Genomic DNA, 288,358 nt, shown 5'->3' on the forward strand with positions numbered 1-288,358 from the left:
CATTAATTTGGTAGAAAAAAAAAAAAAGCTTAAAGCGCATTTGTTTTTGCCCAATTGTACAGAATGAATGTACAGAATGAATGTACATACTGAGTCGCTGGACAAATGGCTTTGCAAATGTTTTTGTTAATAGGCCCCTTTAATGTCCATCACATCCTATGGGAAATGTTTACAATTTTTAAACTGCCAGAAATTTAGATAAGATTTACTGTACGAGTGGTTGTTTACAGTATGTTTAGATGGAAACCACATTTAAAAAGGAGTAATTTAACTAGGTGCACTGTTAATCACATGACTATGCACTGTGAAACAAGCTTGGTATTTAGTCTTTGTTTCGGTTATCAGCCGTTAATTGTAGGTCCGGGAAAGTTGCACAACAAGTATCTAGCCTCAGTTACTTACTATAAGCCATATATGTTGTTGCACATGTTTCTGTAGTATCAGAAAGTTTCACCGTACTAAAGGTCATTACAGCCTAAATGCCCTGGTCAAAAACAGCATCGGGATGTGTTGGGTAACAAAGCTATAACTCAATTACTAATTTGTATACCTAAAAATGGGATTTTTGACTTAGCGCCCATTCAGACTGGCGCGACACGACTTGCTGGGGCGACCTGTGAAGTCACAGTGAAGTCAATGCAAGTCGCCTCCAGGTCGCCCCAAAGTAGTACATGACCCTTTTTCTAAGTCGGAGCGACTTGTGTCGCTCCTATTAGAACGGGTCCTGTACTATTCAATGGCGAGCGACCGACCGAGACTTGTCAGGCGACCAAGTCGCCTGACAAGTCGCGCTAGTGTGAATGGACCCTTACTGTAAAATCCATTTCTCTGATGTTGACAGACACTGCTTTAGATCTTTGTAACCGTTTGGTTATACTGCCCCCTACAGGCGTAGGACACCAGGCAGTCCCAGAGGGTATACTCCCTCTCTCATCTATAGACACTCAGTTTAGTTACAAGCATATCAGAAGAATAACAACTCCACAGAGGAATGGGTGCTGTGTGTCAATGAACATCAGAGAAATGGATTTTATGGTGAGTCAAAAATCCCATTTTCTCTTTTGTTCATTGACGGACACAGCTTCAGATCTTCATAACCTTTGGGACGTCCCAAAGTAGTGTTAAACATGAGGGGTGGGAACAGCAAAATAATTCCCAAGACTTAACAGTAGCCAACCAGGCAACAGGAGCTCAACCAAAACAACTGGAGCCCACCTGAAAAAAAACAATACACCCTTCAAAGAGGATCAGGTCCTCTCAACAGCAGCATGCAAAACCTTGCGACCAAAAGAAGCATCCGCAGATGCCAACACATCCACTTTATAAAACTTTGTGAAAATGTGCACCGATGACCAAGTGGCGGACGCCTGATGACGGAAAGCCCAGGAGGCACTAAGCGCCCGAGTAGAGTGTACCCTAACATGGAAAGGAGGAACCTGACCCATGATGGAATAGGCCTGAATCACTGTCTGTCTGATCCATCTGGAAATGGATGCAGAGAAAGCAGACAACTCTTTACAAGGCCCATTCGTGAGCACAAAGAGTGAGTCTGACTTCCTAAAAGACTCTGTAGCTGCCAGGTACATCCATAATTGCCCAGACCACACACAAGGCATGCAAAGCAATTTCTTTGGACCGTTTAGGCATGGGACACAGGGAAGGAACCATTGGAAGGAACGATAGACAGGGGCGAAGAACCACCTTATCTCTGTGAATCACCAGGTAAGGTCGACAGGATAACGATGCCAGTTCTGACACCCTGCGCGCAGAGGTAAAAGTCACCAAAAAGGTCACCTTCTGGGACAGCATAAGCAGGGGAATCTCCCGAAGATTCTCAAAGGGAGGCTTCTGGAGAACTGAAAGCACCCAATTTAGGTCCCAAAGCGACAACGGAGCCTGCACTGGAGTAACCAAATGTCGGACACCCTGAAGAAAGGTACGCACCACGAAGTGCGTGGCCAAAGGTTGTTGGAAGACCGCCAAAGCCGACACCTGGCCCTTGATGGTACTCAAGACCAATTTCTGTTCAACCCCCCGGTGAAGGAACATCAAAGATCCAAGCCACCGAGAAGGAACCCCAAGAAACTCACACCACGCAATGTACGTCTTCCACTTACGATGGTAGATCCTCCTAGAAGTAGATTTCCTAGCTTTTAACAGTGTAGGAATCACCGACTCAGATAAACCTCTATCCTTCAGCACCTGGCATTCAGCAGCCATGCCATCAAAGCCAGCGACTGTAAAGCAGGATGGAAGATCAATTCTTGGGACAGCAGATCCTCCCTTAGAGGAAGTCTTCAAGGAACATCGACGACCAGCTGCACCAGATCGGCGTACCAAGCTCGGCGAGGCCAGTCCGGAGCCACTAAGACGACCGGAATCCATTCGGCCTTGATCCTGCGTAGCAGTCTTGGCAGAAGCTTGAAAGGAGGGAAGGCGTAAATCAGACAATACTGACCCCAAGGGGCAAGCAGCGCATCTGTGGTGTCCGCCAGGGGATTCCGTGACCGAGCCACAAACCTCTGCACCTTTCGGTTTAGCCAGGAAGCAAACAGATCCACCTCGTGGGTGCCCCACAAGACGCATTTGATAAAACTCCTCCGGATGAAGAGATCACGCCCAACGCCAACGGTAATCCGCCTGCCAGTTTTCCACCCGGGAATGTGTATGGCGGAGAAGGCTGGAACGAACCGTTCTGCCCACCTTAGAATGCCAGCTACCTCCGGAGCTGTCAGGACAGTCCTTGTGTCCCCTTGGTGATTGACATAAGCCACAGCTGTAGCATTGTCTGATTGAATGCTCAATGGACCACCCTGAAAACGATATGTCCAATGGTCGAGACACAGTCTGATTGCTCGGAGTTCCAAGATTTCAAAGGAGCACTCTGGCAAAGGCCGAGGCCAGAGTCAGGCCCAGATAGTCCAGCTTTGTGGACGGCCAGGGCAGACTTCTGAAAATTCAGAATCCAGCCAAACTTCTGCAGAGTTCGTATTGTGATCTCCAGGTTTTCCACCAGAGCAGAAGGAGACTCCGCTCGCAGAAGGAGATCGTCCAAGTAGCCCAGTACTGCGATCCTCCATTGGCATAACAAAGATAGCACCGGGGCTAACACTTTTGTGAAGACCCGAGGAGCAGAGGCGAGACCAAAGGGTAACGCCACAAACTGATAATGCTCCTCTCCCACAGCAAATTGGAGGAAGCGCTAGTGAATGGTACATATTGGAATGTGAAGCTAAGCATCTTTGATGTCGATAGAGGTGAGGAAATCCCCCTGACGCAGGAATGGCACCATCGTGCGAATGGACTCCTTTCTGAACTTCCGCACCCGCACAAAGCAGTTCAGCGCCTTGAGGTCCATGACTGGATGCACTTTACCTTCCGTCCTAGGAACTGTAAACAGGTTTGAATAAAAACGCTGAAACCCTAAGCGGTCCGGGGACAGGTGCAAGTTGGAAGAAAAGAACCTTGCCGGGGGACAAGAGCAAAACTTGATCTTGTAGCCAGACCAAATGACTTTGTGGACCCACTTGTCTTCCACCAAAGAAGTCCTCGGGTTCAGAAACCAGCAAGGACGTCCCATCTCACCCCCAATACATGCTGAAGGAGTCTTGTCCGTGGGTCTGGAGAAGCCTGCTCTTGGCTTGTCAGACCAGGCTCATTTGGATCCTCCAGAGGCTGCCCTGAAAGGCTTCGAGCCCTTGTCAATCGAGCCTGAGGACCGAAAAAACTTCTTACGAGCCAAAAAGGAAGGCCCACGTCTACGACGAGGTTCCTTGCCCTTAGTAGCCTGCGGAAGAAAGGTACTCTTCCCACCGGTGAGACCTTTTATGATGTCATCCAGGGTAGCTCCAAACAGGCGATCTCCTTGAAAGGAGAAGATCCGTCAAGGCCTTTTTAGAAGTCTGGTCCGCAGACCAGCATTTGAGCCAAAAGACACGCCGAAGGACCACTGCCAAAACAGAGAGCCGAGCCACTAGGGGAGCCACATCCAAAGAGGCATCACAGATAAACTGCAGCCCCTGGACCAGCTGGTCTGCCAGCTCAGCAAAGGTGGGAGCTGTTCTCCCTCCAGGTCACGGCTTAAAAGATTAGCCCACTCTGTCAGAGCTTGCGACACCAGGGCAATGGTAAATACCGCCCTCAGTGGCAAACCAGCCAGAGTGTACACATTGCCGGCCACAGCCTCCGCCTTCCTGGCAGCCGGATCCTTAAAGGGTGGGGAATCATGGTTGCCTTATTCAATCTGGAAACCAGGGGGTCCACCACCGGTGGAGCAGTCCACTTCTTAAGGGACTCCTCATAGGGGTAAAGCCTAGTAAAGTGCTTAGGGACCCCACAGACAATTCTGTCAAAATAGGCGGGGAAAGGGAACATTTTTGCCGCTTTGGATGGTTGTGAGTGCCAAAGGGAACCTGCGCCTCCGTTGCAGCTGCATCCTCCATCTTTAAGATCTCAAGCACAGATACAATCAGTGCTTCCACCAGCGCCTTTTCGTGTGCAGTTGTAGACGTGGTGCAGCGATCAGGAAGCAAAAAGATCAAGGAGTCAGCACCGGGGAATGAGGAGGGGCTCCCACTGCTGAACTCGTCACCCACAGGGCTCCACTGTCATGTTCGCCGCTATTTTCCATGGCAAACCACAGCAAAACGGCTACCGGACTACACAAACATGGCCACGGTATATAGAAACACACAGGCTACAATGGTGGTCCCGCGGGGCACCAAGAGGCTTACAGGGACCCAGGAGGGAACCCAGGCCTCAAAGACAGACCCAAGCAGCAAAGGGGACACTTGGCAGGAGCCCCGACCAGGTACAATGCCCCCCCGCAAAGTCGATCGCCCAGTCGCTGGCTGCGCACCCCCCTGGCCTCAATCGCCAGCACAGCGCGCTGCCCCCACCCCAGGAGGTGGATAAGACCACCCAAACAGCCCCAACATATGTGGAGGGGGGGTAGGAGGGGGGACAGATGACAAGGGAGGGTGACTGATGGGAAGGAGGGGAACCCGGAGGTCCGACCGTCCCAAGGAGGGGACCACGTCCACCTCAAAACCCTCCAGGGGGAGAGGGGAGGACAGCTACTTACCATACCAGGAACCAGGCGGGCACCGCTCCAGACTTAACCTCTCTCCATCGAAATGGGGGGCTGTCAGCCAGGAGGAATGCGGAGACTTTTTAGTTTAACTCGCAGGCCAGCCCCTCGTCCAGTGGGGCTCTGTTGAGGCCGACCTAGCGTAAAGCTGAGGTCTGCGTGTGCTCACTGGCCAAACTGGGGTGACCACTGGATCTAGATTATCCTGCCCGTCACCCAGTCCGGGAGTTGATTGTAGATCTCATAGGAAGAATCCAAGAAAAAAAAAATTCTATCTAAAAAGAGAAAAAAAAAAAAATCGCCAGGACCAGAGATCCCAGCAAGGAACTAGGTCCTTACTCCTGACAAGGCAGAAAAAGACTCCCTCTGTGGAGTTGTAATTCTTCTGACACTGCTTGTAACTAAACTGAGTGCCTATAGCACAGAGAGGGAGTATACCCCCTGGGACTGCCTATGGGCGTAGCCAGACTTTTTTCTGCCTAGAGTCCTACTCCTGTAGGGGGCAGTAAAACCCAACGGTTATGGAGATCCAAAGCTGTGTTCGTCAAGGAACAAAAGAGAAATAATTTTTATAGATTTAAGCACAAAAAAAAGGTCTTTTAATTATTTTAATAGAAATCCTGCTCTGTTTTGTATTAAGACGAATGCACAAAAATAAAACTTTATTGTTTTTACTTTTTTTAATACTGTAATTGTATCTGACAATTTTTAAACAGTATTGCCATCTGCAGGTTTATTTTTTGAATGAAGCCTTCAGCCGACACATGATCACAGCTGACATAGTGATCACATGATTGGGGAAACACTCACGATTTGTTCCCGATCATTCATGGGACGGGAGCTGTGTCAGCCCACTTTGATGGCTATCAGTTGTGCAGAGTGCCAGCTGATAATTATCAAATGGGAGACTTGGTTTAAAGCATAAGTTTCACTTTTCAAAAATAATAAATGCACATCTTTTTTCAGGTAAGCCAGTAGACAAAGCCAGGATCCTGTACACCTTCAGTACCCTGTCTGCTCGCACCCCCTTCTACAGGCAAGGCAGTTTGTGAATTGCAGGAAGAATCAATGAACTAAAAGGGCGCTCATCAACACCTTCGCAGTTTATTGAGAAGTACAAGCCACCAGCCGCAGTGGTCGACGGTACTTGTATTTCATTCATTCTCAGAACTCTGTGAATGAATGACGGGAACCTGTGGGCAGAGCCCCTCACACCCACAATGTTTTAAACTTAGTGGGAGGGGATCCTCTCCCTGCACCCGATGCTAGTCACAGGGAGAGGGGGGTTTGAGGGCAGAGGATGCAGGAGCTGTAACATACTACATGTTGAATCCTAAATATGGGTGGAACATGTAACATGTTACTAAGGCAATTTTAGCCTTTAACATGCCCTCAGCATGGGGTACTGTGCAGAGGAATGTTAATCTAACAGATTTCAGTCTGCAAAAAAAGTTTTTTTTTTTCTTCATTTTTTATGTTAAGTCCTGGTGTTCTTACCAACAAGGTTTTACCTACTTTGACACTACTTACTCAGTTAAACTGTGGCAATCTCACCCTTTCCTGCATGCTCCTGGTTTGTACTATAAGCAGCTATGCCACACACAAAGAAGGGAATTTACTAAAACTAAAGAAGACAAAATGTTGGCCAGCTGGCAACCAATCAGCTTCTAGCTTTAATTTTCAAAGCATAAAGGGGTTGTAAACCCTTATGTATAGCCAGTGAAGTGACTGGCATCAGGTGATACACAAAGATGAAACAGATCCTCCTACATAATTTGAACCTGTTTATCTGCAGTCTTCTGTTCTCTACACCCAAACAAGTCCAGAAGTCATTAAGCTTGTCTGAGCTGTCAGTAAAAAGGGGGCGAGAGTTGAAATTACACTCAGAATAGGACTCAATGAGGAGAGCTCTGAGAGCTGATTGGAGGGGAGGGGACGGGAGGGAAGGAAAGGGACATCCCCCCCTCACACAGCACACAGGAACATAGATGAAGCTGTCAATCTTATGGAGGGTCCCTCCCCTGTCACCTTTTTTCTCTAGGTGTCAGGAAAAACTTGTCAGAAGCGACTCATGCTGATAGAGGAACAAAGCAGCAGACAGAAACTACACTTAGTGGTCTTAATTAAGACAAGAAAACACTATAGGGGGATATGCTTAGTTCATATTTCATGTCTGAGGTTTACAACTTTAACTAAAGAAACTGAAGTTTGATTCTAATTGGTTAGTATGCACAGCTGCTCCAGAATGTGTCTGCCTCAGTTTCAGCAAATTCCCCCAACAGCGCAATAGCAGCGCCGTAACCACCACAGTAAAACCATGACATTTAGAAACCACTAAAGCATGCACACATCGAAAAGAGATTAATATGAAGTGTCTACAGGATGTGCATAGTCAGAATGCATGAATAAAGTAATAAAAAAAAATATATATAAAAAAAAAAATGGACATTTTATTTACAGTGCTTTTCAAAACTAAATATTCTTTTCAAGAGTATGGTTTTACTTTCACTTAAAACATGTGGACATTGATGACCTGTTTTCAATTGGTACAGTGCTGTGTCTGACCACTAGAGGGATTTTAGGAAAGTAGCTGCAGGCTAGCAATAAATTCCCAAGTTTAGACACAAAACAGCCCATGGCTGCTCCGGATTGTCCATCAGTAAAATATATAAGTTACGTTTTTCTCCCATGGCAGAAAAATCTGGACATTTCCCACTGGATGTAATTGATACCCTGAGGGCATAAAGGCAAAAATGGGGCAAAATATGTAATGGGTCCTATTAAAGTTAGGCTAAGAACGGAGTTGTCCTACACATTTAGTACATACAGTGACATGGGACTGCACCTTAAAAACATTAGCATGTCTTGTTAGTGTTTGGTTGGTTAAAGGAATGGCATATGTACAAATAAGCCAATAATACTGGGGTTCACAGGACTCTTACAGGCAGTACTGTACAGCAGGTTTAGGCAAATGTGATCTCTAGCTAGATCAGCACAGCAGAGCATGCTGGGAATGTTAAAACCACAGCTAAGGTCACGATTACCCTTCCTGTCTCAGCGGTTTGCAAACTCCAATGTAAAGTAACATTTCATCCAAAAATCCCTGAATGTTTATTGCTACAACATACTCATAGTCAGAATCCCATAAAGGCAAAGTCACAGAATTGATCTCCTCGCTCTTATGCCTCCCAATAGTAGAGCTAAAAGGGCAAATACTTCCAGATAATCTCTTTTTAATCTGAAAAGATCCCAAAAGCTCTTTTTTTTTTTTAAAAGTATGAAGAAAAGAAAAAGAGCTTTCGTACCGGCATCAATACCAGTGCCACAGAAGGCAAATTAATAAGTAAATAATTCAGTACACTGCTAGCACCAAACTGTACACTAAATACACAGATTCTGGGGTTTCCTCCCAGCCAAATAATTGTGTTGTTCATTCTTTATTCTCCGGATTCCAGGACAGAACACTATGAACCAACATGGAAAATTCTGCAGTCTTTTCTTGGGAAGACCAGGAATTATTTGTGAAATACATGGTATTTCTTAGCTTTGTGGCACTTCCGTCTATAGATGGACAGGCTAGGAGATCTATCATCAGTCCACATTGTCAGTTTGTTTTGTTCGTTGAAGTTGTGTTGGACTTTTCTTCACGCCTATTCAAGATTCACATGTAGCCCACATTTTCCAATCATTGGGGCTTACTACATAATAATAAGTGGTTGAGTCCATGTACAACAGTCAAAAATGGAACCCTTACAAGCAGGGATCCTACACAGAATAAACAAGGCCTCTAAAACAGGCCTTGCGGGATGAGATTCAGTGGCTGTGCAGTGCCTTTAGGAGTTGAGGGGTCTTAGATGTTCATCTCAGCAGAAGTCTTTCAGTTCTTTAAGTGACCAAGCGTCACCCATAAAGCGGATAGACTATAGATCCTGGTAGATGTCTTTGCTTGGCCATCCCTGGAGAAACTTGTAAGACCATAACTCTCGTCCCAAAAGCAGAAGCCAATAGCTACCTCGTGTTTTGCAGCTCCTCCCGTAGCCAAGTGGGCAAAGTCTGGCCCATTTTGTAGAGTAGCTTGGATAGTTCGACGTTATGGTCCCTATAATAGTCTGTCAGGAAAGCGCGAGACTGCAAAGAAAGAATGGAAAAAAATAAGGTATTTAGAAGTCACTGAAGTTTATCTGCAGCTTGTGCAAAGCAGAGACAATCTTTAAAACAATGCAGCAATCTAGAAAGTTAAAGGCAAACAATATTGTGGGTTTAGAACATATTGTTTCCTATATTTTCTTAGTAGTGTGGTTTTGTATAGATATTTAATGGTCAGTCTTACGGGGCAGGAAATGGCTGTGTGATGCTGACTGTCAAACAGCCAGAAGGTTGAATAAATACTAAGATCCTAAGGGAGAGCTTTAGAAGATTGCTGAATCCATTACATGAAGATCTTATGCAAAATGATCCCCATGGGAGTAACTACACCCTGTGCTAACCTAGGTATTGAAGTTGAAACTGGAGTACAATATAAATATACACGGGAGATCAAAATTACAGAATCTACAATTTCCTAAAGTTCAAGGTCATTGCGTAGTCCCATTTGAAATTATCTAAACAGGAGTAAAAGAGCAGTTTTGTTAAGCATATTTCATGTGTTGCATATATTTTGAAGTACAGAATAAAAAACTTCAATGGGATTTGAAAAAAACATTGATCAAACAGAGAACACTTTCAATTACCTCCCAGTTATTGGTGGTAATCTGGCACCTTTTGCTAATTTCTTTAAAAAGAAAATGTATTTCCAGTTTTCACTGACTTCTCAAGATAAGCTGTTTTAAAATGACTGAAACCCTCCGACATCAGGTTGTCCTAATGAACGCCAAAGGGGTGACCCCCCTTTCAGCCAAGGCAAGAGAAGTTTTTTTTTCCAAATCTGTGATTTCTAGAATATTGCAGGATAATGCGGAGAATCTCAATGGGCAATCAGTTCAACACTGCAGCTGCGATTGCTCGCCAGTACAGAGTTGAACAACGTAAGGATCTGTCTCGTCATACAGTGTCTCGCTGTTTAAGAGAATTTGGACTGAAAACCCACTCTGCATTGACCAAACCTCTTCTTAGCAGAAAGAATCAAAAGGCTAGACTAACCTTTGCTGAGGAGCATGTTGTGTGGACAGAGGAGAACTGGTCCAAAGTTCACTTTAGTAATGAAAGCAAGTTACATTTTTTTGGGTCCGATGGGAAACATTATGTTTGTTGTTCGGGGAAATACTGAACTCAAAGTGTGTAAAGAAGTTTGGGCCTCTTATACACCTACATGGCAGCATGAATGCAAATGTTTATTTTCATGCACAACAATGCCCCAAAACAGGTAAAGCAGTTCTTTGAAGCTGAAAACATTGAAACAATGAAATGGCCAGCCCAGAGTCCTGATCTAAACCCAATAGAAAACCTCTGGAAAATCCTTGGCGACAAAGTTATGGCCAAGAAACCCACTACAGTCACCAAGCTGTGGAAGAGACTGAAAGGAGAGTGGAACAAAATCACACCAGAGCAGTGTAAGAGGCTAGTGATGTCCTGTGATTGCAGATGTGCTGAAGTTATTTAGAGCAAGATCCCCCCTACTTCCTACTAATTGTGTATTGTTGTAACCTTCAGAAATTTTTAGTTGTAATCTTTCTCTGTGCTACAGTCATTGCTGTTCTCTAATTTTGATCATTGTTTTGTTGAAAAAAAAAAAAAAAAAAACAAAGGTTTTCCCCAGTCGTCTTCCAGGACAGCCCTTGAGAGATAGAGCTCCTCCTACCAGACCGGAAACATTGCCATCAGCTCTTTAAAAGGCGGTCCCTCAGGCACCTGGTCAGTTTGTGTTTCCTCACTCCGAGGAGACATGTTGCCAGGAGGAACCACCTTAGAGGGCTGGATGAGCTCCATTTCTCAGGGCTGTCTGGGAAGACAACCACAGCAGCCTTGGACCCTCACCTTCCAGGATCCTTCCAGATGTACCCCTTTCTTAGAAGGTCAACAACCATGGATGTTACAGGAGCAGCATGGCCTCGGGTTCCCTCTACAGACGTTGGAGTTCCCCGTCCCCCCTCTCTCCAGGGCCCAGCGAGGGAGAGGGATGACCGCACACCGAGCGGTGGATGCGGTGGGGCCGCTCGGCGGCCTCGCTGTATACAGTCGTAAACCAGAAGACGCGGGGCGTCACTTCCAGCGGCGGTGACGTCATCGCTGTGCGCCGGAGGTCATGGTTCCGGCCTCCGGGCGCAGAGAGGAAGGGGAGGGCCGGAGCCAGTGTTAAAGGACACGGAGAAGCCTGCAAGAGATGCCGACTGCAGCAGTGATCCCACGGAGGTCCCTGACAGGATGGAGGCTCCACACACCGCAGGGGAAACGAACACTGGCTCAGCACAGGTAGGCTAGCACCTGCCAGTATCTTTTTCCTGTGAATGCTATGCAGCATAGTGGTGGTTGAAGGGGGTGAAGCACTGAAGAGTCCTTAAAGGACTTTTCAGTGAGGAGGGAGGCACAGAGAGGGCTTTTTATTTAAAAAATGTTTTTTTTTTTTTCTTTGTTGGTATAATGTGAATCAATTCCTTTTTGCCTATGTACCCCTTTCTTAGAAGGAACCCTCTAAAGGAACTTCTAAAACTGAAAGGAAAAAGTGCCCCTCCTGTGCCACAAAGCTTTCCTCCAATTATTCCAAGACCCTATGCCCACCATGCATCTCGGCGGTATTAAAAGCCGAGGAGGATTCACCTTTTTCAAAGTTTCTCTCCTCATTTAAGGACGAGGTACAATCAACCTTTGCGTCCTTCAGAAAACTAATTGCAGATGTGCAAATACCTACCCCTACCCCACCAGGGCCTTCCTCCCCACCTACTCCCGTAGCTTCGGGTTCAGGGGAACCAGTGATGAGCAGGGAAGACCCCTCTAGGGTCACGGACCCCGACTCCTCCCAGTTAGGTTCTGGGCAGGAAGAAGGACAGGGAGAGGCCATCAGACCCACTGGATACAGGCTCTCCATAGAGGAAGTCGATGACCTTTTGGGAGCCATTTATGATACTCTGGAAATAAAGGAAGAGGAGACCCCCTTATCTAGACACGATAAAATGTACCAGGGCCTGAACAAAAAGAAGGCTAGGGTATTCCCAGTACATAAGATTATGTTGGATTTTGTACTGAAAGAGTGGTCAGAACCTGAAAAGAGACCATTCTTTTCAGGTTCCTTGAAGAGAAGATTCCCCTTTGACGACGACGAGGAATCAGTATGGAACCAGTCACCAAAGTTGGATGCACCCTTGGCTAAAATTTCCAAGCATTCAGACTTGGCCTTTGAAGACATGGGACACCTAGGGGATCCCATGGATAAAAGAAGCGATGTCATCTTGAAACGCTTATGGGACACGGCTATGGCCAATTTAAGACCAGCCTTAGCTACAACTTGTGTGGCAAGAAATTTTGAATTTTGGCTAACGCAGCTACAGGAGCACCTAACGGCAGGTACCCGAGAGAAGAGCTGCTAAAATCCTTCCCTATGCTCTTTAAAGCAGTAGGCTTTATTTCGGATGCTTCAACGGAAGCAGTAAAGTTGTCAGCCAGATCAGCGGCACTTTCTGTCTCAGCCAGAAGAGCACTATGGCTCAAAACCTGGTCTGGAGACACAGCCTCAAAACTGCGATTATGCAGCGTCCCCTTTTCGGGAAAATTCGTTTTTGGCCCACAATTGGACGAAGCATTAGAACGGACGGCAGATAGAAAGAAAACCTTTCCGTTCAAGAAGAGGGCTTTTCATTTCAAATCTTTTTTATTGAAAATTTTTCAAACAACAGGGTATAACAATAAGCAGGTATGTATAATAATAATATGTGTAACAGCTTTTGTGAAACAGCAATCAGGTAATAATCGTAAAACAGGATCCCTTAACCACTTAACGACCGGCGCACGACGATCTACGTCGGCACTCAGCCCCGGCCAGGCAAACTGACGTAGGCCTACGTCAGCACTTTTTGCCGGCCCTGTGCGCGCTCCCGCGCCCCGCCGCCGCCGCCGATGACTCGATTGGGTTCAGAACCAATCAGTCATCAGGTCCAGGCCAATCATTTTTGGTCTGGACCTGTTGATCGGTCCTGCCCAATCAGATCATCCTCTAAGCCTGTGAAATGTAAACACAGGCTTAGAGGAGATGTGCCCTCCCCCCACAACGGTCTTTTTGGATCCAGCGTGAGAGGAGAGCACATCTTACTGTGAGTACTGCACCAAGCACACCCACACACAGTTAGATAGGCACATTTCACCGCCGATCGCCCCCCCAATTAACCCCTACAGCACCTGACACAACACACACTATATACAGCATATAGCATATACCTATATACCTGTATAAGTGTGATTTGTGAACAGGTGTAGCCCTTGCGACCCCCCCTTTTCCACTCAAATTACCCCCCACCCCCCCCTAATAAAGATTTAACCCACTGATCCCCCCTGAACCCCCCCTGATCACCGCCGTTAACCCCTACACCCTCTGTCACATCAGCACTAATACAAACGCAATATACGGTGTTATTGTATTTTTGTATTAGTGTCATTGTGATCAGAATTAGCGCAGGCGACTAAGTTTCTGTCCCAAGAAGGTTTAGGGTCCCCGCCACCCGACCAATAAAGATTTAAGCCCCTGACCCCCCCCTGATCACCCCTACACCCCCTGCCATAACACACACACCGTATACAGTATATAGCATTTTGCTATATACCCGTATAAGTGTGATTTGTGGTCAGGTCTAGCGCTTGCGACCCCCCCTTTTCCACTTGAATTACCCGCCACCCCCCCCTAATAAAGATTTGAGCCCCTGATCCCCCCTGATCCCCTCCTGATCACCGCTAGTTAACCCCTACACCCTCTGTCACATCAGCACTAATACAAACGTAATATACTGTGTTTTTGTATTTTTGTATTAGTGTGATTGTGATCAGAATTAGCGCAGGCGACTAAGTTTGTGTCCCAAGCAGGTTTAGGGTCCCCCCCACCCGCCCAATAAATATTTAATCCCCTGATCCCCCCCTGATCACCCCTACACCCCCTGCCACAACGCACACTGTATACAGTATATAGCATTTTCTATATACCCGTATAAGTGTGACTTGTGACCAGGTTTAGCGCTTGCCACCGTTCCTTTTATCCTTAGGATACCCGCCAGCCCCTTCCAATAAAGATTTAAACCCCTGATCCCCCCCTGATCACATCCCGTTAACCCCTACACCCTCTGTCACATTAGCACTAATACACACATAATATACTGTTTTTACTGTATTTTGTATTGGTGTCATTGTGACTTGAGGTTGTGCTAGCTAGCTAGTTTCTTTCCCAAAGGAGGTTTAGGGTCCCCGCCACCCCCCCCAGATCCCCAGCGCATAGTTTAGAAATAACCCCTTGATTGCCACACACACACGCACGCACGCACATACACTTCCATTTCTAGTATAGTGTTTGAACAGATCAATATCTGATCTGATCAGAACTATACTAGCGCCCCCATAGTTTAGGGTTCCCAAAACGCAGTGTTTGCACGATCAGCACTGATTCCTGCCAGCACCTGCGTTTAACCCTTTCACCCAGGTAAGTGTAGTAATCAATAGATTACTGTCACTTACAAAAAAACACAAGACACAAAACCGCTGTGTTAGCAGAGTCAGGCCTGATCCCTGCTAGCATTAGCAGTTTTTTTGGTAGCGCTTGAAATAATCTTCGACAACCAGGTGCTTTTATTACCTGTGAGTCGCATCACTGTACGGGTAAATTTAGTTACCAAAATGTCTAAACGTTCGTACAGTGATGAAGCTATTTACAGTATAATGACCATGTCAGGTGAGAGCGATGGGGAAGCCTCACCGGCAGAATCAGGGTCAGTATACGAACCAAATGACAGCAGCGGCTCCCTGACAGATAGCTCCGACGACAGATGGGTCCCTGTTAGACCCAGGCGTACCCGACCCCACTCTGGTGTTGTTGAGATGCAGGAATCGCAGGGTGCTCGTATGGAGCAGAGTGTGGGTACTAGTGCCGCTCATCCTTCTGGCGACCTGGCAAGCGCCAGCGGCCTAGTACACCCTGGACCTAGTACAACCAGCACTGCAGTAAGACCTGGTGACGTGGCGAGTCCCCTAAGTGCAGTTGAAGCTGGTGCGGTGGCTAGCACAAGTAGTGGCCCGCAGCCACCGCGTATTCGAAGACAGGCCCGTAGAGCCCATAGTGCCCTCCCTGATGCGCTGGCATTTCCTAATTGGCAACCCACTGATACTACAGCGCCAGTACTTTCCCCATTCACCGCCCAACCTGGAATCCACGTGGAGACAGCTGGTTTTACGCCCCTGAACTTTTTTGAGCTGTTCTTCACGGAAGATCTTTTCAGATCTATTGTGGATCAATCAAATTTATATGCTCAACAATTTATCGCCGCCAACCCAAATTCGCCCCTTGCCAGACAATTCGGCTGGAAACCTTTAACGGTTTCCGAATTTAAGATCTTTCTGGGCCTTTCCCTCCACATGGGCATAACTAAACAGAGTGAATTGCGGCTATATTGGTCCACTAGCCCACTTCACCATATGCGCATGTACTCTGCCTCCACGTCCAGGGCGAGATATGAGCAAATTCTGCGATTTATGCATTTCAGCGACAATGAAATCTGTCGTCCTCGGGGAGACCCTGCATACGATCGGCTCCACAAAATTCGGCCCCTCATAGACCACTTCAATCAGCGGTTTGCAGCCTTGTTTACCCCCGAACAAGTTGTCTGCGTTGACGAGTCCCTGATTAAATTTACTGGCCGCCTTGCTATGAAACAGTACCTCCCCAGCAAGCGTGCCAGATACGGGGTCAAACTGTATAAATTGTGTGACAGGGCCACAGGCTATACAGTTAGTTTCCGGGTCTATGAGGGAAAAGATAGCTGTGTGGAGCCCCCCAACTGCCCAGACTACATAGGGAGCAGCGGTAAGATCGTTTGGGACTTGGTGTCACCCTTATCCGGAAAGGGGTACCATTTGTACGTGGACAACTTTTATACAAGCGTGCCACTATTTAGTCACCTGCTCGAATTACAAATTGGCGCATGTGGCACCGTGCGACCTAATCGCCGGGGCTTCCCCCAACGGCTTGTAGATTCCCGTCTTAGTCGGGGGGCGAGAGCCTGCTTGAAAACGGACAAATTGCTTGCGGTGAAGTGGAAGGATACACGGGATGTTTATGTTCTGTCCTCCCTTCACGCAGACACGACAATCCAAATCACTACGGCAACTGGCGTTGTGGAGAAACCCCTCTGTGTCCACGAATATAACCTTAACATGGGAGGGGTGGACCTTAACGACCAGATTTTGGCGCCGTATTTAGTTGCCCGTAAAGCCAGACGCTGGTACAAAAAAGTGTCTGTTTATTTATTCCAATTGGCGATGCTGAACGCCTTTGTCCTATACAAGGCGTCAGGACGAACTGGATCTTTCCGGGAATTCCAGGAAGAGATCATCCTTGCCTACCTGTACCCAGGAGGCATGCCTGCCCAACTTCCCCTTCCAGATGCAGTGAGCCGGCTGCATGAGAGGCATTTTCCTTATGCCCTCCCGAGTACCCCTACCCAAAGATGGCCCCAAAGAAGATGTCGTGTCTGTCGCAGGCGCGGATTTAGGCGTGACACCCGTTATTATTGTCCCAAATGTCCTGACCAACCTGGTCTCTGCATCGGGGAATGTTTTGAGCGCTACCATACACTAGTGGAGTATTAGTGTAGGGTACAGCACGACACAGTGTAGGGCACACAAACACAGGGTCTCGAAGGATGTTGGATGTCCATCGACATTTTGAGAGACCCAAGCTGGAAGAGAAGATCGCAGAAGATCGCAGTCCCAAATCAAGACATGAAGAAACAGTTAGAAAGAAAAATAAAAGGATCCAAAAACTGTTGTTGTGTCAGTCATTTTATATGTCCTTCTACTCTTCTTACTGTACATTTAAATGTCCTTTGTTTGTTTTTTCATTCTTTTGTGACCTGTTTCTCCTGCAGGTACTCGTCGGCTACCACGCATTGATTTTATATATTCTGACACAAACAGTGTTTGCGCTCAGCATATATGGATACCTTTGCTGATAGCAGCTGTGGTGATTTTCTGATTTCAGCACTGCAGTTAAAATCCTATTTTGGTATACGTGGTGTTAAACTTTCAGTGCGAAATAGAAATACATTTTTATTATTATAGGTCAAGAATTGTGAACTTTGAGGCCTCCATTGACCTTGCTACATATTGAGTCAAAACTCTTTCAGTTTGAAACACACATTGCGTCCATTGTTTGACATGGTTTTGTTTGCCTGAACTTTGAGATGAGAAGCTGTGTCATCTGCCCCGAAAGGAAAATGTGTTTGACAAACTTTTAAATACAATACTCAGAAAGACAGATAAATAAATCGCTTATCACAGGTGGATCGGCCTTTGGGGGAAAAGGTTTACATAAGACATCCTTCCCCTGGTCTTGAAACACGAAAAACCAGAAAGATCATAAAACTATGTTCAGGCCATGAGACATTTTATCACACAATGGCCGAAACTCAATTTCAGGATAACACCTGTGTTCACCCATCCACAAGCAGGATAAGCTATTGTCTATATCATGAGGAGACAAACAAACGGAAACGGACAAAGGCTAGAATCTATCATTCATTTACCTATAAACCAACAGGGGGGTAGGGTTGTTGGAATCTACATGGAGTCAAATAAACAGAGTCACTTAGGCTGATGAGAACTGCAAATCTCAAAATGAATTTCATAAAATCATAAACTGATATCTTTGCCCCATCATATACAAAAGGTGTTATGGAACTATGATGTTATGACAACTTCCTACTGAGAAGTACATTATATTCTATCATATAGTAGTGTCAAATGGTCAGACATTTCGCCCATATTTTATCATCCAGTCCAAATCATAAATGTACTGTTGTCAACATAATAATCCCTTAAATGGATAATACTCTAATTGGAAATAAACCATGGGTGGAAAAAGTTACATATACAAGCTGTTGTGCATCAATATATATAACTGTATATGTATCTATATAATTCTTACTGCTACTAATCGAAGTCTTGGGTTAAAAAGTAAAATCCAATATATATATATATTACATAAGAGATATTAAATATGAGAATGGTGGTATCCAGATTAATCTTTATTCAGATACCTGGTGGATTAAATGGACGTCATAGATGAGAGCATGATTACATTTTATGTTTTTTATAATAGTCTTAAATGGAGGAATCTTTATTTAATTTTAATATACTGGTTAACCAAGAGGGGTCACCCTATGACATCACCAGTTAATGAATAAGTAACTCCAACCAATAGGATAATGTTCCTCCCACTGGGTTTGGCTTATGATAATTTTTACTGCCCTTTTGTTCAACACAAAATAAAAAGAAATGAGAGATGTAATAGAGGACACAACACAACGGACACACACAAGACACATCACACTTACAACATACACACTACTAACAGCCATGCATAGACTCATCTACACAGACGCCATCTTGGTCCACCATGTATCTGAACCTTTGAGGGACGCCAAGCGAAACTCCTCCCTAATTGGCCACCATCTTGGAAATGCAGCCTTCTTAAGGAACCTGGTAACTACCATTCTAAATTAGCGGCCATTTTAAATATAGTAATTATGCCTTGCTGTTACTTGATTATTATTCAATATTGTTTATGTACTTCCTTAAATGTTTTACATTTCCTATTTAAAGGGTAATGAAAGTACAATCCCAGCCGTATAAACCATATGTAGATTTTTCTCTAAAGAGATGATTTTTGTTTTTATAACATTTTTAATATCAGATTAAGCGCATTATTTGCGATTTTACGTCTTCCGTTTTGCATGGCTTATTCTCATTTCATCTGCAGTGGAATGACTTTCGGCCATGTGATTCGCAGACTATTGTGGTCTGATTATATAGAATATTAATTTATGGTTCATACTACACCTGGGAAAAACATAATCTTGCTTTATTTCACTTTCATCGTTTAGCTAAATATCACATTGCATTTATCGTTTTAAGTTTGTATCTTATGTAAGGTTATCTCTTTGTGTCACTCAAGTATGATCATTTATGGTGAAAATATGTCTTGCGAATAAATATTCTTATATATATATTCCCTATTGTAGACTGTTTCACTAAGATTGGTATATGCTTTTAAAAAGAAATTAACTGATAAAAAAAGAACTCGGGAAAATTATTGTGGTATATTATTGGAGGTCTGAACAAAATTGATTGGGTTTTTCTTAGTTATTAAATTATTTGCCGTAATCGGATGGAGGCATTGCGTCATAATTTTATTGATAGTTCAGACACCGCCTTTTAGTAATAAATTAAAAATAGTCAAATTTTATACCAAAACGCACAACATATTAAATGGAGTTGCACTGCTGAGATATCATTAATTTCTTACATATACCAATCATAATTTTGATCATGGTGACATAATTCATAACTTTGCAAAAAAAAAAAAAAAAAAAGAGAAATTTTTTTTTAATAATTTTTTTTTAATTATTTAATTATGAATATTGATAGTAATGCCCAAAAATGTCTACATAAGGTAAGGTTCACGCTGCCAACTCTGGCTAGATGTTAATCCCACAGCCCCAGTAGATTCGGCACAGATCTAGAATATGTAGAGACACCTCTCTGAGTCTAAAATGGTGGTATATGTATAGGCTAGTTGGAGTCATACCAAAATCCTCAGAAAAAGTCGGGCCAAAAATGGGCACCAGACGTGGGTAGGGGAAAACCTGATGTATGAACTCACCGAAAGCTTCTCTAACCCCAAAGACGTCAGGAAGCGTGATCACATAATTTTAGAATCATGGCCAATCTTACTGTATCTCTGTGAGGAACTGCACCATAAGGCTCAGCAAAAAGGAATTTAGTAAAGTTCTAATCTCCACTCCAAATAATAAGAAGTGAGATAAGGAACCTCCTTGAGCAGGTGAAAGTGACCTCTATTGGGACACATAGGTTAAGAGAATGTAGCGTGAAACTGTAGGAAAAAGTAGAACTGTGGCAGAAGTTTTATTCAGAAAGCTGTAATATAAGCAACCATTTGAAAGAACAATGTAAACGATTAATGCAATAAGTAGGAAGTTTTGAGCAAGGAAAATTTTTTTTTTATTAGTGGAAGTTGCAGAGTAATCAGTAGTTGAAAATTAAGTTGCCGAGTAACCAGCAGTGGAAAATTTATAAATAAATAAATAAAAATAAAAATGTAACAGTTCCAGTAAGGACAGGAATTCATCAATAAATAGATAGGAGAGTTCCAAAAGGTTATGGTGTCCATACAAAAAGGGTACTGCTTATCAGTCCTGCATTATAAATAAAATGAAGTAATTAATTAGACCCAGATATGACTCCCAGTCTGATGGTCATGACCCAGACAAGGGGTGAGAGTCAGGCAAAGAGTCCACGTCCTACCCCAGCCATATTCCTAAGATAGGAGGGCAGAAATTGGGCAGCCATACATAACTAGGTATGAGTCATATCAGGTCACCGCAAAAAGACTAGCACCCCTAAAAAGATACCATACACCTCTAGAATTTAAAAAGTTTGTTTTAAAAAGAGTACTGTCCCAATTTTTATTAAGAAAGGGTCCTTAGATATTACTAATCATCTTGAGGCCTACGAAAACAGCCTATCTGTGTTGTGCCTCAAGGATGTAATTTAAAAGTCGACACGCAAAAAAAAAAAAAAAAACCCTTACGCTGCTAGAGCTGCTATATATAATTTAAAATGTACACAGCACCAAAGACCACTAAATTTTTGCTGTACTGTACTCAAAAGTGCCTAACACCCTTCAATGGAGGAGCCTGAGTACAACTATCCAGAATTTAAAACCCTGTGCTTTGAGGCATCGGCCAGGTACAAAAAAAAATAAGTTTGGCCAGGGACTACAAGTTGGGGTGTTCACTGGAATGGTTGGTAAAAGAGAGCGACAATTTGCACTCCATCCAACAGACCAGTGAATACAAAGAAAGGCATGAGCCTGTCACCAAAATTGTGGCAGAAACACACCTTTCTCCTCAACCTTAACAAAAAAAAAAAAAAAATAAATAAATAAAAAAACAAAAGGAGCAAGATTTTATACCGGATACCTCAAGGAGGACACCGGACACCCCACAAATAAGGAGGGGGGAGGCCATTTTAGGATTTCTTTCCAAGGGGACAGAGCCCAAGGTTCAAAGAATCTCCAGGGAGCATCCCCAAAGAGCCCAATTCACCCTTGAGGATGGAAATCCTCGCTATGCCAAATATCCTCAACAAGAGGGGGGACCCCACAAATAAATAGGGATTTGCCCTATCTTAGGGCACCTCAAAACCCTCGGGAAGATGAAGAGACATTGAGGCCCAGACCCCTGCCAGAACCGAGCAAATGGTTCTGAGGGGGATCTGTCCCATCTGTCTGTACCCGAGAGACAAAGGCACCGCAGGAAGCGGAGCCAAATAAAAAAAAAAAAAAAGCCAATAATTCTATTTCTGAAAAGATTTTTCAGCAGAGTAGATGCCAAGGTGGATCGGATGATCACTTGGTTCACTCAGGGCACTGTAGCCCGAACTAAAATAATTCCTCTTTAGGAACAAATCTTGTGGCCAGCCAAAGGCCACAAAATCCTTAAATGCCCAAATAGCAAGGGATCAGAGGGACACACTGAATGGATGCATAGGAGACAGAGGTTCTAACACCATTTTATCCCCAGGTCACAGTATTGAGGATCCTGAAAATCCCTGCCAGGGGGATCTTGGTTGTTAGATAATAACTACTCTCCTATTTTTCAGTGGTCACTTCATCCCTCTGACTCAAACAGGTCGCTCAAAGCGGGCACATTTCGAAAAATCGCCAATGGCGGTGATACAAGGAGGATCAAACCCTAATGACGTAATGAAGTCAAGAGGTTAAAGGTGGTATTACGGTAACCAAGAAGAATCCTCAATGTCAGGTAGTTTTGTTGCCTACCATGAATTGCATTGATGCCCCAAAGGGGGGATATTATATTTTTTTTCCTCCCAAGTAGAAGGTAAATTCTAACAAAATAGTATATCACTGTTCAATTGTTCAATGTGTGGTATCCATGGTGATGAATATGTCCCCATGTTAATGAGCCCCAGAAGTCAGTCTCCCCTGGGAAAGGTTGCATATATAGTCTCACCGTCCATGTTGGTCAGATAAAAGGCTGATCACACGATGGAATAAAAGGAGGAGTCTGAGGAAGCTCAGGATACCAACCTCACATTGAAATCCCAACTAAAAGTTATGGCTGAAAACTGTGTGTATCATTTTCTCATGGAATCCATTTTCCTTTATAGGACTAAGAGATCCAGGAAGTAAGCAGGAAACCGAGAGTCTGATGTGTCTGAGACACCCAAAGGGGGGTACAGTGTGAAGGACCCCGGGATACCCCTGATGGCCAGTCTACCAAGACGAACCCGTCAAGACAGCCAAAGGCAAAAGTGCCCGGAGAAATCCACATTCCACTGGCCAACAGATGATAACCCTTGGATCCACACCTCACTCGGAGTCACCATGCTTGTTTACTGAAGTCACTACACCTACTTGCAGGTGTCTACACCCCATTCAACTATTCCATACCTATCTACAAAGCTGTCAAAGTCCGATTTAAGCCCTATTTCTTCAAAAGTTCTGCCTTGGAAAAATGTTTCAAACGGCTACGGCAATTTTCACAATTTTTCCAAGAGGGGGGATTTGTTAAACTTTCAGTGCGAAATAGAAATACATTTTTATTATTATAGGTCAAGAATTGTGAACTTTGAGGCCTCCATTGACCTTGCTACATATTGAGTCAAAACTCTTTCAGTTTGAAACACACATTGCGTCCATTGTTTGACATGGTTTTGTTTGCCTGAACTTTGAGATGAGAAGCTGTGTCATCTGCCCCGAAAGGAAAATGTGTTTGACAAACTTAAATACAATACTCAGAAAGACAGATAAATAAATCGCTTATCACAGGTGGATCGGCCTTTGGGGGAAAAGGTTTACATAAGACATCCTTCCCCTGGTCTTGAAACACGAAAAACCAGAAAGATCATAAAACTATGTTCAGGCCATGAGACATTTTATCACACAATGGCCGAAACTCAATTTCAGGATAACACCTGTGTTCACCCATCCACAAGCAGGATAAGCTATTGTCTATATCATGAGGAGACAAACAAACGGAAACGGACAAAGGCTAGAATCTATCATTCATTTACCTATAAACCAACAGGGGGGTAGGGTTGTTGGAATCTACATGGAGTCAAATAAACAGAGTCACTTAGGCTGATGAGAACTGCAAATCTCAAAATGAATTTCATAAAATCATAAACTGATATCTTTGCCCCATCATATACAAAAGGTGTTATGGAACTATGATGTTATGACAACTTCCTACTGAGAAGTACATTATATTCTATCATATAGTAGTGTCAAATGGTCAGACATTTCGCCCATATTTTATCATCCAGTCCAAATCATAAATGTACTGTTGTCAACATAATAATCCCTTAAATGGATAATACTCTAATTGGAAATAAACCATGTGTAGAAAAAGTTACATATACAAGCTGTTGTGCATCAATATATATAACTGTATATGTATCTATATAATTCTTACTGCTACTAATCGAAGTCTTGGGTTAAAAAGTAAAATCCAATATATATATATATTACATAAGAGATATTAAATATGAGAATGGTGGTATCCAGATTAATCTTTATTCAGATACCTGGTGGATTAAATGGACGTCATAGATGAGAGCATGATTACATTTTATGTTTTTTATAATAGTCTTAAATGGAGGAATCTTTATTTAATTTTAATATACTGGTTAACCAAGAGGGGTCACCCTATGACATCACCAGTTAATGAATAAGTAACTCCAACCAATAGGATAATGTTCCTCCCACTGGGTTTGGCTTATGATAATTTTTACTGCCCTTTTGTTCAACACAAAATAAAAAGAAATGAGAGATGTAATAGAGGACACAACACAACGGACACACACAAGACACATCACACTTACAACATACACACTACTAACAGCCATGCATAGACTCATCTACACAGACGCCATCTTGGTCCACCATGTATCTGAACCTTTGAGGGACGCCAAGCGAAACTCCTCCCTAATTGGCCACCATCTTGGAAATGCAGCCTTCTTAAGGAACCTGGTAACTACCATTCTAAATTAGCGGCCATTTTAAATATAGTAATTATGCCTTGCTGTTACTTGATTATTATTCAATATTGTTTATGTACTTCCTTAAATGTTTTACATTTCCTATTTAAAGGGTAATGAAAGTACAATCCCAGCCGTATAAACCATATGTAGATTTTTCGCTAAAGAGATGATTTTTGTTTTTATAACATTTTTAATATCAGATTAAGCGCATTATTTGCGATTTTACGTCTTCCGTTTTGCATGGCTTATTCTCATTTCATCTGCAGTGGAATGACTTTCGGCCATGTGATTCGCAGACTATTGTGGTCTGATTATATAGAATATTAATTTATGGTTCATACTACACCTGGGAAAAACATAATCTTGCTTTATTTCACTTTCATCGTTTAGCTAAATATCACATTGCATTTATCGTTTTAAGTTTGTATCTTATGTAAGGTTATCTCTTTGTGTCACTCAAGTATGATCATTTATGGTGAAAATATGTCTTGCGAATAAATATTCTTATATATATATTCCCTATTGTAGACTGTTTCACTAAGATTGGTATATGCTTTTAAAAAGAAATTAACTGATAAAAAAAGAACTCGGGAAAATTATTGTGGTATATTATTGGAGGTCTGAACAAAATTGATTGGGTTTTTCTTAGTTATTAAATTATTTGCCGTAATCGGATGGAGGCACTGCGTCATAATTTTATTGATAGTTCAGACACCGCCTTTTAGTAATAAATTAAAAATAGTCAAATTTTATACCAAAACGCACAACAGTGGATAGCGCCGTGTATACCCATCATTAAATTCAGTGGGTGGTTGTTTGGGCGGTTAATGATGAGAATCCAAAAACTTTTGTTGTTGTCAGTCATTTTATATGTCCTACTCTTCCTAATGTACTTTTTTTTAATGTACTTTGTTTTTTCATTCTTTTGTGACCTGTTTCTCTTGCAGGTACTTGTCGGCTACCACGCATTGATTTTATATATTCTGACACAAACAGTGTTTGCGCTCAGCATATATGGATACCTTTGCTGATAGCAGCTGTGGTGATTTTCTGATTTCAGCACTGCAGTTAAAATCCTATTTTGGTATACGTGGATAGTGCCGTGTATACCCATCATTAAATTCAGTGGGTGGTTGTTTGGGCGGTTAATGATGAGTAATACTACGCATTATTCCTGTGCTGATTTCTGATAGGTTCTCTTTTTTTCCGTTCAGCCCACAGGCTGCATGAAAAAAAAAAAACCTATATGCCAAACAAGGACTAGCAATGTACTGGTACGTTGCTGGACTTTGAGTGGTTATACCAGGATGATGCCTGCAGATTTAGGCATCATCTTGGTATCGTTTTTTACAGCCAGCGGTCGGCTTACATGTAAAAGCAATCCTAGCAGGTAATTGGCCGCTAGACTGCTTTTACATGCAGTGGGAGGGGCCTCCCCCCCACCGCAGCCTTCCGTGGTTTTTCTCGGGCTCTCCTGTCCCACCGGTTAACCCGAGAGTGCAGCCGGTGGTTCAGTTATCTAACCATAGAGCTAATTGAAGATTAGAATGGCTCCAATCATCTCTATGGCCTAAGATGCCGGAGGCTACGAGCATTTCATGACTTCTTTTTCGCCAGAAATAAACAGGGCCATTGGGAAATTGGGAAAGTATTTTATCACACCAATTTTGGCGTGGTCAGAAGCATTAAGGTCAGAGGAGAGATCTAGAGTATAAAAGACCCCAATTTTTAAAAAAAAGAGTACCTGTCACTACCGATTGCTATCATAGGGGATATCTAAATTCACTGTGATAGGAATAAAAATGATTTAAAAAAAAAAAAAAATTAAAGGAAAGGTGTCAAAATAACATAAAAGAGCAAAAAAAAAAAATCGAGCTCCGCCCCCTTTCCCCCGTGCTTGCGCGCAATGGCACACGCAAGCGTTGGTCTAGTGTCATATGTAAACCGCAATTTCAGCATGCATGTGAGGTATCGCCGCGATCGCCAGATCGAGTGCAGTAATTCTTGCAGTAGACCTCCTCTGTAAGTCTAAAGTGGTAACCTGTAGAGACTTTTAAAGGTTTTTAAAAATGTACGTACGTTTTTGCCGCTGCGCAGGTGTGCGCAATTTTTAAAGCATGTCATGTCAGGTGTCTATGAACTCGGCATAAGATCATCTTTTAAATTTTACCAAACAAATTGGAATTATATAGTGTATTTGTGCAATAAATTTAAAAAAAATGTATTTTTTTCGCAAAAATTGCGTTTGGAAAATCTGTGCGCAAATACCGTGTGACAAAAAAAATTGCAACATCCACCATTTTATTCTATAGGGCCTCTGCTTTAAAGAAATATATAATGTTTGGGGGTTCAAAGTAATTTTCTAGTAAAAAAAAAATATTTTTTCATGTAAACAAAAAGGCACAGAAAAGGCTTGGTTTTCAAGTGGTTAGAAGAGTGGGTGATGTGTGGCTAAGATTGAGCGTAAAATGCCGGGATTGTTCAAACACCCCCCAAATGACCCCTTTTTGAAAAGTAGACACCCAAAGCTATTTGCTGAGAGGCATGGTGAGTCCATGGAATATTTTATATTTTGCTACAAGTGTCGGGAAAATTATTATTTCTTTTTTTTTTGTTGTTTTTTTACAGAAAGTTGTCACTAAATGATATATTGCTCACACATGCCATGTGTATATGTGAAATGACACCCCAAAATACATTCTGCTGCTTATCCTGAGTACAGGGATACCCCATGTGTGAAACTTTTTTGCAGTCTAGCCGAGTACAGGTCCCCGAAAACCAGTCCCCACTTTCAGGCTTTCCAAAGGCGTAAATTGTTGATTTCACTCCTGACTACCTATCACAGTTTCGGAGGCCCTAAAATTCCAAGATAGCACAAAACCCCCCCAAATGACCCCATTTTGGAAAGTAGACACCCCAAGCTGTTTGCTGAGAGGCATGGTGAGTCCATGGAATATTTTATATTTTGCCACAAGTTCCGGGAAATATATATATATATATATATATTTTTTTTTTTTTTTTACACAAAGCTGTCAGTAAATGATATATTGCTCACACATGCCATGGGTATATGTGAAATGACACCCCAAAATACATTCTGCTGCTTCTCCTGAGTACAGGGATACCCCATGTGTGAGACTTTTTTGCAGTCTAGCCGAGTACAGGACCCCGAAATCCAACCTCCACTTTCAGGCTTTCCAAGGGCGTAAATTGTTGATTTCACTCCTGACTACCGATCACAGTTTCGGAGGCCCTAAAATTCTAAGATAGCACAAAACCCCCCCAAATGACCCCATTTTGGAAAGTAGACACCCCAAGCTGTTTGCTGAGAGGCATGGTGAGTCCATGGAATATTTTATATTTTACCACAAGTTCCGGGAAATATATATATATATATATATTTTTTTTTTTTTACACAAAGCTGTCAGTAAATGATATATTGCTCACACATGCCACGGGTATATGTGAAATGACACCCCAAAATACATTCTGCTGCTTCTCCTGAGTACAGGGATACCCCATGTGTGAGACTTTTTTGCAGTCTAGCCGAGTACAGGACCCCGAAATCCAACCTCCACTTTCAGGCTTTCCAAGGGCGTAAATTGTTGATTTCACTCCTGACTACCTATCACAGTTTCGGAGGCCCTAAAATTCTAAGATAGCACAAAACCCCCCCAAATGACCCCATTTTGGAAAGTAGACACCCCAAGCTGTTTGCTGAGAGGCATGGTGAGTCCATGGAATATTTTATATTTTACCACAAGTTCCGGGAAATATATATATATATTTTTTTTTTTTTTTTACACAAAGCTGTCAGTAAATGATATATTGCTCACACATGCCACGGGTATATGTGAAATGACACCCCAAAATACATTCTGCTGCTTCTCCTGAGTACAGGGATACCCCATGTGTGAGACTTTTTTGCAGTCTAGCCGAGTACAGGACCCCGAAAACCAACCTCCACTTTCAGGCTTTCCAAGGGCGTAAATTGTTGATTTCACTCCTGACTACCTATCACAGTTTCGGAGGCCCTAAAATTCCAAGATAGCACAAAACCCCCCCAAATGACCCCATTTTGGAAAGTAGACACCCTGAGCTATTTGCAGAGAGGCATGTTGAGTGTTTTGCAGATCTCACTTTTTGTCACAAAGTTTTGGAAATTGAAAAAAGAGGAAAAAAAATGCATTTTCCTGTTTTTTCTTCATTTTCCAAAAAAAAATGAGAGCTGCAAAATACTCACCATGCCTCTCAGCAAATAGATTGGAGTGTCTACTTTGCAAAATGGGGTCATTTGGGGGGGTTTTGTGCCATCTTGGCCTTTTATGGACTTCAAAAGTGTGATAGGTAGTAAGGAGTGAGATCAACAATTTACGCCCTTAGAAAGCCAGAAGGTGCAGATTGGTTTTCCGGGTCCTGTACGCGGCTAGACTGCAAAAAAGTCTCACACATGGGGTATCCTTGTACTCAGGAGAAGCAGCAGAATGTATTTTGGGGTGTCATTTCACATATACCCATGGCATGTGTGAGCAATATATCATTTACTGACAACTTTGTGTAAAAAAAAAAAAAAAATATATATATATATATATATATATATATATATTTCCCGGAACTTGTGGCAAAATATAAAATATTCCATGGACTCACCATGCCTCTCAGCAAATAGCTTGGGGTGTCTACTTTGCAAAATGGGGTCATTTGGGGGGGTTTTGTGCTATTTTGGAATTTTAGGGCCTCCGAAACTGCGACAGGTAGTGCAGAGGTGACATGAACAATTTACGCCATTAGAAAACCTGAGAGTGTTGATTGGTTTTCGCGGTCCTGTACACAGCTAGGCTCCCAAAAAGTCTCACACATGGGGCATCCCCATACTCAGGAGAAGTGGCAGAATGTATTTTGGGGTGTCATTCCACATATACCCATGTCATGTGTGAGAAATTTATCTTTTAGTGACAACGTTGTGTAAAAAAAAAAAAAATTAAAAAAAAAAATTGTAATTTTCCCGAAACTTGTGGCAAAATATAAAATATTCCATGGACTCACCATGCCTCTCAGCAAACAGCTTGGGGTGTCTACTTTCCAAAATGGGGTCATTTGGGGGGGTTTTGTGGTATCTTGACATTTCAGGGCCTCCAAAACCGTTATAGGTAGTGAGAAAATGCAATGAAAAATGTACGCCCTTTGAAATTCTGATGGTGGTGATTTGTTTTCCGGCTCCCGTACACAGCTACGCTCCCAAAAAGTCTCACATATGTGGTATCCCTGTACTCAGGAGAAGCAGCAGAATATATTTTGGGGTGTAATTACACATATACCCATGGCATGTGTGAGCAATATATCATTTCAATGACAACTTTGTGTAAAAAAAAAAAAAAAAATTATTTTTGTCATTTTTCAAACACCTGTGACAAAAAAATAAAATATTCAATGAGCTCAACATGCCCCTCAGAACATTCCTTAGGATGTCTACTTTCCAAAAAGTGGTAGTTTGGGGGGGTTTTGTACTGCCCCGCCATTTTAGCACTTCATGAAATTAGATAGGCAGTCAGAAATTAAAGCTTCGTAAATTTCAGTATTTACACCATAGTTTGTAGACGCTATAACTTTTGCGCAAACCAATAAAAATACGCTCATTGATTTTTTTTTTGTCAAAGACATGTAGCTAAATATATTTTGGCCAAAAAAAATGACATAAATTGAGTATATTGGATATTTTTTAAAAGACAAAGTTGAAAATGTAATTTTTTTGCAAAATTTTCGCTCTTTTTTTATTAATATCGCAAAAAATAAAAAGCGCAGAGGTGATCAAATACCACCAAAAGAAAGCTCTGTTTGTGGGAAAAAAAGGACGTAAATTTCGTTTAGGTACTGCATTGCATGACCGCGCAATTATCAGTTAAAGTCACGAAGTGCCAAGTTGAAAAAAGGGGTCTGGACCTTTAGCAGCCAAATCCTCCGGGGCTTAAGTGGTTAAACTGAAAAGCTTACATCATCCATAACAGGTATCAAATGGGGGGTTGGAGCATGACTACTTCACTCTATTCCATTGGAAATCACATAACAGTGGGAGTGCGCCATCTAGCGGCCGTCAATCAAATTACACACAAATATTCAGATTATACCAGTGGTCCCAGTTGGACCATAAGTCCTTTTCCTTACGGTAAGACTCAAAATTGGGGGTTACAAGCAACTCGTACGTGTGGTGCAGTTGGGTGGTGTGGACGATGTCCTGGAGGGAAGGGGGTTGGCTATTCTTCCATTTTCTAGTAATACTCAGTCTAGTTGCGAATAGGACGTTCAGTACTAGTTTACGGAGCGGTCTTGGGATAGTCTCTATGGTCAAGTTCAAAAGTCCCAGTTCCGGTGTCGGGTTCAGGGGTAGCTGAGTAATAGAGGTTAGCAGCTGGAAAACCTCAGACCAGAGGGCGCGGATTGGTGGGCAGTACCACAACAGATGTTTAATAGTGCCTATTTTGCCGCAGGAACGCCAGCATGTCGGAGGAGTGTCGTTATGGAACTTCGCTATTATGTCAGGTGTGAGGTACCATCTAAGTGGAATTTTAAGGTGCATTTCTCTAATGGAGGCACTCAAGGAGGCTTTACTACTCAGGGATAGGGCCTTGGACCACTGTTGAGGGGAGAAGGACTCCCCCAAATCTCGTTCCCATTTGAGCAGGGGAGGAGACTTGGAGAAAACGCCTTTTCCGCTTAAAATAGGATAGATAGTGGAGATACCCTTCGCCCTCTGAGAAGAAGACGTGAGGAATTCCCAAATTCTCTTCGGGATGTTGGCCCTGAATTGGGGATTGCGCTTCAGGCAGGATTTGATTTGGACATGTCTATACCATTCGGTCTTGGGGATATGGAACTCCGAAGACAGTTGTGGGAAAGATTTAAGGATACCACCAGTATATAGGGCGTCTAGAGTGGTGATTCCATGGTCTGTCCAGTGACCCAGATTCATGTCTGGGACTACCTGGAGGAGGCTAAGTAGAGGTAGAGAAATAGTCGTGAAGAAGAGGGCTTTTCAAAGGAAGACTTTTCGTCCCTATAGGGGACAAGCCAGGGAGGACAGAGGTCGCCCGGCTACGGGAAGGCCGCAGAAGCATTGGACAGGTCAGAAGGGAAAACCGAGGGCAAATGTGCTCTTTAACCCTCCTGGCCAAAATCCCAAGACCCAGTGACGCTGGAGGCCAGGTGGGAGGGAGGTTGGAGAGATTCCTCCCCCAATGGCTAAAACTAACCTCCAACAGTTTTGTCAGGGGAGTCATCGAGAAGGGTTGTGCTTTGGAATTCAGCAAAAAACCCCCCTCGAGATTGACGATTACCAAATTACCCAGAAACCCGGCGAAAGCACAGGCCCTGCCACTACTTCTAGGAGAAATGGTAGACCAGAGGGTCTTAATTCCTGTACCAAAGCAAGAGGAAGGAAAGGGTTTCTATTCCCATGTGTTCCTAGTGCAGAAACCCTCAGGAAAATTCCGCTTGATATTGAACCTGAAGCCTCTGAACGCCGCTATAAGGTACAAAAAATTCCGCATGGAGTCAATTTACTCTGTAAGGAATTTGCTCCAAAAAGGATTGTTTTATGGCAACTATGGACCTAAAAGTTGCCTATCTCGACATCCCCATAAGGGAGGGATCCCAGAAGCATCTACGCATAGCAATAAAGATCGGGGAAAAAATCCACCATTTCCAAAGCAGAGCTCTTCCATTCGGACTCTCGTCGTCTCCAAGGATTTTTTCAAAAATCCTAGCAGAGGCTCTGGCTCCCCTAAGACTCAGGGCCATAACTATAATCCCTTATCTAGACGACCTGCTGTTCATGGCTCCCACCAAGGAAAAGCTGATCAAGGATCTAGTAGTGGCTCAGGAATGGCTTACCCATCTAGGATGGATAACCAATATCGAAAAATCAAACCTCATACCTTCACAGGAGATAGTGTTCCTGGGATATATCATCCGCTCAAAAGAACAGGTAATGATACTTCCAGAGGAGAAGATCCGGCGCATAGAACAAAGAACAGCAGAACTGCAGACCAACCTTCCAAAGTCAATAAGAGAGATTATGTCGGTACTTGGGCTCATGACCGCTTCCATCCCAGCAGTTGGGTGGGCCAGATTCCATCAGAGGCCACCTACAGAACCTCGGGAACAGAGACCTAGAAGACAAGGTCCTTCTCCCAGTAGGAGTAAAACAAGAGCTATGGTGGTGGAGGAACCAGACCAACCTAAACAAGGGACTGTCATGGACAGTTCAGATTTCATGCATCCTAACAACGGATGCCAGCAGCTGGGGATGGGGAGCCCATCTAGGGAGTCAGTGGACACAGGGAATCTGGTCTTCTTCAGAGAGACACAGTTCGTCCAATTTCAAGGAATTGAAGGCCATAGAGAAGGGAATCGCAACCTTCCAGGAGCAACTCAAAGGCCAGCACGTACAAGTACGGTCGGACAACATAACTTCCGTGGCATACCTAAACAAGCAGGGAGGGACCAGAAGTCCCACCTTAATGAAGGTAGCACAGGGAATATTTCTCTGGGCAGAGAAGAATTTGGAGCCCCTCTCAGCGGTACACCTCAAGGGTACTCAGAACAACCTTGCGGACTTTTTGAGCAGACAACTGATCTCACAGGAGGAGTGGTCTTTAGACCCTGGAGTCTTCTCACAGATAACATCCAGATGGGGTTATCCGGAGATCGACTTATTCGCCAACAGAGCGAACGCCAAACTGCCAGATTTTTGCTCGCTCAATCCTCGATCAGCCGAGGGCAGTAGATGCGTTTCAGACCGCATGGACTTTCAGGACTATGCTACGCCTTCCCCCCTCTTTTTCTAATCCCAAGGGTCCTAGCAAAATTCAGGACAGAACACACCACGTTAATCCTGATTGCACCATTTTGGCCAAAGAGGGATTGGTTCTCACTACTATTATCCCTGACGGATCAACAACCATGGAGGTTACCCTTCAACCGGAACCTGCTATCGCAGGTACCAGTAATTCATCCCAGGCCAGCCATGCTAAACTTGGCAGCTTGGTATCTGAATCAGACATCTTAAAATCTAGAGGGCTCTCTGACAAAGTGATCAAGAACTTGCTACAGAGCCGAAAGCCAGTCACAAGAGCGATTTACCAGAAGGTCTGGAGGAGGTTCAACTTGTGGCTAGCACAATCCAAAAAGGAAGAGTCAGACTCGCCTACAATTCTAAAATTTCTACAGGAGGGTATCGACAAGGGCCTGTCCTTAAGCACTATTAAGGTACAGATTGCTGCCCTATCAGTTTATTTACAGTTTTCCTTACAACAGGATCCCCTCATTAGCAGATTCTGCAAGGCAATCTCTAGACTTAGACCAGTACCTTGTCTTAAATTTCCGACTTGGGACTTATCGTATTGAGGGCACTTATTAAGGAACCCTTTGAGCCATTATCAGAGGCTTCCTTAAGATCGATTACCCTGAAGACAGTTTTTCTTGTCGCTATAACCTCCGCTCGCAGAGTTCGCGAACTACAAGCCCTTTCCGTTAGAGAACCCTTCCTACAGATTCTTGAGGATAGGGTCATTCTCAGGACCGACCAGACGTTTATACCCAAGGTCGCCTCTACCTTTCACAGAAGCCAGGACATAATACTACCCTCCTTCTGCAATAGACCATCCAATGACAAGGAAGAACAACTACACCATTTGGATGTCAGAAGGTGCCTCATTGCCTACCTAGAAGCGACAAACGGCTTCAGAACATCAGAGTCCCTGTTTATCCTGTTCTCAGGAAAACGCAAGGGGAAGCAGGCTTCCAAAGGGGCCATAGCCAGATGGATCAAGATGGCTATTTCAGAGGGATACAAAATCTTGCACTTAGACCCACCAGAGGGACTCAAGGCACACTCCACAAGGGCATTAGCCACATCTTGGGCAGAAAGAGCCGGTGCTACCCCTGAGCAGATTTGCAAGGCCTCAACGTGGTCAAGCATCTCAACATTCATCCGACACTACCGTCTGGATATTTTGGGTAGCCAGGATCAGGTGTTTGGAAGGAAAGTCCTCCAAGCAGTGGTCCCCCCCTAAAAGGAACTAGGGTGAGTACTTGTTAATCCTCTCAAGGGCTGTCCTGGAAGACGACTGGGGAAAAATCAGAGTTAGAACTTACCGGTAACTCTGTTTCCAGGAGTCTTCAAGGACAGCAGATTCTCCCACCCTTTTTTCTACATTAATAAAATTAATGATATACTGTTCCGCACTATGTTTAACTGTTTTTCAGCTCTGTCCTTCGGTTCTTGGATAAAACTGACCAGGTGCCTGAGGGACCGCCTTTTAAAGAGCTGATGGCAATGTGTTTCCGGTCTGGTAGGAGGAGCTCCATCTCTCAAGGGCTGTCCTGGAAGACTCTTGGAAACAGAGTTACTGGTAAGTTCTAACTCTGATATTTTCTTGGTGAAGTGCCTTGGTTATTTTGAAAAAGACTGTTCTATTAGCATGGTATAGCCACAACAAAAATTCTATCAAATGTTGAGCAATGAAGATTACATTATTTCTGAAAAAATCAAGTGTTTATAAATTGTTCTCTAATTTTGATCTCCAGTGTATAAATATAATATACATTTAGTAAAAATATAAAATAACTGGATTTTTGACTTAAGGTAAAATTATTTTCTCTGAAGTCCATTGACAGACACAGCTCCATATTCTTCTTGGCCATTGGGTTATGCTGCCCCCTACAGGAGTAGGACACTAGGCAGGAAAAAAAAAACAAAAAAACGTTACCACGCCTATGGGGCAGTCCCTGCAGGAATACACCCACAGACTCTGCTATAGGCTTCAGTTTTGTTGCAGCAGTGTTTAGAAGAAAAAAACCCCATCCCATTCATAATTAGAGGGGCGGGTGCTGTGTCTGTCAATGAACTTCAGACAAAAGGATTTTACGGTAAGTCAAAAATCCAGTTTTCTCGATCGTTCATTGACAGACGCAGCTCCATATTCTTCTTGACCATTGTGACGTCCCAAAGCATTTGCATGAGGGGAGGGAAAAAAAACGCAGAAAAGAACGTAACTCCCTAAAGGCTAAACTTAGCCAACCAAGTAACATGGATCTCAACTAGAAACAACATACACCCTCAAAGAGAATATTTTCTCTTTAATACAGCCTGCAAAACCTTGCGGCCAAAAGAAACATCCGAGGACACCAACACATCTACTTTGTAGAATTTTTTGAACTTGTACAGACGACCAGGTTGCCGCCTTGCAAACTTGCATTACTGACGCCTGATGGCAAAAAGCCCAAGAGGCACTCAGCATCCTAGTAGAATGCGCCTTCACAGGGAAAGGTAGAACCTGACCTCTCAGTGAATAAGCCTGTACCACCGTCTGCCTGATCTATCTGGATATGGTCACAGCAGACGCAGCAAATACCTTTCGAGGTCCTTCGGTGAGGACAAAGAGAGAGTCTGATTTCCTGAAGGATTCAGTAGCCGCCAGGTAAACTCTAATTGCCCAAACCACATCCAAAGAATGCAAAGAAATTTCATTGGGATGCTTGGGCTTAGGACAGAGTGAAAGCCGCACAATGTCTTCATTCAGATGGAAATTAGAAACCACCTTAGGAAGAAACAACTGATTAGGTCGAAGTACCACTTTATCTCTGTGGACCACCTGATAAGGTGAACGGTAGGACAGCACCGCCAATTCAGATACTCTGAAGCGAAGACATCCCCCCATCCTATGGGTTAGGGAGTCTCTTTATGCAGGATTTGTCAGCAGGTCTGGATTCTCGGCTTACTCAACCATGTCTTCTTGGAACCCCCAAAAGAGCTAAATGGCTTAGATCCTTTCTCCTGCATGCTGGAAGCACGAAAGGGCCGCCTGCGGGCTGTGAAATAAGGCCCCTGTTTATTAAGCGGTGACTTGCCCATGGCGAATTGAGGAAGAAGAGTACTCTTCCAACCTGTGAGTCCTTTGATTAACTCATCCAATGAGGAACCATACAAAACGGTCTCCCAAAAAGGGGAGATCTGATAGAGCATTTTTTTGAGGACTGATCTGCAGACCAGCTTTTTAGCCACACCATGCGTCTAATAGCTACCCCCACCGCAGACACTCTGGCTACAAGGGGGGCCGCATCTAGCGGCACATCACATAAAAATAGTAGGGCTTGGACCATTTGGTCCGTTAGCTCTGTCAGACCCAGGGAGAGCTGTTCCGTCACTTTTTAGTAACTTTGCCCATTTCGTTATGGTCTGGGACACCAGAGTGATCACGAAGATCGGTTTAAGTATTGAGCCCGCTATCAAGTGTAAGTGGCGGGACAGGGACTCAATCCGTCTATCCACGGGGTCTGTTAAGACTGGGGACTCCTCCACTGGTACCACAGTAGATTTGTTCAGTCTTGAGACTGGATGGTCAACCTTCAGTGGTACAGTCCATCTTACGGACACCACATCCGAGAATGAGTAGCGCCTTTTAAAACGCTTTGGCACCACTAATATCTGTTTGATGCGCCCCCACTGTTCATTGACAATTTTGTCAAAAAGTTCCGGACAAGGGAAAACCTTGCCCGACTTCTGGGATTTGTGAGTGCTAAAAGACACCTGCGTCCCTGGCGCTGCAGAATCATCCCCCATTTTTAGAGTTTCCTGTACTGACACTATAAGTGCCTCCACCAGCACGCTTTACCGCACAGCTGCAGACGAGGATATATCGTCCTCACCATCTGAGTGCAATGACGCAGATCCCTTGGGATGGCATGTGTCCGCGGCAGCCATATCTACCTCAGAATCTGAGGATACAGGGGAGGTGGGGGGCATAGGGCGCTTTTTACTAGTGGTATTTTTGATAATCACATCCACTTTTGACACCGGGTTTTCAAAAACTGTGCCATTAAGGCAGACAGGGGTTGCAACCTGGAGGTCCCTACAACTGCAAGGAGGAGATCAGTAGGTGAAATTTGTTCATGGGACTCGATTATGAACCCTGGAATAATGCAGTGTCACTTTAAGAAAACTGCACAAAAATGGACTGCACCGCTGCACCAGCGGTACTACAAGTCCCAGCCACTAGCACTGCCGATAACAGGGTGAGCGAGGAAGACCTACAGGAACCCCAATAAACATAACAATCGATATGGAGAACAGAATCTTTCTGCTGTGTAGAAAAACGATCTTCACAGGAAGAGGAAATACCCGAGTCATTCACTAGAGTAAAGGCCTAGCTGCTCCCTGCTGTCCAGCAATCGCGGACTTCAAGAAAATGGCCGCTCAATGCATTCCTATGAGGAAACCACAAAAACATGGCCGCCCATGCATTTCAATAGGGAAGTCTGCAAAATAAGGCTGAACAATTCTACAGCAAAATGGCGGCCCCCATGGCCCGCCATGCGATCTCCAGGACCCCCTAAGGGGTCAAAAATATAAGTGGCATCTGGGGGTCCCAGCAGGGCCCCCACAAGGATTAACCCCCCCCCCCCCAGGGGATCCGCTATAGCGACTTCGGCATGTCCATTTCAGGAGGACCCCCGTCGCTGACTGAGGTAGGTACCTCTATGACTGATGGGGAGGGAGGCCGTGGGGGAGCCTGATACCTACCGAGAGGCAGGGAAAATGAGGGGTACCTGAGGGTCCGACGTTCCCAGGGAGGGGACCACATCCATCCCGAGACCGCCAGAGTTATGGGGGGACACTTTCTCACCATACCAACGATATAGTGTGGGCACCACTCCGGACAGACTGCCTCTCCACTCAGGGTGGGGGTACTGACGGCCAAGGGGTACGCTGCGACTCAGGCCAAACCAGGTCGAGTGCGTCCCAGCGAGGTGTTTCACTCGCTGGCCAGCCCCCGTCCATTGGGGCTCTGTCATGGCGAGGCCTTGTGTTGGGCTATACCCTGCACATGCTTACTGCCCGGGCTGGGAGCAGGACCGGTGCTAGACTATTCTGCACCCTAGGCAAGACCAGCTACTTGCGCCCCCCCCCCCCCAAATAAATAAATAAAAAAAACTTCAAAATGTTCCTATTTCCTTATACTCGCAGCACACTCCATGCATTCCCCATACTCCCCCCTATACTTGCATCACTTACAGTGTGTCAGAGAGGGGGGGAGCAGTGTGCCAGGGAGGAGGGAGCAGTGTGCCAGGGAGGGGGGAGCAATGTGTCAGAGGGGGGGGAGCAATGTGTCAGAGGGGGGGAACAATGTGTCAGAGAGGGGGGTGACCAGTGATCCATTAATGCAGAGTGACCAGTGCCCCCATTAATGCAGAGTGACCAGTGCCCCAATTAATGCAGAGTGACCAGTGCCCCCATCCAAAGCAGAGTGATCAGTGCCCCCATTAATGCAGAGTGACTAGTGCCCCAATTAATGCAGAGTGACCAGTGCCCCAATTAATGCAGAGTGACCAGTGCCCCCATCAATGCAAAGTGACCAGTGCCCCCATCAATGCAGAGTGACCAGTGTGCCCCCATTAATGCAGAGTGACCAGTGTGCCCCCATTAATGCAGAGTGACCAGTGTGCCCCCATTAATGCAGAGTGACCAGTGTGCGTGCCCCAATTAATGCAGAGTGACCAGTGTGCGTGCCCCCATTAATGCAGAGTGACCAGTGTGCGTGCCCCCATTAATGCAGAGTGACCAGTGTGCCCCCATTAATGCAGAGTGATCAGTGTGCCCCCATTAATGCAGAGTGACCAGTGTGTGCACCCCCATTAATGCAGAGTGACCAGTGTTTGCACCCCCATTAATGCAGAGTGATCAGTTTGCGTGCCCCCATTAATGAAAAGTGATCAGTGTGCGTGCCCCCATTAATGCAGAGTGATCAGTGTGCCCCCATTAATGCAGAGTGATCAGTGTGCCCCCATTAATGCAGAGTGACCAGTGTGCGTGCCCCCATTAATGCAGAGTGACCAGTGTGCGTGCCCCCATTAATGCAGAGTGATCAGTGTGCCCCCATTAATGCAGAGTGACCAGTGTGCATGCCCTCATTAATGCAGAGTGATCAGTGTGCCCCCATTAATGCAGAGTGATCAGCGTGCTCCCATTAATGCAGAGTGATCAGCGTGCTCCCATTAATGCAGAGTGATCAGTGTGCGTGCCCCCATTAATGCAGAGTGATCCGTGTGCCCCTATTAATGCATAGTGATCCGTGTGCCCCAATTAATGCAGAGTGATCCGTGTGCCCCCATTAATGCAGAGTGATCCGTGTGCCCCCATTAATGCAGAGTGATCCGTGTCCCCCCATTAATGCAGATTGACCAGTGCGGATTAGAACGCCGCATGATTACAAAAAGCCAAGTTCATCTGCTTACCCGGCAGGGAGACTGTCATACGAAGTCCCGCCTCCTGGACTGGCTCCTATGATAGACGTCACCAGCCCAAGCGAGAAGTATACTGTATGGCGCCCCCCTGCTACAGTTCACCCGCCAGCATCGGCCCTGCAAACCCGGGACGTCCCAGGCTAGTAGGGAAACCAGCAGCTGTGGCTGCGCCCCCTAAGTGCAGGGCGCCCTATGCGGCTGCCTAGTTCGCCTAGCGGGAGCGCCAGCCCTGGCTGGGAGACCTTAAGGTTCTTAGATATCTAGTCCAAAACTCAGGCTGGCTGTTGATTGCAGTTCTCTCAGAAACATAACTAGCTAAAATAATAAAATTTTTAACAAAGGTTCCCTTTAAAATAAAAAAGCAAGCTAAGACCGAAGTCCCCGCCAGGAACTAGGTCCTAAACACTGCTTGCAACAAAACTGAAGCCTATAGCAGAGTGTGTGGGTGTATGCCTGCAGGGACTGCCCCATAGGCGTGGTAAAGTTTTTTCCTGCCTAGTGTCCTACTCCTGTAGGGGGCAGCATAACCCAATGGTCAAGAAGAATATGGAGCTGCGTCTGTCAATGAACGATAAAGAAATTGCATTTTAAGAAGATGTGCTTATATTTAGCCAGCAAATGGTGTTCTCAGCTAATACAGCACAGACTTTTTGCTATAAAAACTGGAAACGTTCACACTTTTTTATATATTTGCACATATTTATGTTTTTTCACAGAGTTTTAGGATGATTATGGATCTTTGATGTACTAGCGCTGCACATCATTTTCTGCATAAACAGAAAAAGGTGCTGACAGGTATACTGTAAAGCGTAAGTACTTTGCGGTACCTGTCCATACCAGCAGCAGCTTTCAATGCCTCTGCTTTGCATGACTGCTGGAGTATTCTGAGCAGGCGAAATGCACTTCATGGTAGTGTAGCTTGCCTCCCCAACTTCCTACACATAAATATTGACCAGTAAGGCAGCCCATCACAATGATGGGCTAATAGGAATGTAAGGACAATGAGTAAGCTCCAACACTACCATATAGTGACTAAACTTTTTCTGATCTGGCCGGTTTGGTATTCTGGCAGAGTGGGGGCACTGAAAGCGACTGCATGTATGTGCAGTCAGCAATTTTTTATTTATTTTTTGGTGTGAAAGTGACCGTTATTTTAGCCACTGACATAAGGATTTTTGAGTATCTGCTATCCAAAAATTTGCAGTGGAACAATACAACTAATTAGGTACTAAAGTGGTTGATCAGTGGTCTATTTACATTGACCTGTGGCTTGCTGGTGATTCTGCAAGTGGAAATCTACTACAAAGTATACAACACTGAAAGACTGCTGCAGTTTCTATAGAAAACTTACATCTGAATCCATATCTGGGTATTTTCTGCCCTTACTCTTCCCCAGGCATTTGGTTTTCCCACCATCCAGAAGTTGGCACCAAAATCCCTTCTTGGAGTCCAACCTGGAAAAAAAGACACCAATGCTGGTATTATGGATTTTGCATAATAGTCCTAATGATAGACTTGCCTTGCCAAGTGAAAAGCATGTAGACTGGAAAAAAGTATGCTGTTCTTTAACATATATGTAAGATCAATTTTAGATTTTATAAGAGCAATAAAACACAGTATTTGTTTTACAAGGGGAACTCACAGCTACAGTCTCAAATTCTCCACTGCTCTTGTTATATGAATGTGATCATTATTTGTGTTTTTACAGGAGAGTACTGTCTACTTCATATGCAGATCTTCCACAGGACTGTACAATAAAGAGGCAGTAGAGAAAAAAAATTACTTTATGTAATCAAACTGCAGAAAGACTTGAGATCCTTCTCAGCAGCCCAGTAGAAACCAGGTAAGAAAGCATATGTACTCACGCCAGTGTTTTGTGATAGTCCACAACATTCGCAACTCCTAAGAATTTCTGCACAGATTCCATTACAGTGGCAGGCTCAGTACGCAGCAACTTGCCATCTAAAACCAGTATCTGGAAGATAAGATACAGTAAGGATTCCGGTTATACAATCAACTTTTAGAAAGGCAGTTCAGACAACTCTACTTCAGCTCCTGTCAATAAAAAATCATCCATATTGCCAGACTGCTCTGCCCATGGACACCTTTCCCCTTTTATGCTAATTTCAAACTGATCGGATCGTCTTCTGTTAGAAAAATCAAGCATTTCATTAATGTACTCATCCCTTATGAATGCCTCCAATGCCGAAACACCTTTCTATTGTTCACGCTGGGAGGCAGACTTTGGTTCCCCACAATTCCTCGAAGATTGGTCCAAGAACTGGGAGGCTCTATTCCGCTCATGGAGGAATGTTGTAGCATTGGAAAAATCATTTAAGGTTATGTCAATGTGTCAATATAGCTCAGTGAGAATTGTAAAAGCACCTCCCTACATATCTAGCTCATTGCTCTTGGGGATGCTCAGACACAGGTGATATGAAGCATACATGGAGGACATGCCCTAAGGTTAAAGGACTGTAGATTCAAGTTTATGCCCTGGTCAATACGATATTGCAATCAAACATACGCAAAGATCTGTGGGAAGTCTTGCTTCATATCAGATATTGGGACTGACAAAAAGGCAACGTGCACTAGCGACCCATTTTTTTGTGGCCACGAAGCAGATAGTTGCGAAGGCATGGAAAATGCCATTCCACTCCTTTGAGGAGATAAAACGACAGGTACACAAGACATATGTGGATGGGGGCACTGGTCACTCTGCATTAATTGGGGCACTGGTCACTCTGCATTAATGGGGGCACTGGTCACTCTGCATTAATGGATCACCTCATAACTAAAGCATCCAACTGTCAGGAGTTTGTTTTTTTGGAAAAACCATATTCTTCGAAATCTTTTCAATATGTAGGCTAGGTTCTGGACCTTACCCACTGTAGACCAAGTTATAGAGGTTGTACAGAATAGATCTGTGTTCAGAGCAGCAGGAAAACTCGGTGAACAGTTTGCTAGAGATGAGGGTAAACATGTTTGCATATGGATTATACAAACTGAGTGGTTGTCTGAGTACTAGGGATGCACCGAAATTTCGGCCACCGAAATTATCGGCCGAAAATGAGCTAATTTCGGCCGATAATGGGTTAACAGTGCCGAAAATAAATATGGCCGCCGTGAGGAAGGAGGAGGGCGCAGCGCAGGGCAGGTTTTAAAAGTCCCGCCTCTGGCCGGCCGTCCACCTCTTAATGACGTCCCTACTACGATCTGTGCATTATGAATGGACATACCAGGCGGGGGGGCGGGGCGAGCGGCCGCTATAGATAGAACTATGTGAATTATCCCTGTCAGCTCAGCGCGACTGTGTGTGAATGAGAACAGAACTGACCTGACACCGGGCGGGGGGGGGGGGAGGGGGGGGCGGGGGGAGCGGCCGCTATTAGCTGTAACTATGTGAGCCCTTCCACTTCCTTGTCAGGCATGTATCTCAGCTGACAGGGAAGTGAAGCTCTCACATAGTTACAGCTAATAGCGGCCGCTCCGCCCGCCCCCCCCGCCCGGTGTCAGGTCAGTTCTGTTCTCATTCACACACAGTCGTGCTGAGCTGACAGGGATAATTCACATAGTTCTATCTATAGCGGCCGCTCGCCCCGCCCCCCGCCTGGTATGTCCATTCATAATGCACAGATCGTAGTAGGGACGTCATTGAGAGGCGGTGCCGCCGGCCAGAGGCAGGACTTTTGAATGAAGGACACCCGAAGAGGGGGACGCTGAGGCGGTGGGGGGGAGATGGGGGAGAGCTGAGGCAGCTTACCAATGGTATTTGTATTATGAAGCATGAGGGGTTAATGTATTGTCACTGCAGGTCACTCATCTATTAGTGATCGACCAGTGGCAGGTAATTAACCCTTTTGTGCTGCATTAGTGCAACCAGTATCAGTGTTAATTAACACTGGTTGCACTGATACTGGTTGCACTAATGCAGCACAAAGGGGTTAATTAACTGCCACTGGTCGGTCACTAATAGATGAGTGACCAGCAGTGACAATACATTAACCCCTCATGCTTCATAATACAAATACCATTGGTAATTAAATTAACCTCTTGCCAACCCATCACAGTACATATACTGTGACAGGGTGGCAGGGACAGGTGTACGCCACTGCCTGTTTTTGGTGTATGCCCCTGTTCTATCCATTTTAAATTTTTATTGGGAAAAAAAGTAATTTTCGGTTTCGGTTTTCGGCCAAGGGCATCCTGCATTTTCGGTTTCGGCCCAAAATTTTCATTTCGGTGCATCCCTACTGAGTACGGTTGGGATTTTTTCCTAAACAGCATAAGATTTGTTCCACTTGCCACACTGTAAATCTTCACAATAAAAACAATATGCTCCAAGACTCCTAAAGTAGGTCTAAACCCAAACTAGACAACATTTAGTTTACTAAAGCAATATGTGTATCATATAAAAAATTGCCATATTTATTTTCCATAAAGACAAGATTTTTGTACTCACAATTAGGGATGCACCGATCCGATATTCGGATCTGATATCGGCCCCGATATGGGCAAAATAGCTGGATCGGCGGATCGGTAAAATTAACAGATCCACGGGCCGATCCGGTTTTGCTCTTTATAGCTTGTGAGGGAGCAGAGAACAGCTGTCAAAGAAAAGAAAAAAAGAGCCTCCTGCAAATGCCTTTCAACTCTCCCAGTTAAGTAAACACAATGATTACAATGTATCTTTTCGTTCAGTCTGGAGGAGGGAAGTTTAATCTCTTAAAGACTAAACCCATGACGTTTTAGATTTTGAATGCACAATTGTTATAAGGTATCTGCCGATACCGATCCGGAAGTATTATTTTGTTATAAGCTCACAAAACAGTACTTCCGGATCGGACTCGGGATCGGTGATTTCACAAAGCAAAAGATCGGGACCAAAAATGTCAGATCGGTGCATCCCTACTCACAATAAAATCATTTTCTTGGAGTTCACTGAATAACACATTAAGTCTAGGTCAGAAGAACGTCTCCTGATACCTGCAAGCCTCAGCTTTATAGCAAAGCAGTGCTGAGAGCATTATCATGAGCAGAGGGGCAGGAGCGGTGTCCCTTAATGGACTACAAGAGAAGATTTTTTGAAGAGTACAAACATCCTATTTTTATGGAAATATTAGTGCAATTGTTTGCTTCTGTCATTTAGTTAGGGTTTAAATCAAGTACAATAATAATGTTTTTTTTCTTTCAAAAAAGATTTTATTAACGTTTATCAAAAATTCAAAGATACATCATGCATTAAGGAAAAGCATGAGAATACACAAGAAAGAGTAACAAGACACATAATGGTTGGACCAGGGTCCATATACAATCGAAAGCACACAAACAACAATAACGTGCCTAAGGTGTGTAAAGGTAAAAGCCCTGCAAACGAGGGGACTGTGAGAAACTCAGCAGGTGAGGACATAATTCACTACTCTATCTGAACACAGGGAAGACAGCAGGTGGTCATTGAAAAAATAATATGCGCAGTAGGCAATCAAGAGAAAAGGGCGAAGAGAAGAAAAAAAAAGCGAAATAAAAAGGCATAAAAAGGGAGAAAGTAAACAAAAGAAAGGCTTTTTGCTCGTAAAATGACATTATCGTTGCCCCTGCAAGAGTTTATACAGCTGTGTCTTGTTGCTGTTTTGTTTATATGTTACTTTGGTATGCACTTATAAACCTCAAATAGATTTTCAAAAAAAAAAAAAAAAGAGAGAGAGAAACAGAAGTCCCAGGGGTCAAAAGTGAAGAAATATCAGATTTCTAGCAGTGAAAGGTCAAAACACCCTGGATTACAGTGGGATTTCCAAGGATGCCAAATTGGAAGGATTTTCTTGTGGGAGTCGGTCAATATGGCTGTCAGTTTTTCAGCATGATAATGTGCATATGGTGTTTCACCACCTCAAAGCGAAGGACAGGAGATTTCCATGCTTTGGCACAATAGTAAGCTTGGTTGCTGTGAAAAGGTGAGCAGGGAATTGTTGTCCATCATGAAAGGATGATTTTTTTTTTTTCATCAATTCGGGATGTCCAAAGGCAGTCCAACTGAGGAGTGGTGCAACACAGCAAACAAACACTAACAGGCCTGAGGGGATCAAAAAAAAAAAAAAACCCAGGACTGCCTCAAATAATTAAGCACCTTATGCCTGAAGTTGGACATCAAATGGAGGTCACAATGTCCACCTGGTAGAACTTACAGAACATGTAAACCAAAGGCCAAGTGACAACCTTGAAAATCTGAGAAACAGTTTCTTGATCCTGAAACTCAAAGCACTCAGATACACTCGCAAATCTAGCTGAAAGTGCCTTAATGGTAAGAGTGGATCCTTGATTATTATAAATTATTATTATACAGGATTTATATAGCGCCGACAGTTTACGCAGTGCTTTACAATATGAGAGAAGACAATACAGTTACAATACAATTCAATACAGGAGGATTTAGAGTGCCCTGCTCATTAGAGCTTACAATAAATGTGCATGATTGGTTGCCTGAGCCACCCAGAGATGGTGGAAGGAGAAACTTGTGCACCTTTACAGGGTCCATTCAGGATTGCAAAAAGGGAATTGGTCCTCCTGAAAGAAGAAGTGGCTAAGTGATAAAGCCTCAAAGTACTAACCATATCCAGACAATAGTGAACAATGAAAAATGCAAAACAAGAGGAAGTTCCTTGCAGTACAAGGCCACCAAGTTTAGACACTTGCTTTGTGGAGGTGATGGCTACAAGAAAACCATTTTGTGGCTGGGAATAGAGGAATACATTTCTATAAGTGGTTTAGGAACTAAAGCAGAGAGAACCAGATTCATATCCCAGAGTCACAGGGAATGTATGGGATGAGCCACAAAGGAAAACTCTGTATAAAAGAGCCAACAAGACCTGTAACAGAACAAAAACCTGAAACCAAACACTGGCCTATACCCAGCTGTATGGAGGAGAGTGTTTGGCCCATGGAGTAACTACTGGAGTAGGCCTAAGACACACATCAAGTGAAACATGTCTTCCATGTCCGATGATGGAACTTGTGAGAAGTAGACCTTTCTACCTTTTAGCACCTTGGGAGTGCAGACTAAAGCCCCGTACACATGCAACGATTATCGGCCGACCGATCGTCCGTCTTTTGTCCAGAGTTGTGTTTTGTTGGTTGGAATGTGCCTAGACTGCACATGAATTTTCTCGCCCAACAAAAATCTGCTTCTGTAGTGATGTCATGTGCTGGTTTGCTTTCTTTGTGTTCTTTCTTATCCGAGCATGCCCAGTCTTGCTCATAAGATTTTTCCCTGTCGAAATCAGTACTGACTGCACGAAAATCAGCCTTGTTTGGACGGCCAACAAAAATTTTATAGTCTGCACACCAGATTTTTTTCAGCCGAAAAGTTGGAGACGGTTGTCGGAAGCATCATACTAACAAGCCGAAAATCGGCAGATCGGACGTTGGACGAAAATTCCCTGCCAATTTTCGATGCGTGTGTACGGGGCTTTAGATATGCCCACCTCCCACAAAATCTGGGCTTCAAAAGTCATGCTGTTAAAGCCAACAACCAGGAAACAGGATGGCAAATCATTCCTTGGGACAAAAGATCCTGACAATCTGGCAGAGCCCAAGGAGCGTTTGCAGGAATCTTACCAGGACATTCTTTTGGGCCAGTCTGTAGCAATGAGAATTACTGAAATGTCCTCTCTTGTTCCTGCAAAGCAGATGAGGGGAGCAGAGGCATATTTCAGAGGATCCCTGTACCTGTAAACGAAACTGTACAGTTTTCGGGTAAAACTGGAGATCCACATCTGGCCTCCCCAACCTGCAACACAGGTCTTGAAACACCTCAGAGTGTAGAGAAACATCCCTGGGTCCAGGCACTGTTGACTGAAGAAGTCTTCTTGTCAATTGCTGACAAGGCTGGAATGTGAAGTTCTGCCAATGAAAGGATCTGATTGACCTCTGGTTCTTTCCCAATGGTTGGAACAACACTGCTGTAGCCGACTAAATCTGGATCAGATGACCCTTTAGTAAGATGGTCCAATGCTGCAGAGAAAGCCAAATTGCCAAAAGTTCTAGGATGTTGATCAGAAAACAAGACCAAATAAAAGGGTGCCCAGGACTCCTCCCCATCCCAAAAGGCTGGTGTTCATTGCATGGATCCTCCGAAAGACAGGAAGGAAGGACTTCCATGATTCCTGAGCCACAAGGACAGGGCAACCTGGTTTTCATTGACAGACTAATCTGTCTGTCCAGAGACTGGACAGATTTATCCCAGGATGACAAAATGTTGTATTTCTGAGGTCTGGAGTAAAACTGGGCAAATGTGATGGCCTTCCTACCATCAGACCCAGGACTCTTATGAAAAGAGTCAAATTGCTTCTGAACTTGAGAGTTCAAACCTGAGACTATAAGTGTCTGAAGTTTCTTCTGTAGAAGGAACACTGGCCTGAGCTGCACCCCAGGCTTGGCCCAGACATTCCTACTGATGAGTCAGTTCCATCGGAAATTTCTGATGTTTCTGGATGCATCCAAATTGCTGTAACATCTGTATGGTTAACATCATCCCAACAGGGTTCAAGCTGACATTTTCCTCAACAAGGAATCTACATATCCCAAAATGGGGATTCCACAAAAGCACAGCAGGGCTAAAAAATGGGGCCAGTAGCTTAATGAATACCCAAGGTGCAGCTAAAAGGCAAGGCTATAAATTGGTAGTGTAGTGGCACTACAGAAAACTGCAAGAGCCGCTGATGCGCTTGAAAAACGGGGACATTTAAGCAATGACAGATTTAGAAGATTCCAAGCAGAAGCCTTAGGATTATTATATTTAGATATTTAAGATCTAGAATGGAGTGAATGTCTCCTTTGGGCTAGGGAATGGTGAGCGGTTTGCAAAAACACCTGGAACCTTTCTGCCACAGGCACCGGAGCTATTATACCATGATCGGAAAGAACTTGGATAGCTCGAAAGGGATTTGCTAATCTATGTGGAGAAACAGAAAGGCTTTAGGTGAGAAACAGAGGAGGAGCCAGGAAGCAAAAGCCCAGGCTATAGCCTGGGATACTAACTTCTGCACCCAAGTGTCTGAGATATAAACTATTCAATTGTCTTCAAAGGATAACATACATCCCCCAATTCTCCCCCAAGTCCAGACAAGTTCTCGTCCGATAACTGGAAGTGCCTGCACAAGGACCTCCATATAGGAACCTACAGGAAATAATTTAGTTAAAGCTATATACGAGATGTAAACTTATACAAGATTTTTGTGATTGGGTTAAGATATACTTTAATAGTTCATCAACATGTCAAAGCAAGAGTCTACTATGGGGGGGCTGTAGGCAAATATGATAAGCAGATACACTGCAATGACCGTAAGCAACAAAATATAGACAAATGAAATTCTCCGGCTTTGCATCCTGCATTATTTTTAAAGTGTTACTAAACCAGGACTCTGCATTAAATATATTGGGTCTCCCACAGTAAAAAGAACTTGGAAACCCAATTATTTTAGTAAATATAAACTGCTAAATACCTTTTCTCATCAGCAGTATATAGCAGCCTTGTGACTTCTACCAGTGTTCAGCAGAGCACTGAATAAAGCTTGTAGGAGGAGTTGTCATACTCCCCTGATTGTCCTATGAGGCTGCATGACCCCTGACCCTCTGTCTGGACAGTGCTGATTGAGCCTGTGCTGATCACATGTACTCACGCAAGAAAAAATAAAAAAACTCTAGCAATACACCTCAAACTGAGCATGTGAAGCTTGCCCTCCAAGGCTCTGTTCTATGAGATGGGTCAGGGACAATGTAAGAAGGGGAGGATCAAGCAGCCTTTTTACACAATGCAGACGATTAACCCCTTAGGTTCCACAGGGAGTATAACAAGCATGATTTATTGCAGGCTGATTTTACCATTGTGGGATTGGCTGGGGTGCACCTTTAATTTTCTAACCAGAGAACAGTATTACTTTTTTTGAAACATTGCTTCTAAAAAAGGACTTGTTAACTGTATTGGACAATGGCATTAGTTACCTGGTTAGCGTGAAAGTGGTTTAGCCAGCGTTCAATATGAGTGGAGTACCATCCTGGGACCAGGCACCTGTTCTGTAGAGCTCTTAACTTTGGAGGAGTGTCAGGCCCAGCAGTAATGACTTCTTGGAAGGTATATTTGAGGGCTACAGGGTCATCATGGGCTCTCTGGTGCTAAAAAGAAAATACAAACTTAAACTTAATTTGGTGATCTCTAAAAGAGGTTACAATTTTTTGTGGGAAAAAGTTTTTCTTTATTTAATGACTAATGATACTAAACAAGCATTAAAAAAACACTTATTAAAGCTTGACAATGCCCATATGGTTTTAACAAACCCTGGGCCAGGCAAAGTGAAGGGCTCAAAATATCACAGATGGTGAGATGTAGTTTAAACATTACAAATATAGAGAGAAAGCAAGAAGGAAGAGTCACACACCAGAGATTACCTGAGTACATTGAGAAATAAAAAAACAATGTCAGCCTGGCTCCTCCCAGGTCGTGCCCCCAACTAATTTAACCCTGCCCATAACCAAGCCTAATGGGTGGGGTAAAACACATCACGGCATGCTCTAGGAGGAGCCAGGCTGCAAGCCGTTTTGATTCCCCTATACCAGAGGTGTCAAACTCAATTTCATCGCGGGCCGCATCATCATTATTGGCGCCCTCAGAGGGCCTGTAGCCCACCACTATCAGTAGTCAAGAGCCCCAACCCTCCCTTACATCACAGTGCATCCACTTTACCATGTGCTGCTGCTGGGAAGAAGCTGGAGGCAGAGCTGAGAAGCAACAACTGCAGGGTCTGGAGGAGTCTTCTGAATGCTGAGACCAGTGGAGAGGAGGGGGTGCTGCGGCTGAACAGAGAGGTGAAGGATCTACAGGAGTAGTTGCATCTTCTCCCCTGCTGCCAACTGCTGAGTTGGGGGGGGGGGTCTCTCTGCAGTTGGAGGGGGAAGCACAGGATCTGGCAGAGGAGTTCTGTCCTCTCTGCTGCCATCTGCTGAGACAAGGTGAGGGCAGAGATGAGGGAGATGCAGCAGCTGCAGGAGAGGAGCAAGGGCCACATGAAATGGCCTGGAGGGCCGGATCAGGCCCGCGGGCCTTGTGTTTGACACCTGTGCCCTATACATTTGGGCTATTTCCCTGATGTGGGGCACTTCCTTCTTGCTTTCTCTACATGTATACACCACAGCCCGGACAAGCTCTTCTTAGCACTGGCACCCGGCTTCAATGTAAGTCACTGGAGATATGTGGGGTGATTGCTTTGTGCAACGCCCATAAGCTTTTCTACAAGTTATGATTACAAATATTGACATAAATTTTTAGCTTTGCTGAAGATCAACTGCAATTTTCGTTAGTGTTCACTGAACGCAGGTGCGCTGCAAGCAGCCTCTAAACAATTAGTACAAAGTGAGTTGGGAGCAGCTAGTACAGTGGGGATGTTCCCCACCCCCAAGTTCCATGTGGTTCTTTACAAGCAGGAGCAGCTTTCTTGGAGCTGTATGGCTGGGAAAGAAAGTGTGTTGCGTAGAAATATTCTACCCAGCAGATGGCGCCAGAGCTTAGTTCCACAGTTTAAACCAATTGCAAAGCAAAACCAATGGTAATGGAGAATAAAGATGCTCAGCGACCTACATAAATAAGGTAAAGGTCCTAATGCTCAGCCAAGTCACTTAAAGAGTCTTAAGAGACAGGGAAAATGCTGAGGCAATGCCAGCAGCCTTGGACATGGTAACTGCTCTACAGCTAACTCCTATTAGAACAGTTTGAAACGAGCCCCACGCAGAACCCAGTGCCCGAAGGTAACTTCCAAACAACATCCATCCAAACAGGGGCGGGACACATCACTACAAAAGCCAGACTGAACATCCATGCGAGTCTTGATTGCAGAAGAAAAAAACTATTTGAGAAGAAAATAAGGCAATAGCAAGAAATAGGCTAGTTATTAGTAGAGTAAAAGAAAACCACGAGCGTCGTGACCGCAAGCCCACACGGAGGAGACACGGCGGCCATCTTTTGGGTGGTTTACTGCGGAAGCCAAGCGGAATATGCTGGATGGAAAAATCTATTGACTGAGATGCTCGTTTTATCCAGCTTTTTGTAAGTGCTTTTAATCCCTATTTGTTGTGAATAAATCAAACGGTCTGCGCTATGATGGTGCCTTGTTCTTTATTTCATACTTACCCATGAATACTTGTTTGGATATTGCTGGACATGAGGAGGATCGCCTTGGGCTATATCAAAGATTTGGGCGTTTAGGATCCCTGTCATGGGGATCATCTCCATTCGGTAAGAGACAGTGTGAACAGGGTGTCTGGTGGTGGTTTCCTGGATTCACAGTTTGATTCATCTGACAATTTGGGACTTTTCACAGACTCTATACACTCAGTCGGTTTGAGTTGCTTTTAGGATTAGCGCTACATTGCTTACTATATTTTACTTTTGATCTGTTATTATTCCAGATTCTGTGTGGCTGTTTTCCAACTGATTTTATTGTGATTATATTTTAATCATTAGCTAGCGCAGCAATATACCCTTTTATAGTACTATCCTCTGCCCCTATTTACATCATCACACCACATTACGGTCCTCGGTCCCCCAATCCCCCCCCCCCTCCCCCACATTACAGTCCTTGGCCTTCCCCAATTTAAAGCGGGGTTCCACTCATTTTTGTGTTTATTAAAAGTCAGCAGCTTCAAAAAGTGTAGCTGCTGACTTTTAATAAACACACTCACCTGTCCCACAATCCAGCCGCCTGAAGCCTAGCTCCTCTCCCTCTCCTCTTGGCGGTGCCGGCATCTCTAGTGTGGGCACCCGCCTGTGACAGCTTACGGCTTCACAGCTCGGTGCACGCTGCGCGTTGTTAATGGTCAGGCAATCTTCTGGGACCTGTGACGTGTAACAGAAGATTGCAGTGAGGGAGGGGGAGAGGAGAACTTCCGCTTGAGCCGCCTAGGTGGTCCGAGCGGAATTGGGAGCACGGGTACCTGTCAAATCTAGGTACTCGCTCCCCCCCCCCCCCCAAAAAAAAGACATGCCAAATGTGGCATTTCAAGGAGTCAGGAGTATTTAAAGGGGAATCGTTAATGTTCCCCCCCCCCGCACACACACATTACAGTCCTCAAGTCGCCTACTTTAATGTCCTCAGCCCCCCCACTTTATTGTCCTCAGGGCCCCACCACATCACAGTCATCAACACCCCTCACATCACAGTCCTCAGGGCCCCCCCACATCACAGTCCTCAGCGCCCTCCCACATCACAGTCCTCAGCCTCCCCACTTTAATGTCCTCAGTTCCAAATATTTCCTTTGTCCATCAATGGATGAGAAAGAAATGTAATTTTCTGTTAAAGTGGATACATCAATAATGTAGAAAAAAAAAAGAAAAACGAAACACCATGGGTCTTTATATTGGTAAGAGGAAAAAATACACTAGAAGCTTGCATTAGTCATCTAACAAAAAGATTACCTGATACCAGGAGTAAGCGCGGTCTGCAGGATTAATAAGGATGGTGAGGAGTTTGGCTTTGGGGAGCAGTGCAGCCACACGCCTGGGAACTACTTCTGAATCAAAGTAGTTGGCGCTCTTCTCAAAGTACAAGTCTGAAGTGGTGTTGGATGGAATGGGAAAAAACTCCATATACCTGGAAAAACAAATACACATATTAAGTGCTGCTCGAGTTAGCTTGACGGGCTCTTACCTCATACTATAAGCTAGGTAGGAATACACCAGTGACTGCCACATAGAAATGTTTTTTTTTTTAAATCTTGCTAAACATATTGCAGGATCTTTAAGGGGATAAAACACAGGGAAATATGCACACATTGCAGAGATGTACTGCATATTTTCTTTTATTTTGCACTGATATATGCTTCAAGGTGGCATACGATGTTTGGACTGATGAGACACAAAGTCATGCCTAGCCAGGTATGCCAATTTCTTCACATAGCCTCCATCGGACTTGGAGGGAAACACCCCCTTTTCAACACAATTCCAAGTATTTAGGGCTCGTTCACAATTGTTTATCACGTGCTTTGCTCACCTGATAATACTGTGTTGGGGAGGGTTGCATTTTTACGCAGCATAATTTACCGCTCCGCACGTCACTAAACAGGTGCATAGCCTGAACAGAATGAAGTGTCATTTTGTTACACTTTAATAAAGTTTAAAAAAAAAAACGTGCTTTGCATTGTAACACAAAGCACCACCCTTACACAATGGACACCACATTTTAGTGTGGGAGTTGGTGTGAACAAGCCTTTTCAGCAATGAATCTGCCCCCCCCCGTCACCTTGTAAGGCTAAAAAAAAAAAAAAAATGCATGTTTCTATGTGATTCAATGTGTATTTTGGCATGCTTTAATCTGGGTTTTTCTGCATTTTTACACCCTCGAGAATGTACCAAAGCACAGGTATGTTTGGTTAATGGCTGTTTTAATAACAGCCACCGGCAAAAGAAAAATGGAGGAAGCCTACCAGTCAATTCCCTTGTGGTAATTCTGCCCATTGAAGAACTGGATTTCCTCAAAAGTCTCCGAACTAGGGTAGTTACTGCTCAGGTCTGGGTGCATTCCTAGGAAGAGGTATAATGCAGTGGTTCCTGCGAAGGCAGATGATAAAAACATTTTTCAATACTGCAATCCCATCAACTTTCTGTGAACATTACTAGAATGACATATACCAATATGGCAGGATATAAAAAGTTGCTTATAATATTTGAAGAGTGGTCTATAGACTAGATAAAGGTGTAATTTGATTACACTTCGGACACCTGTGTCTGTTGCCGGTGTCAAACAACGTTGAACATACGTTTTCTCCTATGTAATGAAGAGTGACATTGAAATTATGGTTATGTCCCATCTTTGGGAAACCATAGTGAACAGGTTAACACTTCGTAATTTGTCTGAGTGTTATTTTTCCTAGAGAGTTCTTGGCCAGCTATGACTTCAGGCAACCAGACAGACACATATAAGAGGGTCTAAAGCATGGGTGTCCAACCTTTTGGCTTCTCTGGGCCACATTGAGTGTATAGAAATGTTCTCGGGCCGCATATAAAATATATACCATAGTTAAGGTATATAAGTAATAAAATGCCGCTGCGCCCTTCCCGCACCGCCACGCTCCCCCCCCGCACTATCTTAACACAACTAGAGGATGATCAAATGAAATGGAAACAGTATACAGAGGTTTACTTCTTCTGAGCGATAATAAAGGAACACTCTAACCACCATGACCACTTCAGTGATTTGAAGTGGTCATGGTGGTAGGAGTCAAACACTGCACAGGCTCCCCTCTCCCCAACCCCCCCCCTCCGAGGCAGCCTCTGCCTACCGTTAGTTGGCAGCTGCTGTGCCCGTGCCCCCGACCCGACTTCCTTCCTCTCCAGCAAAAAAAAAAAAATTGCCAGGGGGCAGTGGGCCACATTGCCTGAGGTTCCGGGCCGCAGGTTGGACATGCCTGGTCTAAAGTTTGCAGCCAGTTGTACACTTCTGGCTTTACGGCAGTTTTTTTTTTTTTTTTTCGAACAATTTGGTGAAGGCCAGTTTCTTTTCCCTGTGCACAAATTCAGCCCCATAAAGGCACATTTTAATGGATTTGATGTGGAGGAACTCAAGTGGCTTGCATTGAACCCTGACCGCAATTTGATCAAACACCTTTTAGATGAACTGGAGTGCTAACTGTGAGCAAAGGTTTTCTTGTCCAACATGAATACCCAACCTCCATAATGCTTTTTTGGTTGAATGAGAGCAAATTCTTACACACACACTCCAAACTCTCGCAATCCAGCAATGTGCACAAGAGCCTCGGATCTCCCTCCTCATTGGCTGAGCCGCTGGCTCCCGCTGCTGTCAATCACAGCCAGTGAGCCAATGAGGAGAGAGAGAGAGAGAGAGGAAGGGAGAGGGCCGAGCCACGGCTCTGTGCGTAAATTGACACGCAGAACAGAGGCATGGGAGTGAGCCTGCCTGGGTGCCCCCAGAGCAAGCCGTTTGCTCTGTGGGCACTTGGCAGGAGGGAGGGGCCAAGAGCTCTGGTGGGGGACCCAAGAAGAGGAGGATGGGGGCTGCTCTGTCAAAAACCACTGTACAGAGCAGGTAAGTATAACATGTTTATTTATTTTTCTTTAAACTTGCATTTATAATTACTTTAAGAATTTAGGAAATGTAAGTAAAACTAGCTTTTTTACACATACAGATTTCATTCAACCCTTCTACAAATGTAGGACCTATCAGCAACCTCCTTTAAAACATGAAGAGACAATTCTAAAAGAACGTAAAAATGAAAAAAAAATATCAAAATAAGTTGCCTTGTATTGAACAAGGAAAAACAGAACTTAGCAGCTGAAAACATGAATTTTTAACAATAGGGACTGTTTAAAGACACTTAGACGGTCTGTGTTGACCATAGCTACCAAACTAGAACTATCAATTTTCAAACCTGTTGGAAGTCACTGTTGGCAACTTTATATCTGTCATTTTTACTGAATAAAATATTGAACAACACCGGAAAATACTGTTGGCATCAGTTTGCTATTCACAGATATTTACATTGTATGGAGTAAGCCAGGTTTCCTCAATCTAGAGCAGGGGTCTTCAAACTATGGCCCTCCAGTTGTTCAGGAACTACAATTCCCATCATGCCTAGTCATGTCTGTGAATGTCAGAGTTTTACAATGCCTCATGGGATGTGTAGTTCTGTAACAGCTGGAGGGCCGTAGTTTGAGGATCCCTGACCTAGAGGCTGAAATGTATTGCATTCAGTCCCTTTGGTACTTACGGTGACTCCCTCGACAGCTTGTGGTCAGAGATTTTCCTCCCTAGGTCCTTACTCCAGCCAACAAGATTCATTATAATGGTTTCTCCTAGTAAAATGGTTTTATTTGTTCACCAATTACTTTTTTCTTTGCTGCATTTTATTGGTGCACTTTTGTAATGGATCTTGCTTAGAGGAATGTGGCACCTGTAACGTTTAGGAGGGCTATGAGGAGCCCAATTGTGGAAGTTTTGATTTGCCTGTAACGTTCCCAGTCCCTGACAGTCTCCTGGAGCATGTGATCCAATCACTCCGGCAGTAGATCTGTAGTCTTTAGCCCCATACACACGTACCGATTGTCGGCCGTAAATATTTGGCCGACGACCGATCAGCCAATTGTAGGCTTGTTAGTATGATGCTTCCGACATCGCATTTTCGGCCGAACAGAATCTGTCGTGCAGGCATTAAAATTTTTGTTGGCCAACACCAGAACGGCCGATTGTTCGCCAGTCAGTACAGATTTCGGCCGACAGACAGCAGATTAGCAAGACTGGGCATGCTCAGAAAAGAAAAAAGACAAGGAAAGTTAACCATCACATGACATCACTTTTGCAGTCGGCTGTTGTTGGCCGACAAAATTAGTGTGCAGTCTTTTGCAGTTTTCAACAGACATGACAGCCCTGGACAAAAGACGGCCGATCGTTCGGCCGATGATCAGTACGTGTGTACGGGGCTTTTGACTATCTCCTGTACTGTGTTTGCATCTCTGACAGTTTTCTGTAGCATGATATATGATTATGTGTGGCCCATGGTGATGTCAGGGTCTGCACTCAAGCCAAGTTAGTTGCTCACTTCCGATCAACACTTCCACATAAACATCCACCGCGGCTGCCACACTTCCCAGCAGCTGTGCCAACCAATCAAGTGCTTGGCATTCATTCTGGTACATGGTCAGTCTATAACGGACTCCTCTTCTTTTCCCACATTATTTTCACCCACCTCCTGACATCCTGTACTAATCCTGGCTCCCGCTGCGCACACAGCACATCCTGTATTAATCTCAGTTTCCCCTCTTTTCATACTCTTTATCAAGTAGTAATCCTTCCTCTCGGTCTCCTCTGAAAAGCCCTGACTAATGATCCCCCTTCCCAGGGGATAAATATAACACAGTACATGAGAAGGTGTTACAAGCTGTACAAACACACACCATCAGAATTCTATCCCTTTGCTAGGCATTGGACGGGAGTATGGGAGAAATACCTGTTTTCTGAGGTCCGATTATAAGCAATTTGGGAAAGCGGTCACACGTCTTCTCCTTAGACCAAATGTCTTTATGGCGTTTATCCTCGCAAGGATCCTGTAGAAAAATCATAATTCTGTTACTGGACTATAAATCACAGAAACGGATTTCACTTGGGAAGGGGAAAAGTTGACCAGGCTGATTAATGGAGTCACTGGCCGGCAGATCATTTCCTTACCTTATTCTGTGTTCTAATCTAGTTTACTATGGGAAGCGATGATTGAGGTCTGCATTGAGTAACCCCTCTACTTCCCTAAGGACTTGCGGATTGCAGCAGCCTTGGCTGCTCTTCAAGTCCCAATCACTGTAAATGGCCAAGTGGTCAGAGAGAGCAAAATGGATGAATGGATCACGCTGGGATGTATAGAACGTTATTACCGCCAAGTCACTTTCAATATATAAAGCAGCAGGTAACATAAGGTGAAGTCTGCAAGTGTATGGCTCATTTCACAGATACAAAAAGAGCAACAAGACATTTTAGGCAGTAAATTATGCAAACACTAGGAGACAGACATGTATCATTTATACTGGCTTTTTCTCCCTTCAGGATAGGCCCAATTTTTTTTTTTAACTTTGGTGGAATTTAAAGCTAAACTGCAAGAAAACAACTAAATACATAGTTAAAATACAGTGCCTTGAAAAGGTATTTATACCCGTTTAAGTTTTCCACATTTTGTCATGTTACGTCAAAAAACGTAAATGTATTTTTTTATTTTTTTGTGATAGACCAGTGGTCTCCAAACTGGGGCCAGATGTAGCCCTTTGCTTGCCTTTACCTGGCCCTTAAAGGTATTATTCCTACCACTGACACCAACAATAAGGGCACTATTCCTTCCACTGACACCAACAATGGGATGCTATTCCTTCCACTGGCAACAAAAAATGGGGTATTTTTCCTTCCACTGACACCAACAATGGGACGCTATTCCCCCCACTGACACCAAAAGAGGGGCATAATTCCTGCCACTGACACCAACAATGGGGCATAATTCCTGCCACTGACACCAACAATGGGGCATAATTCCTGCCACTGACACCAATGGGGCATAATTCCTGCCACTGACACAAACAAAGGGGAATAATTCCTGCCACTGGCAACAAAAAATGGGGTACTGTTCCTTCCACTGACACCAACAATGAGACGATATTACCTCCACTGACACCAACGATGGGGCGCTATTCCTTCCATGGACACCAACAATTGGGCATTATTCCTCCCACTGACACCAACGATGGGGCACTATTCCTTCCACTGACACTAGCAATGGGACGCTATTCCTTCCACTGACACCAACAATGGGGCATAATTCCTGCCACTGACACCAACAAAGGGGAATAATTCCTGCCACTGGCAACAAAAAATGGGCATTATTCCTGCCACTGACACCAACAAAGGGGCACTATTCCTGCCACTAGCAACAAAAAAATGGGAAACTATTCCTTCCACTGACACTAGCAATGGGGCCCTATTACTGCCACTGACACCAACAATGGGGCATAATTTCTTCCACTGACACCAACAATGGGAATCTATTCCTTCCACTTACAACAAAAATGGGGCACTATTCCTCCCACTGACACCAATTATTTCTCCCCCTAATACCAAAGATGATGCATTGTTTATTCCCACTGGGCACAGTGTAGCCCCCCTAAAGTCTTAAGGACAGTAGACTGGCCCTTTCTTAAAAAAGTTTGGAGACCCATGTGATAGACCAACACAAAGTGGCACATGATTGTCAAGTGGAAGGAAAATGATAAACAGTTTTCAAATTTTTTTTACAAATAAATATCTGGAACGTGTGGCGTACATTTGAATTCAGCCCCCCTGAGTCAATACTTTGTTGAACCACCTTTCAATGCAATTACAGCTACAAGTCTTTTTGGGGATGTCTCTACCAGCTTTGCACATCTAGAGAGTGACATTTTTGTCCATTCTTCTTTGCAAAATAGCTCAAGCTCTGTCAGAATAGAAATTAGAAATTTTAAAGTCCTGCCACAGATTCTCAATTGAATATAGGTTTGGACTTTGACTGGGCCATTCTAACACATGAATATGCTTTGATATAAAGCATTTCATTGTAGATCTGGCTGTATGTTTAGGGTCGTTGTCCTGCTGGAAGGTGAACCTCCGCCCCCCAGTCTAAAGTCTTTTGCAGACTCTAACAGGTTTTCTTCTAAGATTGTCCTGTATTTAGCTCCATCCATCTTCCCATCAACTCTGACCGACTTCCCTGTCGAAGAAAAACATCCCCACAACATGATGCTGCCACCACCATGTTTCACAGTGGGGAAGGTGCGTTCAGGGTGATGTGCAGTGTTAGTTTTCCGCCACAGATAGCGCTTTGCTATTAGGCCAAACTGCAAACGGGACTTATGGCTTTTAACAATGGCTTTCTTCTTGCCACTCTTCCATAAAGACCAGATTTGTGGAGAGCACAACTAATAGTTGTCATGTGGACAGATTCTCCCACCTGAGCTGTGGATCTCTGCAGCTCCTCCAGTGTTACCATGGGCCTCTCTTGGCTGCTTCTCTGATTAATGCTCTCCTTGCCCAGCCTGTCAGTTTAGGTGGACGGCTATATCTTGGTAGGCTTGCAGTTATGCCATACTCTTTACATTTTTTGATTATGGATTGAACAGTGCTTCTTGAGATGTTCAAAGCTTGGGATATTTTTTTTAAAACCGGACCCTGCTTTAAAACTTCCCCACAACTTTATCCTTGACCTGTCTGGTATGTTCCTTGGCCTTCATGATGCTGTTTGTTCACTAAGGTTCTCTAACAAACTTCTGAGGGCTTCACAGAACAGCTGTATTTATACTGAGATAAAATCACACACAGGAGGACTCTATTTACTAATTAGGTGACTTCTGAAGGAAATTGGCTCCACTAGATTTTAGTTGGGGGTATCAGAGTAAAGGGGGCTGAATACAAATGCATGCTATACCTTTTCAGATATTTGTAAAAAAAATGGAAAACCATTTATCATTTTCCTTCCAGTTCACAATTATGTGCCACTTTGTTTTGGTATATCACATAAAGTGCCAATAAAATACATTTACCCAACATGACAAAATGTGTAAAATTTCAAGGGGTATGAATACTTTTTCAAGGCACTGTACAGAAGTTGTCTAACTTGTAAATGATTTGTACTTTCTGTAGATTTAAAAGTGGTTTTAAACCCTCACGTATACTGAAGTGACTGGCATCAGCTAATTGGAGGGAAGGGACACACTCCCCTCCACACAGCACAGAGGAACAGAGCTGAGGCGGTCAATCAACTGGAGCTCCCACCTTTGTCACCATTTTTTCTCTTGGTGTCAGGAACGAGGCAGCGACACGCAAAAGACCTTACACAGTCAGATCAATGGTCTGACCTTTCTTTACTGCAGTTAAGCAATACAGCTAGGTTACCTCTCTGTCCCCAGCCTGCAACTGGATGAAAATTTATGGGGTGTATTTTATACCTGCCTGAAGTTCAGTTTTAAAGCTCCAGCTTTTGATACGTTATATATTTTGTTTGGGCCAAAGTGGCCCAAACTACCTATGTCCCTAACACGTCAGGCCGTGGATGTGCTGTATAAACTGTATGTAGCTGAGGTAACATACAGCATACCGCACTGTGTTCCATGTTCAAGCCGAGACTTCCGGTCTCATACCTGGAACACAGTAGAGTCTATCTGATTAGCGCTCAGCCATTCAGAGAAAGCGATGTATTCTACCAATAAATACAAAGCTTCAGAGTCAGAGAGGCAGGCTTATGATGTAACAACCTCTGAAACAGCCAACCAGAGGAAGCTTTGATTTCATTGCTAGACTACATCGCTTTCTCAGAATGGCTGAGAGCCGATCAGATAGACCTTACTGTGTTCTGGGTATGAGACAGGTCTCGGTTAGAACACAATGCAGTATGCTGTATGTAGCCTCAGCTACATAAAGTGTATACAGTACATCCAGTGGCCTCACATGTTAGTGAGGGACATAGTTCGTTTGGGACAGCTTGGCCCAAACAAACTATATAAAGTGTATCAAAAGCTGGAGTTCAGTTTTAATGTTCTGGTAAAACAAATCTTCAAACTGTATTAAATACAAAGTAATGAAAATAACGAATATTGATGAGGAATTCCAGAAAATAAGCCTTAGTTGGGGAAGCAGAGAACACGTTAAAATTAGGGATAGATCGATATGTTTTTTTCAGGGCCGATACCGATATTTTGGTCACAACGTATCGGTATCAGCCGATATGGGTCAATATATCGTACATTTAAAGTTTTGAAAAATAAAAGACAATTTTTGACAAAAATCTGGTACTGAACATTTTAATTTCTGTTTAATGCTGAATGGCTGGCTTGCTGGCTCCCTGTAGTGGGTGGCTGGCTGGCACCCTGTGGTGGGTGGCTGGCTGGCACCCTGTGGTGGGTGGCTGGCACCCTGTGGTAGGTGGCTGGCACCCTGTGGTAGGTGGCTGGCTGGCACCCTGTGGTAGGTGGCTGGCTGGCACCCTGTGGTAGGTGGCTGGCTGGCACAGGGGCTGTGGGTGGGTGGCTGGCTGGTACAGGGCCTGTGGGTGGGTGGCTGGCTGGTACAGGGCCTGTGGGTGGGTGGCTGGCTGGTACAGGGCCTGTGGGTGGGTGGCTGGCTGGCTGATACAGTGCCTGTGGCTGGCAGGTACAGGGCCTGTGGGTGGCTGGCTGGTACAGGGCCTGTGGGTGGCTGGCTGGCTGATACAGTGCCTGTGGCTGGCAGGTACAGGGCCTGATGGCAGCTGGCTGGTTCACTGGTACAGTGCCTGTGGCTGGCTGGTACAGGGCCTGTGGATGTGGGTGGGTGGCTGGCATCGGGCTGCTGTGGGTGGGTGTATGGCTGTGATACTATTCCCGACTCCAGACAAGGCTGTCCAAGGCGAGGGAGTTGGTCTAAAAAGGCAGAATGATGTAAAAAAAAAACATCGGCAATATCGGCCAGTTCCGGGGGTCAATACTCGGTCTGTCCCTAGTTAAAATCCTTAGCTCCAAACCCGAGAGCGGATCTAAAAAGGCTCACTAAAAGTGTTAGGTATTAAAGTACACATAATGCAAAATAATACTTACCTTACACCCCAGATTCTAGATTTTTCTTTTTTGGGCATTTGTGACATCACTGGGCCCCACCATGTGATCCAGGAAAGCTCGGGATCCCAAACTGCATGGGAAGATATTCTAGCAATATGCAGGAATGCATTTTTGTGGGATTTGGGATACTTTGCTTTCCCATGTTTCTGCGAGAAGGTCCAGTGATGTCCCCCTTGCTATGGCAACCTTGCCAGAATTTAGGGGGGGGGGGGCTAGTATTTTTACAACTTCCATAAATTTAATTTTTTTCATTGCTTTCACTGAGCATTTTTTATTCATGGAATAAGGCTGCAATATAAGCAGAATTTTCATCCAAGCTTTATGCAGTGAAATTAGATTTTCTTGGCGTGAGATTTTGCAATTAACAGATTGTGGCAAAGGCCATAAGTGATATAATAAAACAGAGTTCATCCAATCACACCAACTATAAACCCTTGGGTGGCATTTTCCTTTAAACGTGCATTACTTAGATGCAGGAATCAATATTTCTAAGTGCCTGAGCAATGGTACCGGTCTCGGTGTCAGTGCATACACAGATAGGCTTGAATCATCATCTATGAGAATATATCCTGTCCATTACAGGATGCACTTTATGGATACTGCTTTAGCTACATGACTGGCAAAGGATGCTATAACACAACAATACAGCTGTTTGGTTCAAGCTATTATTCTTTAGGTATGTTTAAAGGTTCTACACCAACACACCTACTGATGCTAACCAGTAAACTTATCTTCCAGATCATAGCAACAGTGTACAGAAAGGGGCCTACAGCCTCAGCAGCAATAACGTCACAGCAGCTACTTTTCTGTAACGTCATACAAATGCCATTTTCTCTGCAAAATGAGTTTGTAGATATAGATACATCTACTTCTGAAGTCATGTGTGAATCTGAACCACTGGTCTACAGCAAAGTAGGGGCCAGTTATCACGATTTCATCAATGCAAGACATGAACGCCACTTTTTATGGCTGAGATTTGTATGTACACTGAAAAACAACTTCCCAAGTGGCCCATAATGGATACAACTTCCCAAGTGACCCATAATGGATTCTTATTTTGAATTTGCAAGGCAGACCACATATAAATTTATGTATTAAACCACACCTGTAGTTTTTGAAAAAATTATTATTTGGATTTCCAACTTCCATAAATTACTAAAGCCAGCCATTGACGGAGCGTTGCAGGAAAGAAAATATCTCTCGATTTCCCCATCAACACAGAGAATATTAATGGGGGAATCCCTCCTGCTCAGCCATTGTGTTCTACCTGTGGGGAAAGCCGCCCCCGCCAGGAGAACACAGTGATTATTGCTACACTAGACACTAGCAATAATCGCATGTAAAATCCAACTGGCGGTTTGTACCCAAGTTGGTTGATCAACTTGGGTACATTCAGTCTGCCCATACATGGTTCGAATCTCGGCCGGTTCCTGCTGAACTGGCCGAGATTTGAACTGTCCAAGACCAGCTTAAGGTGTGAGGGCATTTTAGAAGGTCATTAATAAAGCCCAACTCTGCCTCCCCCTTCCCCACCAAAAACAATACAATGTGAAATTACAAGTGGCTATTTCCACACCTCACACAGGCATTGTCCTATGTTGTCACAATTCAAAAACAATCCCAGAGAGACATCATGCAGCCACCTCTGGAGTGCATGCAGATAGGAAGTGTCTGCAAAGGGGTGATTAATAAGTGAAAATATGCATTTTATTCTTTTTTTTTTTGCGATACAGTTTTTTGACAAGCTAAATGTTATTCAGCTAAGGTTTACATCTGCTTTAAGTATGAAACTGCTAAGATGCATTAGGGCCTTAATCATACAGGCAATGACATACATTCATTTATAGGACATTTATAAACGCATATAAAGATTTTTGTTGGTATAATTTGCACTTTGTTTTTAAAAGCGTTTAAAAAAAATGTAATTCAATGCACCCAGGGGCAATTAAGGCTGCATTCACATGTCAGCGTAGCGATCGCGGGAAGAATCACCGCGATTCTGCCCGCGATCCGGAAATCATTGCAAATCGCGGGACGCCTGTGCGTTGCCCGTGATTTGCAATAGCACCCCAAACGCTGTGCGATGTTGCTACGATTTGCGCCTACCGAATCGCGGTAATATCGCGCAAAAAAAATTGCGGGACGCATGACGCCCAAAAAAAGGTACAAGAGCTTCTTTGGGGCGTTATGCGTCCCGCGATTTTTTTTGCGCGATGTTACCGCGATTCGGCAGGTGCAAATCACGGAAACATCGCACAGCGTTTGGGGTGCTATTGCAAATCATGGGCAACGCACAGGCGTCCCGGGATTTGCAATGATTTCCGGATCGCGGGCAGAATCAGAAACAGCCAGTCAACACACTATGGAAGACTCTGTGATGGGGGAAGCTTTGTGATGATTGGGGGGGCTCTCATGTGCTTGGGAGACTCTGAAGTAAATAGGGGACATGAGACATAAAAGGGGGGACTCTGACGTGAAGTTATAGTGATATTAAAAGTCTTGTTTTTTTCCTATGAAAATTAACAAACATGTCATACTTACCTGCTCTGTGCAGTGGCTTTGCACAGAGCAACCCAGATCCTCCTCTTCTCAGGTACCCTGCAGGAGCACCTTGTTCTGGGGGCCCCCAAGCCATGGCTTTGCATGTCCATTAACACACTGAGCGGTAGCTCGGCCCTGCCCCCTCCCTCTCCTTATTGGCTAACTAGCTGTCTCAGCCAATGGTGAGTGGGAGTCCCCAGAAAGCCAACGCTCTCATGCATCGCTGGATCGTGATGGGGTTAGGTAAGTATTGGGGGGGGGGCTGCTGCTTTTTTTACCTTCATGCATAGAATGAATGCGTGAAGGTAAAAATCCTTGAGCCTTTAGAACCACTTTGATTTTGTCAAGGTGGTTGTGTACATCATCCCAAGCTCGGGATGTCAAAAAGGAGGGAGCCAATAAGCCACCCATAAAAGAAAATTCATGGTTTGTCACGAACAAGTCCCTTAGTAATTTCTAGGACACTGTATTCAGATTACAAGCACTATTTCAATATTAATTCTTGATCATATTGAAAAGTTATTTTATCCAGGCAATGTGTTTTCTTACCTGCCACAAGGGGTCCTTCTCCTCTGGGAATATCTGGAAATACTTGTGAGCAAGCTCTACAGGAGGAAGAGTCTGCAGCTTGAGGTTCGTCCAGGTGTTGAGAAACTGCACCAAATGCTTGAAAGTGTACAGGCCTAGGCGGTCATTGCCATAGTTAGATAAGTGGGTCATGAAAATGCTGATCTGAAACAACATTGCATCACACAAAGTCAGAAGACAGAGAAAATGCAAACCATGCATAAACAAAAACAAAGTTCAGAAACAAAAAGGTAGAAAACGAAAGCAGACAAAGTTATAAATGAAAACCTATTATAATGTTGAGCAAAAAATAATAAAATGATAAGAAAACACATTATATACACATCACCCTTTTTACAGGAAGCCAGTATTGAGAAAACATGCCATTGCTCTCCTCTACTGAAAATGCTTGGCCTTCATACTGATCCAATGGCTTTAAAGTCCCACTGCAGGAAAATAAAAAAATCCACCCTTGCAGTGAAGCCTGCTGGCACTGCGAGGGTTAATTGCTCATTATGCCTAGTGGAGAAGAGGCTCTATCACCTACCATTGGTCCAAGGGTGGATTATTAAATTTTCCTGGAGTTGGGTTTTAATACTTTTAGGCCTCATGCACACAGGACGTTTTTACAGCTGCTGTTTTTGGCGTCAGACGTTTTTTTCTGCAGCCAGTAAACTCACCAGCATGTTATCCTATGTGTCCATGCACACACAGGCTATTATCAGCAGTTTTTGGCAGGGGCATTTTTCTGGCTGGGAAACAAACCCCAGAACTAGTGGGTTTTAAGAGGAGTTTTTCAGCTGTAAAAACGCTCTAACTCTGATAAAAGTTTAAAAATGCTAAACAAATGCAAAAAAACGTGGCTATTCAGCGTTTTTGAGTCATAAGCTTTTATGGTAGTATAATTTTGCTTAAAAAAGAAAAAGCTAAAAAACGCTGAAAACCGCTACTGCAAAACACTTTACAGCTACAGCTTTCTACAGCTAACGCTACTGGCTTTTTTTTATAAGGTCCAGTGTGCATGAGGCTTTAGGTTCACAAACCCAAAACAATTATGCAGATCAGAAGTCTTTGATCTGGCTATCAGCATGCTTGTCTCAGGCTTGTGGCTCACAAGATCGAAGACAGACAGCCAGGCAACTAGTATTTTCTAGTTTCTAGGTCAGCAATGGTAACCTACATAATTATCTTTTTATTGGATTCTTTGAGAAGAGCATTCAAGTGCAGAGTAGTCTTCTGCGGTAGAGACCCCTCTGTGTATCAACATAAAGGGATTCTCCTTATGCAACAATCCTACTTTGTCTAGACCAGTGGTTCTTAACCTTGTTGGAGGTACTGAACCCCATCAGTTTAATATGCGCATTCACCGAACCCTTGTTAATTGGAAAAATAAAATATGATTTTTTCAAATTCAAAACATAGGTATATATGTAGGACGGTATATATTTATACATAGGTGCACAAAATGAACAAAACCATTAAAGAACAAAACCATTGCATTAATACTGACCGCTGACCATTTGCATTAACACTGACCGCTGACCATTTGCATTAATACTGACCGCTGACCATTTGCATTAACACTGACCGCTGACCATTTGCATTAACACTGACCGCTGACCATTTGCATTAACACTGACCGCTGACCATTTGCATTAACACTGACCGCTGACCATTTGCATTAACACTGACCGCTGACCATTTGCATTAACACTGACCGCTGACCATTTGCATTATTACTGACCGCTGACCATTTGCATTAACACTGAGCGCTGACCATTTGCATTAATACTGAGCGCTGACCATTTGCATTAATACTGAGCGCTGACCATTTGCATTATTACTGAGCGCTGACCATTTGCATTATTACTGAGCGCTGACCATTTGCATTAATACTGAGCACTGACCATTTGCATTACCAACCAACTAACCAAAAAAAAAAAAAAAGGCTCTCCTAACTTAAAAAAAAAAAAAAAATGCCATACCAATACTGCACACTCACTCACTGTGTATAACTGTTATACACAGTGGGTGGGTGCCTTTTTAGTAAAACACTTCTCTGCCGAGAACACGACAGCGCCACATCTACCTACCTTAGTCCTCCTGATTCTGGGCTGGCTGCTGCGCTGGCCTAGTAGTGCGTGGCCTGCTCTGGCCTGGGTCTGGTGCCAGACTGGTGTCAGACTCACTCAATGAGTCACTTGAGTGAGCCACCACTCACTAAGCCTCCTCCTAGGCCTAGGAGTTGGACCTCTCTCCCCTCTAGTCTCCGAGTCCCCGCTCTCACTCTGCTCAGTCTGTCCTTTGTCCTCGCCGTCAGTGCACTGACTCACAGTGTGTTAGTGTCACATGACATGTGAATCACTCCGCCAGGTCCAGTCTCTGTACTGTGGGGATGTTGTGTGTTTCCATGATGACGGCGCGGAGCGGGAGCGGAAGGACATGCCCGAAATTGGAGAAATAGTCCCTGACAGTGAAGTGGTACTAGCGGAGGGTGTGCGTGTCATCACGAATCATATGAGTCCTCCGCCGAACCCCAGAGACTGACTCACCGAACACCTGGGGTTCGATCGAACCCAAGTTAAGAACCACTGGTCTAGACTGTAGTGTCAGAATTCACCTGTTGCACCACCTGCAAGTAAACATTGGTATTGCAACATGACCAGTGAATAATATTATTAAAGCACAACCACAACTCTCACTACACTGGAACTGCCACATTTTTGTTTTAGAGTAATGGTCTCCAAACTGCGGCCCTTTGCTCACCTTTATCCGGCCCCTTGAGCACTATTGCTTCCACTGATATGGGTCACTATTCTGCCAACTGACATCAACAAGGGGGCACCATTTAACCCAATGGCACCAACAATGGGGCACTATGCCTCCCAATGATACCAACAATGGGGCACTATGCCTCCCAATGATACCAACAATGGGGCACTATGCCTCCCAATGATACCAACGATGGGAGCACTATTTCTCCCCCAATCCAAAATGTGGTGATGTTTTCTCCCACTGATGCCAGGAAAATTTCCACTCCCAATGGCCACAGTTCAGCTCCCCTAAAGTCTGAAGGACCCTTGTTTAGAAAAAACTTGGAGACCCCTGTTTTAGAGCACTGAAGAATATGAACCTCAATTAGGTCTTCATTGCTGACTGTTTTCTCAAGAGATTTCCTCTCAATTCCTACCCCAGAAACAAAGACAGGAAGATTTAGAATTTCTTTCTAAAATGAGGGTATCTTTGACAGCTGTCAACGAAAACTAGTGTCCCCTGTTATTAGATTTTGCCTCACCTCCAGTTTCAATGACAGCTGAAAATGTTTTAAATTCCATTGACTTTGTTACTGTAACAAAGACTGAACCAGACCTTTTTTTTACAGTAGTTTGTGAACGGCAGCAAGAAGGGCGTTCCAGCATAACCTTTAGGTGTGTTCCATGGTCACAAGATTAAAAAGGGAATGCTGTGGACTAGTAATGTATACAGTCTGGATAGACAGACAAGCCATGTTCCCCTTTATGCATCTCAATGTATACATTTTCAATCTTGAATACAGTGTAACTTTAAGTGCCCGTTCACATACGAGCGACGCTACTTGGAGGTCGCGGTGCGAGCAGCGCGCCGCGACCTCGGAGCGGCCGCCACGGACTTCATAACATTGAAGTCTATGGCGGTCGCCTCCTGGTCGCCCCAAAGAAGCTTCAGACCTTTTCTAAGTCGGAGCGACTTGTGTCGCTCCTATTACAACGGGTCCGCAGCTTCCCTATGGGAGGCGACCTACGGCGACCTGTGAGGCGACCAGGTCGCCTCAGTGTGAACCGGGACTAACACTGTGGGGTTGATTTACTAACTGGAGAGTCCAAAATCTGGTGCAGCTCTACATAGAAACCAATCAGCTTCCAGGTTAATTTGTCAAAGTCTAATTAACCACTTGCCGCCCGTCATATAGCAAAATGACATCGGCTAAGTGGTTGCACTATCCTGACTGGGCGTCATATGGTGGCAGAGCGGCGATCGGTGGTGCGGTGTGTCACTCTGACACACCGCATCTCCGATCCCGGTAAAGAGCCTAATGACGTAGGCTCTTTACCATCTGACCAGCTGTGTCCAATCACAGCTGGTCATATAGTAAATAGGAAGTGCCGTTGATCGGCTTTCCTCAGCTTGCGCCTGACAGGTGCAAGTAGAGGAGAGCCGATCGGCGGCTCTCCTGACAGGGGGGGGGGGGGTCTGTGCTGGTAATCAGAGCATTGATTACCAGTGAAGACCCTTGGGGGATGCCACTAGGGATTGCCCACCCATGGCCACAAAGGATGCCCACCCATAGCCACCAGGGATGCCAATCAGTGCTCAGGGAGCCTGCCAGTGCCCTCCTCATCAGCGTTGCCCATCATTGCCATCAGTGCTGCCTACCAGTGCCCATCTTTGACATCAGTGCCCATTAGTGCCGCCTATCAATGCCCACCAATGCTGCATATCAGTGCTACCTATCAGTGCCACATATCAGTGCCCCTCAGTGCTGCATATCAGTGCTGCCTATCAGTGCCCATCAGTGCTGCATATTAGGCTCCGTTCACATGTCAGCGTATGGATCGCGGGCAGAACCGCCGCGGTTCCGCCCACGATCCGGAGATTATTGCAAATCGCGGGACGCCTGTGCGTTGCCCGTAATTTGCAATAGCCCCCCAAACGCTGAGCGATGTTGCCGCGATTTCCGCCTGCCGAATCGCCTATCAATGCTGCATATCAGTGCTACCTATCAGTGCCACATATCAGTGCCCCTCAGTGCTGCATATCAGTGCTGCCTATCAGTGCCCATCAGTGCTGCATATTAGGCTCCGTTCACATGTCAGCGTATGGATCGCGGGCAGAACCGCCGCGGTTCCGCCCACGATCCGGAGATTATTGCAAATCGCGGGACGCCTGTGCGTTGCCCGTAATTTGCAATAGCCCCCAAACGCTGAGCGATGTTGCCGCGATTTCCGCCTGCCGAATCGCGGTAACATCGCGCAAAAAAAAAATCGCGGGACGCATTACGCTCCAAAGAAGCTCTTGTACTTTTTTGGGCGTAATGCGTCCCGCGATTTTTTTTGCGTGATGTTACCGCGATTCGGCAGGCGGAAATCGCGGCAACATCGCTCAGCGTTTGGGGGGCTATTGCAAATCAACGGGCAACGCACAGGCGTCCCGCGATTTGCAATAATCTCCGGATCGCGGGCGGAACCGCGGCGGTTCTGCCCGCGATCCATACGCTGACATGTGAACGGAGCATTCCTGTCTCATCATCAGTGCCACCCCATCAGTGCAGGAAAAAAAAAACATTTATTTACAAAATTTTATAACAAACAAAAAAACTTTTTTTTTTTTTCAAACTTTTCGGTCTTTGTTTAGCAAAAAAAGAAAATACCCTGCAGTGATCAAATACCACCAAAAGAAAGCTCAATTTGTGGGGGGAAAAAAATAGATAAATTTGGTTTAGGTACAGTGTTGCATAACCGCAAAATTGTCATTCAAATTGCAACAGCGCTAAAAGTTGAAAATTGGCCTGGGCAGGAAGGGGGTGAAAGTGCCCTGTATTGAAGTGGTTAAACAAGCTGAAGTTAGAAGCAGATTGGCTACAATTCTCAGCTGAACCAGATTTGGCACTCTCCCATTTTAACAAGTCAACCCCTGTCCCCCTTACGCAGAGCTTTATACAACAGTGTTGCTCTTCTCCATTCCTTAAACACCTCTGCAAATGTCCACATACTTGCTAAATTTGTTGGCAGTTTGTTGCTGTCCACCAGCCTTCAAAAACAGCAATCTGCCACCAGATTTCAATTGATTCTATTTTAGTTCAATCTCAGTTTGAGTTTTGCATGACTATGAATAGAATTGTGACAACACAGAGGTTTAAAGATATGCTGCAACCTAGATAAGTCATGTCATTCATTTACGGTATACATTTATTGGCATAGGCTTTCCCATCGCTAACTTCATCATTTAATATTGTATCTATATTATCTAGATATGAGATTATCCAAAATCCTGTCATACTATGGAAGAACCAATGAATTTGCATTCTGCTGCCAAAAGTTGTTCTAGGTCCATGATATAATTAATTTCCAACACCTAAATCTGCTAAAGTAGAAATCTAAGTGGACCTCCAGTGGCGAGGAATGGCAGCCCTGACTACAGGTACAAAATGGTGGAGAATTTTTTTTTTTTTTTTAACAGATTTAATGGAACGAGGAAATATAGCTAGCAGGACGATTTGGGTTTTATTCTGAATTATTGTCCCTGTTACTCTATGGTAAATATTTAGAATAGATTCCCGTAATCGTTTAATGGGAGGTTATTTTGACCAGATACAGGTGATATTTTCACCTGAACCTTGGCAACGACAACAGATTCAGTTCTGAACAACCAGATATTCACAATTGCATTGGAAATAAATCAAAATCACTGCATGCTTGTTGAAAGACTATTTGCGGTAAAATGGAAACAATTTACTCGGTGGTTTGGATACCCAGATGTTCTTTACCGATTTTAAAAACACTGAAGAACATCTGGGGACCTTTACCACCAGGAAAATTGTTTCCATTTTACTGCAAATAGTCTCTCAACAAGCACGCAGTGATTTCCATTGATTTCCAATGCATTTGTGAATATTTGGTCGCTCAAAACTGTTATTCAGTTTTGAGTGAACAGACATTCACAATTGCATTGGAAATCAATCAAAATCACTGCATGCCAATTAAAAAGCAGAACTACCAAGTGTATGCGCAACATAGTACTGCATATTTGCAAGTTCTATTCCTCTGCCTAAAGTGAGTGAATACTTGTTTTTATGCAGGTACCAAGTACCGAATCTGGCAAGAAGGGAAAACTTGCCCTGTTAAGGTAACCCATGCCATTCCTTTTGCTATTCCATCCAACATGATCTGTGCATAGAGCCTGTTGTATACTCGTTATTGCTCCCTCACTCATGTCACAGCTCCAAGGCCTCTTTTAAACGGGCGTTCTGGGAGTGCGTTCTGCTCAGCGGGGGATCGATCCGCCGATCCCCACTGAGCAGGCAGATGACAGCTCAGTTTCCGCTCTGTGTGCAGAGATGGAGCTGTCAGATCCCCGCTGTCCTCTATGGAAAGATCGGATGAGAACGGACCTCCTTTCTTTCTCATCCGATCTGATCCTCCAGACGGATGGAAAATAGGGTTTCCATCCGTCCGGATTTCACAGACAGGATTGGATCGGAGAGCAGCGGGTGTCAGCGGACATGTCTCCACTGACATTCGCTGCCCCATAGGGATGCATGGAGCATCCAATCAGGTCTGCCTGGAAAACTGACAGGCGGATCGGATCACCAGTGCGAAAGGGGCCTTTCAATCCCTAAGACAGCAGCTGTGAAAACTCTGTGCAAAAAAACAACTTTATTTTTAGAAGTCAGATTTGCAAAACCTGTGTTGAATAAGTCTGCCTGGATACAAAGACATCATTCCTTCCTTTCCCAATTAGTTGGATTTATTTTACTGGCTAAGCTACACATAGGAATTGTTAGATGGGAAAGTAAACTTAAGTGGGGTACACACTAGTAGAAAATCTGCCGAAAATTCCCGTCCGAGGTAAAATCGTACAATTTTCGGCTAGTGTGTACACAACTTTCAGCAGCCGATGCCGACATTTTCAACGAAAAAAAACGGAGGGACAAACACCAAAATTTTTATCGTCCGTCCCCAGACGACCAATTTTCGTTTAATGTGTATGCAGTATGTCCGTGAAAAATCGGATATGAAAGACCACGCATGATCTGAAGTTGCTGACGACCCGGAAGTCTAGGAACAAATGTCCCAAAAAAAAAAACGGAAGAGAAATTTCGTGAACATTTATGCACTGTCAACTAAAAACGGTTATGAAGGCTGAGCAAGAGAGAGAAAAATCAGAGGATATTTCGTCCGATTTCCGTAAAGTGTGTAAGGGCCTTTAATGGCACGGATCACCTTAAGCTGGTTTGAGGAACAGAGTCATAACAGGAGCCGTCTGAGATTTGAACCGTGTGCAGGCTGAATGTTCCAAGTTGATCGATCAACTTGGGTACAACCAGCCTGCCGGATTCACTTGTGATTATCTCTAGCAGCTGCTATAGCCGCCATCAATAATCACTGTCTTCTCCAAGCAGGGATGCCTTCCCCCGCCCGCCCCCTGAGCAGACAATTGCTTGGCAGGAGGGATTCTCCAGTCAGCACTGTTGCAGGAAAGAAATTTGCACCATCTATGGCCTTCCTTATTATTGTGCAGACTGAGTGTGTATACCGGACCACATTATGCTGCTGCTGGGAGTGCAGTTCCAGGACCTTTACACCAAGAGTGACTGAACAGAATCACAAATCTTTTGCTAGGTAATGCAGTTTATTGTTAAACTGTATATTCAATTGTGTATTTAGCTTTATGTCTGGAATTTCACTTCAATATCAGTTTTCACTGTTGCAGGATTGGTCCATTTAACAGGAAAGAATATTGGCTGTACATAATAGGTACATGAAATCAGTGATTTGTCAAGGCCAGCACAGAAAAGTGCAGACTGATTCCCGGAGTCCTTGTCCCAACTGTCTGATAAACACCTTCCAGGAAATCAAGCTCGTGCTCTGCTATCTAAGAGAAATAAATCTTAGAATTTTCAAGCAGCTTGAGCATTATGTGTGTACTTCCATATATTTATCCCAGGAAGAACCCCGAGGTACAATTGCTGCTTCATTAAATATTGATGCTGTATTTAATGGCTCTTTTATAGCCTCCAACAACCTGCAGTTTATTGATTTAAGAAACTGGAACAATCTCAAAATTTGCACCCGACGTTCACAGCTGGCAGCCTTAAAGTGGAACTGAAACTACAATGAATATTGCAGCTAAATGTCCAGCTTTAGAAATCCAATGCTTTTGTAATGTGCACCTGTTTAAATTTCACTTGAACAGGCAAAAGAGCTAGGGTTTCACACGAAACTTCCAAAATACTGTATCGAATGTGCAAAAAGTCATACTTACAGAAAACTTATGTGTATCAAAAAGATCAGCCCATAAAGTACTGCATGCTTGAAAAAGCCTATTTCGGAGCTTGAAATTGTTACAATTTTAATATAGGGAATTTGCATGCTTTGTACTTTAACCACTTGCCTACTGGGCACTTTTACCCCCTTCCTGCCTAGGCCAACATTTAGCTTTCAGCGCTATCACACTTTCAATGACAATTGTGCGGTCATGCCATGCAACACTGTACCCAAATTACATTTTTATCATTTATTTCCACACCCATACCTTTGGTGGTATATAAATGGATTTTTGTAAAATCTTACCGTAAAATCCTTTTCTCTTAGCTCATTGACAGACGTAGTCCTCGGTGATACAGCACCTTCAGGTTATGTTGCCTCCACAGGAGCAGGACTAGACAGGAAATTAAAATGCTCTGGCTACACCCTAGGGGCAGTCCCAGAGGGTATATCCTCTCTCTCTCTGCCTCAGCAAATCAGTTATGTCACAAAAGCAGTCTTTAGAGATTTTAACCCAACCCAACTCAAAAACAGAGGGGCGGGGACTACGTCTGTCAATGAGCTAAGAGAAAAGGATTTTACGGTAAGATTTTACAAAAATCCATTTTTCTCTATCGCTCATTGACAGACGTAGTCCTCGGTGATACAGCACCTTCGGGACGTCCCAGAGCAGTATCACAAATGAGGGGTGGGAAAATGGAAATCAAATCCCTATCTAGAAGGCCCAACCGGTGCCAACTAGAAGTTTACAATGCTCATCCTTAATGATGAGACTCAACAAAAAGAAATTTTTCAAACAGAAAAAAACCCTCGAGGTAGACCACCGGTCTCCTCAAATTGCGGCCTGCAAAACCTTGCGGCCAAATGAGGCATCCGCCGATGCCATCACATCAATTTTATAGAATTTTGTAAAGGTATGTACCGACGACCAGGTGGCCGCCTTACATACCTGGACCACTGACGCCTGATGGCGAAAGGCCCAGGAAGTACTGAGCGCTCGAGTGGAGTGCGCCCTAACAGGGAACGGAGGGCTCTGACCCTTAATAGAATAAGCCTGTACCACCGTCTGTCTGATCCATCTGGCAATGGTCGCGGCAGATGCAGGCAAACCCTTTCTGGGGCCATCCGTGATCACAAAAAGTGAATCCGTCTTACGGAATGATTCCGTAGCTTTCAGGTATACTCTGATTGCCCGAACCACATCCAAGGAATGCAACGCATGTTCCCGATGATGATTGGGCTGAGGACACAAGGAAGGTAGTACAATATCTTCATTCAGATGAAAATCTGAAACCACCTTAGGAAGAAAGGATGGCTTAGGATGAAGTACTACCTTATCCCTATGAATCACTAGGTATGGGGGCTGGCATGATAATGCAGCCAGTTCTGACACCCTGCGAGCAGAAGTGATAGCCACCAAGAAGGCCACCTTCTGGGATAAAGTAAGCAAGGGAATCTCCCTGATGTTTTCAAAGGGAGGTTTCTGTAGAACCGACAAAACTAAATTAAGATCCCAGGGCGGTAAGGGCGCGCGGACTGGTGGAGCCAGGTGCCGCACCCCCTGGATGAAATTCCGCACCAAGGACCTGGTAGCTAAAGGTTTCTGAAAGAAGATTGCTAATGCTGAAACTTGACCCTTGATGGTGCTCAAGGCTAGTTTCTGCTCAACCCCTTTTTGCAAAAAAGCCAATATTCGAGTCACCGAATAGGTACGTGGAGGAAATCCTAAAGATTAGCACCACGCAATATAAGTCTTCCATGTGTGATAATAGACCTTGCTGGAAGTCGCTTTCCTTGCTTTAATAAGGGTAGGAATGACTGAAGCTGACAAACCTCTGTCCTTCAGTACTTGGGTCTCAATGGCCAGGCCATTAAAACCAGCGACTGTAAAGCACGATGGTAAATTGGTCCTTGAGACCACAGACATTCCTTGAGACGAAGTTTCCACGGAACGTCTGCGACTAGCCTGTCCAAGTCGGCCAGGCCGGCTTGGCGAGGCCAGCCTAGAATTTCTAGGACCACCGTTGCTGACTGGATCTGAACCAGGCGTCCCTAGAGCCATCTGGCCTCGACCATCCGAGAAAGTCTGGTCGTTTTCTGTTCCCACACATTTATCAGATACCTGATTCCTATCAGGAAGGGTGATCTTTTCTGGTTGAACCTCAGGGACCGAAGTCACCCGGCTAGAGGCTTCTTGGTCTGTCTGGTCAACCAGATCCGATTCCTGTGGGGAATAGAGACTAATCTTAGGAAAAGGTAAAGGAAAAGATCTATTCAGGGAACGGTGACTACCGCTCCCTGTAGTACTTAAATGTTGGAAGGGAAGAATCGCACCGGTAGTAGTAGTCGATGCTCGATCTAATGTCCTGAATACCGGTGAAAACGTCCCCCCACCCTCAACCCGGGTGGGGGCGCACCTTCAGGCTGTGTAATCCTTTGCTTCAGGTTTGGCTGAGTCGGTCCTCTGTTTGTCCGACCAGCCCTTCTTGAACCCTCCTGGAGGAGTCTTGCCTTTCCCGCTTGTTCCAGCCGGGCGTACGAACCCTTTATGTGCGGTAAAGAAAGGTCCTCGCTTGTTGCGAGGTCCCTTAGCTTTAGCAGCCTGTGGCAAAAAAGTGCTCTTGCCCCCCGTGGCATCCTTAATGATTTCATCTAGGGTGGCCCCAAATAGACGATTCCCCTGAAAGGGGAGATTCGTCAAGGTCTTTTTGGAACCTAGGTCAGCTGACCAACATTTTAACCACAGCACACGTCTGAGGATTACCGCTGACATAGATGCATGCCCTAATAGGGTAGTAGTGTCCAAGGCTGCGTCACAGATAAACTGTAGCCCTTGTATAATCTGTTCCATCAAATCAGATGTTTCCTGGGGAATATCTTTTCCCCTAAGGTTTTGGCGTACCAATCTCGCCCATTCCGTAAGTGTCTGGGAAACTAGACCAATAACAATTACTGGTCTAAATGCTGACCCTATCAGAGAGAAGATAGTGCGGGACTCTGCTTCCATCTTTCGATCCACCGGATCCTTAAAGGACGAAGTGTCCTCCACTGGGATAACCGTGGCTTTATTCAGCCTGGAAATAGGTGGATCCACCACTGGTGGTACCGTCCATTTCTTAATGAAGGATTCCTCAAATGGATAGCGTCTTGCAATACGCTTGGAAATCGTAAAGGTACGCTTAGAATGCTCCCATTCTCCTTTAATTTTATTACCAAAACACTTGGGTACAGGAAAAACTTTCACCGTTTTGATGGGCTTGTTAGTACCAAAGGGAATCTCTGTTTCAGTTGCTTCTGCCGGTAAAACCTCAAGTCTTAAGGTTTCCCGCACTGCCACAACTAGTGCGTCCACCAATGCTTCTTCCTGAATTATAGCGGGAGAAGGAACGTCCTCCTCACTGTCTGAGGGAGCTTTACCTGAGGTAACAGCCCTTGCAGAGGGACCTGCAGCTACAGTGACCATCTCTGAATCTGAGTCAGAGGTGTCAGATAATATAGGGGTAGGCGGGGGTCGCTTCCTTGACCCTCGTCCCTGACAGGCCGCCTCCACCCGAGCCACCATAGACTCCAAAATTGCTGTAAATGCCTCCACACTCTGTGCACCGGCGGTTCCGTGGCCCCCTCGAGGGAAACAGGTGGGGGAATTTGTGTGGCAGGGTCCATGATTATTCCAGTCACTTGCCGGATAATACAATTCAAAAATAAAAAACTTTTTTTTTTTTTTTTCAGACCCCCAGCGCCACAAAAGCCCCTTAGTGTTACCTGCTAGGGATCCCTATCGATCGCGAGAGAGAGAGAGAGATAGACCCCCAGGCTCACCACTTGATGCTCGGAGTTTAACTGCAACAGGTTACAGCGCTGTCTTCTCAAACAGGAAGTCTTTTGGCTGGCTGCCCAGGAAGAAAGGAGGCGGCTCCGCCCCTCTGCACGCCTTCCGGCGCCTCCCCTAGCTCCACGAGGTGTTTGGATCACCTCAAACATGGCCGCCCCCATGCTGGAGACACGAGGCTACGCCAAAATGGCGGCTCGTGCGATCCAGCAAAAAAAAAAATGGCGGCGGCCTGTACCGAATAGCGGTGTGCTGCAGAGCACACAACACCTTCTCTGCATGGGGATCTGGCGTGGTTGGCGGTACCGGCCCTGGCGGACCGCCTGGCCGTTCGGAAGGCCTGCTATAGCTGGAGATTTGACTAGGAAGGCAGTCTACATGTCCGTGGCTTCTGACTGGTAGGTACCTTATTTGCCACTGATTACAATCTTTTAAACATGTATACAATTAGATTGTTAGCTCCCAAACCAAGCCTCCTGGCTTTTTGCACATAAAATCACACTCAAAGTAGGGGGATCTGTGCCAAGTTATAGGATAGAGGGGGACTCTATCTTACCATACAGAGAGGGGCCCGCGTTCACCACAAGACCCGTCAGGGGGAAAAGGGGGAACATACTACTCACCATACCGGAACCAGGCGGGCACCAACTCCTGACAGTACCCCTCTCCACCGGGGCGGGAGGGCTGTCGACCAATACGGACGCCGTGACTCATGGTCCTTGGCGTTTCAGCGAGACGTTTAACTCGCGGGGTCAGTCCCCCAGTGGGACTTTGTCGCGGCCGACCCAGCGCGGAGCTATGGCCTGCACGCGCTCGTAGGCTGAACTGGGGTGACCACCGGATCTCAACATCCAGCCCGTCGCCCAGTTCAGCTTTCTTGCTTGAAGATCTCACAGGAACACTGGAGAAAAAAAGCTGTCTAAAAAATCTTTTTAAGAAAAAAATCTTGCCAGGACCGAAGATCCCAGCAAGGTATCTAGGTCCTTACTCCTGACTAGACAGAAAAAAACTGATTTGCTGAGGCAGAGAGAGAGAGGATATACCCTCTGGGACTGCCCCTAGGGTGTAGCCAGAGCATTTTAATTTCCTGTCTAGTCCTGCTCCTGTGGAGGCAACATAACCCGAAGGTGCTGTATCACCGAGGACTACGTCTGTCAATGAGCGATAGAGAAAATCACTTTTGGGTTTCTTCTTTGCTAAAAAAACGGGAAACCCCCCCCCCCCCCCCCCGCCGAAAATCTTGAAAAAAAAAAAAAAAGAAACCGTTTTTTCTTAATTTTTGTTAGTAATTTTTCTCCTTCACAGATGTGCAGCACTGATGAGGCCGCACTAATATGCCACACTGATGGGCACTACTGAGTGGCATCACTAATGGGCACTGATTGGTGTCACTGATGGACACTACTGGGGCTGTACTGTAGTCAGGGGTTCTGATGACAAAGGAGAGCCGATAAACTGCACTTCCCTGTGTATATGTGACCGGCTGTGATTGGACACCTCCGATCACATGGGTAAAGAGCCTTGTCATCGGCTCTTTACCAAGATCAGAGTCACGCCCTGTCCTAGAAACACCGCACAACCCCTGCGGGTGCGCAAGGGCGGCAGTTGTGGGGCGCTGTCATATATGGTCGTTGCAGAACGAGAGTGCATCCCACCCACAGTCATTTTACTATATGGCGGGCGGGAACTAATTAAGCCCCTGTTCACATTGGTGCAACTTGCCATGCAATTTGACAGATCAAAGTCACATGCAAAGTCCAACCCTATTTCTGGCTATGAAACAGTTAATATCAGTGCAACTCCGACTTGCACTGATTTTGAAAAGGCTTCTGCAGTATTTTTGGCAATTTTATTTGCAACTTGCATTGACATCTGTGCATGAGGTTGCACAGATGTTGGCAAGCTGCACATGAAATCACAATGACCAGCGGCTTTAAAATTGCACTGTAGTGCGCTGAACAAGGGCTAAAAAAAGAGCCATATAGACAGAACATTTGTATATAGAAGGCTTCTTTGCAGATGACATTTTCACCATTTGACATTGGACTTGACAAATCCATGTCTTTAGGTTGTCCTTATGTCTGTGCCAATTGATATAAAGTAGACTGGAGTGCATTTCACTATATATGTTCCAAAATACTGAAGTCTTGATCTTTGTTTTTGATTATGTACTGTCTTAAGTTCTATTAATTTCACTTTCCTTTATATTTTGTTCCATGTTTACAAATTATTAACCCTGTGCTCTTTAAAGTGAAACTGTGCATTGCCCATGCAGCTGCACAGGTTTACCTTCTACTCACTTAACCACCACTCTGGCACTCGACAGTGAAGGTAGAAAGCCCTGGGTAAGCTCCAAGTCACTACTTGAAGCTTACACACCGACAAGACCCCCTCCCCAATATGTAACTAAACCAAAATGATAGCCACAGACTAATACAAGGGTAATTTTCCCAAGGGGCCACATGATAAACTAGGACTGTTGTGGAGGGCCAAACTTAATTCTGCTCAATATTAATTTTGGACTTGGCAAGGTCAGTACCTAGGTAAACATGTAGAAAACAAACACCTGATGCTAGGAATAATAGGTACAATAGTTCATGAAATGGGTCTTTTAGATAGGGAATCAAGGGATGGTAAAAATGGGGGCAGAGCCACAATTTTAACACTCCATGGCCACTTACCTGAACTGTAAAACAACAGCTGGCCAACTCTGTTGAAATACCTGCATTTTTAAAGGATAAGTTCACCTTTAAATAAATAACTAAATAAATGCACATTTTTTTTTTGCATGTAAAAAGATGTGTATTTACTATTTTTTTTCTTAGGAACCAGGAAAGCATTGCACCAGCGATCAGCAGATCTCTGATGCCATGCTGGCCATCTGCAGACTGTCAGTGTAAGCTGTCGGCCTGTACATCATACGGGCAGGCAGTTTCACACTGGCAGGAGGAATCAATGAAGTAAAACAGTGCTCAACAGCACCGTGGTAGTTCTTTGAGAACTACAACCCAACAGCAGTAAAGCCTGTTGGTAGTTGTATTCTATTCATTAACAGTACACTGTGAATGAATGACATGACCGGGGTGGGCGGAGCCCTGCATAGCAGCGAAGGCGGGGAGAGAGATCTGCGGAGGCCGGTACATTTGTAACAGGTGTACAAATATGGGTGTAACATGTTACAAAAGGCGAACTTATCTTTTAACGTGGGCTGCAGAGTTAGACAAGTGGTGTCACTAGTCAAAGTAGCTCATTGAGATGAATAGGGTCATGCTGCAACCTTGAGCAATGCATGGGATTGCAGCTCTGGAACGTGGTATTCTTGGTTTAAACCAGGCCTCCTCACTGCCTGTCAAATGCCCTCTGAAAAGCACTGTGACTGGAAGGAGACAGCCAGAGATGGAGACGTGATTTTTTAAGATCCTGACCTGGAGTGAAGAACAGATGGGCAGCTCCTGGGGTTTGCAGCGTGCAAGCGGTAACACACAAGGACTTGGCAAGGTAGCTGGGTGGTGGGAGAGCAGGACATCCACTAAATAGAGCCTCCACACTGTACCGATCAGCTCCTCAGTCTCTTTCCTTCCAGTTTTTGCAGCGCTCTACATGAACATCTGTCAGCGTGCCTCTCTGGGCCTGTTACCTTCCTCAGGAAGCTGATAGGCTTAAAGAGCCATTCTGACAGTAGAGGCATCGAGGGCCAGATAGGGACGGCCAAAGGGCCGAATGTGGCCCTGGGGCAGCAAGGGACGAGGAAATTCAAAGTAGTAGGTAAGAAAACTTTTCCGAAATAAACAAATTTCTAACGGCCATATATACTTTTAAGGTCCTTTAAGGTCTTGTGTAATACATTTCGAACAGTGAATGTGTTTTTTTGTTTTTTTTTTAATTGAAATAGGTCAGTTTGTTATAAAATTGAATGTTAAAAGCAAAATGAAATTTTGATGTACTTTTCAACAACATTCATCAAGTCATCGAATGTACTGGGAATTTTTGTATGATTTTTGATACGAATGCTTGTTTGGAAATCTAGTGTATGACTAGGTTTAGGAGTCTTATCAATTCCATAGAAATGCAACAATCAAGACACTTTGTGAAGGTTTACGCTAGTATCAGTGACACAATAATGGCCTTCTCAGTTTCTCAACATGGGAATTGCTCAATTTGGTGACCCACTACCTCTGAGGGCGCGCCCATCCTGTTTTGTGGAGAGCTGCCACACCTAAACCCTTGGGCTTAAGTAATGACTTTTCTCTAATAAGTGAAGAATTGCATCCAGCGAGAGGACAAATGAGCATAATTTCATAGGAAGGGTAAAAAGTCACATGATGTCCAGTACTGATGCAACGACATTTCGGCCGCCGAAAATTATCACCTGAAAATAGGGTTTTCAGCTTTGTGGCAAAAAAAAAAAAAAAAAAAAAGAAGGTGATGATAATGGCTGCTGAAAGCGCCTGCAATTCTGCTGCAATTTTACCGTGCTTATGGGGTGTTTAACCACTTAAGCCCCGGAGGATTTGGCTGCTAAACGACCAGGGGGTATTTTGCGATTCGGCACTGCGTGACTTTAACGGACAATTGCGCGGTCGTGCGACGCTGTACCTAAACGAATTTGGCGTCCTTTTTTTCCCACAAACAGAGCTTTCTTTTGGCGGTATTTGATCACCTGTGCGATTTTTTGATCACGCGCTATAAACAAAAAAAGAGCGTCAATTTTGCAAAAATAGCAATATTTTTCCCTTTTTTTTTTATATGAAATTCCCCCCAAAAAAATGTAAAAATCAAAATTTTTTAACATTTTCGGCCAATTTGTTTTATGCTACCTATGTTTGGTAAAAAAAAAAAATCGCAAAAAGCGTATTTTGATTGGTTTGCGCAAAAGTTATTGCGTTTACTAAGGGAAAGATTTTTGTCATTTTTGTTGTTTTTTTTTTAACGCGTAATGGCGGCGATCTGCGATTTTTTTTTGCGGTACTGCGACATTGCGGCGGACAGATCGGACCCTTGACTGACATTTTTGACACTTTTGGGGTTACCAGTGACATTTCTACAGTAATCAGTGCTATATATATGCACTGTTACTGTAAAAATACACTGGTAGTGAAGGGGTTAACTTTATTTGAGAGGGAGGGGCTGTGTGTGTCCCTAGGGGCGTGATTCTAACTGTGATTGGCTGTGGCTTCAGCTGTATGCAGAGTGATCAACGGATCTACATAGTAGATCCATATGATCAGCTCTCATACAGAGGGGAGAATGACAGGCAGCTTGTTTACACAAGCTGCCTGACTTTCTCCCTCTCCCCCGCCGATCGCAGAGTGGCCGGCGGACATCAGGTCCGCCGGTCACACGCGCGGGGGGGGTCCGTGACCGAGCGGGAGCGCGCCTCCGGCGGCGCGCCCTCGCTCCCTAGAGCCTCACAAGCTAGTGACGTAGCCCTACGTCACTTTGCCTGTGAGGGGCTGACCGCCGACGTAGATCGGCGTGCGGCGGTCGGCAAGTGGTTAACTGACCAAATATGCACCAAAAATGCAGCAAGCGGGATTTTTAACACTTTTTCCAAAGGTGCCAATAATAAATTCAGTCATTTTAATTTATAAATAATCAAAAAGTCAAATATATATATATATATATATATATATATATATATATATTTATAAATGTATTATAAAAACCGTCAATTTCGGTTTCAGCCAAGAACAACCTGAATTTTTGGTTTCGCCGCCAGAATTTTCATTTCAATGCACCATTAATGTTCACTATACAATGGAAGCACATTATTGTTACTTTTAGACCTCAACTTGACAGTGCTGCTAAAGCTGTCCATAGAGGGTTCAAATCTCATCTAGTTTAGCAGGGACCGGCCGAGATTTGAACCATCTATGGGCAGGCTGATTGTACCCAAGCCGATCCATCGATAGACTTGGGTATAACCAGCATGTTGGATTTTTCATGCGATTATTGCCAGTGGTTATAGCTGCTAGCAATAATTAGTGTGTGTTCTCTCTAGCAGGAACCTCCCCACCGGGAGAACAGAATAGCTCCATGGGAGGGATTTACCTGTGGTTGCAGGAAAAGAAATTGTACCATTTATGGCCAGCTTAACACAGAATGATTGGCTGCACAGAAATGCTATCAACTATCCAAGAGTTGATATTTTAAAAAGCCACTAGAACTTTTAGGGTTTCTTTGAACTTTTTTACCTTGTACAAGTCAATAGGAATGCAGAAGCATCTCAGATAATACTAAACGCATGCAGCATTTGCTCATTTACATAAGCTCTAACACACGAACATTTGTAAAATGGTATAAGTAGCTCTTTCACATAACGCCTCTTTTTTCATTTAAGGTTTAATTGTCCTTTAAATAGCACAAATGGGAATGTAAACATAATAGGCAAATTTGTATAGCACAATTGAAACAGACGTTTCGTTTTTTTCAGAGAACTCATTGACTAAATGGTGGCTTTTACATTTGCCTGAGTTCTGTAAAATCAGAGGTTTAAAAAAAAAAAAAAACCATGCAGCATTTGTTAACAAAATTTACTGCCGCAATGTAAGTACCTTATTGAAACTTCAAATCATTTTTGCGAGCTTGAAATACCCTCTGATCCTGAGCATTTGTTGTAATAAAAGGCTACATTTACACTGGCAATTAGGGCCAGTGCGAATCGCACCAGCAGGAATCAGAGATTTCTGCTACGGTTCTCATCCGCTAGGTGCTGCTATAAATGACAGGTCACCGGCAGCTGCAGCTATTTGCGGCTCTCTCTACAGCCAGTGATAACTTGTGGTGATCACTGCTGGACGCACATACAGTGCGTCCTACAGTGATCACCGCAGATATCTGCTGGCTGTGCAGACAGCCACGAATACCTGTTTCCGTTTGTAACCTGTCATAGTGAACAGGGCTGGTAGCTGCACCTAGCTAATACAAGCTGCTGCAGGAATCTCAGTGTGAATGTAGACTTAAAAGGATAAGTTCACCTTTAGGAACATGTTACACCCATATTTAGAGTGTAAAATGTAACATGCTCCTATACACCCACCTCCAGCACTCCCTGCTGTGTGAAAGCAGGCAGAGGATCCTCTCCCCTCACCTGCTGTCAATTTCTGAAAACAGAATGGCTGTGCAGGGCTTCGCCCACACAGCCGTGTCATTCATTCACAGTTTCCTGTCAATTAATGAACTACAAATACTGTCATCTGCCACGGCAGACAGCTTCTGAATGAGCTGAAAGGGTGCTGGTAAGTTCGTAGTTCATTGGTTGTTCCTGCAGTTGCTGCCCATATGCTTTACATGCTTCAGTATAAAACAAATAATAAATGCACATTTTTTTACCTGCAAAAAGATGTGCATTTATTTATTTTTTTAAACGGTGAACTTATCCTTTAAAGTACTATCTAATCTCAATCAGCGCACTCAACAATCCCCTAAATTAATATTAAATAAAACATAAACAGTGTACAATAAGCTGCAAGCTGAACACTCTATAGTGATCAATTCCCTATGATTAAAATACAAAATAAACTAGTGCAGCACAATCAAACCCTATAATCATTTAAATTTTTATATATATATATATATATATATATATATATATATATATATATATATATATATATATATACATACATACATATATATACACACACACACACACATATATATACATATAAATCAATTTCTGTGAACGTCCAATAGTTCCTACTAGGGACTGTGATGTGACACTTCAAGTTTATACATAAAGTGTAAAATTAAATAATAAATAAGAGATCAGTGCTCTCGACAAAAAAATAGTGATCTTCTATTTCCTTCCTTCATTCAGGCTCCATTCACACCTAGGCGTTTTTGAGCACTTTTCAGCTCCAAAAATGCTCAAAAAAAAAAAAACGTTCCACAACACCCAACAAGTAAAACCCCGTTCATTTAAATGGCCCCTGTTCACATCGGAGTGTTTTAACGCCTGAAGCAAAACGCCTGTAGCTGAAAAAGGTACATGAGCTTTTTTTTGGGCCGATTACCAGCGTTTTTGATAGATGTCAATGCCTGCCTCCAAAAACGCCTGAAAATCACGGTAAAAACGTTGTAATAAACGCGCGAAAACACTACGCTCAAGTGTGAATGCAGCCTCAGTGATTTGTGCACCTCCACACAAACACCAGGTAAAAAACCGGCTTGCCTTTTTTATTTGGACCAGCGGGAGATGGTAACCCCTCCTTACTCCTCCTCAGATCCAGAACGATTTTGCCTTCCAATTCCTCGTATACTCATATACCACATATGAATTTGATTAAATAGAAAGGCAGATACATAGTGCTATCCGTTTTTTTTTAAACGACCCCAATAAAATCCACTTACAAAAATAAAATGAGAAAGCCATTATAAAATCACATCAGCCGGTTCAACACTACCATGCAATGGTGGCGTGACGCCATGGGCTCGGCTCCTCCCTGGTAGATGCATATAGCCCTATGATTGGTCTTCCTCAATAGTACTTTCACAGAAATGAATGATTTATATGTATGTATATAGATTATAGGGTTTGGTTGTGCTGCACTCATTTATTTTGTATTTTATCCTTTTAAGTGTATACAAACCTTAAAGTAGAAGTTCAGCCTAAAACTAAAATCTCTAAATCTACTGGCAGCCACAATCTAAGTCTAACCTATCTAACCATGTAAAGCAAAAATTTTTATACATACCTTTTCTAAAGCCACTTCAGTTCAGTCCCATGCTGAACTGTCAGCAGCGGCTTCTGTGTGGACATGTGCAGAAGAGGCAGCTGACAACGGAAGATACGCAAGTCTATGGGTGACGTCACTGCTCAGCCGTTCTTGGCTGTCTCCTGCACACAGCTTCCGGCGCTAAAGCCTGGACCGGATCAGCTGCAGAATAGGCATGTATAGCGATTTTTGCCTTATAGGGCTAGTTAGGTTAGTTTTAGATTGTGGCTGGAAGTAGATTTCGAGATTTTAGTTTTAGGCTGAACTTCCACTTTAACAATAAACTTCTCTTGTTTGCTTCCTTTGGGTCTATTGAATAGATCATAGAAACAGTTTAAGGAGCACAAAAACAATTACCTATGGATCCTGCTGGAGTTCTGTCCAGTTTTACCAGCCCTGTCCAGTTCATCTCTGTGAAAACAGACCACGTTCCATTCTAGGATATCAAGAAAAGAAGGTGGTACCCTGTAGTGCTGTCCTAGGATGAAAATGCTGCTTCTTCATAGATAATGGTGAGTGCGTTTTGCCATCTCAGGACAGTGTTGCTGGTAGGATGACCAGGTAAAAATAAAGAAAAAAGACTGAAAAATAAATTAATGCAGCCACCATACCTAAGGACTGGACTGGTAGTCTGCAACGTATTACATTTTTATTCTCAGATTTGGATACACTTTATGCTCACTCATTGGAGATATCATCCCCCCACCATCCGACCATCCACTGAGAGCTTTTCAGCGGCCAACAACAGATCTTTCACTGGCTTGCATCCAGTGGGAGGAGTGGAATTCTAAGCTGGAAAAGTTGAGGCCTCCATTATAATACATAATGCATATCCAGGACCTGAGGTCGGCCCAGGTGCACAGGAGATGATTTGGAATTTTTGTTGCCAGCATTTAGTATTTAAATATAACAAGTGCTGACACTTTGCTTTTAAAAGATCAGGCGGGCTGCTCAGCGGTACCTGATTACATTTTGGATAACCGTTCAAGGCTTACGAAGAACACAGTAAAGTCACAAGGGGTTATACACAAATGCATTGTCCATCCAGACAGTTATTTTTTTACTCACAGGATTTAGCAATACTGTAAGGAAAAGTTCTCCACCGTTAATAATCTTGTCCAGTTCCACGGGCCCTCCAGGATATTCATTATAGAATATGGTGTGTGTGAAGAGGCCGCAGGTCTGCCGAGGTAGGACCTGCAAGAGAGATTGCAAATTTTGAAAAGTAAGGAAACAGGATTTCAATTTCAATTATGTTAGGACTTCTATTCATGTTCTGTGCTCATTAGAGAGTCTAAAGTGGGGTACTCACTAGTAGAAAATCTGCCGAAAATTCCCGTCCGAGGTAAAATCGTACGATTTTCGGCTAGTGTGTACACAACTTTCAGCAGCCGATGCCGACATTTTCAACGGAAAAAAATGGAGGGACAAACACCAACATTTTTATCGTCCATCCCCAGCATGACCAAATTTTCGTTCAATGTGTATGCAGTACGTCCACAAAAAATTGGATACGAAAGACCGAGCATGATCTGAAGTTGCTGATGACCTGGAAGTCTAGGAGCAAACGTCCCAAAGAAAAAAAATTTGGACGAGAAATTTCGTGAACATTATGCACTGTCAACAAAAAACGGTTATGACCACTGAGCAAGAGAGAGAAAAATCGGAGGATATTTCATCCGATTTCCGTCAAGTGTGTACGAGCCTTAAGGAACTCGTGTTCTATCTTTATCAGGACACACATACGTTTTTAGGACACAGTGTTTTTAGCCAGAAGCAATTTGGGCGAAACAAGGCCGATCTCATTTATGGGCTGATTCTACCAAAAAAAAAAAAAAATCATGAGCCACTGGCTCCCACTGCTGTCAATCACAGCCAGTGAGGCAGGAGCGGGAGTGAGGCTGAGCCACGCTCTCTGTGTCTTATGGATGCAAAGAGCTCGGGAGCAAGAGCACGCATGAGTAACCCCACAGCAAGCAGCTTGCTATGGGGGCACTCGGCAGGGAGGAGGGCCCAGAGCTCCGGCGGGGGACCCAAGAAGGGGAGGATCCAGGCTGTTCTATGCAAAACCACTACACAGAGCAGGTAAGTATAACATGTTTGTTTTTTTTTTTTTTTAAGATACAAATTGTTCTTTTACAATTACTTTAACTGAAAGTTCTGATATGAGATTTGCATACATGTTTTAAAATAAATCAAATTCATTACAAGAGGAAGGGAAAGACTTTCCAGTGGTAAAGCCTGGTTCACACCTTTCCTTTTGTTTAGCGCATTTACATTTTGCAGAAACGCACTACAGTCCATTTAACATGGTTTCCTATTGGACATGTTCACATCTATGCGTTTTTCAGCGGCTGAATTTTTGGAAAGGGTCAGGGACTTTCAACACAACACGGTATGTTTTTGGTTCAATAGATTTCAATGGACGAGTTGCAGAAACACGTAGTGCATTTTTTTTTTTTTTGCCTAACGCCTTTAACGCCTTGTATTGTCATAATACAAAATGCCAGGCAGGAGCACTGTCGTTCTGGGAAGACATCATAGGACATCCTCCCCGGATCGGGCTGTGCTCCGGCACGATCTATCACACCGTGTCCACCGGACACGGCTGATGACAGATCTCTGTACCGGTCCACTGCTGGTATCATGTGACCGCTGCGTCCAATCACAGCAGATCACATGACCGTTGTACACAATGAAAGGATTTGTTACAAGCCTTTCATTGCGTACTATTGTGATCAGTCATCACATGGTACAGACAGGCCCAATCACAGCCCATCTGTACCATGTGATACTGCGGCCAATCACAGCTAATCACAATAACAAACAATGAATGAGTATTTTTTATTCAGAAAAAAAAAATGGTTGCTTATAACTAAAATTCACAGTTATAAGCAACCATCGTGTGTAAAAAAAATAAATAAAAATATTGATCCCCTCCCCAGAGTAGTACAGTGTTACTATGGTAACACTATATTGCTCTGGTCACTGTATGTAAAAAAGAAAAAAAAAAAAATATATATATATATATATATATATATATATATATATATATATATATATATATATATTTATATATATTTTTTTTTGCACCCCAAAATAAGTAAATTGCGAGACCCATTGAAGTTGAAGCTGCCCAGTATCAGTAATGTTTTAGATTTACATGTGTAAGGCCCATGTCACATATGTGATCCGCTTCGGCGATATAATTACTTTTCAGGCCAGAGAAATACTCACCTGTTTTCAATTTGACGTTCCTTCGCTGCCCTGATGAGTGATGCATTATTACGTGACATCCTGCAGCGTTTCCGTCAGCAAGGGATCAACGCTTAGTTAGTCCGGCAGTGGGGAAGTGACACCATAGAAGCAGGTGAGTATTTTTGCTTTTTTTGGCAGTCCTGTCACTGGTATGTTGTTGCCAATGACAGAATCGCAAGTGTACAGTGGGCCTGATGAATCAAATTGATGTAACAAAAAACACATTAGTATGCGTTAATATATTTGCTTATCACATACACAGGCTCTGTTTCCAAAAAAAGGTTAAGACTTCTATGGGGCATTCTCCAGACGCAAGAGATGCTCAGGAGGTGGCCCCACAGAAACCTATGGCATTTGTTTGCAAGGAGAAAGAGAGCCATCCCCTTCTTGGTGATGGAATTATGGACTATGGACACTTGGGAGATGTATTCATCTGAAAGGATGGCTTCAACATCTTTATGAACTTCACTGGATGGGTGAGTATACTTCTATTTTTCCATCACACAATTGAGCCATCCAACTGTGTGATCGGAGGGTCCTTTCATTGATGGTTTGGATGATACCTAATGGATTAATATACCTGCATGTGCGAGGGAGGCTTCCTGTTCACACAGCTTTCTTTGAAATGACATATCAGATGCTCTGGTCTAATTTGTGACATTGCTCTTTGGTGAACAATATACCTCCTCTGGACCACATGCAGATCTTTCCTTCACAACAGATGTGATATATACACCACTTATGAACTAACCAAGGTCATATCCTTATCTTTCTATAACAAAAGGCTATCAGTACTAAGGAGACTTTCCATCACATTTACTGAACAGCAAATCAGTTTGTTTTTTCATCAACATCAAGTTCTTCCCTTTATCCGAAATCATTTTTCCTATATGGGCATACCATCACCAATCCATTGAAAATTTTGGATATTTCTGTTCCCCATTTTTTTTTCTTGTTTACTTCATATACCTTATGAATATGGGCCCATATGGATATATGGAGTGTCAGGGATGGTTGATGTATGTTTTAGGTGTGTGAGTGTTGTGTGTGTGTGTGTGATGTATGACTTGGTACCATTTTAGTATTTGCACAGACTCTTTGTCTTGTGATTTTTTAAATTTATTAAAGATCAATTTTCTGTAGCCTAGTGAGTATATATATATATATATATATATATATATATATTCATACAGTATTCTGTTGTGTTAGGTGGTTGAGTATAAATCAGGTTTTTATTTCAGTGTTTCTAGTAGTTACTTTACCGATACACTCCCACCATTTTTAAAGCGTTTTTTCGCACTAATGTATGCAAGATTAGGGGTATATTGTAGAAAGCCTATCTTCAGTTTTTTTCCATTTGTTTGAAAGGGCACATACTCTTTAGAGGTGTAAGTTTAAAGTACTTTCAGTAAGCATATGTTTTATGCTACTGTTGAAGAATTTATCTTAAAGCCCATTTGTAGTTTCCACAAAAACTATACAGAACATGAAGCTCATCTTATGTCTGCATAATGACAAATTTCAGAGTTACGCAACCAATTCAGGACTAACCATGATTCCATTGTGGATAAAGCCCCTCCTAAATCGTGCAGGCTTCAGATGAGGATACTCCTCTGTGCTGGTCACCTTGATTCCCCAGATCTGTTTCCAAGCCTCATACAGCTGTACATGAATGGGATAGACACCAGAGTGATGAGGCGCTACAGCATAGCCCATATCAGTGGGGATCCCATGGTCCTAAAATAAGACCAAGACATTTGATTGTTATTTATTACAGGTACTTCTATAGCGCCATCAATTTATGCAGTGTTGTACACATATTGTACATTTGCATCAGTCCCTGCCCTCAAGGAGCTTACAGTCTAAGGTCCCTAAGGCTGGGTTCACACAGGTCTGCAGTCCTATGCGTTTGTGTTCACCGGTTCGGGTGCGATTCAGGTGCCAGTTTTTCCCTGAATTCGCACCTGAAGCAGAACCAAAAACACACAGGGCCCTTTTCAAACTTGCACTGCAGTCGCCACGGACATGTGTGAACCGACTCCCTTTAAAGCCGGTCACACTCACATAAAATTCATCCAATTTGCATATATTTGAACCCAGCCTAACTCACATTTATGCATACACATACTAGGTCCAATTTAGACAGAAGCCAATCAACTTACCAGCATGTCTTCAGCATGTGGGAGGAAGCCAGAGTACCCAGAGGAAACTCACACAAACACAGGGAAAACATGCAAATTCCAGGCAGGTAGTGTCGTGGTTGAGATTCAAACCAATGACCCCAGTGAGGCTAGGCAGAATTGCTAACCACTTAGCCACTGTGCTGCCTGGAATGAAAGAATAAAATAATTCTTCCATTACTAGCACAGTGGTTCATAGCCAATCTTAAAGCCGCATAAAAACATATGTAAAAATAAATGTATGAGAAACCGTTCACCAGACAAAAAAAAAAAAAAGGTCAGTTTTGTGATCCAGGAAACCCTGCTTGATCCTCAATTTCTGCAGAAGCATTAGCACAGCATGGTCAGGAACAAAACCTCTGCCTGCTGACTGCACAGTTAAAAAAAAGTAGCCATCATTCAACTAACTCTGCTCTCTCTCTCCTTCTGTTAAATAGTATGTAAACCCAACATTTCCTATTCCTGATATGTACCTGCTGTACCATGTACTTGTATGAAAAAGTCTCCTGTTCTCTTTGTATTGCTTCAGGTGTGAAATCCCTGGTGATCCTGCCAGCACCTCTGGTTTCCTATTAAAACTGACCACACTAAGCAGGAGAGCACACTGTGGTCCGTTCTCTAGCTATACTAGGAGCTCAGTGTGCCCTCCTTCAATGATCAGACTTGTCCCCTGTGTGTGCACTGCTGCTTCTCCTCCCCCAGCCATTATGCATCTGAGAACAGAGGGAATATGGGAAAAAAAAAAAAAAGGGAAAAAAAATATGGGAAAAAACTTATATGGGAAAAAAAAAGGCGGGAAAGCTATTTATAATGTGTTTTTTTTTTAATTCACAGAGTTCAGTGAATGAACTACAAAGTACGGCTGACGGCTTGTAGTTCTTAATGAACTACCAGGGTGCTGGTGAGCGCTCTAGTAGTTCATTGATTCTTCTGGTCACTCAGCAATTGCCTTCCCATACGAGGTACGAGCAGACAGTTACACAGACAGGAGCCTGAGATTGCACCTGCAATAAAATAAATAAATGTACATTTTTTTTACCTGCTAAAAATATGCATTTTTTTTTAATTTTTTATATTTTTTTAGAAAGGTGAACAAGAAAACCACATTTAGGTTTTTGTCTTTTTTTTTTTTTAAACAAAATTGGGGTTTATTTCAAACACTGGTGTACTGAACAGAGTTTATTGGGAACAACATAATATCATGCTAATGTTGCTGGCAATATCAAAAATGGTGCAGCTATTAGTTGGGAGATCTAAATGGAAAATGGAAGAAATAGATATTTATGGGTTGGAGTAGCCGGCAGGCACAACATACTGTAGGATGCCAGGGAGTTCCTCATGAAGGCTGACTGTGACCAGGTGGCATTATGGTTAGAGAGAACATATATACATGGACCAGCAGGAATAATGACAGGCGTCAACAGGAGGCTAACATATTTTCCTTGTATGGGAGCCCTGCATCCGACATGGTTCAGTACAAAAAGCCATATAAACAGCAGCTGTTGTTAATGGGGGGCCGGTGGTAAGGGAAACCCCCCTGTGTTACTACATGGAATAAAGAGAAACTAAATGGAGATTTTAGAATAATTGGGCATTAATGTTTTTGGTAACTGTTTCATACATTTGTGACCAGACTGCTAATAAAAAAGAACAGGCCTTGTAAACAACTTTTAAAGTCACATGTGACTAACAGAATCCAATAAATACACTGTATTGTCAAAAGTTTTGGGATGCCTTACTTTACACACACATGAACTTTAATGGCATCCCAGTCTTAGTCTGTAGGGTTCAATATTGAGTTGGCCCACCCTTTGCTGTTAGAACCGCTTCAACTCTTCTGGGAAGGCTGTCCACAAGGTTTAGGAGTGTATCTATGGGAATGTTTGACCTGACGGTTGTTGGGGATCCAAACACACACACTTCATTTTATATCTGGGCTCTGCCAAGGATTGGCTGGAAGGCCCAATATATTTCTTCAGTTTTGTCATTTGCTTATTTGATGGCTTGGTTCTGAAGGCAATTCCACCTCTATATCTCTGATTCACACACTACAGACTGAATATTTTACTTTGTTTTTGAACATAGCATACCTTAGATTTCCAAGTGTGTATGCATATAGCGCATTGTGATGTTTTTTGGCCTCTGTTTGAGCTGTCAATTCTAAAAATACTGAAAAGTGGATCCTGAAGAAACCCTTTTTCTGGGTGAAATGCGTTGATACATATATCTCCTGTGATCTATTCCTATACGGACGAATGGACTGTATGTCTATGTATAAAACATATTACTTTTTAAGAAGCTTATACTTCTTATCTTGTTTTTAATGCTATTGTATAAATAAAAATGATGATTTTGTTGCGAGAATGATTACCTGTTTTTAGGCATGTTAAAATCCCCATCTCCCAGAATCTCCCCAACCTGTGAAATATGGGACATACCCCCTTTACGGACTAAGACTGGGATGTCATTAACGTTCATGTGCGTGTAAAGGAAGGTGTCCCAATACTTTTGACAATATAGTGTATATTTAGGACAGAAGAATTGCAAAGAATCACATTAAAAAGAATGAACAATCAGGGCAAAGTGACAGGTTCTCTTGTTAGAATACAATCCTTCCCACCGATACACCCCTTTGCTGTTCTCCACCTCTGTCTGTTGGAGACGTGGGTCTAATCCCTGTGCAAACTCTGTGCTGGTTTGTGTTATAGTTTACATAGGGTTAATGACCTACTTTTCTCCCATCCCCCCTAATGACAGCGTTCAATCCTGGCGATGACCACTCAGGCATGAGCACTGCCTCCAAGGAGTAAACGGATGCTGCCCCTATTCCCAGAGGTAGAAGATTGTTTTGAATGGTTCCAATGAATGAATGGTGCAGTGAGGGATGGTAGGGAAGGTGGGGATCAGTGGGTGAAGAGTGGCTAGCAAGAGAATCTGTCACTTTTCTCTGAATAGTTCACATCAGTGCTCAATTATACATGCACTTTGCTTTTGCCATGAAGATGCTGAACTACAAACACTGGAACCACAATAAAGTAGAACGGACCAGATCTAAAATGTTTCTGATGTAACAGTGCTGGAAGTGCAGCCTGGTTAAATCTTCAGATTGATTCCTGTGTCCCTATGGAGCTCCTTGGATCATAGGCTCACGGGGCATGGACTTTTGCCAAATTGAGATTATGCTCTGCTGCACCGAGCAGCAAAGGGTCAGGAATTTGACAGATGAATGACAGGGGGCAGGGCTTAGATCCCGCAGGGGCGGGCTTAATATCAACTTGGGCAGAACGTGAGGATTTGCGTACAGCCAGGACCCTAGGATCCAAGGGGGCTTTAACGGGTCAGAGATCGATCTAAAGACTAACACAGGGACCTGTACTTTTGCCACTGTTAGCAGTTTCTGCCCAGGTCTAGCTCACTTTACCTTTTAATGCTTCCATCAGCATCTCTTCTGTACTACAATAAGTGTATGAAAGTTGGATGAATTCCTGCAAGTGCTAGATATGCATTTGCATTCAACACCATGTGAACTCAGTCCTAAAGCTGTCAATAGATGGATTGAATCTTGGCTGGCTAAGTAGGGATCAGCCGAGATTCAATCCATCTATGGGCAAGCTGATTGTACCCAGGACTTGGATACAAACTGCATGTCGGATTTTTAGCATGCAGCAAACACAATAACTCCACAGTCAGTGTTGGGGGAATTGGGTGGTTTTCTTTCCTGCAACCCGTGGTTGCAGGTAAGAAAATTGCATAATCTATGGCTTGCCTAAGAGTGAAGATCACCTGAAATGAAAACAGAGACTCACCACAGCAAATTTCCTGTTCAATGACATCTGCTCAGCCAGTACTGATTGGTTGTGGAAGAGGTGCGGTTGCATGTGACTCCACATATGAGGGAACCACCAGAACTGTTTGACATAAGACAGCAAGAGGTCATCTCCTTCATCTTCTGCATCAGTACCTGTGGCAACAATCCAAGGAATACATAGAATGAAATGTGTGACCATAAACTACCTATGACGCAAAGCAGAACTGATCAAAGAAAAATCTTCCTCATTTTTCCAGAGCTTATTGACAGACCAATAATTAAAAAGTGTATGTCAGGGCAAAAATAGGAAAAACAAAAAACATATGCAGTACATCTCTGCAATGCATGCACATTCCCCCATATTTTATCCCTTTGAAAGCCCTGCAAGTACAGAAAAATACCTGTTACTCTGCCAGCTCAGGCCCTCATTTTCTGTTATGAGTTGACAACACACAGGATGTTTGTGGACTGAATGGTATCACCCCTCCCAGATGTCTTAAGCCAAAAGTCAGCCGATTCAGCAGGAGCCAGGCGACTTTCGCTATATGTGTATACCTTTCTCTGTTCATCAGATGTCGGTCCAACGTCCCGCTTCTGTTGAATGGTCATGCTGGAAAACCAGAATCCGGTTAGCGTTTGCAGCCAATGGCTTCAAGCTCTGATCAGTGTATTCTGGCTGGGGGTCCCCCGTCAGAATACAATAGCTCAGCACGAGAGATTTGTGCATCACACATCTTTGTGTTGATCCAGGGATCTGTCAGGGTTTTGTTTTTTTCTTTCAACCAGTTAGTGTAATGAAAAAAAAAAAAAAAAAAAAAAGTGTGTACCCAGAATTATGCCAAAATATAGAACCCCCCCCCCCCCCAATCCTCACAACATAGAAATGAATTGCCCTGAAGTCCAAGATAAGAACTAGAAGGGCTATTTAGACTCCAAGAAGTGTGCACAGGACAGTTCTGAATTGCTGCCATGATAAACATGTGTTTTTTTGCAATTGTCAGAAAAAAAAAAAAAAAAACACTTTCAATGGTAGATTTAAGTCCTGGTTCACATTTGTGCGATGCGGGAACGCTGCGAATATGCAGCATGATCCCGCATCGCATCCGCACCTCTGGCAGTTCACACTGCCATATGCGATACGCAGAGGGTGTCAAAAGTTGACACCCCCAGTTGCGATCGCATCTCACAGTGCGATCTGCAAGTTCGCACAGAATCGGATCGCAGGAGTATGAACCACTATGCGATCCGATTCTGCTGCGGATGAAAAAAAGCCTCATGTGCGTGTATATTGCGGATGCGGTGCGAATTCAGCCATACAAAGTGTATGGCTGAAATTCGCACTGCACATGAGATCGCATGTAATTTAGGAGCAGTGTGCTCCAATATTACATGTGATCTCCGCAGTCGCACAAATGTGAACCGGCACTAAGGGTCCGTTCAGTTTTTCATCCGCTCAGTGACTTTTTTTTTTTAAACGGAGACGGATGCACTTTTGGAGGGTCTGTTCCGTTTGTCCGTTTATTATCCCATCCATTTGCGGATGATAAACAGAGATAATGTATGTCTATGGGATTGCGGATGACACCGCTGACAACCGTTTTTGCGTCCGTTACGTTTTTTAAAACGGAAGAAAAATAGGGTTCTCTTCCGTCTCAAAAAACTGAACTGAACAGAAAGAACGCAAATCTGATGTCAGTGGATGGTCATCCACTGACATTCGCAATCCCATTGACATGCATTATGTCCGTATATTACCTGCAAATGGATGGGAGGAAAAACTGACATACGGAACGCCCGTGTTAAAGGACCCTAACAGTCCAAAAGGGAGCAAATAAAGAATTAATGGTTAGTATTTACATATACTTTAACCACCTTCAGTTTTAACAAAGTTTTTATGCTTCATCTCTAACATTCAGACCCTTTTCCCCATTACTATGAACAACAATTATGGTCTGTCAAAACGCAGCTGATCCTGTGTCAGATGACACTTGCAGATAGTCTGCCCGGGTCTTACACTGACTCTATATGGTACAGTTTATTTTTGTTCAGCCAACCACCTCGATTGTGTGGATGGGGGAATCCTTCCAGCTGCGCTATTGAATTCTGACAGTGCGGGAGCTCCACCTATGTCAGAAAACACAGATTTACTCTGCTGCCACTGATCAAGCAACTTTTCTTCCAACAAGTCTGTTAAACACAAGTTGATAGATCAACATCTGTTGAGGGGCAGTGGCCACACATGGACTGAAAATTAAGACGGTCCCTGATGGAAAGAGCGAATCCATCTATGGCCACTTTTACAGTAAATGACCTTTGATTTGCAAATAACATCACTTACAAATTTTTTTTTTTTTTTAATAAAACCTATTCCTATTTTATCACTTATTAGCCCCTAGTTGACTCTAATCACCCCATCACCCCTAATGAACTCCCTCCTCCCATTAGCTATTATTTGTCTACGAATCAAAAAAGTTAATATTTAAAAGAAAAATTTATATATATATATATATATATATATATATATATATATATATATATATATATATACACACACATACATACATATACACACAGTGTGTATGTGTGTGTATATATATATATATATATATATATATATATATATTCTTATTGAGTTATTTCTTTACTTTTATTTCAGTGTCACAAAAAGAAAATGCTCAAGTTAACCAAAAAAAAAAAAAAGGCTTTTTGGGACAAATTATAAAAAACTTTATTTACATTAAAAACTACCAGTGTTGAAAACGAAAAAAAAAAACCAATTGTTGTTCATAAATTCCATGCAAGATAAAATTAGCTTTGCATAACGATATTACTGAAATAGAGCCTTGTTTTTTTCCCCAAAAAGCAATATATCTTAAGTACTGACAAAATTATCACCAAATAAGTATACAGTAATCCCCCGCTACATCGCGGTTCAGTTTTTGCGGTCCCGGTAATTCGCGGTTTTTTTTGTAATGTTATTTTACTATATAAATCATTAAAAATGAAATATTTTTGTGTTTTCCATAGCTCTTGCTATGTCTCTTAGTATCTTTTATGTGTTTAAATGAGTTTCTATTGTTTTAAAAGTGTGTTTAAAGACCTTAAAATGCTTTTACACGTACAGTGACAGTAAAAAAACATGCCTACAATGCATTTTAATAGGGTTTTTCTATTTCGCGGAATTTCACTTTTCGCGGCTGGGTCCGGAACGTAACCCCCGCAATGGAGGGGGGTTTACTGTATCTTTAGAGGAGATGGCAAAATTGTTCTGGTCCTATACCGGTAAAAGAGTTGGCATGGTTAATCAAAGTGCTAACAGGAGCGACTTTTAGAGCTTAAAATGAATCTTTCACTTTGCCATTGAGGGAAAAGCAAAAGGTTTCCTTGTTAGGGCATCCCCCAGTACTCCACTTCACAGTATCACGCTGTATGCCGGAGTGCTGCAAAATACCCGGTAATTCCGTGTATGGGGGTGCATGTCACTTTCTCCCCGAATTCTCAGTGCTTGCCTCTCCAGGCTTGGAAAGATACATGTGAGGGAGAGTAATAGGTCACTAAACCTGTGTAAAGCTTTGACGCGGACTAACAAAGCTTACACCGGGTTTGGAGTCAGTGCTCCCACACAGAAAAGAGCTGTGGGGGACCACAAGCAAAGTAACGGCAGGCTGTGAGGTGCCTTATCAAGTGACATATGCTCTCTGGTAAGCTGTAAGTAGAGAAGGTTACAAAAAAAAAGCACCAACCAAGCTTAGATAGAATTCCAATACATTTCAAGAAAGAAGCTGCTATATGGTGGATTTTTTTAAGTGCAGGGATAATCCTGGTGTTACTATTATGCCTCCTTTGCACAATAAACCCAAAAGATACTTACCCCTTTGCATCCATTACTTCAACACCAATAGGATCTACTGAGGAAGCTGTGAGTGAAACGCGTAGTGATCCATTGGCAATATATGCACTAGAACCCTGCTCTGGCTCGGACACGGGAGACTATCGCCGTTTCTTAGTTTATACGAATACCAGATCCTGGCATGTAATAGGTTCTTGTGCTTTGGGAAGATGTTATATAGCACCTTTTTACATATGTTGGTTTTAACCATTTTATTTTGTTGTAACCAATACATTTTCTATTTTAATACAATTTTCTGAGTACTGTATTTTTCCTCATGGGATTAATGGTGGCTACTTTTAAAAACCTATACATCTCTTTATATTTTTCTACTTATATATTATTTAGATGTGGTGCCACTCAACATGTAGTCACGTCTCAACATTCTATAAGATTCCAAGACTACGCATTGGGTCCCTTGACCTTACATGTCCTTACAGTTTCAACAACTTAAAGTGGAGTTCCACCCATTTTTAATAAATTGGATTACATAGATGTATGTAATCCACTTTAAAACGACTTTTACCAATGGAAAGTTTTTTTTTTTTTTGCTAGTAAATACCTTATTTTCTGCTTTATTTATCCTCTTCTCACTTCCGGGTCTGGTCGGCGATTACGTCATTCGGCAATTCGCAGTGTGTGCTGGGATGTATCTCAGGTCACAATTATTACACAGGAGATGAGCTGTACTGCGTGCTCTGCCCCGCCTCCGCCCCGCCTCCTCTCAGTGAGCTCAGTGAGGATATAATGCTTTCAGTCCTCGCTCACTGAGAGGAGGCGGGGCGGAGCATGGCCTCAATACAATACATTCAGTACAGCTCACTGAGAGGAGGCGGGGCAGAGCGCGCAGTACAGCTCATCTCCTGTGTAATAATGTGAGATTTCATGCCCTGAGATACATCCCAGCACACACTGCGAATCGCCGAATGACGTAATCACCGACCGGACCTGGAAGTGAGAAGAGGATAAATAAAGCAGAAATTAAGGTATTTACTAGCAAAAAAAAAAAAAAACTTTCCATTGGTAAAAGTCGTTTTTAAAGGGGATTACATACATCTAAAGTCACTAAGATGGGTGGAACTGCACTTTAAAAGACATACATTATATAAAGGTCGTTTTGGTGCACTTTAAATTTTTGAAAACCATGCCATATAAAATTCTCCTTTAAAGGACACACCTCCCTCTCTGGGTAACACAATGTTGTAGCTGTATTGTAGAAAACAAAAATCAAAGTAATATTTATTGGCCATCTTTTTTTTTTTTTTATATGAATGTACTGGCTCTTGTGTTACTAGAACCACCTGAAAAATACACTTTTGGAAACAATATACCGTATGTGCTCCTACCTAACATGGCAGAACGAGAGGGCAATTCTCTCTAAAACAGAGAAAGACAGCACTAATGGTATTTTTCTTAGTAGGTGAAAGGCGAGAACTTTGGTCGCGTTTTTGCTGTTTGCATCACCACTGAGATTTCCCCACTTCAATAGTCAGCAGATTAGAATGAAAGGGCATAGGCATCAATTAACACTGAACAAACCCTCACCCACCCTATACAAAACTAAAAATCAGAGAAAGCAAGAAATAAAATAAGAGATGGAGCAGGTGTTTCAATCAGGTCTATTTATATCCACTCTAGCTGCTATTTTTGACTTTCACCAAGAAGGTGGAACTCTATTACATATGATTTATTCTTATATGCAATATTTTGTATGTACCCAATAAAAATGAAAAAGCAAATACTCTTTTTTCTGTAGAAAGATCTACCGCAAACATACAGTAAGTATCATTTATTGAACAACCAAATTTTGAATGCCTAGTATATCTCTCTCACCCACCTGTGTGGAAGAACTTTCCAGAAAAGCCGAGATTGAAGGTGAAATTGGGGATGTGCGCTCTTAACTCATTCTGTGTATCATACAGTGCCTGAAACAAAATGGTTACAGTCACACACAAATGTAATCCAATTATATAGTCATAAGATGAAAGCTAACACGATCACCATATTAACTATACCTACCTTTACATCTTCTACTTTCATGCGAGTTCCTTCCTTCCCAACAAATATATCGTCAATATCAACCAGTACGTAGCGGTTGAGGGGAAGAGACAACCGTTTTCCAGTCAAGAATGACACTGCATCCACAAACACCAGCTTATGAAGCCAGAAGTTCAAGTTGTTACCAAAAAGCACCCTTTGGATGCCATCGTGCAGTCCCAGGTCCTGGACCACCGTTGTGTGGAGGGCTGCATCTACACTGAGATGAGGTATAGTCTCTGCTGACTTAGTCTTGGCCAGTAGAACTGGTTCATAAGTGGTGTGGTTGGACTGAAACACTGTCCAGTCTTCTCCTGGTAGGTCCCCTTTTTCCACCTGGTTGGGCTTGGTTATATACAAGAGAGGGGATTTGGGATTGATGCTGCAGTCCTTGAGGCCTAGATTGGAGTGAAGGTACAGGGGAAAGCCTTTCAGCTGGGCGCTAAGCAGACTGTTTTCATTGGCCTGTAGTAAAAAAAAGAAAGCAGAAATTTATGTTTAATGTCGATAAAAACCAATGCTCCTATATCAAAGAAAGGCTAAAGAAACGCCAGTTGACATTTTTTTTTTGATTGACAGTTAGAACCTTGATGACCACCATTACTGCTACGAATAGCAGGTTCCTTTTAAAGCTGAAGTTTAGTGTTTTTGGGGGATACAGCTCCAAACATATTAGTTACATGTAATGGTGTGTATAACATTATCTACAGGCTGATGCTTCTGGTAAAAATATTTCCTTCAGTACCCCCTTCACAGCCCTTGGACAATGGCCTTAGAGTGTGAGTTTTCAAAGCAGCTACTGCGTCTGCTAGTGTCAAGAGTTGTGCCACTCGCCCACCCCCTTCTGCCCTCTCCACCATTCAGAGAGCCTGCATTACTATTCTCATTCAATGTATTGCATCCTATGATTGGGCGGCGGAGATCCTGTAAATTATCAGCTCCTCCTCTATTTATACAACGCATTTATACGCATTTATACATGCATACCATTGTGTCTGTACACAGGTCACATAATGATGCTGTCACTAGTCAGCCAGCAAAAACACACAGACGGCCCCATCCATATGGGCTTAATCACAGAGATAGGTGTGGTCAGGGTGTTTTAGGTTGGCCAAACATTATACAATTTTCTTATACAATGTTCCTTTAGATTTACCAAAACCATATAATATGAGGTCAAACTTAAAGCGGAGTTCCACCCTGGGACATTTTTTTTTTATAAAAATACCCCCGGGACAGTCAGGGCTAGTGCATTCCACAATGGCTAGCTTCTGATCTGTCCCGGGTCGCACTTACCTGCAAGAAGAAATACTTACCTTGAAAAAGTATTGTCCAGCACTGCCATCTCAGGTGTGGGCAGCTTGAAGCCAGCGCGATCCTCTTCTGTATCCTCTTCCGTCTTCTTCGGTCCCATGATGCACTGCACCGGCCCCGCCGTCACTTACGGTGCAGCAGCGTCATCCCTGCACAGCTTCTGGGCATGCCCAGAAGCTGTTTAGCAAGGTATGATGGAGCCCGCACCGGAACTGACGTTGGGGCCGGTGCAGGCGCATTGATTCCTGGGAGCGATGACGTTGAGCTCCCAGGAATCATTGCAAGCCAAGAAGTGATGAATCGCCGTGGCCGCCGAGGGGAGGAAGAGGAAGTAAGGTAAATATATTTTCTTCTAAACCAGGTAAGTAAAAAAAAAAAAAATTGCGATTATCCATTTGTTTTTCAGGTGACCCGGAGCGAGAAGATGGAGGTAAGTTTAATTTTAGGGTGGAACTCCACTTTAAACACTTTTACTTGTATGCATTCAGGCAGGCCCTTGCACTACATAGTTGAAGGTAAATCTAAAGGAAATTGAAATAGGAAAATTGTATATTATATGGCCAGACTTAGAAACACATATAAACAACATAGTTAAAATACAAATAATTAAAATCCCATCTAGACAGTCAAACGGTAAATCGAACCTCTCCTGGGAGGATGGAGGATGTGTCCAGAGCATTTACTTTCCTACTAGTACCTGTCTACATATCACTCCAGAACTAAAAGGGATTGTTACTTAACACAAATACATGAATTAACTTATTTGCGTGGTAACACCCTTTTCAGTGTGTAGCGTTGATTGTCTATGGAGGAGTTTAATTATTTTGACCATTATTGTATGTATATACAAGTATACTTTTACCATGACTGCCCCCATCTCCACGATTAAGTGTGTAAGGGTGAAATGTGTTAGAGAGGGGTTCTCTCCATACGTTTGTGCTGGCTGAATAAAGTTTTACAACGGACAGCATCAGCGTGCAAGTCTGTGTTCTGATAGTGATCACGAGACGACGCAAAGGCAGGCCTCTTGATTTCCAATGGACATGCATCAGACCAAAACTGAGAAGGATTGAGAGGGGCCTGGGGCAGTGCCTTTACCCAGAATCTGCAAACTATGGAATACACAATGTTGCACATATCTGCAATATTTGCACACCAAAAAAACCTTTCATCAATAATTATATAATTTTATACTATGTAGTGCTATGGCAGGAAGCAAAACAGTGCCACTGTGCCTAAGGCCCCATGCACACAGGGCGTTAGAAAAAACGTACGTCAAAGTTAGTTCTGACGCCGGAAAAAGCAGCTGTAAAAACGTGCTTTCAGTAGCTTTTTCCATTGGCGTTATTGCACGTTTTGCCACGTTGCTTTTAGCAGCGTTTTTTTTTCTTCCATTCAAAATCAATGGTTCCCTATGGGAGCCTATTGATTTGAATGGAGGTCGCACCGCAACACCGCAAGTCGGATCCGACTTGCGGGGCGACTTGCGCTGTGAGAATCTTGAGGGAGAACACCACGCCAAAATGGGAAAAAAACGGCGTGGGGGTCCCCCCCAGGGTTCCAAACCAGGCCCTTCGGGTCTGTTATGGAATTTGAGGGTAGCCCCATGCCGAAAAAACGGCATGGGGTCCCCCCCAAAATCCATACCAAACCCTTATCCGAGCATGCAGCCCGGCAGGCCAGGAAAGGGGAGGGGACGAGCGAGCGGCCCCACCCCCCCTGGACCACACCAGGCCACATGCCCTCAACATGGGGGGGTGTTGGTGCTTTGGGGCAGGGGGAGCTCTGCACCCCCCACCTCAAAGCACCTTGCCCCCATGTTGATGAGGACAAGGGCCTCATCCCCACAACCCTGGCCGGTGGTTGTGGGGGTCTGCGGGCAGGGGGCTCATCGGAATCTGGAAGCCCCCTTTAACAAGGGGGCACCCCAGATCCCGGACCCCCTCCCTATGTGAATGGGTATGGGGTACACTGTACCCCTACCCATTCACCCCATAAAAGGCAGTGTATGAAAATAACGACAAGAGACGTTTTGGAAAGTTTATTAAAAATCTTCATCCGACTCTTCTTGTCTTCTCCTCTCCGGGGTCTTCTCCGGGGTCTTCTGCTCTTTTGCTGTCCGCCCTTCTTGTCTTCTCCTCTCCGGGGTCTTCTGCTCTTTTGCTGTCCCCCTCTTCTTGTGTTCTTGTCTCCGGGGTCTTCTGCTGTCCCCTCTTCTGCTGTCCTGGGGGGGGACCCCACGCCGTTTTTTTCCCATTTTGGCGTGGCGTTCCCCCTCAAGATTCCCACAGCGCAAGTCACCCCGCAAGTCGGATCCGACTTGCGGTGTTGCGGTGCGGCCTCCATTCAAATCAATAGGATCCCATAGGGAACCATTGATTTTGAATGGAAGAAAAAAAAACGTATAACGTGGCTTAACGCACGTTAAGCAACGTTATAGCAAAGTTATTCAGCTTTTAGCAGCGTCAGGCGTTTTTAACGCTGTAACGCTGGTCCTCAGAACGCGCAGGTGGTGGGTTCTTGTTGCAGCCTAAAAACGTCTAAGCCACTTACAGCTCAAAAACGTCTGAGTGTGCATGAGGCCATAGAATAACATGGAGGGGCGTTTTTAGGCTGCAAAAAGAAAACGCCTGACGCTGCTTACAGCGGCGTTAAAAACGTCCCGTGTGCATGGGGCCTAAAGGAGTAAGAACCAGGAACTGAAAGCCAGCACAAAAGTCTCACAATTAGAAATTGCTTATTCAACATTTAAGCAGAGTAAAATATTAAGGAAAAAGCAGCAATAAATACTACACATCTCAAAAAGAGCCTCATTGAAAATACAAGGGTATGAATTAAGAGATGAGAAGGTAAGCTAGAACTGCGCTGTTAGGCTGGGTTCACACTTATGCGAATTGGATGAGGATTTCCCTGCATCCAATTTGCATGACAGGAGACTGTAACCGGCTCTCAATGGAGCAAGTTAACACACCTCCGGGGCGGCCGTGGTCCGCACTGGAAAAGGGTCCTGTGCGTCTTTTTTTTTTTTTTTTTTTTTTTTTTTTTTTAAGCCCGTAGCGTGTGAAACACACTCAAAAGACTTCACCCGGTGCATAAAAAAGTGCACACACACAAACGTGAGGAACACAAAAAGTGCACAGGGTGTGCGAACAAATGGTCTTCCCTCCGAAGAGGTAGGACCCAAACCTCGATCCCCCGGGGCGCAAGACTCCTGACAGGGATTTGAGGTACTCATGGTCTGTCTGGCCGAAACCAGACTGACCCCGTTCTTCAGGGGGACTGCCGAAACAGCCCCCACCGAGTACTAAGTGGGGCTCCCCCGAAGGGAGACCCCATGAGAGAGGGCGGACCAAGCCAAAAGGCCATATCCACCCCCTCCCAAGACTCAAGGTAGGGCCCGAGGACCCACACCCTACAAGTCGTGCCAAGTGAAAAAAAAGTGATAGAAAAGTGACAAACCACAAAGAAAAGGCACACACAAACAAAAAGGTGGGGGAGGGGAAGTGGAGAGGTGAATTAGTGCCTAAGTGAAAAACAAAGGCAGGCCTTCCGGCCGGAATAAAAATTCCTCTGGTCGAAGCCAAAAGGCCTTGCCCAAGAGGCAGGTGCTTAAAAAAGTGTGCGTAGGTGCAGTGACCATGGTGCCGAAAAACTCAAGGCGAGCTGCCCCTCACCAGTGAGAATTAAGGCACCCCTGGGCTGCCACCCCAGGGGCACATACACTACGGGCTTTTTCTACCCCGGCCCAAAGGCCAGACCCGGTGTAGCCCTATCCTACCAGGAGGCATCAGAACTTTGGACAGCTTAGGGAGAACCTGCCTTCAACTGGGGACAAGCCTTTTGCAAGGCCAGATTCAACCCAGGAGGAAAGGCTCCCCCACCGCCACCGCCGTTCCTTACCAATCACATCCAGGAGCGGTACTAACTGGCCACGGAACCAATCCAGTTTTCTCGCTCCCTTCAAACTGGTAGGGGCGGACCCATTCAAATCGGAAGGCAACAGACCCATCCGGCTTTCTCTGACAGTGCCTACTTCCCGGTCCTCCAGTTACGTCTAGAGCGCCCCGGTTCATTTCAGCCCCTGCCGATACTAACCATCAGGGTCCATACCGACTGATAAGAACAGATACTACACTTGATCTTAGCCAAAAGGCCGAGAAGCGATCTGTCCTGTGCGTCTTTGGCTCAGTTTCAGGTCCGGATTCAAGCAAAAATTTAGACCGGATTCGCACCTTTAACAAAAAACAGGGACATACTGGATCCCCTGCTGCGAGTCACAGCTAGTGTGCACCCGGCCTAAATCACTCAACCCACTTAGATGATTGCACTGTAAAGATACCACCTTTCTTTGGCAACCTAAAAGTCACGCGATTTTGACTGGACTTGAAGCAATGCCTGTGTAATCTTGAGGTCTATGGACCTCAAAACGCATCCAAGTCAGACCAAAGTAGTGCTACTTTTAAGTCGTTGCAAGTTGAAGTCGCACAGATATGACCGGTACTCAATCATGGAGTACGACTTGTTATGCGACTTTGCAGTCCCAAGTTGCTGGACAAGTTGCACAAGTGTGAAAGGGGCCTTCCTCAGGGTTTTAGTCTATGCAATTAAGTTTTTGGCCCCTTGCAAATGGGCGTCACAAGTTCGTAAACATCAGCAAATTACGATGCTCGTTGCAAGTGGCCTAAGTACAAGCTCCAAATTTAGAGACTTTCTAAAAGTCAAAACCTGAAATGGCCTCGGCAAGCCCCCCCTATATGACGGTACTCAGGCCTGGCAATTGGATATTCAAGCACTCAGCTGTGGGGAGGCAGACAGGAATGTCATGCGACACATTTCTGAGCCACTTAGATGTTTCTCAAGGTTCCAGCATAGATCAAGCCAGGAGGGGAGCATAAGGAATTTAAAGCAAAATCTATTTTTTTCGCATCCATCACTCCCAACCCCCTCTAACCCACCCTGCCTGGTGTTGCGTTTTCCTTACCTGGTGAAGCAAATTATGTTTTCCAGAGTCCTCCCCCAAACCAGGTCCTTTAACAACGCAGTTGGAACCTGAAAGGACCAATAATCTATCGCAGGATGTTAAACCCTCACCGGCCAGTCCCCTTTACTCCCCTTGGTCTAATGCCAGCCTCTTTTTGGATCCTGAGAGAACCCCTCCAATGGCTAGCCAACAAGAATTGAGAATAAAAAAAAAAATACACACCCCCAAGGAGGGCAAGTCCTCTAAACAGCAGCCTGCAAAACTTTGCGGCCAAAGGAAGCATCCGCAGATGCAAACACATCCACTTTATAAAACTTTGTGAATGTGTGCACAGTCGACCAGGTGGCCAACTTGCAAACCTGCAGCACTGACGCGTGATGACGAAAGGCCTAGGAGGCACTAAGCGCCCAAGTAGAGTGCACCTTGACAGGGAAAGGAGGAACCTGACCCTTAATAGAATTAGCCTGAACCACAGTCTGATCCATCAGAAAATGGTCACAGCAGAAGCAGCCAGCCCCTTGCAAGATCCAGTTTGCACCTGGAAGGAGGATCCATTCAGGAGCTAAACAGAGAGGAAAGAGACTCAGTGCTGAATGAGCATGTGGCCTGGGCTTAAAGAATACGTCAACCCAAAATGTCATGTTCCGGATATGTGCCTGTTGCCTGGATTCTTTCCTAGGTGTACATAATTTAAATGGATACCAATATTTATAGGTAAAGTTGATTCAGGGAATATCCGATTGCCTCTTGGGGGATCAGGAAGGAATCTTTTCCCCTGCTGCAGCAAATTGGATCATGCTTTGCTGGGGTTTTTCGCCTTTTTCTGGATCAGCTGCGGGTATAGGTTTGTGTATTGGGGATTGTATGGTTGGGTTTTCTTTACCATTTTTTGTTTTTTATTGGTTGAGCCAGATGGATTTATGTCTGTTTTTCAACCTATGTAACCATGTAATTATATGAAAATGCATCCAGTTCTCTTTGTATTGCTTCCTTTGTTCCCGACAGTCACTCTGCGTTTCTATCAAACGCTGACCACACTAGGCACAACAGCACAGCACGGGCAGTGTTCTGGCTGTGCTGGAAACTTGTCCTGCGCTACTCCAATAATTTAAACTTGTCCTGTCATACCCCCCTCCTTCCTCTCCCCCCTAAACAGCCATTTACTGGGAAGACCAGTGTTCTGCAGCTTCGTCTCCGCCAGCTCTCTAAGATCCTTGTGCAGCTGAGAACAGAGGGTATGCGATCACTTATAAAAGGGGGGGGGGGTATGCATAATGTTTTTTTTTATATGTATATTCAAATGTTTCGCCTTTCATTTCCATTTTAAACTGAATAGGTTGTTTTACAAGATGAGATTTTACATATACTTTAAAGCAGAAGTAAACTCAGCCCATCAAAAGCTCCTTCTCATTAAAGGCAGTACAGTAAAGCTTTAGAAAACTTTCTGCATTAATGTTAAGCCCCTTCATGTGTCTCTTATTTTCTAGGGTTGGGAGAAGCCAGCGCCATGTCAGCTAATGTCTTCTGAGTCCGCAGTGCACTCTACTTCCGCCCTTTCTTCTTGTACCGGCTGTAATCTCGCACATTCGCACTGATTGCTTAATCAAGTCTCGTTTTCGTGGTGGATACTATGGCAACCGTGTCCGCTCTCTGCTCCTGTGTGCTGTACTGTGTGGCCAATACTTACACCCCTTGTGACGTTGCGAGTCACATGGGACGTTTTAGGAACTTGTGAATGGGAAATCTTGCGGTATCTTGTGCCATAGAGAGAGGAAATGACAGAGCCACGGCAAAGGACAGACGGCGCGATGAGGGGCGTGCCGTAAACAGAGGCAAATATGCGCATGCATATGGTAACGTAAGTGCAAACTGGGAGTTAGAAAGGTAATAAGAGGTAATTGCTGTTTTCTCTTGTTGTGCAAGGTTACTGTTTTGGCATCCCCCGCCGAAGGTTCACTATGATCCATACAGACGGTTTGCAAGCTCAGTCTTTATAAGGATACCCTGCCAAGGAAATATATTGATGTTAAAGAAGTCCCATTGCAGAGATTTCCCTTCACTTCCTGTCCCATAGCCAAACAGGAAGTGAGAGGAAATCTCTACAAATTAAGGAAGTTTCTTGGGGACCCCCAGGTCACCAGAACTAGTGTCCCCATTGGAAAATTTCCCCTCTTACTTTTCTGGGAGCAACCCAAAATTTGGGATTTTCTTTTATATTTACTTTCAATGATAACGGTAAACAGGACAAATAGTGAGGGTGAATCTCCTTAACGGGGGGGCACAGACAGCAATAAAAACTATTTAGGAACACAGGTCTCTGTGTTCATCCAGCAAGTCCATCCCCCACACAGCTAGAAAGCACCCCCTAGAGATACACATAAACCTTTGATCGCCTCTGGTGTTAACCCCTTCCCTGCCAGTGTCAGTACAGTAACCATGCATATTTTTAGCACTGATTACTGTAATAATGTCACTGGTCCCCCCAAAAGTGCCAGTTAGGTGTCTGATCTGTACGCCGAAATAAAAATCCCCCATCGCCAAAATAACTAGTAAAAAAAAAAAAAAAAAGACAAATCTTTTCCCTAGTTTGTAGGTGCGATAACTTTTGCTCAAACCAATCGATATACACATATTGCGATTTTTTTTTTTTACCAAAAATATGTAGCAGAATACATATTGGCCTAAAATGACAAAAAAATTTGATTTTTAACCACTTGCCGACTGCCGCACGACTATATACGGCGGCAATCAGCCCCTCACAGGCAATGTGATGTATGGGTACGTCACTAGCCTGTGAGGCTCTAGGGAGCGAGCGCACGCCGCCGGAGGCGCACTCCCGCTCGCTCACGGACCCCCCGTGCGTGTGAGCGGCGGACCCGATGTCTCACTCGCGATCATCGATTACACCGGGAGAAAGGCAGGCGGCTAATGTAAACAAAGCCGCCTGTCATTCTCCCCTGTGTAACAGCAGAGATCATACGGTCCTGCTATGTAGGACCGTAGATCTCTGCTGTTACATCACTAGCCACATCCAATCACAGTAAGAAACACGCCCCTAGGGACACACTTAACCCCTCCTTCTCAAATAAAGTTAACCCCTTCCCTGCCTCCCTGTGTCATTTTTACAGTAACAGTACATATGTATAGCACTGATTACTGTAGTAATGTCACTGGTACCCCCCAAAAGTGTCAAAAATGTCCGATCTGTCCGCTGCAATGTCGCAGTCCCGCAAAAAAAAAAAAAAATAATAATCGCAGATCGCCGCCATTACTCGTTAAAAAAAAAAATGACAAAAATCTTTCCCTTAGTTAGTAAACGCAATAACTTTTGTGCAAACCAATCAAAATACGATTTTTGCGATTTTTTTTTACCAAACATATGTAGCAGAAAACAAATTGGCCTAAAATGTTAAAACGTTTTTTACATTTTTTTTGGGGAATTTCATATAAAAAAATTGAAAAATATTGTTAATTTTCCAAAATTGTCACTCTTTTTTTGTTTATAGAGCATGATCAAAAAATCGCACACGAGATCAAATACCACCAAAAGAAAGCTCTGTTTGTGGGAAAAAAAGGACGTCAATTTCATTTGGGTACAGCGTCGCACGTACGCGCAATTGTCCGTTAAAGTCACGCAGTGCCGAATCGCAAAATAGGCCCTGGTCAGGAAGGGGGTAAAATCTTCCAGGGCTTAAGTGGTTAAATTAGGAATGTTTTATAGCAGAAAGTAAAAAATATTGTGTTTTTTTTCAGAATTGTTGCTCTTTTTTGCGCAAAAGAGAAAAATAAATAAATAAATAAAAAAAAATCGCAGAGGTGATCAAAATACCACCAAAAGAAAGCTCTATTTGTGGGGGAAAAAATGACTTTTTATTACCATTTTATTTGGGTACAGCGTCGCATGACCATGCAATTGTCAGTTAAAGTAACGCAATGCTGTATTGCAAAAAAAGGCAATTAAGGGGGTAAAACCTTCCAGTCCTTAAGTGGTTAAGTACAGGTGAGTGTGGCTTTTTTCTGCTTGTTTTCTGAATATTCATTTCAACCTGCATTCAACTCCTGCTGGTATTTTCCCAGTGAATTATTTAGTACAGGTACACTTTAGGACTGCTATCTTATGACCATGGGGTAAAGCGGAGTCAGAATACTGCCAATTATAGTCTGGAATTATCCTGCATTTAATTTGGAATTTATTTCATTGAGCTACATAAAATAGTCTATAATATTGAAGCGTAAAAAATCCACACAGTTTTCCAAATTATCTACAAATTAAAACTGAAAAGACTTGATTGCGAAGTATTCATCTCTTGTGCTGTAAAACCGCTAAATAAGAACTGTTGCAGCTAATTGCCTTCAGAAGTCACATAATAAGGTAAATGGAGCCCACCTGTGTACAATTAACGGTCATGGGATCACAGATTACATGCACGTGTCTCTGGAGGGTCTTACAGTTTTGTTAGGTAACATATTTAACCAAATAGAATCAAGAAGAATATGCTTGGAACTATAAAAACAAGTTTAAAATAAAGGTCCTGAAAAACTGGGATCGGAAATGGGTTATAAAAAAGAAATTCCAACTTTTGAACATCCTCCAGAGCACCAGTATCATATTTTCCGGTGTATAAGACGACTTTTTAACATCAAAAACATCACCCAAAATTGGAGGGGCATACGCGAAGTATAAAAACCTCCAAGGTAAGTAAATCGGTGTAATCTCTCAAAGCGCTGGCTGGAAGTGCTCTATTAATCTCCAAGGTAAGTACCATAAATGTAATCTCTCAAATATCTCCAAGGTAAATAAGTAGATGTAGTCTCGATTCACACTAGAGCGACTTGTCAGCCTGACAAGTCGCGGTCCCTTGCAGTCCATTGACTGCTACAGGACCCGTTCTAAAAGGAGCAACACAAGTCGCTCCGACTTAGAAAAAGGGTCCTGTACTACTTCGGGGCGACCTCGGAGCGACTTGCATAGACATTATATGAAGTCCGTGCAAGTCGCGCCAAAGTCGCGGTGCACGGACTGACAAGTCGCCTCCCGAAGTAGTGCAGAGTCGTGTCGCCATAGTGTGAACCGACTCTTAATCTCTTACCTTGAAGATGTTTGAGAGATTACACTTACGGTACTTACCTTGGAGATTAATAGGGCACATCTTTGAGAGATTACACCTACCGTACTTACCTTGGAGATATTTGAGAGATTACACTTACGGTACTTACCTTGGAGATAAATAAGTAAGTCTTAACCATTTTAATACAAACTATGGTATTTAATTCAAATCTGATGTTTTTAAATGGTGTTGCCTCGGAGAGGGGGGGGGGGGTAGTCTTTTACAGCGAGTATAGCCCAAAACCTATAACTTGAAAATGAGGGGGGGTCGTCTTATACGCCCAGTCATCTTATATGCCGGAAAATATGGTAAATCCATGAATAATAGATGGAGAGCCTAAGGTACAACCACAACTCTTGGAGAGGACATCTACAAAAACTCTTGGTGACTGGGTAAGCTGGCCATTACAGAAACAATTAAGTGGTCATTCCAAAAACAAATGCAGAGAGACATGAAAAAAAATTATAGCCCAGATTTTCAAAACTCAAATTTAAAAGAAAAGCAAAGAGACCGACTCCCATTAATTCTGGTTTGGACCAAAAGGCATGTAGGACACTAAAATTCTAAAAATCGAAGGTATGAAAGTTTCCTGGAAAACCAAAAATAAACTTAAATTGGATAGTCTACAATGCTCATGAGGTTGTCATGTCAATAGTGGAGGTTGCACCATATTATGAAACTGGTTTTTCAACAGCACTAACTGGGAGACAAGTCAGGATTGAGGGCCTAATGGATGGAACCAAATGCAGGGAAATTCTAGAGAAAATCCTGCTTCAGTATGCAAGAGACCTGAAATAAAGGAGGGCATTTACCTTCCAACAGGACATTGGCCCTAAACACACAGTTAGGGCACTTTCACACAGGCAATTTGATCACAGCCACCTGTCAGTTTTTTCGGCGGACCTGATCAGTAGGTCCATGCATTCCTATGGACTGGCGGGTGTTAACATATTTGTGTCTGTTTACAACCACCTACCTCTGGGTCTGATCAGGCAAGCTAAAAAAAGTCGAGGAACACATCCTCTTCCATTTGGGTGGACTGGATGAGAGTCAGTTGGGTGTAAACAGACAGCAGAATCCATTTACACCCAGCCGCCCATAAAGTAGAGCTGCCTCTGTCCGTGTCTGCTCTGCTTCAATTGGCAGGGGATCATCGGACAGATCCCCTTCGGATTGTAAAAACTTAAAGGTACCCCTGTGATAGGGCTCCTAGGGCTCATTTACACTTGTGGTTGAGAGGCAGTAAAAATGTGGCTAAGTCATGTTTTTACTACCCCTAACCATCTTCGCTCCAATACACAGGAGTGTAAGCATGCCTTGGCCACAATGCTATGCAGCTACAGCAAGAAATAAGCCCTCATGGCAGTTATTGAACAGTACTGGCCACTTTATGCAACCTTTTCAAGTGAATAGGGCTGTGCCACAACCAGAGTTGTATAAAGTACTCGAAACCCATACTTGAGTAAAAGTGCTCGATCAAAAAGTGACTTGAGTAGAAGTGGAAGTGCTCGATCAAAAAGTGACTTGAGTAGAAGTGGAAGTGCTCGATCAAAAAGTGACTTGAGTAGAAGTACTAAAGTATTCAACATTTTTTGTACTTAAGTATTGCAAGTAGTTTTTTAAAAATTTTGCTACAAGTACTGAAAGTAAAAAAGTACCAGTAGTTTTGAAAAAAAAAATGCTACTCAAGTACTGAAAGCAAAAGTACAAGTACTGTGTTATGTAGTTATTAAAGAAAGAAGTCAAAAGTTTGAACATCATATTGTTTTTTATTATTTCAAATGCAGCTTTTATTTATACATACAGTAGCATTTATTTTCGTATGCGCTGATAATACACATATTTTGAGCTTCATGAAACCTGCCATCTACTGTTCTTTTTTTTAAAATTCTTTATTAGAGAGAAAAAAAAAAACGTACAAGCATACCACAGATCAACAACAGGTACAACCAAATTCCAGGTACAGCGAACATATGACAAATTGAAGACAGTGCAGACAGCATTTCAAGGTGTATTAACGTAACACTAAGGCATCCATAGAGCGCATAAGGAACATAATGTACACCCCCTGTGAGGCCAACAGCCTTAGCTGTTAGAGCTGAATAGTGAACAAATAAATTCTCAGGGCACCTTCAGGCAGACCCCTCCCGCCCCACCGGCATCCTTCTCATGGCCGGCTACCGGGGAAGGGAGGCCCCCCTCAGGTGCACCCGAGTGCCGCGGCACATCCCAGAGGACCCAATGGCGGTACTTCACCCAAAGGGGTGTCGCACCGCATCACTCCCGGAAACTGACTGACCAACCTTATAGGGAGCCAAACATATCATAGCCAGTACTCAACAGCGGTATAGAGGATGAATAAACTTATAGACGGTATGCTTAAAGCCAAAAAAGAAAAGGAGGGGCTACAGGAAAAAAGACAAAGAGGGAAAGAGAAGAGGGAAGGGGACCAAGGTGGAGAAGTAAGGGAACAGGGAAGCACCAAGGAGGAGAGTGGGGGGAGGCCGGCCGACCCCCGTTCAGCGACCATCAGCGGGTAAGCAACTCTGTATATTCCAAAGTGTATTTAAATTCATGCCAATAGAACCAGCGTTTCAGGAACTTCTCTCGTGTACCGTGCTCAGTGGCTACTAGATCTTCCATTTCATTGAGGCAAGAGACCTTGCGGAGCCACATGGCTACCGTAGGAGGCTGTGTCTGCTTCCATAGCGGAGGGATGCAGCTTTTAGCTGCCGTGAACAGAAGGGGCAGAATTGATTTCCGATAGGACGCTCTCGGATATTCATGGTGATGGAGGAAGAGGGCTGGGTCAAGGGAGAGGGGATGGTCCGTAAATTTCTGGGCAATGTGGAGGACCTCCTTCCAGAAAGACTGTAAACTCGAACATGACCAAAAGACGTGTAGGTAGGTTCCAACCTCCTCCCCACACCGCCAACAGACATCCGGGCATGTCGGGAACATGCGATGAAGCCTAACCGGAGCATAGTGCCAGCGGGTCAAGGTCTTATAGCCCACTTCCTGATACCGCGAGCAGCGGGAGGTCTTGTAAGTGAAAAATAATATCCTCTCAACCTGATGGTCTCATCTACTGTTCTGGCGGTGGTAATTTTTATAATTGTAACGAGTAACTATGCAGCACAAAAAAAAAAAAAATATCGGAGTAGAAGTATTAAATTCATCGAAAAAATGTAGTGAAGTAAAAGTGGAAGTAGGAGAAAAAAAAAATTCTACTCTAGGGAAGTACAGATACCGCCTTTCGGTACTTAAGTACAGTAGTGAAGTAGTTCTACTTAGTTACTATACATCTCTGGCCACAACCATATGCAATGAACATCTACAAGAGCACCATTAAATCCATAATTAATCGATGGGAAGACTATGCCACAACCACAATGCAGCCTTTCAGGAGAACACCTCCATGCTCCCTTTATGCGCACCACCCGTCACCCCAATCTTAAGGTTCTCTAGAAGGTCCTGTGATGTTATGGTTTCAGGCTCTTTCGGTGGTGGTGGTCTTTGCTCCTGCACTGATGCTCATTGCAAGTGGGCTGAATGATGCTGCTCATCATTCGCCCCATAGAAACTGAGAACATCGAGAGGTGGAAAGCAACTTTTGCAGGAGACAGTTCTGAATTGAAAGTTGTTTTTTTAAACTTTCACTTTTGCTGGGCTTTATTTTCACCTGGAATTCTGCTTTAAATGAATTCCCTTCGCTCTGTTTCTATCACCAAACAGATTATGCTCACCTACACAGCTTTGCTTAGCCAGCACAAGAGGATTTCACACCTGCTCATTAGTGGAAACAAGATGCATACTTGGCTCAGGTGATGAGAAAGAGCGATTTGTTGAATGCCACCGCTTTCTGACACAAAAACAAAATTGCAGATTTTTTTCTTTTTTATCACTTTTTCTTGTCAAGTGTTGCACACACCAAGGCAGCAGGATAATGTTTTGTCAATACCAGTCTCAGCTTGCATTTCAGCACTAGGTCTCGATCTGAAGATATCATTTCAAATGAAACTTTTGCTACTGGCTGATCAGTGACGGAAGAGCAATAGCATAGAATATTAACAACATACAAGTAAAAAAAAAAAAAAAAAAAAAAACACAGACACGATCTCCGCTCATAAATAATATCAAACTTGCTGGCTTAATGAAGAAGACTTTGTCGAAGCTTTATAGGGAGCTCTTCCCCGTTTCCCCTCCCTCAGTGGTTAGGTGTAGGGAGCAGTGGGTGGCGGATGTTCCAGACCTTGGAGGTGAGAAGTGGGATGATCTCTTAACTGTGCCGTTTACTCACCTGGTATCAACGCTGGACAGAATGATCCACTTCAAATTTTTACACAGGATCTACTACACGCCTACCAAACTGGCCAGAATCTACCCGGGAGCGTCAGCGGAATGTTGGCGCTCTCCGGCTGATTTCGGACATGTTGTCAGGTAAACTCCAATAGTTTGGCTAATCAGCGAATTTGCGCGAATACGCATGCGCGGCCAACTCCGAGCAAGTGCAACTAAGAACGTGCGTGGGCCAATGCGCACACACGCACGCGGGACGTGACGGCGCTTGGCGCCAAACGGCCTATTTAAACTCAGCAATGACAGGCACTAGTTGCTGGATGATCTTCAGCTCCCTGTGTCCCTTGTGCCTTGTTTTGCCTTTACCTTGGATTTCCTATTGCCGACCCGGATTGCTTGACCACCGACTCTTCTTGATACCTCTGGCTTTTGACCCTTTGGCTTGTCCCTGGACTTTCCCTGTTTTCTCCAGTGTCTGACCCGGCTTGGCTATTGACTCCACTGACTACCAGTCTCCTGTGGGCTATCCAACTCACCTTGTTCCTGCAGCACACCTGCCTGGCTTGTCAAGTGTTCCAGATCCGCCTTGGACCTATCACCCATTGGCCTCAGCCACCTTCTGGCCATCCCAGCCGGCAACCCGTGCTACTTCGGGCACAGCACTCCCTGTCTCACCTCCAGGGGTGTTCTGCACCTAGCCGCAAGGGGAGCCCTCTCTACACTCCGGCTTTGGACCAGGTACGTGACAGTATCATCCAGCCATGACAGAAGCCGAGAGAGGTGCCTCCCCGCTGGAAGCCTTATGCCAGCAAGTTGCAGCTTTAACCCAGGCTGTGAAGAATCTTCAGGAGGGTTACTTCCAACTGGAAGGTCGCCTGCAGTACCTGTCTACACCGCCTCCGGCGGCTCCTGCAGATCCATCGGCTGCAGCCTCTAACCCTGTTCCTTCAGCTTCGGGACAACCAGCTTCTATTCCTACCATGATAGCTCCTCCTCCTGAACCCAGAGTACCTCTGCGTGAACGCTTCTCTGGTGATCACAGGAAGTTTAAATCATTTAAAAACGCCTGCTCATTATATTTGGCTCTGCAACCCAGAACTTTTTCCTCGGAGGCAGTTAAAGTAGGGTTTATCATCTCCCTGCTGTCTGATGAACCCCAGTCCTGGGCCCACCATTTGCTGGAACAGAAGGATCCTGCTCTGGACTCTGTTGAGGTTTTCTTTAAAGCAATGGCCCAGCTGTACGATGACCCACAACGCACAGCCACTGCCGAAGCAACACTTCATAAATTACAGCAAGGCCGACGCCTCGTGGAAGATTACACCGTAGACTTTCGTAGGTGGTCTGCAGACACAGGCTGGAACGAGGCCGCCCTCAAACATCAATATCGGCTAGGTCTGTCGGAAACTCTCAAGGATGAGTTAGCACGGGTTGAGACCCCCACCACTTTAGAGGAGCTCATTCAACTGGCCATCCAGTTAGACAGACGTTTTCGGGAACGCCGGTCCGAACGTGCTCAGTCCTTTCAGCCTGCTTGGATGCTACCCAGGGTGCCACCACCTCCTACACCTTTACCGACTGCGGCCAGCCCAATGTCACCCGAGGAGCCCATGCAGATCGGGGTGGTTCGGGGAGATCAAGCTGCCAGCCATTATTGACTCTGGAGCCTGCAGCTGTTTCCTGGATATCTCATTGGCAAGAGATCATCACTTACCTCTCCAGACCAAGAACCGTAAGCTAGAAATCCACCTTGCAGATGGCACGACTCCCAGATCCGGGCCCATCATCCAGGAAACCTTACCTATTCTTGCCACAACCGGCCCTGGCCATCAAGAACTTCTTCACTTTGACGTTCTTCCTTCGCCCATGTTCCCTGTAATTCTGGGAATCCCCTGGCTCCGGGCACACAACCCACTGATAGACTGGTCAACAGGGGAAGTATCTTTTAAGTCAGCATACTGCCGTCAACATTGTGTGGCTCCTGAGATCCCGCCTCCTGCTGGTTGTTGTTCTATTCAGCCTGTTTCCAATATCGGCCAAGATGTTCCCTCTGTGTACCACAACTTCTTTGATGTCTTTGATAAGAAGAAAGCAGACTCATTACCACCTCATCGTCCCTACGATTGCCCGATAGAGTTGTTACCTGGTGCCGAAATTCCTTTCGGCCGTATCTTCCCGCTCTCAGAGACTGAGCTTGAAGCCCTACGGCAATACATCGACGAGAACCTCAAGAAAGGGTTCATTCGTCCTTCCTCCTCTCCGGCCGGAGCCGGCATCTTTTTCATAGAAAAGAAGGACCATACCCTAAGGCCTTGTGTGGATTACAGAGAGTTAAATAAAATCACTATAAAGAACCGGTACCCGCTTCCTCTCGTTCCTGAGCTTTTTCAGAGATTCCGCTCCACTCAAGTCTTCACCAAATTAGATCTACGAGGGGCTTATAACTTGGTACGGATCCGTGAAGGCGATGAATGGAAGACTGCTTTTCGAACCCGTTTCGGGCACTTCGAATACCTGGTTATGCCCTTTGGGCTCTGCAATGCCCCTGCCACCTTCCAGCATCTAGTAAACGACATTTTCAGAGAATTCCTGGACAATTTCCTTATCGTTTACTTAGATGACATTTTGTTTTTTTCTGCCAACTTGGAGTCACACAGAATACACGTGCAAAAAGTATTGGCCACTCTCAGAAAACACGGGCTTTATGCAAAGGCGGAAAAATGTGAATTTGAGAAGTCATCAATACAGTTTCTAGGTCTGATCATTTCCACGGATGGAATAGCAATGGACCCTCAGAAAGTGTCTGCCATCTTGGAGTGGCCTGCTCCCACGGACAAAAAGGGTATCCAGAGGTTTGTGGGTTTTGCGAATTTCTATCGCAGATTCATTAAAGACTTTTCCCGCATCATTGCCCCTATTACTCAGATAACTCGGCAACACACCCGCTTCCTCTTGTCTTCAGAGGCTCAAGAAGCGTTTGACAAGCTTAAGGCTGTGTTCACCAGTGCCCCCGTGCTACAGCATCCGGACCCGGCCTTGCCTTATGTCCTTGAAGTTGATGCCTCAGAGGTAGCCACGGGAACAATCCTCTCGCAACGCCAGGGACCTAAAGCTCTGCTCCACCCAGTAGTTTTTTTTTCTCGAAAGCTCACTCAGCCTGAGAGGAACTATGACGTAGGGGACCGAGAACTACTGGCCATCAAGGCAGCACTTGAAGAGTGGCGGTACTTGTTGGAAGGCGCAGCCCATCCAATTATGATCTTTACAGATCATAAAAATCTCGAGTATCTCAGATCTGGCAGACGCTTGAGACCACGACAAGCCAGATGGGCCCTATTCTTTTCAAGATTTAATTTTCATCTTACGTACCGGCCAGGATCCAAGAACGGGAAAGCAGACGCCCTCTCACGGATGTTCCCTGAAACTCCTATGGATGTCACCCCTAGCACAATTTTGTCTGCCCAGAATTTTCTGTTAATTCAGCCGGATCTCAGGACCACCCTTGAACGGGCCTCTGCCCAATGCACTGCCCCTGAGACTTCTACACTCCAGAAACAGGGTAATTTTTTCTTACATAAAAAAATAAAATTTTTGTACCTCAGGAAGCCAGACTCACGGTCCTTAAAGCATGCCATGACCACCAATTAGCCGGTCACTTTGGGGTCCGTAAGACCCTGGAACTCATCCAACGGTCCTATTGGTGGCCGAATGTCAGACAAGACTGTAAGGAGTATGTGAGTTCCTGCACGACCTGCCTTCGGAGTAAGGGCAGCCATGTCCAAGCCTGGGGTCTATTGAGACCACTTCCTGTTCCTAAGCAACCTTGGGAAATGCTATCCATGGACTTTATAGTGGACCTACCTTCTCCAGAGGGATTTTCTACAATCATGGTGGAGTAGATCGCCTATCTAAAATGGCTCACTTTGTGCCCATGGTTGGCACTCCTTCGGCCGTGGACACGGCGCATACCTTTATCAAAGAAATTGTGAGGTTACATGGTTTGCCCAGTAGCATTGTGCCCGACCGAGGAGTACAATTCACCTCCAGATTCTGGAGGGCTCTTTGCAAAATCTTCAATATCGAGGTCTGTCTATCATCAGCGTATCACCAGCAAAGTAACGGCCAAACAGAAAGGACAAATCAGACCCTTGAACAATACCTCCACTGTTTCTCTACATTCTCACAGGACAATTGGGTAGCCTTGCTCCCGTGTGCCGAGTTTGCATACAACAACTCCATTCACGCTTCCACACATCAGTCTCCGTTCTTTGCGAACTATGGGTTCCACCCATCTTTTCTGTCCAGCCCGATGCCCGAAACTACGGTACCTGCTGTGCAAGATAGGATAACATTCCTCCAAGAAAATTTCCTACTCCTACAAAGGACTATGCAAAAAGCACAAGAAGACTACAAACAGTTTTATGACAGAAGGAAGAAAGACAGTCCTGCCTTGAAAGTGGGAGATAAGGTGTGGCTGTCCACCCTTAACCTAAAGTTGCCCTGTCCATCTAGGAAGTTGGGGCCAAGGTGCATTGGTCCCTTCCCTATCAAGAGAATAATTAACCCTGTGGCCTTTGAACTGTGCCTCCTTAATACGTACAGGATCCATCCAGTGTTCCACGTGTCCCTGCTCAAACCGGCCAATCCTGGTCTCTTTCCTAATAGAGACGATTTGCCTCCACCTCCAGTTCTAGTTCATGGCGAAACGGAGTATGAAGTTGAATCCATTCTGGATTGCCGTAGAAGAGGAAGGCAAACCCAGTATCTGGTGAAATGGAAAGGCTACCCTCCGGAGGAAAGTTCTTGGGAACCTGCACAAGACATACATGCTCCCAGGCTGTTACGGGACTTTTTTAAAAGATTTCCTGGAAAACAAGCCCATTTGGGCATCCGGAGGCTGCCCCTCAGGGGGGGGGGCACTGTCAGGTAAACTCCAATAGTTTGGCTAATCAGCGAATTCGCGCATTGGCGCGAATACGCATGCGCGGCCAACTCCGGGCAAGTGCAACTAAGAACGTGCGTGCACCAATGCGCACACACGCACGCGGGACGTGACGGCGCTTGGCGCCAAACGGCCTATTTAAACTCAGAAATGACAGGCACTAGTTGCTGGATGATCTTCAGCTCCCTGTGTCCCTTGTTTTGCCTTTACCTTGGATTTCCTGTTGCCGACCCGGATTGCTTGACCACCGACTCTTCTTGATACCTCTGGCTTTTGACCCTTTGGCTTGTCCCTGGACTTTCCCTGTTTTCTCCAGTGTCTGACCCGGCTTGGCTATTGACTCCGCTGTACCAGTCTCCTGTGGGCTATCCAACTCACCTTGTTCCTGCAGCACACCTGCCTGGCTTGTCCAGTGTTCCAGATCCGCCTTGGACCTATCACCCATTGGCCTCAGCCACCTTCTGGCCATTCCAGCCGGCAACCCGTGCTACTTCGGGCACAGCACTCCCTGTCTCACCTCCAGGGGTGTTCTGCACCTAGCCGCAAGGGGAGCCCTCTCTACACTCCGGCTTCGGACCAGGTACGTGACACATGTATTCTGGTCCTGTTCCCTGGTTGGGGGTTACTGGAGGGACATACTCAACTGTATCCTAGAGGTTACTTCCATACAGGTCCCGATGACGGTGGCGGTTTGCTTACTTAGTTTGGTGGATGGTTTGGCACCCAAGAGAGCTCAGCGCACACTGTTGTCCCTATTATGCTAAGAAGGCTCTGATCCTGTACTGGAAAAACCTACCACGCCCTCGATCTCTTACTGGAAGGGGTTGGTTAATGCTGCATTACCAATGTCAAAGGCCACATATTTGATTAGGGGTTGCCCAAAAAAATTTGAGAAGGTCTGGCAGGCTTGGATTGAGAGTCTTGCGACGGCTGCCTAGCCTGAACTGGGTGGGTCTGCCTCGCATGTCAGACTTATGCTTTCAGTCCTTCAGCCCTGTCGGGCCGGCTGTTTTCCTGTCTGCTGTGCCCTTCTATGTTCCACAAGAGGTTCCCATGATTCCATAGTTTCTACTCTCCTGTATCACTAAACTGAAGGGATTGGATTTGTGACCCTGCCCTTGAGGGACTTTTTACCTGTTTAAACTGCATAGACCTTTTTGAGGGGTTGCCTGAGGGGGAGGGGGGTCTGGGGATGTTGGGATTGTTTGTTCTCTTTATTGTTTTTGTGTATTTTTGGCCCTGCATGGCCGTTCTTGTGTTATCTGTATGTACTCCCTTTAAAACTCAATAAATATAACAAAACATGTTATAAAAACACAACTGCTGCCTTAAAGTGTTACTAAGCCCAGGACCCTGAATTCACCATATCTGGTTTCCCACCGTACACAGAACATGGAAATGCAATTATTTTATTAAACTGCTAAATACCTTTTCTCATCAGTATATAGCAGTCTTGTGACTTCTTTCAGTGGTTAAACTTGTAGGAAGAGGAGTTTTCATACTGCACTGGCTGCCCTATAAGACTGCAGGACCCCTGACCTTCTGTCTGGACAGCGCTGAGTGGCTCTGTGCTGATCACATGCACTCTCCCAAGAAACAAAATAAAAAAAAATCTATAGCAATACACACCAACCTGAGCATGTGCAGCTTGCCCCCAAGGCCCTGTACTATCAGTAGATGGTATGGGGACAGTTTAAGGGGAGGATTAGAGAAGACAGCATCAAACAGCCTTTTTACACAAAGCAGAGGATTACCCCTTAGGTTCTACAGTGAGTAGAACAAGCATGCTTTACTGCAGGGGTGTCAAACTCAATTTAATTGCGGGCCGCATCAGCATTATAGTTGCCCTCAAAGGGCCGGCTATATCTGTAAGATTAGATGTCCAGAGCACCCCACGCCCCCCTTACATGAGATGTCAAGAGCCCCGCCATCATCAGAAGTCAAGAGTCACCCACCCTTCCTTACATCATAATGCACCCCCTTACCTTGTGCTGCTGCCAGGAAGAAGATGCGGGTGGATCTGGGAAGTGCAGGGTCTGGTGGAGAACCAGATGAGGGCTGGAGTCAGCTTCCAGAGTCTGCTGAATGCTGAGACCAGGGGAGGCAGAGGCAAGGTGGTGTTGCGGCTGCACAGAGAGGTGCAAGATCTGTAGGAGTTCTGCCCCACACTCTGCTGCGGACTGCTGAGGGGGGGGGGGGGGGGGTGATCAAAGACGAGCCTTTCTGAAGCTGCACAGAGAAGTGCAGGATCTGGTAAGGGAGTTCTGTCCTCTCTGCTGCCGACTACGGAGACAGGGTGGGGGCAGAGACAAGGGGTGTGCCGCAGCTGCAGGAGGTGCGAGGGCCACATGGAATGGCCTGGGGGGGCGCATTTGGCCCGCGGGCCTTGTGTTTGACACCTGTGCTTTACTGCATATACAGACTGATTTTACTGTTGTGGATTTAGTAACACTTTAAAGCAGACCCCTAGGGCTCATGTACAAAGCTGCAAAAAACTCTGCGATTTGATCAGTACAGTTTTTTTTTTTTTTTTTTACAAATTCTAATGCAGGTGTATTGTTTTCAATTGGCCCATGCCACAAGTCAAACTTGTGCTGTGCTCAGATCCGTAAAATTAAATATAAAAATCTGCATCCATATTCCTGCTCATGGACCGTATTTTACACTGTACACATGTAAGTATTTGCGCACAGAGAAAATTGACTATTGGTCTGCGCAAAAAAAAGTGTAATTTACGAATTTACGATTTAAATTTAAATCACTAGTAAAAAGGCTTGATTTAAATCATAATTTTTAAAGAGCAACTGTCATCTCTGTCCCACAGTGGCTCTTCTTCTGACCCGCTGTTGACTCACCGACAAGTCCCATTCAGCATGGGAATGCTGCAGTGACACAACAAGGTGAGGGATGTGGCGGCAGCAGCAGGTAAGTGGATGCCTGCTAACAGGCGCTGCCATGATGGATCTGAAATGACAGGTGCTCTTTAAATGTAAGTATTCATTCTTGCTGGTAGTTTGTGTGAAATTGTGTGAATATTGTGTGAATACATCAATGAATTGCATGTTATCTCAGCTTTCAGAGCATGGATTCATTGAATGAGTTTACCAAAAATGTAAATGTTGCAGGACAGCCTCATGCTACATAACTAAGCTCCATTTCATGCTGAATAAACAATTTTTTTTTTAAGTCTTTAGATAGATTTCTCCTCCAAAAGCATTTTAATAAAAAATTAATCAATTTTGTATTAAAAAAAATAAATAAATCGATTTGCCGCCAGTGTTTTAGTAACCAATAGGGTACATTTGCCTTGGACACATGTAAATATCAGTATCGTTACATACGTAAAGTGCACAGACAAGATTTTTCATAAGATCTTGCTGTCAGTAAGATCCGGGAAGAAATCATAGGACTGTGTTCATGAACCTATGATGTACGGCTCCTTCCCCTGTAAAAATCACTTGCAGATAATAAATGTAAAATGTACCTGTAAAGGAAAAAAGTTCCATTATACTAACCTACCACAGTTTTTTTGCATGCAGCAACTAAGCAAAGGTGACACCATTCTCCTTCTGTGAAGATTCTATAGAATATAGAGCAGGCCAGATTTCATAAGATGACGCTCTTGCTACGAACTGGGGTGTCTTTTTATGAAATTTGGGGACTCATCCTTCCCCAGGAATCTTTATGGGTGGATGGTACATCACTCTCAGTAATACAGGAGACAAGGGTTATTATTTAGGCGCGGGTCCTTAGTTCACATGCTGACTCCCAAGGAAACGTTCCCCCACAATGCCACATTGAGCATTTTGGGCACCCCTCCCCTCCACTATCACCACCATTAGCAATTCCTTGTTTCCTTAACTTTCCGGTCTGTCATTTTGCTTTATGATTGGGCACTCTGGTGTGGTTACTTTCATATTCCTCCCCCCTTAGGCCCCTTTCACACGGCGATCCGATTCGATCCGCCTGTCAGTTTTTCAGGGCCGACCGGATTGGATGCTTGCTGACATCCGTTTCCGATCCTGTCGGTGAAATCCGGATGGATGGAAGCCCTATTTTCCATCTGTCTGGCGGATCGGATGAGAACGGACAGGCGGTCCGTTCTCATCCGATCCCCCCATAGAGGACAGCGGGAATCTGACAGCTCCGTCTCTGCACACAGAGCGGAGACCGAGCTGTCATCCGCCTGCTCAGCGGGGATCGGCGGATCGATCCCCAGCGGAACAGAACAGACTTCGTGTGAAAGGACCCTTAGGCCGCTTTCACACGGGCGATCCGATCTGTCAGTTTTTCAGGCGGACCTGATCTGATGCTCAATGCATCCCTATGAGGCAGCGGATGTCAGCAGAGACATCTCTGCTGACAGCCGCTGCTATCCGATCCTGTCTGTGAAACCCTATTTTCCATCTGCCTGGAGGATCGGATCGGATGAGAACTGATCCGATCCCCCATAGAGGACAGCGGGGATCCAACAGCTCTGTCTCTGCACACAGAGTGGAGACGGAGCCGTCATCTGCCTGCTCAGCGGGGATTGGCGGATTGATCCCCGCTGAGCAGAACGGACACCATCGGGCGCACCGCCCAAGCGAAAGGGGCCTTAGTCTTGAGCTGGCCATTAAAGGCTTACATTTTTGCAGGGATTGTCTGAAATTTGAGCCATGTGGTGGCTCCATGATAATCACCCAGCTTAACAAAAAAAATATATACCGAGCCGGGTGCAAAATTATTAGCCGAAGAAGGAATGCATCCTATCCTATGTGGTCATTGTTTGACAGTGCCACTGTATGCAAGTAGCCACGAGTGCCGAAGTCATAGACATTACTTTGTATTGCAAGGCCATCTATATTGATACACATTTTTTTTGTTTTGTTAAGAGACTCAAACTTGTTGGAACAACCTTCTTTATAAAAGGTAGAGGATATTTACACAGCTTGTGCAAGCGAGAAATTCCTTTTTTTTTTTTTTTACACTGCAAATAAATTCAAATACACTTTTTTTTTTATCAGTCTGTTACTAAGACCCAAAACAAGGGACACATAAAAAAAAAATCTGTGCCAGGTCATTGTTTGCCATTATCATTTCCTCATAGCGACACTGTTGGATTAAAAAAAAAAAAAAAAAAAAGTTAAAATGTATGCAAAGGCAAGTAGTTAGGGGCCCTGTCAGGATTTCATTCCTGCCCGTGTCTCTGTTGGCGGATTCACCCCAACGTTTGTCTTGGTGACCACTGTCACTGAAAACAGAAAAAGATGGGAAATCCAAAGTTCTAGAGAACAGGAGGTTAGGGCAGAAAGTGAAGGGGAATCTTCCCAGTGGGTATAAAAAATAACCTGATTTCACCCTTCCATATGCTATCTATATCTGTCATAGCTCAATTAAATTGTATGTCCAGCTAAAACGTTTTACTCGCTCATCTTTGTCTTTATGGACTTTGCTTTGTACACTGGTGTGCAGTCATGTTGGAACAGGAAGGGGCCATCCCCAAACTGTTCCCACAAAGTTGGGAGCATGAAATTGCTCAAAATGTCTCGGCATGCTGACGCCTTAAGAGTTCCCTTCACTGGGACCAATTGGCCAGGCCCAACCCCTGAAAAAAAAAACCCACACCATAATCCCCCAAATAATTTGGACCAGTGCACAAAGCAAGGTCCATAAAGACATGGATGAGCGAGTTTATGGTGGAGGAGCTTGGCTGGCCTGACCTCAACCGGATAGAACACCTTTGGGATGAATAAGTGCGGAGACTGCGAGCCAGGCCTTCTCTTCCCCATCACTGCTTGACCTCACAAATGCGCTTCTGGAAGAATGGTCAAACATTTCCATAGACACTCCTAAATCTTGTGGACAGTCTTCCCAGAAGAGTTAAAGCTGTTATAGCTACAAAAGGTGGGTTAACTCAATATTGAATCATACAGACTAGGGCTGGGCGATTTTGCCTAAAAAAAAAATCTTCGATTTTTAAAGAAAAATTTGAGTTTCGATTCGATTTTCGATTTTTTTTTCCAATGCACTTAAAAAATGACTGCAGAGTCTGGAGGGAGGACTGAGGAGAAGGAGAAGCGCTGTATATGTGTGTCTGACTCTGTTTGGATCAGTTGCCCATAGAGAAGATGACGGAACATCCGTACCCTGATCTCCTCTATGGTGAGAGGCTGGCAGTGACAAGGATTTCATCACTTCTGATTTTGGTGCCATCATTTCCTGGCTGCTACAAACACGATCAGTGTTTCACCAGATGAATTGCAGGGGAGATGTTAGGGGTCTGATGTCTCAATAAAGAGTACCTGTCATTGCCCAAGCTATCCTAAGGGATGTGTTTCTTCCCTTGTCATAGTAATAAAGTTAAATAAAAAAAAATAAAAGTAATTAAAATATGTAAAATAAAATAAAGAAAGAAATAACAGCCTATTAGTACATATATGAGGTAATTGTATCGTCACGATGCTCCCTGTGCCTCCCATACATTCCTCTCTTGGTACACTGACACATGTATCCTGACACTCCTGTATAGAACTCACCCAGGCTGACCAGCACAACCACAAGGGCCACGATCACAGAGATCACGGTGGGGTCTTGTCTCTGGATTTCCAGTCTGATGGATTCCATATCCAACGACCACTGAGGACCGCCGTCATCCTGAACCGTCGCGATACCGGTTCACCAGGAGTAGCGCATGCGCAGTACAACAGACATCGCAACCCACATGTTCCTCGCCTCTCAGCTACATGTCACTTCACGCCAACCAATGAGCCGAGCGCTTCCGGCATCCGCACAGCACGCTAAAAGCCCGCGGCCTGTACAGACGCACCGCCCGCCCCGCAGCTGACGTCACATCCAGGCGCGGCGGTGGTCCGAGGCAGGAAAAAAGTATTGTAGAAAAAAACTCGAGTTTAAAAAAAAAAAATCGTTCCAAACTAAAAAATCGATAAATCGATTTATCGCCCAGCCCTAATACAGACTAAGCCAAGGATGCCATTTAAGTTCATGTGTGTATAAAGGCAGGTGTCCCAATACTTTTGACAATATAGTGTAGTTTCACCACATAGAAAGTTTTTTTTTGTTTTGTTTCTTTAGTAAAGAAAGACTTTCCGTATCTTTGGCAAGCCCATCAGTCCTTCAATTATCCATTTTTATTAAAAATGACTTTTTACCACTAGAAAGCTATATTAAAAGTACATTACACAAAAACTGAAAGTTAGGCATTGAGAACGTAAGTCTGGTCAGTCATTCAGTTGCTCATCCAGGCATCGTTGCAGTGCACCAGTCTGCCATAATCTTTTTTGTTAGTAATTTTGACATCCTGGAGCACACCTAAAGTGGTTGTAAAGGCCAGACTTTTTTTTTTATCCTAATGCATTCTATGCATTAAAATAAAAAACTTTCTGTGTGCAGCAGCCCCCTCCTACTTACCCGAGCCGCATCTCGATCCAACGATGTGCATGAATGTCTCGGCCGTCCGGAACTCTCCTTGGCTGAGACATAGCAGCAGCGCCATTGGCTCCTGCTGCTGTTAATTAAAGCCAGTTAGCCAATGAGGAAAGAGGGGCGGGGCCTAACTGTGATGCACAGAGCTTTGGCTCGGCTCAGGAGGCCCCATAGCAAGCTGCTTGCTGTGGAGGCACTCGACAGGAGGGAGGGGCCAGGAGCACCGGCGAAGGACCCGAGACGAGGAGGCTCTGGAGCAGGTAAGTATAATATTGTTGATTTTTAAAGAAATATAAAATGAGACTTTAGTATCACTTCAAGCTGGGTATACACTTGAAGTATTTTAAACTAAAAAAATTGTACAAATTTCCTTAAGAAAATTCATAGGAACATTCTCAGAAAATTTGAATATGTTCAATAATAGTTCAAGATTTCCTTCGCTTTTGGAATGAATGGCCTTTACTGAACAAGAACCACATACGCGGTTACAAATTTGTACACCTTCAAATTTCCTGTCACTGTGGTCGAAAATGGACGCCAGTTTTACAAAACTAATGATTAGAACTAGGAACAAGTGTTCCTGCAACTAAAAATGTTGAACAAAATTCTACTAGTGTATAGCCAGCTTTACTTGTGATGGTGGAACACCTTCAGCGAAAGTTCTCCCAATTCTGGAAACCATGCTTTCTTTGGGCAATTTATGCAATACCAAGCACTGTGCTATTTGCAGAATGTTGAGAGTCCTCATGTAAAGAAACAGAGGTGGAGAAGATCCAATGACCTTTTAGCTAGACATCTAGCTAGCCTTTCACATCACCTGGACGCATAGCATACAAGTAAGAATCAATATTCAATAACAATTCTGCAATAAATGCATGTATGGTTAAATTATTGCTTTAAAGAAGATCTCTCATGAGCACTAAAAAATGTAATATAGGTCCATACATTCATGTCTAAATGTCTGTATTAGGCTCTCTAATAAAAATGGTACTGAAATGTAAAGAAACTCCCTTCTTCATTTTTGGCTTTCTAATTTCTATATTTCTCCTCTGAATAAATCCTGATTTGTGGGCATTACGAATGTTGAGTTAATTTACCATTGCTCAGGTGCCTGTTCCTTAAGCAAACCCTGGGGAGGGTTCCCACCAGGGTTCCCACCCGAGTTCCATCCCCCCTGTCGAGGGTTCTTCCAATTTCCATCCCCTCTGTCGAGGCTTCCCACCCGGTTCCATCCCCTCTGTCGAGGGTTCCATACCGATTCTGTTCCCTGTCAAGGGTTCCCTCCCGGGTTTCACCCCCTCTGTCGAGGGTTCCCTCACGGTTCCACCCCCTCTGTCGAGGGTTCCCTCACGGTTCCACCCCCTCTGTCGAGGGTTCCCTCACGGTTCCACCCCCTCTGTCGAGGGTTCCCTCACGGTTCCTTCCCCTCTCTCGAGGGTTCCCACCCAGTTCAATCCCCTCTGTCGAGGGTTCCCACCCAGTTCAATCCCCTCTGTCGAGGGTTCCCACCCAGTTCAATCCCCTCTGTCGAGGGTTCCCACCCAGTTCAATCCCCTCTGTCGAGGGTTCCCACCCAGTTCAATCCCCTCTGTCGAGGGTTCCCACCCAGTTCCATCCCCTCTGTCGAAGGGTTCCCACCCAGTTCCATCCCCTCTGTCGAGGGTTCCCACCCAGTTCCATCCCCTCTGTCGAAGGGTTCCCACCCAGGTCCATCCCCTCTGTCGAAGGGTTCCCACCCAGTTCCATCCCCTCTGTCGAGGGTTCCCACCCAGTTCCATCCCCTCTGTCGAGGGTTCCCACCCAGTTCCATCCCCTCTGTCGAAGGGTTCCCACCCAGTTCCATCCCCTCTGTGGAGGGTTCTCACCCAGTTCCATCCCCTCTGTCGAGTGTTCCCACACAGTTCCATCCCCTCTGTCTTTTTACTGGTTGCTAGGAAGCTGGCAGCTAGGCTACACAGCATCAGGTGTTTACATAGTGTAGGCTGCCCAGCCGCCAGCACCATACCAACCAATAATGTGGTGCAGCCTGGACCGCAGAATCCTAGCAACCAATTATTAGACAAAGGGGGTGGAATAGGGGAACTGATATGCATCCTCTCCCTGCATACCTAGCAAAATAACTTGTCAAAGGGTAGTGCCTTAATCCCTAGACATCCTTAAGACTCCTCCTTGCTAGATCTGTGGTTAGACAGTGGTAAAGGGAGGGGGCGCACTGTTAACCATTCTATCTCTGCAATAACGCAACCTAAAAGACAACACCAAGTGCTACATGCACTTTGTCAGCTGGATGACAGGAGAAAAAAAAAAGGTTGTTTGGTGAGATGACTTCTTTATTGCTTTCAACAAAAGTAGAAATGTAATCATGCTGATGTGGCAAAAGTTTCACTGGGACATTTTTCTATTTCCATTTATGATCTGTCACACTGAACGGTGTACAGTCAAAAAGCAAACAAGCCACTAGAGAATTCTTTACCATCATCTTCAAAAGCATGTAAACATGGTAAGACTGCAGTAGATACGCCAGACAGTCCATCTACCTATTAAATTAAACCTGTCAGAGAACTGGGCAATTAAAACCAAGCATATAATGAACTGACATAAAAGCAGAAGTCACTTTACAGACCACATGTCAAACCAAATCCTGTAATAAAAGGCAGATGATTGCATGTACAGTATATGCTTTATCTGTTAAAACGTAGCTAGGTTCCTCATTCTTTTGTCTTTTCATTGGACCTTGTGGTAGGTACACTCTTTGAATAATTTAGAGAATTTCAGAAGGTAGGAGTGGGTAGGGAACAGCTTGGCTTTCAAAAGTTAACTTCAGATGTTCATACCTCTAGAGCTCTCTTTTTTGATCTTTTTGTTCGGTAGATAGTCTTCTGTAGCATCAAGTCTATCAAATACCAGAGAAATTTGATTTTTTTTTTTGGATGGGATTAGACTGGATTTCTCCCAGTGTGTAATCCAAATCGAATTACTGAAGGTAGGTTAAGAATGTCTAAAGATTTTTTTTTTTTTGGCTCCATGTACACTAGGTTAAAAAAACGATTCTAGAAGCAGCGTTTGGTCAGTTTTTTTTTCTACTTCTAGAAGCAATTAGTGTAATCCTATGGGTTCATGCAAACTATTTTAGTATAGAAGAGCTTTTGAAGCCTCAGCTTTTTACAGCAGATTTTTTTTTGTGTGTATGTTTATGGGAGCAATTTCCTGGCAGAAAAAAAACCGCTGACAGCTTCTCTAAACACTAAAAACACAAAAGAAAGGAGGCGCAAACACCTACTGCATTACCCTTTGACACCTTCTGAAAATGTATTTGTAATGCCAAAAACATGGAGTAAAATCGCATAAAACAAGTCCAGAGCTCTGAGGAAGGGAGCATGTCTCCTGAAACGCGTCAACGGTCCTAGCACAGGGACATGTCCTTTCCACATTGAGGTGGACTTGTTTTATGTGATTTTACTCTTCATGTTTGGGAGTATGTTTTTGGCATTAAAAATACATTTTCAGAAGGTGTCGAAGGGTAATAATACACTGGGTATTTGCACGTTCTTTCTTTTGTGTTTTTAGTCTTTGGAGTTTCCCCATCTGAGGAGAGCAGCCGCCTACAATTCCCGATAGAGTGAGCAATTGGGTTGTTTAGCTGCTAGCCACCGCTAAGCACCAGGTTCCAGTGTTTTTTTCTTCCTCCACAGGCAGCTGCCAGTGTCCTTGAAGCAGAGCTCCAGGCTCCTTCAGAAAAGATTTAAAGTCAGCAGCTACAAATACTGTAGCTGCTGACTTTTAATATTAGGACACTTACCTGTTTACCAATCCTTAGGGGTCTTCTTCACCCAAGGCCATTTTTCATTCAGCTCTTGGGTGCTGTTGTCGCCCCCATCTCGACTAAGGGTGAAGATGCCACTGCGCTTTGTGAATGGTCTGGGGGGGGGGGGGGGAGGAGTAGGGGCCGAATTTCAACTGAGTTCACTGCGGCAAAGTCAGCCAGAAGTGGGAGCAGATACCTGTCAAAAGCAGGTACCCGCTCCCTCCTCCCCACCGCAAGGTGCCAAATGTGGCAGAGGAGGAGGGGGGGGAGACAAACAAGCGGAGCTTCCCCTTTTTGGTGGCGCTCCGCTTTAACCAGTGAATATCTGGTTATTAGGGAACAGCCAGAAAGCAGATGACTCATCAGCTGTCAGCGGGGTTTCAGAATTGCTAGCAATGAAAACTTGAGAAAAAAAAAAGTGAAGGGTTACCGAAAATGTATACTGGACCCTTATCCGTATGAATCCCGGCAGGCTAAGAAAAAAAAGAGTGAGTGATCCCCTTAACATGGGGGGGGGGGGGGTGTTTTGGGGCAAAATAGTATAAAGACAGGAGCCAATTTTTCTAAAATAAATAAGATGCGCTGTTTTTGACTGAGATATTTTTTTCAAAGTGATTAGGTAACAGATGCAGTAAACAATGTGCAATAAGCAAAATCAAATAGTGAATGTTCAAAGTGTCACTAGATAAGTGAAACTCTTGCTGCCTAGAACGGTGCAACAAGTGAATTACATCAAAAATTATTTTTTTGTAAATAAATGGCCATGATCTGTTTACAAAAAAATGACAAATAATAAATGGTGCAAAAAGTTCATAAATAGTCCAGTGTTCCACTTGTCTTCAGAGGCACTTCCACTCACATACATAGGGGATCTCTTGGTGGGGATCATTTGATTTAGTAAGCGGCCAATTATCACAGTGGTGACACACTTTCCATTGTGGATTATTTCATCTGCACTACAGTTTGTTGTATTTGCACGTGGGAAAGTTGGAGCATCATCTTTTCACTAAACACATTGAATTGTGGAGCACTGGACTATTTATGGACTTTTTGTACCATTTATTATTTGCCATTTTTTTGTAAACAGATCGTGGCTATCTATTCACAAAAAAAATATATTTTTGATGTAATTCACTTGTTACACTGTTCTAGGCAACAAGAGTTCACTCTAGGGTTCACACTAGGTCGCTCCGACTTAGGGGGCGACCTGTGAAGTCGCGTGCAGCACGACTTCGGCGCGACTTGCACGGACTTCATAAAATGAATGTCAATGCAAGTCGTCTCCAGGTCGCCCCGAAGTAGTACAGGACCCTTTTTCTAAGTCGGAGCGACTTGTGTCGCTCCTATTAGAACCGGTCCTGTACTACTCAATGGACCGAGACGGTGCATGACTTGCCAGGCTGACCAAGGCCCCTGACAAGTCGTATTAGTGTGAACCGGCACTTAGGATAATATCTCAGTCAAAAAAAGCGCATCTTATTTATTTTGGGGGGGGGGGGGGTTTTCTCCTCACTATTCAAGGAGTGTTTGATCTCAGCAGTTTTTTTGATTTCAGATATTTGCAGCTGAGCGCACCTTTTTATATCGTTTAGGAGCTGTTTTTGACAAGTCCTTTTTTTAAAAAATTTACCCCAAGTGTAGATCCAATGTTAATAACGATCAAAGGTAGTCATCGAACAAAAACAAAAAAAAAAAAAAAAAAGGAAAGGAGGGCAGCACCTGACGCTGGCTCCCGCCGAATGACAACCGCTAAGTAAACTAAGGGGTGGGGCAACCTGATGACATCCTGGTAACCCCGCCCCCTTGCAATGTCATTGCCCAGAACATGCTGGGTCTTCTGATAGATCTTCTATTCTGCTCCAAGTATGGAATTACACAAACTCCCCAAAGTTTTAGGGGTGCCAGTGCTTCTACCAGATCTTTGGGAAGATCCTGCGAAAGCCTATCCATGGGGAATTTAGCATTTCGCCTAGAGTTTCTTTTCACGGCTTCCTGAATTATCTACCTACTCACTGGAAAATGATCCAGGAATGTGTGATGATGCCCAATGTGGAAGCTGGAGGCATAGCAATGACACAGGAGGCTGCAAAGCTGAAACACAAAGCAGTGGTGTCACCTCCCTTACTAAACAGCACAGCCGAGGTACTTGAATCAAAAGACTGGCTGCGCAGATTTACAAATCCTTTGCCTGGTAAAGCTCATCACAAATACTAATTTTACCTCCGAGTTTCACCTTTTGCATGGAGTTCCAATTTAGGCAGTAGGCCAGAGGAAAGGTAATCCACACAGAACAGCACGGTAACTGACATCATGTTTGTGGATTTCAGAAATGCGCACAGAAAGTCTATTTATTTTTCCATGGCCGCAGCTGATGGCGCAGGATTACTCGTGAAAAGTTAAGTAAACAGGTGGCCCCTGCAATTCCAGCCATGGCAGTAAAGATCCAGTTACAGAGAAACCTGCTGACACAGACGGACCTCATGTGTTGTGCAACATAAAATGATTATTGTTACTGTAATTCCTGACATATGGTTACACTGACAGGCCCCATCTCACATGCTCAATGGATCTGCATGTGCTAAACTCCGTGTATGCCAAGAATGATCACCTAAAAACCTCATGCTGCATCTTTCAGAGCTGGGTGTCCATAGGCAAAAAGTTTTGGTGGGCATCAAAAGAAAACGATTATTAAAATTGGAGGATTCGGTACAAAGAAAAAGCAACTCTAGGACACGTCAATTGTATTAGTAAAGTTTTGATGTAATCCAGAACACACTGCAGCTGTGTTCAAATTAGAGATGCACAGAAATTTCAGCGGCCGAAAACATATCGGCTGAAAATTGTGTTTTCGGGATTTTGCAGATAAAAAGGCACCAAACACACGTGATTTTATTGAGCTTATGGTGTGATTTTCACAGGTCATGTGACTCACACATCAAAAATGTAATGGGTGCGTTATTGATGCCTTCTTGCTGCATTTTCAATGCATTTCAAATGGGGAAAACATACATAGAATTTAAAAGGGATGCATTTTTCTTGACCTTTTTTTTTTTTACACCAAAAGGTGCCGATAATGGCTGACAAATTCACATTCATTTAAATTCATGATATGGATTAAAAGGTCAAAAATAATACAAATTATGTATAAAAATATATAGCTTTTTTCAAAAACTGTCATATTTGGCAAAGTGCATCCTGTATTTTTATTTCCATTTGGTGCACCTCTAGTTCAAATCCAAGAATACACATTCAGTTTGTTAACCTCAGACATAAGGCATATCCCTCTACTGTGTATAGGGCTCAATTAAGAGCACTAAGGGTGAGATTTACTAAAGATGGAGTGTGCAAAATCTGGTGCAGTTCTACATAGAAACCAATCAGCTTCCAGGTTTTATTGTTAAAGCGTAACTAAATAAGCTGAAGTTAGAAGCTGATTGGCTACCATGCAGAGCTGCACCAGATACTTTGTGCACCAGTTTTAGTAAATCTCCCCATAAGTGTCATTTCTGTCTGCTTCGTTGTTCCTCTGCTATCAGCATGAATCACTTCTGACAAGTTTTCCTGACACCAAGAAAAAATAGGTGACAGGGGAGGAACCTCTAGCTGATTGACAGCCTCAGCTCTGTTCCAGACTGCTGTGTGAAAAAGGGGGGGGGGGGGGGTGTCCCTTCCCTCAAATCAGCTCTCCTCACTGAGCTCTGTGTAACTTCAGCTCTCCGGCCTCTGTTTTCTGACAGCTCAGACAAGCTTTATAAAATCAGCACATTGACAGGATGTAGAGAAGAGAAGTGGAGGGAATCATCCTCACTATCTGTGAACTCAGGGCGCATGGTCGCAGACCCAGCAGAGTGACCCGTGTCCGCAGCGGCCGAATCAGAATCAGGATCAGTATCTGAGGAGACAGATTAGGCAGGGGAAGGCGGGGGGTGCTTTTTGCTAGCCTGTCGCCCAAAGACCACCTCCAACCGGGACACAAAGGACACCAGGACCGTCGTCAGTGCATTAATGGATGGTTGGCACCCGGAGGGCCCCGCAGCCTCTGAGAGGGCATCAGGTGGGGAATTGTGTTCCAAGGACTCTATGAGTCAATAGGGGGACCCACAAAAAAAAAAGGTGTAAACAAACTGCTAAAGGACACCCCTATCGTTTCGGCAGCACCACCCGGTCACCAGTAACAGAGCACCACAGATCCTCAGCAGAGAGGGAGAGGACTCACCACCCAGCAGAAACAGGCACCTGCAACCACCAGGATAATCTGCACTTCATGTGCGGCAATCAGGAAGCGAAAAGATCCAGGAGTCAGCACCAGGGGATGAGGGGAGGGCTCTCACCGCTAAAAACGCAGCTCAGAGGGCTCCACTGTCATGGCTGCCGCTTTTTTCAATGGCAAACTAATGCAAAATGGCCACCGGACTACACAAACATGGCCGCCGTGCATAGAGCACACAGGCTACAAGAAAATGGCGGCCCCGCGCGCCACCTAGAGGGATCCCTAGGCCTCAGAAAACAGGGAGGGGGGCCTGGCAGGAAATCTATTTAAAAAGAAAAAATTGCCAAGATCAGAGATCCCAGGAAGGAACTAGGTCTTTACTCCTGACTAGGCAGAAAAATCTCTTGCGATGCATACTAGCTCATTATGCCTTTGTCTTACAGGGTTTTTTTTTTTTTTTGGGGGGAGGGTTTACTTCCTCTTTAAAAAAAAAAACTAACCCAACAGCAGATAGCTAGACCTAGTGGACCAAGTGTTTTTCAGCCGACTGGGAGGAAAAGAAAAAGGATTCTTATGAATAGAAAAACGTCCGCTGAATGGAGATGTCCGCTAAGGCCCTTCGCCAAGAACAATGGCTCATTTACAACTTTGTCAGAGGATTACGGCCACTCGACTGGGCTTAATAGGATGCATTTTGGTGATGCCGCAGAAAGAGTGCATGAGTCAGCCTTCGCTCAGGGAAATATGTCAGTGCTCTTAGAAAGCAGGATACCAAGGCCTGCGAGATCCTGGACTACCAGCCTAAGAAAGACACAGAACCCAAGAAAGACAAAAAAAAAAAAAATGGAAACACGTTCCCAACATGCCAGAGAATGTGACAAACAGGATGCATTTTTTTTTCTTTTACAAAGACATTTTTACAATCATTATTAAGACAAAATAAATAAAACCTATTTATTATCGAATACATGCCCATGTGTGAGCTTTTTTAAAAATGCTGCTAGTGCGTAAATACTTGTTGATCTGACGGTGCTCCTAACTTCCTGTATGGGCTAATACATGAGGCATTTCTGCCATGAAATTGTAACCAGTGGTGTCCACTCTGCCTGCTGAACTACAGAATTAAAATGAACTCATCTCTATGGGCAGCTAAGTGGTTAGCACTTCCGCCTACTAGCACTAGGGTTTGAATCCCAACCATGGCACTACCTTCCTGGAGTTTGCATGTTCTCGCTGTGTCTGCGTGGGTTTCCTTCCACACTCCAAAGACATGCTGGTAGGTTAATTGGCCCCAAAATGTGTAAGTATGTGAGTTAGGCCCCTTTCACACGGGCTTTCCGATCCGGTCCGTCTAAGTTTTTCAGGCGGACCTGATCGGATGCTCCATGCATCCCTATGGAACGGCGGATGTCAGCGGAGACATCTCCGCTGACACCCGCTGCTATCCGGTCCATGAAATCCAGACAGATGGAAACCCTATTTCCATCCGTCTGGAGGATTGGATTGGAGAAGTTAGGATGAAAACAGACAGGCGGTCCCATAGAGGAGAACGGGGCTCTGACAGCTCTGTCTCTGCAAAGTAAGCGGAGACGGAGCTGTCACCCGCCTGCACAGCGGAGATCGGCGGATCGATCCCCGCTGAGCAAAACAGAGTCTGTCGGGCGCACCGCCCGTGTGTAAGGGACCTTAGGGGCCCTGAATTGTAAGCTCTTTGAGGACAGGGACTGATGTGAAAGTACAATATATATGTAAAGCGCTGCGTAAAATGAACAGCACTATATAAGTACCTGTAATAATAATAATCCCTATGTCCCATTTAAAGTGGTTGCAAAGGCAGAAGGTTTTTTATCTTAATGCATTCTATGCATTAAGATAAAAAGTTTTCTGTGTGCAGCAGCCCACCTCAGCTCCCCTAATACTTACCTGAGCCCCCTCTAGATCCAGTGGTGTCCACGAATGCCTCAGCCGTCCGGGACTCTCCCTCCTGATTGGATGAGACACAGCAGCGGCGCTATTGGCTCCCGCTGCTGTCAAACGCAGTTAGCCAATAAGGAGAGAGAAGGGTGGGGCTGAACCGCGGCTCCGTGTCTGAATGGATACACAGAGCTGCAGCTTGGCTCGGGTTGCTTTCATAGCAAGCTGCTTGCTGTGGGGGCACTCAACAAGAGGGAGGGGCCAATAAATTCAGCCAGGGACCCAAGAAGAGGAGGATCTGTGCTGCCCTGTGAAAAACCACTGCACAGAGCAGATAAGTATGACAAGTTTGTTATTTAAATAGAAAAAAAAAATGAGATTTTACAATCACTTTAACAAGTATACATTGATTTTTTTTCTTTCCATCCCCCAAGAGCCTGGCACATACTGTGTGTCAAGAAAGAGCTCTTGAGGGATGTAGTTTTGGGATGTTTCCAAGAACTGACCTGGAGCACCCTGCCGATTCCTTCAACCGCCCTTGCAGGAATTTTGCAAGCCTGACAAAGTCACAGATCCTAATAAAAGTGAATTCATGCTACAGGAACAAATGTTACCACGTGCTCATGGAAGGGAGGTTTGCCAGTAAATTTGGGTCATGCTTATACAAATCCTTTAACAAGGGTTCACCGTCCCGCTAATGCTTTCAAAAAAGCAAATCCACCCAAAAGTCTGGCGAGGAGTCGATGACCAAGCTGTTTTTCTTAAAGTGGAACTTCACCCAGAACAACTTGATGAAAATATTGTTCTTTAGCAAGAGCATTCCACATTAATAATGATGCTACCAAAATTGGTGCGTGCTGTAATTGTCCCGTTTCTTCTTGCTGGAGGCTGCCATTTTGGTGAAGCTCAGAGCCCCTGAGAACAGTAAATCTTTAGGCTGTCGGCAGATCTGCCTCTACCAATTTGGCACAGTGCCGAAAAATAGAGAGCAGCTGAGGATGTGCAAAAGCAGGGTGAGACAGTGTGTGTTGCTAGATTTTAAACAGTATAGGCACTCATTTCTGTTTATTCCTGTTGCACTCATTTTCAGTTTTCGGTTTTAATGTTTTGCATAGCTATACTTGCAAAAGGGGCCAGCCTGAAGTGATCATCATTTTCTGACTAAAGTTCCACTTTAATTGCATTTCAGTTCAGTTGATCATGAAGGGTCATCATCATTAGTACACTGATGAGATCCGCACTCTGCCCTCTCATCCTGTCAGTAATCGCATTGCTATAGTACAGTGATGGCTAACCTTGGCACACCAGATGTTTTGGAACTACCGTACATTTCCCATGATGCTCATCTACACTGCAGAGTGCATGAGCATCATAGGAAATGTAGTTCCAAAACATCTGGGGTGCCAAGGTTCGCCATCACTGCAGTAGATACAGATTAAGGCCTTTCACACGGCGGTACGCCCGACGGACTCCGTTTTGCTCACAGGGATCGATCCGGCGATCCCCGCTAAGCAGGCGGATGACAGCTCTCCGCTTACTTTGCAGAGACTGAGCTGTCAGATTCCCGCTCTCCTCTATGGAAAATCGGATGAAAACGGACCGCCTGTCCGCTTTAATCCGATCCTCCAGACGGATGGAAAAATAGGGTTTTCATCCGTCCGGATTTTTACGGACAGGATCGGATAGCTCCACTGACATCGGCTGCTCCATAGGGCTGCATGGAACATCCAATCAGGTCCACCTAAAAGCTGATAGGCGGACCAGATTGGAAAGCCCGTGTGAAAGGGGCCAAAAGCTCATTTAGCTGTACTTCTCCTGTGGATCACAAGAGTGCAGTCCGTCCTGCAATCTTGAGACCCATTTTTAGCTGACAGTGGGCTGAATCCTGCTGTTGGCTGACGTCACAGAGCCGGTCCAGGCTCTGGCTCTTTTGTGACCATATGGTTGGGATCTGCCCAAATGCTTGAACCAACACCTGGCTCAGCCTCTCAGCGGGTCGCTGAGAGCCTGAGTCAGCCACTCCTGTCCCTCCACAGCCCAGCGCTCCATTGATTGCCATACTTCTCTTTTAACAATGCAAGATTAACAACACTGTGCAATGCACTGGAGAATGGGGTGCTCACTGCCCAAATCCATTCTAGTCCTACAGTCCTCTCACAGCTACAGCAATTTGGAGATTACAGTTTTCCTTTCTTTCAGTGGCTGAACAGAACGGAGAAGGAGAGAAGGTAAGGTATGTGCTGCTGGTGACCTAGCCTTATTAGGTAAATGTGTTGTTTTTCCCTGAATATGCAAAGCCTTAAAGTTAATGTCAACCATTACTAAATGACATTTAGATTGCAGGTAGGAAGGCTTAAAGGGTACCTGTCAGAAAAGAATCCACAATAAGTATTCAAAGTCATGAGTTCCCACGTCACTTACTGCATATTTATTCTGGGTCTGTAACTCACAAAGTAGTGAAGGAAGGGTGAGGTTGACAGCTCCAGAGCTTGAATTTTCAAAAACAAGAAAGTCACAGTTACCATATTTCCGCCATGACAGGTTGAGATGAGCTTGGAACACAAATATACAAGACTGCACTTTCTGAGCTAACATAGGCTGTGTTGTACAAGGATACAGAATATACGCTGACCTATATGAAATAAAAGTGCCTATAAAAAAAATGTATGCATCACATCTATCTGTATGCTGCTGGCTATGTCGTCTTTAGCAGCAGTTCTTAAGGCATCCCTTAACAATCGTTTCCATAGTGCACTTCATTAAATGCCTTAACTGCTCAATATTCTGTGACTGGGAGGCTGGTGCTTGTCATCTAAACAGTGGTTGGTTGTCAAGGGAGTATTTGCACCTGTTTAAGTGACGAATTAGCTAGAAGCAAGAAAACAGTACAGGGTATAAAAAAAAAAACTTTTAAAAAAACATGCAAATTATTTTTACATCCCTGGCATTTGCCCTTACCTTGAAAAAGCCAATGATCCCCACGCCATACTCCACACAGTACTTGTCCAGCAACTCTCGATTCCATGCATCCAAGTTGACATATTTCAGAATGTTTTCATACACAATTAGTGCAAATCGCCCCCTGTCTTTATCGGTGAGAGTTGGCATATCACCCTTGCCCGGGGCTATCTCGGTCCGATATTTAAAACGACTGGACTCTAATATAGCCACAATCTCCTGGCCAAGCTGGGAATAGAGGCTCTCTACAAACACAAGCACCAGTGGGTCCGTACGTGAAGAATCCACTGATCTCATAGACTTCACAGGCAGAAGACGGGAAGGGCTGATTTTAGGTTCATCGCAGTCCAGGGACTGTGCGTCACCCCCCGAAGGCTCCAGCCCCCGTTTCCAGCCATACAGGTAATAGGCTGAGATGAAAACACTAAGAAGACAAAAGGCAAAAAGAAGGAAGAGAACCAGTTGTGGGCTTAATGGCCTCCCAAACCTGCGTGGCTTCAGGGACAAGCTCATGATCCTTGCACCTTCCCAGAAGGAGCGGGCACAAGCACTCACAAACACAAGCCCAGACACCTCTGTTACGTTGCAAGTACCCTTAACCCATCCTCTTCATGTCACCATGGCATGTCCATTGAAAGTCCAGTTCCAGGATGAATCGGGTGAATTGGGTCCGCAAACTTAACCTATCGAGGGCTTCTCCGGCGAAACGAAGGGGATGATGCGCTTGAGGGAGGCTGTGGCATAAGTGGCTGAAGTGGTCGTCATGCATCATTTGGGGAATCAGGCCTGTGATGTCGTCGTATATTTCGGAATTACTTTATTAGCTGGAAAAAAATACAGAAATAAAATTTCAAATAAGCCGCATTCAACCTCTCAACAGTCCTGCAATTAACTACATGCCAAATGAGATCTAAAACACATCAACCACCAGACTCACATGAAAAGGTATTATTGCAATATTTGCCGGTTCATAATAATTTCGATTTGTAGAGAGTGGGGGAAAAGTTAGAACACTTGCCATGTGTTTACTGCTGTGTGGCCATGTGTTTACTACTGGGAAGATTCTCACTTCCTGTCCTGGTAGCCATCATTATTAGTGAATGAAGCAAGAACTCTGATCACGTGTTTATGAAGTATCTGCAGACACCCTACAACAGGAGGTACCTGAACAATGACCTTCATGGAAGAATCACCAGATATTATCTTAACGAAAGCTGTAACTCTAAGATTATTAACAAATACATTTGAAACTTCCTGGTTTCTTGCCTAGGCAAATGATGTCATACATCTCAGGAGTCTTCAGGAGGGGGGAGGAGAGGAGGAGGGGTTTTCTCAGCTAAGCACACTCCCCTGCATGCATGCTTGAGCCAAGAGCAGATGGATTCCAGGAAGAAAATGCTACATTAATTATTTACCCTTACTCAAGATAGCCACAGCCAGATATGCTAAGGAGGTGTTTTTTAAAGTGATTTCTCAATAAAGCATGGAGACAGGGATGAATAGGGGGGAGTATGCTTTGAATATTAAAATTAACCACTTGCTGACCGCCACCCGACTATATATGGCGGCGGTCAGCCCCTCCCAGGCAAAGTGACGTACCGGTAAGTCACTAGCCTGGGAGCCAATAGGGGGCGAGCGCGTGCCGCCGGACCCGATGTCCGCTGGTCACTCGCGATCGTCGGGTAGAGAGGGAGAAAGGCAGGCTGCTAGTGTAAACAAAGCCACCTGTCATTCTCCCCTGTGTAAAAGCACAGATCACTCGGTCCTGCTATGTAGGACCGTAGATCTCTGCTGTTACACAAACAGCCACATCCAATGACCGTAAGAAACACGCCTCTAGGGACACACTTAACCCCTCCCTCTCCAATAAAGTTAACCCCTTCCCTCCCAGTGTAATTTTTACAGTAACAGTGCATATGTATAGCACTGATTACTGTAGTAATGTCACTGGTACCCCCAAAAGTGTCAAAAAGGTCAGTCAAGGGTCCAATCTGTCCGCCGCAATGTCGCAGTCCCGCAAAAAAAAAAAAAAAAAAAGAAAAAACGCAGATCGCCGCCATTACTCGTTAAAAAAAAAAACAAAAATGACAGAAATCTTTCCCTTAGTAAACGCAATAACTTTCGCGCAAACCAATCAAAATACGCTTATTGTGTTTTTTTTTACCAAACATAGGTAGCAGAAAACAAATTGGCCAAAAATGTAAAAATTTTGATTTTTACATTTTTTTGGGGAGAATTTCATATAAAAAAAAATGTGAAAAATATTGTTATTTTTGCAAAATTGACGCTCTTTTTTTGTTTATAGCGCATGATCAAAAAATTGCACAGGGGATCAAATACCACCAAAAGAAAGCTCTGTTTGTGGGAAAAAAAGAACGTCAAATTCATTTGGGTACAGCATCGCACGACCGCGCAATTGTCCGTTAAAGTCACGCAGTGCCGAATCCCCCTGGTCAGGAAGGGGGTAAAATCTTCCGGGGCTTAAGTGGTTAAATAGTCTTTTTGGTGCTCAGGTGCACTGAAGATACACTTTAACACAGATATAACCTTTTTAGTACAAGAACATTCATCTATAAAATAATCTTTAATGTATAGTCCACCTTTCTGACCAGATTTCATGTTACACCCATAGTTAGGGTGTACAATACATATTATATTCCACCCCCCCCCCCCCCCCAGCCTTAAAAACTGGCCTGAACTGAATTGCGGGGTGCTTCTCCCTTTAGCATCCTGTGAATATTTTAATTTAGCAGTACAGTGCGTGGCTCCATCCACACAGCCGCATCACCCAATTGCAGTGACTTATGAATGGAAGACTACAAGTACAATCTACCACTGGAGCAGAAGGACTCATCGATCTCAATTGGGAAAAGGAATGGTCACCGTACTTGTAGTCCAGTTTGGTCCAGCCCTACAACTAAATGACTTGGGACTGGGGGGAAATATGCAAGAGCCTGTGCACTGTACCCTTGATTTACTAAACGCACTTGCAATGCCCTTCCAGCTTCAATGCAATAATGCATTAAATGAATAAATGCAAATTTTTAATTTTATTAATGTGGGTGTACTTATTAAGTTTTGCAAAAACTGGACTATGCTTTTAAGCGGATTAAATTTACATGTATAGCTAGAAAGAAAAAACTGCCATGGCTCCTCTTTAACATGCACAGCTGTATTCCCCAAGAGTGTATGCTAATAAGATCGATCAAAGTGAGCACTAGCCTTCTCTCAGGGGAACTAATCAAACTGGCTGGTGCCTTGTCCCTCGGAAAGCAGAGAATGGGGGTGGCTGCCGGTATCCATAGATAAAATGATCATTGCCCAATCAGACCAAAACCGGAATTGATATGGCGCTTTTCCACTGCATGGAACCGAACGGTTCGGCTTGCTTTTGTGCTTTTCCACTGCTGGTACCACATGGTACGGTGTAGGAACGGTTCGGTAAGGTACGGTACGGCGGCGCTTTTCCACTGCATGGAACCGAACGGTACGGTTCTCAAAAACAGTACCACCTCGATTGTGGTTCCAAGAGGTACCATACCCGGTACCATATCCCACAATCCTTTGCATGCAGTTACTACTAGCCACTGATTGGTCAGAGAATCGTTGTTATCCCACCCACATCCCACCCACTTAACTTCAGTGGAAAAGCAAACCATACCGTACCGTACCGAACCGTTCCAACACCGTACCATGCGGTACCAGCAGTGGAAAAGCAAACCGGGCCAAGCCAGGACTTGCAGTGGAAAATAGTCTTATATCCTTCTATACCTTTTATGGCGTGTTCACCTATTCAGGAGTGCCTACAGCCAATTGTTAATCTCTTTATGTAAAGATCAAGGCACAAAACATGCACCCTGGCGTCGATCAAAAGTATAGACTTGTGATGTGGAGAGGGGAAACTGAAGCTTAGCAGGCATTCCATACATCAACCGCTATTGGGTGAAACCAAAAATGATCAGCTGTAAAAAATCCTACCCCCACCTAATCAAATTTCCACCTTTTTCTGGCAGGTAAATGTATGCTGCGGTCAGAAAAGGCCTACTGACATATGAACTTTAATCTCTCCATAAATTATCAAATCAGGCAAACATACTCTATTGTCTGGGGCCCCCTTCTGCACCATATAAAACTCATCAGGCACCTGTAGAGTAACTCGGATCACCTTTACAGGAAAAATTGCCGGCACTAAAAAATGAGCAACTGCAGCCATGATGCTGGTATAAGCACTTGTTCCCTAGAACATATGGGTATGTCCCAGGGACTAATGGTCATACACATCAGATTCCATCATCCATGCTACAGTGGGCAGATGGACACATTTCCCGCGGCAGCTATTGTATCGTGACAGCGGATCTCGCCGGCTGTCAAAATACCCTAATGGCAGCTGGTTGGTGGCTGGAATGGAGGTGTTGTTCGTCCGGCAACTTTCACCTTACAGTAGGGACCAGCCCAGATTTGAACCATGTGTGGGCAGGCTGAATCTACCAGGATGATTGATCCACTTGGGTGCAACCAGCCTGCTGCATCCACTTGCGATTATCACTAGCGGCTGCTATAGCCTCTATTAATGATTACGGTCATCTCCCTGCGGGGGCAGCTCATCCACCCCCCCCCCCCCCTACTGGGAGAAGACAATTGTTTAGCAGGAGGTATTGCCTTGTCAGCACTGTCTATGTTGATAAGGGAAACACCCTATGGTTGCAGGAAAGAAATTCGGGTTCATCAATGGCCTGCCTTAGGGGTTATGTAGGGAGGTGGAGGAGCTGGGCCAGCACAAAGAGTAATTAGAAACTCCCAGAAGAGGAGAGGGCTAGGAGGTGCAAGGATGAATGAGGGGCTGTGCTAGGGAATAGACTAGTTAATTTTTCTACCAAGTTCAAAGGCACATAGCATGTGAACAAAAAAATATTATAATTTATGGAAAAAAGAAAACATTGCAAGTAAGCATTTAAAATACTTGATTTTTCTGGGCTTTCATCTGCAGTGTTTGAAACTTGGTGACGGTGTATTTAGCGCCTATTGGGTGAAGTTATAGGAGCTTTGGCTGTATATCTCCTATGGATTACAGGAGTTCCGATCGTTTTGCACTCCTGTGACCCGTTTTCAGCAGAGAGCGGGCTTAAGTCCGCTCTACCCTGACGTCACAGAAGTCAGTCCAGGCATTGTGTCATCACGACCATGTTGTTGGGATTCGCCAGGTGCCTGGACTGACACCCGGCTCAGCCTCTCAGTGAACTGCTGAGAGCCTGAGCTGGCCGCTCCCCTTCACTCCACAGCTCAGCGAGGAGGGAGCAGAGAGCTACTGACTGACAGTCAACAACTCTCTGCTCGGGGAGTTGTCAGAACTGAGCGATCAGCAGTGTTCTATCGCTCAGTTCTCAGTTTAGAAGTATCGGACCGATGCTGCATCTACCTAGGCAAGTATAATTTTCAAAAAAAAAAAAACTAAAATCCATACTTCTCTTTTAACCACTTGCCGACCAGCCGCCGTAGTTTTACTGCGGCAGGTCAGCTCTATTATGCTAAACGACGTACCTGTACGTCGCTTTCTGTAACAGATAGTGAGGGCACACGCACTGATTGGCCAGAGGTGGAGTCAATCATCGGGTTCAGAGGATGCAATATCTGCCGGCCCGGCCACCCGTGATCGCTCCCCATGGAGACAGAGCGTCGGTCTGCTGATGTTAACATGGATCATGTGTTCCTCCTTTTTGGGAACATAGGTCTCGGTGTTCATCCAGTGAGTCAATTTCCCCACAGTTAGAAAGCACCCCCCCATGGAAACATTTAACCCTTTGATCGCCCCTGGTCTTAACCTCCTTCCCTGCCAGTGTCATTAGTACAGTAACAGTGCAATTTTTAGCACTGATTACTGTATTAGTGTCAATGGTCCCCTCAAAAGTGTCAGATAGGTGTTCGATCTGTCCGCCGCAATGTCGCAGCCCGGCTAAAAATCGTTAATCGCCACCATTACTAGTAAAATAAATAAATAAAGAACATAAATCTATCCCCATTTGTAGACGCGATAACTTTTGTGCAAACCAATCAATATACACTTATTGGGATTTTTGTAGCCAAATATATGTGGCAGAATACATATTTGCCTAAATTGATGAAAAAATTTGATTTCTAAATATTTTTTTTATTGGGACTGTTTTAGACCCCGTTCACACTGGGGCGACGCTACTTCCCGGGGCGACCTGTGAAGTCGCGGCGCGCTGCTCGCACCGCGACCTCGGAGCGGCCAGCACGGACTTCATATCATTGAAGTCTATGCAGGTCGCCCCAAAGAAGCTCCGGACCCTTTTTCTAAGTCGGAGCTCCTATTAGAACGGGTCCACAGCTTCTCTATGGCAGGCGACCTACGGCGACCTGTCAGGCGACCAGGTCGCCTGACAGGTCGCCCCAGTGTGAATGGGCTCTTATGGTCGCTCTTTTTTTTTTTTTTTGTTTATAGCGCAAAAAATAAAAAAAAACACAGGAGGTGATCAAATACCCCTAAAAGAAAGCTCTATTTGTGTGAAAAAAGGACATCAATTTTATTTGGGTACAGTGTCGCACGGCCGCGCAATTGTCAGTTAAAAGTAACGCAGTGCTGTATCGCAAAAAATGGCCTGGTCATTAAGGGGGGTAAAACCCTCCAGCCCTTAAGTGGTTAATATATACCAGCTATAAAAATCCACCACTGTCAATTCACTCCCAACCTTCAGATAGGGGTTGTTTGACATTTAAACTCCCCGGATTTCTCTGCAAATGGCCAGAACGGGCAAACACTGATGGCTCTGGGCACCGCGAGAGACATTTGCTTTTAGCATGCCGATATTCCTTAAGCGTGTTGATACCCTTGAGATATTCGAATGTTTCCATTTTAATCACCATTGCCGTTATCTGCAAACACCCTTTCAATATCAGCGGAGGTGAGAACATCCTACACAATGCAGCTCTGCTGGAGTTACTAAGCTCTCATTACTGAAGCTTAATTTGCATTCTCAACTCCCAAAACATTTTTCCTCCCGTCTGCCTCCCAGTGCTCCACATGAATCAAACCTGCCCAGTGACAAGCAGATAGAATGCTGCTATCTAGGTCACACTCCCTCTGGGGAGAAGCCAGCTCCTTGCTATGCCTCAACACCTTGACAGGTGCTCCTCAGTGATCTAATCTTTCCCTACCAAGTGGTCAGGCTGACTCCGACTTTCCCCAAAGCTCTTCTAACAGACTACCTTTTCTTCTTCCCAGATCGGCAGGATCCGACACGACTAATGCGCTTTTCCAAGGGCACCCTAATGCTGCCCTGCAGCTTTCAGCTACTCTACTTACAGCATTAGCATTCTGCAAACACGGCTCTCAAACTGCACCCTAATCCAATCCTACTGTGCTGAGCTACCCTAGAAGAATCCCACACATATCCCTGCCAGTGCTCTGCCATGGGTCCATACGTGGGGGGAGGCGGTGCGCAGCAACAGCTTTGACAGTTAAAGGAACAGGAAAAATGCATTTCACAGAACTATAGACATCTGAGAGATCGGCGCCGATCAACAGTGATATCAACCCCTACAGAGTGGACTTCTGTCTAGCACAATATAAAACAATGATTCATTAAAGCAAACCTGTCCCCTGGCAAAATAAGTTCTAGTGACCTAAATGTCCTTAACCACTTGCCGACCAGCCGCTGCAGCTATACAGATATATATAGGTTGGCAGGTGCCATAGGTTGGCAGCAAAATTATGCCGGATCTGGGCGACAGGCTGGATGCTGAGATCCAGTGGTCACCCCAGTCGGCCTACGAGCGCGTGCAGGCCCTAGCTCCGCGCTGGGTTGGCCGCGACATAGTCCCACTGGACGGGGACTGACCCGCGGGTTAAACGTCCTGCCGAGTCGCATACAACCGGTCGGCGACCGAGTCGCAGCGCCTCTTTTGGCCAACATCCCCCCCCAATGTGCGGCGAGGGGTTTTGTCTGGAGTGGTGCCCGCTCTGTTCCGGTATGGTAAATGTAAATGTAAATGAGTAAATGTTTCCCCCCCTCTCCCTCATGGCTGACTCTGGGGTGGACGTGGGCCCCTCCCTGGGATTGCTGGGACGTGTGTCGTTCTCGGCGGTGGTCCTCCGGCGCATGCTATGGTTGAAGTGCTGGTCGGCAGATCAGGCTTCCACAAAAGCCTTGACTGATCTCCCTTTTCAGGGGGATCACCTGTTTGGTGCTACCTTGGATGAGATTATCAAAGGTCTCACTGGGGGCAAAAGCACCTTTCTCCCGCAGGCTGCCAAGGGTAAGGAACCTCGTCGCAGACAGGGACCTTCCTTTTCAGCCCACAAGCGGGGCGAGTGACAAGGCGAAGCCCTCCAAGGCCCCCCCGGGAGTTTCAAGAGGCCCTGGTCTGGCAAGCAAGAATCCAGTCCTTCCAGTCCTGAGGATAAGTCCGCTTCGGCCTGAAGGCCGCGAATCACCATACCTGAACGGCGGTGCTCAGAAGCGCTCCTGGGGACTCGCCAGTGGAGAAGCCGATGCACGGGGCCAGCGGGCACGATTGCCGCCGGGCACCCGCGATCGCTCCCCGTGAGGAGAGAACGACGATCTGCTGTTATAAACACAGCAGACCGTTGTTCTCTCTGGAATACAGAGCTCCTGTGTTCCTCCTATTTAGGAACACACGGCTCTGTGTTAATTTCACAAGCCCCCCCCCTTACAGTTAGAAAACACCCCCTATGCACACATTTACCCCCTTGATCGCCCCTGGGTTAACCCCTTCCCTGCCAGTGTCATTATTACAGTAACAGTGCATATTTTTTGGCACTGATTACTGAAGTAATGTCACTGGTCCCCCCAAAAGTGTCAAAAACATCAGTAAGGGGGTACAATCGGTCCACCGCAATGTCGCAGTCCTGCTATAAATTGCTGATCGCCGCCATTACCAGTAAAAAAAAAAAATACATAAATAAAAAAAATAAATCTCTTTCTCCTAGTTTGTGGGCACGATAACTTTTGCGCACACCAATCAAAAATATGCTTATTGCGAATTTGTTTTCTCCTTCACTGATGTGCGCTAATGAGGCTGCACTAATGGGCAATGATGAGGCAAAACGGATGGGCACAGATGAGGAGACAAGGATTAGAAGCTATGATGGGCACTGTTGGGACTGCACTGATAATCAAGACACTGATAATCAATGTACATTTCCCTTTTACACAAGCTGGTTATCAGCTGTCAGCCATCATACACATACAGAAATAGAAGGGAAAATGTAAATTATTTAAAACAGTGCGTGTTTAGTATCACTTGAAAGACCCATTAACCACCTGCCTAAAGGGCACTTTTACCCCCTTCCTGCCCAGGCCAATTTTCAGCTTCCAGCGCTGTCACACTTTGAATGACAATTGCATGGTCATGCAACAATGTACCAATATGCCATTTTTATAACTTTGTTCATAAAAAAGAGCCTTCTTTTGGTGATATTTAATCACCCCAGGGTTTTTTATTTTTTGCTAAATAAATGAAAAAAAAAAAAAGACCACAAATTTTGAAGAAAAGAAAAAAAAAAAAAAAAAAAAACTTTCAAACTTTGCTATAAAATTTAGCAAACAGGTAATTTTTCTCCTTCACTGATGTGCACTGATGAGGTTGCACTGATAGGCTGCACTGATGGGATGCACTGATCAGCTGTGTCCAAAGAGCCACTGATTTGCTCTTTACCTCAATCTGTGATCAGTGGTTTTCAGAGGACACAGCAATTACAGAGCACTCTGCAGCAGGCGCGATCACTAGAGGACATCATAGGACGCCCTCCCATAACTGGCCGACCTCGCTGTAGCCATCATTCGGCTATAGAGCAGTTGGCCAGTGGTTAAATTAAATCCAAGGCCGCAGCACACTTTTTTTTAATAAGTAAAATAAAATCAGCACTGTATTCAGGTAAGCATGTCAAAATGTACCTATTATGTGAATTGCTATTACAGTGCTGATTATAAAATATAAAAATGTGTACCATGCAATCCGGTTGCCGTGCGTTTCCAAAAGTAGTGCATGCACTACTTTTGGTGTTGTGCAATTTCAGCTCATTCAAAAGGAATAGGCTGAAATCGCATTGCACAATGATGCATGTGAATCGTACAGGAACATGCAGTGCGAATCACGTGCAGTTCCTAGTATGAATGGGCCCTCACTTTAAATTAAATTGTGATGCTTTACTTCCAGTCTATCAGCCTTTAGCTTCTCTGGGTTCAGATGCTGATCTTTCTCTGCAAAAATCCCTCACCCCACTTTCTTCTCCAGCCCAGGACTACATGTCCCATTGCTCCTCAAACATTCACAAGTTCTCAGGCACTTACTGACATGTATGGAGGGTGTACTGAGCTGTATTTGTGCTGCACTGTTTATACTGACATGCATGTATGCTGCACTGTGTATACTGACATGTATGGAAGGTGTACTGAGCTGTATTCGTGCTGCATTGTGTATAATGACATGCATGAATGGTGTACTGTGCTGTATTTGTGCTGCACTGTGTATACCGACATGCATGAATGGTGTACTGAGCTGTATGTGTGCTGCACTGTGTATACTGACATGCATGAATGGTGTACGGAGCTGTATTTGTGCTGCACTGTGTATACTGACATGCATGAATGGTGTACGGAGCTGTATTTGTGCTGCACTGTGTATACTGACATGCATGAATGGTGTACTGAGCTGTATGTGTGCTGCACTGTGTATACTGACATGCATGAATGGTGTACTGAGCTGTATTTGTGCTGCACTGTGTATACTGACATGCATGAATGGTGTACGGAGCTGCAGGTAAGCTGCACTGTGTATACTGACATGTATGGAAGGTGTACTGAGCTGTATTCGTGCTGCACTGTGTATAATGACATGCATGAATGGTGTACTGTGCTGTATTTGTGCTGCACTGTGTATACTGACATGCATGAATGGTGTACTGAGCTGTATGTGTGCTGCACTGTGTATACTGACATGCATGAATGGTGTACGGAGCTGCAGGTAAGCTGCACTGTGTATACTGACATGTATGGAAGGTGTACTGAGCTGTATTCGTGCTGCACTGTGTATACTGACATGCATGAATGGTGTACTGAGCTGCATGTATGCTGCACTGTGCATACTGACATGTAAACAAATAATGCAATCGGCAGATTGCATTATTTGCAGAGAGATGCAGGCCAATTAATCGATAATGAAAATTGTTGACAACTATTTTTATTAATAGGTTGATTCGTTGTTTAAGCCCTAGTTTTCGGACTGCACAAGGTTCTTCAAGGCATTTGTGGTCAAATATGCCTTAATGAAGGAGCCCTGCGTGGTTTTGAAATTTACATCTCTTTGATTTGTTCAAGTTGTGCTATTCGAAAAGGAGTTCATATCATTCTATCCCGCTTACATTTTTGCTGCCATCGCAGGTCCCTTTGCATCCGATTTCAAATTTCAGCTGCTATGCAGACCACAATCAGATCAATTATCTGCTGTATATAAAATTACTGTTTTTGTTCTTCTTTTCCTTTTTTGTGACCATTCTAAAATATAACAGGAATGTGTTGATCATGGACTGGCACTATGCATTTATAATATTAATAGGCGATTGTCAGGGACTTTAAAGAATCCTTCATACTCTGCAGCAGACAGGAGAGGTGACTCTGGTAATTAGCCTCTGGGGGCTGCTTTTCCCTGGGCAACACGGAGATGCCGAGAAACACTCTCATAAAACAATTTACACATGAGACAGAAGCAGGTCATGGTACAACGCTCTGCTCATATAGCAAGCATGACTGCAAATACACCTGTGCTACAGGAATAAATATTTCATATCCAAGTCATCAATCCTGTACTACCCGAAAGAAAAAGGCATAAAATAGTCTCAGAGGGCCTGTTCTTACCAAGCCGATGCAGTAATGCATGTAGTACCATGATGCCTGGCAAAGAATGTTGCGTTACGCATGTTGGTGCAATGCGGTGTAATTCATTCCAAATGGCACCCCAGCGCACCTGCCCACAGATGTGCATTGCAGCACAAGAACTTACTAATGTGCACTGTGCTGCCCAAAAATAATGCATGCACGCTTTTCAGTAGCGCACTGCAAATGAATGCGTTCTGTTGCAATGAGCATCCGTTGCAAAGTGCATTAGGTCACTGTTCAGAATGAAGGGCACCACACTGCGCTAATGCAATTAACTTTCATTGGTGTGAACAGGCACTCTCCTGGACAACAAGAGACATGGCGAGACTTCATACAACAGCTGGCATTTAAAGAGAACGAAGAATGTTTTTTTTCATATACCACGTATTCTCTTTCTATATTAGGAGATACATTTTTAAAAAATTGCAAACTAATACATTATCCAGCCAGCTGGTGTCGCTGTAGGCTCCTGTTCAGGTTTTCAAGGTTTCCTTTAACTGCTGTGCTGAATAATGCCTGTTCGCGGAGCTCAATAGCTCAAGCTTGAATTTCCAAATGCAACTAAATAAGTCAGAGGAAATTACTTGTCCTCCTGCATGGACGTCTTCAGAGGTCCTCTGAAGACGTCAACACACTGACGAAACGCATGTCGTGACGTCACGGGAGCGAGTGGAACGCATTGTGGGATTACTGCCCTCTACTCAAGCTCCGTACGTGAACGGTCACAGGAATGGTCTGCTACTCTGATTTACTGCTTTGACTTGCATTTTAACCTATAGATGGGTAATAAAAGGAATTTTTAAAACGTATAACACTATCTGGAGTCTCTCTTCACTTTGGCCTCTACCTGGCGTGGGAAGCGAGGAAGGTGGGGCCTGTCAGAGTCCAAGAACGGAGTGACCACACAGCAATTTGGTACCTGCCCTGGTCTTGGCGACCAACTAAGCACTACTGGTCTTAATGGAAAGACCAACGACATCTGGTGAGTGATCCATCCATAATTACAGTGGAGAGTGATCAGTGTTATCTAGATATCACACGGCTGATTGGGAAATTTGCACTGAGCACCTGCACTTTATCTGTACTGGATTATTGTTTGCACAAGGAACTCATTTTGAACTGTGATCACCATAGTCACCTATATACAATTTATACTTTTTCTGTGGACTTTTTTAGAGCACTTATGATGCACATGTACCTTACATGATCTACTATATGCACCTTATATGAATTGTTCATGCGCAGATATGTTGCCTCAGCTTGAAGGGGTTGTACCCGCGGTTGGCTTTCTTGGGATAACAACCGATGCAGCTAAGAAGCTGCTCGGCTGTTATCCCAAGCAGCCTGAGGGGACGTTCCCTCCCTCCCGCCGCATTCCGCGGGCTCACTCCGTCCCACCGGGAGGCCTGAGCGACCAGCAGGCACTTCCGCCGACTGGCCAGAGACCCTCACGAAGTCGGAATCGGCTTTGATCGGATCTCGGATCTAGTAACCCGGAAGGGATGTCATGACACCACTTCCGGTTTACAGAAGACTTAAAGGCGACAAATTAAAAAAACTACAGCATTCAAAATAGCCAAACTTGGCGTTTTGAGTGCTTTTAAGTGCAAAGAAGGGATTTGGGGTCTTAAAACCCCAGATCTCTCCATAAAGAGTACCTGTCACTGCCTATTACTGTCACAAGGGATGTTTACATTTCTTCTGACAGAAGTAAAAAATATCAGAATTTTTTTTTCAAAGGGACAGCGTAAAAATAAAAAATAGGAAAAAAATAAAATAAATTTAGAGCACCCCGTCCCACAGAAGCGAACACATACATAAGTCGCAACCGCAAATGTAAACAGCGTTCAAACCACATCTGAGGTATCGCCGCGATCATTAGAGCAAAAATTATTGCACAAGACCCCCTCTGTAACTCTAAACTGGTAACCTATATCAATTTTGAAAGCATCGCCTATGGAGATTTTTAAGTACCGTAGTTTGTCGCCATTCCACGAGTGTGCGCAGTTTTAAAGCATGACATGTTAGGCATCTGTTTACTCAGCGTAACATCATCTTTCATATGCTACAAAAAATTGAGCTAACTTTAGGGTTTTGGTTTTTTTTATTTTTAAAATTCATGAAAGTGTATTTTAAAAAAAAAAAAAAAAAATTGCGTTTGAAAGACCGCTGCCAAATACTGTGTGACCTAAAATATTGCAACAATCTGCATTTTATTCTCTAGGGTCTCTGCTTAAAAAATATATATATTTGTACATTTGTATTATTATGCTGTACTTTTACTTACATTTTTCAATAAAATCTTTATGGAATATATATATAATATGTTATAATACTTGGGGGTTCTAAGTAATTTTCTAGCAAAAAATACAGATTTTAACTTGTAGGCAACGAATGTCAGAAAAAGGCTTAGGCTCCAAGGGCTTAAACCCAATATAGGGGCCGCGGTCTAAAGTTTTCCACAATCCTTGTGTGTTTATTTTATTATTTAGGTATATTCTTATGGTATGATGGGCGTTAATGGGGTGTACAATCCCATGAAAATGCATTTCTGCCCTTTGCCAAGAGCGCCTTCATAAGGAATTTCGAGCTCCCAACTCTGTTGGAAGGCACCGTGACATCATCTTTGTATCATAGGGCAGAACACGCGTTTATTCTGGTTTCTCTGGCACTTGCTTCATTTACAAATGGCTTTTAGGGGCCGTTCCCACGACATGTGGTGGGACTGTGTTTGGTAGCAACTCCAGCCTAATCCCACCGCAAGCCAAGGAGAAACGTTTGGTCTCCCAGCAGGCCAATTCACACCACAGTCAGTGTTGTGGTTTGGAATAAAGTATGCCATGCAGTACTCTTTTTCAGTATAATGCGACGCAATCTACCGAACCACGTGGCCAATGATGCTTAAAGATTGGCGCATTGGAACTACTGTCATCCTATCGCACACCAGTGGTTGTGTTCTACTGCAATCCCTAATGTGAATGGGCCCCTAAATCATGTTTTGAGTGTCAGGGACTTGCAAAAATACAGGCCTTCCGTTTGGCATGATAGGTCTACTTTAAAATTAAAGTTGAAACCTTTAACAAATATGTTCCGGTATGAAAAGTCTCCACTTTTTCTTTTGGTTTCACACTTTACTGTGAAAACTATCCCCTAGTCATCACTTTGCAAGATTCATGTAAAGTAATATTTGCCAGACAGATTAACAATACAGACCATTGTGCACTTTCTCGCAATTTATATGTCTGCCTGGTATGAGTCTATGAGAGGCAAGAAACTATGTCATTAACCCCTTAATAGTTGAAAATCTAGTTTAAAAAAAAAAAAAAAGGGCAAACTATTAGGGTTCTACGTTTTTTTTTTTACACTTACATTTTTATTGATTAATAATCAATACATACATAAAGAAGAAAAAAACCAACAAAACTCGCAATGCTCAAATAATTCATATACAACAAAAAAAAAAAAACACAGACGACAAAAAAAAAAAAAAAAAAAATGACACCCTAAACTGCCAGGTATATTCCATCCCCTTGTAAGCTCTTATATGCATCTAACGACCTAAAGTGTATCCATGGTTCCCATAGCTTTTTAAACCCTCTTGTATTCTCCCTAGCTACCGCAACTAATTCCTCTAAGTCATAAATTGAATTCACCGCTCCCACCCATTCCTTCAAAATAGGTATTCTAGTCGACTTCCAATATTTAGGAATAATAGATTTCGCAGCATTCAACATATGCCTTACCAACGACTTTTTATTCTCACTAAGTGGCCGACCTGTTATATTCAAAAGGCAACATTCAGGGGTAAGATCGACCAGAATATTAATTATTAATTGGATCTGCCTCGACACCTCTTTCCAAAATTTTTGTATGTTAATACAGCTCCACCATATATGTACCATTGTGCCCCGATCCTCGCCACATCTCCAACACAAATCTGATATTTCCGGAAACCACGCATGTAGCTTAACAGGTGTATAATACCACATTGTCAAAATTGTATATGCCGTCTCTTGTATATTTGAACTTATCGAGCATTGGTGTGCCATGGTACAAGCATTAGACCACTGAGTGTCAGAGAATGAGGTTTGTAATGCTAATTCCCACTCCACCTTATATTTAGAGCCTAGATCCAAAACCTGCGTTTGTATCCGATCGTACATTTTGGATGTTAATTTCTCGACCGACATAGCTATGAAGTCTAAAATATTGCCAGTATGTAAACTGGTTCTACGTTTTATCATGCGGGTAGTCGTCAATTCAGGGGAAGTAGGCATCAGTGCCTTTAGTAATGTCCCTGAACAGCAGAATGGCGCAGTGCCTTCCAGTGTGCCACAGTAAAATGCTACATGGCTGCATTTTACTGCAGTTTCTTGCACTGCACCTCCTGGGTATCCTGAAGTGTGAGCGGGGCACACAGAAAACATGTACCCTCGTAATGGCTTGCGTTGATCCAGTGCAAAAAAAAAAACACCACACGATGTGTGAACGAGCCCTTACTGTGGTCACTGCCATACCTAAAAGTGATAGTGCTCTACAGCTTGCCTCACATCAGTGCAGCTCTATGGGGTGGATTTACTAAAGGCAAATAGTTTGTGCACTTTCCAATTGCAGTTGCTCCAGAGCTTAGTAAATGAGCAGAAGCTCTGTTGACTTCCATCATCCAATCACATGCATGCAAAAATGCATTTTTTTTTCAATTTTCCTTGCACATGATTAAAGTGGTTGTGAACCATAGGTAAGCCTATAATAAGGCTTACCTAAAGGTGCTGTAAATATCTCCTAAACTTGCACCGTTTAGGAGATATTTACTTTGCATGCAGCCAATGACGTCATCAGCGTATGTGCTCTGAAGAAATGGCACGGGCCCTGCGTCGTTACCGGCGGCTCCCATGCGCATGCGCGGGAGCGACGTCACGTGGCTCCGGCCAGTAATACAGCCGGAATCCGCAGACCAGGAAGGAAGACGGGCGAAGATGGATGTGGCTAGCAGCGGGGACAACACGGGCTTCATTGCAGGTAAGTCTCACATAATGTGCTAGTATGTGATGCATACTAGCACATTATGCATTTACTTTGCAGGAAAAAAAAATATGAAGAGATAATTTCCTCTTTAACCACTTAAGCCCTGGAAGATTTTACCCCCTTCCTGATCAGGGGGTATTTTGCGATTCGGCACTGCGTGACTTTAACGGACAATTGCGCGGTCGTGCCACGCTGTACCCAAATGAAATTGACGTCCTTTTTTCCCCACAAACAGAGCTTTCTTTTGGTGGCATTTGATCACCTGTGCGATTTTTTGATCATGCGCTATAAACAAAAAAATAGCGACAATTTTGCAAAAATAATATTTTTCACATTTTTTTTATATGAAATTCCCCAAAAAAAAAAATTTTAAAAAACTGAATTTAACATTTTAGGCCAATTTGTTTTCTGCTACATATGTTTGGTAAAAAAACAAAAAAAAAAAATTGCAAAAATCGTATTTTGATTGGTTTGCGCAAAAGTTATTGCGTTTTCTAACTAAGGGAAAGATTTATGTCATTTTTTTTTTTTTAATGGGTAATGGCGGCGATCTGCGATTTTTTTTGCGGGACTGCGACATTGCGGCGGACAGAGTGGACCCTTGACTGCAATTTTTGACACTTTTGGGGGTACCAGTGACATTACTACAGTAATCAGTGCTATACATATGCACTGTTACTGTAAAAATGAAACTGGCAGGGAAGGGGTTAACTTTATTGGAGAAGGAGGGGTTAAGTGTGTCCCTAGGGGCATGCTTCTAACTGTGCAGGGATGTGGCTTTTCATGTAACAGCAGAGATCTACAATCCTACATAGCAGGACCGTATGATCTCTGCTGTTACACAAGGGAGAGTGACAGGCGGCTTTGTTTACATTAGCCGCCTGCCTTTCTCCCTCTGTAACTGACAATCGCGAGTCCGCCGGTCACACGCGCGGGGATCAGAGTAAGCGAGGGCGGGAGCGTGCCTCCGGCGGCGCGCGCTCGCCCCCTATTGGCTCACAGGCGAGTGACATACCGGTACGTCACTTTGCCTGGCCGGGGCTGACCGCCGCAGTATATGTACTTGCGGCGGTCGGCAACCGGTTAAGTACTCTTTGCAAAATGAAGGTTTACCTTATTTACTAAGCACTGGAGCAACTGCACTGTCTTTTTGCCTTTAGGAAATCAACTCTTATGGGTCAGCTATAACTCCTAACGACTTACTGAATAATATATTTATTTTCCTTTTTTTGTGTGATTTTATCTCAGCAGTTATTTAGTATTTAGCATGAAAACTGCCCATGTTCAGCAAGGATACAGACTGCAGAGTCTGACATACCAAAATCAAGAGTAAACTTAAGTCTGTACAATATATTCCGTCATAAAAATGTGAACCACGAATGTAAAATGTGAAGGCCACATCAAAATAAATTTCACATAAATTACAATTTTGGATGGAAATACCCCAATATTCCTAAATTATTTTACTTTTTTCTGCACGTGGCAAGGCCTTGTTTTACTCCATGCCCCTTTAGCCTGAAGTATGTGAAGGCATTTGCCAGCCTTCGTATGATTTTATTGCATATTATAACCTCGCCTCCTGAGGCATGCCTGAACTCTGTATACTGCTAGAATGTCACCCTCAATTTTCCATTTTTCCTTAGACATTAAATGGTGAGAGAAATAGCTGAAAATATCTGCAAAAACGACACAGTGTCACTCACTCCAGTTATCTTCCTTCGTTCTTATTCCTGCTGGGAGTGCTGTAACTTCCACTGTGACAATTAGCATCATTCAGTGGATGGCTACTGCTGTCCAGGAGACAATTCCACTGTGCAACAAGCAACAGAGCAAAGAAGCTCCTTCTACCATCAGTGGTGTGCAGGATTATAGCTCATTTGAGCATAACCATTTCACAACGTAAAATGGTTCGTTTTTAGCTGTAAAGTTTACATGCATCCAGCGGTAAGCACTATTGGCTGCCGTCAGCTGATATCTTAGTATAAATGATGTGTAAATTTACAGCGTCTGCACATTTCACTACACAATAATGATACACCCCTGCCACCTAACACCTTTTGTCACAGGGATGCAGGTAGCTCCTGCTGCCTAGAGTCCTTGATTTCTGGGATTAAAGCAGCTCCTGCCACAAAGGTCCTTGGTTGTTAGGATGCAGGCAGCTCCTGCAGCCTAGAGATCTTGGTTGCTAGGATGCAGGCAGCTCCTGCCGCCGCCTAGAGTTCATGGTTGCTAGGATGCAAGCAGCTCCTGTCGCTGCCTAGAGTCCTTGGTTGCTAGGATCCAGGCAGCTCCTGCCGCCTAGAGTCCTTGGTTGCTAGGATCCAGGCAGCTCCTGCCGCCTAGAGTCCTTGGTTGCTAGGATCCAGGCAGCTCCTGCCGCCTAGTCCTTGGTTGCTAGGAAGCAGGCAGCTCCTGCCACCTAGAGTCCTTGGTTGCTAGGATGCAGGCAGCTCCTGCCGCCTAGAGTCCTTGGTTGCTAGGATGCAGGCAGCTCCTGACGCCTAGAGTCCTTGGTTGCTAGGAAGCAGGCAGCTCCTGCCACCTAGAGTCCTTGGTTACTAGGGCACAGATAGCTATTTAGAGCCAACATGTATTTAATAATGTGTAATCAGCAGCACTGCTGACTATACATGGTTGATTTTTACATTTTGCCCAGAGGTGGTCAATAGGCTGCTTTAATATTGTACATTTGTATGCATGTAAACCTATGTTTACATGAGAACAACAAAGCATGCTGAAATTTATGGAGCAGCGGTTTCTAATTTTCTCCACTGCAAAATGCACCACCACATTATGGCCCCGGATGCAGTTGTGTGAATGAGCTGATTTAAGCTGCTGTGTAGAGATACTGTATGTACAAAAACTATACTTATCTGTACACGGATTTTTTTCCAACGCCCCTGTGAAGGAGCCCTTAGGCTGTGGGTAGAGTTAAGAAGGGGAATTCCTGGCATGTAGAATCAGGGTCAGGATTAGGGTTCCTAAAAGCACTAGACTACTCAAAAAGTCCTGAGCACATGCCAATCTGCAGCCTCTACGGCGAGCAAGGCACTTTCATGTATTAAAGGATTCAAAGACTCCAGCGAAAGACATCAACTTCCCTATGCAAAGCATTAGCAAGTTCTCATCTGGAATACGCAGTTCAATTTTGGACACCAGCTCACATAAAAATGTTGCGGAACTAAAGAGTGCAGCAAAAGGAAAATAAATTAATAAGGGGCGTAGGGGAGCTCAGCTACGAGCACAGATTTACTGAATTGATTCTATTCTATTCTTAATACACCTTGAATCGACAGTCCACATAGTTCACTTGTAGGCGTTAATTTTAGGGTAGAACTTCAACAATAAAAAATATTACCCATCAAAAGATAAAAAAAAAAAAAAATAGTAGTTACTGCAAAACTTGCCTTTACTATAAAGCTGCCCCAAACAGCACTTATTTCCCACCACAAGATGTCCTTCAAGGGTTGAATGATGGTCAACATCGTTCTACTCACTTACATTGAACCCAGCTCAACCTGTGACACTATGACAGAGAAGTGGAAGAAAATCAGCGCTGTGATGAGCTCATCTCTCACTCTGCTTACTCCTACTATCAGCATGCTCCATGAATAATGCTTACTCCTACTATCAGTATTGCTCCATGAACCATGCTTACTCCTACTATCAGCATGCTCCATGAACCATGCTTACTCCTACTATCAGTATTGCTCCATGAACCATGCTTACTCCTACTATCAGCATGCTCCATGAACCATGCTTACTCCTACTATCAGTATTGCTCCATGAACCATGCTTACTCCTACCACCAGTATTGCTCCATGAACCATGCTTACTCCTACCACCAGTATTGCTCCATGAACCATGCTTACTCCTACCACCAGTATTGCTCCATGAACCATGCTTACTCCTACCACCAGTATTGCTCCATGAACCATGCTTACTCCTACCATCAGCATGCTCCATGAACCTTGCTTACTCCTACTATCAGCATGCTCCATGAACCATGCTTACTCCTACTATCAGCATGCTCCATGAACCATTACCAATATATCAATAAAAACAGAGCTGCATTCATTTGTGTCTGGTATAACCACCCAGAGTTGAGCCTTAAGGAGGCACTCTAAGCACTCAAAGAAAAGGGGTTTAACTCCACATACAGAAGGCTTCTTTAGGTCCCTTTCACACTTATGCACTTTTGGACATCAGAGTTGCATGACATGTTGTTCCCCATGTTTTCCAAAGATACCCATTTATATATGTGCAACCTAAAGTTGCAGCAACTTCAAAGTAGTTCATGCACTACTTAGGTCTGACCTTTATGCAACTTGAGGGCCATAGACTTCAATGTTAACCCTCAGAAGTTGCATGAAAGTCATACCTGAATATTATACAATGCAACTTGTGTGCAACAGTTGTAACCAAGTTGCACCCATCCAAAGTTGCGTCATAGTTTCACTCCAGTTGGCGCATTTTTGGAGTCATAGAAGTGTAAAAAGGGGCCTTACTGTAAAAGCTGAGAACACGTGAAATAGGCTTCTACGGGAGCTAGTTCTCACCAACTCTGTATACATTTCTAACTGCACAAACTATATCTGGCGAGTCTTTTTTGGTCCAATACGATGCAAGGCATGGCAGACATGATATGTTTACACCCCATCTGCTGCCTTTGCAACTTGTGGGTGGGAGGGTTGTGCGATGGAAAAAGTGCAGCTTAAAGCGGAGTTCCGGCCTCGGGTTCAATTTAAGCTAAAAATACCCCCGGGACAGTCAGGGCTAGTACATTCCATAATGGATAGCCTCTGAACTGTCCCAGGTCGCACTTACCTGTAAGAAGAAATACTTATCTTGAAAATTTCTTCTCCAGCGCTGCCATCACAGGTGTGGGCAGCTGAAGCCGCAGCGTTCCTCTTCGTGACGTCAGAGTCCCACAATGCACTGCACCGGCTCCGCTCGTCACTTCCAGTGCAGGCGCGGCATCCCTGCACAGCTTCTGGGCATGCCCAGAAGCTGTTTAGCAGTGAATACCGCGCCTGCACCGGAAGTTCAGCTCCCAGGAATCATCGCAAACCAGAAGTGACGGCGCGGGCCACGGCTGCAGAGGGAGGAAGTGGAAGGAAGGCGAGTATATTTTCTTCTATAAGGTAAGTGACCAAAAAAAAAAAAAAAATCGCCAGTATCCATTTCTTTTTCAGGTTCCCCCTTAGCAAGCGGATGGCCCAAAATAGATTTTATCAATTTTGAGGCCGGAACTCCGCTTTAACTGGGTATTTTGCAGATCCACAACTGCAAGTGTAGCAAGGGTTTTTGCCATCCTCTGAATCAACAACGGCATTTGGTTACTAAAGCCTCTTACACACTACTCTTTTTTTTTTTTTCCTTCAGCCCAGCAAGTTAGGGCTCTTTCACACTATCCGTCCGTCGGACTCACTCCGTTTTCTCAGCGGGGGATCGAGCCGCCGATCCCCCGCTGAGCAGGGGGATGACAGCTGTGTCTCCGCGCTGTGTGCGGAGACACAGCTGTCAGTTCCCCATGCATCTCTATGGGGGAAATAGGATGGGAACGGACCGTTGGTCCGTTCTCATCCGATCCGATCGACGGATGGAAAATAGGGTTTCCATCCGTCCAGATTTGACGGATCGGATGTCAGCGGACATGTCTCCGCTGACATCCGATCCCCCATAGAGATGCATGGGGGGGGGGGGGACCGTTCAGATCCGCCAAAAAAACGGACAGGCGGATCTGAACGGTCCGCCTGTGTGAAAGGGGCCTTAAACAAAACAAAAACTGACAGAACAGGTCAGGGCCGCTCCTCTGCTGAGCTACTGCGTTCTAAAAGGGGGGTTGCCAACCCGCCAGAACACTCCAGTCAGCGTTCTTAGCCATTGGCTGAGTGCGCTGATCGAGAGCCGGTCAGCAGACCTTTTTCGGCCATGAGCCTTCCCGAACGTCCAGCTTCTGTCGGACAGGCTGCCGTACACATGGGCTGAATTTCGGCCGGTTTCTATTAAACCAGCCGACATTTGGATCCAAGTTTTTACATTTAAAGTTTATCTTTTGGTTGCACTCGATAAACGTGTAATTTTTCAATGTATGAATTGCTGCACTAAACGGTTGCGTCTGACTTCATTGTACCTTTAACAGAGTTTATTTTTTTTCCTTCCATACTCCTGAAGTTCTCTATTAAACTGCCATATACTGCAATCCAACAAAGGACTTTACCTACGTTAGCTACTTTTACCGCTAGCAGAAGATATTTCGAGAGATTTCCCACATTTTGAGCCTTCAGATCCAGCAGCGAATCCTAGAGCAATTAGTTCCAGGCTCCGATGGATGGGAGACGGAGGAGTAACAATGCCTAAAGCTGATTATTTTTGTTATCACACAGCAGGCAACCTGAAGATGAGTTTTTTTTCCCCCCTCTTTGCATGTCTTATCATAAAGAAGACACACAGCTGGGTGTCTGCAATGTCTGGAAAGGGAAGCTGCAGAGCTGAGAATTGCGAGGCTGGGATGTAGAGTATATACAGTAGGATCTGTGTTCCCTGTCAATTAAGTCAGCTCCATTAGATGTGTGAACTGTGCATGAACTTGAGCTTTGGAAATCAGGGAAATGCACATCCTAGCTTATAGAGCCGATATTGTCTGGAAAACATGTAGTGGATTGTATGCAAACAGACTGCAAACCCATGGAGCGCAATGACACCACAATAACGACACTCTAGGCTCAATCCACAACAAGATGAGGAGCTTTATTATTTTCAAAAAGTGGCACTGATTTTCAGCCGAGCCCAATGAGATTTAAAAAAATACAGACACACGCCTAAAATAAAAGAAGCTAGCGTAAAGCTTTGGAATTTGGCCTTCAGTCACTAAAAAAAAAAAAAAAAACGTGAACTCCCATCTTTGTTTCACTCCTCGCATGCAAGCAGAACCCCCAGCCGGAAATGCTGCCGCCACTGGCTGGGCACCACAGAGAAACAACACCATGGAGCTCTGCTCTCATTCAGTACCACAAAGAGCCCGCTTCAGGCCTGTTTTAATTATCTGAAACTGGTCAGGACTGGTGATCGCGTGAAGCCGCTAATTGTGGACTGAATGCATTAATTAAAATGTTTTCTTGCGAAGAATCAATTTACAAACTGCGTCCACCTAGATCCAATTTTCTGCAGAACAGATAGATGTGAATGTAAATAATTAGGTGAATCCCAAATTTGACCATCACTGCCCAAGAGAATTCACTGCAACAGTTTGTGGTGGCTAACTATGCACGTGGACGTGTGTTTAGATCTATAAATTATATCGTTTTTTTATGGATCTGAAGAAGTATGCTATATTATGGGCCCGGGTGCACAGCAGTGATGTGCTCTGTAATCTTGGGTTGCATTCAGCCACTCAAAATGAAAAAAGTGTGCGTTCGTGATCAGTATTTCTGCGTAAAATACGTATTATGTATTGCATATATGCTGGGATCAAAAATGGAACTGCAGGAATGAAAAAACAACTTTATGAATGAATTACAGACTTTTTATGCATCTAAACAAGAGCATACGCCTGTGAATGAAAGAAAGGAGGGCTTGTTTTTAGCCCCCCCTAATGCATGGGATTGTGGCAAAAATGTGGCGAATTTAACTGACAATTGCGCGGTCGTGCAACGCCATACCCAAATGAAATCTACGTCCTTTTTTTCCCACAAACAGAGCTTTCTTTTGGTGGTATGTGATCACCTGTGCGATTTTTACTTTTTGCGCTATAAACAAAAGAGCGAACATTTTGAAAAAAATAATATTTTTCACATTTTTTTATATGAAATTCCCCCCCAAAAAAATGTAAAAATCAACATTTTTTTAAATATTTTTGGCCAACTTATTTTCTACTACCTATGTTTGGTAAAAAAAATATCACAATAAGCGTATTTTGATTGGTTTGCGCAAAAGTTATTGCGTTTACTAACTAAGGGAAAGATTTCTGTCATTTCTGTTTTTTTTTTTTTAACGAGTAATGGCGGCGATCTGCGATTTTTTTTGCGGGACTGCGACATTGCGGCGGACAGATCGGACCCTTGACTGACATTTTTGACACTTTTAGGGGTACCAGTGACATTACTACAGTAATCAGTGCTATACATATGCACTGTTACTGTAAAAATGACACTGGCAGGGAAGGGGTTAATTTTATTGGAGAGGGAGGGGTTAATGTATGCCTGGTGCTTACTAACGTGTGTGGGGGGAGGTGACTGTGTGACACAGGGACAGATCGCATGTTCAGCTATGCTGAACCCTGCAATCTGTCACCGTTTGTCACTTAGGAGATCCGTTTGTCACTTAGGAGATCCGCCCGCTTTGTTTACACAAGCGGGCGGATCTCCAGACTCGATTCCCCGGCGATCGGGGAAGAGCGTCGGCGATCGCCACTGCTCCTTCCCTGGCCCGACTCCCGCTGTGACTGAATACAGCGGGAGCGAGCCTCCAGCGGCACGCGAGCGCCGCCCAGAAGGGGAGAAGTCCAGCAACTTAGGTCTACGTCGCTGGACGGAATCGATCCACTTTGCCGCAGTACAGTCCCAGTGACTGGTCGGCAAGTGGATATAAACCCACTCTGTCAGGGTCAGTCTGTCAGTCGCCAGGACTGCCTATCTATGCCCTCCCCCTCCCAAAACCAAAATGTATTATGTGCTATGGTGTTAAGGAAATTGAAAAATCTGTATATGATTGTATTCATGTTGTAGGCTTGTTTATGCATTGCACCCATTGTGCACATGGCACTAATCATGTTTTCATTACGTTTGCTTTCTTTCGAGTCCTGATTAGAATTTAGCCTGCCTATGTTACGGCCCTTGTTACCATAAAAGTACATTTGTAATATTAATGTGATACTTACAGAATCATGTGCATAAAAACTTCAATTGCATCAAATAAACAGAACAGTTATTTGGAAAGATGCGGAGTATCTTTTGTGTCTGTCTAATCAACACATGAGGATAGGAGTTGTCTATCTATAAATAGGAGTTTCCAGAAGAATGGACACCAAAGTTGTTGTTATGCTAATATTGCAACCGGAGTCATGGTGACTGGGTTGTTTACAGGTCATATAGTTGTTGAATAAAGTTTTATTTAAAATGGTCAAATTTCTAGTTTAAAATGTTTGGTTGTTTATAATTTATTTGAAACCAATAAGAAAGAAGGCCGCAGCTATTTAACCTCCAGCTTGGTGTCATTATCTTTAACCACTTGCCGACCAGCCGTTGTAGTTTCACTGCGACTGGTCGGATCTGTTATGCGAAACATTGTGCCTGTACGCCGCTTCGTGTAGCAGATAGTGGAGGCGTGCGCATGTGCCGATTGGCCAGAGGGGGAGCCAATCAGCGGGTCCGGCGGATGCAATGTCCGCCGGGCACCCGCGATCGCTCCCTATGGAGACAGAACGGCGGTCTGCCGATGTATAAAGGCAGACTGCTGTTCTGTCAGTGATGAAAACAGGGATCCTGTGTTCCTTCTATTAGGAACACAGGTCTCTGTATTCATCCAGTGAGTAAATCCCCTACACAGTTAGAAAGCATCCCCTAGGCACACATTTAACCCTTTGGTCGCCTCTGGTGTTAACCTCTTCCCTGTTGGTGTCATTAATACAGTAACTGCATATTTGTAGCACTGATTACTGCAGTAATGTCACTGGTCCCCTCAAAAGTGTCAGTTAGGTGTCTGATCTGTTTGCCGTAATCCCGCTAAAAATCACTGATCGCCGCCATTACTAGTAATAAATAAATAAAGGACATAAATCTATCTAGTTTGTAGACGCAATAACTTTTGCACAAACCAATCAATCACTTATTGGGATTTGTTTTACCAAAAATATGTAGCAGAATACATATTGGCATAAAATGATGAAAATATTTGGATTACATTTTTTTTTTTGCTGGGAATGTTTTATAGCAGAAAGTAAAAATGTATATTTTTTTCATAATTGTCGCTCTTTTTTTTTTTTGTTAATAGCGCAAAAAAATAAAAACTGCAGAGATGATCAAATACATTTACATTTTGTTATGAAGTATGTTTTATAGCAGAATGTAAAAAATATTGTTTAGTTTTCGAAATTTTGGGTCTTTGTTTAAAGCGCAAAAATAAAAACTGCAGAGGTGATCAAATACCACCAAAAGAAAGCTTGATTTGTGGGGGAAAAAAAGGAAATCAATTTTATTTGGGTACAGCGTCGCACGACCACGCAATTGTGAGTTAAAGTCACGTAGTATCATTTTGCAAAAAAAGGCCTGGTCATTAAGGGGGTAAAACCTTCCGGTCCTTAAGTGTTGAATTGCTTTTCTGCTATATGCAATCCCATGGTTTTTGCAACTTCTATTTAAGGTAGAAAGTGCACACAAGAAGAGGTCACATGCGCCCCCCCCCCATGCCTGGAAGCACTGAGTAACCTGGGGTGGCACCCACAGAGTGGTGCAGTGGAGTGTAAGTGGGGAAAGCGAGTCTCTTTTAATGCAACTGATGTAAACACCCAAATCCTTCTGGATATACACTATACCAGCCTTCCTCAAACAGGGTTTGTAGGAAGCCCTAGGGTTCCTGCAAAGGTTGCCATTGGTTCCTTGAGCCCCCATCTGATGGTACCCTGCACGATTCCAGGTCCAATTGACACCAATGATCCTTTTAGCGGTCTATTATAGTTCCCTGAGACTTGAAAATTAAATCAATTTGTATCCATGACATAGGAACAGATAAAGTAGAGGCTGTGGTCGCAACTATGGCCTGCTCTAGAGGGGCCTACAGGGTCTAGGTAGCAAATTCCATCAACTTCAGCAGGTGTTTAGCTAAATGAATCCAATATGTCCTTCAGGGTAAATACATGTACAGCTAACCTAGGATGACTGAGTTATATTGTGCACTCCTGACCAACACAGCTATCAGAAGGCAGAGCATATATGGCACTTTTCCTGTTATTAGAAATGATAGCTCTCCGGAGGTGAGGAGACATACTGTTCACAGGTTTATTGGGGAGGAGGTTCTTACGGTAGGGATGTTCAGGCAAATTAGCTGGACTTGGATCTGGAGCAACAGAACCGGGGCCCCTACCTTCCTCAGGGACCGGGTGTGTCATGCTTCGCCACCGATTCCAAATTACAATCAATACGCCTTCCAAATGCGATACAATTCAGCTGCTGCTTTGCCTTCTTTTCAGAACAAAACCAATCAGTTTAAAGTAACAGAGACTGTACTTGCCAAACATGAGTGTTTATTTTACCCTAACGTGGATCTTACACTTTTTTTTTTGTAATATATAAACTTTAAGGCCTTATTACTATGGGCAGCTGCATATCGATCCACTCTTCAGCCACCCGGGATGCACAGGAGTTCCATGTAGGGGTGTGCAGGAGGTTAGTTGGACCTCCCCCCACATTCCAGTGGGCCGATGCAGATTAGGACTGCATTCTGATCCGTGCACTATACTCACACCGTTGTACAATCTGGGATGCACATGGAAATCCATGCAGACTGGCCGCCCGTCATTGATTTCAACAGGGTGCCTGCACGCCCCTGCATGTACCACCTATGCATCCCAGGTGGCTGCCCCTGCATGCAACACCTATGCATCCCAGGTGGCTGCCCCTGCATGCAACACCTATGCATCCCAGGTGGCTGCCCCTGCATGCAACACCTATGCATCCCAGGTGGCTGCCCCTGCATGCAACACCTATGCATCCCAGGTGGCTGCCCCTGCATGTAACACCTATGCATCCCAGGTGGCTGCCCCTGCATGCAACACCTATGCATCCCAGGTGGCTGTCCCTGCATGCAACACCTATGCATCCCAGGTGGCTGCCCCTGCTTGTAACACCTATGCATCCCAGGTGGCTGCTCCTGCATGCAACACCTATGCATCCCAGGTGGCTGCTCCTGCATGCAACACCTATGCATCCCAGGTGGCTGCCCATGCATGAAACACCTATGCATCCCAGGTGGCCGAAGACGGCCCTTCGCACGGGGGTACGGATTGGTACGCCCATGTGAATATGGCCTAATAGCTCCCGTATGCAATTCATCAACGTCACCTGGGACAGATACGGCCTCATTTTTTTAAAAAAAGCTGTACCTTTGATCATTAAAATTCATCCTTGTGCTAGACTGGTCCTTTTTTCTAGGTTGGGATGATGTCATCAGTCTGCTGCAGGCAGGAGGAAGCCCATCCTGAGTCCCCCAGTGAATGCAACATTGTAGCAAGTCACAAACAGAGGCAGAACACATCCAAAAACTGCAAAGGCATCAAAATTGACATGATTGGATCATCCCTGACCCCAGATGATGACTGAAAAAAAAAATAAGGATGGTGTTGTACTTCTGGGGAGAAAAAACGACGAGATCATTGTCTGGGGTAGTACAGTGGTGCAGGTAATAAACACCTGTTACACTGCAAAGCCCACTTTATAGAAGCACATTCTAACAACAATGCACACATGCAACAGGACCATGACACACGCTTTTGATTTATTATTGTGTGTACTGTAATTCTTATAAATTCCACTTCGTGAAACATGGAAGATTAGGATAGATCTCAGCCCACACACAGCATTCTTTATCAAGAGCTGAAAAAAAAAAAAAAAAAGATCTCTCCCTCCTCAGTCGGCGTGCTCACCCCTCACTGTTAATCTGTGGTATACATGTTATATTTACTGACTCTCCCGCTGGTCAGTAATGATAGCAGCACTTGGACTGAGACAGTGATTCCCCTCAGCCGCATAGTGACTGATATTCCCCCGTGTTATTACTTCCAGCATCACCAGCTTTCTGAGCTCATACACACGGGGTGCTGAGGTAATGACAAGCCGCACTGACTCACTTCATCTGCTTTGTGTTTGCTGGAAATGTCTTCACATACTGTACGTGGCTTCAGCTGACAGTATAAGGAGACGGGAAAAGAAAAGCTGGCTCGTTAAACGATCCATTCACACGTCAACGTGTGTTGAGCGCATATGCGTCGATTTATATTCAGCAGGATGCGCTTACACGCGTTATGCAGGACAGCGCACATCAGCGCAATCCACTGGTGTGAACTGTTCCTATGAAAAAGAATAGCATCTTAACATCGTAGCACAAAAGAGGAAAGAGACCCTATATGTGGGACTATATCTGGTAATGACTCATAAGTGTGTCAGAAAAATTACATATAAAAAAATAAATTTTATTTTGTTCCACAATACAAATAGAAAATATATTTGACATACATGTTCAAATACAAAAAGTGACCTTTAGTGCCAGTTCACACTTGTGCGATTGCGAACGGATGCGATTGCTATGCGAATTTGCAGTGCGAGTTTACCTTGTGTTTTTCAATAGTACCAGCGCGATTGTAATGAAAATTTGATTGCGTTGATTATGTTAATTAAGCTCAGGAGGGGTGGAGCTGAGGGGAAAATCAAACAAAAAATAAGAATTCGCACATATCTGAAGTGATAATGCGAGTCCAGACCGATTTACATTGATGTCTATGGAGACTAAATTCGCAACGCAACGCTGTAAACTCGCACAAGACCCTTTTCATCATCGCATTATATTCGCATCTGAATCGCAACGCATAGATGTGAACGACCGCCCCGAATACAATGTATTTTGGGAATACATGCGAATCTAGACTTTTCATAACACATCGCATTCGCAGTAAAATGGCACAAGTGTGAACCGGCACTTAAAATGTAAATGGCGACTGAGCAGAGCTGTATTGTGACTGACATAACATGGAGGAACCTTGCATTATTCAGGCGACTATGCTCACAACTGTGACAGACCTACATGGTATGTGTATCTATGTTTCAAAAGTGTTGTTAATTTGTGGCAACCTATACAAATGGTGTAAATCGAAGTTATCACTATAATTTACCTTGAACACACTTTTTATTTTCTATCATAGATTGTTTGTTGTGGAACTTTGGTCTAAGACCCCTGAGGAAGAAACTTTATTGGCTATATCGAAACGCGTAGGGTCTTCAGGACCGAATGCAAGGTTCCTCCATGTTATGTCAGTCACAATACAGCTCTGCTCAGTCGCCATTTACATTTTAAAGGTCACTTTTTGTATTTGAACATGTATGTCAAATATATTTTCTATTTGTATTATGGAACAAAATAAAATTTATTTTTTATATATAATTTTTCTGACACACTTATGAGTCATTACCCGATATAGTCCCACATAGGGGGTCTCTTTCCTCTTTTGTGTTCACTATTCAGTATAGGGATGAGGGTGATCTAACTCACTACTCCTTTACCGAACCCAACCTCCATATAATTTTTTGTATAACATCGTAGCACAGGGATGTCCAACTCAATTTCATTGCAGGCCACATAAGCTTTATGGTTGTCCTCAAAGGGCCAGTTGTATCTGAAAGACTAGATTGTCCAGAGCACCCAACCCTATCTTACATAAGTGGTCAAGAGCCTCCTCACCATCAGAAGTCAAGAGTCCCCAACCCTCCCTTACATCACAGTGCACCCTTTTTACCTGCTTTCTGGAAGAAGCTGGGAAGCAAAAAGTGCAGGGTCTGGAGGAGGGCTGGAGTCAGATGCCTGAGGCTGCTGAATGCTGAGACCAGGGGAGGCAGAGATGAGGGGGTGCTCTGGCTGCACAGAGAGGTGCAAGATCAGTAGGAGGGGTTCTGTACTCCTCTCCGCTGCCGACTGCTGAGACAAGGTGAGGGTGGAAATGAAGGGGATGCTTCAGCTGCAGGAGAGGTGTGAAGGCCACGTGAATTGACCTGTAGGGCCTTATTTGGCCCATAGGCCTTGTGCCATAGCGCTAAAGGAGAAACCAAACAGAATGTCAAAATGATGAATGTTAATGCTTGGCCCGAACTAGATTATCGGGATGATGCAGCCCTATTACGATCAGGTTATCTTGCAACTCTAGAAACAAAATCAAACAAAAAGGGTGCAAAAGCCTAGGGAGTTATCAACAGCACATTGAGGGATAAAAAGAGTACATACCCACAAAAGCAAAATATTGTAACTGTTGTACGTAAACCAAGGAACCGAAGGGTACACATGATGCAACTCTTCTGGTTCAAAGAACATCATAAAACCAGCTGACTTGTTTCGGGGGACATGCCCTCTTCTTCAGAGAAACAACCACAACAAACTGGAGTTGCTCTGAAGAAGGGAGTGTAACGTTAGAATTCCATACCCCGTGAAGAAACCATACCCTCGTCACTTCCTGTGGGAAACAGCTGAGCAGCGCAGCAGTGCGCATGCTCAGAGCCCCGGATACCCAATTGACAATCAAAGAATGTGACAAGTGCGCATGCTCGGAGGGCATGAAATAATCACGGCACTGTGTGTAATTTAATGCTTGCGGCGGATATATTAAAACAGTTCGGCTGCAACATCAATCATCTCCTCTCCTATCGCTGTCACTTCCCCGATCTCCCCTAATAAATATAAAAGCGGCGGCGGGTGTATGAGATGTAAATGACGGCGATCGCGGCTCCGTGATCCGCTTTTATATTTATTACCGGAAATCGGGGAAGTGAGAGGGGAAGGAGTGGAGATGATGTATGTTGCAGAGGAGCTGTTTTAATCGAACCGCCGCAAATGGAACTACCGTGAGAAATCCATACCCTCCGTAGGTGCACCGGAAGTGACGAGGGTATGGTTTTCTCACGGGTATGGTTTTCTCACGGAACACACGTCAGCTGGTATTATGACATTCTTTGAATGGAATTGCATCATGTGTAACTCCCTTTGGGTCCATTCATTACATACAACTCTGTTACATCATTTCTTTTTGCAAGTATGTATTCTCTTTATCCTTCAATAAAGTGCTGTTAACCATGCACTAGGTGTTTGGGCCCTTTTTTAATTTTTGTTTGCTGCTATTGAAATATACTGCTTATACTATTTATATGCACTGGCATGGTGATAAAATGTTCCCAGGGACGCCTATCACTGCATCTCATAAAAAGAGCACCCAAACTGTTGCATGCACCGGCTTTGGAGCGTACAGCTGAATGCGCCACAGTTAAAGCAAACCATAGGAGGTTTGAATTTCTAAGAAGATTCCTGCTGAATCAGGCTAAATTTTAGTTGTAGGGGTCCTCCAAGCACCACCAGGCTCAGCTACAGTTGATTTAAAAATGTTATTTTTACTTCATAAAATTAGTTTTATTTCATAAATTATAGTTTTAATTTTTTCTTCATAAATTATAGTTTTTTAATATCTGAAATATTCATGGGTTGTTTAGAATTTTTCATAATTAAAGGTCTTGTCCCCTGATGGGGGAACTCCGCCGTATCAGGAGTGAATGGCCTGTATATTAATACATTTTTTATGCTTTGGATTTTATTATGGATGTTTGATATTGAATTCAGATTATCATTATATGTACGGTAATTCCGACAGTTGGGTGATTAACGTTTTTTACTTTGATCTCCTGCTTTAACGGTCATATATAATTTATTCTGTAAAATCTGTTTATGAGCTGTCCTGGAGCTAGCTATGTGATTGAATGTTTGAATTGTTTTGATCTGTTAGCCTCTTCCACTGGTTTAATTATTGGTGGTGTAATATAGGTATCCAGTCTCCTTCTCCTTCCGGCTTGGGATGTATCATTTTCATACTTCAACGGTATACATGCCCTTAGAGCAGGGGTCTTAAAACTATGGCCCTCCAATTGTTCAGGAGCTACAATTCTCATCATGCCTAGTTATGTCTGTGCATGTCAGTTTTACAATGCCTCATGGGATGTGTAGTTCTGCAACAGCTGGAGGGCTGTCGTTTGAGGATCCCTGCCTTAGAGTCCATTTCCTTATCCAAACTGAGGCTTGAGGCGCACGCTGATGTTGAGCTGGTTAGTGCGCATTATCCGTCTGTAAAAGGAGCAGTACTATTCTCCCCAGGCCTCGAATGACATTAAAGCCTGGTCCTCAGTGAAATTGAGGCTAGGGGTGCAAGCTGGCGCCATCTTGGGTCGTCATAACGATTGACTGCTCCAGGACCGCCGTAAACAGGTGACAATTTCTTGGTTTTTTTTTACTGTCTATATATATTTGGAGTGGCTAGTAGGGGCGATAAGCCCTATAAATAAGTCACATGACGAAACGCGTCAGTCGTTTGTTCCTGCCTAATCACTCCATATGCTTTAAGCTGGTTACCTGCAGTTGCATTCTGGCTTGTTTTTACATATCGGGAGTCTTGCCGGGAGTAGCCATCATTGCCCAGGAGTACACAGACACAGCCTGATCAAACATTCCACACAACTGGATTTTATTCTCCCATGAAGATCATATGGCCTGTTTGACCCACTTACTATAAAAAGGTACCTGGGTCCATACTTTCTGGTGAGCGCTTTTACCTTTATTGGTGGTGTTGGGTTCATTCTCACTGACAAATATTGGAATCAAAACACTCTGGCTTCTCATTTGGTTTTCCAGTTTCTTTTATACGATTCACAATAATATGGACTCACTGATTGATTCCTTTGTATTTTCACATTACTATGGACTCACTGATTGAGCAACTTATATTTTCACATTTATATGAAAAAATATATGTAAATGAGCCAATGACAGGAGAGATTGGGCAGGGCCTAGCCGTGGCTCTGTATCTGAATGGACACAGGGAGCTGTGGCTTGGCTGCCCCCATAGCAAGCTGTGGGGGCACTATCAGGAGGCAGGGGCCAGGAGAACTGAAGAGGGACCCGAGAAAAGGAGAATCGGGGCTGCTTTGTGCAAATCCATTACACAGAGCAGGTAAGTAGGTTTGTTTAACTTTAAGTCATTAAATGGATCTTCACTGCATCCAGCACCACAAACCAAAAGCACTATTCATTTTTATAATTCAAAGCAAACTCCCCCCATCCATTTATGTTTTTGAGCTTTATTTTGTTGAGAAATCACTTAACGTAACATTTACTTCCTGGAATCTAGCTGCCTTTAGCTAAAGCATGCAAGCAGGAGAGAGTGCTTAGCTAAAACTCCTCCTCCCCTACAGAAGACTTATTGGGCTATATGACATCATTTGCCTAGGCAAAAAAAAAAAAAAACAGGAAGTAACTGAAGAGTTATAAACATGATAAACTTTTTCTATTTAATAATGCTATCAGCATGAAGATTAAAAATAATCAATGTTGATTGGGTGAGTGAAGTTCCACTTCATCAACTCCCACTAATGATAATAAACATATATGATAAGCTGGCATATGGATAATGGGAACTATGGGCACTGCAAAAGATAACAGATTCAACCACAATTCCTAAAAGGTTTTGCATGTAATCTGCATATAAAAAAAAAAAATTAAATATATATATATTTATTAAAGTGATAAAGTGTTTTTTTTTTGTTTGTTTGTTTAAAAATAACAACCATGTCATACTAACCTGCTCTGTGCAGTAGGTTTGCACAGAGCAGCCCAGATCCTCCTCTTCTCAGCTCCTGGCCCCTCCCTCCTGCTGAGTGCCTCCACAGCAAGCAGCTTGCTAAGGGGGGCACCCGAGCCGCTGCTCTGTGTCTCCAGATAAGGAGCCGCGGCTCTGCTCCGCCCCCTCTCTCTCATTGGCTCACTGACTTTGATTGATTGCAGTGAGATCCAATGGTGCCCGCTGTGTGCCTTAGCCAATCAGGAGGTAGAGTCCCGGTCATGCAGAGACTCTCGTGCAACATCGCTGGATCGAATTAGGGCTCAGGTAAGTATTAGGGGGACTGAGAGGGGCTGCTGCACACAGAAGGCTTTTTATCTTAATGCACAGAATAGATTAAGAAAAAAAAAAAAAAAAAACTTTGCCTTTAGAATCATTTTGAGTTCTGCTTTAAAGTATCTCTAGGCAAAATGTATTTTTTTTTGGAGTGTGAAAAGGATTTTATTGCGGTTTGCTTTCTCAGTTACCATTATCACTAAGACAGAAAGTGAAAGGAAATCCAAAATGTCACAGTTGGTAAAGTTGGAACTGATGGTGAGGGAAAATTTCCCAATGCCAACAGAAGTTCTGGAGACAACTGTTTAAATGTGATTTTTCCACCAAATGTGGAAAGATTTCATCTAATTTGCTGATGTTTATTAATATTATTTCAAACTTCATTGATTAAAAAAAAAAAATAAAAAAATAAAAATACCCCAACACAAACTAAAAAGGTTAACAAAACTAAGCTCTTTGACACACACACATACATATTATATATATATATATATATATATATATATATATATATATATATATAGGCTACCTCTGATGATGGGTGCCCCATGTGTGGATGCTGCTGCCTTATGTAAAAACGCTTAGTGTCATTTATCCCATGTAAGCACCACACTTCCAGTACTGAAACTTACAGTTCCAGTCTCAATATGGTGATACTTTTTTACATGAATGGACAAGAGGAGAAGAGAGACGGATGAACTTCAAAATCTCCCCTCGTCCAACTCTCCCCCCCTTCCCTCCAGAGTTCTGCTTTAAATAATGAAAAGTCAGTTTCACAACCACATCCTTCTATGTTATGGAGAGGCGGAATGTGGAAGAGTCCTGTTCAGGGTGGATTTGATTTAAATCACTAGGAAAAAAAAAAAGCCTGATTTAAAATCAACTCGATTTAACCACTTCTGGGCCGGAAGGATTTGCCCCCTCGATGACCAGGCCATTTTTTTTGCAATTCGGCACTGCGTTACTTTAACGGACAATTGCACGGTTGTGCAATGATGATGTCCTTTCTTTTGGTAGTATTTAATCACCTGTGTGATTTATGTTTTTTTGCGCTATAAATAAAAAAAAAAAAAATATATATATATATTTCACATTCTGCTAAAAAATTAAAAATCAGTTTTTTTCATCCATCTAGGCCAATTTGTATTCTGCTACATATTTTTGGTAAAAAAAAATAATAAAAAAATTAAATAAATAGCAATAAGTGTATTTCGATTGGTTTGCGCAAAAGTTATCGCGTCTACAAACTAGGGGAAAGATTTGTCATTTTTATTTATTTTTTACTAGTAATGGCGATAATCTGCGATCTTTAGCGGGACTGCAACATTGCAGCGGACAGATCGGACCCCTAACTGACATTTTTGACACTTTTGGGGGGACCAGTGACATTGCTACAGAAATCAGTGCTAAAAATATGCACTGTTACTATAATAATGACACTGACAGAGAAGGGGTAACCTAGGGGTGATCAAAGGGTTAAGTGTGAGCCTAGGGGAGTGTTTACTAACTGTATGGAGAAGGGCTTGTGAAATAATCATAGAGGACCGGTGATCCTAAATAGCAGGATCACAGGTGCTCTGATCATTCCAGAGAGAAGAACGGTCAGATGTGTTTACAAAGGGGAGCGATCGCGGGTGCCCGGCGGCAATCGCGGCCATCGGCCCCATGCATCGGCATTCCCGCTGCCTAGTGGAGGCGGCGCGAGCGCCTCCCAACACCAATCACGCGACCGACGTAGAGCTACGTCAGTTCGCGCAGGAGAGGCAGCCTACTGCAGTAAATGTGAGGCGGGTGGTCTTAAAGCAGTTAAATCATTTCATCTCTGTCCCGCAGCGGGTCCTCCGACCCGCTGTTGACTCACCGACAGTCCTATTCACTTTATTGGGACGGTTGGTGATGCGGCAGTGACACAACAAGGTGAGGGAGGTGGCGGCAGAAGGTGAGTGGATGCCCGCTAACAGGAGCTGCCATGATGGATCTGAAATGACAGGTGCTCTTTAAATTTAAGGCCTTATTCCTGCTGCTAGTTAGAATCTTTATTTTTTGCAAACAAAATTAAGGTTTCCTATTTAGAATAATAAAGCTGTCAGGTTAGTAAAACAGCGATATCAGAACAGATTCAATCATACAATATGTAGTGTACATACATTTGCAAACTAAAGGGATAATATGGAATAGGAATATTCCTTAACTTTGTTTTATTTCATGGTTACTGTGAAATTGTGTGAATGCATCAATGCACTGTATATTAGCTTGCAGAGCTTGGATTCATTGAATGAGTTTACCAAAAATGGAAAGATTACAGAATATACAACCTTATGGGACATAACTAAGCTCCATTTCATGCTGAATAAAGTAAATTAATAATGCATCTTAAATCAGATTTTTACGCAAAAAGCAATTATATAAAAAAAATATATAAAAAAAAAAAAATCAATTATTTTTGATTTAAAAAAAATAAATAAAATAAAAAAATCATTGATTTTTATTCACCCTGGTCCTGTTGTCCTATCCTTTTTCCCATGTCCTAATACAGTATGGCGAAAGGGTGGTGTCATCCAAGAGCTAGAAAATTTCTACTGGTCAGATCACTAGGGGAAAATAAAGGCCGAAAAGCCGAAAAAAAAAGAACTAATGCAGCCAACACATCTAAGGACTGGTAAGCTGCAATATTTTCAGTTTTTCCGTTTAATTAATGGCCACCTAGACCCCAGAACACAAAGCACACAGGTATTAAAGCTTCTCGGTAGCTCAAGGCTAAAGGATTCAGTAGAGGTGCATCAGGGAATGCGACTAGCTCCCCTCATGTTCTATTCCTGGGAGAGAGGTTTCACGCAACTCCCACTACATCAAAAGGCGTGAAAACCCTTTTAAGCTACTGTCAAGTTACAGCTACCAACGGTAACATGTCTATTATTAACATTATCCATGCTATTAACCAATCTATGCACTGAACACAAGGATCAATTTTCTCTATGAAGGCTGTACAGCCCCTAAAGACAGAACAATTACTTTCAATGGCGTGATACAGCTCTACTTTAAAGCTGAAGTGCAGTCAGCACAGCAAGGGTTAAATGCTTGTTTTTCCTAGGACAGTGATCACCGAAATGCGGCCCTGGGACCAGATGGGGTCCTTTGCATGCCTTTATCTGGCCTTTGAGGAATCATTCCTGCCACTAACACTAACATAAATCCTGCCACTGACAACAAAAATGGAGCACTATTCCTTCCACGACACCAACGATGGGGAATATATTCCTTTCACCGATTACAAAAATGGGGCACTACTCCTCCCACCGACACCAACGATGGGGAATAATTCCTTTCACTAATTACAAAAATGGGGCACTACTCCTCCCACCGACACCAACGATGGGGAATAATTCCTTTCACTGATTACAAAAATGGGGCACTATACCTTCCACCGACACCAACGATGGGGAATAATTCCTTTCACTGATTACAAAAATGGGGCACTACTCCTCCCACCGACACCAACGATGGGGAATAATTCCTTTCACTGATTACAAAAATGGGGCACTATACCTTCCACCGACACCAACGATGGGGAATAATTCCTTTCACTGATTACAAAAATGGGGCACTATACCTTCCACCGACACCAACGATGGGGAATAATTCCTTTCACTGATTACAAAAATGGGGCACTACTCCTCCCACCGACACCAACGATGGGGAATAATTCCTTTCACTGATTACAAAAATGGGGCACTACTCCTCCCACCGACACCAACGATGGGGAATAATTCCTTTCACTGATTACAAAAATGGGGCACTACTCCTCCCACCGACACCAACGATGGGGAATAATTCCTTTCACTGATTACAAAAATGGGGCACTACTCCTCCCACCGACACCAACGATGGGGAATAATTCCTTTCACTGATTACAAAAATGGGGCACTATACCTTCCACCGACACCAACGATGGGGAATAATTCCTTTCACTGATTACAAAAATGGGGCACTATACCTTCCACCGACACCAACGATGGGGAATAATTCCTTTCACTGATTACAAAAATGGGGCACTACTCCTCCCACGACACCAACGTTGGGGAATAATTCCTTTCACTGATTACAAAAATGGGGCACTATACCTTCCACCGACACCAACGATGGGGAATAATTCCTTTCACCGATTACAAAAATGGGGCACTACTCCTCCCACCGACACCAACGATGGGGAATAATTCCTTTCACTGATTACAAAAATGGGGCACTATACCTTCCACCGACACCAACGATGGGGAATAATTCCTTTCACCGATTACAAAAATGGGGCACAATTCCTTCCACTGACACCAACGATGGGGCAGAATTCCTTCCACTGACACCAACGATGGGGAATAATGGTGCCATAGGCGGAACCCCAATAAAATTATACATTTGTAGAACTAATAAATAATTAACTTACACTAATGACTTACAGGCTTGCATTGGTATAATTGGCCGAGGCCATTTATTACTTCAAATTTAACACAATACATATATAATAAATATATAACCTAGTTCAGCCATAGAGCTCGAACTAACCAATAATATACAATATGTAACTCAGCCATAAAGCCCTAGTTACCCAAATTCTTGCTCTGCTCTCGCTGACTGAACCCCTCTAACGGAATTCGCCTATTTTTATGGGGGACTGCTCTCTGTCAAGGTGGCAGAATCTTATTTTTTAAACCAATTACAGGTAAGTGCTTTACTAACTGTCCAATTAATTGTATTTTCTCCTAACTGGCCAATCAACAGGTAATGCTTAACCGGCCAATCAGGAAGGACAGTATTGTTGTCCTGCCATGGCCTCATATATGCAGATAGTGTACTTCGACTCACTCTGCATTTTTATTCCTTTCACTGATTACAAAAATGGGGCACTATTCTTTCCACTGGCATCAACAATGGGGCATAATTCCTTCCACTGAATACAAAAATGGTGCACGATTCCTCCCACCGACACCAACAATTTCTTCCCCTAATACCAAAGATCAGGCATTGTTTACTCACTGGGCACAGTCCGGCACCCTAAAGCCTGAAGGACAGCAAACTGGCCCTTTCTTTGGAAAGTTTGGAGACCCTGGTCTAGGGGATAATAACTATGCAGGAACACTTTTTTCAGCTTCCACTGGCGTATTCCTTACAAAACTGCTCCTCTGCTCTGGTCAGGGCCTCACCGAAGTAATTGTACAATATAGGACCAGCAGTCAAGCATTGTAAGACCCTGTCCACATGGGCGTAGGCCCATGCGAGGGTCAGGTTTGCCTATATAAGGATGCACAGTGCTCTGTGCATCCCTGGGGGGGCAGATCCATACTTGTCAGCTGGTGCGCATGCCTTAAAGCAGACAGCTGAATTGGGAGCAGGGGCTGTGCCCATGCAGCCACTGCATCTCAATTGATATGACTGGGACTGCCGGCACAAACTCCTGTGCATCCCCGTGGGAGCAAAGATGGCATTCGCCCACATGAACGAGGCCCTAAGCATGATGTTGAGGGGCCCACCCACATACCAAGAACATGGAAGAGTCATAACAACTGCAACTACCTACCACGGTAAGACCTGTTTCACACGGGCTTCAGTTTGTACAAGGCCCGTTTCACACGGGCTTCAGTTTGTACAAGGCCCGTTTCACACGGGCTTCAGTTTGTACAAGGCCCGTTTCACACGGGCTTCAGTTTGTACAAGGCCCTTTTCACACGGGCTTCAGTTTGTACAAGGCCCGTTTCACACGGGCTTCAGTTTTTTACAAGGCCCGTTTCACACGGGCTTCAGTTTTTTACAAGGCCCGTTTCACACGGGCTTCAGTTTTTTACAAGGCCCGTTTCACACGGGCTTCAGTTTTTTACAAGGCCCGTTTCACACGGGCTTCAGTTTTTTACAAGGCCCGTTTCACACGGGCTTCAGTTTTTGAAAACTGCTGTTCACAAACGCCCTCAATCCAACCTCACTGAGCTCAAGCTGTTTTGCAAGGAGGAATGGGCAAAAATTTTAGTCTCTCAATGTGCAAAACTGATAGAGACATACCCCAAGCGACTTACAGCTGTAATCGCAGCAAAAGGTGGCGCTACAAAGTATTAACTTAAGGGGACTGAATAATTTTGCACGCCCAATTTTTCAGTTTTTTATTTGTTAACAAAGTTTGAAATATCCAATAAATTTCGTTCCACTTCATGATTGTGTCCCACTTGTTGATTCTTTACAAAAAATTACAGTTTTATATCTTTATGTTTTAAGCCTGAAATGTGGCAAAAGGTCGCAAAGTTCAAGGGGCCGAATACTTTCGCAAGGCACTGTGTGTGTGTGTATATATATATATATATATATATATATATTATTATTACTAAGGTCCTTTTTTTATATTACCTTAAATTACACTTAAAAGCATTTTGTGCAGTATGGTGCCTCACTGATTACCAGGACTTGTACAACTATGGCCATCATATGCTCTCACCATGCATAGCATTTATATCTTTATGTGGATTTCCTCCCACAATCTAATCAAAACGTACAGGTAGATTACTTGAGTCCCCTGGATTAACTTTTCTATTGCAAAGACTTTTTTTTTTTTTTTTTTTTTTTATTTAAACAAAAGGATAGAATTTCTTAGACTAATCAACGACATACCATGAACAGCATTTAGAGCACCACAGTGAAAAAAAAAAAAAAAAAATTATATATATATATACACACACACACACACACATATATATGGATAATGGCATTGTAATTTTTTTTTTTTTTTTTAATTAAAATAAACACAGCAAGTACCTTTTTCCTAATCGATATACAGCTGCCATATGACCTAGCTCTCTCCCAGCTGGTCTCTAGGGAAACAGTGGCAGGAGGAGTTTCTAATCCTCTGCGGCTGTTACATGTTCAAAGAAAAAAAAAAAATCGTATTTTTGTAAGATCTTACCGTAAAATCCTTTTCTCTTAAGCTCATTGACAGACGTAGTCTTCTTGATTCACAAGAACTGGGTTATGTTGTCTCCGCAGGAGCAGGACTAGGCAGAAAGAAAAAACGTTCTGGCTCCACCCTAGGGGCAGTCCCTGAGGGTATATCCTCCCTCTCTCTGCTACAAGGCATCAGTTCTGTCACAAAGCAGCAACAGAGAATTTAACCCAACCCAACTCAATGATAGAGGGGCGGGTACTACGTCTGTCAATGAGCTAAGAGAAAAGGATTTTACGGTAAGATCTTACAAAAATCCGATTTTCTCTGTCGCTCATTGACAGACGTAGTCTTCTTGATTCACAAGAACTGGGACATCCAGAAGCAGTGCCACAAATGAGGGGTGGGATTGACCGAAATCAAAATCCAATCTAGAAGGCTCAACCGGTGCCAAACTAGAAGTTTTAAAGGCTCATTATAAACAAAGAATGAGACTCAAATGAAAATTTCCAACGGAAAAAAAAAAACCCTCGAGGCAGACCACCGGTCTCCTCAAATGGCGGCCTGCAAAACCTTGCGGCCAAACGAGGCATCAGACGATGCCATTACATCAACTTTATAATGTTTTGTAAAGGTATGCACCGACGACCAGGTAGCCGCCTTGCACACCTGGACCACTGACGCCTGATGGCGAAAGGCCCATGACGCACTAAGTGCCCGAGTGGAGTGCGCTTTAGCAGGGAACGGGGGCTCCCGACCCTTAATAGAATAAGCCTGTACCACCGTCTGTCTGATCCATTTGGAAATGGTCGGGGCAGATGCAGGCAACCCCTTTTTGGGTCCATCCGGGATCACAAAAAGGGAATCCGTCTTGCGAAACGAGTCTGTCGTTTTCAAGTATACCCTGATTGCCCGGACCACATCCAAGGAGTGTAAAGCAAACTCCCGAGGATGACTGGGCTTAGGACACAGGGAAGGTAATACAATTTCTTCATTCAGATGAAATTCTGAAACCACTTTTGGTAGGAAGGATGGATTCGGACGAAGAACCACCTTATCTCTATGAACCACCAGATATGGGGAACGACAAGATAAAGCGGCCAGTTCTGACACCCTGCGTGCAGAAGTGATAGCCACCAAGAAGGCCACCTTCTGGGACAACGTAGGTAGAGGAATCTCCCTAATATCTTCAAAGGGAGGTTTCTGAAGAACCGACAATACTAAATTAAGATCCCAGGGTGGTAACGGCGCGCGCACTGGCGGAGCCAGATGTCGCACCCCCTGGATGAAATTCCGCACCAAGGAATGAGTAGCCAAAGGCTTCTGAAAGAAGATAGCTAATGCTGAGACCTGACCCTTGATAGTGCTCAAGGCCAGTTTCTGCTCAACCCCTTGTTGCAGAAAAGCTAATATTCGACTAACCGAATAAGACCGTGGACGGAACCCCAGAGGTTCACACCATGCAATGTAGGACTTCCATGTACGATGATAAATCTTTCTGGAAGTCGCTTTCCTTGCTTTAACTAGAGTAGGAATAACTGAAGCTGACAATCCCTTGTCCTTCAGCACCTGGGTCTCAATAGCCAGGCCGTTAAAGCCAGCGATCGTAAAGCAGGATGGAAGATCGGTCCCTGAGACAGTAGGTCCTCCCTGAGAGGAAGTCTCCACGGGACGTCCGCCACCAGTCTGACCACGTCGGCGTACCAAGCTCGGCGAGGCCAGTCCGGAGCTACCAGGATTACTGGAATGCCTTCCTCCTCTATCCTGCGAAGAAGTCTTGGCAGTAACCCGAGAGGAGGGAAGGCATACATTAGCTGGTATTGCCCCCACGGGGCGATCAGTGCGTCTGCGGTCTCTGCTAGAGGATTGCGGGAGCGAGCCACGAATCTCTGTACTTTCCTGTTGAATCGTGATGCCAACACATCCACATCCGGGGTGCCCCACCGTAGGCACAACTGGTGGAAAACTTCTGGATGGAGGGACCATTCCCCCTGATCCAGAGTCTGACGGCTGAGATAATCTGCCTGCCAATTCTCCACCCCCGGAATGAATACCGCAGAGATAGCAGGAACAAATCGTTCCGCCCAGCGAAGAATGCAAGCCACTTCTTTGGCCGCTCGGACACTCTTGGTGCCCCCCTGGTGATTGACATAAGCCACGGCCGTGGCGTTGTCCGACTGGATCCGAACCGGGCTGCCCTGGAGCTGCTCGGTCCAGTGAATCAGACAAAATCTGATCGCTCTCAGTTCCAATACATTTATCGGCAACCTGGATTCTTCCAGGGACCAAAGTCCCTGGACAGATAACTGACCGAGAATTCCTCCCCATCCGGATAGACTGGCATCCGTGGTCACTATCGTCCAATATATTGGCAGAAATGACTTTCCCTGGCTGAGCATCGGAGACCGAAGCCACCAGACCAGAGACTCTCTGGTCTGTTTGCTCAATCGGATCCGATTGTCCAGGGATTCCGGATTCCGATTCCATCTGAGAAGAATCTCTTGCTGAAGAATTCGGGTATGGGACTGGGCAAATGGGACTGCTTCGAAGGAAGCCACCATCAACCCCAGAACCCTCATGCAAGTTCGAAGAGAAGACCAGCTGTTGGATAGTAACAACTGGACTGCTGATTGAATCTTCCGGAGTTTCCCTACCGGAAGGAAAACTCTTGACCTGACTGTGTCTAGAATTAGACCCAGATATTCGAGCCTCTGGGTGGGAACCAGAAATGACTTTTGCTGGTTCACCAGCCACCCGAATTCCTGTAAAGAAATTATAGTAATTTCTATGTTTTGTAGCAGGGTCTGAGGAGACTCTGCATGAAGCAGGAGATCGTCTAGGTAACCTAGAATCGATATGCCTCTTTGGCGCAGTAGTGCCAACATTGGGGCCAACACCTTCGTGAAGACCCGAGGAGCCGTGGCGAGACCGAAAGGTAACGCCACAAACTGATAGTGGTTCTCTTCTACGGAAAAGCGTAGAAACCGCTGATGTCCTGCGAAAATGGGAATGTGAAGATAGGCGTCCTTGATGTCTATGGACGCTAGGACATCCCCTGGATGCAGGAAGGCTGCTACTGTGCGAATGGATTCCATCTTGAATTTCCTTATGTTGAGAAAGGAATTGAGTGCCCTTAAGTCCAGAATTGGACGCACTTTGCCCTCTTTCCTGGGTATTGTAAATAGGTTTGAATAAAACCCTTGAAAACGTTCTGTCCAAGGAACGTGGACTACCACTCCTTGTTGTAGTAAATCCGTGACTGCTCTCCGCAGATCTTCTAAACGATCCGGGGATAGTCGGATATTGGAAGGGAAGAATCGCGCCGGTGGGAGAGATCGAAACTCGATCTTGTACCCTGACCTTATGACTTCGCAAACCCACTTGTCCGGGATTCTGGAAAGCCATGGATCCGGGAACCGGCGATGACGTCCCCCCACCCCAATTATGGGTGGGGGCGCACCTTCAGGCCTTGGACGATTTATCTTCAGGTCTGGAGGGGGCAGGCTTTTGCTTGCCCGACCAACGTCCCCTGAAGCCTCCTGAAGGAGCTTTGGAGGACTTAATTTTTTCACCCGCGGGACGAAAAAACTTTTTGTGAGCAGAGAAAGAAGGCCCTCGTCTTTGACGAGTTCCTTTACCCTTAACATTTTGCGGTAAAAAGGTGCTCTTTCCACCCGTGAGATCCTTAATGATCTCATTAAGGCTCCAAATAGACGCTCTCCTAAAAAGGGAATATTAGCCAATGCTTTTTTGGAACCTTGGTCGGCTAACCAACCTTTTAGCCACAGTGTACGCCTGAGAGAGAGAGGGACCCCCAAGGCTCACCACCCGATGCAGAGAAGTTTCCAACCAACTGCAGTCAGCGTCTGTCTTTTACAGACTGGAAAGAGCTGTGTTCGTTTTCCCGGGTAGAAGGACGTGGCTCCGCCCCCTGTGTACGCCTTCCGGCGTTCCCAGCTCTCCACGAGGTAGCTGGGCTCATCAAACATGGCCGCCCCCATACCGGAGACAATAGACTCCAAAAACATGGCGGCCGGCGTGACCTGAGGACATACATGCACCTGGTCTACGGCAAAATGGCGGCGGACCGCCGAAATCGTTTTTCCCAGCACATCCACCTGCATCTCTGCTAAGTGGCGGTTTATCGATCTGCAGGAGGTACACTACAATTAAGGTAGGATTATACCTCCTATGTCTGCTGTAATACTACAGTCTGCTGGGTAGAGTGTTAGCTCTCAAACCAAGTCCACTTCCCACCAAACACATACTGTATTTACAAGGGGGACTTTTAGTGTCAGATATATACTGACCATGTATGGAGGGGCCCATAATTCATACTGCCTCATAACGAGAAAAAAAGGGAACGTTTACTCACCATACCAAACCGACAGGCACCCTCTCTTCACAATACCCTCTCCACCGGGGTGGGGGGTTGTGGACCACTCCGGACGCCTCGACTCTCTGGTTCCTGGCGTCCAAGCGAGACTTTTAACTCGCAAGGTCAGTCCCTCCAATGGGACTCCGTCGCGGCCGACCCAGCGCGGAGCTCTGGTCTGCACGCGCTTGTAGGCAGAAACCGGGGTGACCACTGGATCTCAACATCCAGCCCGTCGCCCGGCCCCGCATACTTACTTGAATGTGTCGCGGCCGACCAATTGCAATGCAATGGTCTGCGCGCGCTCGTAGGCCGGCTGGGGTGACACTGTTCTAAAGAAAAAATCTTGCCAGGACCAAAAAGATCCCAGCAAGGAACTTAGGTCCTTACTCCTGACTAGACAGAAAAAAACTGATGCCTTGTAGCAGAGAGAGGGAGGATATACCCTCAGGGACTGCCCCTAGGGTGGAGCCAGAACGTTTTTTCTTTCTGCCTAGTCCTGCTCCTGCGGAGACAACATAACCCAGTTCTTGTGAATCAAGAAGACTACGTCTGTCAATGAGCGACAGAGAAATGCCTTTGGAATACAGAGTAAAAATTAAAAAAAAAATCAATAAACCGTTTTAAATTGTCATACAATTTTATTTATTATATACAGTTAGGGAAAAAATATTTGATCCCCTGCTGATTTTGTACATTTTCCCACTGACAAAGAAATGATCAGTCTATAATTTTAATGGTAGGTTTATTTTAACAGCGAGAGACAGAATAACAAAAACATCCAGAAAAATGCATAAAAAAATAAAAGTTATAAAATTGATTTGCATTTTAAATGAGTGAAATAAGCATTTGATCCTCTATCAAATCAGCAAGATTTCTGACTCCCAGGTGTCTTCTATACAGGTAACGAGCTGAGATTAGGAGGACTCTCTTAAAAAGGAGTTGTAAAGTCAGGAAGGTTTTTTATCTTAATGCATTCTATGCATTAGGATAAAAAGTCTTCTGTGTGTGTACCAGCCTCCCAGGTGTCTTCTATACAGGTAACGAGCTGAGATTAGGAGGACTCTCTTAAAAAGGAGTTGTAAAGTCAGGAAGGTTTTTTATCTTAATGCATTCTATGCATTAGGATAAAAAGTCTTCTGTGTGTGTACCAGCCCCCCTCACACTTACCTGAGGTCCCACTTTGTCCAGCCATGTCTACGTGTCCCTCAGCCATCATGGGACTCTCCCACCTGATTGACTGAGATACAGCCGAGGCTCCATTGGCTTCCGTGACTGTCAAAGTCAGTGGGCGGGACCTGGTTGGACGGCAGCTCCGTATCTAAATGGACACACGGAGCTGCAGCTCGGCTCGGGTGCCCCCATAGCAAGCTGCTTGCTGTGGGGGCACTTGATAGGAGGGAGGGGCCAAGAGCAGAAACGAGGGACCCGAAAAGAGGAGGATCCAGGCTGCTCTGTGCAAAAGCAACTGCACAGAGGAAGCATGTATGACATGTTTATATATATATTTTTTTAAATGAGACTTTACAATCACTTTAACCGCTTGCCGACCGCCGCATGAACATATACTGCGGCGGTCAGCCCCTCACAGGCAGAGTGATGTATCGGTACGTCACTAGCCTGGGAGGGTCTGGGGAGCGAGCGCGCGGTCACGCACCCCCCCCCCCCACGCGTGTGACCGGCGGACCTGATGTCCGCTGGTCACTCTGCGATCGTCGGGGGAGAGGGAGAAAGGCAGGCAGCTTGTGTAAACAAGCTGCCTGTCAGTTCTCCCTGTGTAGAGACACTGATCATACGGTTCTATTATGTAGAACCGTTGATCAGTGTAACTACACCTCAAGCCACAGCCAATCACAGTTAGAATCACGCCCCTAGGGACACACACAGCCCCTCCCTCTCAAATAAAGTTAACCCCTTCACTGCCAGTGTATTTTTACAGTAACAGTGCATATATATATAGCACTGATTACTGTAGAAATGTCACTGGTAACCCCAAAAGTGTCAAAAATGTCAGTCAAGGGTCCGATCTGTCCGCCGCAATGTCGCAGTACCGCAAAAAAAAAAAAAAAAACGCAGATCGCCGCCATTACGCGTTAAAAAAAAAAAAAAAAAAACAACAAAAATGACAAAAATCTTTCCCTTTGTTAGTAAACGCAATAACTTTTGCGCAAACCAATCAAAATACGCTTTTTGCGATTTTTTTTACCAAACATATGTAGCATAAAACAAATTGGCCGAAAATGATTTTTACTTTTTTTTTTTTTGGGAATTTCATATAAAAAAATGTGAAAAATATTGTTATTTTTGCAAAATTGACGCTCTTTTTTTGTTTATAGCGCGTGATAAAAAAAAATAAAAAAAAAAAAAAAAAAATCGCACAGGTGATCAAATACCACCAAAAGAAAGCTCTGTTTGTGGGAAAAAAAGAACGTCAAATTCGTTTAGGTACAGCGTCGCACGACCGCACAATTGTCCGTTAAAGTCACGCAGTGCCGAATCGCAAAATACCCCCTGGTCTTTTAGCAGTCAAATCCTCCGGGGCTTAAGTGGTTAAAAGGCAGTGCTCTAAGAGTCGGTTCACACTGGAGCGACACGACTCTGTACTACTTCGGGGGCGACTTGTGCATTCCCATGCACCACGACTTCAGAGCGACTTGCAGGGACTTCACATAATGGAAGTCTATGCAAGTCTCTCCGAGGTCGCCCCGAAGTAGTACAGGACCCTTTTTCTAAGTCGGAGAGACTTGTGTCACTCCTATCAGAACGGGTCCTGTAGCGGTCAATGGACCACGAGGGAGCGCGACTTGTCAGGCTGACAAGTCGCGCTAGTGTGGACCGACTCTTAATCTCAGCTTTTTACCTGTATAAAAGACACCTGTCCACAGAAGCAATCAATCAGATTCCAATCTCTCGCTACAAGACCATCACCAAGCAGTTCGGTGAAAGGGTGACAACTGTTGGTGCGATTATTCACAAATGAAAGAAACGCAAATTAACTATAAATCTCCCTCGGTCTGGGGCTCCATGCAAGATCTCACCTCGTGAAGTTTCAATGATCATGAGAACAGTGAGGAATCAGCCCAGAGCTACAGGGAGAATCTCATCAATGATCTCAAGGCAGCTGGGATCATAGTCACCAAAACAACAACTGGTAACACACTACGCCGTAAAGGACTGAAATCCTGCAGCGCCCGCAAGGTCCCCCCTGCTCAAGAAAGCACATGTTCCGGTCCATCTGAAGTTTGCTAAAGAACATCTGAATGATTCAGAGGAGAACTGGGTGAAAGTGTTTTGGTCAGATGTGACCAAAATCAAGCTCTTTGGCATCAACACAACTCGCCGTGTTTAAAGGACGGGGAATGCGGCCTATGACCCCAAGAACACCATCTCTACCGCCAAACATGGAGGTGGAAACGTTATGCTTTGGGGGTGTTTTTCTGCTAAGGGGACAGAATAACTTCATTGCATCAAAGGCTCGATGGACGGGGCCATGTACCATCAAATCTTGGATGAGAATCTCATTCCCTCAGCCAGGGAATTGAAAATGGGTCTTGGATGGGTATTTCAGCATGACAATTACTCAAAACACGCGGCCAAGGCAACAGAGTGGCTCAAGAGGCGCATTAAGGTCCTGGAATGGTCCAGCCAGTCTCCAGACCCTATTTCCATAGAAAATCTAAGAAGGGAGCTGAAGGTTCGAGTTAAACTAATGGCTTGGAGAAGATCTGCAAAAAAGAGTGGGACAAAATCCCTCCTGGGATGTACGCAAACCTGGTGGCCAACTAAAAGAAATGTCTGACCTCTGTGATTGCCAACAAGAGTTTTGCCACCAAGTACTAAGTCATGTTTTGTGAATATTTATTTCAGTCATTAAAATGCAAATCAATTCATAACTTTTTTGAAATGCGTTTTTCTGGATTTTTTTTTTTGTTATTCCGTCTCTCACTGTTAAAATAAACCTACCATTAAAATATAGACTGATCATTTCTTTGTCAGTGGGCAAACATAAAACAAAATCAGCAGGGGATCAAATACTTTTCTCTCTCACTGTGTATGTGTGTGATATATATCTATCTATATATATATACACACACACACACACACACACAAATATATATATTATTTAGTTATTAATTATAATTTTTTTTTTATATTTCTATTTTATATATTTGAAATCAAGTCTATTTTGTGGAAATAACATGGTGTGGGTAGATTTCTGCCAGTAACAGGCTGTGTCACTCTCCTCCAGCCTGTGTCTTAAAATAGGAGGGAGGCGAAGACACCATCAATCTACATATAATACTCCATTGTGTTTAGCTGGTTAGTGGGCATGGAGGAGGGAGGGAGTGGGCTGTTATTTACCACTGTGTATACGCCCACATGTACCTGAGCTGCTCAAATGTGATAGGGAGGAAATCGTCAGCGTATAAACTCACTGACTTCTGAGCATGTGCAGAGATACCAACACTGCTCTGCAAGATCTCTAGCTGAATTAAGGACTTGGACAGAAGGGGGAGATAGAGAGCAGCAGGATCAACCAGGTTTTTTGCAGAATACAGTAAATGAGTCTCATAGTGACCGAGTGAGTATGAACAGCATTTATTGATAGTTTTTTTTAGAATGTGAGTTTAGTGACATTTTAATTTGCTATGTGGAAACGCTTTTTGGCAGAGGGGAATTGGTATCTCTCTTCTGCAGAAGAAAAAAAAAGAAAAAAGAAAAACCCTATTTTCCCTTTTTGCTAGTGAATGTCTTAGCTGTGCATATTTTCCACCATCTATAAATAGGACCACCACCCCTCCAGGGCCACCATCTATATGCCACAAAGTACTCAGGTGCTGGGACGATGCAACTTCAGCTCGCATAGTTATTATATTAGTGGCAGCTCAATGGCCAAAGAAGGAAGACCCTGGGTCTGGAGAAAGTGGCTAAGAAGATGGCAGACCCAATGGGGATTCGGCAGCAGTAAGCGCTGACAGATTGCAAGCCCAGAGACAAGTCTATGCTGTACATACTTACACATTACAATAGGAACTACTAAACCCTTGACAATACTAAAAGTTCCACTTTAAATACATAAGAAAGAAAGAAAGAAAAAACTTGCATGACAATCCCAGATTTGAACCTGTCACCACATTGTCTGAGAAGGCAATCTCAACCAATGACATCTAAACAAATCCACAGTGTCCTGATTTATTATCACCTTTCTTGTCAGCACTCAGGTCGTAAAATCTCACGTTTAATGATAAACTGACTTGGCAATAGTATACAGCTTGCAGCATTAGGACACTCTATGATGTTAATACAGAAAGCAATCTGACTGTCAATGTTCTTCCCAGCACAAGCGTTGATATTTTGACTCTCGCCCTGCAAATCACTGGAGGATATCCTATTTGTGGAGACTGTTTACCAGCATCGGCCCACGTCTCTGGGTACCTGGAAAAATTACCACTCTCCCCAGAGAGGAGGTGTCTGGAAGAGAGAGCGTAGACATTAAAAAGCAAAGCCTTTGCTAATTTCCTGCTGAGAGCCTCAGACAGGTGATGTTCCTATTACCTGCAAAACAAACATCCGCCTCATACATGTATGAGAGACAAGGTCTTTACATAATAAAATAAATCTGGATCAAGAAAAATACAGAGGCTACTGATGCTAAACTCCCGAAAATGCTAGTCAATATTATTATTATACAGGATTTATACAGCGCCAACAGTTTGCACAGCGCTTAAACATGAGGGCAGACATTACAGTTACAATACAGTTCAACACAGGAGAAATCAGAGGGCTTACAATCTAAGAGGAAGGGTCAAGTGATACAAAAGGTAATAACTAGTGATCGACCAATATCGTTTTTTTAATGCCGATACCGATATTTTGGTCATAGGATATCGGTATCGGCCGATATTTTCGGACACGTAAAAAATGTTTTTTTTCTAAAAGGTACTCCTTGTGTTTGGGACCCCAAACCCCTCCTCGGCACTGAAAAGCATTCAAAACTACAAGTTTAGCTGTTTTGAATGCTGTCAGTTTTTTTAATTTGGCGCCGAGTACCCGGAAGAGAGGTCATGACATCACTTCTGGGTTTTTTACATGGAGACCGGCGCATGCGCACTTGCGGGAGGGATACATCTTCATGCTACACCGGGTCTTCTCTTCGTCAGCGACAGGTGAACCCCTGTAAAATTTAGCGGAAAGTACCTCCATCTAATGCAGGGGGGTGTCAAACTCGATTATTAGCATCATGATCGTCCTTTAAAGCCTTGGTCCTCAACCCTGGTCCTCAGGGCCCACTAACAGGCCAGGTTTGCAAGATAACTAAAATCCATCCCAGGTGATACAATTTGCTGCTCAGTGATTGCAGTACTCTAGTCTGCATCTCCCCAAGGTAATACCTAAAATCTGGCCTGTTAGTGGGCCCTGAGGACCGGAGTTGAGGACCACTGCTTTAAAGGACCGGTAGTATCTCTAAGACTAGATGTTTAGAGCACCACCCCCTCCTTACATGAGATGCCAAGAGCCTCCCCCACCATTAGAAGTCAAGAGTCCCCCACCCTTCCTATCCTCATAGTGGGAGCAGAGCTGGGAGGCAGAAAGGTCAGGGTCTGGAGGAGGACCACAGAAAGGGCTGGAGTCTTCTGAATGCCGAGACCAGGGAAGGTGGAGATGAAGGGGTGCTGCAGCTGCACAGAGGCACAGGATCTGAAGCAGGAATTCTGTCCTCCTCTGTGCTACTGACTGCTGAGAAAGGGGTAGAGATGAGGGAAGTTCTGCAGCTGCAGGAGAGGTGTGAGGACCACATGAAATGACCTGGAGGGCCGGATTCGGCCTGCGGGCCTTGTGTTTGACACGTGATCCAACGCAAAATGTTCAAGGTAATGGAGCCATGGTGCAATGCATACAGCCCCACAATCGCCTGTTAACCATCCTCTCAAAACCAATCCACGGTGGAGCGCTGACCAGACGGGTAGCCTGTGAACATAGCCGTATATTTAGTTTTGGGTGGACGTGTCCTTTAACTTTTAGTAGTAGATGTAGCAACTACCGTGTAACATTTTAGCGTTTAGATAGGAGACAACCATTCTACCCACTGCATGAGCTCACCGGAGATATAACAGCCATCAATTCTGCATCACATGGCGTAGCACAAATAAGAATTTAAAACTCTCTCGCCGGTATACTCCATGATTTAACAGCAATTTTCACAGACGTCAAGAGCCGATATCTGTAATTTAAAACCATTTCAAAACGACGGTCATTCTCAGCTGTAAGACTGCAATTAATTCTCACCTCCATCCACAGTCGGAAGCTGCAAGACATGCAATCTAGATTAACATTTACAACGCTATTAGCGATAGCATGATCTAACAGAGGGCCACTGACCTGTAACCAAGGGCCGATGACCCACACATGGCAATTTCCTCATTCTGAACATGTAAAGGGCAACCAGAAAGGGCTCTAGGACATTCCATGATGTTTTATCAGCTTGTTTATTAACTTAAAAGGGGAAGCTACAAGATGATTTCAGTATTTTTAATATTTTGAATTATAGTTTATTAGCTTAATTGTAATTGTTTCCATTGTACTTGCTTGCTTTGCCCTACGATGGCACTTCCTATGTAAGATTTGCAGGTGCTTCATTTAGTAGCTGTGGGCCGCATAAAACAGTTTTTCTATATCAATGTTGCAACAAAAACATTTAGAAGACAAGCCACAATAGGTTGTATTATATAGGCCAAAAGGAATACGTTTTTGTTGAACTCAATCATACAGTAAGGCCCCTTTCACACTTGTACGACTCCAAAGTTGCACCGAATTTAGAGTGCAACTTTGGATGGGTACAACTTGGAAATGACTTTGGCTTTGACCAGTTTTAATGGACAACTGTTGCACTGAATACTATTCGGGTATGACTTTCATGCAACTTCATATGCCTCATACACACGCATCGATTATTGGCCGGGAATTTTCGGCCAACGTCCGATCGGCCAATTTTCGGCTTGTTATGCCTCGTACACACGCATCGATTATTGGCCGGGAATTTTCGGCCAACATCCGAGCGGCCGATTTTCGGCTTGTTAGTATGATGCTTTCGACAACCGACTCTGACTTTTCGGCCGAAAAAATTCTGGTGTGCAGGCTATAAAATTTTTGTTGGCCGTCACCAGAAAGGCCGATTTTCCGTCAGTCAGTACAGATTTCGTCAGACAAAAATCTGATGAGCAAGACTGGGCATGCTCAGAGAAGGAAAAACACGCGGAAAGTAAACCAGCACATGACATCACTGCTGAAGTTGTTTTGTTGGCCGAGAAAATTCGTGTGCAGTCTAGGCACATTCCAACCAACAAAACACAACTTGGACAAAAGTCGGACGATCGGTCGGCCGATAATCGTTGCGTGTGTACGAGGCATTAGAGTTAACATTGAAGTCTATGGCCCTCAAGTTGCATGAAAGTCAGACCAAAGTAGTGCATGAACTACTTTGAAGTTGCTGCAACTTTAAGTTGCACATATATAAATGAGTTTCATTAGAAAACATGGAGGAGAACAACATATCGCGCAACTCTGATGTCCAAAGTTGCATGGCAAGGTGGCCCTTTCACCTAAAAAGTCACGCAATTTTATCGCTATTTTTTTTGCGATTCTGACTGGAAATGAAGAAATGCCTATGGACCTTCAAAATGCATTAAAATTGGCCCAAAGTGGTGCAGGAACTACTATGGAGTCGTTGCAACTTGAAGTTGCACAGATATGAACGGTACTCATTGGAAATCACGGAGTATGACTTGTCATGTGACTCCCCCAAATCGCAGGACAAGTCGCACAAGTGTGAAAGGGGCCAAAAGGCTCGTACGCACTATAAGAAAATTGGGCGAACATTTTCACCCAAGAAACTTTTGTACAATTTTCATATAGTGTGTACACAACTTTCAGCCGATTCCGACTTTTCCTATGAAAATTCCTGAAGAGACAAACTCCCAAGTTTTTCTTGTACAGGAAAATAATGAACGACTTTCGTTTAATGTGTACCGTTTTAGTACAATTTTTGCACAAGAAAAATCAGAAAAGAGACTTTGCATGATCAGAAACAAATAAAAAAAAAAAAAATGCTTTTGTTGTATGAGAATTTCCGTTCATCGGTTTCCGATTTGCTGTGAAACTAGGAAAATCGGACGATCGCTCGTCTGATTTACTTATAGTATGTACCCCAATTTAGGCTGGATTCACACTAATGAGATCACAAACATCACATGAGATGTCTGCGTGATGGGACAGCTCGCACTGTGAACTGATCTGGGGGTGTCATTAACTTTACATTGACACCCACAGTAGTTTTCAGATGTCAGTGTGACCCGCTGGCGATTCACAGGAATCGTGATGGTTCCTGCATCGCACAAGTGTTAACCCAGCCTACACCTTTTTAGCTGGACTAAATAGCTGATTTTAGTTGTATGTCAGCGAGAGAATTAGCACCTAACTGACAAATGCTTTTTGCAATGGACTAATTTGAACTGAGACAGTTAATGAACTAATTAGGCTGATCTCCAGACTGCTGCTAAATAAATACATACAGTATATATGGATGGTTTAGCCTGCAAATTGATTTGTAATTCTTTGCAGGCAGTTTTGTGATCCACACACCTGACAGACAACACAGCCAAACTTAACCTTCATTGCAATCGGCAAAACCAGAGTCAAAAATACTTGTCAAAAACACATCTCAGCCTACCGATTGGCCATTGAATGGGCAATCATACACTGGTGAAGTCATCCCTCTTCTCCCTGTCTGTCAGCAAGGTGCACTGCAATAGAGCCTGCTTGGTTTCCAGTGTTACTCCGAGTTCTCCAGGAATTTAATACCAATAATACATTTGGGTTATCTTCCTGGAAATGTATTTTAATGTGGCATGTTATTATACCCCTAGCAAGCCTCAGGGACAAAGATGCCCCCCCCCCCTTTTTCTCTCTTTACTTCTTCATTTCTTTGACCCTTTCCGCCTTGGAATTGTTTCTTTGTCCAGTTCAGTAAGAGCAGTATCCCTTTTTTGCCCTACGGATGACTATATTGTTCTTTCTTATTCCATGGTCCTCTGATCTAAGGACTACAGAGGGAGGGGCAGAGATACCGCTCTGATGTCACATGACCATTGTAACCTCCACTCAGCCCCTCCTGCTGTAGCCCTTAGATCGGGAGGGGGGGGGGGGATGTGAGCAACTGGAGGTCATGTGACCAACCAGAAATGAACTAAAATAAGGTGTTTAGAGGCACAATTTTACACAGGGTAGTACTGCTAAGTAGAACAGAGGGTCTGGCAGTAATCTTTCTTTAACTTTACTGCCAGCTACTAATAGTGGCAGGAGGGGAGGGGCAGGGAAGAGATTGGCTCACACACACGCAGAAGCTGACAGGCAGGGAGGGAGGGGGAAGAGAGGAGAGCAGCAGGATGAAGGAGGCACATAAGCTGATTGATCAGCAGCCATGATTACCATGGTCAGCACACTAAGGGGGACACAGGAACAAGCAGAATCAACCAGGATTTTTACAGCACAGAAAGGGACAGAACACCTGCTTTAGGAATCAGGAACAGGATCTTTTTTTTTTAGGGTTACAACCTTTTCAACAATAATTGTGGAGAGGAATTCCTTTTGAATTAGTTCTCTGTAGTTCATGTTTTCACATAGTATATTTGCGCTACGTAACTGTCCACTTATGGTTTCTAATAAAACTTAAAGTATAACTTTTTTTTTTTCATTTTGGATAGAGTAGAGATAGAATAAAACCCCTGCCAGTTTTAATTGCTGTCTGTGCCTGTGTCTGTGAGATTCATCCTCTCTATTTGTCCTGTGTACCATTATCACTGAAAGTGAAAGAACATTCCAAAATTTTGGGTTGCCCCCAAAAAGTAAGAGGGGAAATCTTCCAATGGGGACACTAGTTCTGGTGACCTGGGGGTCCCCAATGAATTCCCTTAATTTGCAGGGGTTTCCTCTCACTTCCTGTTTGGCTATGGGCCAGGAAGTAAAGAGAAATCTCTACAATGGGACACAGATGGTGAAACAAAATCTGGCAGGGGTTACCACCCCTCCCTTGCTCTATCCAAAATAAAAAAACAAAAAATAATGTTTGCATATAGTTCTACTTTAGGTGAAAGAAAACATTTGGGTATTTTTATTAGTTGATTTTGAATAATACATTTTTTTCATTTTTTTTAAATTGGTTTCATTGGTGGTTTTTATATCTGCCCGGAGCTCATCGTTAAATCAACTGCTAACCACAAAATAGGCTTTAAATACATTGGATCATAGTTGAAACAAAGTAGAAAAGGCAATAAAAAAAGCATGTTTTAGCATAAAGAACACATCTCCACATGTAACAGTAACCTAACTTGCGTGAGAACCAACCAATGTCATCTCTAATCCTAATGCATCTTTAACCAGACTAAATTCACGAGCAATAGTGCAGTAATTAAGTTGCCGTTAACCACTTTTGTGGTCAAATTTCAGGCCCCAGCTTCTCCGCAGCGTAAAAATGAGCCTGCTTTTTAAGTGGACCTTCACTCGTAGGTTTCCTTAATAGAAACAATTAGTAACGGCCTGAATGTAAGCAGGCACCCTTTTCCACAGCATCATCTACACAAGGAAACCCCTAAATCAGTTGAAAGGAAGGATCCGAAATCTAGGTTGGTTGACCATCCCCACTTTAGCAGAGAGTGCTTGGTCACATGAATGAAAGCCTAGGCATTGGTCAAGCCTGGGAACATTCGAAAAGATATTAAAACTGAATTCCAGGTAGGACAAAGTTTTACATATTTACATTGGTCCAGCTTGGACCAAAACAAGTATGGATGTGCCATAACGGTTGGATCCTCCTGGAAGCTGGAAAACACTGCAGTAGGAATAGCGACTACGGTGATCTCCACTAGCTTCTGGGTTCCATACTCACCAGCTGCCTTGTGGTTTAGTGAACACAGAAATTCGTCACTCGCTCAGCATGGATGCCATTCAATGAAAGTGTTCTCTGATAGGTGGAAGAAGAGGTGGAAGAAGAGATTGTGACATTTTATCCAATCAGAGAATGCTTGGATTCACTGAGGGAATGCAAAATATTTCCTGAAGGGCAGGCGCTCTGCAGAGGACCAGGAAGCTAACGGCAATCACTGTAGTAGCGCTGCCTACTACAGCGATTTCCAGCTTCCACTGGGATCACACCGGTATGGCAAATACTACTTACATTGATCAAAGCTGGACCAATATAACTATGTAAAAGCTACCATATTTAATCCCAAAATGTAATATATTGCAGCTTACCTATTATTAGGTGTGGCAGCTGCATTATTTTTCTTTTCTAATGGGCCATACACACTATAAGATTTTCTGAAGACTTTTTCCTTCAGATTTACCTTTTCTATGTAGTGCAAGGGCCTGCCAGATTGCATACAAATTGAAAGTGTTTAGGTTTGACCTCATATTATATGGTTTTAGTAAAGTAAGAAAAAAACTGACATTTTCAAAGAAAAGATTTAGATAGGCTGAGACTGTAGCCCCAGCACAGGGAAGCCTAACTACTCCTGATGCTAGGCAGATTAAAACTGAGTTGGGAGTGGTCACTGCAGGGGGGTATTGACCAGATAGGACAGCTCCCATGGGTGTGTATATGCTAAAGCCATTTGTTTTTGACTAAGTCTATATGCCTAGCTACTCCTGCGGAGCGAAAGTCAATACCCAACAGTGATGACTTAGAGGGGGCGGCGACTGTCGGAGGACGTAAGAGAAAGTCTTCAGAAAATCTTATAGTGTGTATGGCCCATTAGGCTTTTTCCCTGTTTTTACCTGGTCATTTGGCAAGTAACACACCTCCTGTATTAGAGTGCCCCACTCTGGATAAAGGGGGCACTATTAAAACAGCTGCATGGTCAGTCTGGGGGGATGTTAGTGTATCTAAATCTTCTAGTACATCTAACAAATTGGAGCCAATGTCCAGCTCACACTGTAGTTACACAAGCAGTTACAGCAACAGTTTTCTTCTTCTCATTCCTTGCAGAGTGGATAAAAATAGATCTTTTTTTTAATCAAATTAATTTAAATAAAGTGCTTTTGCAGTATAAATCTATCTAAAATTTTAAAATACATTAATTAGTTTATTCAGCATGAAATAAAGCTTAGTTATGTAGCATGAGGCTGTATATTCTGCAATATTTACATTTTTGGTAAACTCATTCAACGAGTCCAAGCTCTGCAAGCGGAGATAACATGCCCTGCATGGATGTATTCACACAATTTCACACTACCAGCAAGAAGGAGTCCTTACATTTAAAGAGCATCTGTCATTTCAGAACTATCATGATAGTGCCTGTTAGTGGGCATCCACTCCCCTGCTGCCGCCACGTCCCTCATCTTGTTGCGTCACTGCCACATCACCAGCCGGCCCATTAAAGTGAATGGGACTGTCGGCGAGGCAACAGACGGTCAGAGGAGGAGCTGCTGCGGGACAGAGATGACAGTTGCGCTTTAAAAATTAAGATTTAAATTGAGTTTAAGTCAAGCCTTTTTACTAGTGATTTAAATCAAATCCACCCCAATTCCATGCATTAGGGCAAAAAATGTTTAGGCAATAATATCGTCCCCGCACCTTGCCCCCCCTCCCCCCTTTGTTTATAACAACCTGAGCCTTCACTCAATCCAGTGCTGTGCCCATCTGTAGCGGCACTCCCTGCTATCACAGGCTTTGCAGTTCCCACTGCGGTCAGTCAAATTCTGTAACAAAAGGGGCGGGGTAAAGCGGTGTTGTCTGTGTCTATGGACGCGGGCAGCTCGGTTCAGGATCGGGTCCGCTGGTGTGCCACAATAGGAAGTGGCTTCCTATGATGGCACACCAAGAAGGGGAGAAGGCAGAAGCACCAGCAGGGGAACACAGAAGAGGAGGTCTCTTTGTGCAGTTCTATTGCACAGAACAAGCAAGGATAACAAATTTGTTATTTTAAAAAATAACAATAATTTACAATCACTGTAGCGCCCTTTAATTACCATTTAGTTACGCATTCCAGCAATACTGCTAACAAAGCTTTATAGTGTATGTACAGCAAGTTTTTTTTGTTTTTTTTTGCGCTTTGAAAAAGATTAGGGGATGATGTGGGGGGGGGGCTTAAAATCCATCAGTCTATTTTTTGCAGTGTTTCCTGAGAATTCCCTTCACTTTCTAATCTGCAGACGCAACAGGAAGTAGGGATGTACCGAAATGAAATTCTTGGCCGAAGCCGAATAATAATGAAATGCTTGGCCGAAGGCCGAATACCGAACGCGGTGTTTCGCATTTTTTCCATTTATTTTGCCAATTTTTAGGGGGCACGCTGATGGGCACATTTTATGTTAGGGGGCACGCTGATGGGCAAAACAAAACATTTAAATCAGCGTTGCTCTTAACATAAAATATGCCCATTAGCGTGCCCCTTAAAATAAAATATGCCCATCAGAGTGCCCCTTAACATAAAATATGCTCATCAGCATGTCCCTTAGCATAAAATAAGGGGCACGCTGATGGCCACATTTTATGTCAAGGGAGCACTCTGTTGGGCACTTTTTTTTTTTTTTTTAAGGGGCACTTTATAGGGCACTCTAATGTAATGAGCATGGCAAGTGGCAACAACATATGGCAGTCTGCACACTAATGCTTGTGCAGCTGCCAGCTACCGTATTCTCCCCCAAATGTGCTCAGCTCCACATCACATACCTGAACTGCAGCCAGAGCCAAAAGCCGCGAACAGGGGGGCGGGGCGTGGACCTAGTGTGAAGGAGCCGCAGTCAGGAGCAGGGGGCGGGATGCGCGCGTGACGTCACACCCCCTACTCGCGGCCGGACAGGACACCGGCGGCGTGTGAGAAGGGAGCCGCGAGCCGCAATGAGGAAGGTGAGCGGTCAGGGCGGAAGCTGACATTGTTCGGCTCAAAATTATTCGGCCTTTTGACTTATTCGGCCGAATGCCGAAAGTGCTATTTTCTCTATTTTCGGCCGAATAATGTTCGGCCGCCGAATATTCGGTGCATCTATAACAGGAAGGGAAAGGAATTCCCTTCTTAGACAGTTGTAACTGGAACAGGTGTCCCTGCAAGATTTCAAATTGAAGGTCATCCCACTGCTTTATAAATCAGCCGCAGAGATAAAAGAATTGAACAAACTCAGCACAGATACTCTTCTAGGTTAAATGATGCACAGTGTCATTCAGCTCTGTCTGTGTCTAGGGTGTCATGGATGCACCCCCTACGATTGTGTCATCACATCTTGGGCTCACCAGTGCAAAGATGGCAACGCCACTCTCTGCATCATCTATTAGGAACAGCACACCACCAAAGAAGAGCAGCCACAGGGCATGCGATCAGCCAGAATTTGTACAAAAAAAAAAAAAGTAAAATGTGTATATGTACTTTTGTGCGTTTCCATTCACACAGCATACCTACATTTTTTTTAGGAATTTCTGTATTAAACTTCTTACCCTTCTAGTAGTTTCATTGTGGCAGGTTTATATTGCTATTATATTTAAAAGAGCAACCAGAGGCACAGGTTTTTTTTTTTTTTTTTTTTTTTCCATTAATATACTGTAGAATGTACCGCCCAAGCCTTGAGATGTTTAACCTTTATTGGAATAGACAGTGTACACATCTACACTGCTCAAAAAAATTAAAGGAATACTTTGAAAACACATCAGATCTCAATGGGGAAAAATATGATGCTGGTTATCTAAACGGATATGGACTGGGTAATGTGTTAGGAACGAAAAGGATGCCACATCATTTAATGGAAATTAAAATTATCAACCTACAGATGGGCTGAATTCAAAGACACCCCGCAAAAATGATGCAGCAGGCTAGTCCATTTTGCTGGAATTTCATTGCAGCAACTCAAAATGGTGCTCTGTAGTTTGTATTGCCCCCATGTGCTTGTATGCATGCCTGAGAACGTTGGGGAATGCTCCTTTTGAGTGTCCTGGGGTATTTTCTCCAAGATCTAGACCAGGGCATCACTAAGCTCCTGAACCGACTGAGGTGCGCACCCGTGGTGGCGTCAGATGGACTGAAACAATGTCCCAGAGGTGTTCTTTTGGCTTTAGGTCAGGTGAGAGTGGGGGCCATTCATTGGCATCATTGGCTTCATCCTCCACGAACTGGCTGCATACTCTTGCCATATGAGGCCCGGCATTGTCGTGCACCAGGAGGAACCCAGGACCCACTGCACCAGCGTAGAGTCTGACAATGGGTCCAAAGATTTCATCCCAATACCTAATGGTAGTCAGGGTGCCATCATTGCCTAGCCTGTAGAGGTCTGTGCGCCCCCCCCCCCCCCAATGGATATGCCTCCTCAGACCATCACATGCAACAACTTTCACCATGACTTCTCCAGATCCTTTCACGACTCTCACACGTGCTTAGGGTGAACCTGCTCTCATCTGTTAAAAGCACAGGTCGCCAGTGGCAGACCTGCTAATTCTGGTGTTCACGGTGCCGGGCAGTGAGCACAGGGCCCAATAGAGAATGTCGGGCCCTCAGGCCACCCTCATGAAGTCAGTTTCTGATTGTTTGGTCAGAGAAATTCACACCGGTGGCCTGCTGGGGGTCATTTTGTAGGGGTCTGGCAGTGCTCATCTTGATCCTCCTTGTACACAGAAGCAGATACCGGTCCTGCTGATGGGTTAAGGACATTCTTTGGCCTGGTCCTCCTCTTATAGAGTAACTGCCTCTCTCCTGGAATCTCCACCATGCTCTTGAGACTGTGCTGGGAGACACAGCAAACCTTCTGGCAATGGCACGTATTGATGTGCCATTCTGGAGGAGTTGGAATGCCTGTGCAACCTCTATAGGGTCCAGGTATCGCCTCATGCTATCTTTAGGGACACTGTACGCAGCCAAATACAAAACTAGTGAAAAACAGTCAAAAAAGGCAAGTAGGGAAAAAAAAATTTCAGTGGCCTTTATCTGTAAAACTATTCTGTTTTGGAGGTCATCTTATCGTTGGCTATCTAGTGCTCCTGTTGTTAATTTCATTAACACCAAACCAGCTGAAACTGATTACCAACCCCCTCTGCTACTTAACTGACCAGATCAATATCCCAGGAGTTTAATTGACTTGATGCTATACCCTGGTTAAAAAGTGTTCCTTTTATTTTTTGAGCAGTGTAGTTGACAGCATATAATGAAGATCTGCCAAAGGATAATTCCATCTTTCACGTTACACCCATATTAAGGGTGTAACATTAAACTTGGTCTCAGCCACATCATCCATTCATAGCGATCTGCAAATGGAAGGTTACAAGTCCCATCTGCCACCATGGTAGCGGGACTTGTGGATGTCAACAGAGCACAAGTGTAGTGAAGTCACCACACTTGTAGTCCAGTGATTACTTCCTCTAGCTCTTTTACTCAGTCTACGCCCCCGAGGATGTCAGATGTGACAAAACGAGTAGGGCGACGCTATCGCTCGTGACATCACTATGCTCTCCAAAACCAGGAAGTGGTTCACTTGTCTCCCAGGACTGTTTGTTCAAGAGCTAATTACCTTTTAATTTGTAAGTAGTCTGTACACATTTTTAATAACAATTATATACAATTTCATGCGATGTGGTTTTCCGGGCTCTTTCTCCATGTTGATATGGTTATCTTAATATTTCTAATGTGGCGCCAATAAGGATACTGTGGTGACCCAGAGGATCTCTATCTTCCCTAACAGTAACCATTGGGATTCATATGCCTTTTTGACTCTCTGTGGTAAAGACTTTGGTAAGAGTTATTGTACACAGAGGTGGTGGTGCACTCAAGGGTGTTGTGGTGTCCAGAATATTAACTCATTGTGCGGATCAAGATTCCATTCACCAATTTACTTTTAATTTTGGGGCAAACCGTACCGCCGATATTTTTCTGTGGGACTATTTTTTTTTTTTTTATTATTATTTAGTGTACATTAGCATTGGAATTATTTCATATATATTGTTATATATAATACCACATGCCTTATTTTTAGCATGGCACTTTAGGCTTATAATCCATTTATACACAATTTATACAAATTGTTGCGGCAGCTGCTTTTAAGCTTTTCAGGGCGATTTCGTGTTAATATTCATGTTTAACTGCAGGTGCCTGTGCATTTCACCAGTGAACTGCTGATAGCTTCAATGCAAACAAACAATAAATGCCCATTTTATTTATTTTTTTCAATATAGGGCATTTATCATTTTCTTAAAAAGGTGGTATATGCTTTTAATTGGGGTAAACATAACTAAACAGTCCTTTTCTAACATTATATAGAAGAGGAGAGCTTGGTGGGATTTTTAGGTAAAAAGATGAGCAAAATGTTTAAATATTTTTTAAACTATGCTATGTGATTGGGAACACGTAACAAATATAAAAGTAGGTGTTATCCCAATTTGGTTGCAATAGTGGAAATACCCTTTAAGCTGAGATTCTTCAACTGCTGATCGATTGCTGTTCCTATGTGACAGATCTGTTTAACAACCCCCTTAAGATACTAAAAAAAATAAAAAATACCTGAGAGAATCTACAGCTGCACTAAACCCGCTCCTGCACATTCCACGCTTAAAATTCAGATGCCCCAGGCAGCAAATAACTGCTGCAAAATATGTTCCATTCTGGCCGGTAAAGGTAAGGCTCTGCCTAAATGCCTCACCTCGCGCTTCCATCTGGTGGCTGAGATATCTGTGCTGACAATACATCGATACCTCACCCTCCCGAAGGAAACACAGACCGGCTTGTCTATTATTCTTTATAATGGCCTCTGCAATCGACACACAGAAACGGTTAGTCACGTCATCGCTGGGTCGGTAATGCTTTGAGGAGAAAAGGATTTAAATGCCATAATTGCCTCTGGGATGCAAAAGAATTAGATTTCATAGAGTGCATTGCTAAATGCTGCTCGATTCTCCGAAGGACTGTACCGAGCGAGCCTGTCACTGCGCATTGTGCCGTTTGACTGAGACGCAAATTATCATCCTTTATTTAAACAGAGCAAATATATTCGGCGGCACTGTACAATGATGAACAATACACCGGAGACCTGAACAAAGAAAACTGTATCAGGTTTATTTAAAACAGACTGAAAAGGTGTTGGCTTCGTGTGTGACAGCAAGCAATCTAAAATGTCAGACTCACATAATTACGCGTGCGACAGGCCGAGAGAAAGACATGAAGGTTTTGTTTAACTTTGTTCAACCAGTGATGCTGGCTATAGGGGAAGGTCTTTTCTCCAGTGCCAACAACCAACACGTTTTCTAATCCTAAATATACCAGAGGAGCTCAAATCCCAATTTGTTTTGTTGGAGCCAAATAGGATGCCATGCTCTACCCCAAACAAGAGTCTCCTCTTCACCTAAGAAGGTACAAAACCCTCAACCTTACACCAGCAAACTTGACTCTTCTACTACAATAAAAAAGAAAAAAAAATGTAATAGTGATGGGGAGTTGACGAAGAGGAACAGGGCTATGACCCTTGTATTCCAGTTAAAAAATAAAAATGTGATGGTGAGAAAAGGGACAGGGATAGGACTCTTCTACTACAATAACAAAAATTAAATGGTAATGGAGAGATTAGGAAGAGGGACAGGGGTATAACCCTTCTTTTACAGTTAAAACATAAAAAGGTGATGGTGAGTTGAGGAAAAGGGACAAGGATATGACTCTTCTACTACAATAACAAAAATTAAACGGTGATGGAGAGATTACGAAGAGGGACAAGGGTATAACCCTTCTATTACAATCTAAAAATAAAAAGGTGATGGTGAGTTGAGGAAGAGGGAAAGAGATAGGACTCTTCTACTACAATACAATAAAAAAAAAAAAATGGCAATGGGGAGTTGAGGAAGAGGGACAGGGGTATGGACCCTGCTATTACAGTTAAAAAAAATAGAAAATGTGATGGTGAGCAGAGGAAGAGGGACAGGGATAGGACTCTTATACAACAATAAAAAATAAAAAATTAAATGGTGATAGGGAGTTGAGGAAGAGGGACCGGGGTATAACCCTTCTATTACAGTTAAAAAAATGAAAAGGTGATGGTGAGTTGAGGAAGAGGGACAGGGTTTTCTTTTTCAAATATAATTGGTATATATTCCACTTTTTAATTAATATCATGAATTTAAATTAATATGAATTTATTGATGGTTTTTATCGGCACCTTTGATGCAAGAAAAGCTCAAGAAAAAAAGCATCCCTTTAAATTCTCACACTGGTCCATTGCACTTCTGTTGCAGTGTTAAAAATCTTGCTTGCTGAATTTTCGGTCAGTTAAAAAAAATCCAAACCAAAAAAAGGACCTCCCCATCGAAATGCATTGAAAATGAAGCAAGAACGCATCAATAACACACTCGTGTTACATTTTTGAGTGAACTAAAAAAAACACACCATAAGCACAGTAAAATTGTGGTAAAAAAAAAAAAAAAATCGCTGCATTTTTCTCTATCGGCAAAATGCTGAAAACACAATTTTTGGCCACCGAAATGTTGTGGATCTCTAGTTATAACCCCTCAACTACAACAGAAAAAAATTAAACGGTTAAAGTGAGTTGCGAAAGTGTGAGATGTGTATGACCCTTTTACTACAATTAAAAAAAAAAAAAAAATTAAACAGGTGATGGTGAGTTGAGAAAGAGGGAGGGGGATATGACCCTTCTACTGCAATTAAAAAAAAGGAAAAGGTGATGGTGGGCTGAGGGAAGAGGGACAGGGGTATGACCATTCTACTACAACAAAAATGAAAGGGTGATGGCGAGTTGAGGAAGAGAGAGAGGTATGACCCTTCTACTACAATTAAAAAATTAAATGATGGAAGTTGAGGAAGAGAGAGGGGTATGACCCTTCTACTACAATTAAAAAATGAAATGAGGATGGCGAGTTGAGGAAGAGAGAGAGGGGGGGGGTATGACCCTTCTACTACAATTTAAAAATGAAATGAGGATGGCGAGTTGAGGAAGAGAGAGGGGTATGACCCTTTTACTACAATTAAAAAATGAAAAGGGGATGGTGAGTTGGGGGCGACACTCTTTCCATCTCTCCAACTGAAGCTCAGAACGTCGGTATGCGAAGAGAACTGAAGAAAATCTGCAGAAGCCTGGGATTACACCCACAAACCACTGATGTTGAGTGCTCGACGTGTTCCCTGTGTATTGTGAGGAAGGGGTGTGGTCCCCTCCAATAAGGGCTCAGAGCCATTCTCACCGAGATCTGCATTTTAAGACTTCAGATCCCTGCCCCCTGCTGCTAGAAGTGAGAAAAAAATCCTCTGATCTGTGTTTTTAAAAGTATCTACAGAAGAGATGGCTGCAGGTAAACAGGTACAACTTATGAAAAAGGATTTGTTTCATGCCTGTGTATCGTCTGAGGCCAATCACTTCAGTGGCTATATGTAAGGGTTTACAACCAAGTGTTCATCCACACCAATAAGCACAACTGCTGATGTGCGCTGGGATGAACTGTGCCGAAATGCCCAAACTGCCGCAGGGTTTGCCTGAGAGCCACCGGTGTTTCCTGTGAGGATCCGGGCTGCTGCTGCACTCCACTCTCCTGCCCGTTTTGGGCGGAGGGACGAGTCCGGGGGGCCCCTGGTCAAGGAGCCGCGTCGGGGGAGGTCTGATGGAGGCTGTTGGCCCCCCTCCCCTGGGGTAGGTTCCGATCTGGGGCCCCTCAGAGAGAGCTCAATGTTCTGATTGGCGCCTGCGGCTGTCCATAGTTACCCCTTGTTTATGTCTTCCGGCATCCTGCCCTCTGTCCTATAATGGTTTTGATCATGTCATTTGCCTGGTTTTTGCACTGTGTTCTGAATTGCAATACTGTACCCCCTGAGGAGTGGCACTGTTTGGCCCCACCTTCATTTCTACCATTTAGTTTTGTTGTTTCCTTTTTTGTGTTTATCTGTTAAGCTAAATAAAGATTCTTAAAAAAAAAAAAATGCCCAAACTGCCATTTACTTTTTTTTTTTTTTTTTTTAGTTAAAAAAAGTTAGAACTTTATTGAAATGTCTCAAATGATGTTTCATTTAGTTCCAACACGTAACATGCTTTACTGTAAAAGTACTGTATGCGAGTTTCAGTAAACTTGCCTTTGCACTGGGACTCAATGCAGCTCAACATTGGTGTGAAAAGGCCCTAAAAAGGTAAAATACAGTAAAATACAGTAGGCATAGGATCCAATGTTAGCAAGCTTTAGTGTTTCTTGGTCACCATTAGTAGGTCACTGAATGATTCAGCTTGGTTATTTTCCCTTTAAGCATTAGAGACTTCTAGTATGAAGGAAGGAACAGGCTAAGAGAATCAGGATATTCTTCAGTGTAATAGACAAAACATGAAGAAGTACTTTTAGAGCTAGCCAGGAATAAGCCAATTCAATCGAGGAGCCAAGAGATTCCTTTCAGGGACCAGGGAACATGTTTTTCAATTGACAACAACAGAAAGAGCTCAGACAAGTCAAGCACTAGACATCATCTTTTTCCGCACGTTCGCTATCAGGCTACTGGGATTTGTGCAGCCGTGGTAGACAACTCAGTCCATAGACATCTGGGAAAACTATGAACATCAACCTTTACTGCTCAATACACCCTATGGGCCTGTTCACACTAGGCGCAGTGACTGGAGTATTCTGGCATTGGATAAACGCCAGTCACTGCAAGGCTGTGTAGAAAACAACTGCTAACACTGCAACAGTGCCCCTGGGCGCCGAACAGTGCAATGCAGAAAATGGATTACGTACGCCGAGCTGTGGTGCAACACGGAGAATGGAATGTCATTTTAACAAAAGTTGAAAGAAAAGAGAAGGTAAACACTGTGATGCGCTTAAGCACGTATTGCATCACCCCTTGTCAGGCCTTGCACATGACCGGTGCCCATGCAGTAAAATGCTACATTTTACCGTGTGGGCAAGTATGAATGAGCCCTAGGCTCCTTTCACACAGCAGTCCGTCAAACGGACTCTGCTTTTCTCAGGGGGGGGGGGATCGAGCCGCCGATCCCCCGCTGAGCAGGAGGATGACAGCTGTGTCTCTGCACTGTGTGCGGAGACACAGCTGTCAGTTCCCCATGCATCTCAATGGGGGAAATCGGATGGGAACGGACCGTCGGTCCGATCCCATCCGATCCGCCGGACGGATGGAAAGTAGGGTTTCTATCCGTCCAGATTTGATGGATCGGATCGGATGTCAGTGGACATGTCTCCGCTGACATCCGATCCCCCATAGGAATGCATGGGGGACCGTTCAGATTCGCCCAAAAAACGGACAGGCGGATCTGAACGGTCCGCCTGTGTGAAAGGGGCCTTAAAGTGGTTGTAAACGGTTACACCACCTGTACCTACAGGCAAGCCTATAATAAGGCTTACCTGTAGGTACTGTGAATAGCTCCTAAACTTCCACAGTTTAGGAGATATTTAGAATGCATGCAGCCAATTAAATTATCAGTGCATGCGCTCTGAAGGTCTGGCTTACAGTGCTGGACCTTCAGAGCCTGTGCAGCATGCGCGGGGGTGACGTCACCGCTACCCCAATCACTCATGTAGGCGGAGGCCGTGAACCCCAAAGGAAGACCGGGTGAAGATGTCAGCCATCTCATCGCTGACATTATGGCGCTGGAGGTCTTCGTTCTTGGGAAAGTCTCACATAATGTGCTAGTATGCGAACACGATGTCTACTAACACATTATGACATTGCCTTAGCAGGATTTTTTTTTTTTTTTTTTTTTTTAATACCACCAGTGGTTTACAACCGCTTTAAGAACAATCAAGTCACCTAGCAGTATTTGCTTGTGTTTTTTTTTACACCCACCACTAATATATATATATATATATATATATATACATATATATATATATACACACACACACACACACATACATACACACACACATATACATACACATATATACATACATATACACACGGATAGAGAGATATTTTATATACAGCTGCAAGAAAAAGTATGTGAACCCTTTGGAATGATATGGATTTCTGCACAAATTGGTCATAAAATGTGATCTGATCATCATCATCTAAGTCACAACAATAGACAATCACAGTCTGCTTAAACTAATAACATACAAAGAATGAAATGTTGCCATGTTTTTATTGAACACACGTGTAAACATTCACAGTGCAGGTGGAAAAAGTATGTGAACCCTTGGATTTAATAACTGGTTGAACCTCCTTTGGCAGCAATAACTTCAATACGTTTCCTGTAGTTGCAGATCAGATGTGCACAACGGTCATGAGTACTTCTTGACCATTCCTCTTTACAGAACTGTTTCAGTTCACCAATATTCTTGGGATGTCTGGTGTGAATCGCTTTCTTGAGGTCATGCCACAGCATCTCAATCGGGTTGAGGTCAGGACTCTGACTGGGCCACTTCAGAAGGCGTATTTTCTTCTGTTTAAGCCATTCTGTTGATTTACTTCTATGCTTTGGGTCATTGTCCTGTTGCAACACCCATCTTCTGTTGAGCTTCAGCTGGTAGACAGATGGCATTAAGTTCTCCTGCAAAATGTCTTGATAAACTTGGGAATTAATTTTTCCTTCGATGATAGCAATCCGTCTAGGCCCTGACGCAGCAAAGCAGCCCCAAACCATAATGCCCCCACCACCATACTTCACAGTTGGGATGAGGTTTTGAGGTGGGTGTGCTGTGCCTCTTTTTCGCCACACATAGTGTTGTGTGTTTCTTCCAAACAAACCCAGTACTGCTGTGGAACATCCAGGTGCTCTTGTGCAAACTGTAAACATGCAGCAATGTTTCTTTGGACAGCAATGCCTTCCTCTGTGGTATCCTCCCATGAAATCCATTCTTGTTTAGTGTTTTACGTATTGTAGATTCGCGAACAGGGATTTTAGCATTTGCCAGTGACTTTTGTAAGCCTTTAGCTGACACTCTAGGATTATTCTTCACCTCATTGAGCAGTCTGCGCTGTGCTCTTGCAGTCATCTTTACAGGACGGCCACTCCTAGGGAGAGTAGCAGCAGTGCTGAACTTTCTCCATTTATAGACCATTTGTCTAACCTGGACTGATGAACAGCAAGGCTTTTGGAGATACTGTTATAAACCTTTCCAGCTTTATGCAAGTCAACAATTCTTAATCGCAGGTCTTCTGAGAGCTCTTTTGTGCGAGGCATCATTCACTTCAGGCAATGCTTCTTGTGAAAAGCAAACCCAAAACTGATGTGTGTTTTTTATAGGGCAGGGCAGCTGTAACCAACACCTCCAATCTCATCTCATTGATTGGACTCCAGTTGGCTGACATCTCACTCCAATTAGCTCTTGGAGATGTCATTAGTCTAGGGGTTCACATACTTTTTCCACCTGCACTGTGAAGGTTTACATGGTGTGTTCAATAAAAACATGGCAACCTTTCATTCTTTGTGTGTTATTGGTTTAAGCAGACTGTGATTGTCTATTGTTGGGACTTAGATGATGATCAGATCACATTTTATGACCAATTTGTGCAGAAATTCATATCATTCCAAAGGGTTCACATACTTTTTCTTGCAGCTGTCTATTTATCTATCTATCTATCAGCCCTGCAATAAAACTGCTCTGTTTCTTCCAGCTTCCTAAGGCTGATGACGCATGGGTGATTCCTCGGCAGGCAACAAATTGCCAGTGGCTAGATCGCTAAAAAGACAACCTACCTACTACTATGGAACTGCTACCCCTATAGCCAGATGCAGCGAGATGTCACTCTGCAACTAGCTTAAACGCCCCCCTAATCTCCATCACTAGCAATGGGAGCAACGTCTTGCTACCTCAGCTACAAGGGGAGCGATTCCACAGGGACAAACCGGAATCCCCCTAGCGATCGTGCCCTTGGCAGTTTAGACAGTGGCAGGAATGTTAGTGGCAGAGGTCCCTGTGTGTCACCAGCCTAGGGGCTCATGCACGCAGATGTAATAAAATACTGATTTCTATGCCCAGATCCTGCTGGCTGAAAGCCCCTGCATAGAAAAATGGTCCACAAACGGGAATGTCCCTAAACCGATCACACAATTTCTCTAGCTTGGTTTTCAATCCCAGAAATTACTCATGTACATGCATTTACATTTGTGCAGACAAATTTTGAAAAAACACTGGACCATGGAGTTTTCCACTTTTCAAGTTTAAAGTAGAATTATAAGCATTTTTTTTTTTTCATTTTGGATAGAGTAAGGGAGGGTTATAACCCCAGTGAAAAAATTCTTCCGCCATCTATATCCCATTGCGGGGATTTCCCTTGACTTCCTGTCCCATATCCAAACAGGAAGTGAGAGGAAACCCCTGCAAATTAAGGGAATTCCTTGGGGACTCCCAAGTCACCAGACCTAGTGTCCACATTGGAATAGTACCCCTCTATTACTTTTCTGGGGACAACCCAAAATTTGGAGATTTTCTTTTACTTTCACTATCAATGATAATTGTAAATAGGACTAATAGAGAGGGTGAACCTCCCCTAACACTTAAGGACTGCCCCACGTACATATACTGGGGCAGGGTGCCCTTAAGCACAAAATCACATACCTGTACGCGATTCCTCTAAACTGCTCCGGGGCGCGCATGCACAGCCGGAGCCCAGCTCAGCGGGAGCCAATCAGCAAGTCAGTGCATGACAGTGCATTTATTTTTTAGCCCTGATCACTGTATTGGTGTCACTGCTCCCCAAAAACTGCCAATTCGTATCAAATTTGTCCGCCGCAATGTCGCAGTATCGCTAAAAATCACTGATCGGCGCCATAGTAAAAAAAAACAAAACATAAAACTATTTTTTTTTTTACCAAAATCATGTATCAGAATACATATTGGCCTAAATTGACGAAGAAATTTGATTCTTTCACATTTTTTTTTATTGGATGTGTTTTATAGCAGAAAGTATTTTTCCAAAATTGTCGGCTTTTTTTTTTTTTTTATATATATAGCACAAAAATTAAAAACTGCAGAGGTGATGAAATACCACCAAAAGAACGATATTTTTGTGGGGGGAAAAAAGGCAACAATTTTATTTGGGTACAGCATGAAACGACTGAAATTGTCAGTTAAAGGAACGCAGCGCAGTATCGCAAAAAACTGGCGTGGTCATGAAGGGGGGCAAACCTTCCAGGGGTTTAAGTGTGTGTAAAGTCTCTTTTTTTTTTTTTTTTTTAATATAAACAAACATGTTATATTTACCTCCTCTGTACAGTTGGTTTTGCACAGAGCAACCCCGATCATCTTCTTGGGTCCCTCTTTGCTGCTCCTAGCCCCTTCCCTTCAGTCGAGTGCCCCCACAGCAAGCAGCTTGCTATGGGGGCACCCAAGCCGAGCTGCAGCTTCCTGTGTCCATTCAAATACAGAGCTGCCGTTCAGCTTGCTCCCTCTCTCTTCTGATTGGCTGACTGACTTTGATTGACAGCTGTGGGAGCCAATGGCCCCACTGCTGTGTCTCAGCCAGTCATTAGAGAGAGTCCCGGATGGCTAAGGAACTCCTGGACATTTCTGGACAGAGATGAGGCATGAAGATAAAAAAAACTTCTGCCTTTACACCTTTATAGGGACACGGACAGCAATAAAAACTGTCAGGCATTCTAATCCCTTTCCACCTATCCAAAACAAAAAAGTTTTGCCCTTAGTTATACTTACATCCAGCATAAGACTACTCAGCATAACCCATCTTTGTGCATAGGCTCATAATATACAATACTGCTGTATTCAGAACTGTAAAAAAACAATACTCTGTACAGATCTGAAGGCAGTGGTTTTTACACCCACATGCATAGGCCCAAGGTCTACTTATTATATTACAGGGTCAATGTAAAGGCTTGAGACATAACATCGGGCAGCTGAAACCTGACAGTTACAGGGAGAATTGAGATTCACATACAACTTCTGCTGCCTTGATCACCTTGATGGTTTTATGAGCAGTTTCCCCTCTGATCATCATGGGCTCAGTTTGAATTACCCAGGATCCAGTAATATGTAAAGTTGCTCATTAACCACCAAGATACGGCTGCTATAAAAGGGCTTGCTGTATATATAAATATATATTTCAGCTTTAAATTCCAACTTTTTTTTTTTTTTTTTTTATTCCAGTATCATCATCATCACTTCTAACCTAAAAAAGCACGCCAATTCCAGTTCTAGATAAAATTGTCTGCGTAAGTGGTGTTCTATGTTGCCCCTAGCAAAAGGAACTGCTCAATCATCAACCCCACATGTCCTCTAAGGTTTAACATCTGTCATAAAAGTTAGACCGGTTTTATTTACTACTTGATCGATTTTTTTCAGTTGAAGGCCAAATGATGTTCCAATTTCAGGTAGCCCCAGAAGGAGAGGTCACCTGTCAGCTGCTAACTAGAGGTGCACCGAATGGAAATTTTGGTGGCGAAACCGAAAATGCAGGATGCCCTTTGCCGAAAACGACAGTTAATAAAAAAATATATATATATTTTTTTTTTTTTACAAAAATTTAAAAAAAATGATAAAAAGTCGAACATAATCCAATTATTTATAATTAAGATCATGAATTTAAATGAATATGAATTTATGGTCGGCCATTATTGAAACTTTTAGCGCAAGAAAAAAAGTATCCTTTTAAAAATATATGTATGTCTTCACATTGGTGTGTTGCGCTTCCGTTGTGATGTGGGGCTGGATTCACACTTGTGCAATTAAAGACATTGCATGCGATTCGCACCGCATTGCTCTGCTGATCACATGCCAGCAATGTCTGTGCGAATCAAATTCAGCCATATCACATCTCATTCGCACCAAAATGGTGCAGGACCTTTTTTTGGTCCGCACTGCAATTGGATCGCATGGGTGTTCACATCTATGTGATCTGATTCCTGTACCATTTGACAGTTTGCAATGCTATCTGCAAACCGATCTGGGGTTGTCATTAACTTTATATTAACACCCCCAGCGGTGCGCAGAGGTCAATGTGAACCAGTGTGCGATTTAGGCGTGATGCAGGAACCGGCACTGAAACGCAGGGTTTCCCACATTGCACCAGTGTGAACGGGGACCTAAAGCTGACCTGCAGCTGTTTTTTAATCTTTTCATCTATTAAATCTTCTGCCCTTGTTGTTTTTAACTTTGGCTAGTAAATACCTTTTATAGCCCACTTCCTCTTTCTTGTCTGGTAATAAACCTAGGCTCTAGGAGTCTAGGCTAATAACATCATGCACAACTCTTTTGCTCACTCTCGTGAGAGTTTGCCAGTAAGAGTGGAGGGAAGAGTCATAGGAGAGCCAAGGAAAGCTGCAGAGCTGGATGGGACTGGATAAGGGCCGAGATAACAAGAGACTGCAGAGATACATAAATTCATCAACAGAGGAGAAATGTGCAGGCAAGCAGTGGTGTGAGGGTGTGTCCCTGTGTGTGTGTGTCCATGTCCCTGTGTGTGTGTGTGTGTGTGTCCGTGTCCCTGTGTGTGTGTCCCTGTGTGTGTGTGTCCCTGTGTGTGTGTGTCCGTGTGTGTCCCTGTGTGTCCGTGTGTGTCCCTGTGTGTGTCCCTGTGTGTGTGTGTCCCTGTGTGTGTCCCTGTGTGTGTGTGTCCCTGTGTGTGTGTGTGTGTCCGTGTGTGTCCCTGTGTGTGTGTGTCCGTGTGTGTCCGTGTGTGTCCCTGTGTGTCCCTGTGTGTGTCCCTGTGTGTGTGTGTCCGTGTGTGTCCGTGTGTGTCCCTGTGTGTCCCTGTGTGTGTCCCTGTGTGTGTGTGTCCATGTGTGTCCCTGTGTGTGTCCCTGTGTGTGTCCCTGTGTGTGTCCCTGTGTGTGTCCATGTCCCTGTGTGTGTCCGTGTCCCTGTGTGTGTCCGTGTCCCTGTGTGTGTCCGTGTCCCTGTGTGTGTCCGTGTCCCTGTGTGTGTCCGTGTCCCTGTGTGTGTCCGTGTCCCTGTGTGTGTCCGTGTCCCTGTGTGTGTCCGTGTCCCTGTGTGTGTCCGTGTCCCTGTGTGTGTCCGTGTCCCTGTGTGTCCGTTAGGCTTGTGACGGTATCAGATTTTCATGCTGCGATTAATTGATTAAGGTTTTGCCACGGTATACGGTATTATCACGGTATTCTATTATTAAATTTAAATTATTAAATTTCCACCTCACTTCAATTTCATTGCTGAATTTAGGGGCTTTGGTTCACTTATGCACATTATTATATAGTCAGTCAGTACAGACTCTGTGAACCAGGCCTAAAATAGGTCATCAATCAGTGTCTGGCCTAACTGGTGATAACTGGTCCTGGCGCTCGATGGCCTGGTCATTAAGGGGGCAAATCCTTGTGGTCAAGAAGTGGTTAAACCTGAAGGAGGTGTTGTTATTTATAAATTACTTTACTATTGCTTTAGGCCTGGTTCACATGTATGCGGGTTGGCGGTTCACATGTATGCGAGTTGGCGGCCCACATGTGCACAGGCATAGCAGTCCATTGATTTGAACAGGCTGCTATGCCCTCATTTTCCGCAGAAAAAAGGTGCATGCAGCATTTTTTTTTAATTCAGTGGCCTTGAAATCCATCCTGCTTTTGCACCATGCGACTAACCTGCAGTTCCTGCTCTGGCAATCTTTCTGCATTTTTTGTATACGTGGGCACGGCATTTAAAAACAGTTTGCGCGTGCAGCAATGGCAAGTAAGGCGCATGGTGCAAAAGAAGGATGGATTTCATGGCCACTGCATTTTTTTTAAATTCTGCATGCACCTTTTTTCAGCTGAAAACGCAGGCATAGCAGCTCAAGCCCATTCAAATCAATGGGCTGCTATGCCTGTGCAAATGTGGGCCCCCAACCCGCATACATGTGAACCACCAACCCGCATACATGTGAACCAGGCCTAAAGCAATAGTAAAGTCATTAATAGATAAAAACACAGCTCCTCCTGCAGGTTTAACCACTTCTGGACCGCAAGGATTTGCCCCTTTAAAGACCAGGCCATCGGATCAGAGCGCCAGGACCAGTCATCACCAGGAAGGCCAGACACTGCTTGATGGCTATATAATAATGTAATGTGTGTGTGTGTGTGTGTTTGTGTGTGTGTGTGTTGCTATGCCCATGTATGTATGTATGTATGTATGTATATCTCTATCTATATATAAATATATATATAATATCTATCTAATTCTATCTGCAGAAACTTGCTTGTATTAGCAGTGTTTCTGTGTCTGAGCCCTGGAAAAAGCATGTGGGTGTGTGCTGAGTGGGAGCCGTCTGATTGGTTACAGGGAGGAGCTAAGTCTCTCACTCTAGGATCATATTACCAGAGCTGTTTTCTATTGAGTGAGTGAACTGCTGTGTGAGTGAATGAGTCATCCAGCTCACTGAAAATGTATCAATTCAAAAGTCAGACCAAGGAGCAGAGAAACTCGGTATTTAAGGCTCCGTTCACATCTAGGCGTTTTGGGGCGTTTTTCTGCTCTAGGATCAGCTCTCAAAACGCCCAACAAGACAAATCCTATTCATTTCAATGGCCCCTGTTCACATCTGAGCGTTTTGACGCTGTATACAAAACGCCCAACGCTCAAAAAAGTACATGAGCTTCTTTTTGGGCAGATTACAGGCGTTTTCCATTGATCTCTATTCAATCTAAAAACGCCTGCACAAAAATCGCGGTAAAAATCGCGGTAAAATCGCGGTAAAAAACGCCGCAAAAATCGCGGTAAAATCGCGGTAAAAAACGCGCGAAAAACGCTACGCTCAGGTGTGAATGTAGCCTTAAAAATGCCACAACAACAATACCGTGGCTATGCAATACCGCGATATATCGAATTACCGAAAACCGGCATATGTCTAGTGTCCGTGTCCCTGTGTGTCCATGTCCCTGTGTAAATCCAGGAAGTGAACAGGCAGCAGTTTCAGCTGCCCACAGTTAAAATGGCTGCAGCCAGACTTAGTGAAGGGAGATTTCCGCAGCATATTTGGCAAGTACAGAATCACAGTACATATAAAATAATATGCAAAGTGGTTGGAGGGAAACTTCAGAATGGCAAATATGTTTGATTACAAATGATGTGAGCTGAACTCAAAGATGTGAGACTTTTTCTATGTACGCAAAAGGCCAGTTTCTCTCAAATATCGTTCACAAATCTGTGTTAGTGAGCACTTCTCCTTTGCCGAGATAATCCATCCACCTCACAGGTGTGGCATATCAAGATGCCGATTAGACAGCATGATTATTGCACAGGTGTGCCTTATGGGCCATACACACTATAAGATTTTCTGAAGACTTTTTCCTTTAGACTTACCAAAACAATATCATATGAGGTCAGACCTAAACACTTTCAATTTGTATGCAATCTGGCAGGCCCTTGCACTACATTGAAAAGGCAAATCTGAAGGAAATCTAACCACAAAAGTTGGATAGTGTGTATCCAGCTTTAGGCTGGCCACAAAAAAAGGCCACTCTAAAATGTGCAGTTTTAGGCTCCAAGTCCCTTTGAATGCTGGAATTTTTTAGGACGTTTGAAACGTCCGTTCGGTCACGTTTGTACCCGCCTTTATCGGGCGTTTGCGTTTAGAACCGTTCCTAGAGGTCAAAAAAATTATTCCCCTTCAAAATGGAAAAACGCGAATGCTAAAAACGCGGGTCATCGCGTTCGGCCGCGTTTTTGCGTTTGAAACGCCGAGAAACACACGTTCGAACGCAAATAATTGCGTTCTAAAAAACATCCCTGAACGCAACTGCCTGCAAATGACTAAACGACCTGGTGTACATGGACAGATAAGATAACATGGAGCTGCGTTCAGGGGCTTCTGAAAAAAACGCCCAACTGCTCCTAAAACGGCCATTTCCAGCGTCCCGTGTACATGGAGCCTAAGGGCTCTTTCACACGGGCGTTCCGTATGTCCGTTTTTCATCCCATCCGTTTGCGGATGAAAAACGGACATCATGTATCTCTATGTAAATACGGATGTCAGCGGATGACCATCCGCTGACATGTGTTTTTCGTCAGTTCAGTTTTTTTGAACTGAAGAGAAACCTATTTTTTCTTCCGTTCAAAAAACAGAACGGACGCAAAAACGGATGTCAGTGGTATCATCCGCTGACATCCGTATTTACATAGAGATACATTATGTCCGTTTTTCATCCGCAAACGGATGGGATGAAAAACGGACATACGGACCGGATGACACAAGTGTCATCCGTGTCCGTTTAAAAAAAAAAAAAAAAAGGAACTGATTGGGCATAAAAAAACTGAACGCCCGTGTGAAAGAGCCCTAACTGTATTGGGGGGGGGGGGGAGGGGGGGATGCACACATCTCCTTCACATAGAGTTGATCAGGTTGTTGATTGTGGTCTGTGGAATGCTGGTCCTCTTTAATGGCTGTGTGAAGTTGCTGGACAGGCTGTCCGTTCTCATCCGATCCGCCAGAGGGATGGAAAATAGGGTTTCCATCCGTCCGGATTTGACGGACAGGATTGGATCGGATGTCAGCGGACATGTCTCCGCTGACATCCAATGCCCCATAGACATGCATGGGGTGTCCGTCCAGATCCACTTGAAAAACGGACAGGCGGATCTGAACGGTCCGCTAGTGTGAAAGGGGCCTAAGTGCAGTAAAAGTAACAGTGCGGTATTGTAACACGTTAAAGTAACACATATACTGTGCGCATGTTGCAAGCCATTGCCATTCAGTGTTCCTTGAACCCCAATACACATATACAGCGTGTTGTGGCTGCTGCATTTTGAATAATAAAGAAGGGTCTTTTTTTGTGCACTGATATATGACGGCTGCCTATTGAAAATGAATTGCCTGCTAACGCAATGTACCGCAATGCATGAAATTGGGCTCATTAACGTTTATTCCGTTGTGGTGTAAGTGGGCCAATGATGACAGTAGCTCAATCCTGCTCACTTCAATAGATATGGAAAAAGAATGGGGTATCGATGGGTAGCCCCAGATTTCAGTAGGCACTCTTGCTGGTCCTGGAAGTCTGGATTATTTTAATAAACTATAAATCACCTATAATAAGAGTAGATCAGGATGCATCTCTAGTTTTTCTCTTTGTAATGAAGTCAGATCAGCAGTTTACGATTATGACTGCTTGCGGATTTTTACCTATTGATCACACTGGACAATCAATTTATGGCATCGCTGTTTCCGCTGTTGCTTCAACCACCCCCAGCTCCAATGTTTTTCTCTCTCTAAGTGCATGTGCTGTTTCCAGAGCAAGTGTTCATTATCCGGAGAGGATCGCGTAAAATGCTCTACTTCCCGGCGGATGGAAAAATACCACCACTGACTTATCCTTAGGCAATGGCTGTTCTGACTGATTGGAGGCCATAGACCTGCTGACAGTCAGGCAACTGTATCTTCCAACAATCTTCTAGTGTCTATCGACTCCAGGGAGGGGAGTTCTTCAAATGTTCATATAACTGGGCTCAGCTACAACCCTCTACCTGACTCGGCTGGCTAACATATGTGGCAGATGTACAATAAGGCTCCATGCACACTAACTTTTTCAGCTAAAAAAAAAACGCTGGGAAGAAATGCTGGTAATGGCGTTTTAGTAGAGTTTTAGGAGCGTTTTTTGCGGTATCTTTAACCACTTGCAGACCAGCTACCGCCTATATACATATTCCATGTACGGCGGTTAGCGGGAGCGATCCTGGGGGCGCATGCACCCATTCTCCAGCAGGGAAGCTGAGGCACGGGGCCGGCGGCCGCGATTGCCCCCAATGGAGAGAGAAAGGCAGTCTGCTGTTCTAAACACAGCAGACCATTGTTTTCTCAGTAATCATCACAGAGCTCCTGTGTTCCTCCTATTTAGGAGCACAGGTCCCTATGATGATTCCATAAGCCCATCCCCCCCCCACAGTCAGAAAACACCCCCTAGGCTCACATTTAACCCCTTCCCTGCCAGTGTCATTATTGCAGTAACCGTGCATATTTTTAGCAATGATTACTGTAGTAATGTCACTGGTCAACCCAAAAGTGTCAATTAGGTGTCCGATCTGTCTGCTGCAATGTCACAAGTCTTGCTAAAAAATCGCTGACCGCCGCCATTACTATTAAAAAATAAATAAATAGAAATGACAAATCTATCCCCTAGTTTGTAGATGCGAGATAACTTTTGCACAAACCAATCAAGATACACTTATTGGGATTTTTTTTTTACCAAAAATATGTGGCAGAATACATATTGGCCTAAAATGATAAAAAAAAATTAGATTTTTACATTTTTTTTTATTGGGAATGTTATATAGCTAGGGGGAAAAAAAAAAAAAACTTTTTTTTTTTCCAGAATTGTCGCTTGTTTATAGCACAAAAGAAAAAAAAAAAATTGCAGAGGAGATCAAATACCACCAAAAGAAAGCTCTATTTGTGGGAAAAAAAGGACATCAATTTAATTTGGGTACAGCGTTGCACGACCGCGCAATTGTCAGTTAAGGTAACGCTATGCCGAATCGCAAAAAATGACCTGGTCATTGAGGGGGGAAATCTTCCGGTCCAGAAGAAAAAAAAAAAAAAAGGGGGAGGGAAAAAATGGTGTTAGTAGCATTTTTGCTGAAAAAACGCTCCAGGACATGGACACATCGGGTAACATTATTTAGCTTGTAGAAGCAGGAAAAAAAATGCAACAGCTTCTAGGAGCTTAAAAAAACGCTAGTGTGCATGGAGCCCTAAACTTTTCCTTAACAAAAAAGTAATTACGGACTGAACGTGCAGAAATCTCCCAGTATGCTGGAAAATCTTTAACCACTTTAACACTAGCCACTGTGCTGCTACTGCGGCACAGTGGCTCGTTATCGTCTAGCGACGTAGACCTACGTCGCTAGACTCCTCCCCCTGTAGGCAGCGCTCGCGCGCCGCCGGAGGCGCGCTCCCGCTGTTTTCATTCACAGCGGGAGTCGGGCCAGGGGAGGAGCGGCGGCGATCGCCGCTGCTCTGCCCCGATCGTCGGGGAATCCAGTTTGGAGATTCGCCCGCCTGTGTAAACAGAGCGGGCGGATCTCCTAAGTGACAGGGAGTGACAGATCGGAGTGTTCAGCATAGCTGAACATGCGATCTGTCCCTGGCTCACTCAGTCACCTCCCCCCACACACGTTAGTAAGCACCAGGCATACATTAACCCCTCCCTCTCCAATAAAATTAACCCCTTCCCTGCCAGTGTCATTTTTACAGTAACAGTGCATATTTATAGCACTGATTACTGCAGTAATGTCACTGGTACCCCCAAAAGTGTCAAAAATGTCAGTCAAGGGTCCGATCTGTCCGCCGCAATGTCGCAGTCTCGCAAAAAAAATCGCGGATCGCCGCCATTACTCGTTAAAAAAAAAAAAAACACCAAAAATGACAGAAATCTTTCCCTTAGTTAGTAAACGCAATAACTTTTGCGCAAACCAATCAAAATACGCTTATTGCGATTTTTTTTTACCAAACATGGGTAGCAGAAAACAAATTGGCCAAAAATTAAAAAAAAAATCGTTTTTTACATCTTTTTTGGGGGGAATTTCATATAAAAAAAATGTTAAAAATATTGTTATTTTTTCAAAATAAACGCTCTTTTTTTGTTTATAGCGCAAAAAGTAAAAATCGCACAGGTGATCAAATACCACCAAAAGAAAGCTCTGTTTGTGGGAAAAAAAGGATGTAAATTTTGTTTGGGTACGGCGTCGCATGACCGCGCAATTGTCAGTTAAAGTCGCATAGCGCCGAATCGCAAAAAGTGGCCCAGACGTAAGACAGCAAAATGCTCTAGTGGTAAAGTGGTTAAGTCCCGGTTCACGCTGGTGCGATACGGGAAACCCTGCGATTCAGTGCTGGTTCCTGTATTGCATACTGATTCACACACTGACATCTGTAAACCGTCACTTCACAGATCGCAGTGAGAACTGTCAAATGGTGCAGGAATCGTATCGCATAGGTGTGAACACCCATACGATTCAATTCCAGTGCGGAGAAAAAAAAAAGGGTTCTGTGCCATTTTCGTGCGAATGCGATTTCAGCCATTCTAAACAACAATGTGGTGCAAATCACATGCGATGTCTGTGATCGCACAAGTGTGAACCCAAACTAAAGTGGTTGTAAACCTCAGACATGAAATATGAACAAACATATCCTTCTACAGTGTGTACTTGTCTCATTGAAGAGCACGTAAGCTGGATACACACTATCAAACTTTTGTGGTTAGATTTCCTTCAGATTTACCTTTTCTATGTAGTGCAAGGGCCTGCCAGATTGCATATACGTAAATTGAAAGTGTTTAGGTTTGACCTCATATTATATGGTTTTGGTAAATCTAAAGGAAAATGTCTTCAGAAAATCTTATAGGATGTATGGCCCTTAAGTGTAATTTCTGTCTGCTGGTTCCTTCCTCCGCTATCAACATGAATAATTTCTTACAAGCTTTCATGACACCAAGAAAAAAATGATGACAGGGGAAGGACCTCCAGCAGATTCACTGCCTCAACTCTGTTCCTATGTGCTGTTTGGAAGGGGGTGTGACCCTTCCCTCCAATCAGCTCTCAGAACTCTCCTCACTGTGCTCTGCAGAGTGTAACTTCAGCTCTCTGCCCTCATTTTTCTGAATCTCACACAAGCATTATAATTCAGCACTTTGAACAGATGTAGAGAAAAAAGAACGGCAGAAAAACAGGTACAACTTATGTAAAGGGATTTGTTCCAGCTCTGCGCATCTCTTGAGGCCTGTTACTTCACTGGGTATATGTAAGGGTTTACAACCACTTTAACTACACTCATTCTCAGATGTGCTTACCGTCACTCGAATTCTAAAAGGCATCTGCCATTTGCAAAAATTTAAATTGCACCCACATTAGTAAAATACAAAATATACATTTATAACATTTTTGCAGAGCATCAGTACAGGTCGGGGGCAATGAACAGGTTCCTGCATTGTGTACCTTCCAGCCCCAAGTCCATATGGTGGTACAGACCCAGCAGGCTGGAGGAGGTAGATCAACTACAGGTGCAGTAATTTCACCTGTGCAGTCTACGAGTCCCTCTGCCCCCCGTATTTTAAAAAACAAAAATGCATTTTATATTAGAGCTTGCCAGTCTTTTCACCTGGAGATTCTGCCAGAAATACTCCTCCTGTGCTAGGGTGACAATACCCTTTTGTATTAGGGCCACAAAAAAAAAGATTGGGCCACAGAACCCTGCACATCTCCTAATACCCATAACATAGAGGGGCACGGTTTTGGAGCCCTCTGAGCTCAGAACAGTCTGAGCAGGAGGTTATCAGTTTACAAGATTTCTGGTAAGATTAAAAGGCTTTTTTTTCTTAATGCCTAGTACACACGGTAAGAAAATCGTACTAAAAATAATGATTTCGAGATAATCGTCTGATAATCTGATCGTTTGACTCTCGACAGACGTGTACTAACACGACAGTTCGTGCCAAAATATCTGAAGAGACAAGCACAAAAAAATTCTCAAACGATACCAGAACGAACGATTTTTCATGTAATATGTATTGTATTTGTATGAGAAAAAAAAAAATTGTGTGCACAGGATCACGCATGCTCAAAACGGAACGAAAACATTACTTCACTTCCAAAATGTATTCTGTCTTGCGAGAATTTTTGGAACTTTAGTAACCTATTAGTTTTCGATAGGAGACTAGCATGCAGAGAGAAAAAAAAAAAAAAAAAAAAACACGATTATTTGTCCAATATTCTTATTGTGTGTAATAGGCATAATTAATTACACAGATATAAATGATCTCAATGGTACATGTAACAGAACAAAAAAAGTGTCCAAATAAAAGAAGTTTGGTAGGATTTAGATGTGTTTTAACTCCCCCCCGCAATCTTTGAATTCTACTTCCCAACAATGCTGGTCACATGGCCAAATGCCAGCATTTGATCACATGATCTCAGCAAAGTGGCTTGAAGGAATGTCATTCAGGCCGAACCTCCCAGTCAGACTCAGCCTGGAATTAGATCATCTCCTTCCAATTAGGTTATAAGTCTACATTGTGGCATTTGGTCACTTGACCAGCACTTGGGTAAAAGACGAATTTAAGAACTCCAAATAAGAGGCTGTTTTCTGACCCATCCGTATGTATTGTTTTGACTTTATTCCAAAAAGTGGTTTTACTAACTAACTATCTCCCTAATGTGCGCTGTGGCTCCTCCAGGTAGTTGCATTACTAATTTGTCCTTGCCTCGCTCTCTATCCATCCCCCCAGCCACCAGGTCACTAGTGTATTCAAGCTGTGGGTCCTCCAGCCGCTACATAACTAGTGCTTCCTTGCTTTAGCTTCCTAGCCTACTACATCACTAAGACTTCCCTGCTTTGGCTTCCGTCACGCAGGCTGCCATAGTGCCCCACACCACGAGGGCTTCCCTAGTGCCCCACACCACGAGGGCTTCCCTAGTGCCCCACACCACGAGGGCTTCCCTAGTGCCCCACACCACGAGGGCTTCCCTAGTGCCCCACACCACGAGGGCTTCCCTAGTGCCCCACACCACGAGGGCTTCCCTAGTGCCCCACACCACGAGGGCTTCCCTAGTGCCCCACACCACGAGGGCTTCCCTAGTGCCCTACATCACAAGAGCTTCCCTAGTGCCCTACATCACAAGGGCTTCCCTAGTGCCCTACTTCACAAGGGCTTCCCTAGTGCCCTACATCACAAGGGCTTCCATAGTGCCCTACATCACAAGGGCTTCCATAGTGCCCTACATCACAAGGGCTTCCATAGTGCCCTACATCACAAGGGCTTCCATAGTGCCCTACATCACAAGGGCTTCCATAGTGCCCTACATCACAAGGGCTTCCATAGTGCCCTACATCACAAGGGCTTCCATAGTGCCCTACATCACAAGGGCTTCCCTAGCCCACGCCCTCATTATCACTTCACTTTTGTAACTTCCCCAGCTCACTACGTCTTCAATATTTCCCTGCTGCAGCTACATATTTTTATCGATTTTGATGTAGGCACCTATTAAAATGAATGAGCCAGCCTAACACAATGCACTTCATTACATTAATGCAACACTTCAGAGCAGACAGGGGTGAAGGGAATTTTTCCAGCCAAGCAAATTCCACAGATGTTAACAGAACCATTTAAAATGATGCTAACCTCTCTAATTAGGCCCCATGAGAGCTCATTCACCTAGAGATGAGAATGCGCCCCCCCCCATGAAAGTCCATTCACCTATAGCTGAGGATGCCCCACCAGAGCCCATTTATCTATTAGAATGCCCCCCACCCCCAATAAGAACCCATTCACCTATCGTTGAAAACGGGCCCCCCACGAGAGCCCATTCACCTATCGTTGAAAACGGGCCCCCCACGAGAGCCCATTCACCTATCGCTGAAAACGGGCCCCCCACGAGAGCCCATTCACCTATCGCTGAAAACGGGCCCCCTCGAGAGCCCTTTCACCTATCGCTGAAAACGGGCCCCCCACGAGAGCCCATTCACCCATCGCTGAAAACGGGCCCCCCACGAGAGCCCATTCACCCATCGCTGAAAACGGGCCCCCCACGAGAGCCCATTCACCCATCGTTGAAAACGGGCCCCCCACGAGAGCCCATTCAGCTATCGTTGAAAACGGGCCCCCCACGAGAGCCCATTCAGCTATCGTTGAAAACGGGCCCCCCACGAGAGCCCATTCAGCTATCGTTGAAAACGGGCCCCCAACGAGAGCCCATTCACCTATCGCTGAAAACGGGCCCCCCACGAGAGCCCATTCACCCATCGCTGAAAACGGGCACCCCACGAGAGCCCATTCACCCATCGTTGAAAACGGGCCCCCCACGAGAGCCCATTCACCTATCGTTGAAAACGGGCCCCCCACGAGAGCCCATTCACCTATCTCACCTATCGTTGAAAACGGGCCCCCAACGAGAGCCCATTCACCTATCGCTGAAACGGGCCCCCTCGAGAGCCCTTTCACCTATCGCTGAAAACGGCCCCCCACGAGAGCCCATTCACCTATCGCTAAAAAACGGGCCCCCCACGAGAGCCCATTCACCCATCGCTGAAAACGGGCACCCCACGAGAGCCCATTCACCTATCGTTGAAAACGGGCCCCCCAACGAGAGCCCATTCACCTATCGCTGAAAACGTGCCCCCTCGAGAGCCCTTTCACCTATCGCTGAAAACAGGCCCCCAACGAGAGTCCATTCACCTATCGCTGAAGACGGGCCCCCACGAGAGCCCATTCACCTATCGCTGAAAACGTGCCCCCCACGAGAGTCGATTCACCTATCGCTGAAGACGGGCCCCCACGAGAGCCCATTCACCTATCGCTGAAAACGGGCCCCCACGAGAGCCTATTTACCCATCACTGAGAAAGGGCCCCAAGTCACCCAGTAACGTAACACAATGTCAAACACTAAGGGATGCTCTTTATACAACAAAAAGAAGTATTACCATCAGTAGTAACCTAAAAACTCTGAATCTGTGCACAAGAACTACACAGACATAAGATGATTGCGAATTTCAAGACAAGACAGGGCAAGGACCGAGTTCAATTAGCGCACACAAAGTTGGGGTCACTTATGTTAGCCAAAGAACTGTAGTCCACCCATAACATGCCCAGCTCAGAGGCAACCGCTAAGCACATAAATATATATGCTCTTCCAATGAGCGAACATTATTCAACAGTGAACCTTAGAAAATCTTCAGCCGGCTTTTGATTCCCGACCCACAGGCTGCTTACCATAGATAGAACATACAAAGCAGACACAAGCATTGATGATAAAACTGCCTTTTGTGTTGTGAAATAAATACGGAACTTCCCTTACATGATATTTGTGAAGCTGCAGGTTCAACATAAGAGGGGTATCTAGTACACAACTGTCTTCTATGTGCCCTTATCACGCTGTACTGGTGCGCTGTATATCATTTTTACACAGTGCAAAGTTTAGCACCGCAACGCACTGCACAGACTTCAATAAAGCAAAAAAATAAATAAAAAATAGGAAAGGAAACAGCATTATGCATTCTACCAACACATTGCACTGTGCTAACAAAACATACACCATTATGCATGCTCTTAAAATTAAAAAATAAAAAAAATTAATAAAATAAAATAAAAAAAAGGTAGGATTTTTAGGACAGGAGAGACCCTATTGGTCTATAAACCCTTCTTCTTGTGTTTGTGTACACTGAGCCAGGCATGCGCAGCTCAACGTACATTTACAGCATGGCCCTTTCTGACAACTGGGAGAAGATGGAGCTTGGCAAGAGCACTGCAGCGCTGGCAGGTAGATCTTCCATAATGTCCTATTATGTTGTGCATACTAGTACATTATGGCAGCATACCTCTGGCGCCATTTTTTTTTTTTTTTTTTAATATGTTGGGGTTCTGTTTTAAAAGTATCAGTCCACTTATAACTGAAGTTTCAGTGTTAAAGTGGTTGTATATCCTATCCCCCTGTAATGTTTGTACCTATAGGTAGGCCTTGTTTTAGGCCTACCTATAGGTACTGTAAATTGGGGATCGACCGATTATCGGCAAAGCCGATATGCACTTTCCCCGATATATCGGAATCGGTCCCAAAGGTTCCCGATATTTCAGAAAGTGCTGTACCAGAGTGATGCCTGCAGCTAGATGCATCACCCCGGTACCAGCGTCCATAGCCGACGGTCGGCTGTCTTGTAACGACAACCGATGCAGCTGAGAAGCCGCTCGGCTGTCCTTACAAGGAGCGGGAGGGGATGTCCCTTCTGCGGCTCGCCCGGGTCTCCTGTCCCACCGGGAGACCCGGGCAACCAGCCTGCACGGCCGCCGAAACCCCTATCAAAGCCGCATTTGGCTCTGATCCGGTCTCCATGTAAAACTCGGAAGTGATGTCGGCGCCAGATTTTAAAAAATGACAGCATTCAAAACAGCCAAACTTGGCGTTTTGAATGCTTTTAAGTGCAGAGGAGGGGTTTGGGGTCTTTTAGACTCCCAGATCACTCCACAAGAGCACCTGCCAAGTGCTAAAAATAAAAAAAAATGTAAAGTGTACAAAAATATTGGCCGATACCGATATGCATTGGCCAAAATATCGGTATCGGTAATGAAAAACCGATATCGGTCGATCACTACTGTAAATATCTCCTAAACATGCACCATTTAGGAATTATTTACATTGCATGCAGCCGATGACATCTGCGCATGCGCTCTGAAGGAACAGCCGCCCATTTCTTCAGAGCCCTGTGCCGTGACATCACGCGGCTCCGGCCAGTAGCAAAGCCAGAGTCCGTAGACCCGGAAGGAAGACAGGCGAGGGTGGATGCGGCCTCCAGCGGGGACAACGTGGGCTTCGTTTGCAGGTAAGTGTCACATAATGTGCTAGTATGCATTGCAGCCTAGCACATTATGCATTTACTTTGCAGGTAACCAAAAAATTTTTTTTTTTTCCAGGCTTTACTTCCTCTTTAAGGTAGCCATACGAATATCAGTACGTTCAAAGACCATTCAACAGTACTTAAAAAAAGTTTGCTTTTAAACATTCGATTTTGGAATTAATGGATATTCACACGCGTGCACACACACTAAGAAATGTTTTTGTTCAAGAAAAAAAAAATGACATCCTTCTCCTACAAACGTTCTTGTCACTGCGGTCAAAAGCTACAGATTATTTGACCCCACTAACGTTTAGAAAATTGAACGATCGTTCCTGAAACAAACGTTTTCTAAGAAAATTCTTCTAGCGTCTGGTCAGCATTAGGTAAATCTTGGCAGGCTGAATTACTTATACCAGTGGTTGTCAACATACAAAGTAGACTCACCGGCCACTTTATTAGGTATCCCTGTTCAATTGCTTGGTAACACAAATTGCTAATCAGCCAATCACATGGCAGCAACTCAATGCATTTAGGTAAAGACGACTTGCTGAAGTTCAAACGGAGCATCAGAATGGTGAAGAAAGGGGATTTAAATTACTTTGAACGTGGCATGGTTGTTGGTGCCAGATGGGCTGCTCTGAAAACTGCTGATCTACTGGGATTTTCACACACAACCATCTCTAGGGTTTACAGAGAATGTTCTGATCGCTTCTCGGCCTTTCGACTAAGATCAAATGTAGTACAGAGAATGTTCTGAAAAAGAGAGAAAATATCTAGCAAGCGGCAGTTGTGTGGACAAAAATGCCTTGTTGATGTAAGAGGAGAATGGGCAGACTGGCTTGAGAGGATAGAAAGGAAACAGTAACAAATAACCACTTCTACAACCAAGGTATGCAGAATACCATCTCTGAACGCACAACACATCCAACCTTGACGCAGATGGGCTACAGCAGCAGTAGACAACACTGGGTGCCACTCCTGACAGCTAAGAACAGGAAACTGAGGCTATAAAATGCCGCCTGGTCTGATGAGTTTTGATTTCAGCTGCGACATTCAGATAGTAGGGTCAGAATCCGGCTTAAGTAACGTGAAAGCATGGATCCATCCTGCCTTGTATTAACAATTAAGGCTGGTGGTGGAGGTGTAATGGTGTGGGGGATATTTTCTTGGCACACATTGGGCCCCATAGTACCAACTGTGCATCATTTAATGTTATTTGAATAAAACCGGCACACGAAAAGGCTTCTTCCAAGTAAAATTCTTTATTCCAACATGGATAGCGATGACAACATGACAAATGCTGACGCGTTTCGGCTTTACGCCTTCCTCATAGCTATGATGGAAGGTGTAAAGCCGAAACGCGTCAGATTTGTCATGCTGTCACCGCTATCCATGTTGGAATAAAGAATTTTACTTGGAAGAAGCCTTATCGTGTGCCGGCTTTATTCATATAACATTTGGTTTGGACGTTCAGCCTGAGCACCGACACTTAGCTCTTTATCTTCCCAGTGCGGTGGAGCTAGGGTGAGTTATTGTTTGTGCATCATTTAAATACCACGGCCTACCTAAATATTGTTTCTGTCCATGCCCATCCCCTTAGGACTACAATGTACCATCTTCTGATGGCTACTTCCAGCAGGAAAATGTACTCCAATGGCCTCCACAGTCACCAGATCTCAATCCAATAGAGCACCTTTGGGATGTGGTGGAATCAGCAGCAACTGTGTGCTACTATCATGTCAATATGGACTAGGGCTGCAACGTTGCGTCGGCGTAATCAATTACATCGACTACAGAAATACGTAGACGAGCGTGAAAGGCGTCGACGCATCACGCGTGACGTCACACGCCCCCTGCTCACATTGCCGGCCGGTGTTCCGTGAACGTTACACCGGGCCGCTGCATTGATTGGGGCCGCTGCAGGCTGCACTGCCCCGCCCCCGGCCCCCACTGCGCTCCAGTCCAGAGTGTCCGGCTCTTCTACGTCAGCCGCTGTGAGCGGCATGACGTCCCGGGGTGGCTGCGCCTGCGCATCAACTGAGCTGACTCTCTGTGGCTGCAGACTGCCGCCAAGGCTGATGATCCCTCCCACTGTCCCACACAGACGAGACGTCCACTCCAGCAGCATCATGTGATCGCAGGTGAGCCTGAGGGGTCTGCACTGGGAGGGGCGCTTACTAAGTGGTCTGTACTAGGTGGGAGGGCTTACTGAGGGGTCTGTACTGGGAGGGGGCTTACTGAGGGTTTTTACTGGGAGGGGGGGCTTACTGAGGGGTCTGTACTGGGAGAGGGCTTACTGAGGGGTCTGTACTAGGTGGGAGGGTTTATTGAGGGGTCTGTAATGGGGGGGGGCTTACTGAGGGGTCTGTACTGGGAGGGGGGGCTTACTGAGTGGTCTGTACTGGGAGGGGGGGCTTACTGAGTGGTCTGTACTGGGAGGGGGGGCTTACTGAGTGGTCTGTACTGGGAGGGGGGGGCTTACTGGGGGGTCTGTACTGGGAGGGGGCTTACTGAGGGGTCTGTACTGGGAGGGGGGGGCTTACTGAGGGGTCTGTACTGGGAGTGGGCCTACTGAGGGGTCTGTACTGGGAGTGGGCCTACTGAGGGGTCTGTACTGGGAGGGGGCCTACTGAGGGGTCTGTACTGGGAGGGGGCTTACTGAGGGGTCTGTACTGGGAGAGGGCTTACTGAGGGGTCTGTACTAGGTGGGAGGGTTTATTGAGGGGTCTGTAATGGGGGGGGGCTTACTGAGGGGTCTGTACTGGGAGGGGGGGCTTACTGAGTGGTCTGTACTGGGAGGGGGGCTTACTGAGTGGTCTGTACTGGGAGGGGGGGCTTACTGAGTGGTCTGTACTGGGAGGGGGGGCTTACTGAGGGGTCTGTACTGGGAGGGGGCTTACTGAGGGGTCTGTACTGGGAGGGGGGGCTTACTGAGGGGTCTGTACTGGGAGTGGGCCTACTGAGGGGTCTGTACTGGGAGTGGGCCTACTGAGGGGTCTGTACTGGGAGTGGGCCTACTGAGGGGTCTGTACTGGGAGGGGGCTTACTGAGGGGTCTGTACTGGGAGGGGGCTTACTGAGGGGTCTGTACTAGGTGGGAGGGGGCCTACTGAGGGGGTCTGTACTGGGAGGGGGCCTACTGAGGGGGTCTGTACTGGGAGGGGGCCTACTGAGGGGGTCTGTACTGGGAGGGGGCCTACTGAGGGGGTCTGTACTGGGAGGGGGCCTACTGAGAGGTCTGTACTGGGAAGGGGGCCTACTGAGGGGGTCTGTACTGGGAGGGGGCCTACTGAGGGGGTCTGTACTGGGAGGGGGCCTACTGAGGGGGTCTGTACTGGGAGGGGGCCTACTGAGGGGGTCTGTACTGGGAGGGGGCCTACTGAGGGGGTCTGTACTGGGAGGGGGCCTACTGAGGGGGTCTGTACTGGGAGGGGGCCTACTGAGGGGGTCTGTACTGGGAGGGGGCCTACTGAGGGGGTCTGTACTGGGAGGGGGCCTACTGAGGGGGTCTGTACTGGGAGGGGGCCTACTGAGGGGGTCTGTACTGGGAGGGGGCCTACTGAGGGGTCTGTACTGGGAGGGGGCCTACTGAGGGGTCTGTACTGGGACGGGGCCTACTGAGGGGTCTGTACTGGGGGGGGGGGGGCTTACTGAGGGGTCTGTACTGGGACGGGGCTTACTGAGGGGTCTGTACTGGGACGGGGCTTACTGAGGGGTCTGTACTGGGACGGGGCTTACTGAGGGGTCTGTACTTTGTTATTTAAAGGATTAATTAGCTAATCAAAAAAAGAACACTCAATTAAGCAAAAAAATTAAATAAAAATAATTGTTAGATTAGTCGACAGACAAAATAATCGTTAGTTGCAGCCCTAATATGGACCAAAATCTCAGAGGAATGTTTCCAACACCTTGTTGAATCTATGCCACGAAGAATTAAAGCAGTTCTGAAGGCAAAAGGGGGGCCAACCCGGTACTAGCAAGGTATACCTAATAGGATGATCAGTGAGTGTATAAAGAGCCTCAAATGTGGCCCCTGAGGTCATCAAAGGGCCCCCATATAGTACTTATTGTATGTAATGCTACAGAAGATTGTCGCAGACTGAAGACCAAAAGCTGTCCATACACTGTAAGGTTTCCTATGGCCTCACGGGCTGAATGAGAGAAATCTATTTATTCCCCCATCCTTGCGAGACACCAAAGTTCTGCATGTGGCCCTCAGGCTACAGCCTGGGCACCAGAGACCGACAAGTCTTCTCATATTTCCCAGGAACTGTAGTGGTGAGGTGTCAGCACCTGAGGTCTCCAGTCCTCCCACCTGCTATGTCTTTTTTTTAAACGTTAACCAAAGTACATAGAAAGTGATGGAAGGAGAAGTGAGACGTTAGGGTCATGTTTGAACAAGAGTCTCCAGCAGGCAAATGTCAGAGCTGAACTCCTGGAAAGATGACCAGGCATTGTGTGATCCAGCTCAGCAACATCCACCAACAACTGGTCATCAGAGCAGACCAACTTAGCCCAACCGCATGCCCTCATACCCAATTATCAGAGAAAGCAGACCCAGCCAACCCCAATGCCATTCCATTTCATTGTGCCACACAACAGGACATTCCCCGGTGAAGAGTGGACTGTGCTGAGCTATTTTACACCAGATTCCCACACCCATTGAAAAGCGTTCCACAGCAAATTGCTTTTCATGAGGGGCGGCAATAATAGACACAATTGTAAACAAACCCTTAATACATTTCTCGCTCTAGCATGTGCCCACAGAACTGTGTGACCAATACATAGAAGCTTCACAGACATCATCAAGTACAATGCAGGGCCACTAACAGGAGCCAGTTCTGCTGGTTACTGATCTGTAACCCAGACCGAGAGCTGTCAGCGCATGCTCAGCACAAACACCGGCTAGCCAGTGCCGCATATGCGCATTAAAGTCCACACTTTTCCCACCGCATATATGTGTTGCGTGTTTGTAAATGGGTAAACAATGGCTACACTCTGTACAGGATAAGCTCACCTTTTACTAAAATAAAAAAATATATTTTTGAAGGTAAACCAAACTTGCATTTATTATTATTTTACACTGGAGCCTGTTAAGCAATGGACCTAAGCAGATAGCGGGTGCAATGCCAGGATCCTGCAGACTCTCAGTACACTGTCTGCCCATATCTCCGTTACAGGCAGGCAATTACTGAACGGCAGGAAGAATCAATGAACTACAAGAGTGCTCACCAGCACCCTCACAGTTCATTCAGAGCTACAAGCCGCCAGCTGTGGTGGCTGACAGTACTTGTAGTTCATTCATTCACAGAACTCTGAATGAATGATGCGGCTGTGTGGGTGGAGCGCTGTGCTGTGCTGATTTTACATTGTGACAGTGAGTGCAGAAAGACGATCCCCTGCCCCCTGTCACAGAGAGGGGGTTTGGAGGAAGAGGAGGCAGGAGCTTGAACATGTTACATATTAAACCTTAAATACATGCAGAACATATAACATGTTCCAAAGGTTAACTTAACCTTTAAAGCAGAACTATATTCTCCTTCAGTCCAGCTATGCAGCGTTCCTGAGCTCCTCCCTGGCATCTTTGGGCGGCCAGCTTCCGGGTATAGATCGCTGTCTGTGGTCATTGGTGGGGCAGAGATGACATCACTCCCACGTATGTGTAGGCATTAAGTCAGCTCAGCAACGCCCAAATTGTACAATGAGTTGCACACGTGTGACAGGGAAGTAACTTTATTGCAGAAAGAACATAGCAGGTCTCTTCTGCCTGTTCACCCATTTTTAATGTATGCCATAAAGCTGCACATTAAATTAGTTGGTGTGATGTGGTGCCCCCAACACCCTGCAGTGTACAGTACACCACAATGTAGGGCAGACCACTACCATGCATTGTAGCGCGTTGCTTTACCAAAAACATAGCACATGCACCTTCATGCGTTAGACATCCCATTTAAAGGATCAATTGGTCTAATGCAGTGATGGGGAACCTTGGCAGCCCAGATGTTTTGGAACTACATTTCCCATGATGCTCATGCACTCTGCAGTGTAGTTGAGCATCATGGGATATGTAGTTCCAAAACATCTGGGGTGCCAAGGTTCGCCATCACTGGTGACTCTAATGCAGCCCTTAAAGTGGGGGCTGAAACCCGAGAGCTGCCATTGTTGTTCAGCGTGCAGGCTCCTGTTACTAACCTGAGTTCAGACTTCACTGGTTGCATGCTTGATCCATCACAGCTCAGCGTGGCAGATCCTGCAGCTTTAAATCCAAGTCAGCAATGGCAGCTACCATGTTTTTGCCCTGGTAAGCTCACTTTAAGTGCCCCATGCATGATCCTTAGACCTCCAGGCCTGCTCCAACTGAAGAAATGCCCCCTCATCACAGATCATCAGCCAGAACTGTATTCCCCTTAAGGGAACTCCAATTGCCCTGGGCCCCCTCTAACTCTACCCCAGGGGCGCTGACACATGTGGACTCCCTGTCTGCCCACTGACATTGCTATGATTGCTGTATAGACACACATAATTACAGAGTCAGACAGCCACAACACTGCATACATGACAGCGATCTCCTCCATGTCTGTGATGTGTATACCATGATGTCTATGTGTGATCCCAGCACTGGACAGGACAATCCAGGGTGTCCAGGCGATCACAGGCTCCACACACCCTGCAATAAAAATCCTGCCTGTTCACCCATTTTTAATGTATTCCATAAAGCTCCACTTTAAGTGTGTTGGCATGATGTGGTACCCCCAACACCCTGCAGTGTAGCCCTTTACCATGCATTGTAGCACGTTGCTTTACCAAAAACATAGCACATGCACCTTTATGCGTTAGACATCCCATTTAAAAGGAACGGTTGTTCTAATGCAACAAAAGTAATGCAGCCCTTAAAGTGGGGGCTGAAACCCGATAGCTGCCATTGTTGTTCAGTGTGCAGGCTCCTGTTACCAACCTGAGTTCAGACTTCACTGGTTGCATGCTTGATCCAATTCTAGGTAGAGAATCACAGCTCAGTGTGGCAGATCCTGCACCTTTAAATCCAAGTCAGCAATGGCAGCTCCCATGTTTCTCCCCTGGCAGGCTCACTTTAAGTGCCCCATACATGATCCTTAGACCTCCAGGCCTGCACCAGCCTAAGCAATGCCCCCTCATCACAGAGATCATCAGCCAGAACTTTATTCCACTGAAGGGAACCCCAATGGCCCAGGGCCCCCCCTGACACACGTGGACCCCCTGTCTGCCCACTGACATTGCTATGATTGCTGTATAGACACACATAATTATAGAGTCAGACAGCCACAACACTGCATACATGGCAGCGATCTGCTCCATGCCATGTCTGTGATGTGTATACCATCATGTCTATGTGTGATCCCAGCACTGGACAGGACAATTCGGGGGTGTCAAGGCGATCACAGACTCCACACACCCCCAGATCTGCTATGATCGCCGATCGGAGGCCGGTCCCCCCCTCTTACCTGTGTCAGTCATGGTGCTCGGGGTGTGGGCCCCCGATCCCCGGCCTGTCCGTGCCCCCTCTGCCTCCCCAGCCCGGTCCCTGTGCAGGGAGAGAGCTCTTCTCAGGCTGGGAAGGGGAGAGGGAGAGAGAGGGGGAGGAGGAGGGGAGAGAGGGGGAGGAGGAGGAGAGAAGAGGGGGAGGGGGGAGGTTAGCAAACCCTTCACAAAGGCTGATTCACATTAACTCGTGCTCTGCCAAAGGCCTGCTGCTTCTCCCCCCTCCTGCCTGGCACTGAATGGGTTAAAGCGAGGCCCAGTGGGATGACCTCCCAGCTGTCACTCTACCTGTCACCTACAGTCTGCCTATTTCTAGCCGGGGAGGATATGGTTACCTGTCCCCTTGTGTGGCCGTGTCACCGGCTTGACCTTATTTTTGTGACTTCCCCCGCCACCGCCAAGTTTAAATAAAATCATTTATAGGGCCTGTTTGATGCTATTCAGGGTGTGCGGCGCTGGGCGGTCGCAATACGTATTCAGCGGCTGCGCCTTGGCCTATGGCGCGTTTGCCACTTTTGTCTTTTGTTGGTTACTTTAGAATTCTGGGGGGGGGGGGATTTTGATGCTGGGGGTGCCTGGGGGGCTCATTCAGAAGAACTCCGCATCAAGGCACAGAAGCAGCCGCGGTTCCTGGATGCAAGCTGTCTGTGTCCAGAGCGTGTAGTGCCCTGGTGCCCAACCTGTGGCCCTTTGGTGTTTGAGGTGCGGCGTGGTCCCCAGCAGTCAGTAGAAAGAGCACTGATTTGTAAAGGGTCCCTTAAAGTTTAACCATTTCGGAACGTTTACCTCCCTGCATGTCCAGGTCATTTTTCACGATACGGCACCGCGCTAATTTAATTAGCATTTACACGTTCGTGCGACACTTCCCAAAAAAAATTTCTGTCCTTTTTTTTTCCCACAAATAGAGCTTTCTTTTGGTGGGATTTGATCACCTCTGCGGTTTTTACTGTTTGTGCTATAAACAAAAAAAGACCAACAATTTTGAAAAAAAAAACAATACTTTTTACTTTCTGCTATAAAATGTATCTAATAAAAAAAAATCTAATTTCTTCATCAATTTAGGCCAATATGCATTCTGCCACATATTTTTGGTAAAAAAAATCCTAACTAGTAATGGCAGCGATCAGCGACTCATAGCGGGACTGCGATATTGCGTCAGACAGTCCGGACACTAATGCCCCGTACACACGTGCAGATTATCTGCAGACTTTTGTCTGCAGACTTACCTTTTCTATGTAGTGCAAGGGCCTGCCGGATTGCATACAAATTGAAAGTGTTTAGGTTTGACCTCATGTTATATGGTTTTGGTAAGTCTGCAGACAAAAGTCTGCAGATAATCTGCACATGTGTACGGGGCATAACTGACACTTTTGTGATCATTGACACTAATACAGTGATCAGTGCTAAAAAACTATTCACTGTCACTGTACTAATGACACTGGCTGGGAAGGGGTTAATATCAGGGGTGATCAAAGGGTTAACTGTTTGCCTAGCCAGTGTTTTCTCACTGCTTTTACTAAGAGAAGGCATTGATCCACGTTCCTTCTTTGCAGGAACACAGGATCAATGCCTTCCCTACTAACAGAATGGCGATCTGCCTTGTTTACATAGGCAGACCGCTGTTCTGGCTCTCTACCTAATGATTGGTGGGTGCCGGCGAACATCGAATCCACAGTACCCGCAGATCAGCTCCTGCTGTGACTAATCACAGCGGGTTGCAGGACCTGGAAGTGTCGGATCACGTACTAGTTACGTGATCCGCTACAGAGTGGCCGCCCTGCTGCAGTATATCTGAATTACTAAAGGTAAAACTTGAAGAGGGATTAGAACACCTGTCAGTTTTAATTGCTGTCTGTGCCCCCGTCACCCTCTCTATTTGTCCTGTTTACCATTATCATTGAAAGTAAAAGAAAATCCCAAATTTTGGGTTGTCCCCAGAAAAGTAATAGAGGGGAAATCTTTCAATGGGGTCACTAGTTCGGGTGACTTGGAGGACCCTAAGGAATACCCTTCATTTGCAGGGATTTCCTCTCACTTCCTGTTTGGCTATGGGACAGGAAGTAAAGGAAAACGTATGCAATGGGACATCGATGGTGTAAAAAAAATCTGACTGGGGTAAGAACCCTTCCCTGCTCTATCCAAAATGATAAAAAAAAAATGCCTATAGTTCTACTTTAATTGTAGTAAAGTCCAGTGGTCTCATGCAACATGTCTGTAGTCTCCGACAGTCTCTTATAGCATGACAGTAGTCTCCAACTACTCTAGAAGAACAAACTCTGACCATTTCCTCTCAAAAGTCTTCAGTCTGTGACATTTTCCATAGTATTACATTTAATACATTTTTATATACTGCCCTTTGGAGACTTTAGGGGCCACATTTGAGGCCCCCCTTTCCCTTGCAAGTTGACAGCCACTGGTCTCATGGAATGTAGCCGCTCAGATGAGGGGTCATATATGAACAGCGTTGGCGGCAGCCATTGATTTGTACAGGATCGCTTTGCTGCTTGCCACAGATTTTGGCACACAGAGTGGGCGGTTCTCACTGGCAGCCTCCATTGAAGCCATAAAAACACAGTGCCTGGGTATAGTTAAAAAAAAAAAAAATGAAATGCCCCCCCCCCCCCCGAATTCATAACAGTCCCTTAAGATCTAGTATGACTTTTAAGAGGGACCCGCTCAAAGAAATAGTATGGTCCCCCCAAACAGACCCTTAGAGTTCAGTATGGAGTTTAAGGGGGAACCCAATATAGAAATCAAGAAAATAAAGCAGAAGGCCACCCCTTCCCCCCAAAAAAAAATTAAAACCAGACCCCTGTCTGAGCATGCAGCTTGGGAGGCCAGGAAAGGAAGAGAGCAAATTTGTGCGTCTTCCCCCAAACCATACCAGACCACATGCCCGCAAAATGGGGGGGGGGGGGGTGCCCATGTTGATGTGGACAAGGGCCTCCTCCTCACAACCCTGGCCCAGTGGTTGTGGGGGTCTGCAGTCAGGGAGCTTATTGGAATCTGAAAGCCCCTTTTAACAATATGGGGGCACCCAGGTACCCCCCCCCCCAATGTGAATGAGTGAAAGTAAATAAATACAAACCATTTTTGACAAGTGCATTTTTCTTATTTGATATATAAATGTCATTGTTGCTGCAATCCGGCCAGAATATATGTCAAGACGGTTCCCATAGGAATTCGGGAGCTATTGGAGGATATCTGGCCATTTCTATTAAAAAAAGACGGCTCATTATTACCATACTATTGGCACTATCTCGTCAAGGAGTGTAATTGGCCCCATCAGAGCTGTATTTGTGGAGGAAAATCCATCTACCCTAACTTGGAGATATTGATCACAAAAACGCTCATATGAGTGTATATGGAGGTGAGCGGCCATTACACCCATTTAACCACTTTACGACCGCTCACAGTAATATTACTGCGGCAAAGTGGCTCGTTATTGTCTGACGACGTAGTACTACGTCGTCAGACACTCCCCCTTCTGGGCGGCGCTTGCGTGCCGCCGGAGGCTCGCTCCCGCTGTTTTCATTCACAGCGGGAGTCGGGCCAGGGGAGGAGCAGCGGCGATCGCCGCTGCTCTTACCCGATCGTCGGGGATCGAGTCTGGAGATCTGCACGCTGTGTGTAAACACAGCGGGCGGATCTCCATAGTGACAGGGAGTGACAGATCGGACTGTTCAACATAGCTGGACATCCGATCTGTCCATGACTCACTCAGTCACCTCCCCCCCGACACGTCAGTAAGCACCAGGCATACATTAACCCCTCCCTCTCCAATAAAATTAACCCCTTCCCTGCCAGTGTCATTTTTACAGTAACAGTGCATATATATAGCACTGATTACTGCAGTAATGTCACTGGTACCCCCAAAAGTGTCAAAAATGTCAGTCAAGGGTCCGATCTGTCCGCCGCAATGTCGCAGTCCCGCAAAAAAAATCGCAGATCGCCGCCATTACGCGTTAAAAAAAAAAACACCAAAAATGACAGAAATCTTTCCCTTTGTTAGTAAACGCAATAACTTTTGCGCAAACCAATCAAAATACGCTTATTGCGATTTTTTTTACCAAACATAGGTAGCAGAAAACAAATTGGCCAAAAATTATTAAAAAAAATTGGTTTTTACATCTTTTTTGGGGGGAATTTCATATAAAAAAATGTTAAAAATATTGTTATTTTTTCAAAATAAACGCTATTTTTTTGTTTATAGCGCAAAAAGTAAAAATCGCACAGGTGATCAAATACCACCAAAAGAAAGCTCTGTTTGTGGGAAAAAAAGGACGTAAATTTCGTTTGGGTACGGCGTCGCACGACCGCGCAATTGTCAGTTGAAGTCGCACAGCGCCGCATCGCAAAAAGTGGCCTGGACGGAAGACAGCAAAATCCTCCGGTGGTAAAGTGGTTAAGGATTAGCTCACTCTGGTGACACCCTGTCTCTACTGACAACATTGGAGAATCACAAGAGTCACTTTATATTTGTCACATTTTACTTGTTGAAGCACATTTATTTTTCTTTTTTCGTGCACATGGACTATTTGTGAAATTTTAGTTTTCACCCACCTATGAGTGCAATTGCTTTTTCACCTATTAAGCACCTAATTGCGTTTGCACTACTATCTATGAATTGCTATTTATTATTTATTATTGTTACATTTTACTTAACATATATACTGGCAATATGCACATGTATCATACATTTATTTATTGCACTGGTAATTCCACGTATGAAATGTAATATATGTTATTTATTAATAACTTGCTATAGTTAAGTGCACATCTACTACATCTCTCCATTAGTTTGCACATTGGTTTATTGTGTATTATGCGAATCATGATGTTTCATTTCATCATTGTTGTTCACATTTGATTTATTTACCCCTAAAGCCCCGTACACACGTACTGATCGTCGGCCGAACGATAGGCCGTCTTTTGTCCAGGGCTGTTGTGTCTGTTGAAAACTGCAAGAGACTGCACACGAATTTTGTCGGCCAACAACAGCCGACTGCAGAAGTGATGTCATGTGATGGTTAACTTTCCTTGTCTTTTTTATTTTCTGAGCATGCCCAGTCTTGCTAATCTGCTGTCTGTCGGCCGAAACCTGTACTGACTGGCGAACAATCGGCCGTTCTAGTGACGGCAAACAAAAATTTTGAAGTCTGCACGACAGATTTTGTTTGGCCGAAAATGCGCTGTCGGCTGTCGGAAGCATCATACTAACAAGCCTACAATCGGCGGATCGGTCGGCGGCCGAATATTTACGGCCGACAATCGGTACGTGTGTACGGGGCTTTATTTTGAGTTTTGCATCACACACTGGTGTGTGTAGTGTGCGACCTGCAGCTCATTTATCACATCACTTTGGTTTTATGGGAATATCTATTCACTGGAAATTAGCACTGATTTATTTTTACTTTGCTTTCTTTTATGGTGGTGACACTTTAAAATTGGCAGCTTTTTTCCATCTTCATTTCATTTTCTATATTACTATTATCGACTACCCTTTACACCACATCCACTCTATTGGTAGCGCATTGGCCTTTTTCACTATCAGGATAGGATGAGTTGCCCCTTCTAACAGGTAGCGCCATTTCTCTAGGGCCGTCTTTATAGCCAGCAGTTCCCAGTCCCCCACGTCATAGTTCTTTTCTGCCGAACTGAGTTTCCTGGAAAAGAAGGCAACTTTTCTGAGGCATCCACTTCAAGAACATATGGTAATGCAGGGTTTGGATATCATAGAATAGGTGCTGTGGTAAATAGGGTTTTTAACTGGTAAAACGCAGCTTGTGTTGCCGGTATCCATCGAAAATGGGTGCTTTGCTTTGTTAGCTGGTTGACTGGAAGGATAATGGCAGAGAAATTCTTAATAAACTTGCGGTAAAAGTTGGCAAATCCAATGAATCTTTGCATGCTTTTCTTGTCTGTGGGAGTGGGCCATTCGAGGATAGATTTAACCTTCTGGGGATCCATGGAGACCCCAGAGGTAGAAATGACAAGTCCCAAGAATTGGATTGTTTCTCTTTCAAATTCACATTTCTCTGCCTCTGAGTACAATCCATGGTTTTTTAGGTGGCCGAGGACCTTTTTGACGTGTTCACGGTGCAGTTCGATGGATCCTGAAGAGATAAGAATGTTGTCAAGGTAAGCAATAATGAACAGATCAAGAAAGTCTCTGAAAATATTTACAAAATGCTGAAAGGTGGCTGGAGCATTGCACAATCCAAAGGGCATGACAAGGTACTCAAAGTGACCGGATCTTGTGCGAAAGGCGGTCTTCCATTCATCGACTTCGTGAATCTGTACTAGATTGTATGCCAAGTATGCGTAAGTAAAGTTTTGTGAATACTGTGGCTGCCCTGAAACGTTGAAAAAGTTTGGGAACTAGAGGCAAAGGATATCTGTTTGATTTTGCTTAAATCCCGATAATCGACACAGGGGCGTAGAGAATGATCTTTCTTCTCAGCAAAGAAGATACCAGCCCCTGCGGGGGACGTAGAGGGCCGGATGAAGCCTTTTTCCAAATTTTCATTAATGTAGAGGCATAGTGCTTCAAGTTCCAGTTCGGAAAGAGGGAAGATGCGCCCAAAAGGTATCTCAGCACCTGGTAAAAGTTTGATTGGGCAGTCATGAGGACGGTGGGGAGGCAAGATGTCTGCTTTCTTTTTATTGAAGACTTCCAATAACTCATGATATACAGAAGGCACAAGCTGTGATACAGAGGGATCAGGGTGTAGACCCAGAAGGGGTACAGGTTTCACAGGACTGGGCTGGAAGCAGTGTTGTTGGCAATAGGTAGATGGAAATACCACTTCTCCTGATCTCCAGTTTATCTGAGGGTTGTGTGCTTGTAACCACGGGATCCCCAGAATAACAGGGAACAGAGGAGATGGGATAATGTCCAGACATAAGTATTCTTGGTGGCCATTATTAGATATAGCCAGTAGTGGACAGGTTTCTTGGGTTATAGGCCCAGACTTAAGATGGGATCCGTCGGCTAGATGGATAGATAGCTGGCGGGTCTTTGCTTGCAGGGGAATTTGATGATGCTGAGCAAAGTCACTGTCCATGAAGCAGCTGCAAGAGCCGGAGTCAATGATGACTGGGACTTGGATGTTCTTTCCGAGAATCTGTAGTAAGAGAGGTAGAGTAATGTGAATGGATCGGTCTCTCCTAGAACTGTTAGCGAGGTAAGAAGAGAGAGCAGACTGGGACTTTCTAGGCCTCATAGGGCAGTTCTGAAGGTAATGTCCTGCTTCCCCACAATAGAGGCATAAGTTATTCCGGCGTCTTCGTAATCTCTCCTCCTCAGTGGTCAGTGGGGAGCGTAAGAACCCCAGTTGCATGGGTTCCACCCTGGAGGCTGCTGAGGAAGTGGTAGATGGAAGAAATGCCGGAGGTGACGGGACTTGTGGCAACATCCAGGTAGGTCTGGCACTACCTGCTCTTTCCTCTCCCTGAGCCTGCGATCAAGCTGGATAGCGAGACCAAGCTGGAGAGGTCGTCAAGGGAACCAGGCGTACCCACTCTGGCAAGTTCGTCTTTAAGGCCCTCCGATAGGCCGAGATGGAATTGATGACGTAAGGCTGCATCATTCCAGCCTGTATTGGAGGCCCACCTATCTAACTCTGCGACATAGTCTTCGGCAGGGGGGCATCCTTGCTGTAGTGCATGTAGGGTTGCTTCAGCTATAACAGATCGCTGGGGATCGTCATAAAAATGCGCCATTGCTTCGAAGAATGATGCGATTGTGTTCAGGACTGCATTATTTTGTTCCAGGAGACGATGGGCCCAGGAATATGGTTCCCCGAGAAGCAGGGAGATCGCAAACCCCACCTTGGTAGATTCAAGTGAGAAAGTTCGTGGTTGCAGGGCAAAGTATAGCTCACAAGAGTTCCTGAAAGCCCGCAACTTGTGCCGGTCACCATAAAATTGTTCCGGGGCAGGTACCCGAGGTTCCAGGGGTGGCATAACCACTGCAGTGCAGATAGGGCCCATTCAGGCAAGGAGGGCCCAGGAGCCGCGGCAGGTGTAGGGGTTGCTGTGGTGGAGGCCATGGATTGGATGCGACCTTCTAGCTGGAAGTAGCCCTCTTGCAGCGATTTGACTGCTTGAGTAAGCGAGGCAAGTTGCTGACATAATGTTTCTAGAGGTCGAAGCCCCTCTTTCGGTCTCCGACGTCTGGCTGAATGGTACTATCACGTACCTGGAGATCGAGCTGTAGAGGGGGCTTCTCTGGCACCTCCTGTCCAACACCCCTGGAAGAGAAGACAGGCGGTGTAGGGCACAGAGTGGCACGAGGGCCGGTATAGCAGGTGGTGACTTGACAGGAGACTGATGGCCGTGGATCACCGGATGAGCACCTGGAACTGGAACTCTGTGATGCTGGATGAGTAGGAAGGAGCGAAGCCGGAACACAAGCCAAGGAGTCGTCAACAGCCGAGCAGCGCGGGTACAGGAACGTGAGACGGAAGCAGTGTCAGGATACAATCTGAAGTCAGTACACAATCTGGCAGTCAGGTACAAAGGCACAAGACAGGAGCAAGGTCAATCACAGGCCGGGGTCACAGGTAGGCAGGTAGGAAACCAAAGGATAGTCCAGGGTAAGCCGGATCAGCACAGGTAATCCAGGAGCAGGTCAGGGAGCAGGTAAACAGGAATAAGCTGAAAGACCACTCAGCAATGTGATCCTGTCACTGCTCAGTTTAAATAGGCCTTTTGGTGGCAATGCATGCGCGCCAACGCCCGTTTGGGTCCAGCTGAACGTCTCTTACACTCAGATAGAAGTCCTCAGCATTGTGAATAGTTCAAGTGTTGGAGTATCTCACTCATCCCTTTTCTCATCCCAATATTAAATAAAACAACAAAAACAACAACTGTTCATTGACTAAGCAAAGGAAGTAAAGTGTCAAGATTCTGCTTTCAGTTGCTACAGTAACCCAGGGGAATCTAAAGGTGTGAAAAACCAGCAGCCCTCAAGGGGGCAGTGCTACATTTGAGGACTCGTCTGGGATATCGTCCTGGGTTACTGCAACGGTTGCTAACGGCAACTGCCGAGAAATCTTGCAAAATAACGTCATGCTTTCTCAAGAAATGTGCTGGAGTGCCAAGGAGGAGAGTGATGCCTGCTGTACAGGGATTAGGGAGAGTGGGATAAAGAATCAAGTTCACAGTGATGGTTGCCAACGGCAACAGATGGACTTTTTTCAAAACTGTATTCTGTTCTTTCAAGAAATGTGCAGGGGAGTTAGAGGAGAAGAGATGCATCATACTGTACAAAAGGACTGTGTCTGCTTTACAGTGATTGGTGCAAGTGTGGATGGAGAAAGTGGCAGCCCCAAGGCACATGGATCAGTGTGAGCCAGGGGCCATGTGTGGACATGCACTATGAAGAAAAATGTTGACCGTGCAGAATATCTCAGCGGGACAATTTTCCTAAGTAGTGAGTAGAGTGATCCTGGAGGAGATGCTGTAAAGAAAAGAGATGACCATGCAATTTATGACAGCGGTACAATTTTCCAAGACAGTATGGCAAGTGTTGTCTGTACATGAGCTATCAAGATAAATGTTGGCCGTGCAATGCCTGACAGCAGGACAATTCTCATAAATAGCAAGGGAGATCAGTTGGCCTGGCGAGATGGAGGCGCAACTGAGGCCCAGGTGCAGACAAGAATAGCGAATGCGTGCGGATTGAGGAGCACCATGTGCTTTACAGTGATCTTCATGCTGGCTGAGCTGAGTTGGAGCGGCAGTGAAGAGGTTACTGTACCGCGCGGGAAAGTGCACACTGAAGAGATCTGCCAAGCAGGAGGAGCCACCGCCAGAGAATCAGCTAATCTGGAATTGTGGGCGGAGACGCAGCTGAAAAACAGCCAATCCGGAAGGAGGAAGGGAGCCAACAAATTACTTCCGCTTTCGGGTGTAGCTGAAAGGGAGACACGTGTGTGGAGGAGCAAAATGGCGGGCGCCGGAGTGAGCCGGAATGCGGAGGCTATCCCACGTGTTGGCGGAGATCTTACGGAGCAGACTGGAATGCCGATGTCGACCCTGTAGGACACTGGGGTGCGACTTGTGCCCAACGGACAGCTGGCGTTGTGTACCGGAGCGGGCGTGGAGCATTTGGGCCTGGTATGTAGTCAGTGTCTGAATGTTACCATGCTGCTGCAAGTGTGGGGCCAGTGCAGGCACTGTGGCAATCTGCTGCTGCGGGCGGAGAAGAGTGACGGTGAGCCCAGAAGATTGAATGTGATGTGGGAGACTGGGGTCACTTGTGTCCTGTCAGTTTCTGAGCCGGGAATACCTGTGGGCAGAGGAAGAGGAGTGCTCAAGATGTTGCTGGGGCTGGGATCAGTAGCACCTGCTTGTACTACAGTGTGCCAAGTGAGGGAGACCCGCACTACAGAGGCTATGTGCATGCAGGTAGTGAGGGCAGAGGAGAAGCCACCTGATGCATGGAAGACAGCAGTGGCAGACACCAGTACCGTTAAAACAACGGCAGAGGGGAGTCGATGGCCTGCGGTGGGATAGACTGTGAGTGTAAGCAGTGAGGAAGAGGCCGGGGCCATTGACTGTGGATCCTTGAAGGAGGGGATTGATGAACGGAGCAGTTCAGCCAGTCCTAGCATTCCTGATGAGGAGACGAGGATTCAGTGGTACGTGGTCAGTGTGCCAAAAATATAGGGTAATGCGAGGCCTATGCTACACGGGTCCCAGACCTATCCCCGCCTCGAACCTACGCCCGGGCTCGGGAGCAAAACGAGGCCTATGCCTCCCTCATCATCAAAAAGGAGACCCTGTATTCCCCGCCTGGGAGAGGCAGCAGACAAACCCTCCCCAAGTTCTCTAGAATGCAATGGCTGATGCAGAGAAAGGAGGCCCTGGAATATGGATACAACTATCCTTATGCTCCTAGGGAGATAATGCTGGAGATAGAGGCCAGGAGAGAGGCTTGGTGTAACGAGGCTGTGTGGGACTTTCTCTGCATCCCTAAAACCCCACCGCAACCAGTCTAAGCCTAAACTGTGGAAAACCTTTCAGTCTGTAAAGGCCAATTGGAACTTAGGGCGGGCTATCTACATTGACCGTGTTGACACCCAAACGGATCTGGCCAGGCTTGGTCCATCCGTTTTAGAGACTCTGAGGGGAAGGTTCTCCGGATACCGCATCTCAACTACTACTGCTGAGGATGCAGGATGTTACCCTTTTTCAGAGACTGTGTACAAAAGCTTGTTGAAGAGAGAGAGAGGGGCTGGAGAGCCCGAAATTAAAGTGGAGCGTTAATATCCAGAATTTCACTTTTGTTGCTAGAGCCAAGCCCTATTCCCAATACCCCTTTTCTTTCTATCCTTACAAAAGGGATTGGGAAATCTACAAACTTCCACCGCTGAGTGGTTCCATAAAAGAGGGCCAACCCTCCAACTATACAAGAGACTCTTGTTAAAGAAGGACTCTAGTGATTCTGTAACTTTGCTAAAAATGGAGATCCTTTGGGCCATCGGGCCAGGATCATTCATCACCTCAGAGTTAAAAGGACACTCTGCAAAGAAGTTTGGGCCTTTGGGCCAAAGAGGAGGATCTTTTACAGAGAGACTTTTTTTGAAAAGACACTTTGTGAAGATTCTGTCGGGCCAGTGGGCTAATTAAAGGAACTTTGTGCAGGTTGCTTCCTCAGGAGAGCAGGTAGTGGCCTAAAGTCTCTCTGGTGGGGGGTGCCCGAATGTGAGGGGCCCCTGAAGAGACTGATAACCCCCACAAGCCGGACAAGTTTGCTCAGGCTCCAACAAACACCTTGTCCCAAAGAAGACATGTTGCCTCAGGGCTACAGGTGGGAAGGACACTGTGAGCATCAGTCGTATGGACTCCACATGTCTTCAAGAACTTGTGGGCTTGACTGAATTAGAGAAGAATCAGTGCCCAGGTGCTAAAGGGACTGTGCCTATTTCAGTCACAAATTGGGACCTAGGAACTAAGGTAGATAGTTTGCTTGATAGGGTTTGGTTGTCACCTGTCCAGGAGTAACAGCTGAACGCTGAGTCAAGAATTCCGGAATCGATATCTACCAGAATGTATAGTTAGGGACTTTTGGGTGAGAAGGTCACCTCTGAGGAGAGGGCAGTCTCACCGGTTCAGGTATTAATGTTATGATGTGCTTAACCTTTGTGTTTTCCTTTGCAGGCTTGCACTGAATATCTGGGTCTGGCTAGGCCCTCCATGGTTTGCAATGTACTATAAATATTGTCTTCAGTTAGTCAGTTAGGATGACCTGTTTCACCTGCCTAAATAGATTTTTGTTTGGCGGGGGGGGGGGGGGGGTTGCATTAAGCTAATGCGCCTAATGTGTATAAATGCTTTGGTGAATACCCGTACAGTGAATATATATTTTTCTACGTAATCTTTTACTATGTACATTCGTTATTTTCACTTTTCCCCTTTTCCAAGATTGTGGGATACTCTGTTATAAAATTTTGAACTAAGAATTTTTGTAGGGGGCTGCTGCCCCTAGATAAGTACTAGAGAGTGAGTGTAGTTTTTGTCTCTATCTGCCTATCAGAGGAGCAGCAGGAAGATTCTATATTCTCTCTGCTTAACAGGGAGCAGGATCTGTGAGTTAGGTCTGCTCAATATACTCAATGTGTGATTCATCTGGTCTGAGGGAGTGTCCCCATTGATCCAATGGGGAGGCACATTGGATAGTGGAGGAAACTTGGCCAATGAGTACACAGGCTTTGATACAGCCCCAGGGATTGGCACAGACTGCTGTCTCGGTGCATTGTGGGGTGTAGTATAAAAAGCCAGGAGCACATGTGCTCAAGGTCTTTGGCTAGTGAGCAGAGTCCCGGAAGGAGGGTGGAGGCTGCCTCCTCTTCTGTAGTGGTTGAAGTATGGTCACAGGCAGTCGGCCAGGTGAGCCAGCAGTGTGGAGCTAAACCCAGAGGTCCAAGAGAACTGACTGAAGGAGTTGAGGCACTGGAGAACCAGGAAAGCAGTATCGTGAGTACAGAGGATCGTGCCTAAGGGCCTGACCAGGAAGGGGGCCACTCTGGAGTAGAATAGTCAGTCAGTGGACGAGTGTCAGCTGGTGGATTGAAAGGGCGTACTAGGTGTGTGCCCTGAAGATAAGTGCTAAAAGGAAGATTACCTGAGATTCATCTAGTGGCAGGATAAAACTTTGGCCTGGCCGCATTCTCAGATAGAAGTCCTCAGCATTGTGAATAGTTCAAGTGTTGGAGTATCCCACTCCTCCCTTCTCCCATCCCAATAATAAATAAAACAAAAACAACAACCCCTAGACTGTTCATTGACTGTGCCAAGGAAGTAAAGTGTTAAGATTCTGCATGCAGTTGCTACAGGTAACCCAGGGGAATCTAAAAGTGTGAAAAACCAGCAGCCCTCAAGGGGCAGTGCTACACGCACATCCAAGCAGTACTTGTATACAGGGCCATATGCACTGCCAGGAACGCAGACTGTCTGAAAGTGGGCTGTACAGCCCTCTTGCGTCATGTACATGAAGCTTAATTCATCTACTGTATGTAGTGACTGCAAATGTGTAACACACTGGTTTTGGGTAGCCCGTACTCTGCTCAACTAAAATGATGTGGACCCTTCATAGAATTTAGTACAAGTTATCCAGTAGTAGTAGTTTGCCATACTCATGGCCAGTAGGGAAATTGTCTCACTGTACGGAGCAAAATGGAAGCCATCAAAGCAAAAAATAATCCCTAACCCAAAGGCACGCCTTTAGTCATCTGCTAACCCTGCTTTAACCTTCCCTAGCAGAAGTCAACTCTTTATGGTATATTTACAGTATCTTGTTCTGTGCTGGAAGCTTCCAACCTTGTCATATAAGAGATCGATAATGTTGCTTGCGGCAACTTGCCAGCAACAGGATCGCTAAAAAGAGTACTTACCTACAGGTAAGTGTGTTTTCTTAGTGATAACTAGTGCCCCTTGACCCCAATGATACCCATATGCTTAGATTTTATTATCGATGTGCGTTTCGATCAAAACCATCAACTTGGCAAACCATTAAAATAGATATCACTTTCTTTCTGATCAATTTGGACTTGTTTTTGATCAGCTCAATCTTGTATCAATTGATGGCAACAAGAAACTTTGGTCATGAATTTGATCGCATTTCAATCAACCAGATTAAAAGATTGCATGGTGGAAACAAAGATGCCATTGATAAGTTATGATCGTATTTTCCAACTATCGAAAAACACTTTCCTGTGTGTGGCATATCGATCAACTATAGAATGATTATTCCTATCGGGAGAGATCATTCAGAAAAATAATTGGACATTAATCGGAATGTGTATGGCCACCATAAGGGCAACACCAGACTTAATTGCTGCTACAAAATTGCTAATGCCAGCGATTAACTGGTTTGTGATTTGTAGCTACCAAATAATCGCTATAGTAACTGGCAATTTGTTGTTAACATGTGATTTATCACAACTACAGGTGCTACTTCATTACGTTAGCGCTCAGTGCTAATGCTGCCCTTCAGCTATTTGTAGCCAAGCCATGAAAGTAAATGCAGAACAATTGTCCCTGACATGGAACACTGCACAAACTAAATTGTTGAGTGCTTGAGATACCAATCATGGTAAAATTACCATTAGCCATTCTCTAGAAAATAATTTTCTTGGTGAGAAATTGCTCATAAAAAACAAAAAGAGGATCACCATGAATAAACGGCCACTGTGGCATGGCCATAACAATCCCTAATCACAGGGATATCTACACCATATCACAGCACCAGAACCCAACGATCTGCATCCAGATGGCCAGAAACTTGAGCAATTTTATTGCCATTTTAACCAGATTTAAGTCCTAAAAATTGTCAAGGCAACTACTATTAACAGCGGTATTGAAACACAAAGTGTAAACTAAAGGCTAAACTTTATTTTTTTTTATTGTGAATAAAGTAAGTAAGGGTTATAACTAGTGATCGACCGATTATCGGCAACATCGATATATCGGGGGCCGATATGCACTTTCCCCAATATATCGGAATCGGCCTTTTGATTTACCGATATTGCCGATATTTCGGGACAGTGCTTTTACCGGGGTGATGCCTGCAGCTAGAGGCATCGACCCAGTACCAGTGTCCATAGCCGATTGTCAGCTGTCTTCTAATGACAACCGATGCGGCTGAGAAGCCGCTCAGCTGTCATTCCAAGGAGCAGGAAGGGACGTCCCCCCTCCCGCCGCCTTCCATGGCTCGCCTGAGTCTCCTGTCCCACCGGGAGACCCGGGAATCCTACCTTCACCGCCGCTGTCTGACTGGGTCTCCATTTCTTTGAATTTGGCGCCTCCGAGTACCCGAAGTGATGTCATGACATGACATCACTTCCGGGTACTGGCGGCGCCAAATTCAAAAAACGTACAGCATTCAGGTGCATGCGCGGAGCAACGGAGATGGACGCTTAGCTCCGAGGCTCCGTCTTGCCCTAGACCATCCGGCCCCATCCAGCTATTTTCGGGCAGCGCAACCGGCTCAAACCCCCACTACTCATCTCGGGGCACCTCCAGGACTCTTTTCATGGCCTCGGGGACGGTCCGCAGGGATCTCTCCCGTAACCCGGGCTTCGGAGCGGAGGCTTCGGGCCTAAAACAAGATGGCGCAGTACGCGCCGGAGGATCGAGATCCCGGGACGGAGGGGATGGAGGACAGCGATGGAGGGGGGTCACCCCTCTCCCCATGCACTCCCGGAAGGCACAGTGAGTAACAGCATCATTGCTGTCCCGTCCCCAGCATCCACAGAGTCGCTCATCGGGCGCTCCCTAGGGGACCTACTCCACACCCCGGTCCGAGGCCTACAGTGCAGCCCCTCAGTTTCCAACCTTTGTCAGCTTACTCCCCTTGCTCATACTATGGACTTTAATGCCATGATGTCGGCCTTCTCCAAAATGCTGTCTGATGGTTTAGCACAGACAGCCAGCCAAATCAGACACACCATCCAAGCAGACCTGCAAAACCTGGGCTCCAGAATTTAAATCATGGAGTCCAAGATGGACCAAACAGTCTCCAGAAGTAACCAAAACACTGACCGCATTCAGGATCTAACTGATTGCCTGGAAACCGCCATTTCCAAAATTGATGACCTTGAAAATCGCTCACGGCGTCATAATTTCCGCATTAGGGGATTGCCTGAAGCAGTTCAGGATGTCCATGACGCTGTTCGAGGATTTATTGCTTCCCTGATTCCCAACATCCCTGCACACAGGCTGGAGTTAGACAGGGCGCACAGGGCCCTCCAAGCACCCCGGAAGGATAATCTCCCCAGGGACATTGTGGTAAAGCCACACCTCTACAAAGTGAAGGAGGAAGTCAAGCGACTTGCCAGGTCCTCTGACCGTCTGGAAATTCAAGGACACCCGGTCCAAATTTTTGCAGACCTATCGCCCCTGACGATCCAGAAAAGGCGTTCTCTTAAACCGCTTCTACATGCTTTAACCCAAAAGGCAATCAAGTACTGGTGGTCGTTCCTTTTCCGTCTTTCTTTTGCCTATAAGAGTAAGACACTTGGTTTCTCCAGCTTTCAGGAAGGCGAAAAGCTCCTTCTACAATTGGGCATCATCTCCCTGGAACTCTCACAATCTACTTCCCCCTGCTCCGGCTGGCCCCTCCAAAAGGCCTTCTCCAGCCAGCTCCATTGCCCCGGCGTGGGTGAAAAAACAATCTAAGTGATCCAAGGACGCACATGTCACCTGAACTGCTCTTCACCTTTTTTGTGTTTTTTTTTCTCTCTCCCCTCTGAAAAATGGTTTCCTTTTTTCAGCTAGGGGACCCCTTGGTCACTTTTTTTGGACTTTATTCCCGGTACATTTGTGTGTTCAGATAGCGTATTTCTTTGCTTTCTGTTGCTTGTTATCTCACTGGTTGGCCGTACATTGCCATATTGTTATACATTTTTCTCTGTTCCATTGACCCCAAACCTCACCCTCGCTGTGGGGGTCACATTATTGCTTTGGGGGGATGGTGGATGGCCTCGGGGTCACACGCTATTATCGACTGTAGCCAGTCGGGGTAGGCAGTCTTAGCCTGGGACCCTCCGCCAACTCCCCGGAGAGATGGAGGGAATCCTCACTTCTTGCTTCACCTTCTGATGCTTCAGGAGGGACTTACATGTTTGATGGGCGGGGGATTTGGGGTTGGTTGTAGTTGCTAGTTTTCCCCAAATTTACGTTTTCATTTATGATCGTAGGTATAGCTCTTGGGATGGGGCCTGGGTCGGTCTGGGGCGCGAGCTTTGCGCCTCCCTCTGACCCCGTCCAGTGCGTTATGCCCTGGGCGGTGTCAGACGTCTGTCTTCAGCTTTTGCGGACAGGTAATTTTTTCCTGTTTTTTGGTCTGGGTCTAGGCGGGCCTGGCCCGGACTTGGGGGGAGGGGGGGCTCCCCTGGCTTTCATGCCTCAGGGGCCTCTGGGTTGGTCCTCCGCTTCCCCGTTTCTTTCTCTTTTTCTTTGCTTCATTCTCTCCTCTCTGTCTATTTATTCCACAGGTGCTGGGGTGGACTCTGTCTCCTTGTCAGAAGGTGGGTGGACTGCTGTAAAGGTACTCCGGTTCCTCTGACTTCCCGATCTACTCAAGACTTCAGATGGGTCTTTCATTAAGCGTTGTAGCTCCTCTCTGGACTCATGGCTGTAAGTAAACCATCACTGGCTCCTCTAAAAATCGCATCGCACAATGTTCAGGGCATGAATTCCCCTATTAAGAGATGGAAATATTTCCAACACGCCCACTCACAAAAATTTGAAGTGCTCCTTCTCCAGGAAACCCACTTTCCTGAAGCTTATTTGCCTAAATTCATTCACTCTAAGTTTCCCCAGTTCTTCCTGACCAATGCAGCGAATAAGACAAAAGGGGTTGGCATTTTCTTTTCTAAACACTTGGGCTTCTCCCCCACATCAGAAGTTAGAGACCCGGAGGGGGGATATATTCTGGTGTCGGGGACAATGGAGGGGATTCCATACACGTTCGTGTCGTACTATGCCCCCAATCAGGGACAGAATCAGTTTTTCACTAAAATGTGGGCGAAGCTTGAACCGCACCTAACAGGCACTTTGACAGTTGGGGGGGACTCCAACACGTCATTCGATAGGATGTTAGGCAAGTCTAGCCCGAGACGTCCACGGGTCTTAGGGCCGCCTAAACGTGGTCTCACCATCGCTAAGCAATTTCACTTACTGGGTCTGATAGATATATGGCGGGAACTCAACCCTTCCTCCAGGGAATATACACACTTTTCTGCCCCTCATGGCACATTTGCCAGGATTGACCATATTTTCCTGTCATCTGCTGATGTCCCTCTGGCCGTTAAAGCGCATATTAGGGAATCTCCTCTGTCGGATCACTCTTTGGTCATCCTAGAATTCCTGTCCCCTCGATCACGGGATGGGGTGCGCAGGTGGCGTCTGAACGAATCTTTGCTCAGTAATCCCTCTCTCTGCAATATGCTGGAAAAAGATATTACTGAATATTTTCAGTTGAACGCACACAGTGAGGTTTCACCAGAAACCCTGTGGGCTGCACATAAGGCAGTCATGCGGGGTAAGCCCATTCAGTTGGCGGCGAAACTTAAGCGGGAAAATCAAATTGATATAACTAAACTTGAAAGGGAATTCCAGGACTTGGCTAGAGCCCACAAGAAGAACCCCACTTTAGCGTCGCGACAGCGTTTGGAAGCTAGCCGTCTGGCCCTGAACATGGCCCTTACCACCAGGGCAGAGAAAAGTTTACGTTGGTCCTCTGCACAGTTTTACTACCAAAGCGACAAAATAGGACCTCGGCTTGCTGCCAAACTCTCCCCTAGACCCAGATCTTTTGCTTTTCCTAAAATTAGGACTTCGGATGGGTCCATGACTCAGAACCCGCAAAAAATTATGACCGCTTTTCACAAATTCTATTCCCAGTTATACACTTCCGGTGGGGGAGCGACCCTCCAGGGCAGGACAGCCTTCCTGGATGGCATTGCGCTACCCAGTATATCCAAAGCTCATAGGAACTCCATGGAATCCCCCATTTCGGAGCTAGAAATTCTAGAGGTAATCAAGCATTTGAAGAAGGGTTCCGCCCCCGGTCCTGATGGTTTTTCCTCGGGTTACTATAGAGCATTTGGCCCAGTGCTCGCCCCGCATATGGCGCGTTTCTTTAATTCCCTCCGACAGGGACAGCAATTAGCAGCTTCGGCCAATACAGCATACTTTTTGGTTATCCCGAAGCCGGGCAGGGACACTGATGTTAAAAATTACAAAGATATTGGCCAATAGGCTGGCAGATTTTATAGGCCGCTATATACAAAAAGATCAGGTGGGGTTTATACCGGGTAGGCAGGGCCCGGACCAGATCCGGAGGGCTGTGGACATCATTTCTCTTCTGGGGGCTCCCTGGGATGGCAGCAGACCTCAACAGGGTTTCCTCCTTTCCTTGGACCTCCAGAAGGCCTTTGATACGGTAGAATGGCCGTATGTATTTGATGTCCTGGGAAGGTGGGGCTTTGACCCCTCTTTCTTGAACACCTTGAGAGCTCTTTACTCCTTTCCTACTGCGCACGTAAAACTGCAGGGCCACTATTCGGACGGGTTTCCGATACATAGGGGGACCAGGCAGGGCTGCCCTCTGTCCCCCCTTATTTTTGCGGTGCCCATCGAAACATTGGCTATTGCAATCAGAAGCCATCCTGATATTAAGGGCATCACTTGCGGGGGTAGAGAACACAAGTGCGCATTGTTCGCTGATGACCTTCTTCTTTTTCTTTCGAGCCCGATCGTTACTAGTCCCAACCTTCTCCGACTATTGGACGAGTTTGGGAAAATCTCAGGCCTCCAGGTAAATCTCTCTAAGTCAGTAGCCTTGAATATTAGTCTCCCGCAGTCGATATTGCAGACCCTCAGGGAAAATTTTCCGTTCTCCTGGGCCTCCACCTCCATCCCGTACCTTGGGGTCAATCTGACCACCTCCATTTCTTCGTTGTACCAGGCCAACTATCCGCCTCTCTTCGCTAAATTGTCCACCAATATGGAACTTTGGGGCAGAGGGAACATTTCCTGGCTGGGAAGAGTTCATTCTGTAAAAATGAACCTTCTCCCCAGGATTTTGTACCTTTTTAGTTCGCTCCCGATACAGATAGCTAAGGGGAAACTGCAAAAGCTCCAATCCAAGATAGTTCAGTTTATTTGGGGCACCAGAGGCCCCAGACTCCCACGGAGGGTTCTTTTCAGAAGCCGCTTACAGGGGGGCCTAGGGGTCCCCATGCTTTGGAGATACTACCAGGCGGCCCAACTGGCACAATTCTCGGTAGTTTATGCTATGGGGGGCAGACCGGACTGGGTTGATATGGAACGACAAGCGGTCCCCAATCACACTATAGATTTCTTGGTTTGGGCCCCCCCGCGCAGAAGACCTTCGGTTTTGGCTCCGTCCCTCTCTCACTCCATAGCGCTGTGCGATAGGCTTTATACACATCCTTCTCTTATCTCGGCTCACAAACCCCTGACACATATTTTTAACAATCCGGACTTTGTTCCGGGACTAAACATAAGTGCTTTTAGGTGGTGGACCAACAAGGGGCTATTTAGGATAGGACACTTCCTCTCACCACAAGGTCCTTTGTCGGTTGCACACTGTATGAGTAAGCTTGATATGCCTTCCTCAGAAAAATTCAGGTTACACCAGATTAGACATTTTCTGTCCTCTAAGGTCGCAGGTTCGGATGTCGAAACCCCGGGCCACTCCCTATGAATGCTGGTGTGCGCAAGCTCAAGTCCAGAGGGAAGGTATTTCGTTGATTTACAGGGCATTGATCGACTCACCTGACAAGCCTGGGTACGCCCTTTCCTGGGAAAGGGATCTTGAGTTGTCGTGGGAACCGGACACCTGGAACTCCATTTTCCGGAGGGCTTTTAAAGGTATTTTGAACATGTCTCTAGTAGAAGTGAATGTTAAGATTATTACACGTTGGTACCTTGTTCCCACCCATCTAGCTAGAATGTACCCAGGCTCTTTGCTTTCACGATTGCGGACATCAGGGTTCCTTGCTCCATATCTGGTGGGAGTGCCTGCGTATCCGTAGCTTTTGGAACAAGTTGTTTTGTTTGATCCGCAAAGTCACAGGGCTCTCAGCTCCTAGGACCCCGGAAATAGCGCTGCTTCTTGGCTCTGGAGTAAAAGGGCCTAGAACCAGTGTGAGACTCATGCACTTTATGTTGTTGGGAGGTAAGCTTACCCTGGCTCGGGCGTGGAAGTCTCCCTTGGTCTCTATGGGGGCGACCAAACGCAAGATCTCCTGGATCATGACCCAGGAGAAGATGGTTAGCATCTTCCGAGACAAGCAAGCGGAATTTGAGGCCATATGGGAACCCTGGTGTCAGTACATCTCACCTCCTTCATCCTAATTACCCTGATGGGAAGAGTGGTGGGAGTCGTTTTTTATTTTCTCCCTCCTGCCCTTCTCGCATCCACTCCAGCATCTCTACCCTCTCTTCTTTCCCCTTTCTCATCTTGAGTCCTTTCTTTTCTTTCCTTTTCCTTTCTTTCTGCTGCCTCGTATCTCCTCCTTTCTCGTGGCTTCTAGTCTATCTACCTTTCTTAGGTCCTATGTCCTCATAAGGGGATTATATGCAAACCCAGTTCATGGGATTCAGGGTGGGGGGGTTTTCCCTCCCTGGTTTGCAGCGGCACTTGTCACTTACACGTATGTCCTCTGTTTGGTACTTTTATGCTCCTCGGACATTTTTGAAATTCTGTTTTTAGTATGCAAGCTTATATCTTTTTGCACTGTTTCTATTGGCCTCCTTACGAGGGCCCTTCCCATGAGGGCCTTGTTTATGTCACATTGTGTATATGACTTTTTGCATTATTTCCTGAGATTGTATGTTGTTTTTCTACTCATGTCTTACAAAATAAAAACTTTTGCAAGTAAAAAACGTACAGCATTCAAAACAGCCAAACTTGGCGTTTTGAATGCTTTTAAGTGCAGAGGACGGGTTTGGGGTCTTTTAAAACCCCAGATACCTCCACAAGGGTACCTGTAGACATAAAAAAAAAAAATATGACCAAAATATCAGTATCGGCGGTAAAAAAACGATATCATTCGATCAATAGTTATAACCCCTGTCAGTTTTTTTTTTTTGCCAACTGTCTCCCATAGCCAAAACAGAAAGCGAGAGAAAATCTCTCCAAAGTTTCCCCATTGGTAGATTTCCCCTCTATTATTGTTCTGGTGTCCACCCAAAATTTGGGGTTTTCTTTTACTTTAAAGGCTAAGCTCACATTATACCATGTACCATTATACGATTAATGCAGACAATTAAAGATTTATTTGATTTTTAGAGCAAGGTCTTACCTTAGCCCCTGGTGTGTTTCAAAGAAAACTTCATGAATACCTGGTATGTAGCACCCTTTAGTGTGTGCTAGGTTTTGTAGTGTAGGTTCTGTTAGTATAGGCAAATTTAGTTAGCTCAGGGCTAAGCCTGAGCTGTGAATCTGGGTCAGGGCTCAGTGAGTTAAGGCTGGGTGACTCATCCTGACAGCTCCTCTGGTGCCTCCCACTGGTCTAGAATGTTGTAGAAACTTCTAGAGCTATTGGGTGGAGGTTAGGAGGAGCTGCCTGGAATATTTATGAGGGCTTCAGCCAATCCCCAGTAAAGGGCTGGCAGGGGGCAAGGCTTACCTCATAAATAGGCATAAGCCATGCCAACAGGGGCAGTCGGGTGGAAGTTGGAGATCTATTGCTGAGAAGGCTGTCGTGGCCCTCTGGGGTACCCCCTAGTCTGGAGGGGGGGGGGGACCTTGAGCCAGGCCTCTGATGCTGGAAGGATACTGCTATAACATATGAAGGAAGCCCTTCCTGGAGGCATGGGAGAAAGAGAGGACAGTTTGAATAGAGCAGCACTACCGGGGACTTAAAAGGGGGGAGACTGCTACATGTAGCCAGTTCTCCCTGAAGACAGCTGTTTGCTTAAAGCGTAGTTCTGGCCACAGAATTGTTTTTTTTTTTTTCTTAAATACCTCCCAAACAGTGACCCACCGCCCTTTATATATCAGCTAATCCGGTTTTATACAGTTAAATAACAGTTAGGCAATCATAAAATCTTACTTTATATAATGTTTGCAGATCTTTGTCTGGGTCACCCGAGTCCGCAGTGGGGAAATGTCTGCCCTGCTTCCTGCTTCTAGAGGGAGGAGGCCGGTGAATCCAGCGCGAAATCTCACGCATGCCCAGTACTATGTGATCGGCATAGTATAGGGATGCCTATCATCGCGTTATTTCCTGTTTGCAAATAACACAATGAGAGGAGCTGCCGGCCGCCTACGTCACTGCCCATTGCATCCTGGGAGCGACGAGCAAGAGCTCCCAGGACGCATTGCAGGACAGGAAGTGACAGTGCGGGCCGCGGCCGAGGAGGGAGGAAGTGGAAGGCAAGGTGAGTATATTATCTTCTGAAAAAATGTAAGTAAAAAAAAAAAAACGGGAATATCCAATTCTTTTACAGGTGACAATAAGGAAGCGGATGCCATAAAATCTAAAGTAACGATTTTGTGGCCGGAACTCCGCTTTAAGGCTTCATCCCTTCTCTGGGAGATCTCCTGCAGAGTCAGCTGGCTGGACTGGTGAGAGTCAGTCTGGAGGACTGTGGAGGAAAGTTAGCCTGGAGGGCTGTGAAAACCAGTAAGACACAGGAAGCAGTTCACCAGCTGACCTCATAAGCACACACACCCTGCACCCATAAACTGTTTGCATGGCTGCAGAGACGTAAGGGATGCTGTGCAAACATAGCAGCTGTGGTAGCCTACATTGAAAAGCCAGGCAAATACGTGGAGGGATGCCATGCAAACCTAGTTGATGGGTGCAGGGTGTGTTTATGCTAATGAGGTCAGCTAGTGATCTGCTTCCTGTATCTTACTGGCTTTCATGTCCCAAATCTAAATACCAAGTCATTAAGTTTTCTATGAAAACAGTAGGAGCTAAGGTAAGGCCTTGTTTTAAAAATCAAAGAAAGCTTTTATTTTTCTACAAAGAAGTTTTCTTAAGATCAATACTTACCTAGGTGGATGCAGCATCAGTCTGTCAAAGTAGCTTTGGCTGTATTTCTCCTTTAATAGTATATTGGTACACAGGGGAGCTGGAATTTAGAAAAAAAAGTGATCTTAGCATTTAACTTTCAATAATAACAGTAAACAGGAGAAATAGCGAGGGTGAATCTCACTAATGGGGGGCACAGATGGCAATAAAAACCCAAAAGGCGTTCTAATCTCTCTCCACTCTATCCAAAACTATCAAAAAAAAAGAAAAAAAGAAAGAAAAGTTTTGCCTTTAGTCTTACTTTAAGCTGGCCATCCAACTGTGGATCCTATTGTTTAAGGGCCCATAAACACTAATTTAACTCATTGCGGTGCATTCATGTACATGTATTAACACGTGTTAATGTGCATTGCGTTAAGGCAGCTCACGCATTATAACGCACCACCATGTATTAAAAAGTGCGCAAAACTCAGTGCACCACAACACAGACTAAATATGTGCATTGTGGTGCATTGTGCATTGGACTCTACTGTACAGTGCATTGGGGTGCTGTTCACTTAATTAATATTGCAATGCACCACACAAAACACACGTGTGTCGCATGAGAGTGAATGGGCTCCCAATGGTAAAGCAATAAGAGAAGTAAAATAGTGGTTTTGACTGACCACAAGTGAATAGGATAAAAAATTACCCTGATTTACCCTGGTGGAAAAATCTGATCACTTTCAGACCACGTTCACATTGGTCTGATTTGACATACGATTTGACATGTCAAATTCGCATGTCAAATCAAAGCCAACTGCCGACAATGGCCCTGTCTAAATCGGTGCGACGCCGACTTTGGGGCGACACACTGATTCCAAAAAGTAGTTTCTGTACTGTTTTTGGTGACTTCGGGGGCAATTTCAATAGACATCTATGCAGGAACCCACACAGATGTCTGTAAATCACCCCCAAAGTCGGACTGAAAATGCCAGTTTGAAACCGTGCGAGTTCAGCTGAACTCACACGATATTACACCGGCCACAGTGTGAACTTAGGCTGGCCATACATTATACAATTTTCATACAATTTTCTGTACAATTTTCTTTAAATTTACCTTCAACTATGTAGTACAAAGGCCTGTCTAATTGGATGCAATTGAAAGTGTTGCTTAGTTTTGTCCTCATATTATATGGTTTTTGGGAAATATAACAAAAATTGTACAAGAAAATTGAACATGTATGCCCAGCCATAGGCTCAAAGATACTCCCATAATTGTGATCTTTTAATTAACTGTTTTGAAGCTGTCACTTTATTGCCCAGTTCAGACTTCTCAAATGACTGTATTGTGTTGCTCAGTGTATGTGGTAGATTTTCTTTGATTGAATTGTATGGCCAGCATTAGGGCCGGTTCACACTAGTGCAATACCAGACATCGCATGTGATTTGCACCGCATTGCTGTGCAGATCACATGCGATGTCTGTGTGATGCGATTTCAGCCATACAAACTGTATGGCTGAAATCGCATCGCATGCTCACCAAAATGGTGCAGGACCCTTTTTTTAGTCCCCCACATATGCAATACAATTCATGCACTATTTCACATTTTGCACTGCGATCTGAGAACTGATCTCGGAATGTCATTAACTTTACATTGACACCCCCAGCGGTTCGCAGATCTCAGTGTGAGCCACTGTGCAATTTAGGTGCGATGCGGGACTCGGCACTGAATCGCAGGGTTTCCCACATCTCACCAGTGTGAACCAGGACTTGGGGGTCTTGATCCAATCAATGTCTGCAAACGATTAGTGTGCTAGCATACATTTTGTAAACTTTCCATCAGCTTTCATTTGAAAAAATTTCCCCATTGAAAAGAACTATCCACATATTTGTTATTGTTTACTGGTTATGAGTAACCGTTCAATAGAAATTGCCAAGGAAATCAATTGGAAACGTCTTCTAAGTGGGATCAATCAATTTCCACTGCATTTTCAGTTTTTAGTCCATTTAAATTCTGAGGCCTTGTGGTCAGGGAGGACGTACAAACATGTGGTTGAGGCAAATTTCTGCCGCCTCCAACTGCTCCTCCTGAAGCTGCAAAGGCAGCCAGTAGGCAAAACATTATACAGTACCACCCGCTGGACACGACCTATTTATCTGAATGCAGGTTGTTGTGTGGTACAGTAATGTAGGCTTTGAAGGGTTAATAAAGGGGTAAGGAGGCCACATAATACCTGCCTACACCTGTCAAACTCCCTCTGAAGAGTGATTCACCACGGGCCACCCTTCAGAAGGCTAACACACATGTAAAAAAGCCCTAAAACATTTAAAGCTGTGGGTGGTAGACTGCTGTGAATTGTTCAGCTCCAGACAAACTTTATATTTTGCTGAAATGTTTCCAGAAAAGTCACACAATAGACATGTAATGCTGGTTTTCTACAGGACAATATTCTAGTTATTTAAACCGGTTTTCGAAGGTCAAAAACATTCGCATGGATCAAGGTAACAAACCAACAGAGCTGCCATATAAATATATAAAATGTTGCTGACTTGCTCCATTCATATTTGTGATCAGAATCTGATTAAAAGCCCTTCCTAGAAAGGCACACATAGAGCAAGCTGAATACTAGGCAGATATAAAAGACATAAATTAATTCAGCTCTGCATTTATTTAAAGAGAAGCATGGCCAAAGCTTTCTTTGCCAAATTGCCATACTTCCCTTGTGTCAGCTTATAGCGGGCTAAAGCCTGCTGTCAGCAGATGTCAAAGAGCCGCTTCAGGCTCTGAAAGGATCCCAACCATATTGTCGGGATCCACCCAGCTGCACGATTTACAGCTGGCTGAGACCTGAAACCAGCTGCGCCCACCCCCTAAGCAGCCCAGCGAGTGCTGGAGGGGCACAGCAGAGTCCCTGTTCTCCGCTTCTAAAAGACCGAGTGCTGAATGATCAGCAGTCCTGTGATCACTCAGTTCTTGAACTTAAAGCCAGTGTGGATATCTGCAACATCAGACAAATGCTGCAGCATGAAGGTGAGTAGAGATTGGCCAAACAACGCTCTGTTTGGTTCATGCCAGAACTTCTAGAACATTGCGAAAATTCGAAGCCGAATAATGAACCCCATTGAAGTCTATGGGGCCCAAACTAGAAAAATCAAAAGTGCCCATTTTGAGGGCTTAGATGCAATCTATTGGGCATACATTTGGGGGTCCGGGTACTATAAAAAAATTGTAAAAAACATCATTTGTAAATGAGCAGTAATTTACTGATGCTTAAAGTGAAACAATAAAAATGAAAAATTCCTTTAATTATAGTGCCTGGGGGTCGCCTTAGTCTGCCTGAAAAGTGGCGCATTTGTACCTGCTGCTGCAAAAATGACATTTATAAAGCCAAGAAAAATTCCATTCAAGCTTTCTTTATTTTATAAACAACGGCTTGGTGAGCCAGTCTATGTGATGAGGCCGCAATTGAGTGCACTCACAAAAATTAGAGTACAAGAGATGGCCAGAGAATGCGCACAGGATACAAGAGATGGTCAGAGAATGCGCACAGGATACAAGAGATGGTCAGAGAATGCGCACAGGATACAAGAGATGGTCAGAGGATGCGCACAGGATACAAGAGATGGTCAGAGGGTGCGTACAGGATACAAGAGATGGTCAGAGAATGCGCACAGGATACAAGAGATGGTCAGAGGGTGCGCACAGGATACAAGAGATGGTGAGAGAATGCGCACAGGATACAAGAGATGGTCAGAGGGTGCGTACAGGATACAAGAGATGGTCAGAGAATGCGCACAGGATACAAGAGATGGTCAGAGGGTGCGTACAGGATACAAGAGATGGTCAGAGAATGCGCACAGGATACAAGAGATGGTCAGAGAATCCGCACAGGATACAAGAGATGGTCAGAGAATGCGCACAGGATACAAGAGATGGTCAGAGGATGCGCACAGGATACAAGAGATGGTCAGAGGGTGCGTACAGGATACAAGAGATGGTCAGAGAATGCGCACAGGATACAAGAGATGGTCAGAGGGTGCGCACAGGATACAAGAGATGGTGAGAGAATGCGCACAGGATACAAGAGATGGTCAGAGGGTGCGTACAGGATACAAGAGATGGTCAGAGAATGCACACAGGATACAAGAGATGGTCAGAGGGTGCGTACAGGATACAAGAGATGGTCAGAGAATGCGCACAGGATACAAGAGATGGTCAGAGGGTGCGCACAGGATACAAGAGATGGTCAGAGGGTGCGTACAGGATACAAGAGATGGTCAGAGAATGCGCACAGGATACAAGAGATGGTCAGAGGGTGCGTACAGGATACAAGAGATGGTCAGAGAATGCGCACAGGATACAAGAGATGGTCAGAGAATGCGCACAGAATACAAGAGATGGTCAGAGGGTGCGTACAGGATACAAGAGATGGTCAGAGAATGCGCACAGGATACAAGAGATGGTCAGAGGGTGCGCACAGGATACAAGAGATGGTCAGAGAATGCGCACAGGATACAAGAGATGGTCAGAGGATGCGCACAGGATACAAGAGATGGTCAGAGAATGCGCACAGGATACAAGAGATGGTCAGAGGATACGCACAGGATATAAGAGATGGTCAGAGGGTGCGCACAGGATACAAGAGATGGTCAGAGGATGCGCACAGGATACAAGAGATGGTCAGAGGGTGCGCACAGGATACAAGAGATGGTCAGAGGATGCGCACAGGATACAAGAGGTGGTCAGAGGATGCGCACAGGATACAGGAGGTGGTCAAAGGATGTAGAATTGGTACTGGTGGTGGTAAGAGGATGTGGACAGGATACAGGTGGCAGTCAGAGGATGTGGACAGGATACAGGTAGCGTTCAGAGGATGTGGATGGGATACAGGAGGCAGTCAGAGGATACAGCAATGGTACAGGGGGTGGTCAGAGGATGCAGAAAGGATACAGGTGGCGGTCAGAGGATGCAGACATTATACAGGAGGCAGTCAGAGGATACAGCAATAGTACAGGGGGTGGTCAGAGGATCCAGACAGGATACAGGTGCTAGTCAGAGGATGCAGACAGGATACAGGTGGCGGTCAGAGGATGCAGACAGGATACAGGAGTCAGTCAGAGGATACAGAAATGGTACATGGGGTGGTCAGAGGATACGTACAGGATACAGGAGGCAGTCAAAGGATACGGAAATGGTACAGGTGGTGTCAGAGGATGCGGACAGGATACAGGTGGCGGACAGAGGATACGGACAGGATACAGGAGGCAGTCAAAGGATACGAAAATGGTACAGGTGGTGTCAGAGGATGCGGACAGGATACAGGTGGCGGTCAGAGGATACAGACAGGATACAGGTGGGGTCAGAGGATACAGACAGGATACAGGTGGCGGTCAGAGGATGCGGACCAGATATAGGAGGTGGTCAGAGGATTCGGAAATGGTACATGGGGTTGTCAGATGATACAGACAGGATACAGGTGGCAGTCAGAGGATACGGACAGGATACAGGAGATAGCAAGACAAAGATTGTGAATGTAGTATTATTCCCAGCCATTTTGCTGGATATGGGTCCACCAGGGTTACCGCTAGCAACAACAGCACATTTAAGCATGTTCTCCAAGTGTGAGGACTGAGACAAGAAACAGTCCGGCATTTTGGGGTTTTGTATTTATTTAGGAACTTGGATGGGAGAAGGGAATGAGTGGGATACTCCTCTGGCTCAACTATTCACAAAGTAATGGGACAACTGAGAAAAATGCCTCTTGACGCTGACTTGACGCCGGCTGAATGCCGGTCAACGCTGGTTGGCGCTTGGTAACGCTGACTTGCTGTCTGTTAACACTGAACTGACTTTGATACTCCCCGGTGACACAAAGTCCTTTGTACTGCTCCCTTTAGCCCTCCTGGCTGAGGTAGCTACTTGTAAACACTGTTGCAACTCTTAACTCTTCAGGGCCCACACTGGCACCCTCTTTACAGACTTCTCTTCAGGGCTTAGACTCTGGCACCCCCTTTCTAGCCTCCTCTACTGGCCAGCTGGCTCCTGGATCCCTCTGACTTTCCAGAGTGGTCCCCTATCCTAGGCAGACCCCTGGGCAGTTTACAGTACCCACAACTCATTTCCTGGAAACGTCTGCCCCAACAACTCCACTTGGTCCACAGCACACTGGATCCCGTTCTGCAGCTCAGCTCAACCTGTTGTCCTCTAGGCCGACCTCCCAGGACACCTCCCTCACGCTGACAGGAGGAGAGACAGCCATCATCCTCCTCCTGGGACTTTGCTTCCCGCCAAAGATGCTCTGTCATGTGCTCCCTCAGACTTATACCTTATCCCAGGATGCATTGCGGCATATTCTGCCCTATGGGATAGATACAAGCCCTGGTGTGCTATTGGTCAGGTTTCCTCCACTGTCCAATGAGAGCCCCCATTGGACACAGTGGGGAGACTCCCCAAGCTCAACAGGCACACCTGGGAACACATGACAGCCTAGCTGAACAATCAAGGCCCATCTGATAAGCAGACAAAGCCCCCCTTTATAGTTTGCCTAGCACCTACCTGGGAGGGGGCTACATGAACATATGTGATTCTGTACAAATCTCAGCACTGCCATTCTTGTCTGATAACTGCTGCCTGTGCGTGCCAGTGGACATCACATAGATAGCAGCCAGCCAAGCGATGGATGGATGAATGTTGCAGGCCAGATGGTGGGACTCACTCTAAGTTAAAATTGGCTTTGAATTCTTACACACCACTCACTCAACAGGGGGCTGCAGCCAGGGCAGAGTGTGTTCAGTGCCAGCTAGTGGCACTGTTCAGGGCCTTATGTGTCCATTCGGGGGGGGGGTCGGGTCTGCTCTGCCCATCTCTCTCGCTGGTGCTGGTGCCACCAGTCCTTTGGCTCCCTTGCACTGTCCACACCACAACAAGTCTCTCCTGTCAGCCCGCGGCTCGGCTCCTGGCATTTTACATTCTTAGGCCAGCGGCTGCGTGGCGGGGAATGCGGCTTGCGACATGACATCATCAGCGGGCAGCACAGACTCAGGATCGGATTGACTCTGAGATTTCTGGAACTGCGCATGCAGGGAATAAAAAAATAAAATAAAAAACCCATACATCTCTTTTAAAGGTGCTTTTTAACCTTCTTCTACTTTAAGCCTTCTTCATTTTTTCGTTTTCTTTTTTATAAAGAAATATACATTTACAAAAAATGCTGTATTCATTACAGTATTGGGTTTCTGACTTATAATAAAACATAGCATTTAGAAAAAGGAGAAGGAAGGAGAAAACAAAGGGGAGAAAAGCATAATAGAGCTCTGTAATATTACATGGAAGTGTATACGAAAATAAATATAAATTGCAACAAAATGCAGCATGTTGAATCATGCCTATACTGTTCCGCATTCGGCCTTCCTCTAAGCTGCGTGAAGCTAATTTTGCATTCCCAAAGAATTCTATGAGGATAAAAAGTCATTCCAATGGGAACAAAAGCCAGAGTACAAAAGCCCTCTTTTTGACACCTGTGTGTTTGAGGCCTGAACTACTATTACTTACTCTAATATGAAGGGAACTACTATTACTTACTCTAATATGAAGGGAACTACTTTTACCTACCGTACTGTTTCAAAAATACACAGTATTACATTACAGCATATTGTGCCGATTTAGGGCTCATTCACATAACAATAAAGAGCTGAGCTGTATACCATGAAAAATGAGCGTAACACTGGGACTGGAAGTGAGAGTGGTCAACTATCCCTGTACGCAAATAAATGCTTGGATGTGCGGTTACAAGCATACAGCGGCAGCCTGTCATTGATTTGTACAGATGGCAGTTAACGAACACCTGCCACTTCAGGGCGCAGGGCGCTTGTTTTTCACAGTGTAGGAGTCTCTGGTCCTGTGTGAAAGACCCCCCTAATATCTAAATGTAGCAGGTTTTTCCAGGCATTGGGCCTAATGTGGGTCTGCCATTGTTACCGTCTCCAGCCCATGTGAGCTGCGACCCTGGGTGTGAGAACTGAGACATTGACAAATCTTGGTTTTGTTGTTTTATTGTAATTAAGGGGATGGGAGAAGGGAATGAGTGGTATACTCTTTTAGGCTCAACAAAGTACAACTTGGGACTTTCTCAGGAAATGCCTGTTAACGCTGTCTTGACACCAGTCGATGCTAGCCAACGCTCACTGACACTCAGAACACACTGTAACTTGAAAGAAGTCCTAGATCCTCGACCTTGAGTCCAGAAGATCCAGGACTGTAGAACAATGAGCTACAAACACTGCTGTACTTCAAATTCACTGACTTCTTCCTCCAGCCTTGCACTGGCTTGAGGATAGACTATTGTGGAATCCTATAGAGGGGCCCCCTTTAACTCTTGAGGGCCCCCTGACTAGGTACCCCCTCTGTCACTTCAGGGTCCTCAACCTAGGTACCCCCTTTGTCCGCTAGCTGATATCTGGATCCTAGAACCTTCTCCGGAGTGGTTCAGGCAGACCCCCAGGGGCAGTCCTCAGTACTTACGATCTGTGTAGGCTTTCCTGGGACTGGACCCCTCTCGTTCTCCGCTGGTTCTCTGCACACCGGATCCCCCTCAGGTCAACTCAGCACTCCCTGGATTCTCAGGCAGCACCCAAGACATCCTCTTCCTCAAACAGGAGGAGAGATAGCCGTTCTCTCCCTCCTGGGACTCTGCTCCCACCAAAGAACAGCAGATCGACGTTTTCTCTTCACGAGGAGCGATTGCGACAATCGTGGCCGCCGGCTCCATGAATCAGCTTCCCCGCTGGCTAATGGGGGCGCACGTGCCCCCTGGGATTGCTCCCGTTGATCGATGTACAGGTACGGGGATTCGCACAGCCGAGCCAGCCAGTATTTATGCGGCGGGCAGTCGGCAAGAGGTTAAAGACGTGACGGTATTGACCAAATATGATCCTACCCCTTTGTTTACATTCAGGGACCAGGAGCTGTCATTCATGGTGAGCAATCATCAGGAAAGAATCACGGCAGCGGTAAGGATGGGCTCAGGCATGTTCAGCTCATACCCGCCAGGAAGCTGTCACCGCACACTGCCAATCATAGGCAGCATGTGTATGTGCAGCTGCGGGCCAGGAAATGCCTCACTGCCTATGATTGGCGGGTGCGATCCGAACACACCTAAACCCATCTTTAGACAGCAGTGTTGTTCATTGTGAGGGCATGTGGCCTGGTATTGTTTTGTGGGGCTGGTGCACATTCATTCCTCCCTTTCCTGGCTAGCCAGGCTGCATACTCAGATAAGGGCCTGGTAAGGACCCTATGCTTTGCTTTTCTTGCTTTTTTTGTGTGGGATTCCCCTTTATAACTTGGTGAAAACCCATGCCATTTTTTTGCATGTGGGCCCCCTTGACATTTATACCAGACCATCATCAGGAGTAGAGGTCTAAGTATGTATTTTTAGGGGAGTCCCACACCCTTTTTTTTTCTTTAGGTTCCCAATAACCTCTATACCAGACCATAATCTAAAAAAAAGAGTCTGATATAGATGAAGGGAATCTATCTATCCATACACTGCACCATCAGACTGTACAATTTCTTAACCACAACTGTGTAATATGAGGACAAACCTAAACAATGCATTCAATTTGCATTAAATCAGGCAAGTCCTTGTCCTATAAAATTTAAGGTAGATCTACAGAAGATTGTACAATTAATATAGTGCATAGTCAGCTTAAGGATCCATTCATGCCTGGTGTGGTGGGAATATGTTGGGCGCTATTCCAGCATAGTCCCATCACACCTCCACCGCAAGACAAGGCAAAATGCCTTGTTTCCATTGTGGCGGGTTCACACCAATGGGCGCTGTACTTTTTTCCAGTGAACGCGGGTCACCCCACGCTTGTAGGCAAACTAGTGGGGCCTACAAGGGTAGAGAAGTTGTTTGTCACATCCTCCATGTCTCCCATTAACTCATTGGGCGCCAAGCACTGAGTCACATGAGAGGCCTACCTCATGTGGATTCTTCTGGAATACATTGGGCACTTTGTCAGGGTCACTTTACTACACACATTGGGTATCTTTGTTTATGTGGTCTTCATCAATGCCCTGGGACAAGGCTGAGGCTGCCGATAGGGAGTACTCGACCTTAAGGCGAACCTCTAAACTTAGAGATGAACCTTCACCATGCACACTGGCACTGTAACTGTTCTCCAGTTAACCCTCTCGGTTCCCCGTGGCAATGTACACCTTCTCTGTAATATGCATTTAGGAGGAACATGCTGAGCTCTGTCCATTGCCACCTATCCAACGTTTTCCACTACTACTCCCCAGTAGCGGAGTGGGCCCCACTGTGCAATTCACATGGGCTCCACACGTGCACTTAATTTGACTCTTGAACTTCCGTACCTCTGTTTAGGATGGGAACCTCTGCTCCCATTGCTCTGGGAGACAGATCGCTGGCGAAAGGAGTGCCAAAATCTCCCTCCTTGCTAGAGCCGTTCCGCCTATAACAGGTACACACTATTGAGAGGCTGCTGTAAAACTTCCATTACTCTAGGCAACCCCTTGTGTCTTCACACTACTCCATTCCACACCCATGTCTTCATACCCCAATATGTTCAGACCCACTCAATGACTACGTATGTGCTGGTTACTTACATTACAACATCTCCCTCGCTGCTAGAGCCATTCCACCTATAACAGGCTGCTGTAAAACTTCCATTACTCTAGGCAACCCTTTGTGTCTTCACACTACTCCACACCACACCAATGTTTTCATACCCCAATGTGCTAAGACCCACTCAATGACTATGTACGTGCTGGTTATTTACATTACAACCCTTTCAGTAACTTCAGACCAAGCAAAGACAAAGTTTATCAAATGCTTTAAGAAATCTAGAAGTAGACATTAAACAGTGCAACAGACAAAGGCATTTATTTTTCCTATTCCCTAGCTCTAAATACAAATACAAAATATAAGTCCTTCAGAGGCATACTCCAGTGCTGGTGTCTTCAGGGTGAACCCCAAGTTCTAACAGTTCTACATCTGGATGGTGATGGATTGGCATTCTTCTACTCCCTCTCAATCTCTACAGGGGAACTCTTTATATCAAGCCACTGTCCTAATTTATAGGCCATAGCAATAGTGGGCTGGACAAGCTGTAGCTATAAATCAGACATATCCTTCAATAATAGCTGTTGTTGGATTGGTTGCAGCAGGAGGGTAGGGAGCCAGGTCAGTGGTCAGAACTAAGGTAAGAATGTTCTTGGAAGCATGGGACCAAATACTACATATGTGATCTTGCTTTGTGCACTAGTGCATAGTCCTGTTGGAAAAGGAAAGGGCCATGCCCAAACTGTTCCCACAAAGTTCGGAGCATTAAATTGTCCAAAATGTCTTGGTATGCTGACGCCTCAAGAGTTCCCATCACTGGAACTAAAGAGCCAACCCAACCCCACACCATAATCCCTCCTCTACCAAATGATTTGGACCAGTGCACAAAGCAAGGTCCATAAAGACATGGATGAGCGATTTTGGGGTGGAGAAACTTGACTGGCCTGCACAGAGTCCTGACCTCAACCAGATAGAGGGATGAATTTGAGCAGAGACTGCGAGCCAGGCCTTCTCATCCAACATGAGTGCCTGACCTTACAAATATGCTTCTGGAAGAATGGTTAAACATTCTCATAGACACACTCCTAAACCTTGTGGACAGCCTTCCCAGAAGAGTTGAAGCTGTTATAGCTACAAAGGGTGGGCCACCTCAATATTGAACCCTGCGAATTAAACTTCATGCGTGTGTAAAGGTAGGTGTCCCAATACATTTGACAATATAGTGTATCTATCTATCTATCTATCTATCTATCTATCTATCTATCTATCTATCTATCTATCTATCTATCTATCTATCTATCTATCTATCTATCTATCTATCTATCTATCTATCTATCTATCTATCTATCTATCTATCTATCTATCTATCTATCTATCTATCTATCTATCTATCTATCTATCTCCTACTGCTCCTATTTCTGCATACATTTTGTTTGCTAAAGGCCGAAGTTATAAATATACCTGGGAGCAGTGACAGTTTTACACATACTTCATTAGTGTTTTTGTGGCTGTGAGCGGGTACAACAGTTTATGATCCTCATCAGCCTGCAAGGCGAAGGGTGTCTTTGGTGCTCAAACTTAACTGAATGCTTTACAAGGCAATAAGTCATTGTGAGGTTGGAATGGAATTGTGTTTTTAATTAAAAGGACACTAACAGGCAAAAGGAGAGAGTTGTTTTGAGCTGTTAAAGACAGACCTGCATAGATTGTAATGATGACAGACTGATTAATGTTGACAGACACAGACAGACACTGTTGAACGAATGCAGATAGACTTGACAAACATGCCTGTGCCCAGAAAATTCATGGGCTATCCTACTCAGATCAAGCATGATGGTCAGCCATGCAGACACGATCACCAGGCACTTCTGACAACTGGCACTGTTGTAAACATCAAGGCCTGGTTGAGTGTTCATTTTTAACCTATAGAGTAGGGTGAGAGAGATGTACGCAATCATCTCTGGACATTTGTTCTGTTCATTGGCCAGTGAGGTTGCTCATCACTACAATGGACTAACTAATAATTAACCACTTACCGCATATCGACGTATATATACGTCGGTAAACTTTGCGGTAGTATATCGGGATGATGCCTCTAGCTAGAGGCACCATCCCGGTACCGTGGTTAACAGCCAACGGTCGGCTTTCCATCAGTAATGACCGATGCGGTCCCCTCCCCCCGCCACCTTCCGTGACTTTGCTCGGGGCTCCCGTCCCACCGGGAGCCCCGAGCACCCAGCCGGCTGGATGGAGTCCCGATGAATGCCGGAAACGGCATCGATCGGGTCTCCGATGACGTAATACGGAGGTGGCGTCCATGACGTCACTTCCGGATTACTGTGCTGCAAAAAGCGGCAAATTTAAAAAATGGCTGTATGCAAAAACGCCATTTTTGGCGTTTTGCATACATGGAAGTGTAGTGGAGGGGTCTAGGGTCTTTTAGACCCTCGATCCCTCCATAAAGAGTACCTGTCACTACATATTGGTGTCACAAGGGATGTTTACATTGCTTGTGACAGCAATAAATGTGATCAGATTTTATTTTTTTTTTTTAAAACCTGTAATAAAGTTAAAAAAATAAATAAATTAAATGGGAAAAAAAAATTTTTAGCCGCCCCTGTCACCGTTAGGTCGCGCACAAAAAAAAACGTATACGGAAGTCGAGTGTAACGCTCTGGCGTTTGTTTTAGTGAACTGGATTTGCAGCTGCAAAATTTCCACTCAGTAGTCCTGTAGAGATGTGTTGAATCACCATATCCAACTCTCCAGACTCATCATTGTGGCCCAGCCTGCTTCAGCATGCACATATACAGACACTCAGATAAAATGTTCCTGGAGTGATAGTTTGTATGCGATAGTATAGAGGTGATGTGCTGAAAGGACAGGCGTGAGTAGTGATAGCAATGACAGGCACTCAAGTAGTAATGTTCAGGAGTGTTAGCAGATGGTGATAGATAGTATGCAGGTAGGTTAGCAATCATGTACAAGTAACAGGTGGTAGGGGACAGCAGATGAATGTACAGGAGATGCTAACTTAGTGCAAGGGTATAGATGGTAGTAGACTCAAGAGCTAGCAATCTATGTAACAGTGCAGATGATAGAAACAGTAATGCATAGATAGCAACAGTCTTTAGTATGCAAGAGTAGATAGTGTAAGTTGATAGGAAGGAATCCCCTGCGGGGTACTTATCACTAGTTGGTTTAGAGAGGTGAGGGGTCCGGTAGTGAGCTAAGGATCAGGTAGCGAGATACAGGATCAGTAGCGAGATACAGGATCAAGTAGCGAGATACAGGATCAAGTAGCGAGATACGGGATCAAGTAGCGAGACTCCGGTCTATCCAGATACTGGGGATATAACTGGAGGCTTCGGCAGCGTCAGACAAGGCTGTATAACAGGCGGTTTGCACGAACACCTTGTGAGTGAAAGCCGGCGATTGAAATAGCCGCTCAGAGCGGCGCCTAGTGATGACGTCATGCGGCTTAAAGAGATAGGCAGGTATATGCGTTCCACCTAGCTGAAAAGGTGGGACGCAATGCGGAAGAAATGGGCTGGAAGGGTACCGAAGGTACCAGAATCTTACATCGAGACGCAAATGAAATCGCTGTTCAAACCACACATGTGAGGTATCGCCGCGATCGCCAGAGCGTGGGCAATAATTAAAAAAAAAGAGTTACACTCTAACTCTAAACTGGTAACCGCTAAATAAATTTAAAGCGTCGCCTATTGAGATCTCTATTGACCGTAGTTTGTCGCCATCCCACGGGGGGGGGGCGCAATTTTAAACTGTAACATGTTGGGTATCTATTTACTCGGCGTGACATCATCTTTCACAATATAAAAAAAATGGGCTAACTTTACTGTTTAGTATTTTTTAAATGCAGTGAAATGTGATTTTTCAAAAATTTTCCCAAAAAATGGCGTTTTAAAGACCGATGCGCAAAAACCGCGTGATAAAAAAATATTGCAATGACCGACATTTTATTCTCCAGAGTCTTTGCTAAAAAAATATATATAATGTTTGGGAGTTCTAAGTAGTTTTCTATGAAAAAATACTGGTTTTAACTTGTGAACAAAAAGTGTCCGAAATAGGGCTGGGGCATAAGTGGTTAAGTTAGAATGAAGGAAACAGAGACAGGGTCAAAATTTACATTCCTGCTTGGCCCTGTATTGCACACTGGACGTTATAAAAAAAAAATCGTAGCCAATTGTAATTGTGTTAGCGGTAGAAAGCTGTAGAATGAGTTTTGCAGCGTTTTTGCAGTAGCGTTTGTCAGCATTTTTTAGCTGTTGCGTTTTTTTTTTTCGCTTTTTTTAGCAAAACTATACTCCCACAAAAGCTTATGGCTTAAAAATACTGCTAAAAGCCAAATAGCCACATTTTTCAGCTTTTTCTTTTTACTGTTTTTAAGCTTTTATCAGAGAGCTGCAAAATCTTAAAACCCACTAGTTCTGTTTTTTTTTTCCCAGCCAAAAAACGCCCCTGCCAAAAAATATTTTTTTTTTAGCGTTTTCCAACTTTTATCAGAGTCAGAGCTTTTTTTTTATAAGCTGAAAAACTCCCTTTAAAACCCAGTAGTTCTGTTTTTCTTTTTCGAGACAGAAAATGCCCCTGCCAAAAACTGCTGATAACAGCCCATGTGTGCATGGACATATAGGATAACATGCTAGAGAGTTTACTGGCTGCAGAAAAAAATGCCTGAAGGAAAAAACAGCAGCTGTAAAAATGTCCAGTGTGCATGAGGCCTATATAATAAGGTGTGTCGGGCTCTGCAGCCTCTAATCATATGAAAAAGCCACAATGCACTTTATAGCTAGAATCCATTCTGTTTTTTTTTGTACTGTAGGCTATTCTTGACTAGAGATGTACCGAACGGTTCGCCGGCGAACGGTTCCCGGCGAACTTCGAACGTTCGCGTTCGCCGCTGCGGGCGAACATATGCGATGTTCGGTCCGCCTCCTATACATCATCATTGAGGCAAACTTTGACCCTGAACATCACAGTCAGCAGACACATTCCAGGCCAATCAGCATACCTCCCTCCCACACCCTCCCACCTCCTATAAATAAGCAAGGGCAGCATCCATTTTAGATCATTTCTGTGTTACTGAGAGCAGGGAAAGTGCTGGTGCTGCTGCTGCTGTTATAGCTGGGGACAGTTCCCGGTCTTGTTAGCCAGTGTTCTTGGTACACTCCTGCTGTAAGGACAGCACCCCAAAAAGCCCTTCCTAGGGCTGGTATTTGAGGTTTTTTTTTGGATATATATATATATATATATATATATATATATATATATATATATATATATATATATATATATATATATATATTGTCCCCAAAAGCCCCTTTGAGGGCTGGTATTTGAGTATTTTTTTAATATATATATATATATATATATATATATATATATATATATATATATATATATATATATATATGTAGCATGTCCAGAACCAGAAAAAAAGATCATATAGGTGTAAAAGGGGTTCCCACCATCCCTGCTCTACTGAAAAATTATCTTTTTTTCTGGTTCTGGACATGCTGAAACTTCACAGGTACACTTTTTAGACCCCCTAGACACTAAATCACACAAAAAAAGTTCTTAAAAATTGTCATTTTTGAGAGCCAATTATTGGAAAAAAAAAAAACTTAAAAAAAAAAAAAAAATTTCTTTGGATTTATTGTCTGGGGGGTCTAAAAAGTGTACCTGTGAAGTTTCAGCTCTGTAGCATGTCCAGAACCAGAAAAAAAAATAGAATCAGGGTTAGGGCTAGGGTTAGGGTTAGGGTTAGGGTCAGGGCTAAGGTTAGGGTTATTTTTAGTGCTTAGGGTTAGAGTTAGAGGGGTAGGGGTAGGGCTACTAACTCTAACCCTAAGTATCTCACCGTAACCCTAACCCTAGCCCCTAACACTAAACCTAACCCTCTAACCATAACCCTAACCCTCTAACCTTAACCCTAACCCTCTAAGCCTAGCCATAAAAATAACCCTGACCCTAAACCTAACCCTAACCCTAACCCTAGCCCTAACCCTAACCCTAATTCATATTTTTTTCTGCTTCCGGACATGCTACAGAGCTGAAACTTCAAAGGTACAATTTTTAGACCCCCCCAGATGCTAAATCCAAAGAAATTTTTTTTTTTTTTTTTTAATTTTTCCAATAATTGGCTCTCTATCAAAAAATTACAATTTTTTAAGAACTTTTTTTGTGTGATCCCTCTCCGGCATGCCACAGTCAGGGTGTTTGTCCCCTTGAAACAACTTTTCCATTACTATTGTGGCCAGAAAGAGTCCCTGTGGGTTTTAAAATTCGCCTGCCTATTAAAGTCTATGGCGGTTCGCAATGTTCGCCGGTTTGCGAACATTCGCCGATGTTCGCGTTCGCGAACAGCGAATTTTATGTTCGCGACATCACTATTCTTGACACAATAGGGTTTAGAACAGTATTTTTATTCATGGCCAGGTAATATTTTTGTACTAAAAAATACGTGATTTTGGAATAGTTTACATGAGTCCAACGGATCATACATAAAATCTTTTAATGATCGTGGTTGTCCAAGGCTTATATTATGCAAGCCTGGCCATTACCATCAATTTTTATTTCTGATTATAGATTGGAGACAGGTAAATCAGTCCTCAGATCACAAGGGTGATCTGAAATGCCTACACGTGGCATCGGATATGTCAGTTATTATAAGTACTCCGTGGTTCCAAAGGTATAAAAATGAAAAAGTCATAATCTGAACCTGCAAAAACCTATGTCATGTGTTCCCATGTCCTGGGGCTCTGCCCTCTGTAGGTCTCAGGTATGGAGTCCGCAACAGAATCATGTTACAGGAGGCTAACAAGAAGCCTGGAGAAAAGCCTGCTTAGCTTGGCTACAAATAATTTTATATAATTCTATAAAATTTGGATTAAATAAAAGCTTAGCTAGGAAACACTCTTAATATAATTTATATACGATTAAGGAATGTACCTTCTTTGTTTAAATGATGTATAGGCAAAAATTTATTTTTATTTTGGCTAAAATAGAGAGAGAGGTAAAGCTGGCCAAAAATGTAACAAATTTTGAATGAAAACTCTTAAAAGTCTTAGCAAAATTTGTATGAAAATTCTTAGAACATTCCAATGTTGTTCAATAGATTTTGTTTGCTTTTAGCATTTGATTTTGGAATGAATGGGCTTTACTGAATGAAAAACCACATACACTTTTCAAGAATAATTTTCCATCCTACTCCTTCGAAGTTTCTCGTCACTGTGGTCAAAAAGGAACATCAATTTGATTAATGATTATAAAAACAAACAATCTTTTTTAGAAAATTCTTCTCCTAAGAAATATAGTAGCCTAAAACCTTGATCATGTTTTTTTTTTGCTGTCTGTGCCAGGCTGGGGAGTTTTCCTTTTATCACTTCATGTCCCCAAGATGCAACAGGAAATTAAAGAAAATCTCCCCAAAGTGAGAAAAATTTCCATCCTAGACAATTGTCACTGGAACAAATGTTTCTATTGGTTTATGCCCACCTCTTGCTTTGCTGACCTCTCTAAAATTTTAGATGTCATTTTCTGTCTTGTGGACAATGGTCAAAAGGACAAACATAGGGGTGTATCTTTCAACAGGGACAAAGACAGTAACAAATGGTTGACAACGAGTCTAATCCTTCCCCAATCTTTTTTTTTTTAATAACTTATACCTTTACATATGCTTTGAGGGCTTTTTTTCACTGCAGTCCTTCCTGGCAGTTTTTGGCTTTGGGTTCTTTCCTTGTTTTGACCCCTACCAACTGCCTTGCAAATGCTGTAGGAAAAAGTATTTATTCAAATGAGCATCCACACTTATTTATGGGAGGGTATGCCTTAAAGAGGTTGTAAACTCCGCTAACATTTTTTTTTTTTTTTTTACACCCTGAAAGATAAACACATAATGAGCTAGTATGCAACGCATACTAGCTTATTATGAAATACTTACCTTAGAACGAGCCCCCGTCGTGCCGTCCGCTCACCTCTATGACGGGCGACATGTCCAGTCACCCGTCTTCCGGGATTGCGGCATTCGGCCATCTGATTGGCTGGAGCCGCGGTGACGTCACTCCCGCGCACGTGCGCGGGAGCCGACAGTCACGGCACGGGTCTCTGAAGAAACGGCACCATCGGCCGTTCCTTCAGAGCGCATGCGCCAGTGACGTCACTGGCGGCATGTAAGGTAAATATCTCCTAAACGGTACATATTTAGGAGATATTTACAGTACCTATAGGTAAGCCTTATTATAGGCTTACCTATAGGTAAAAGTGTCAGAGGAGGGTTTACTTCCTCTTTAAAGCAGGGATCCTTACACTACGGCCCTCCAGCTTTTGCAGAACTACACATCCCATGAGGCATTGTAAAACTCTGACATTCACAGACATGACTAGGCATGACGGGAATTGTAGTTCCTGAACAACTGGAGGGCCATAGTTTGAAGACCCCTGCCTTAAAGCATGCTGGTCAATTGATATTTGCAGCATTGTGAAAGTGCTGCCTATGACTTCACCCAGTGCTCCCACCATCACCAGGGGAACAGACAAGAGCATACATGTAAAAACACACTGTGTTGGATACTCATGTTCATCCAATAAAGTTTGAAAAATGCCTTAAACTGAGCTTCAGAAGCTGCTTTCTTGTCCCGTAATACTGCCAGCATTGATTCTGAGCATGCCTGTTTCACCTAACACATAATGTAGGCTTATGTTGAGGATCATACTATGAGCAGACCAATTTTTTTTAAATATATGCTTCTAATAAATACATAGAGTATGTAATAAAGCAGTCCTCTTATCACTAGAAGGTGCTCAGGATTTCGAACACCAAAAATTGAATGTAGATTATCTACTATACATTTTAAAAAAATGCAAAAAAGTGGCTGTTCTTATTATTTATTATTTTTTCTTTTCTTTTGTTTATATGCAACCTAAATTTAATTCAGTTAGGTATGACATCTACTGGGAGGGATCCTACGTCATTAGCAAATCACCCAAATTTAGATTTAAGTGATCACTTATGGTTCACAAACTGATTTATTCCCCTTTATTTTTAATATTGCCTTGCAATGAATTTCCATGACATCCAAACAGAAACTAACTGGATTGCCTTGTGGAAAAGAAAATAAAAAGATTATCCCACAGACAATGATTTTCCTGTTTACCTTGGCAGTGCATACACACAGCAATAAAGAATAATACAACAGAAGCTTGGACAAAGCAAATACATTAATATAAGTCTAACAGATATATAGCCCGAGTCTCAGTTCCTGTTTATATATTAGATTGTCTCGGTAGTACTGAGTTCCACATGTTTATGCCTAATTTGCTAACAATAATCACATGTACAGGTTCAAGCAATTCCTCTATCTGCTCAGTGGCTTGCATACTAATGTCGAACCAGTATCCTACAAGAATTACCTTTTGTCTTCAGTTTTTCCTGACTGCACAGTTTTGCCTGGTACACACTATCAGTTTTTTTTTGTTCAACCCAGGGGACTGAGCGAAAAAACTGAAGAGCTTGGGAGGAGCTCATTTTACTAACTATCTGATTTTATTTGTTCTGACAAGGGGACTGACCCCACCCCCTCCCCCCGGCAACACACCAGTCAGCGCTCGCAGCCATTGGCTGCCAGCGCCGATCGGATGCTGGTTTTCCTTCATACTTGTTCGACAGTGACCGGTTGTTCGGCCAGCTTCTGTCGGACAGGCTGGTGTACACAGGGGGCGAATGTCAGACGGTTTCTGTTATATTCATCTTTAGTTTCTGTCCACAGGCACAAGTTTCTTGCATAGACAGTTTTTGGTAAAGGTGAATTACCAAATTAAAGCTTCAGTAAAGATGTAAAGCCTCTTGTAAAATAAGTGGGGTACAATCTATTTAGAGAACAATCTGGGTGCAATCAATTAATTGAAAAAGAAAGTGAAATTTATTTATAGAACAAGCAGATGCAATCTATTTATAGAACAAGTTGAGTGCAATAATATATAGAACAAGTTGGGTGCACTCTATTTATAGAGCACACAGGTACAAACTATTTATAGAACAAGCTGGGAGCAGTTGCTTGTTCTATTTGTTGAACAAGCAACTGCAATCTATGTATATGAACAAGCTGAGTGCAATCTACAGTATTTATAGAACAAGCTGGGTGCAATCTATTTATAGAACACGCAATTGCAAACTTTTTTATAGAACTAGCTGGGTCAAATCTTTTGGTAGAGCAAGCAACTGAAATCTATTTATAGTACAAGCTAGGTGTAATCTATTTATAGTACAAGCTGGGTGCAATCTATTTATAGAACAAGCTAGGTGCAATCTTTTTATAGAACAAGCAGGTGCAATCTACCCCGCCTGGCCAAAAAAAAGTCGCCACCAAAAAAAAAAAGGTCTCACACATTGGACCACCTTTAGCTTTGATTACTGCACGCATTTGCTGTGGCATTGTTTCGATAAGCTTCTGCAATGTCACAAGATTTATTTCCATTCAGTGTTGCATTACTTTTTCACCAAGATCTTGTATTGATGATGGGAGAGTCAGACCACTGCGCAAAGCCTTCTCCAGCACATCCCAAATTTCAATGGGGTTAAGTTCTGGACTCTGTGGTGGCCAATCCATGTGTGAAAATGATGTCTCATGCTCCCTGAACCACTCTTTCACAATTTCAGCCCGATAATTCCTGGCATCGTCCTCTTTGAATATGCCCGTGCCATCAGGGAAGAAAAAATCCATTGATGGAATAACCTGGTCATTCAGTATATTCAGGTAGTCCGCTGACCTCATTCTTTGGGCACATGCAGTAACTAACCAATAGGATAGTTACTGCTTGCTTAGTTTAGTTAGTTGCTTAGTTAATTCCAGGTGGCAACTTTTTTTTTGGCCAGGCAGTGTATTTTAACAACAAGCTGGGTGCAATCTATTAATAAAACAAGCAGGTGCAACCTAGTTAAAGAACAAGCTGGGTGCAATATTTTTATGGAGATGGCATCATCCTGTGCTGCCTTGTTGCTAGGACTTTCCTAAGACACTCCCTACCAATTCAAACTCCCTTGCAATGCGCTTTCTCTCCCTTGTCAAGTAGCTCTGAAGTCAGCGAATTCAGAGACAGAGGAAGTAGTGGACCACATATGTGTGGGGGTTTGAGAGCTCGTTCCTGTAATGATGGGGGTGAGCACAAATGGCTGGGAGTGTTTTGGCATGTCCTAGCCATCTCTAGGAGTTTTTTCAGTCAGACCTTTGGAGGTACATATATGACCTACACCTATAGCAAGGACAATATCCAACTTTAGTCTAAAGTTTGGTTTTATCTACAAGCATCCTTTACCTACATAGGCAGTTTTTGTTAAAAGTAAACTTACCCTTAAACTGGGAACATACAATGTGGTATTTTTTCATTATTACTGTTCAGTTCTAGGACTTTTTCTATGAAAAAAAAAAAAAAAATCTACCTGAATTTTTACTGTATAAGTCAGCTTTTAATATAGTACTTGGAAGCTAAAATGATGCTGTTTCTTACAACACTGAGATAAAAATTATATTGTAAAAGAAGGCACTTCATACTTACTTGTCCCTATGGTCATTGTGAAATCTTTGCTCTATTGTTGTGCAAAGGATCTTCACGGCTTCTCCTTACCAGGTGTGTTGAGTACCTCCTTTCCTGCTCATTCTGTGGACCTCTCTACCTGCCGCTGTGTCACTTCTATGTCCTGTAGTGACGTAGCAGCCATCAGAAGGAACCACTAAATGTGGCAGGGGATGCAGACATCTAACACGCCCTAAAGCAGGGCCCTTCCTGAATCCTGGGGTTTTCTCCAAAGGTTCCTTGAGGGGGAGAAGTAGCAGATTATCGTTCTGCCTACATTAGCCATCAAATTAAGGAGACCTCGGTAATGACCAAGAATGTAAGGGTTCACTTCTATACTGACCATCAATATAAGGAGTCACTTCTGGTATAAACATTTTTTATTGGTTTTAAGATGGGATAACAACAGTCATGAACTTACAGGGGCTAAAACATCTGATAGAAGAATTTGCTGATTCTTGCTGCTGGAATCCGCCATATGCTGATATTCACCTGTTTTAAAGCGGAGTTCCACCGTAAAATTAAACTTACCTCCATCTTCATGCCCGGGGTCACCTGAAAAACAAATGGATAATCGTAATTTTTTTTTTTTTTAATTACCTGGTTTAGAAGAAAATATACTTACCTTACTTCCTCTTCCTCCCCTCGGCGGCCACGGCGATTCGTCACTTCCTGGCCTGCGATGATTCCTGGGAGCTGAACGTCATCGCTCCCAGGAATCAATGCGCCTGCACCGGCCCCGAGGTCAGTTCCGGTGCAGGCGCCGTCATACCTTGCAGGGATGACGCTGGGGAACCGGAAGTGGCGGCGGGGCCGGTGCAGTGCATCGTGGGACTGAAGAAGACGGAAGAGGACACAGAAGAGGATCGCGCTGGCTTCAAGCTGCCCACACCTGAGATGGCA

General features: G+C 44.5%; 1 protein-coding gene across 1 annotated transcript; it reads right to left on the minus strand.

Annotated features, from left to right (window-relative positions):
- Positions 1-7,540: 7,540 nt before the first annotated feature.
- NDST1 (N-deacetylase and N-sulfotransferase 1) lies at positions 7,541-241,361 on the minus strand. The gene is made up of 15 exons (XM_082256097.1): positions 241,223-241,361; positions 143,616-144,439; positions 102,642-103,124; positions 102,460-102,547; positions 96,732-96,886; positions 92,297-92,482; positions 88,556-88,684; positions 65,901-66,083; positions 57,662-57,758; positions 54,125-54,248; positions 53,118-53,292; positions 49,655-49,825; positions 41,524-41,633; positions 41,010-41,112; positions 7,541-9,217 (listed from the first exon to the last, which is right to left on the minus strand). Exons 2-15 carry the CDS (start codon positions 144,126-144,128, stop codon positions 9,098-9,100), a joined length of 2,637 nt encoding a protein of 878 aa, XP_082112223.1. The 5' UTR covers positions 144,129-144,439; positions 241,223-241,361; the 3' UTR covers positions 7,541-9,097.
- Between the last annotated feature and the right edge of the window lie 46,997 nt (positions 241,362-288,358).

Source organism: Pelophylax lessonae (genome assembly GCF_965119305.1).
Source record: "Pelophylax lessonae genome assembly, chromosome: 4".
Taxonomy (NCBI): Eukaryota; Metazoa; Chordata; class Amphibia; order Anura; family Ranidae; genus Pelophylax; species Pelophylax lessonae.

Excerpts from the sequence above, each read along its gene's own strand:
- NDST1 (XM_082256097.1), bottom strand. The coding sequence starts at position 144,128 with ATGAGCTTGTCCCTGAAGCCACGCAGGTTTGGGAGGCCATTAAGCCCA. Across the intron at positions 49,826-53,117 it reads GCGCTTACTCCTGGTATCAG|CACCAGAGAGCCCATGATGA; the intron begins GTAATCTTTTTG and ends TTTTCTTTTTAG. Across the intron at positions 9,218-41,009 it reads ACCCAGATATGGATTCAGAT|TCTCGCGCTTTCCTGACAGA; the intron begins GTAAGTTTTCTA and ends CTTTCTTTGCAG.